The 288,358-nt window shown below is 38.6% G+C and overlaps 1 protein-coding gene and 1 non-coding gene across 9 annotated transcripts; one reads left to right on the top strand and one right to left on the bottom strand.

Annotated features, from left to right (window-relative positions):
* Positions 1-38,966: 38,966 nt before the first annotated feature.
* Positions 38,967-234,004, bottom strand: SPHKA (SPHK1 interactor, AKAP domain containing). Of its 8 annotated transcripts, none has more exons than XM_024790334.2 (13): positions 233,609-234,004; positions 201,164-201,230; positions 183,507-183,612; positions 161,397-161,504; positions 78,674-78,763; positions 76,625-76,759; positions 73,009-73,264; positions 67,699-71,449; positions 53,014-53,199; positions 51,037-51,123; positions 48,468-48,520; positions 48,194-48,378; positions 38,967-40,862 (listed from the first exon to the last, which is right to left on the bottom strand). In XM_024790334.2, exons 1-13 carry the CDS (start codon positions 233,634-233,636, stop codon positions 40,719-40,721), a joined length of 5,196 nt encoding a protein of 1,731 aa, XP_024646102.2. In that variant the 5' UTR covers positions 233,637-234,004; the 3' UTR covers positions 38,967-40,718. The 8 variants fall into 8 exon arrangements, with proteins under 8 accessions (XP_024646102.2, XP_070929592.1, XP_024646103.2 ...); XM_071073491.1 differs by having other exon boundaries at positions 201,164-201,184; positions 233,609-234,003; XM_024790335.2 differs by having other exon boundaries at positions 78,704-78,763; positions 233,609-234,003.
* Positions 221,450-221,556, top strand: LOC112425233 (U6 spliceosomal RNA). The gene has a single exon (XR_003016305.2). It is a non-coding gene; the product is annotated as a U6 spliceosomal RNA (small nuclear RNA).
* Positions 234,005-288,358: the final 54,354 nt, after the last annotated feature.

Consider the following 288,358-nt stretch of genomic DNA (forward strand, 5'->3'; position numbering starts at 1 on the left):
TTTTCTTTTTTTTTTTTTTTTGAAATGGAGTTTCATTCTTATCACCCAGGCTGGAGCGCAATGGCATGATCTCGGCTCACTGCAAACTCCGCCTTCCAAGTTCAAGCGATTCTCCTGCCTCAGTCTCCTGAGTAGCTGGGATTACAGGCATGCACCACCACGTCTGGCTAATTTTGTATTTTTAGTAGAGACAGGGTTTCTCCATATTGGTCAGGCTGATCTTGAACTCCTGACATTAGGTGATCCACCCACCTTGGCCTCCCAAAGTGCTGGGATTACAGGCGTGAGCCACCTTGCCAAGCACTATCTCATTTCTTAAGTCTAGTAGAAATTGTTTTATAAATTTGGGAGCTCCAGTCTTAGGTGCATATGTATTTAGGATTGTGATATTCTCCTGTGGGACAAGGCCTTTTGTCATTGTATAATGGCCCTCTTTGTCCTTTTTAACTGCTGTTGCTTTAAAGTTTGTTTTGTCTGACATAAAAATAGTTACTTCTGCTTGCTTTTGGTGTCCATTTTCATTAATGTCTTCTTTTCACCCTTTTACTTTAAGTTTATTTGAGTCCTTATGTGTTAGATGAATCTCTTGAAGGCAGCAGATACTTGGTTGGTGAATTGTTATCCATTGAGCAATTCTGTGTTTTGTAAGTGGCGCATTTAGGTCATTTACATTCAACATTAGTATTGAGATGTGAGGTACTATTCCATTCATCATGCTATTTGTTACTTGAATGTCTTGTTTTTGTTGTTGTTGTTGTTGTTTATTTGTTGTATTTTTGTTTTATAGGTCCTGTGAGATTCATGCTTTAAAGAGGTTCTGTTTTCATGTGCTTCCAGAATTTGTTTCAAGATTTAGAGCTCCTTTTAGCAGTTCTTGTAGTGGTGGCTTGGTAGTGGTGAATTCTCTCAGCATTTGTTTGTCTGAAAAAGACTGTATCTTTCCTTCATTTATGAAGCTTAGTTTTGCTGGATACAAAATCACTGGCTGATGATTGTTTTTGTTAAAGGAGACTGAAGATAGGGCCCCAGTCCCTTCTAGCTTGTAGGGTTTCTGCTGAGAAATCTGCTGTTAATCAGATAGGTTTTCCTTTATAGGTTACCTGATGCTTTGCCTCATAGTTCTTAAGATTCTTTCCTCTGTCTTGACTTTAGATAACCTGATGACAATGTGCCTAGGCAATGATCTTTTTGTGATGAATTTCCCATGTGTTCTTTGAGCTTCTTATATTTGGATATCTAGAGCTCTAGCAAGGCTGGGGAAAGTTTTTTTGATTATGCCCCCAAATATAGTTTCCAAACTTTTAAATTTCCTCAGGAATGCTGATCTTTCTCAGGAATGCCAATTATTATCAGATTTGGTCATTTAACATAGTCCCAAATTTCTTGGGGGTTTCTTCATTTTTAAAATTATTTTTTCTTGTCTTTGTTGGATTGGATTATTTCAAAAACCTTGTCTTTGAGCTCTGAAGTTCTCTCTTCTGCTTGTTCAGTTCTATTGCTGAGACTCTCCAGTACATTTTGCATTTCTCTAAGTGTGTCCTTTATTTCCTGAAGTTGTGATTGTTTTTTATTTATGCTATCTGTTTCACTGAAGATTTCTCCCCTCATATCTTGTATCATTTATTTGATTTCCTTAAGTTGGACTTCACCTTTCTCTGGTGCCTGCTTGAATAGCTTAATAATTGACCTTCTGAGTTCTTTTTCTGGCAATTCAGAGTTTTCTTCTTGGTTTGGATCCAGTCTTAGGTGCATATATATTTAGGACTGTTGGTGAGCTAGTGTGACTTTTTGGGGTGTTAAAGGACCTTCTTTTGTCGTATTACCAGAATTGTTTTCCTGGTTCCTTCTCATTCAGGTAGGCTATGTCAGAGGGGAGATCTGGAGCTCAAGGCTGCTGTTCAGACTCCTTTGTGCCACGGGGTACTCCCTTGATGTAATACTCTCCCCCTTTTCCTAGGGATGTGGCTTCCTGAGAGCCAAACTGTAGTGACTGTTATTTCTCTTCTGAATCTAGCCAGCAAGCAGGGCTACCAGGCTCTGGGCTGGTACTGGGGGGTGTCAGCACAGAGTCCTGTGAGGTGAACTGTGTTCAGTTCTCTCAGCTGTGGATACTAGCACAGTATTTGAGCTGTCTCCTGGGCCCTGCAGGAGCAATCCACTTCCTTCAAAGGGTCTGTGGATTCTCTCAGCTTTTCTGGTGTATGCCTGCATTTAGTTTTTGGAGCAAAAGTCCACAATGCTAGTCTCTACATTCTGCTCTGTCCATCCAGAGTGGGAGCTGCAATTTAGTCCTGCCTCCTATCTGCCATTTTTTTTCAGTCACCTGTCAGTTGAGAAATGTATTTCTACTTTCCTTTGGATAACTGGAAGCTAACTAAAGTTAAATTTAATTTTTAATTTAATGTTTAATATTAAGACAACTTAAAAGACTTATCCCAGGAGCTTAATGCAATTATTAAAGTCATTGAATCTGAAACTAGGGAACTTTGAAAAATACCAATGCCTAGGCTCCACTGTGCACCAATTAAATCAGAATCTCTGACAATTAGGGCCCTGACCTTGGTATTTTGAAAATGTTCCCCAGGTGATTCTGAGATAGCCAAGGTTGAGAATAAATGCTCTAAATATATTTGAAACCAAAAGTTTTCCTGTTTTATACATGTTTTGATAATGAAATGATCATTCCATCATCTTTGGAAATAAATGCCTTCATAAGTTGGAAATAACTAATTATTTCAGTAAAAATAAATGTATGTTATCAAAGCCATGGAGACACTTGATATCATCTTCCTAGACTGTAAGCACATGGAGGGCAGGTACTATGTGTTACTTAGACATTCATTAGGATAGGCAATGTTGTGCTATAGAAACAAACAAACAAACACAAAATACACAAATTGCTCCCCTCTCAATTCTTAGATGATTAATAAAACAGAAGTTTATTTCTCACTTCTGTAAAGTAGGTCTGCTGTGACTCTAGGTGACTCTTCAGGGCACCATTTCTCTGTGGATGACTCATGTGCCGCTCCACATCAGCATATGGTCTCAGGATCACTGAGACAAAGGAAGAGAGGTTGTAGAGTTCAGAATTGACAACTGACACATGACACTTCTGTTCAGTTTTTTTGGTCACCTGACCATACATAACTTTAAAAAAAAAAGGGGGGAAAGGGCTGTGCACAGTGGCTCATGCCTGTAATACCAAAACTTTGGGATGTCAAGGTGGGAAGATCACTTGAGTCCAGGAGTTCAAGACCAGTCTGGGCAACATAGTGAGACCCTGTCTCTACCAAAAAAAATAAAAATAAAAAAATTAGTGAGGCAAGTGGCATGTGCCTGTAGTCTCAGCTATTCAGGAGGCTGAGGGGTGAGAATTACATGGGCGCAGGAGTTTGAGCCTGCAGTGAGCTATGATTGTGCCACTGTAATCCAATCTGGGCAACAGAGTGAGACCCTGTCTCTATAAAAAAGGTGGGGAGGAATGTAATCCTTTGAGTACGTGGAAGTTGAAGAAAACTAGATATTGATGAACTTTAGTAATATCTAGTCTGTTTGGCTTTATATTTCTGCACTTCCCCCAATAACTGTCATAGCGTGAGAACTTACTAGATATTCAGGAATCCACGTTAAGTTATCTCTCTCTTATCCTTACAGGATATGTTCCAATCACCAGTGGATGCCTGAAACCTATACATATAACATTGATCCCTATACATACTATGTTTTTTCTGTACATGCATGTCTATGATGAAGTTTAATTTATAAATTAGGCACTGTATGAGACTAACAATGATAATTAATAGTAAAATAGAACAGTTAGAACAGCTATCACAATATACTGTAATAAAAATTATGTGAATGTGATCTCTCTTTTCCCTCAGCTACTAAGTGACTGAGGGCAGGTAGTGTCTATAGCCACGTGCAGCTCAAAGGGATGATTCACTTCCCAAATGGGACAGAGTGGGATGGCATAAGATTTCACCATGCTACTCAGAATGGAAAGCAATTAAAAATATATGCATTGTTTATTTCTGGAACTTTTTACTGATTATTTTTGGACTACAGTTGACCTTGGGTAACAAAACTACAGAAAGTGAAATTGTGGATAAGGAGCAACTACGGTACCACATTTTCTTCACTGTTGGAGATTATGCATCATTGTGTGTGTTCATGCACATGTGTGCATGTATATTTTTCTCTCCATGCAGGTGCATCTCAGCATACTGACTCTGCGAGTCTATAGCTCTGCAGATTTGTTACCACTGGGAGTGAAAGAGCAGAGCTGGGATCCCCATACCTATAGCTGTGAGATCCAAGGTGACCTCAATCACAATGATAGTGCCACTGAAGAGCAGCTCCCTTGACACCACAGACACTCCAACTACTCATTGATCCTCACTCATGTTTTCAGACTTTTCTCATTTACACTCAATAAAAAAGCAAATAGAACTTCCAGAGTGTTTGAATAACTGGGGATGATAGTCTCACCAAGTAGACATATAAAACTGACCCACCTTGGGAAGAACAGTGAACACATTATTCAAAAATATCACAATAAGTTTCAGGAAGGAGACAAATCATTCTATTTTCTATAGTTAAAAACCATCATTTTGCCACAAACCCAGATAAGTTCTGTCGTGAGTCAGTAATGTGGTTCCTGGATTGCTCCCCTGGTCAGATATATACCACTGGCTAGTGCTGTGCCTGCATCCCCAGATCTGCATAGCTCTGGAGAATGGTGACTTGACTAGAAAGGGAAGGACAGGCTGTCCGGAGGTCAAGTCTTCTCAAGAATCTTGCCAGTGGCCTGACAAGCCTCTGCACTTCCCAACGCCAGCTGTTCAGGTGTCACCACCTCAAAAGGAAGGTTCGCTTGACAGAGACTTCCACAGGACAAACGCACCAGAAACCCTCCCTCCTGAGACAAATTAGAATGAGAACACTTTTATAGTAGAGAGAAAATGAGGACAGACTCATATTTATTCAGACACTAAATTTTCACTGGAAACACAGTTTGTATTTACGTTTTATAAAATCCCCAGTTGAAAAATTAGATTGTGATCCAAGTTGTTCCAACCATATTGTAAAAATTGTTTAATAACTAAACCGAGTACCAAATAATCATTTTTCTTTAATAGTCACACCCACATTGACAGGTCTGGTATATCTTTTTTAGAAGAATTGATTTTTTTTTTTTTTTTTTGAGACAGAGTCTCACTCTGTCACCCAGGCTGGAGTACAGTGGTGTGATCTTGCCTCACTGAAATCTCCGCCTCTCAGGTTCAAGCTGTTCTCCTGCCTCAACTTCCAAGTACCTGGGATTACAGGCGCCCACCACCACGCCTGGCTAATTTTCATATTTTCAGTAGAGATGGGGTTTCTCCATATTGGTCAGGCTGATCTTGAACTCCTGACCTCAAGTGATCTGCACACCTTGGTCTCCCAAAGTGCTGGGATTACAGGCGTGAGCCACTGAGCCCAGCCAGAATTGATTTGACTTTAAAGCAAAAGCATCTGTTTCAAAACTACATTTATTCAAGTTAAGTAAATTTGTTAATTCTTGTGTCAACTCAGTATGATTAACATCAAATTAATAAAGTGAAAATGTCAGTTCTTTAGTCACACCAGCCACATTTTTGGTACTCAATAACCATATGTCACCAGTGGCCACTATTTTGGACAGCATGGATATAGAAGATAAAATATTGCTTCTGCATAATGCAGTCACATGTATTTACAGCTGTAAACTCTAGCCACATCAAGACAATGGCCAAGGTCAGGGCAGTGAATAGCATTTGCTTTTCCTCTACCTAGCTTGTAAGTCTTATACTTTATGGGCATATTTGTAATCACCTGATGTATTCTTGCCTGCTGCACAGATAAACCCAATTCACTGAGACAGTGTGATTGCAGTAAAGAAAGAGTTTAGGCCAGGTGCAGTGGCTCATGCATGCCTGTAATCCCAGCACTTTGGGAGGTCAAGGTGGGTAGATCACAAGGTCAGGAGATCGAGACCAACCTGGCCAATATGGTGAAACCTCGTCTCTACTAAAAATACAAAAATTAGCCAGGTGTGGTGGCACGTGCCTGTAGTCCCAGCTACTCGGGAGGCTGAGTAAGAAGAATTGCTTGAACCCAGGAAGCAGAGGTTGCAGTGAGCTGAGATGGTGCCACTGAACTCTGGCCTGGGTGACAAAGTGAGACTCTGCCTCAAAGAAAAAAAAATTTAATTAACTTAAGTCTGGTCAAGCAGAAAGGCTGGATTTATTACTCAAATCAGTCTCCCTGAGAACTCAGAGGCTAGGCTTTTATGATTTGGTGGGTAAGGGGCTAGGGAATGGGTGCTGCTGATTGGTTGGTGGTGAAATTATTGGGGTACGGAAAATGGTCCTTGTGAACTGAGTCTGCCTCTGGGTAGAGGTGGGCACAGTACCAACTGAGTCACGAGTCACAGGTCTGGGTGGGGTCAATCAGTTGCCAGACTGCAAAAATCTGAAAAACATCTCAAAAGACTAACTTTAAGTTCGTAATAGTGATGTTATCTATAGGAGCAATTGAGGAAGTCACAAATCTTGTGACCTCTGGCCATGACTCCTGAGCGATAAGGGATTATAGAAACTATGCTTGACCAGGCATGGTGGCTCGTGCTTGTAATCCCAGCACATTGGGTGGCTGAGGCAGCAGGATCAATTCAGCCCAAGAGTTCAAGACCAGCCTGGGAAACATAACGAGATCCCTTCTGTTAAAAAAAAAAAAAAAAAAAAAAAAAGAAAGAAAGAAAAGAGGAGAAAAATAAAGAAAGAAAAAGAAACTACACTGACATTTTAGCAAAATTCAGGCCCCTCCAAAAATCCTAATCTTATAGCTTTTCATTAGTAAGGAGGGATTAGGTTTAGGGAGGGACTATTATCATCCTTGCTTCAAAATTAAATTATAAACTAAATTCTTCCCATGGTTAGCTTGGCCTACACCCTATACACAGGAATGAGTGAGGACAGCCAGCTTGCAAGGGTAGAAGTAAGACAGAGTCAGCCATGCTAACTTTCTCTCATTACAGTCTTTGCAAAGGTGGGTCATACTGACTCTAATTGATAGACGGCCAGGCTAGCCTCCTTGCTAGTCCAGGGCCTTGGACATATCACCCAAGGTCTTTCTGTGAAAGACACTCAAATATTTGTTCAATGATTCCTAATTTTATCCATTACTTATTTGTAGCTTTAAAAATAACGTTTGAATCTTAACTTGTTTCGCCTTGAGTGAAGTTTGTTTCTACACCTCTTCAAAGAAAAGGAAGATTGAGGGCTCTTTAACTCCTCCATTACCTCCCGCAACATGAATTTGATATACTCTCTTTTGCTGTAATTCAGCTTTGTGATTTCTGAAATGGTATCACCTGAAAGCCAGTTAAGCCAAGACCAATGAAATGTTATAGGAAATGTATGAACCTAGGACTGACTGTATTTTTTGGCTCTGCTCATGTCTCTTCCAACTCTAAAATTTTATGATTTAATAATTTTGGAAATGTGTCAAAGAGAGACTTAGTGTAATTCAAAATCAATTTCAAATCTGAGGTGTCTTGTTTTCCTTTTAGACAATTAGCTTAACAAATATAAAGTTTTGAATCTTAAATATAATTTTCATGTTTTGCTCTATCAAAAACACAATGGCAAAATAACAAGTGGAAATGCATTTCTTAAAGGAAACTGCCCTAAATTACTTCAGCAATTCCTTTTGATAAATCTTTAGACACCTGTGTATATTATTAAAAGATCAACCAGCAGGAAAGGTATAATTTTATCTGGGTGAAAGTCTTTAGTTTTAAGGTAATGAAGACAGATGAATAAGAGCATTTTCAGATACAGCCTATTCTGAACAATGAGCTTTGACAGAACCCTGCTAGAAATTTATTCTTTGTGCTTGAGTCTTCTGATGAAAGTTTCCAGCTTGAAGCAACGGATTCAGGTACTATATTATTTATGCTTCTGCCGTAATTCTAAATGGACCCTTTTAAATCAAGAGCTAGCACATCTTCATAGGAAACGTCAAACTTGTATACCCCCCGTACCATCTAATTATAAAATTGAACATGATCAAAGAGAAGAAAAGAAATTAAAAAGAGTTTATTTAGTACTTAACAGATGAGCCATTTGATTGGTCTCTGTGTATTATAGTTTTTGTACAAGAATGCTTTTCGATGGAGCAGGGACCTTGTTTATATTTGGTGTTCCCAGGATGCTTGAGTACAGTGAAACTTAGTAAGAGCTTGTTTAACAAAGTGGCATTCAAGTTAAACCTCAGTCAGGCAGCCAAATTCCCCTTCCAAGCATTAAGCTATACTTACAGTGTACTTAAAGGATATTTTATGTGGAATTATAAAAGTTAACACTTCTAGCCAAGTGCAGTGGTGCACACCTGTAATCCCAGCACTTTGGGAGGCTGAGGTGGGCGAATCATTTGAGGTCAAGAGTTTGAGACCAGCTGGGTCAACATGGTGAAACCCCGTCTCTACTAAAAATTTTAAAAAAAGAAAAGTTAGCTGGGCGTGGTGGCAGGTGCCTGTAATCCCAGCTACTGGGAGGCTGAGGCAGGAGAATCACTTGAACTCAGGAGGTGGAGGTTGCAGTGAGCCAAGATCATGCCACTGTACTCCAGCCTGGGCAACCGAGTGAGGCTCTGTCTCAAAAAAAAAAAAAAAAAAAAAAAAGTTAACACTTCTAAACTTCTTTTGTCTGGGTCTAACTACCTTTAGAGTTTCTCTCTTCATTCATACTGAGATCTGGATAAGAGGCACATACAAATCACACTTTCCCTTTTATTGCCAGAAAAGAATCTTCAAATGTCAGGCTTCAACTCTAACATGTTTTTCTCCTTCACTGAAACAACTGATGAGAGTTGAAATGACTACTGAGTAAGTACTCTCATAAGGGCCTGTTGTTTTCCATGAAAGAAAATATATTTGCAGACCTGTGAGCACCAAGGGATTGCAATCAGGGGAAGGTTAAAGTTTTCTTCCTTCAGCAATGGATTGCTTAAAGCCCCTTTAGATAAACATAAAGGACTCATAAAATCAGCATGTTTCATTTCAAGAACAGCTTTTTCCGACTAAGCTGCTCCTACTATAGGGAAATTCTGGGGATGTCAATGTTTGTATGCCCAACTGAGTATCTCTTATAAAATACCCTTTTCCCAAGCCCTCACCTTAAAAATTTCTGACATATAAAAAATTAAGAGTTCAGATTTAATTAATTGAGGACATTTAGGAAGGCTAATTTGAAAGTGTATAATATGGTTAAGCTTTGTGTCCCCAGCCAAATCTCATCTTGAATTGTAATCCTGATAACCCCCACAGTCCCCATGTGTCAAGGGAGAGACCAGGTGGAGGTTATTGAATCATGGGGGTGGTTTCTCCCACGCTGTTCTAATGATAGTGAGTGAGTTCTCACGAGATCTGATGGTTTTATAACAGGCTCTGCCCCCCTTTGCTTGGGACTTCTCCTTCCTGACACCTTGTGAAGGAGGTGCCTGGCTTCTTCTTTGCCTTCTGTCATGATTGTAAGTTGCCTGAGGCCTCCCCAGCCATGCTTAACTGTAAGTCCATAAACCTTTTTCCTTTATAAATTATCCAGTCTCAGGCAGTTCTTTATATCAGTGTAAAATCAGACTAACACAGTATATTGGTTCTGAGGTAGTGGGGTGCCACTGTAAGGATACTCCAAAATGTGGAAGCAACTTTGGAACTGGGTAACAGGCAGAGGTTGGAACAGTTTGGAGGGCTAGAAGAAGACAGGAAGATGTGGGAAAGTTTGAAACCTCCTAGAAACACGCTGAGTGGCTTTGACCAAAATGCTGATAGTGATATGGACAATGAAATCTATGCTGAGGTAGTCTCAGATGGAGATGAGGGACTTGTTGGGAACTGAAGTAAAGGTCACTCTTGCTATGCTTCAGCAAAGAGACTGGTGGCATTTTGCCCCCACCCTAGAGATCTGTGGAACTTTGAACTTGAGAGAGATGATTTAAGGTATCTGGCGGAAGAAATTTCTGAGCAGCAAAACATTCAAGAAGTGATTTGGATGCTGTTGAGAACATTCAGCTTTATTTATTCACAAAGATATGGTTTGGAATTGGAACTCATGTTTAAAAGGGAAGCAGAGCATAAACGTTCAGAAAATTTGCAGCCTGACAATGAAGTACAAAAGAAAAACCCATTTTCTGCGGAGAAATTCAAGCCTGCTGTAGAAATTTGCATAAGTAAGGAGGAGCCAAATGTTAATTGCCAAGGCAATGGGAAAATGTCTCCAGGGTATGTCAGAGATCTTTGCAGTAGCCCTCCCAATCACAGGCCTGGAGGGCTAGAAAGAAAAAATGGTTTTATGGGTGGGGCCCAGGGCCCCCCTACTCTGTGCAGCCTAGTGACTTGTCACCCTGTATCCCAGCTACTTTAGTCATGGCTAAAAGGGTCCAAGGTACAGCTCAGGCCGTGGTTTCAGAGGTGTGCTGCAGGGGTGGAGCCCTCATGGAGAACCTCTGCTAGGGCAGTGTGGAAGGGAAATGTGGGGTGTGGGCCCACACACAGAATCCCCACTGGGACACTGCCTAGTGGAGCTGTGAGAAGAAGGCCACCATCCTTCAGACCCCAGATGATAGATCAACTGACAGCTTGCACTGTGCACTTGGAAAAGCCACAGACACTCAATGCCAGCCTGTGAAAGTTATACCCTGCAAAGCCACAGGGGTGGAGCTGCCCAAGGCTATGGGAGCCCACCTCTTGCATCAGTGTGACCTCGAAGTGAGACATGGAGTCAAAGGAGATCATTTCAGAGCTTTAACATTTGACTACTCCACTGGATTTCAGACTTGCCTGTAGCCCCTTTGTTTTGGTCAATTCGTCCCATTTGGAACAGCTGTATTTACCCAATGCCTGTAGCCCCATTGTATCTAGGAGGTAACTAACTTGCTGTTGAGTTTACAGACTCATAGGTGGAAGAGACTTGCCTTATCTTAGATGAGACTTTGGACTTGGACTTTTGTGTTAATGCTGGAATGAATTAAGACTTTGAGGCCAGGTGTGGTAGGATATGCCTGTAATCCCAGCACTTTGGGAGGCCAAGGCAGGCAGATTACTTGAGGTCAGGAATCGAGACAAGCCTAGCCAAGATGGTGAAACCCCATCCCTACAAAAATACAAAAAATTAGCTGGGCATGGTGGTGCATGCCTGTAATCCCAGCTGTTTGGGAGGCTGAGGCAGGAGAATCACTTGCAGCTAGGAGGCAGATGTTGCAGTGAGCCAAGATCATGCCACTGCACTCCAGCCTGGGTAACACAGCAAGATTCCATCTCAAAAAAAAAAAAAAAAAAAAAAACCCAAAACAAAACGAAAAAACCTTTGGAGGACTCTTGGGAAGGCATGATTGGTTTTGAAATGTGAAAGGGACATGAGATTTGGGAGGGTCCAAGGGCAGGTGGAATTATATGGTTAGGCTTTGTGTCCCCACCCAAATCTCAGGGGAGTGGTTTCCCCCATGCTGTTCTCTGATAGTGAGTTCTTATGAAATCTGATGGTTTTCTAATCAGCTCTCCCGCCCTTAGCTCAGCACCCCTTCCTGCTGCCTTGGGAAGGTCCCTTGCTTTCTTTTAGCCTTTTGCCACGATTGTAAGTTTCCTGGGACCTATCCAGCCATGCTGAACTGTGAGTCAGTTAAACCTCTTGCCATTATACATTACCCAGTCTTGGGCAGTTCTTTATTGCACTATGAAAATGGACCTTTTATCACCTAAAGTGGATTCCAATTTGAAACTTACCATGTTGATGCTGAATACTCATTTCCAGTGATGCTAGGTAAGCACCAGCATGTGGTTACTGCTGGGATAAATAAGTGCACCGTAGTTCTAAGAAGATATGCTTTGTGGAGCATATTTTCACAAGTAATTATTAGTAAATATGTCTGAACTTGTCAGGGTGAAAATATAGGAGAGCATTACATTTGCATTTTAGCATTTATGTCTTTTCTAAATAATAACAATTTATCATTTATGCTTAGCACATTTATATTAAAAAAGATTTAGCAGGAGGGAGGTGAGGGTTGAAAAATTACCTATTGGGTACAATGTTCACTACTGGGGTGACAGATACACTGAAAGTCCAGACTCCATCACTACACAATATATGCATGTAAGAAACCTGCACTTGTACCCCCTACATCTACTTTTAAAAAAAGAATCTGAGAATAATCTACTTTGAGAATAGGAGAGAATTATCTTTTTCCTTTTTTCTTAAATTAGAACAAAATTTATTAGTTAATTATCTAGATCTGTTTTGCTACAACTTTGGAATGGTGTGACCAAACAAATCAATGCTCCTGGCTTGTTGCATTGGTTTTCTAAAAATGGAGTGAAGAGAAGTAAGAGGACTTACATTTCTATTGCTTTAATTTCTTATGCAATAGTGATGTTGATTTTTCAGAGCATGTCTCCTCAAAATAGTCCACATCTTCTGTCATCACAATCCTAACTGGAGAAAACTTAGAATTTAAACATCTTTTTAAGTTTTTGATTCTGAGTGATATGGTTTGTCTGTGTCCCCACCAAAATCTCATCTTGAATTCCCACCTGGTGGGAGGTAACTGAATCATGGGGGCAAGTCCTTCCCATGCTGTTCTCATGATAGTGAATAAGTCTCATGAGATCTGATGGTTTTAAAAAGAGAACTTCTCCTGCACAAGTTTTCTCTCTTTGCCTGCTGCCATCCATGTAAGATGTGACTTGCTCCTCCTTGCCTTCCACCATGATTGAGGCTTCCCCAACCACATGAAACTGTAAGTCCAATTAAACCTCTTTCTTTTGTAAATTGCCCAGTCTTGAGTATGTCTTTATCAGCAGCATGAAAACAGGCTAATACACTGAGGAAAGGGAGAAGTAAAGGTATTTACATTTGCCATTAAATGTCTAATATGTGGCAAGTAGTTTATAAAGGTTATCACTTTTAAACTTTGCAAACTCTCTGGAATTTAAGAATCTAGCTAACCAACACTAAATAACACAACTAGTGATGACAGAGCACAGATTTGAACCCTAAAATGTCGGCTTTAAAATCTTGTATACTTTCCAATATACTGTACTACCTCCACTAGTTAAGAATCACCCCTCATGTTGAAATGTAATATAGATGGCCTTGAGATGCCAAAAATGAGATATCTATATCTATAGCTATGTCTATATCTATAGTTTTTTAGTGTTCAATACCTTTTTTCTTCTTAATGTTACAACTTCTTAAGGATAGAGTCAATGTTTCATGCTCTTTATATCTGCTGCAAACATTGGTTAGACTTGTCAAGAGCACAGTGCCTTGATGGTGTCTGATAGACTAATTGCTTACAGTTCATTGTTAATCCCCACGCTTCTTCATTTCCTGGGTTCAAATAAGGTCAATATTAATAATAATCGCTCAAATTCCACTGCCTTCTTCACTTGTATTCTGAAGGACCTCAATTTAAAATCTCTCCTAATGATTTCCAGGGACCCATGGAGATGTTTCATGCCAGTGCAGAGTTTAGTTGTTTAGTTCTAGACTGCCTTGACTATGTCCTTGGACTGAATCTGAGAAATACCACTCACTCTGTGATATGGTTTGGCTCTGTGTCCCTACCCAAATCTCATCCTGAATTGTACTCCCATAATTCCCATGTGTTGTGGGAGGGGCCGAGTGGGAGGTAATTGAGTCATGGGGACTGGTCTTTTCCATGCTATTCTTGTAATAGTGAACAAGTCTCATGAGATCTGATGGTTTTAAAAAGGGGAATTTCCTTGCACAAGATCTCTCTTCTCTTGTGTGCTGCCATGTGAGACGTGCCTTTCACCTTCTGCCATGATTGTGAAACCTCTCCAGCCACATGGAACTGTAAGTCCATTAAAACCTCTTTATCTTCCCAGTCTCAGGTATGTCTTTATCAGCAGTGGGAAAACTGACTAATACACTCTGCAAATCATTCATTCACCTGGTATTTTTACTTTTTTTTTCCTTTTTGATTCACCACCAAGAGTCATAGCAGCCAGTATTTGCTTGCATGTGTGTTTTTGCTTTTTCTTTTTTTTTTTTTCTTTTTTTTTTTTGAGACACAGAGTCTCACTCTGTCACCCAGGCTGGAGTGCAGTGGCATGATCTTGGCTCACTGCAACCTCCGCCTCATGGGTTAAAGCAATTCTCCTGTCTCAGTATCTGGAGTAGCTGGGATTATAGACAAGCATCATCACACCCAGCTAATTTTTTGTATTTTTAGTAGAGATGGGGTTTCACCGTGTTAGCCAGGCTGGTCTCAAACTCCTAACCTCAGGTGATCCACCCGCCTCGGCCTCCCAAAGTGCTGGAATTACAGGCATGAGACACCATGCCCAGCTGCAGCCAGTATTTTTTAATGCTTCCTTAGTATGTGGTACCAGTTACTGGGAATAGGTAAAGGGTAGGTTTTCCAGAGTTTCCAAAGCTGCAAGGCCTGACGATAAGTGGCCTTTTCCTTATACTTCTGTGTCTCATGAAAGATGAATGTAGCTCCTTCAGGTTTTATCTACAACCTGCCCTCTTCAGGGCTTAACTACCTGTTTGTGAGAGTTAGAGTAAGGAGCAAGTATTTTACTATCCTCTATAAATTCCTCGCTCCTTGCAAATCATCTCCACTAAAACCTCACCATTGCATCAGGTGCCCTCAGACATGCTTCAATCTCTAGGTACCTTGGTATCTAGGTTTTAAATATCTAGTATATTAGAACTAGGTATCCAGGTACGTAGATATCTAATGTATTGCAAAGGAAAGGTTTCAACATATTTGATTTGGGGTACCATATTGTTTTACACAATTAAGTTGGCATATGTTTGAATTCCCACAACTCTCATTTAATATTCCTATCCAGCTTTACAATGTATCTGCCTTCTTCCTATTCAAAGTTTAGCATTTCCTTCATCTAGGAGCTTGTTAGAAATACAGAAATCTGGTTATTACTCCAGGCTTACTGAATTGGAATCTGAACTACTGTTGACAATTCCACTAGTTAACATCAAAGTAATTCGTATGCATGCTAAAGTTTAAGAGCTTATGATTCTTATTAGTCTACCATGCCCTGAACTTATTAGGTAATGATGAGCTAGGTAGTTTGAACAAAACCGCCAATGAAACAACTAAAATGAACTGGATAAAATACAAAATGATCTTAAGGAAGTCTCAGACTGAAAGACTTCTCATGTGCCTGGCAGAAGCAAACAAAAATTGCCACAAGGGAATGGTTTCATCATCACAGGACTAAAATTACTTATGTAGATAGTTTTTAAAGTAGATATCTAACACGCTGTCAAAGATACCAGATGCTCAGAGAACCTAGGGGACATGAATGAGGTCCAGCAAAACAACAGGCCACAGCAATAGACTTTAGATCAACAAATTATTAGATACAAACCAAAAGACAACTGACTATGCTTATTTGAAGAAATATTTAAAATATCTAAACTTGGGTTCAGCCTCCATGACTCACATCTGTAATGTCAGCACTTTGGGAGGCTGAGGCATGCAGATCACTTGAGGTCAGGAGTTCGAGACCAGCCTGCCCAACATGGTGAAACCCTGTTTGTACTGAAAATACAAAAATTAGCTGAGTGTGGTGGCGCACACCTGTAGTCTCAGCTATTCAGAGGTTGCAGTGTGCTGAGATCGTGCCACTGCACTCTAGCTTGGGCAACAAAGGGAGACTCTGTCTCAAAAAACAATCTATACTTGGAAATGTATTTAGTGAATAGGGAGCTATAATAAAAAGTGACATAATAGACTTTTTAAAGAACCAAATAGAGCTTCTACAACTGAAAAACAATAACTGAAATTTAGACACAATTGATGAGTTTAACAGCAGGCTAAGCTGAAGAGAGAACGTGTGAACTGGTAAATGGTCAGAAGAAATTATCTAGCATGGAGAGATACTAGAAGAGTGGATGAAATACAGTGGAAAAATCTGCCATGCTTAATTGGAGACATGGAAAGAAAGAGTGAGAAGGTATAGAAATGGCTGAGAATTTTTCAGAACTATTTAAGAAACTACCCACAGATTCAAAACGTTTATTAAATGCTATGTATAATTTTAAAAAAGCATACCTACACACATAGTAGCTGAAACATCCGAGAAAAATCTGGCAATCTATGCTTGAAGAGGAATAAAGGCAAATATTACTGTTACTATGTGGCATAAGACACCACTGAAAACATAACAGCACAAAACAACAATCTTATGCTAACAAATTCTGGGTGGGTTAGGAATTTAGATAAGACAGAGCAGGGGTAGTTTATCTCTGCTCAATGGCATGTGCGAGTGGGATGGATGACTTGAAAGCTAGGCTCACTAGGATTGTCAACAGGAATGCCTACTTGGTTTCTCCAACATGGTAGTTTTGGGCTGATCTGTTTTGTTTTTAAACATGGCAGATGGATTCCTTCATGGTGAACGCCCAAGAGCAACAGGCAGAAGATGCACTGTGTTTGATGGCCTAGCCTTAGGAGACACATTGCCTCACTTCAACCAAACACTTTTGTGTAAAGAAGTCAGAACCCCACCTAAATTCAAGCTTAGCGGGCATAGACACTAGTGAATTGGATAAGTGTCAAAAAATCAGCTGCATTAAAAAAAAATCACCTTGAGCTGGGCACAGTGGCTCATACCTGTAATGTCAGCACTTTGGGAGGCTGAGGCATGTGGATCATTTGAGCCCAGGAGTTCAAGATCAGCCTGAGCAACATGGTGAGACTCCCTCTCTAAATAAAATAAAATAAAAATAAAAAATCACCTTATGAAAACTAGGAAAAGCTATATGCACACTAAGGACAAATCTCCTGAGTAGCATGAATTACTGCAATAACTTAACCAAGTTGTCTGATATGATTTTCATGGTGTTTATTGAATACCTATTTTAATAGATTTATGGAGCTACCAGTTACTAGAGGAGAAATCCCTGGCTTATGCAAATTTCATTCTGCAGCAAAATACCAAGACTTCTTGGAGGGACTTTCAATCACTTTAACTGTTGAGCTCCAATATTAGTTGAACTATATAAACAGATGGTCAGAATGATCTTCTCAATATTTAGAAAGAAATACATTTTAGTCCCAGGAAACCCTAATTCAATAGAACCATGTGAAATGCCACAAATACTTAGTGAACAAGTTAGAAAAATGGAAAATAAAAATAAAGAAAAAAGCCCATTTATCCTGACCAATCAATTTAATTAGACCACCATAGTCAACAAAATCTAGCCCAACCCTCTAGATTTGGTCATATGTTAACCCTTAAATCAACCTCTTGGCCAAAGAAATAGAATGCAGTGACTGGTTTGACCTAGGTACATATCAACCCCTACAGGCTGCAAAGCCATTAATTTCCCTCTTAAGCAAGCAGATACGTAGATGAAAATTAGGAGTCATTGGGATGGGACAAACAGATGCGAGATGAGTCACCTTCAAGTGTCCATGATAGGAGAAGGTGTACGCCAGGCAGAGCAAACGGTATATGTAAGGTTCTGCAAGATCATCAGTCATCTGTGGGAAAATGGCAAGGAACTGTTATGACTGGAGTAAATAATATCTAATATCCTTGGCCACTGAAATCACAGGGACCAGACTATAATTATGTCACACTAAAAGGAGATTACCTAATTATTTCATTAACAACACTTTTTCAAAATAAACCAGAGACCTGTATTCTTATGAAGCTGAGATAGGAGAAATCTCACAAATATTCTCTGGAAAAATACAGAGAATGAGAGGGTGCAATGCAAACGTATTATATAAAGGCTTAATTCTTAAAAGTCTTATTTATGCTCTCTAAGATCTTAGTAACTCTGCTTCAAGCTAATGTTGACTACCCTCAATTATAGACTCTATTCGTGGGTCCATGAACTTGACACTTGAAAGCTTCCCCGGAAAATTACCTGTCAAAAATATGCTTTACCCAAGTGAAAACTAGGTTTATAAATACTTCAGCCTGTTTTTAACTCTGTCTCTGTAGACTAATATGTCATTTTTCTAAGCAGACATCATTTAGGGTGACCTTTTCAAAATAGAGTCAAGGGTTCAGGAATCACATTGGCTCTGCACCTCGCTGCTTACAAAGTGTGTTTGTGAATGTTGTTATATTGTTTACTTACAACAACCCTATAATTGAGGTATACTGATACCCCCTTTACAGAAGGATAAACTGAGGCTCAGGAAGGTCAGTTATTTTTTCAAAGATACACAGATGGTCAGTGACACATGAGAATAAAGGTCACACTTCCTTAACCCAAGTGCAGCCCTCCTTTGGCAGGTGCTCTCTCCTGTCATCAGTAAAGCAGATGTCAGCCAGGTGCGGTTGCTTACACTTGTAGTCCCTAGCACTTGTGGGAGGCCGAGGCAGGTGAACTGCTTGAGACCAGGGCTTTGAGACTAGCCTGGGCAACATGGCAAACCCTATCTCTACAAAAAATAGAAAAATTAGCTGGGTATGGTGGTGCAAGACTGTGGTCCCAGCTACTTGGGAGGCTGAGGCAGGAGGATCACTTGAGCCTAGGAGGTAGATGTTGCAGTGAACTGAGATTGTGCCACTGTACTCCAGCCTGGGTGACAGAGTGAGACTCTGTCTCAAAAAATAAAATAAAGCAGACATCACTAGAGCTTCTCATTTATCAAAGTACAATTTGAATCACAGAACCCACATCATATATTAAGCTACACTATGTAGCTGGAATTATGGCAATAGTTTGTCTATACCCAGAATACTAGAATAATAAAAAATACACTTTACCTATTTTCATTGTATAACTGACCCTTGAATAATTCAGGGGTCACTAGTGCTGACCCCCAGGACAGTCAAAAATCCGTGTATAATTTATGATTCCCCAAAAACTTTACTAATAACCTACTGTTGACCAGAAGCCTAACAATAACATAGTCTATTAACACCTATTTTGCACAGTATATGTATTATATACTGTATTCTCATAATAAAATAAGCCAGGGAAAAGAGAATGTTATAAGAAAATCATAAGGAGACTTCCCAGCCTTTAGAACTGTAAGAAATAAATCTCTGTTCTTTAAAAATTAAATAAAAAGAAAATTATAAGGAAGATAAAATACATTTACAGTATTGTTTCATATTTTTTGATACAATACGTTTATGCAATCTGTTTATAAGATGAATTGTCTGTCTGAAATAGTGGGAAACCAGTTGTAAACCTCCATCTATGATACATATCAAGAACTTCAACTTTTTCCTGTAATGTCATGACTTTTCTCTAATTTTTACAGCCACTTCCAGCATCATTAGTGGCACTTTATATCAGTCCCATGCTGTTAGTGAAGGTTTACAGTACTGAATTAAATACAATGAAAAATCTAAGAGAGATCTTTTTTTTTTTTTTTTTTTGAGATGGAGTCTCGCTCTGTCGCCCAGGCTGGAGTGCAGTGGCTGGATCTCAGCTCACTGCAAGCTCCGCCTCCTGGGTTTACGCCATTCTCCTGCCTCAGCCTCCCGAGTAGCTGGGACTACAGGCGCCCGCCACCTCGCCTGGCTAGTTTTTTGTATTTTTTAGTAGAGACAGGGTTTCACCGTGTTAGCCAGGATGGTCTCGATCTCCTGACCTCGTGATCCGCCCGTCTCGGCCTCCCAAAGTGCTGGGATTACAGGCTTGAGCCACCGCGCCTGGCAGAGAGATCATTTTTTACTGTGATATGCAATTTGCTGGAGAGATGAACTGCTCACACAGAGATGATTGGCATCACATGGCTTTTTAAGAGGCTACATGCAACACTTGAGCTATCTCAATAACAACAGGAGGTGAACACAAAATTGCTATGGTAGCACAATAAATACTACAGTTATTTTTATGCAGTTATGATTCAATACTGCATCTTTATGTTTGTTTACATTTTTCTTGATGGTGAATGACATCATGTACAATCTGTGTGCATAAGTTTTGATAAATTTTTAAATAGGTTTGTGTATATTTTATGGTAACAAATGACATAACAAACTAGTATTTATATATACTTTATGTATTCATAACATACCTGACTTCTTAATTATGTCAATATTTCTAGGCTATGCAGTTTGTCTGCCTGCTTTTTCAGATTGTCACAAAATTCCAAAATAAATATATTTTCCAATTTTTTTTGCATGGGTCCACTTATATGTGGACCCCTGTGTTATTTGAACCTGTGTTATTTGAGTCAACTGTAATTTTTAATTGAACACTAGTTTCAAAAACAAAAATTATCAAAACACATATACAAAGCAAAGCAAAACAAAAAACCACACAAGTGTGAATAAAACACTGCATTGTATGGATGGATCCTACATTCTTAGTTGTATTTGTTCAAGGCCTTCTACATTTTGACTCCAAGCACTTCTGAATCATGAGTCCCTTCATTCTCCCACGCTCTGTGTCCTATATTGTCTCAGCTTTGAGTCCCCTTACTGTGGCCTACAGTCTTTCTTTTGCTAAGAATGATCTTCGCTATACCTCTTCCATTTCCGATTTCCTACATCTGACTTGGGCTTTCAGGCACAGTCTACATAGACTCTAACAGTCATTATTCCCCATTGACCCCTCAAACTATCTCACTGTAACTCTATGTCTAATCTTTATCTCGGAATGTGTATGTGACGAGAGCAAGGCAGATGGCAGCTTCATGTTTCTCTGGCCTAATTCATAAATTACCTTTTTATTTGTCTTCAAATTCAGCTTCTTGGCTTGGGTTGCGGAAGTAAGTCCGGCACTGCCAACCAGGCCAGATGGTTCTTAATTGGTTAAATGTAACTTTCTATAAGAGTTATAAAGTTATTTGTGTACATATCTTAATAATGCTGCCAAAAATGTCCCCCAAAGCTTTAGCATTCTGCATTTCCATCAGTATTGCATGAGAATACCTGTTTCCCTCCACCTTTGCCAGTACGGAATGTTATCAATGATTTAAATTGTTGCTAATCATATCTTAGTTTTATTTTCATTTGCATTTTCCTGATGGCTGAAGAAGCACATAATTTTTCCATATGCTTTTTGGTTTTTTTATTTCACTATTTATTAATTGTCATTATTATCTTCTGTCCACTTTGGAGATTTTTTAAAATTTATCAATTGTAGGAGCATTAAATAGCATGATTTATTTTTGTACAATATAGTATATATTATAAATATAGTGTTTCGTTATACAGTTTATAACGTTTTAACTAAATTTACCTAAATATATAATTTAACTGAATTTATGTATTTAACTGTTAACAGTTAATTTATATATTTAACTGAAAATATTTACATTTTATTAAATATTTTTCATTTCATTTATTAAATATTTTTCATTCTTTACGGATAACTGTGATTTGGTTATCAATGGCTAGGTAACAAACTGTATTACCCCCAAACTTAGTGACTTTAAATAACACCATTTATTTTTTCTCGTGATTTGGTGGATCAGGAATTTGAGCAAGGCTCAGCTGATTAGTTCTTCTGCTCCATGTGGCATCAGCTGGGTCACTGTGTTGGCAGCATGCAGCTGACAACGGGGCTGGACTGGTATGGAAGATACAAGAATGAGTCCCTCCCGTATTTGTCACCTCGGTGCTCCTCCCCATGACCTCTTTTTTCACATGCCCAGCTTGGGCTTCCTCATAGTATGGTGGTCTCAGGATAGTGATACTGTTACAGCAGGTAGCCAGACATAAGCAGGGCAGGAGACAGCCCTCCTGCCCCCACCCTACAACTCCAAGGGAAGTCAGGCAACCATCCGGTGATGGTCAGGTGGTTGTTAAACCGCCTCTCTAAAATAATAATTGGGTCACAGCTGGTGCCAGGGAAAGGTAGTCTCCCGATAGACAGAAGCACCACAAACTGATGATCAGCAGCTTCCAGATAAGATCTCAGGAGATGGGTGAGTAGGAGCAAGCATATGCACTAAGAGACAAAATGGCTGAGTTTAACTGGTAACTTGACTGGTAAGGGAAAAACGCCTCAAGCGATCTTGTGTGCACTTCAGCAGACACTGTGCACCAGGCCCTTCCCAAGTGCTAGGAGGCCACTGTGCATGTGGACAGCCCATCCTAAGGGGAGAGCAGGGGAGAAGAGAGGCAACCCCCTAGACACAAGCCAATGTGTACACTGCAAGTCAAAGTTCCAACCGTACCCTTGATCTCTCAAGTTGCCTGCTTGGCCCGGTTCCAAGAGTACTTTACTCCCTTTGATTCCTGCTCTAAAGCTTTTTAATACACCTTCACTCCTGCTTTAAAACTTGCCTCAGTCTCTCACTCTGCCTTATACCCCTCCGTCAAATTCTTTCTTCTGTGATGGCAAGAATTAAGGTTGCTGCAGACCCGGGCAGATTCACGGCAGCTAACATACTTTGGTGCGGCCTGACTCGGATACATTTCACTAGTGCTAACAATGCTTACATTGCTGCTAGTTTTCCCCAAGAGACTGGCAGGCCTTTTGCAGGCCACAGCCAGAACTGTGTAACATCATTTCCATTGAATTCGAAAAGTTACCTCACTGAACTGGTAAGCGAGGGATAAATCAACTTACATTGCTTTGAGGGTCATTTGTTAGAGTAGTTAATGATACTGATATATATATATGTGTGTGTGTGTGTGTGTGTGTATATATATATATATATATTTCTACTTATAAAACAACAATGAAGACTTTTATGATTTTATATACGTAGACACAGGACAGCTCTGAGCAGGATAAGTTGAGAGGTTTAGACCTGATCCTCTGTAATTTTTCTCAGCGGCACCTTTCCCCAATTTTCAGTCTTGACCCCTTCCACATACACACTCATGCCCAGGGGCAATTGTTTAAAGGCATTTTGTTCTTTCTTGTCTTCCTTGTAGTTTGTAGATGAGCCGATAACTTATATAAAAATGTTATCACAAGTTGCATTTTCTAAATGTAGATATTGTCCTCAAATTGATTTCACTCATTTATAATTGGGTTTATTAAGCAATATGAACTCTGCAGGCTACAAACATAAAAGTATTTAATTGTTGTTCAGTTTCTTTCCAAACCAATTTTAAATACCTGTCTTATTGCCTCCTCTTATCACTCAGGCTTGATTATGGCCTGAAGGAACTATGAGGAGAAGAAGGCATGGTTTTATCTATTCCTTTACTGTTCCGCAGGCTTCATGGGTGAGCAGCCTGTGTGGCCACCTAGGCCCTACACTTTGTAAAATCATGCACTTGGTTTAATGCTCTGCTGTTGTCATCTTGAAATTCTTAATTTTAGAAAAAGGGGCCCTACATTTTCATTTTGCACTGGGGCTTGCTGATTATGCAGCTGTGCTGTTTTCTTGGTTTTAAATTTCTCCAATAGGTTGGAGGGAAAGGCAGGCAGAAAGAAAAGAATAATGTTCTACTTATCTAGCCAATTTTGAAATACTCTGTGTCATGGTTGTCACTGTTTCTCTGACCATTGACAATCTTCTCTGAACATTGATCCTGTCGACCTAAGAAAGAAACTGAGGCAAAATTAATATAATTAGAGGGTTTATTTGGGCCAAATTTGAGGACCACAACACAGGAGAAACAGATTCAAATTGCCCTGAATATATTGTCCAATTAGCAGCAGTTACAAGTGGGTTTCTAAAGGAATAAATAGGGGACATTTCTTACACTGATTCATTAAAATAACATAAACTATTGATTGGCTATACATTGTTCTTTGTATCACAAATTTCAGGAACATGAAGATAATGGGTGAGGGTCACTTTATGCAACTCTAAGACAATAAACAGCAAAATGCCTTTAAACAATTGACCCTAGGCATACATGTGTATGTGGAGGAGGTCGAGATTCAAGTCTCATACTGATGCCACTCGGGCCTGATACATTTTTCATACCTCATTGTAGCTCAGACTGCTCTGAGCTAATTTTCTTTTCTTTTTTATTTATTATACTTTAAGTTCTAGGGTACATGTGCACAACGTGCAGGTTTGTTACCATGTTGGTTTGCTGCACCCATTAACTCGTCATTTATATTAGGTATATCTCCTAATGCTATCCCTCCCCCTTTGTCCCACCCCATGACAGGCCCCAGTGTGTGATGCTCCCCTTACGCTGTCCAAGTGATCTCATTGTTCAATTCCCACCTATGAGTGAGAACACGCAGTGTTTGGTTTTCTGTCCCTGTGATAGTTTGCTGAGAATGATGGTTTCCAGCTGCATTCATGTCCCTGCAAAGAACATGAACTCATCCTTTTTTATGGCTGCATAGTATTCTATGGTGTATATGTGCCACATTTTCCTAATCCAGTCTGTCACCGATGGACATTTTGATTGGTTCCAAGTCTTTGCTATTGTGAATAGTGCCACAACAATCATACATGTGCATGTGTCTTTATAATAGCATGATTTGTGATCCTTTGTGTATATACCCAGTAATGGGATCTCTGGGTCAAATGGTGTTCCTAGTTCTAGATCCTTGAGGAATCGCCACACTGTCTTTCACAATGGTTGAGCTAGTTTACAGTCCTACCAACAGTGTAAAAGTGTTCCTATTTCTCCACATCCTCTCCAGCATCTGTTATTTCCTGACTTCTTAATGATTGCCATTCTGACTGGCATGAGATGGTATTTCATTGTGGTTTTGATTTGCATTTCTCTGATGGCCAGTGATGATGAGCATTTTTTCATGTGTCTGTTGGCTGCATAAATGTCTTCTTTTGAGAAGTGTCTGTTCATATCCTTTACTCACTTTTTGATGGGGTTGTTTGTTTCTTTCTTATAAATTTGTTTGAGTTCTTTGTAGGTTCTGGATATTAGCCCTTTGTCAGATGAGTAGATTTCCAAAATTTTCTCCCATTCTGCAGGTTGCCTGTTCACTCTGATGGTAGTTTCTTTTGTTGTGCAGAAGTTCTTTAGTTTAATTAGATCCCATTTGTCAGTTTTGGCTTTTGTTGCCATTGCTTTTGGTGTTTTAGTCATGAAGTCCTTGCCCATGCCTATGTCCTGAATGGTATTGCCCAGAGTTTCTTCTAAGGTTTTTATGGTTTTAGGCCTAACATTTAAGTCTTTAATCCATCTTGAATTAATTTTTGTATAAGGTGTAAGTAAGGGATCCAGTTTCAGCTTTCTACATATGGCTAGCCAGTTTTCTTAGCACCATTTATTAAATAGGGGATCCTTTCCCCATTTCTTGTTTTTGTCAGGTTTGTCAAAGATCAGATGGCTGTAGATGGGTGGTGTTATTTCTGAGGCCTCTGTTCTGTTCCATTGGTCTATATCTCTGTTTTGGTACCAGTGCCATGCTGTTTTGGTTACTGTAGTGTGTAGTATAGTTTAAAGTTAGGTAGTGTGATGCCTCCAGCTTTGTTCTTTTGGTTTAGGATTGTCTTGGCAATGTGGGTTCTTTTTTGGTTCCATATGAACTTTAAAGTAGTTTTTGCCAATTCTGTGAAGAAAGTCATTGGTAGCTTGATGGGGATGGCATTGAATCTATAAATTACCTTGGGCAGTATGGCCATTTTCATGATATTAAATCTTCCTATCCATGAGCATGGAATGTTCTTCCATTTATTTGTGTCCTCTTTTATTTAATTGAGCAGTGTTTTGTAGTTCTCCTTGAAGAGGTCCTTCATATCCCTTGTAAGTTGGATTCCTAGGTATTTTATTCTCTTTGTAGCAATTGTGAATGGGAGTTTACTCGTGATTTGGCTGTCTGTTTGCCTGTTATTTTTATATAGGAATGCTTGTGAGTTTTGCACATTGATTTTGTATCCTGAGACTTTGCTGAAGTTGCTTATCAGCTTAAGGAGATTTTGGACTGAGACAATGGGGTTTTCTAAATATACAATCATGTCATCTGCAAACAGGAATAATTCGACTTCCTCTTTTCCTAATTGAATACACTTTATTTCTTTCTCTTGCCTGATTGCCTTGGCCAGAACTTCCAACACTATGTTGAATAGGAATGGAGAGAGAGGGCATCCTTGTCTTGTGCTGGTTTTCAAAGGGAATACTTCCAGTTTTTGCCCATTCAGTATGATATTGGCTGTGGGTTTGTCATAAATAGTTCTTATTATTTTGACCTACATTCCATGAATACCTAGTTTATTGAGAGTTTTTAGCATGAAGGGCTGCTGAATTTTGTCAAAGGCCTTTTCTGCATCTATTGAGATAATCATGTGGTTTTTGTCTTTGGTTCTGTTTATGTGATGGGTTATGTTTACTGATTTGCATATGTTGAACCAGCCTTACATCCCAGAGATGAAGCTGACTTGATTGTGGTGGATAAGCTTTTTGATGTGCTGCTGGATTCGGTTTGCCAGTATTTTATTGAAGATTTTTGCATTGATGTTCGTCAGTGATGTTGGTCTAAAATTCCGGTTTTTTTGTGTGTGTCTCTGCCAGGCTTTGGTATCAGGGTGATGCTGGCCTCATAAAATGAGTTAGGGAGGATTCCCTCTTTTTCTATTGATTGGAATTGGTTCAGAAGGAATGGTACCAGCTCCTCTTTGTACTTCTGGTAGAATTCGGCTGTGAATCCATCTGGTCCTGTACTTTTTTTTGTTGGTAGGCTATTAATTATTGCCTCAATTTCAGATCCTGTTGTTGGTCTATTCAGAGATTCAAATTCTTCCTGGTTTAGTCTTAGAAGGGTGTATGTGTCCAGGAATTTATCCATTTCTTCTAGATTTTCTAGTTTATTTGCATAGAGCTGTTTATAGTATTCTCTGATGGTAGTTTGTATTTCTGTGGGATTGGTGGTGATATCCCCTTTATCATTTTTTGTTATCTATTTGATTCTTCTCTTTTTCTTCTTTATTAGTCTTGCTAGTGGTCTATCAATTTTGTTGATCTTTAAAAAAAACTAGCACCTGGATTCATTGATTTTTTGAAGGGTTTTTTGTGTCTCTAGCTCCTTCAGTTCTGCTCTGATCTTGGTTATTTCTTGTCTTCTGCTAGCTTTGAATTTGTTTGCTCTTGCTTCTCTAGTTCTTTTAATTGTGATGTTAGGTTGTCAATTTTAGATCTTTCCTGCTTTCTGTTGTGGGCATTTAGTGCTATAATTTCCCTTTACACACTGCTTTAAATATGTCCCAGAGATTCTGGTATGCTGTTTGTTCTCATTGGTTTCAAAGAACATCTTTATTTCTGCCTTCATTTCGTTATGTACCCAGTAGTCATTCAGGAGCAGGTTGTTCAATTTCCATGTAGTTGTGTGGTTTTGAGTGAGTTTCTTAATCCTGAGTTCTAATTTGATTACACTGTGGTCTGAGAGACAGTTTGTTAAGATTTCTGTTCTTTTACATTTGCTGAGGAGTGCTTTGCTTCCAACTATGTGGCCAATTTTGGAATAAGTGTGATGTGGTGCTGAGAATAATGTATATTCTGTTGATTTGGGGTGGAGCGTTCTGTAGATGTCTATTAGGTCTGCTTGGTGCAGAGTTGAGTTCAATTCCTGGATGTCCTTGTTAACTTTCTGTCTTGTTGATCTGTCTAATGTTGACAGTGGGGTGTTAAAGTCTTCCATTATTATTGTATGGGAGTCTAAGTCTCTTTGTAGGTCTCTAAGGACTTCCTTTATGAATCTGGGTGCTCCTGTATTGGGTGCATATATATTTAGGATAATTAGTTCTTCTTGTTGAATTGATCCCTTTACCATTATGTAATGGCCTTCTTTGTCTCTTTTGATCTTTGATGGTTTAAAGTCTGTTTTATCAGAGAGTAGCATTGTAGCCCCTACTTTTTCTGCTTTCTGTTTGCTTGGTAGATCTTCCTCCATCCCTTTATTTTGAGCCTATGTGGGTCTTTGCATGTGAGATGGGTCTCCTGAATACAGCACACTCATGGGTCTTGACTCTTTATCCAATTTGCCAGTCTCTGTCTTTTAATTGTCTTTTAATCTCTGTCTTTTAGCCCATTTACATTTAAGGTTAATATTGTTATTTGTGAATCTGATCCTGTCATTATGATGTTAGCTGGTTATTTTGCCCATTAGTTGGTGCAGTTTCTTCCTAGCGTCAATAGTCTTTACAATTCGACATGTTTTTGCAGTGGCTGGTACTGGTTGTTCCTTTCCATGTTTAGTGCTTCCTTCACGAGCTTTTGTAAGGCAGGCCTGGTTGTGATGGAATCAGTCTAAAAAACATCTCAAAAAGCCAATCTTAGATTCTACAATAGTGATGTTATCTACAGGAGCAACTGGGGAAGTTACAAACCATGTGACTGGAGCCACATGACTCCTGGGACTATAGAAACTATGCCTAGAGTTTAGCAGAATTCATGCCCCTTCCATAAAGCTAATCTTGTGGTCTTTCACAGTCTTACAAAAGCAATTCAGAACAGGCATGTTGGCTCACACCTGTATTCCCAGCACTTTGGGAGGCCAAGGCAAGAGGGACCACTTGAGCCTTGGAGTTCAAGACCAACCTGGGCAACAGAGTAGGACCCTGTCTCTCCACAAAGAAAAAAAAGGCCGGCATGGTGGCACACATCTGTAGTCCCAGCTACTTAGGAGGCTAAGGTGGGAGAATTGCTTGAGCCCAGGAGATCAAGGCTGCAGTTCGGTGTGATAACGCCAGTGTACTCTGGCCTGGGTGAGAGATTAGGTCTCTGTCTCAAAAATAAATACATAAAAAATGAAAATAAAGGTGATTTCAGCCCTGGAAAAGGGAGGTAAATTTTTTTTTTTAGGGAGGGACTTTATTATTCCTACTTCAAAGTTATACTATAAATTCCTCCCAAAGTCAGCTGGGCCTATGACCAGGTATGACCAAGGACAGCTTGGTGGTCAGAAGCAAGATATAGTCAGCTATGTCAGATTTGTCTGTCATAATTTTGCATAGGTGATTTCAAGAAGATGGATATCTTTCCCTTCCTTCACCTTTTTGTTCTATTCAGGTCCTCAATGGATTGGGTGATGCCTGCCCACATCAGTGAGGTGGATCTTCATTATGCAGTCTGCTGATTACAATGTATATCTTTTCCAGAAACACTGTGGCAGACTCATGAGAAGTAATGTTTGTCCTATCTGCGTATCCCTTAACCCAGTCAAACTGACACATAAAATTAACCATCACACTGTGCTTGGGAAGTTTTGTGGGTATCCTGCCCATGAGGGCTGCCAATTGGGTATTGGGGGGAATGGGAAATAGGGTTGCAGGGTCATCAGCTACAGGGAGAAGGGGTAAAGCTCAAGTTGGGGTTGTGTCTCCCACATCAGAGAAATGGTAAAGAAGTGACCCCACAGGGCCCTCCACACAATTCACACACATATTCATGAGATGGGAGACATTTAGCTTTCTGTCCCAAGGAGAACATTGCCAGCAATTGTATTAACTAGGGAAGCAATCATGGCTATCAGAGAATTGCAGTTACACTTCCAGATAAAGAAAGAAAAATTTGCTCTATTTCCCTTCTGTCTCCCCAGTGCCCACTACTAGTGGAAATATAACTAGAGAAGGCAGAAGAACAAAATCACAGACACTGCCCCTCTTCCTATTTTGAGCTCCTCAGGCCAAAGCCAGCCAGGTGCTTAGGAAAGGCAGACAAGACTGATAAGCTGTGTGCAAAAGCCAGGTCTATAAACTGGATTACACTGGCTGGAGATTTTAGTAATGCAAGTGACTGGAAGATATGGGATCTACCATAGATTCATAATAGAATGGCAGAAAAGAGATTTAACAGAATACGGTTGGCCTCATAGTTCGCAAAATTTAAAAATGCATCATATTTTTGTCTGCCTCACATAATTTGAGTCGTTTAATAAACCATTTACATTTGCAAGCTGACTGCTGAGGAAATGATTCCTTGTTCAATATTCCCAGGGAGTTGGAGCAAGAGGGGAAGGAGAGAAAGAGAGAAAGAAACAAAGAGAAAGACAGAAAGAGTGAAAGAAACAGAGAGAGACAAAGAGAGAGAGAGGGAGAAAGAGCTAGAGCCTTCTGTGTGATTCCTTCCCTTCAGATTGGGACAATTTAGGTCCCATGTCTATTTCTGGGCTAAATGCTCTGGTAAGGGAAGACTCCGCTGGGCTCGGTCCAGCCTGCATCCACCCTGGGAGCTGGGATGGCATCAGCTTCTCTTGTATCACATAGGTTATGTTCAGGAAGGTTGATGCCTACCAAAAAAAAAAAAAAAAAAAAAAAGGAAAAAGGAGAGAGAGAAGGCATGCTGCTGACTAGGGGACCAAAAGCCTCTACCACATGGTGTCACCGTATGTGATAATCATCTGCTTCCATTTTGGCAATGACCCATGTGGCCCTTGGCAGTGTAACCAATTTTCTTTGGATTGCTTCACGCCAAAGATCCCCTCCATTACTCACAGTCACTATCAATGCCCAGATTGGGACAGGACAGTTGTCATTTTCAGTGTGTAATTAGTGACCAATAGTGACCAACAGGTCTGTGTACTGTGGTGACGTTGTTCATACCCTCTTTCCATTGGCCTGTCTGAAGGGAAGATTCCTCTAACTCCTAGACGTGTAATGAATTCACGTTGGCATTTGTTACTTTGAAAAATAACCTCCTGTTACTTTTTCTCTTTTCTCGCTGCCTCCTGGAGTCAAGTTCTAAAAAGAGAATTTGAAATTCATCTCCCAGCGTGTTTAGGATTCGTTCATTCTTCCCGTGCTGAGTATTTGGCTCGTGCACGCTTCCTCTGCGATCCACTGAACAATTCTGCTTTTTGATTTGCTGCTTAATTTTCCATTTTGAACAGATGAATGGCACAGCATTATTCATTGAGTGTTTAATATAATATAGCATTTTAAAGGTTAAATATAATATAACATTTTAAAAATACTTCTAAAAGCATTATGAGGGAAGCTAAACATTTTTTTTTTTTTGATGCCTTAAGAAGAAACTTTTATTTTAAATTTTAAAAAGTTTTGGATAACATAACCTGGTGTTCTTCCAGATTGAGGGCATCTTTACATGTTGCAGTTAAATGCAGTGTTTGCCTGGAGGCAGCTTATATGAATGGTCTAGAAGTAGAGGCTCCTTCCCTAGGAGTGCTCTCAAACAGTCAACCCAACTGTATAAATAGCCATCAGCTCCACTTTCCCAGCCTTAATTGTGCTCAATGTCAAGTAAGTAACACAGTTTTATTCACTGTTCTCTCTTCTTATTTTAGAAGAGTCATGGTGGCTGAGAAAATACATAGTACAATCGAGAAAGAATGATGTGTGGGTTGTGACTCTGCTTCTTTTTCTCTCTGCATTGTCCGTCCTCTGACCTCCCTTGCTTCTCATGCCTCCAACTTGTGCCAATTAACAACCTTGCAGCAGAAGTTAAGAGTGCAGCCTCGGAGACTGATCTGCCTGGGATCAATCCTGCTCTGCCTGGTTCTGGCTCTGTGACCTTAAGCAAGCCACTTATTCTCTTTGTGCCCCAAGTTTTTCAATAACGAGGTGATAACCTACTTCAGTTAGCTATGGCGGAGAGTAAATCAGTCAATACATGTACGGCACTTCAAATCGTGTCTGGAACGTGGAGCAAGTGCTCACATAAATGTTACTTGTTGCTGTCTCTGCTTCCTTGCTCGAGTCCTCTCAAATCTCTGCATCTTGATTTGCTTACCTATAAAGTTACATTCGGTTTTCCCCCCTACATTCAAATAAGTACATGGACCTGAACAAGGAGCACAGAGGAAGAAATCATTAATAAAACACCGACTAATTAGCATCGGGGAGCTTCTTGTCAAGACTGTCCTGCTTTTCCAGAACTATTAGAAGTTGACCCTTCTCGGACTTCTGTGAGATACTCATTAGCAGATGTCGCTATCTTAACTGAAGGGCTGGCCAAAACCTCCAGGCTGAGTCAGGAAACTTCATTTTCTTCCATGAATAAATTTATTTATTTATTACTAGTTTTTTGAGATGCAGTTTTACTCTTGTTGCCCAGGCTGGAGTGCAATGGCATGGACTTGGCTCACTGCAACCTCTGCCTCCCGGGTTCAAGCAATTCTCCTGCCTCAGCCTCCCCAGTAGCTGGGATTATAGACACCCACCACCATGCCCAGCTAATTTTTGTATTTTTAGTAGAGACAGGGTTTTACCATGTTGGCCAGGCTTGTCTTGAACTCCTGACCTCAGGTGATCCACCTGCCTTGGCCTCCCAAAGTGCTGGGACTACGGATGTGAGCCACTGTGCCTGGCCAAATTTGTTTATTTTAAAATGTTGTTTATTCATCAGTCAGGGAAGTTCCAGCAATGGTGGTGTTGCCCTTGACATTCTGAAGGATGAGACTCCATGACTCAGGCAACCTGCACTTCTGTGTCACCCACCCATGTGGCAGCGCAGGGCAAACAAATGCAGCATGCAGGGACAGAAAGAGCTGGAGACAGCTGGAAAACATCAGGAGAGAATGAAGGTGGGAAAAATATATCACCAAAGAGACATGGGGCTGAGAGGAAAAACTGTCCAAAGAATAGAGATGTGTTGTCTCCGTGTACACTACTGTCCTTTGATATATAGTTTACTCTTTCATCCCTGCTCCCAGTATTGTTCTCACGGTTATAACAAGCAAGCACAGACGCTCTCAGTTGATGAAGTGCAGGCAGTAGCTGGCTTTCTCACCACCTCTTTACTTGGTACCAGCAATCACACGCTGAGATAGACTAGCGCGTCAGTCCTCAGGGGCCATCTCAAGTGACGCTCTTGGACTTCTTCAAGAACTTTCAAATTTACTAAAAGGCCCTTGGAACCATTGAGGGGAGGCATGTCCTAATGAACACTTTTCATTACCCTTTAACCCTTACTCTGCTTTTAAATTATTTTTCCCAGCATTATTTATTGATGCTATATGCCCAACTAAGTTTATATATTTTTAATATATTTTTGTTACGGCTCATCATTTATATCCTTTACCAGAGTGAAAATTCTCAAATGTCAAAAACACTCTCTGTTCTCCATTGCATTTCTTTGCATCATCTAGAACAGTGCTTAGTGTGCTTGGTGTTGAATAAGTATTGGTGGAACGAGTGGCTAATGAACGGAATGAGTTTTTCTCTACAACCTTGCAAGCATCTATTATTTTCTGACCTCTTTTTTTTTTTTGAGATGGAGTCTCACTCTGTCACCCAGTCTAGAGTGTAGTGGCGCGATCTCGGCTCACTACAACATTTGTCTCCTGTGTTCAAGCAATTCTCCTGCCTCAGCCTCCCAAGTAGCTGGAATTTCAGGCACGCTCCACCACACCCAGCTAATTTTTGTATGTTTAGTAGAAACAAGGTTTCACCTTTTTGCCCTGGTTGGTCTTGAATTCCTGACCTCAAGTGATCTGCCTGCCCCAGCCTCCCAAAGTGCTGGGATTACAGGTATGAGCCACGATGCCCAGCCCTGACTTTTTAATAATAGCCATTCTGACTGGTGATGTCTCATTGTGGTTTTAATTTGCATTTCTGTAATGATCTTGATGAGAACATGTTCCACACACACAAAAAACCAAAAACCTTTAAAATAGCATTCCTTCTGGTCAGAATCTGACTTTTTTGATCTGCCTTCCTCATGAATGAGGGTGGGGTTTCTTCAAACAAACAAGAATTGAGGATAGGAACCAGAGGTAGGGTCTGGAAGGTGAAAGCAAATGAAGAAGACATGAGCCCTACTATTTAGAAACTAGAACTGAGTTATGTAGAAGGCTTGAACAGCTCCCTGAAGTTCTACCAATAACCTCTAAATTTTGTGTATTTGCAGCTTTTCTCAGGTTTTCAAAAGAGCCTCGATATGGTTTGGCTGTGTCCTCACCCAAATCATCTTGAATTATAGCTCCCATAATCCCCATGTGTTGTAGGAGGGACCTGGTGGGAGGTAATTGAATCATGGGGGCAGTGACCTCCGTGCTGTTCTCAGGATAGTGAGTTCTCACGAGATCTGATGGTTTTATAAGGGGCTTGTCCCCACCCCAACTTCGCTCTGCACTTCTCCTTGCTGCCGCCATATGAAGAAGGATGGTTTGCTTCCCTTTCCACCGTGATTGTAAGTTTCTTGAGGCCTCCCCACCCCTGTGGACCTGTGAGTCAAACTACTTTCCTTTATAAATTACCCAATCTCAGGTATGTCCTTATAGCAGCATGAGAAAGGACTAATAAAAGCCTATGCCATAAAAATGTTAAGAATTGTAGCTACATTTTTTCTTTGTCTCACTCAACACTCTCAGAGTTTTCCTGACCTTCTTGGGAATAATTATTCAAAATTTGATTTCTCTGCCTCTTGCTCCAGGCATTTAGAAAACAAAGAAACAAACTGTTCCCGGATGTTTAGGAGCAAGCCTCTTCTAACCTTCACGTTGCTTACCACACCCCAGACAATTGTTTTGCTCCGTCCTTGGTATCATCTGTCTGGCAGACAGCAATGTACAAAATGTTCAGTTAGAAATGGTCTCGTATCAGATTATTCACGCACTTGTTATATTAAAACACAGATTAAAAATGAAGTATCAAAAACATTTGGTATATAGATTGGAGAGCCTAGAACTCTCCAATACTATAACCCTGCAATGAAAATTTAAAATAAGATTCTGCTGTCAAAAATACAGAGGGTAATAACTGATCTAATTCAGTGAGGTGTTTTTTTTTTTTTTTTTTGGCATTTCTGTGCATTTCATAAAAGGTCAACATATTGCCCTGATTACTAAAAATATTGTTAGGTTTAAAATAATTGTGTCCTGTTGCTTGAAATAGTCAGCAAGAGTATCCTTCACAAATGTCACACATGGGCCTGGAGAAGGATCCACGGCACTTAAAGCTAGAGGCTGTCTTGGTTTCATCCACCTTTATGCTGTCTCAACAAAGAGCCTTAATTCTACCTTCCTCCGTAAGAACAGAAACCTTTGTTTCTGCTTTATCTGTCCCGCATGCTGTTGTTTATGACAAGCCAAGAGAGAGACAGGTTGTGTGCATATAAATATTTGGGCCAGATACTCAGCCCGAGGACATCACAATTTGCCATAAAACAATCTTGGCACCTGGGTTTTGAGTGCTCAGAGCATCATTGTAAAATCAGGAGTCCCTGCCAGGTTCTGGACCAGAAACTGACAGAATGAAGGGTATAGTAATGGGATGGAGTTCAACAAAGTGGTGGGAATCTTCCAAAAAGAAATAAAAACATGTTGATAGTTGTTTAATGGAAGGCCGTCTCCAAGGAACAGAAGGCCTTCCCTTCCCTTTTTGCAGAAAGGAGCTGTGAACACTGACAGGAAGAATGGGAAATTAGAGGACTTTCGAGAGGGCATTTTTGAAGGAATTATTCAGGAAAAATTTAGTTGGTGAAAGGATCTCTGCAACAATAAAGATGGATTAACGTTTTGTTTGTTTGTGCACAAACAAGTTTTGCTGGGAGCAAGGCAGGCTCAAAGGATGTTTTTCTTCCTCTGTTCATTTCATTTGAACCTGCCTGCACTCAATTGGCTCCAAGTTCTGCTGGCAGTGTCCTGAATATCACTGAAATTCATTCTAATACCTCTAAAATATTCTCAGTTTTGTGGTATTAAAATATTTTAGGTCAAACATTCTTATACAATTCCAATAACATGCAAATGTTTGTAGAACGCTTCACTTGCCTGAATCCAAAAGTAATTCATAAATTCTGAGCAGATTTATATGCCAGGTAGCAGTCTCTAATAAGCTAAGAAGAGCATAAAAATACAACTGTAGTTTTAGAATTAATGGCTGAACTTTATCAGACATAAACCAAGGCCTCAGTTCTCCAAGGCCTATTCGTTTTCCAGGTCTACATAACATCTGCTATTGTGCTAGGGACTATGGCGGAATTCATAGATGAGTAAAATGTGGTTTCATCCTCCAGGAATTCACAATCAGCAACGGAGACCACCTGTACACAAAGTACCATGCTAGAAGGCAGATGGTGATAAGTGCTTGTGCAGGAAAGGGTTAACTCATGATGCCTGGGTTGTTCCAACCCTGCACATTCCCCAAAGAGGTCTATTTCCAGGACTGACTTTTGGCTGGTTCCTAAGAGCTAAGCACTGAGCCTTGGGAATGTTCTGCCTGGTAAGAGTGTTTTGTGTGCCTGAGGCCTTGGGCCACGCTATACAACTTTGACCACATAATTTACTCTAATAATAGGATGTATCATAAACATCCATTTCTGGTGTGTAGTGGAGGCTGGAGCATGAGTAGCTGAGGTCAGTCCCGTGGGTGCTGCATGCCTACATGGCTGACCTCCAGCACCAGACCTGGACACTAAAGCTTCCCCGGTTGGCGACACTTTGCCTGTGTTGTCATGTATCATTATTGGAGAGTTAAGTGCATCCTGCGCAACTCTACTGGGAAGGGACGCCTGGAAGCTTGCGTTTATTTCTCCTGGACTTTGCTCTGTGTGCCCTTTCCCCTTGCTGAGCTTAATGCATCCATTTTTGGTGTGATAAATCATAACTGTGGAAACATGGCTTCTGAATCCTGTGGATCCTTCCAGCATATCGCTGAGTCTGAGGTCGGCCTTGGAGAGACCCCTGGTGCCGAGTGCTGTATGAGAAGAACAAGTCGTAGAACTGTGAGGGAACCCCTCTACCCTGAATATGCCCATGAACAAAGCTGTCTTCCATGGCATTATCTCAAATGAAAGCTAAGACTCAGTGGCCCGCACATGTATTCATTCATATTGTATATAATTCAAAAATTATATACATCCATTCATATATAATTCAAACATTCATTAATTCATATAATTCATACACATTCATATTATATATAATTCAAAAATTATATATAATTTTTCTTACATGTACCTCTAATTTTCCGTCTCCTTTGATTAAAAGGATTCATGCTCAAATAATATATTTTGGGACAAATAGAGTGGCTTATGCTTGTAGTCTCAGCACTTTGGGAGGCTAAGGCAGGAGGATTGCTTGAGGCCAGGTGTTTAAGACCAGCTTGGGCAACATAGCAAGACCCTGTCTCTATGTGGGGGGGGAAAGAAGAATATATTTTGGACTCCTTCGCATAGATGGAAAGCCTCTTAAAATGTGGCTTCGATTTCTATTCCCAGCTTCACACCTGGTGCCTCCCTCAGCTCATAGCTGTGTTACGATTGCATCAAATTTCCAGCTGTGTCTCAGGCTGCATATCCAGACTGCTGCTCATGATCCTTTTGCTCCGAATGCCCCCTCTTCTGCAGTTTGGGGTCTCTTCTCCCTACTTATTAAATGACTCCCTCATACCCCAAAAACTGAGCTCAAATATTCTCTCCACCACGTAGCAATGAATATTCCCCAGGGTTCCCTGCCTTGCCAGTCCGTATAGAGTTGCATTATAGCCATTATTATGTTGTTCTGTTAGACTTTGATGTGTACATTTCCCCTATAGTCTGTGAACTCCTAAGTGCCATGCCGTGTAATTCAGCTCTTCATTCCAACTGTCTAGCATGGTACCCAACGCTCCGTAGTTCCAAGGAAAATGTTTATTAAATGAAGGGACATGCACTTACACTGTGAAAGGAAGACAATGGGTCCCAAGAAGATGTCAAGGACAATGGTTTCCTAAGGACTATCTGCTGAGTCTTTGATATGGACAACTGAGATGCTAGTGAACAGCCATGGTTAGGGAAATTCCCCCAACCAGTATGTTCCAGAAATAGCTTAGTGCAAGGAATCATCCTTCTGCAGACGACTTAAGACTCGTGGATTACTCTCTGGTTTACTTCTAACAAGTCCAGACACAGACCCTCCAAATTCTTTTTATTATCTCATAAAGAATTAGCCAAACTGTACCCACTGACCAACTCGAACAAGCGCTTGTAACTAAACTTAGTTAAACTTCTCTCCTTTCCTTGGTTCCTGAATGTTGGCCCCTTCTCAGTATGATCCAGCATACAGCCCTTCCCGAAGAGGCCCCTTCCTGAGACCAGGCTGATCTCAGGATAAAACATTCTCTAATCTACTGTGTGATCACGCCACCTCATTGGCTCACCCTGTCCATCCCATTCCCCACACCTGGTTCATTCTAGCCTTATTTACTTCTCTTTCTAACAAAACAAAACAAACAAAAAACTCCTTTTTGCCTAACCCTTAACACATTTGCAGATCTTGTGGTTGGAGCATTCTTGTTATTGCAATAGTTCCATCCTCCATTGAAAGAGTCCCCCAACCCCACTTGCCCTAATCGGTTTCAATAAAATCTCTCTTTGCTAATGTGCAGAGTTTGTTTTTATTTAACAATATCCCCTGGCTGACTGCAGAATTCAAAGCATGTTTATGCCTCCTAATTAGTGAATAAAACAAAGTGCCCATGATTCTCAATGTTCTATTTGCATATATTCTAATAGTTTATTTCCTGAATTCAAAGAGCATCATTCACTTACCTCTAACCCTGATGAGTTTACTTTGAGTTTAGTTGAGTCTAGGTTGGTTTATCCCCAGGTTTCTAGACTCCTTGTCTGTCTTGTGCCTCTTTCTCCTATTCCCCAGATTTAAGGCAAAAGCCACACTCTATGGGTCTTGGGTAGGGAAATACCCGGTTTTCAGGCTCCTTATGGGGATTCCCTAGATGGCTGAAGGCACCTCCTCCTTTAAGACCTCATAGAGACTCAGGCCCTGATCCTTCAATGCATTCTTGACAACAGTGGTCCTCAACCAGTGATGATTTTGGCCTCCAGGGGACATTTGGCAAGGCTGGAAATATTTTTGGTTATCATAACTGTGAGGGGGTGGTTACTAGCATCTAGTGGGTAGAGGCCAGGGATGTTGCTAAACATGTCACAATATTCAGGATAACCCTTTGCAAGAAAGAATGATGTGGTCCCAAATGTCAATAGCGCCAAGTTTGAGAAACTGATTTCCATGAATATTACTGATTTTAACAAATGAAGCCAAGAACATTTATGTTTTCCAATAAATGAAAGCAGGACAACAAAACTTTTCTAAGGGATATATAGGCCTTTATCCAATTGTACCGTGACTGTTTTTCCTATGAGGTGCTTAAAGCTCTTGCAGAAAAAATAATCGACAATCTGACAACAGAGATTTATTGATTAATTTGCAACGTGAGGTACAACATAGATAACTTCATCACACGGTTACAATCCAGTATTTGTGCTTTGTAAGATAAGTGAACGTTTATTCAAGCACAACAAAAGTCTACACACAATATTCTGGGATTGTTTAAAAAATACGTGTATTCTATTCCATTTGATAGCACAAAGAAGCACATTTCAGCATGAATTGATGGATGTATTCTAAAACTGGGCATTTGGTTAATGTGTCAAATTAAGCATAATAACCTAAATTTGGACTATTTCAATAATAAATGCCTAATGAGCACTGGGCAACTATCCTAGGATGGGAGTGGGGAAGGAAGGATGGCTTACAAGGGAGCTTTCTTTGCATTTCAAAATGTGGCTGATAGAGCAGGTGAGGCCAGCATTCATGTATGAGAACCTGTTGACATTTAAAATTACTTTGTGATCTTGAAAAATAGAGTAAAAGTATAGTATATCCAGAAATCCTTAATAAACACCTCTTTGATCAAGAAAATAAAAGTCCGTGTAGGTCATTATTTGGAAGGAAAGAAGACTTATTAAGGGACATTAGATACCTTTATTTTTCAAAAGAGTAAATCTCTGTTATTAAAATTACTAAAATGTGACAAAATCTTCTTTTCCCCCAATTCAAGGCTAATATCCACGAGTCAGGGAAAGTCTATGATCCTAACTGATCATGTCAAATATGAGACCATTACCCTGCTTCTGTCATTAAAAATGTCATTGGAGTGGAGTGTCTGCTGTACAGCTACCAGCACACACGTGATGAAACAAACCATGAGCTCAATGTCAATATGTGACTTTAGACAACAATCTCTTCATAAGTTAGGAAGCTCGAAGCTAACTCAATATATTATTTAAGACAATAATCTCTTTATAATTTACAATAAAATAAAGTGGAAGTTTGTATGTCATATTATTCAAGACACAAGCAGATTTTATCTGAAAAGACTTTTTTTTTTTTTTTTTAATATGAGAGCTTTCTGTTAGGATAAGAATTATGTGATCATGTTACCCAAGTAATACAGGGATGGAAACAAGACAATCTTTGATTTTCCTCTTCTTCAGTTGAATGCCAATTGACACTAGTTTTCTGCTTAGCTGGGAGCCCAGACACTATTTGGGAGAAGTGGGATATTTATCAGTGGGCTGCAGGGAATAAATGAAATCACCTCAGTAGAGGACGCTGCTATCCTTTTATCAGTGTCCACTGACATTGGTTTGAAAGTGGAAATCTTTTGTATAAAAGCCTGGGGATTTCTCACTCATATCTTAAGTATTTCCCTGGGCTGGCAGCCCCTTAACATAATCAGAAAAAGGAAAATATAGGTTACAGAATACTTTTAAAAATTATTTTGACCACTGAGTTTGTTAATTAGAGATATTACAAATCATTTTATATGATTAAACATATGTGAGCGTTGTTTTCCTGGAGACTGGGTCTCATTATAAGCCTTCTAATTTGGGCCCCATTGAAACTTCTCTTTGTCCAGCCCTTCTAATCCAAGCTCTTTGGAACTCACTCACAAGTTGTATGAATTTGGACAGACCTATATTTTGCTTTTCCTCCGATTTATTCTGTATGCAGTGGATTTGAGTAGCAGATTTTTTTTATAGCTCTGCTAATGTGATGTGATGTTTTGAGAATGTTTAGAGCATTTAGAACAAACCACTGTAATCTAAGCTGAATAAAGGGAAGGAATGCTCTATAGGGCAGACTGCCTTATCCCAGTTCCAAGAGCCAGTCAAACAGACTCAGTCTCCCATCCTTCTGCTCCTCATACATTTTGCAGTACTGGACAACTGCATGGAAGATATCGCCCACTTTCCAGGACTTCTGATGAACCAGCCGCACGACATCTAGAAACTAAAATAAAACAGAGAGTTAGGGCTCACAGAGCATAGAGGGCCCTGAAAGCCACCTCATTCAACCACCCTCGCAAAGCCAATGGCTCTCCAGTCCCTATTTAAATGTCTCTAGTGTCAGAGGACTGTTTTCCAGGATAATCTATTTTCTTTTTAAAGATTCCAGATTATTACCAACTTCATCAACTGCTTTTTTTTTTTTTTTTTCACAGCAGTTTGCCATTCACTGATTGCAGAGGATTAGATGGAATGAGACTAATTCTTTTTTTTAAGAGCCAGTCTTTTAGATATTTAGTGTTTTCTGGGGTCTGCTTTTTTCTGGGTTAGACTTTCTGTAATAGGACTGTGTATTACAGCTCCCAGTCCCTTCTATTTCTATCACAAACAAGATCTCATTGGGTGTGTAAATTTAGGCCAAATAAATCAAGTGGTAAACTTTGAAGCAGGACCACCTGTTGGTTTCTCATTCCATCCTGAGAAGCAACTCCCTCACCCTCCAGGCTAAGATGAAGGATCAGGAAAGTCTGGCTTTCCACAGCCACAGGATCAGGAAAGATGGAGGAAACACCTTAGATTTGTCACCTGGTGATTGGTACCAGTTCTATCGGCCACAACCTAGAGAGAAAGTCTGGACTGCAAGTGAAATTGAGGGCTTGAAGGGAGGAAAAATGGGGAAATAATTATAAGTGGTTCTCTTCATAGAACTGATGAAGTCCAGTGTGAAGGACTCTCTAATTTCTTAGGTACTTTCTTGAGGAAAGATGTCATGAAAGCCAGGAACTACAGGAAATATTTTAACACGTGGAATCTCATTCAGTTCTGTCACAACTCTATGATGTGAGCATTTGCAATGAAAAAGATGTGGGCTTGGAAGATGAAAAGTTGTCAGTAGGATCATGGTCTTCTAACGCTTCCGTCCAATGCTCTTTCTACCACCGTAACTTTCTGCATTTTGGTGGCAGAATAACTATGTGCCTACACATAGTAGGTGCTCCATGCATATTTGCTGAACAACAGAAGGGATGCAAGACCAAGTGTGAGTCAAATATATTCAAAGATCTCAAGAAGACTGTTTGGAATATGGATAAGTAAATTCTATGTTCTTGATATTTACTTGGAGCACTAGGAGAAAAAATAGGCTGGAAATTTGGCAGTTTTATGAGGAAGAGAGCTTTATTTGCTAAAAAGATGAGGATTGTGGTTCAGTTACTATTTCTTTGATTTTTTTTCTAGGATTTTTAAAAATTAAATTTCTTTTCTTTTTTTTTTTTTTTTTTTTTTGGTATTTGTTTGCTCAGACTTCAGAGATCAGCCAGGAACTGGAATGCTAATTTCTTTCCAGTTTGAGTATGTTAATTCATTTCAATTACTGAGAAGTTGTCTCATAAAGATCCGCTGTTAAATGATGTTTCTTCTCCCAGCTGTGATGGTACCAACCATTTGCACAGTGACAGTAATCAGTGCTTTATTGTACTCATTTGGCTTGTATTGGCTGAATCAAAATAAAGCAATTTCCTAGGCTGGAAAATGACATCCTTAATTTTTACTACCTGGAAACATAAACATTGTCTTAAGGAGTTTTAGGATGTTGTGAAAAGGGAGACAGATGGAAGGCAGATGGTAACCACAGACAGTGATCTCCCAGCAGAAGGACAACATCTTAGCCATCTTTTCATATCTCATGCCTGCACATAGTAGGTGCTCCATGCATATTTGCTGAATGACAGAAGGGATGCAAGACCAAGCGTGAGTCAAATACATTCAAAGATCTCAAGAAGGCTGTTTGGAATATGGATAAACGTTTAGCATCATTGAGGATGAACTTTCACTAAGTATTCAGTCTTGAGTTTTGGGTAATGTATTTTCACATATATAATTTAAACATGCATCTCTTGAGGCTGTTGCTCAATAATTTTCTACTGCAAGAGCGCTCCTCGAAAATGATTGGAGGTTATAGATCTAGGAAAAGGCTGAACAGAGCCTGGAGTGGGAGAGTGGTGGGCATGCGGCAAAATAAAAGCTGGTCATGGGGCATGTTTCTTGTCATGTGGTGACTGAGTGGGCATATACGTTGTGGGGGTGAGATGTGGGGCTGCTTCATGCTCATGGTAGCAGCCATGGTGAGCCAGCTCATTCACTCCCATCAGTCTCAGTATTAGAATTTCAGAGAGGCCGGGTGCGGTGGCTCATGCCTGTAATCCCAGTACTTTGGGAGGCCGAGGTGGGTTGATCACGAGTTCAGGAGTTCGAGACTAACCTGACCAATGTGGTGAAAACCCCATCTCTATTAAACATACAAAAATTAACCAGGCGTGGTGGCGTGCACCAGTAATCACAGCTGCTCAGGGGGCTGAAGTGGGAGAATCGCTTGAACCCGGGAGGCAGAAGTTGCAGTGAGCTGAGATCTCACCACTGCACTTCAGCCTGGGTGACAGAGTGAGACTCCATCTCAAAAAAAAAAAAAAAAAAAAAAAAAAAAAAAATGGAAAGAAAGAAAGAAAAAATTTAAAAGAAAGTATTCATTGCCTGGGACCTCTCACCATCCTTCTGAGCTTCTTGTCCATCTGATTCTTGACATTTTAGGAACAGAGTGCAAACCCTTTAGGTTAAGGCTTTGCTAATGATGAAAATACTTTTGGGAAGGGAAACATTTCAAGCAGCTATTAGTGATTTATGGAGATACATAAAAATAATTTTGTGAGCTGTTACTTATTATCTAAGAGTGTATGTAAGATCCAAGCCACGATTTTGATTCAACAAAGGGATGATGACATGTGGCTTTGGAATAGTGGTCTGGAAGGGAATAAAGGGGAGAAAGGCTAAAATGACAGCTTTTGTGTGATTCCACTAAGCAGGTTTTTCCTCACTCTCCAGCTCTTACTGGAAATCTAGAAAGTAGAGCTCCTAGTGCAGAAGGTGGGGACATTGAATTTCTGAGGTCTCACTGGGAGAGGCTCACAGGTTGTTGATTTGTTTCTCGAGATTTCGCCAAAGCATCCCCAGTAGTCTTGGTGTCTCCTTTCACTTAGCAAGTCTGAAAAGATTCCATCGATGAAAACATGACATTTGCCTTGGCTCCTTTCTGTAAACCGTGGCTCACGGGACCACCACCTTATCCCCAGCTTTTATCTCTGAGTCACTGTCTGGGTGGGGGAAGAATCAAAGCTTTGGAGCAGATGCCAATATTTTCCCAGAATTCTCCCTGCCTCATACTTTTCCAGAAGCCCTAACACCAGCTTCTTTCCATCTATTTGGGGCCTGTGAAGGACAATCTCTCCAAACTTGTCAAAATAACCCACCAGCTAGGCCACTCTGCGTATAGTTTGTGGTGTGGTCACAAGCTGGAATCTGTCATGATTTCTAAGTCCAGGCTGATATCCCAAAAAAGTGGCATTTAACAATGGTCTGGCCCCACTACACAGAGCATGCTCTGAGGCTATGATGACTTAATCTTGGATATTGAGACCTGGAAACATCTTTGGGGCTGATGAGCAAGAAGATCTCATGTTTTCTTTTCTTCCATTAAAAAAAGGTAAGAATGAAAAATGATTGTGAAGAAGTCAGAAAAGGACATTCTAGTTCTTTACTGGGCTGAAATTTTAAAACCACGTCCTACTCAGCAGCAATTCCTAGAGCTCTCGTTGTGTCTGTTCATGCTATTGCCTGGGTATTTTCACAATCAGCTTTAGCATGTCAGGATCTGAGTTTTTCTTTCAATGGTATTGAAAAATAAAAATGAAAATATTTCATTTTCTGCCATTTCACAATCAGTAATAATGAGGTTCCCTTCCCTTAAATCATAGTTGGCATTTCGAATGTTTTGTCTTAGGAAACTAGAAGAATTTACATTCTATCATCTGTAGACTCGTTTGAAGAAAAGAATCACATAGGAGATAGTTTTTATATTCTCAGGTGCATTTAATAAATTAGATTAATTGTTTACAAAATTGTATCATGAAATCTATGGGAGTTGTTGCAAGTTGTATAATTTTTTGGAAACATTCAACTTAGGTTTCTGAAAGCAACTACATCCTTTTGCTCCAAGGCAGAATTAGATTGCATTAAGCATAAGAGAGTTGGTTCTTATATTGCTCCTGCAATTAAGGCCCGTAGAGCTACCAGCCTTAGCCTTGGCTGCACCCTGGAACCCCAGGCACCTTTACAAAACCCTGATGCCTGGGCAGCATTGCCGGAGAAGATTCTGATCTAATTGATTGGAGCACTGGAGTTTGTAAAACCTCCCTGTATTACTCTAACACGCACTAAATCTGACTAAAGAAATCAGTTCAAGGCACTTTATTATGATTACAGATGAAGTGCCTCAGTATTGAATTCTTCCTAATTTTCCCCTTCCTTTGCGATGAGTTTCTTTGAAACTAATCACCTTAACTGTAGTTTTTTTGTCTTCGTATCTGCAAAGTTAAGTCAAAAGTCAATACCATCAAATTGGAGACTATTATTCTAAGTGAAGTAACTCAGGAGTGGAAAACCTAACATTGTATGTTCTCACTCATAAGTGGTAGCTAAGTTATGAGGATGCAAAGGCATAAGAATGATATAATGGACTTTGGAGAGAATCTTAGATGACTCAAAAAAAATTAGAAGATTTTATTCCTAAAATTACATTATTTAGAATTAAAGTTCTTGGGCTGGTGCTAATTGAATGAGTGAAATATCATTTAATATCCTTCTTAATAACATTAGCGGAATGTCTCTTTTCTCAGAAAAAGAGTTATATCCAAAAAGAAGTATTCTCTTTGAGAATTGAAAATCAGGTTGGGATAAACAAATACCAAGTCAGGGCATGATTTATGTAACCCAGGTGTTTGTGAGACACCTCTTACCCTTGCACCGACGGGGGATTTCTGAGACATATATTCATATAACATTGTTTCTTAAAGAAGATACATTGTATAAACATCTATTCCATTAAGGTACCACCTAAAAATCTACCATGTCATACTCTTATTCAGTAAGTGGCAGGCGATAGAGCTGGAACCAGCTCATCTTTCATTTTCCCATGAGCCTGGGAATGTATTCCTGAGAATGCTTTTCTCTCCTCTATATAGAAGAGGGTCTTTGGGACAGTGTATGGCATGGGCTTAGGCTCACATGTGATTGTGTTTTTTCATTGCACCCTTTGCAGCTGAGTGGTAAGGTTGGAGGAGAATTTATCAAGTAGTGAACCGCTCAACACCTTGTAAATGAAAGTATGACAAGTATAGCAAGGTGCCTAGAATAATTTTGGGTATAACAGCAGGCAGGCATAGGCATGAAAGGACGTATTAATTACCAGTTGGTAAAAGGTTGAAGTGAGAGAGGGTATGAACAGTGAATTAGATCTCCTTTTCAATTTTTCCTATAGTCGATCCCATGGACTCGTGATGCAGAAATAGAGAAGCTGCTCTAACTACCATAAGCAGGGGCAAGAAGGTAAAGAACATTCCATTTCAGACCGCTAGATTTTGGCACAGATAATTAAAATGCAATTACACAGTTAAAAAAAATCCAGATTGTAAGCCCAAGGTCATTTAACTTGAGAAAGGTCCTTTTAAAATAAAGAACTACTGAGAAGTATTTTATGGAGAAAGCAGGGTGCAGGGACTTGGCCTGGGAAATCGTTCATGTACCTGATTTGCTCCTTAGTCAAAAAGGGACAATAATATCTGTTCTGTTTTTTCACAGGCTTGTTGAGAAGCAAGTAGGATGAGGCACATGGAGGCACCTTGTGACAACAAGACATGAAAATCCTACCCGGTGGCTTGATAGGCAGGATCCTAAAACAGTACTCAAGGTTTTTCACCCTAATCCCTGGGACTATGAATAAGATGAGATATCATACCCTTATTACGCTACCTTACATGGCAAAAAGGATTTATCAGTTACCTTTGAGTTAATCAGAAACCTATCTGGTGATTATAATCTAATAACACATATTCTTTCTTTTTTTTTTTTTTTGAGACAAAGTCTCAAGTCTCAGTCTGCCACCAGGATGCCAGGATGGAGTGCAGTGGTGAAATCTTGGCTCACTGCAACCTCCACCTCCTGGGTTCAAGCAATTCTCCTGTCTCAGCCCCCTGAGTAGCTAGGATTACAGGTGCCTGCCATCACACCCGGCTATTTTTTTTTTTTTTTTTTTTTTTAAGTAGAGATGTGGTTTCACCATGTTGCAGGCTGGTCTTGAACTCCTGACCTCAGGTGATCTGCCCACCTCAGCCTCCCAAACGGCTGGGATTATAGGCATGAGCCACCGCACCTGGCCTAATCACACAAACTCTTTAAAGACAGAGCTTTTTCTGGCTGGTGGCTGAGGTATCAGAGAGATTGATACCAAAAGGACATAAAGGAGCCATGTGACAGGGAATGTGGGTGGCTCTGGGAGCTGAGAGCGGCCCTCTGCTGACAGCCAGCAGGGAAACAGGACCTCAGTCCTACAACCACCTGAAACTGAGTTAGCACAACAACCTGAAGGAGCTTGGACTCCTTCTGTTCCCTGGAACTTCTGGATAAGTGCCTAGTCAGGCTAATGCCTTCATTTCCGCCTTGTAAAACCTAAAGCAAAGATTACAATGGAACTCACCCTAACTTCAGACCTATGGAGCTGAGTGCTGTTTTAAGCTGGTAAATTTGTGGCAGTTTGTTACACAGCAATAGAAAACTAATATGTTATTATTAATTTGAAATCTTTTAAAACGAGTCTATTTTTAAACTATGGAAAATTGAGCTTGAAGACATTGGCAGACAGATTCATGCCTTACTCTTAATAGCTAAGATTCTACCACAGTTACAGATATAGAATTAGAGTGATAGTTACTATTAATTTTGATGTTGGCCAAGGATCCCTTGCCTAGCTTTATATTTCTGGTAGGTGGAGAATAATAAATAAAAAGCCTTCCTAATGCAAATCTGTTTGGAAGGGAATTAAAAATGCCTTCTCTTGGCTTGTTTTAGATGTCAATGTGGCTTTACTTTGGTTTCTGTTATATATCAGGTTCTTCTTTCTTTCTTTCATTTAAAGGAGTGCTATGAAGAAGTTTGTCCCAGAGCAAGAAAACACCAAAAACTAAGAGACTCTAAAAAAGTTCCCAACCCCCCAATTTGCTTTTCTCACAACCACCTACTAGCCAAGACAAAGTAAGGATCAAAGAAATGCTAATTATATTATATTTACACAGGTGGAAGATTTCAATGTTCTAGCTACAATTTTAAGGTCAAGAACAGTCAGCATCAAATAATTCAAATGGAAATAGGGCATTTACTGAGCATTTACTGAGTTTCCAGTGGTGATAAAAACACAAAGCTTCATTGATACCCAAACCTGGAACATGATACCTTTTCAATTCTGTTTTCCTGAGACTTCTTAAAGTAGATGGTGGGAATCCCAAGTTCAGAGGCAGCTATCCACTGCAGGGTGGCTCGGAGCTCGGCATCCGGACACTCTGGCTCCAGGTCAAAGTTGATCACCAGCAGGCTCCTCTGGGGGCTGGCTGTTCCCATGGGCAGTCCAGATGCAGGCGCTGGGCACAGACACAACCACAGCCTTATCCCTCTTTCCAAAGGGAGAGCCCAGGCAATTGTGTGTCAAAAGTATGGGAAGGTGGCTTACCCTCTACGCTTTCTGACTGTCCTTTAAGAATCTCCTTTTCTTCTAGTAATTCACTTTGGGAGAAAACAACAGTATATGATTGGTAATGTTTAGAAGAATAAGCTGTATATGAAAGATGAGGCGATGGGTCTTACTGATCTAAAGGCTTCTGAAGTTCATTCTGGATTTATTGTTTTTGTAGAGTGGAGTAATGCTGGGAAAATACCAATGTGGCTATTATGTAGGATCACTGGGTCTGCAATAAATGTCCTCCTCCAACAACAACAGGCCAGATAACTCAAGTTACTTTAGTTAGGATAGCTGGTGTGGGAGACTGAGAGATGCATCCTCTTCTCTTCAACCTCCTTACCATAAACCTTCATAGGTTTAAACAATCAAAGAGAGATTTTGTGGGTAACTGTTCTGATTTGGAGATTTATTCTTCCGCATTTTACTTTCATGTTAATGAATCATATGTTCCCATCTTGTCACTGTTTTTTTTTTTCTATACTACAATAGCAACCTAGCTTTTATTTTATTTAAAAAATAATTTTACAGGGATATGGTTCTTTGATCTGAAATAAGAAAAAAGACAACCGGCTGGGTGTGGTGGCTCATGCCTGTAATCCCAGCACTTTGGGAGGTTGAGGCGGGCGGATCACAAGGTCAGGAGATCGAGACCATCCTGACTAACATGGTGAAACCCCGTCTCTACCGAAAATACAAAAAATCAGCCGGGCGTGGTGGCGGGTACCTGTAGTCCCAGCTACTCAGGAGGCTGAGGCAGGAGAATGCCGTGAACTCAGGAGGCGGAGTTTGCAGTGAGCTGAGATCACGCCACTGCACTCCAGCCTGGGCGACAGAGCAAGACTCCATCTCAAAAAAAAAAAAAAAAAAAAAAAAGAAAAAGAAAAAAGACAACCAACAAACTGCAGAACTTACATTTGACAGAAAAATATCTCAATTAAAAATTTTCTTTTTCTTTCTTTTTATTGGGGAAGTATAGTAGGCTGGGTGGTTTAGAATGAGGGACTCATAACTGAAGTATTTCATTAGATATGGTAGAGTTCAATATCGGAGGTGTTTTCATATGGTGTGTACTTATTACAGAGCCTTGCACGTAGTGGGAGGACTTGGTAAATGTTTCTAAAGTAAGAACATATGGCCAGCAGCTGAAAGGAAGTGGCTATCCTGGGAAGCCTGTGGTTGTCCTATATTTTTGTCGTGTCTAGAAATTGGAGTACAGGAGCCCTTAAAAATGTGTTGTTTGATGTTAGACAATTCTCTCATTCTGTTACTAAGATATGGTTGAAAAATTCCATTGCGTTCCTGATGTTAAGAGAAAGAGTATAGTAATTCTTTCATTCATACATATTTATTTGCAGAAATGTTAATTTTTCAAGGATCTAGATTTTCTTCTAGATCTCTATGCAAGTGACATTGGGGGTATGACAAATGGGAGGCACAGTTTCTGCTGTTTTGGATGCTGACCATGGAGGTGATTTCTTGGCTTTCTTAGAATACAGATTTTCCCTGGGGTCATAGGCTCATAGGCTCATACTGCAGAGAAAGTTGGGAAAAGTAGCTAAATAAATGTTTCCTGAAAGAGAAAAATAAATTTACCCCAAGGTAGTTTTTGTTTGTTTGTTTTGGTTTTTGGTTTCTCTTTAAAACAAAACAAAACAAAACAAAAAAACAAGATAATGTGTACGTTCATCTCCACTGAATAATGGCTGTGTGGAGCAACAAAAGATGCACCGTCACCCTCAATCACTGAGGAACACACCCGGTTAAATGGTGAAATAAGAGTGCTGTAGTTATAGATAGTGATGGAGAAAATAGGTCAGGGAGCAACTTTAGCCTACACTTATTTATCATTGTTCTGAAATTTCAGAAATCTCCAAATCATAAGCTAAATCAGAATGGTCAAAAATAGATTTCGATCATTTAAATTTTCCAGAATAACCACATATTCTAGAAGTAGTCCTGACCTCATGTTGCCCTCTCTTTCTGCGGCATATTTTAGGATGCATGTACTTCCTAGAAGTACTCGTCCTTCTCTAAGTCCTTTTTTCCTTTGGTCTTAAGGAAGTCCCCATATTGTGGAGAGCATAGTCACTGGGTGAGAATGACACATATCCATCATGACAACCATTTAATATTAGACACATTTAGTAGTGATAATCCCAGGTTTCTACATGTAAAGGAAAAGCCATTCACATTTGATTTTACTGAAGTGATGATGTTTCACAGTGAAGACTATTGAGTAGTCTTCTTTAGTTGGCATGGTATAATTTAAATGGATTTTTGCTTCTGTTTCTAGGTAGGTAAAATGACATACACTTCAGATTATATTGATAAGTTTTATCTGAAATAATTATTCCACAGGGGGCAGATTTGAAACCCAGAAAGCAGGTGGTGGCAGGGCAGGGCCTATTCTAGGCTTGAATTCTTGCTCCAGTGACATGGAACCACAGCAGTACAGACACGATGAGGTCAGTGGTTGGGCACACCCTGAATGATCAAAATGGATTGCCAGATGGAATTGGAGTAGTGGTCTCACAATCACTGCATCTCAGTGGCTACTTACTTAATCATGGGAGAAGATGGCATGCTTTCCTGATAAATGTCCAGGTCCATAATGCCAAGACTGCTAGTGGCACTACTGTTGCCATTGCTGACAAAGCAAAAGTTTACATATTAATGCCCGTCTCCAGCCCCTAACATGCTGCTGACAGTGATGTTCCATTGTTGTACAAGCTCCTTCCTTTGGTCCCCAGAAGAATATCGCTTTGTGCCTAGGACACCTCAATTAATATTTATTTCTGACCAAATTAAGAGAAATCATAATGAGACATAAGCCTAACAGGCTCAGCAGATACTAATAATACTACTAATAATTTGTGAACAATACTAAGTTGTGATACCACTTTTTGAAGTGGTATCACAGCTGGTAGATCACACCCAGGGGATAACAATCAGTATGCCTCATTTCTTCATTCTAGTTACAGCGAAGGTATTTATCTATTGGCAAGAGATTTCTTGCTGCTGGGGACACCTGCAGAGATGAAGGAACTTCTGAAAACATGGGCTGGCAGAAACCAGTTTTGACAGAAACCAGTGGACTCATGTTCTCCCTTTGCCATTTGGGGGATTTTCTCAGGGGCATTCCATAGGATTTCATAGGCTAAGCATCTGGCTTGTTATTTTCCTATGAGACTACAGAACCCCAAGTACAAAGCTGGGCAGTGTCAATGTTTTATTGGTCCTTTATCTTACAATCTTCAAGAAAGAGCAACACCTGGTACCTTTTTTATTGTAGAGAAGGAGGACCCAGATTGCATCATTTTCATAGGCTGCACAATCAACATATGGTCTAGTTACTAGCCTGGAACTTACTGACTGAAACACAGCAAAGTTGAGCCCATTTTTAGGCTCTGTTTGTGCTTGTGAAATGAAATATAGCCAATTTTACCAAACCACTCAGTCTCCTCACACCTTCTCTGTTTCCAGTGACATCTTTTTCAAGCAAGGCTTTCAAAGGGTGAGTGGTGGTGCATCGTGTAGTGGGACAGTTTTCTCCTGAATATACCAAGAGTAGATGGTACTCTAAGAGTAGAAAATATCAACTGGATGCCTTCAATTTTAAATTCTTGTCTTAGCTTTTGAGGGGGACATCAGATATATTCACATATTGAAACCTGATGACTCAAAATTGCACTGGAGGTAATCAACCCTGTAAACCTTACTGTTGAGTCCAAAGATTCGAGTTCTCTTTGCTTTTTGTTTCTATCTTGTAATACTTTCCACTAGTTTTAGAAGTTTTGACAAACCGTTTAACATTGTGAAATGTTAAGTCTAAACAGACTAAACTCCCAGAAATAAAACTTTCCAAGAGTCATACATACACCCAGATGCCGATCCCATTTTCCAGTCGGCCTCTGTGCAAAGCCTGCGGTCCAGTATCAAATGAGATTTTGGGCAGAAACACAGGGAGTCTTTTAGAGGTTCCACCTCAACAGGGAATAGTTTTTAGTTAAAGTCTCCTGATTGGCTTGAGCCCTTCCAGATCTGATGTCTCCTAATCTCCTCTCCGGCTTTGTGGGAGGAACAATACAGAGGCAGGGGAGATGGAGGGAGGAACAGTCAGGCCAAACAATAGAACACAGTGTGGAAACACTTGCCTCGTGTAAACCCAGCCTGTGTTGCATCTGAAATACAAACGAACCAGAGGCAGAGCATCAAACACACTAGGTGTAAAAGCAGCTCACCATTGAAAAAAAATTTCAGTTGTTATCACAGAATGTACTAGCTGGGGCTTGCAGGGAAGGGAACGCAGCTCATTCTTAATCACGGCCAATGAAATTTAAGCCATAACTGGATGTTAAGATACCTCTCAGCACACAAATCATGACAGGCAGGCACCTTGACATAGTGGGAACTTTCCTTTTTTTTGTTCTCTCCTCCTCTCTTTATTAGAGACCCTTTGCAGAGAACCATTAAAGCATATTTTTTAGAATCTGTGTTGAGAACAATTTCCCTGGGAAGTCAAGGGAAGAGCAGGTACCTCATGGATCGCTCACTGAGTTGCAGAAAGCTACTTGTGTCATCTGGGTTGTCCTCCTCATTGGCAAGCTGTGTCCAGCTGCCTGTGCTCTCCTCACTGCTGCTTGGAGGGTTGGGGGACTCATCGGGGGCTCTGGCTTCTGTGGAGGCTTCAGTCTGTGGTACATCTCTGGCATCAAGGCTGTCACTGTAGAGGGCAGGATATTATTACCAAGAGAGGCAGCACACACACCCACCCACCCACCCACACACACACACACACACACACAGAAACTTCACAGAGCCACTTTGTAGAGTCCCAATAAACAGGATGTCACTGGACACAGGCAGAGTCTCCCTGAGCTGATCCTTCTGCTGGTTCTCCAGGTACCATTTGCCTTTTCAGGATTACTCCCCATCAGCCAGCTTTTCCATCTCTTCTATTAATCTCTGTCTACTGACTCCCTCCAATCATTTGAAACACAGGTTGAATGTATGTAGCCTGGCCTACACACAAAAGAATTATCGAGGAACAATGGTGTTTAAAAAGAAGACACACAAAGCATTCACCCCAGAGATTATGACTCAGCGTTTCTGGAAGGAGGCCCACAAATCTGCATTTTCATCCATCACTCCTGGTTGATTCTAACGCAAGAGGATCATTAGAAAAATCCCTGCCCCGTTTCTGGTGATTTTTACCAAGTCATTTTGCCCTGACTTGGTAAAAAGCAAGATGCTTCTATATTTTGATATACATATCCTCTGTATTTTGTACTTGCACTGTATTTTGTGCTGTGTTTTACCCCATCTCATCCCTCTGAAACCCCTGATTTATATCAGCACCACTCTTTTGAGCACTTGAATTTTTAGACCAAGGAGCTCTCCAGAGCATTTAACCCTTGATCTGACAGGCCTTTGTTCTAGAAACTTCTCCTCCCCGGCCTCCTGTGAATTTCTGTCTCTGATCCCTTCTTGCCTGGAACCCAGTTCTCTGTTTTTCCTTTAAGTGTAGCTATAGCTGACTCTGATTGATTTCCTGTCCTCCTTTCCACAGTCAGTTCCTAAGCAATCTCCTTGCCTGTCTATGAAAATAGCTTCCGAGTCTGGATCCCAGTCAGGATCCTTCTTCTAGATTCTGGGGCTCTTTTATCAGTGGGTCTTCTGCATAGCTCATTAACATCTCGAAATCAATAGATCTAAAATGAATTCTAATTGCCTTCCCACCCTCTTCCCGGGCTTCTTATTTCCATTGACTTTTCTGAGTGCCTAGGCTTAAAATCTTGCAGTCTTCCAATTTCCTCTCTTTGCCCTTTACATTCAATAAATTTCTATGTTCAATCAGTTCCAACTCTAAAGTATCTTTTACTTACTCACTCATCCCTGTCTCCGTGTTCATGAAATTATTAGGCTGGTGCAAAAGTAATTGCGGTTTTTGCAATTACTTTTAATGGCAAAACCCTCAATTATTATTGCACCAACATAATGTTTCAATTTGTCTTTCTAAATTGCTAGAATTCCAGATTCCGAAGGAAGACTTCCTGTAGATGAAGATCCAGAAGCCCAGTGAGATTGGAGGGCTTATGCTGAAACAGGAGTTGGTACTAGACATTTAGACGTTGAGTTTTGCGATCGGTGGGCATTGCACCACTTGTGCTTGCCAGGACTATATTGCACCAGCCTTCCAACGGTTGTGCCTCAACTAGTCATCCACTTTCAAAACCTTCTTAACCCTGGTGCCAGATTAAAGTTCCTAAAGCATATTGTTGGTTGCTCTCGTGAGGAGCCTTCAGGAACTTCCTGAAGCCAAACTCTATATGTCATGGCCTTCCCCTGCTTACCAAGTTTCATGTGCCTCAACCCTAATCACTACTAAACAAACAAAACTATCTACTGTTTTTCAAAAATGCAGGGATTTCTTGCCTCCCAGCCTTCGCCTAGCTGAGTCCTCTGACCAAATGGTGGGGAAGTGTGCTTTGAGCATATTTTCTGCCAACCAACTGCTGTAGATTCCTGTTCCACGACTTGTCACCTGTTCAACTTAGGTAAGTTAATAAATTTCTCCAAGAAAAGTAATAACATCTCATAAAGGTTTTTGGAAGATATAAATTAGAAAAAAATTCATTTAATGCATTTAGCTTAGTGCCTGTATATAAGTATCGAACAAGTATTCCTCCTTATTAATAAATTATATAATTCATTAAGTCTAATAACATGCTTTTTTAAAGAATCATAAGTCTAATAACACGCTTTTTTGATCTTTGCTTCTCACTACTCCTCAAGCCTCAGCCAAGACACTCCCACATCCCCAAAACATTTCTCAATCTCCTTAGCTGGAGCTCTCTCCCTTGAATGGTTGAAGTAATCTATTTGTTTTTCTTTTTGGTGAAATGGAAAGCTTCCTGACTCACATTCTGGTACATACAGTTATTTGTGTATATAATATTCATTATTAAGAATTTTTGCACTTTTTTGTATTTTAAGAACAGAGCTGTGAATACATAAACTATTCTTTGGATGAATATGTTATTGCTAAAAGTATCTAGTTTTATAAGTAGAGCCACACTCTCAGTCTACAGAGCTCCACTTGTTAAGTTGTAAACTGTGAAAGATCTGAGATGTTGCACTACTTGCAAGCTAATAGTTGTTTTTTGTTTGTTTGTTTGAGACAAAGTCTTGCTCTGTTGCCCAGGCTGAAGTGCAGTAGCGTGATCTTGGCTCGCTGCAACCTACACCTCCCAGATATAAGCAATTCCCCTGCCTCAGCCTCCCAAGTAGCTGGGATTACAGGCATGTATCACCACGTCTGGCTAATTTTTTTACTTTTAGTAGAGATGGGTTTTGCCATGTTGGCCAGGCTGGTCTCGAACTCAAGTGATCTGCACTCCTGAGCCTCCCAAAATGCTGGGATTACAGGCATGAACCACCGCGCCTGGCCTTTAGGGTTAATATACAATCACCCTTTAATTCAGGTGTCAGTGCCCTTTGCTCAGGAAACTCCGAGTGTACAGAAATGTAAATATGTTCATGGAAATTTGTCTGCAGACTATTTACAGGGTCATCAAAAACTAACAGTATTTATGTTTTTGACATTAACAGACATAAATGACTACAAACAAAAAGCAACAGCATATTTTGCTATTGACAATAAAAATAGAGTCACTTGATCTAGTAGATGCTGGAATGCTTTACTCCAGGCCATGGTACCCTGACTGTGGAGAACACAGGCTGCTGACTATACACACTGGGAGTTACCCTCAGTGAAGGAATTCCTTGCCAAGGTTAGACCCTTTCCCAGTGAGGATCCTAATGTCTGGCTAATACAGAGATACAAAAGCCCACTCCTTGCTTCCATTTGCATCAAAACTGACAGACCATCCCATCTTCAGCATTTCCTGCAGGATGTGCCAAGGCCTCAGTTGCAAACACATTTGGGGAGGACCTCTCCTCTTGGCCAATCTTGCCTTTCTCACTTCCTTACATGTGTATGCACATATTTCTGCAGAGAAGTCCCTGACAAATTATCTGCCTGCAATTCTCCCTCTCAGAGTCTTTTCCTGGGGAATACAACCTAAGACAGGTGGCCTCTTTCATTGAAAGTAAAATCAATTTGGTTACGGAAAGGTCTATATAATTTTCCTCAGTCTTAGAATTAGTACTGTTATCCCTTCTCTGAGAATGGTTATATTTTAAAAATTTAAAAAAGTTCTCATATAGAGAGCAGAGTTTCAAATGCATAACTTTTTGAGTGTGATTAAAAATCTCCTTTTTGGTATGTGAACTCGCCACCGCAGGAGTTTTACAAAAGGTTTTGGATGTTTGCTCCTGACAGTCCTTCTCACAGCGTTCTGGGTAGGTTTGGCATTAAGGTGTGGTTATTTCTAGTATGCTATGCTGCTAACACTTTGTGAAAGAAGGTCCTTGCTTGGTTTTTTCTTTTTGAAATATTGAGATTTTTCCAAATCGTGCAAGGGGGAAGGAGGGGAATGGTGCAGCCAAAGAGGCAGCATGGACTTAAATTCAAATGAAAGAAAAGTTCATTGATGACAAATGGAAGTAATACACATATTCCCAACACAGTGCAAATGAGCCAAGGACCAGATACAAAGGAGAAGGTTCCCAAACCATTCATTTGCCTAGTTAAAAAGTCATTTCCTGGACCAATTTCTTACTAAGTTAGAATCTCCTGTTATTAGAAACATTTATTCCAGGCTATTTCTTACTAAAGAACTTAAATCTCAGTGATTGACATCCAACATCCTTATTAAAAAATGAGTCTGTTAGTGTATTTTACTTTATCTTAATTTCATGCTCTATTTAAAGTACATCTCACGTTCCATGTCACATAACTAGGAATTCAGAATGAGTAATCGTTATCCACAACACTAGTTTTCATTTTCTCTTGAGAGAAATGTCTAGTTCTGCTCATTTGTGAATAATGCATAGAGGTGTTGTGCAGATGCATGCAGATGGTTTCCTTCTTATCTTACATGTCATCCACAGAGATTCAGAGGACTACGTCATAGCAAATTCCACCACAGAATCTAATCTCTGAGTTGGCAGAGATTTTAGAGACCATCTAGCCTGTAATTTCCATTAGGGTTCACTTTTTTTTTTTTTTTTTTTTTGGTGAGATGGAGTCTTGCTCTGTTGCCCAGGCTGGAGTGCAGTGGCGCGATCTCGGCTCACTGCAAGCTCCACCTCCCGGGTTCACGCCATTCTCCTGCCTCAGTCTCCTGAGTAGCTGGGACAACAGGTGCGTGCCACCGTGCCCGGCTTTTTTTTTTTTTTTTTTTTTTTAGTTGAGACAGGGTTTCACCCTGCTCTCGATCTCCTGACCTTGTGATCTACCTGCCTCGGCCTCGCAAAGTGCTGGGATTACAGGCATGAGCTACCGCACCCAGCCATGGTTCACTCTTGATGTTGCATGTTCTATAGGCGTTAACAAATGTATAATGACTAATATCATACAGCATAAGTTCAGTGCCCTAAAAATCCTCTGTGCTCTACCTATTCATCCTTCCTGCCCTCTAACCTCTGACAACCACTGATCTTTTTATTGTCTCCATAGTTTTGCCTTTTTCAGAATATCATATAGTTGGAATTATATAGCATGCAGCATCTTAAGATTGGCAACATTTGGCCAGGTGTGGTGGCTCACACCTGTAATTCCAGCACTTTGGGAGGCCAAGGCGGGCAGATCACCTGAGGTCAGGAGTTCGAGACCAGCCTGGCCAACATAGCGAAACCCCATCTCTACTAAAAGTACAAAAATTATCTGGCCGGGCGTGGTGGTTCATGCCTGTAGTCCCAGCACTTTGGGAGGCTGAGGCGGGTGGATCACGAGGTCAGGAGATGGAGACCATCCTGGCTAACATGGTGAAACCCTATCTCTACTAAATATACAAAAAATTAGCCGGGCATGGTGGTGGGCGCCTGTAGTCCCAGTTACCTGGGAGGCTGAGGTAGGAGAATCACTTGAACCCATAAGGTGGAGGTTGCAGTGAGTCAAGATGGCACCACTGCACTCCAGCCTGGGAGACAGAGTGAGACTCCATCTCAAAAAAAAAAAAAAAAAAAATTGACATTTAATACTATGCATTTAAGCATTTAAGATTCTTCTGTATCTTTTCATGGCTTGATAGTTCTTTTTTGTTAGGGCTGAATAAAATTATATTGTTTGGATGTACCACAGTTTATCCATTTACCTACTGAAGAATCCCTGGTTGCTTCTAAGTTTTGGCAATTCTAACTAAAGCTACTATAAACATTTGTGTGCAGGTTTTTATATGGGCATAAGTGTTCAACGTATTTGGCTAAATACCAAGGAGCAGGATTGCTGGGTTGTATGCTAAGAGTATCTAGTTTTGTAAAACACTCCCCAAATGTCTTCAAAAGTGGCTGCTTCATTTTGCATTCCAATCAGCAATGAATGAGCATCTTTGCCAGCATCTGGTTTTGTCAGTATTTTGAATTTTGGGGTTCTAATACGTATGTGGTGGTATCTGATTGTTTTGATTTGCAAGTCCCTAATGACATAATGTTGAGCATCTTTCTATATACTTAGATGCTATCCATACATGTTCTTTGGTGAAGGGTCTCTTCAGGTCTCTTGCTCATTTTTCAAGTTTTGTATTATCTTTAATGGACAAATAATAATTGTATCTATGTATGGGATACAATACGATAATTTGATATATGTATGCACTGTGGAATAATTAAATCAGGGTAATAAGAATATCCATCATGCCAAATATTTATTATTTATTTTTGATGAGAACATTTAAAACCTTCTCTTTTAGCTATTTTGAGATATATGATACATTATTATTAACTGTAGTCACCTTTCTGTGCAATAGAGCACCAGAACATGTTCTTTCTAACTGTAGCTTTTTACCTATTGACAAGAATCTTCCTTTCTCTGTCCACTTCCCCCAGTCCCCAGCCTCTGGAAATCATAATTTTACTCTCTCCTTCTATGAGTTTGACTTTTAAAGATTCCATACGTAAGTGAGATCAGACTGTATTTGTCTCTCTGTGTTTGGCGTGTTTCATTTAACATAAAATCCTCAAGGTTCATTCATATTGTCACAAATGGCAGAATTTCCTGATTTCAAAATATACTACAAAGCAATAATAATTAAAACAGGATGGTAATGGCATAAAAACAGACACATTGACCAATGATATAGGATAGAGAGTCCAGAAATAAGCCCACCTATCTATAATCAACTGATTTTTGACAAAGGTGCCAAAAACACACAATGAAGGATAGTCTCTTCAATAAATGGTGTGGAAAAACTGAATATCCACATACAGAAGACTAAAAATGAACCCTTTTCTCACCTCTTACATAAAAATCAACTAAAAATGGATTAAATACTTACATGTAAGGACTAAAACTATAAAACTACTAGAAGAAAACATAGCTGAAAAACTCCATGACATCGCTTATTTTTAAATCAGTTTATCTTTATGTTGTTGAGTTTTAAGAGTTCTTTGTATATTTCAGGTAATAGTCTTTTATTAGATATGTATTTAGAAATATTTTCTCCCAATCTGTGGCTTGTCTTCATTCTCTTGTCAGTGTCTTTCATAGAGCAAAAGTTTTTAATTTTAATAAAGTCTATCTTATCAAGCCTTTCTTTCATAGATTGTGCCTTTGGTGTATCTAAAATGTCATTGCCATACCCATGATCCATCTAGATTTGTCTCCTACATTATCTTCTAGGAGTTTTTTTTTTTTTTTTTTTTTTTTTTTCTGAGACAGAGTCTTGCTTTGTCACCCAGGCTGAGAGTGCGGTGGTGTGATCTTGGCTCACTGCAACCTCTACCTCCCAGGTTCAAGAGATTCTCCTGTCTCAGCCTCCTGAGTAGCTGGGATTGTAGGCGCACTACCACACCCAACTAATTTTTGTATTTTTAGCAGAGACAGCATTTCACCATGTTGGCTGGGCTGTCTCAAACTCCTGACTTCAGATGATTCACCATCCTTGGCCTCCTAAAGTGCTGGGATTACAGGCTTGAGCCACTGTACCCGGCCATTCCAGGAGTTATATAGCTTTGTGTTTACATTTAGGTCTGTGATCCATTCGTGTTATTTTTTGCAAAGGGTGTAATGTCCATGTCTAGATTCATTTTCTTTGGCATGTAAATGTCCAGTTGTTTCTGTACTGTTTGTTGAAAAGACAATTTTTTCTTCAATATATTGCCTTTGTTTCTTTGTCAAAGATCCATTGACTGTATTTGTGGGTGTCTATTATTCGGCTCTCTGTTCTGTTCCATTGATTGATTTATCAATTCTTTTGCCAATACCACACTATCTTCATTACTATAGCTGTACAGTAAATCATCATGTCAGGTAGTCTCAATTCTCTGACTTTGTTCTTCCTCTTCAATCTTGTGTTCAATATTCTTCATCTTTTGGTCTCCATATAAACTTTGGAATTAGTTTGTTGATATCTGCAAAATAATTTGCTGGAATTTTGATTGGGATTGCAATGAATTATAGATTCAGTTGGGAAGAACTGACATCTTGACAATATCGAATCTTCCTATTAATGAATAGCCTTTATTTTTGAAGGAATTTTTGCTGGACAAAGTATACTAGGCTGACAGTTTTTTTTCTCCTTCAGCGTAGTATAGTTGTCATGCTTTGTCTTTTATCTTACATTGTTTCTGATAAGAAATCTGCAGTTTTTATTTGTGCTCCTTAGTATATAATTTTTTTTCCCCTGGGCTGCTTTTAAGACATTTCTTTATGATTTGTTTTTAATAATTTGATTATCATGTGCCTTGATGTGATTTTCTTCTGTTGATCATGCTTAGAGTTCATTATATTTCTTAATTTGTGAGTTTATAACTTCCATCAAATCTTATATTCATGTGTACCTTTAAATCTTTCGGCATATTTATAAGAGATATTTAAAATCCTTGTCTGCTAATTTCATCTTTTCTGTAATTTCTGGATATGTTTCTTTTGATGATTATACTCCTTATTATGAGTGATATTTTACTTCTTCTTTATGTAGTATTTTTTTGCTTGGATGTTACATTGCAAGTTTATGTTGTTGAGTGCTAGATTTTGTCATCTTTTCTTTAAACAATGTTGAACTTTATTCTAGATTAAATTAGTTTCAGTTCAGCTTGATCTTTTTGATGTTTGCTTTTAAGTTTTGTTAGAACAAGTGTAGATTAGCCTTTATTTTTAGGGCTAGTTTAGCCTTAATTCTATGATGTGATCTTTTTAGGGTCTCTACAAAGTACTGTGTGTATGTAAGATGGATTCTTCACTCTGGCTAGTTGGGACTAAACATCTTCTAGTATTATGTGAGCTTGTGGCATCGTTCAGCTTACAACTCTCTAGCGTCATGGGGCTGTACCTATGCATGCATGCCTCACTGCTCAGCAACAGGTCGAGGGGCTTCCTGTGCAGGTTCCTCTTCTTTCTCTGCCTATCTTCCTCTAGTCCATGTCTCCTCACCTCATTGTGCCCACTGAACTCTGCTCAGGATTTCCCTGTTTGCACTATTGCCTGAAAAGGCAATCCGGATAGAAAGTGAGGGCAATTATAGGGCTAATCATGTTTGTTTCCCTTTGCTCAATGTGCTGTTTGTCATATAATATATGAAAACAGTTGTTTAATTCTGCCCATTAAAAAAATTATTCATGGATGGGCCAGGCACAGTGGCTCATGCCTGTAATCCCAGCATTTTGGGAGGCAGAGGCAGGTGGATCACTTGAGGTCAGGAGTTTGAGACCAGCCTGGCCAACATGGTGAAACTCCATCTCTACTAAAAATACAAAAGATAAATTAGCCGGGTGTGGTGGCATGTGCCTGTAATCCCGGCTACTCAGGAGGCTGAGGCAGGAGAATGGCTTGCAACTGGGAGGCAGAGATTGCAGTGAGCCGAGATCACACCACTGCACTCCTGCCTGGGTGACAGGGCGAGACTCCATCTCAAAAAAAAAAAAAAAAAAAAAAAAAAGAGAAAGAAAAAAGATTATTTGCGAATGGAGGGCAAGTGGAGTTTCAATAATTTCATTGTGAATGGAAACAGAAGTTCTTTCACATTTATCTTTAAAGCTCTCTCTGCAGGTATGCCATTGTGGTTTTGATTTCAATAATTCATGTGTTTTTCTATCTAGTGGTTTTTAATTTCAATTATTATACTTTTCATCTTTGTAGTAGTATTTGATTGATTTTTATATCTACCTTATTCTATTCTGATGGTGGTTTGTTTCTTGCTCCTATTTTGTATCTCAATTTTTCCAAATATTAAACATAAGTACTTTACATTCTGTATTTAATAATTCCAGTGTCTGAGAACTTCGATGGGGCTAATTCTGCCTCTTCATGTTTGTGATGAGTCTTACAGTGCCTTGATTCCTTGTGTGTCTCTCAGTTTAAGACTCTGAGCTCATATTTGATGAGGTTTTATTTGTTGAAATCCTTTGAGACTGGGCTTAACTCTCCAGAGATTTTACTTTTGTCTCTGCCAAGCTCTCACAGGGTTGTTAACCTGAGATTGCTTTAAGGTAACTCACCAGCTTGGGATTTCCTGGACCACAAGTATAATGCAAATTAGAATGGCAAAAACGCATTAGGGTAAGCCGTGGTCATAAATTCTCCAGGGGATTGTTTTCTCCTCGTACCCAGCGCTGGAAGCTTGAAAGACACTTTTTTTTTTTTTTTTTTTTTTTTTTAAATCAGTTCACTGTTCTGGTGGGTGAACTTTTTCCATAGTTCACACTTTTACTAAGGTTGTAACCCTTGAGGATGCGGAAGTCTGTCTCAGTTCCAAGTCTTCACCACTCGTGGACCCTCATTTCCTGGTTTCCACTAGCCTTTAGAAAATGAATTTTTAGGCTACAGAGACTGGTAGATGCCCTCAAGGGCAAGCAGAGTCAGCTTTAATTTACTACCTTTTCAAATTCTTTTTTTTAACCTCTGCAGTTTTTATAATTACTATTGTTAAGATTAGCCTTGCAAATAAGGGTAAATAAAATAATTCCTGAGGATATAGAAATGAGGGTAAATCATAAGTGGCAGACAGCATTCTGCTTCCATCTCTCCAGATAAGGGCTCTTGGGGGCTGCTGTTTTAGACGGGGGTGCTAAACATCCAAATCCATGGGGAATATACCACACCTGCTTGTCAATTTTTAAATTGACAGTAATTGTATCAATTCTATGGGGTATATACTGTGATGTTTTCATATAGTTTTACCTTGTGGAATGATTAAGTCACACTAATTAACAAATCTAGCACCTCATATACTTATATTTTGTTGTGGTGAAAGCATTTACGATCTAATCTTTTAACAGTTTTGAAATATACAGGCCAGGCACAGTGGCTCACACCTGTAATACCAGCACTTCGGGAGGCTGAGGTGGCAGGATCACTTGAGCCCAGGAGTCTGAGACCAGCCTGGGTAACAGAGTGAGCTCTCCATCTCCACAAAAAATTAAAAAATTGGGCAGGCATGGTGGTGCACACCTACAGTCCCAGCTGCTTGAAAGGCTGAGGTGGGAGGATTGCTTGAGCCTGGGAGGTTGGGGCTGTGGTGAGCCATGGTTGCACCACAGCACGCCAGCCTGGGTGACAGAGTGAGACTCTATCTCAAAAAAAAAAAAAAAAAAAAAAAAAAGAAATATATAATGCATTGTTATTTATTACATTCACCATTCTGGGCAATAGATCACTAAAGCTTATTTGCTTGTCTTTCTTTAAAAAAAAAAAAAAAAAAAAAAAAAAAGATCAGCTACATACTTAAAAAGATGTTTATTATACTTAATCCAGGATCTCTAGGTGACTCATAGTGGGAACATTTTTCAGGCTGGCTAGATCACCACAATGCTTAAAATGCAAGTCTCTCACTCTCGTTCTTCCCACGGCTGGCACCTTCTCTTCCTGTAGGTCTCATCTCAAATGCCAACATCCTATCTAAGTATCCACTTTCCCTACCAGTTATTTGCTACCACATTACTTTTTATTTTTTCTCTCATCACACTGTACAATAATATTTTTTCAAAATATTTTCCTATGTACTCTCCCTGTCTCTCCCACTCGTGTGTAAGAACTATGAGAGTAGATACCCAGTCTTTCTATTTTCTTCTGTGTTTTCAGCCCCAAGGCCAATTGCTGGTCAGAGTAAGCACTCAAATATTTGTTGGATGAATATTTTTTTTTTCTTGAAGCAAATATAAATGGATACACAACCTAAAATATGTTTCTAAAACACAAGATGATGTCAGTAAGTACAGCATATGAATGTCCGGAATTCTCAGTTTGTTGTTTATACTTTGTGGTTTCAACTTACCAGAAAGTCCAACAAATTCTGAAGTTGTTATTCCTTTATCAAAAATGTAAGAAAGTGATTTTTATTTCAGCATATTGAGCGTAAATAACATTTTTTAAAGAAAGAATCATGAAAACATGCCTAAAGAAAGTAGCCTAAAATTATTTTCAGGACATGACGCCTCCCCATCTCCAAACAAAATTAAGAGTCCATATGCCACTTACCTTGTTTGTGTGTAAGGGAGAAGAACTGCTTCACAGAGAAGCGAGTTTTGTACTTAACTATTTTGACTAATGAAATCCTATAACATCTCTGAGCTTAGAAAATGTAATAATCTAAATATGGTTAATTTTCCCTCTAGCAAAATCTGGAAATTTTCTTGTTTTAATAAAATCCTCGTAACGTTTACAAGATATTCCTTTTTCTTTTTTTTCCTTTTTCTTTTCTTTTCTTTCTTTTTTTTTTTTTTTTTTGAGACAGAGTCTTGCCCTGTCACCCAGGCTGGAGTGCAGTGGCATGATCTCGGCTCACTGCAACCTCACCTCCCAGGTTCAAGCAATTCTCTGCCTCAACCTCCCTAGTAGCTGGGATTACAGGTGCTTGCCACCACACCTGGCTAATTTTTGTATTTTGAGTAGAGACAGGGTTTCATCATCTTGCCAGGCTGGTCTTGAACTCCTGACCTCGTGATTTACCTGCCTTGGCCTCCCAAAGTGCTGGGATTATAGGCATGAGCCTTTAAGATATTTCTTTTGGAAAAAAAATTCCTGGAATAAGGGCAATCATGTACCCTAACCCCAAACAGCAATTACAACAACCAAAAAGCAAGCATTTATGACAATAGGCGAGGCCCTGAGTTGAGAGATTTATGTGCACTTCCTTAATAAAACCTTAAAGATCCTCTTAGAAGATAATTATTTTTCCCACCTACAGGTGAGTAAATTTTGGTAAACAGAGAAGTTGCTCAAGGTTGCATAGTTACAAGGTTAGTGAAATCCATGTTCTTAATAATTCTTTATATTGTTCCACAAAGAAAAACATTTTCAATATTTAGTCCTTATGTTTTGGAAGCAGATGTAGGTCTTGAATTTCTAAGGTGGATGACTCCACATTCTTTCTTGTTTTATTAGTGGAAAACCAAACCAGAAATCATGATTTGAAAGGGTATATTCTTGGGCCATTCTATGTAATACAAACCTAAGCCATTTGGGGACTTTATTCATACATATTTTCAATATATCCTATTTTAAGGATAATATCAGTGACATTTAATTCACAATTGTATAATGAATTTTATTCAACTTCAGGGACAATTGCTATTTGATCTCAGCCTACAACCATAAATCTTGTAGAACTACTATTTCATGAATGTTCCCTAACTAGTCACTCCTTGGTTAAAAATCTCAGCTGGGTTTAAGATATCTGTGTTAAAGAAGACTCCAAGTCAGGCATCTGGATTTTATAAGAAGGGTTTTCCATTTTCTTGTATTTCAGGTTAAGGTAATTCTAAAGAATTACACATGAGCTAATTTGTTTCTTTAACTCTGATTGCTTTAAAAAATTTGTAATTCTCCGTATCACCTACATAAAATGCTTCGATACATATTGTCTATAGCTGGAGAACTACTGATGTATAAAAAAGCGTCTGGGTTAGCTCTGCCTACGTCATTTGATTTAGCTTTGTGTTCTTTTGCTTTTATGTTTTCATCCTTTCTCCTTATTCTTCCAGGGTTTCATCTGATTGGAAAGTTAAGGTCTTAGTACTGAGTGGCTAAAAAAGAAATATTTAAATCCACCTAGACACTATGTACCAAATACACTCAACCATAACCACACCAGTGATGATGCCCTCTAGTGGGCAGCACTGGTACCTGAGGATGAATCCCTTCTTCCCTGGTGGAAGTGGAAAAGTATCAAAGACTTTCAGAGAGCTGCTGAAATTTGATGAAGGCTGTGTTCCACTTGATTGCCACTAAACATTTAAAAATCACAGGCTTTTTGGTAAATAATAAACAATATAGGCATATGTCTCTGAAAAGACTTCTCCAACTTAGATTTTCCAAGGCCACTAGCTTCCTTTTTTGTTGTCCTGTCTTGTTTAACTACAAACCAAAGCTAAAGAAATGATACAATGGTCTCATATTCAAAGATCTTATAGATTTTCTACAGAAAATATGAGTTGTAAAAGGAATGGAGAGTTCTTTAAGCAGCCTCAGAGAAATTATTACCTTATGTCAAATTCAAAATGGATTGTCAACTACGTCATAATTTTCTGGAAAAGAGCTGTTTAAATAACAATACTTCAGTGTTGCTTTGCATTTATACTGCCAGAATTATACCAGGCATCTAAAGGGCCAGCCCTTGTGGAACACAGTGTCCTTGGCAAGATCTTTAGAAAAAGACAAAAAACAAAAACAGAAAGCAAAACTTGAAAGGAGAGACTCTATGGAGAAGAAAAAGGAGAGGAGAGAAAAATGATTGCAAAATATTGAATGTCAAATGCCAATACTAATATTTATTTAAATTTAACTGTTTTCAAATGAATAAGTTGCATCATTTATTATTATTATTGCATCATATATTATTAAGATTATTATTTGCTTAAAAATTGCCATGAATGAATTTTAAAAGGTAGGAAACCACAGGAGATTAATTTTAATGGGGGGAATTATATCTTACATCTTTGGTTATATAGACGAGTTTAATTTGCTTTGGAGATTTTAAGAAGAAATTTACTTTCAACTCTCTACCATAAATGCATATTAACCTAGGAGGTCATTATTTTTGGTTTTGAAAATTTAGTTCTTGCACCAATCAAATCCTTTATGTCTAAAATTTAGACTAAACACTGATTAAGATGCAAACTCCATCACATGCACTCTATGTAGTCTAAGAGACGATTCACTCACCTATGGATTTGACAAGCGCTCACGGCTGTGTCTCCACCTCTCACCACATCTGGGATGTTTTTGTCATTCGAATGCTCTTCTGCTTCCTCTGGGGGGCTGCTTTTGGAAAGGAAGGGTTCAGGTTCCCCAACACAGGCTTCTCTCTGATCTGTTTCAATCTGAATCAAAGGCACTTCCCTCGAGCAAAGTGATCGCCTTTTGTGGTTTATTGCTACAGTGTCCTGGCACGAGGAAGTTTCCTTTTTAGAATCTAAAGGGTTGTGGTTTGTAAGAGAAGCAGTTTTGCTCAAAGATGACACTGGGGGCTGTTTACATTCGGTAACAGAGTCTTTCCTCGGGCAATCGAGAGACTCCTGAACAAGCAGAGTTGGCCCACTGCACATCCTGCTGGCAGCTAATCTATTTGCACATGTCTCTGCTTGCGAGGGAGAGCCACCAGAAACAGGCTCAGCGTCGGCTTCCCCCGCATCATCCACAATGATTTTGTTCTTGCGCATGAGGGCTTCAATGGAGCTCGCCCACGTTTCATGAATTAACATGTTCGTGATGTGGTCAGTCCTACCTCTCCGATACAAGCAAGAGTCAGATTTGCAGAGACCGGATGAGGACGTGCTACTGACTGGCTGCACGCTTAGGAAATCCTGTGGGCAGTTCTGAGCGAAGCCATCTAAAGAGTTGGCTTTGATGGGCACATTCACTGTCAGCCTGGAGCATGGGGATCTGCTGTCTGGCATGGACGACTGTCTGTGGCACACCGGGGATCGCAGAGAAGGAGACAGCAGGCTGGCTGTCCAATCCTGGCTGCTCCGTCTGGAGGAGGTGATTTCTCTGCTGTCTCTTTCAATGTCCCTCAGCATGTACCTGTAGAACTCCTCAGTGATGCTCTCTGTGCTGGACTGCTTAGAGGGACAGTTTGGCCTCACACTGAGGTGGTCACTTTTCCGGCACGCCTGTTGCATGGCTGAACTCAGAATACTGCTGGCGTTCTTGCCAGCATAGTAATCCAGCAGTAACTCAAATCCTCTCCCTTCATTTTCCATCTGGTTCACCATGAACCTGGAAAACTCATCGGTGATGCTCTCACAGCTCGACTGCTTGGAGACAGAGCTGGCCCTGCTGACCGGCTGGCTCAGCGTGCTCATTAAGCCCAGGCTGTTGACATAGGCCCTAGCCTCGGAGTCTTCCTCAGGAATGCTTTCACAGCTAGAGGCCTTCAGCCGGCTCCACCTGTCACCACTCAGTAACCGATTCCGGGGATAGCCCTGCGCCTGCCACATGCCGTCCACCATAGAGAACTCCGATAGGTTCATGATCTTGGCTGCCACTTCATTGGCAAAAAGGTTGACAGAATCTGGGACATCCTCAAGGTTCATGGACTCATCCACAACCCTGTTCATCAGCTTCTCTTTAAGCTCGGGATGCTCATCCGTCTTCCTCTTGATCTCACTGAGCCGGGGCGGCTTGTGTTTCCTCACAGCAGCCTCGCTCCCCTGGCTCTCTTTCTTCCTCTTCAAGGATCGGCAGGGTACATTGGGTGTCATCAGAAACTCACTCCCTCTTTTCCATGCACAAAACCAGGGTTGTTTTCCACTGGAGTTGTCAAGGCAAATCGCTGCAATTTCAGTTGCCATGGAGACGACCGTGTCTGCTAATTCTTCCGCAAAGTCTGTAATGCAGTAGATGTCTGGATGCTTTGTGTGAAGCATGGATTGAGCAGGAAGCAGCAAGTCATCCCCTAACATGGACAGGTTGACTTGAACTTCGTTGATGCAAGATGTGGCAGAGTTGTACTTTTCTTGGGTGTTTGGGTGGATACTGTCCTCAGCCTCCTGGGAACCGCTTCTGGACTGGCCAACCGTCGGGGACCTTTGTCTTTCGGAAGAGACTCTGCATTCATTCTCACTGTGATGAGGGCTTTTTGTATCCTCTCCCGCTGTTCCTTTCAGATATATTTCCTTGGGGGATGTTGTAGCAGTCGAAGAATCGGGCACTCTGTGACCATGTGATAATTCTGACTGCAGCGTGGGGTTCTTGAAGAGGCCTGGCCTCACTCCACCGTTGTTTTGTTTTGAATACATGCCATCCACAAGATTGTTGATGACAAGACTCGTGTTGTGTGAATTGCTAAGTGGAGAGCTGCTGGAGGATTCAGTGGCTTTTGTCCAAGCTAGACTAGCACCCGGATCAGATGGCTGGCAGCCAGGTTCTGTCTCCCTCCTTCTGATGGTCTCCTTAGAAAGGACAGCAGGACATTCACCAAGCCGTACAATATGACTCATCTTCTTGAACGTGAAGCATATCACATCGAAAAGCAGTTGATTTGTACTTTCCATTAAGGTGTCCAGAATTTCAGATGAATGCCTATTGTCATCGGGGTTGATTATCATATTTTTGTGGTGAACTTCGTCAATGGAATGCCTCAGGATAACATTGGACAGGGTATGTGCCAGTTCATTCCTGAGGACATTTTCTGAGCACAGGGTCTGAGACTTTGAAGCAGTTTCCATGATTCTCCTGTTCATGGAGTCCAGGAAGTCTCCAATACTACTGTAGGTGTTAGGCCTTGTTAAAACCAGAGCAGCCTCCTTGAGCAATCCCTCAGCAATGGCTTCCTTGCCAAGCTCCAAGCTTGCTAAACTACAAAGTGGGGGCATGGCTTCAGAAGCCTCAGCTGCAGGCGAGAGGCCACCGCTTGGAGCCACCGAGCACGTCACCTCTTCTCTTTCACCTAGACCACAGACAGCCACGGCACTGGCCACCTGAGTCATGCCACACAAAGCAGATGGAAAGGAGTACTCACTGATGGAAGGTTCCTTGAGCCCTTGGGGTGCTTGCGTTTGCAGTGCACCACTGCCCCCTAGTGGAAAGTTTGAGTCCACTTGCTCCATTTTGAGTCTTTCTGTGGCCTGTGGACTGGAAATGGTTCCAATCACAGTGGCTGCACAAGCTAACGCCACTTCTAGAGCACTCTGGGGTTGTCTGCTGGGGTTCTTTCCAGAGAGGAGACTTGAGGTTTCAACAGAGGCTTCCATCTCAGGCCATGAGGAGATGCCTGGCTCGGGGGCAGCATCGCTGCCATCTGGACTCTGAACAACGACGATTTTGGGGAGCTCATTCCATGACCGAGAAACCACTGTATCTTTTGTAGAATAGCAACTGGGAAGCAGAGAACTTCCTACAGAAACACTGACTGCAGATTCCTGGGGTAATGTGGGCTGAGACTGAGATAATCTAATAAATGCATCCTGCAGCACGGATTCTGCTAAGTTTGTAGCATACTTGCCAGTGGTGACTTCTCCATCTTGTACAGGAGGGAAAGCGTCTCTTGTGTCTTCATGATCTCCTGGGTTTAGGTTGCTTCTCTGCTCAGCCACAGCACATGCAGAAGGTACATCTTTATCCATCATGGAGAAATAAGCATCTTTTGGAATATACAGTGCCTGTGATTTTTCCATTTGACCTTTAAAATCTTCTGAATAATAATAACGGGTGGCTTCTCTCTTATTCCCTACAGCTTCACTTTTCCACTGTGATGGCTTGGCTGAGGGATCTAGACTCTGCAAGGCTGTGTTCTTTGTTAGGTTTTCTGGCGATCGTTCTGGTTTAATCAATGGTGTGGGATATTTGTTGATGTATTTGTCTTCCAAAGCATAACGCCACTTTTCCTTGTTGTAATTCCATTCCTCCTGGGTGGCTCCCTTTAGCTGTTTACTTTCCAAAACATTGGCTGAGACATTTATATTTTCATAGCCTAGTGAGGAGAATATGAGAGGCACTATTACTTTTTGGATAGCAGGTTACCATAAGTCTTAAGTAATAATTACTTTCTAAAAGTAAAGCATCAGTAAGGACACGTGCACACGTATGTTTATTGTGGCACTATTCACAATAGCAAAGACTTGGAACCAACCCAAATGTCCATCGATGATAGACTGGATTAAGAAAATGTGGCACATATACACCATGGAATACTATGCAGCCATAAAAAGGATGAGTTCATGTCCTTTGTAGGGTCATGGATGAAGCTGGAAACCATCATTCTGAGCAAACTATCACAAGGACAGAAAACCAAACACCGCATGTTCTCACTCATAGGTGGGAACTGAACAATGAGAACACTTGGACGCAGGGTGGGGAATATCACACACCGGGGCCTGTCGTGCGGTGGGGGGAGGGGGGAGGGATAGCATTAGGAGATATACCCTAATGTAAATGACGAGTTAATGGGTGCAGCACACCAACATGGCACATATATACCTATATAACAAACCTGCGCGTTGTGCACATGCACCCTAGAACTTAAAGTATAATAAAAAAATAAAAATAAATAAATAAAAATAAAGCATCAACTTTTTTCCCCCTTCAAGAATAACATTTTGAATGGTTTTCTTCAAGAAAAATGAATCGGAAAAGGCTTTCAAGTTTCATGATAGAATGCCACCCCAAAAAATGGCTTTCCATGTGGGATACAAATGCAAGTAGGAAGTGTTTGAGGGTTGAGGGTTGCCACCATTCTTCAGGGGAAAGCAACCCAGACAGGTGCATCTTAGAGCTTCCCACTGGGTACAAAGAGAGAAGGGAGGATGTTTACAGCAAGCTCAGTAGTGGGACTTGTTGCAAAGATTTGTTCTAAAGTTTGCATGAGACTTGTCCCAGAGACAGTGGCAATAACATCTGGGGTACCCCTTCCTCTGTGGCTAAAAGTGGGGAGGAGAAACACATTGTTCATTGAGCTCTGTGAGTGGGTCAACAGAAAGAGCTGAAGAAATGAGTGCTAAACACTTTCCTGGATTATCTCTTTCTGTCTTCACAAATATCATTAGCTACAGGCACGATTGTACTCCCAAATTAGACAAAGAAACTAGGCTCAGAAAGATAAGATAACTGGCGCCAGATCTCACAGCCTCAATGTGGCAGTGCTGGGATTTAAGCCCAGGCTGGTCCAACTTGGATCCAACTAATATATGGCTTTTATGGAAGTCTTAGGGAAGTTAACTTTCCTCCCAGTGATAGCCTCCAACTCTTGGCAGGCAGGCAGGATTTACCTTTAAAGTACACAAATTCCCTTCAGCATCCCTAAGGCATCATTTGGGAGTCTGGATCCATCCAACCATTAAGTCTGCTAAGTGTGTTTGTCAGCATCTTCACCAGTGTTCTCATATCCTCCCCTTCCTTCCTTCCTTAAAATTCAGCAAGTAAAGATTGTGATGTGTCAGCCAAACTGATGTGGCCTGGAACTTTTCTCAAATCCCACCCAGACATTTTTATATGGGGACTAATTTCAAGAGGCACTAATTGGAAAGTTCTCACCGTTCCTAGATTCATCCACCTCGCTTTCCTCCTCCAAGTGCTCAGAAGCAGTGAGAAAGTCTTCCTCGATTGAGGATAAGGAACAGTTTGTGTCATCCTCCAGTTTTAAGATGTTTGTTTCCAGGTGGAGCTGTCGCTCCTGCACCAGTTCCAGACCAATCAGAAATTTGTTGATTTCAAAGATGATGCAATTGGTACTGTTTGGTCTGTTCCCTCTTGCACATTGGACCAAGCAGATATCTGGCAGCCAAGGGCACTAAAAGTGGAGAGAAAAGAAGGCATTTATTCAAAAGGGAAAATAAAAGACTATTGCCTCTGACCTTTCCTTTTCCACCAAGCTCCCCTGTTAATAGGAGTGGGGACCTTTAAAATATGTGAAATGTCTTCTGGGATTATATTAATAAACTGCTTGAAAAAAATTCAAGTGATGTTTGGGAACACAAGGTACCTAGCAGAAAGCCTGACTTGGGGGAAAATAGATCGGCTGTATCACATATTTTAGTTTCCCTTGGTCAAAGCAAAAATTTAACTGGGCAAAGTTAAACAGGCAAAGAAGTTTTTATTCAAGGCTATTAAAATAGGGAAGAGAGACCAGAATTAAGCTGAACCACACTCCACTGAACAAAAGGCAATAGGGTTTTTAAGGGCTAGAGTGATGGGGCAGATCTCAGGTCATCTGTGTTTGATCATTGGCTTTACCCAAAGAAACAGTAAACTTTCTTGTGTCTTTTTGACAGGAGGTAGTTTTACAACCTGGAGCAAGATGCCCACTGAAGTTAGGTTCTTACGCTCCCATAAAGACTGGGGACATTAACGGAACTATCTTCCTTGAGGATTACATTTCAACGAGACAGCTCCCAGGTCCTTGAGAAAGACATTTCTGGGTATAAAGCTGGCAAGAGGCTTTTACAAAATGATTTACATCTCAAAAAGGCAGAGGAATTTACAATTATAAATTTTCTAGATTAAATGCTCTAAGAAAAGGGAAGTCAGGGTCTAGAGTCAGGAAGGAGCCTGTCCACATTTTGGTCAAGCTGAAGGGAATGTCAACGCTGTCTTGGTTACCTCTCTTGATTAAATCGAGTTCCAGTTTCTCAGACCAGTATCTTTCTCTGCCTTGAAGATACTCAGTAAAACCTCTACTAGTACTTCAGAGGTACAGTAAGTGTTCTATCAACTACAGTTAGATTCTATAATTTGTATTGCTTATCTGAAGAAGCAGTCAACATGAAATTAAATGAAATCCATAGGAAGTGAACTAATGATCTCTAAAAGACCAGCGTGTGGTAAGAACAGTGATAAAGAGGCCCAAATTATAGAATCGTGTACTAGTTAGACCTGTTAATTCTTTTAGTTCTGGGGTTATGAACCATATGCTCATTCTCCACTACACATTTTCACTATTCATATTATTTATTGCCATTGGAATAGTAATAAAAGATTCCAATAATTCTAGGAGAGATGATTATAAAATGAAAAATTCAATCCTTCTCCAAGGGGTTCAGGAATCTCCTGGGGGCTCAAAAATTGAATTCCCCTGTATGCATATGTGATTAGGTCTATTTTTCAAAGAAGGTGGTCCATTGCCTGGTTTTTCTAAGTGTGGGTATGGACCTGCAGCCATGGCATCACCTGGGAGCTGGTTGGATATATTTACTCTCAGGCCTCAACCGAGATCTCCTCAATCAGAATCTGTGTTTCCAAGGAATCTGTTGGCGATGGGTACATGCATTAGCATTTGAGACCCACTGGTCTATAGCTTTTATTGAATTCACAAAGTATCTGTGATCCCCCAAATGGAGAGGAACTGCTGTTGTAGAGTAAGTAGAAGTTGGCTTAATTTTCTTTCCACTGAGTTTAGACACACTACACTAAACTGAAACTTACCCGGTATTTTCCGAGTACCTGTTGTATGCAAATTATGCAAGGAGGTGCAAACATGAATCAGACAATTGCCCTGGGGAGAAGGGCACACTATACTATCAGTCAGTCAACCTCACCAGAGTCCAAGTGATTCACATGGAGTTGATTCACCTCCGGCTCCAGAGGTGATCATGTGACTCAAGGCTGGCCAATCTGAACGATGCATTCCTTGGGTCATAGTGATTGGTTCAGAGATGGGCATGTGACATTTGAGAGCCAATAGGATGCAATGAGGCTTTTGCTGAAAACCACCTGGAAATGACGTTCCATTCACACTTTCCTGACTTGAACCCAAAGGGATATTGCTTCCTTGTGGGAGGAGCTTGTCTGATAATGGGGTCAATGGAGAGAAAACAGGAAAGAGGCCACAAGAGAAAAATCCATGTCTTGATGACATTGTTTTTAAGTCTCTAATCTACTCCTGAATTTTTCTGGTTACGTGAAACCATATGTTCTCTTTTTGTTTAAGCTAATTTTCTGCCATGTTTAATTAAGAATCTAACTGGGATTAATCAGGGTCTAGTAAGTTAAACTCAAGGTCAAGTCCAATTAATGTCAATACCAATTTTCATAGAGATATTGAAAGAAAGCCAGAATTTCTCGGTAATACCTATACTTGCCAAAGCTAGGAAAATTGTTCTATAATGCAGAGGCAGCTTTTAAAAAGTATGCGAATTCTAAAAAGAAAATGGGAATAAAGTCTTCGCTTTCAATGACACAATGTACAATTTATTGACAAGCCACAAATTACCTAGGATTCATGTAAAATTTATAGGATACAAACCTTGTTAGTAGCTACAAAGTCAGGGAGATCTGATTACCTGGAAATAAAGCCTTCTCGTTTATTAATTGATTTATCACACTGTATTATGTTTCCTGAAATTTGGACACTTTGGGGCTTTTTGATATTTTGAAAAGTTGAAGGATAAAAGAAGACTTTAAAAATGGACAGCGAAATTAAAACCCAAGGAAGAACAATTTGTGGAAAACAAATGCTCATCATTTTAATCTGGAGCTGTTACATATCACTGTAACATACTTTATGTGCATTTTTCTTATAAATTAATTAAACAATTTTACTTACATGTCTTTAAATAAATAATGTTATAGTGATTTATATAGTAGGAGTGCACATGAGTGCACTGAATGATAATAGTAGTGCTTTAGTTACTGCTTTATTTTTAATAACATTTGTTTTGGAGGAGGGATATTTTATTCGTTGGGCCCAAGACACTCTCTTTCCATCCTTGAAGCTGCCATTCTGGATTTACTAGCTTGGCTAGTTTGGTACCTCCTAAGGAATACATAACATCTGAAAGATGATACTGTGGGATTCTGAAATAGAATTTTGGTACTGCTCCTAAAAGAGAAGACAGTTCCGTTTTCGTTTTTCCAGTAGATTTGTGGAAAACCAAGCTAAGTAACCAATGCCTACTCAATCTGTTCTAGTTCAAATACAACTTAGGAATTTGAGAAGACAATAGAAATTAGGAGTTGATATAATAAAAGCTCTGTCAAACTCTAAGTGGTGGTATTTAAGAGAAATATAAATGCAGACTTTTCTCAAATATAAAGACACTTTGATTCCTATGTTACAGAAGCTTATGCGTAGCGTTTATTTGGGGGTTACACTGATCTGTGCTGAGCTAACTATAGATTTAAGTGAATGGCTTATCAAGAACTTACGTCTTACCTGTGAAACTTCAAAATCTGCCTGGAGATTTCCAGAGGCTAATCCACTTAGGACGACAATTTCATTTTCTTTTGGTTGTTGGACATTCATGGAACTGATAAGTTTTGGAAGATCTGGTGAAACATTGACCAGTTTCTGTAAAGCAAGAATCTTTATTAGTTTAGCTGATTTCTTTTCACCATATACTACTCACAAACTGTTTTACCTTCGGAAATAATACTCACAACTGCTCATACTATAGTTTGCTTAATCTACTAAGATTCTTACCAGAAGAAATTTTATAAAGTGGAAGCATGCAAGTTTAGATTGAAAGAGAAAATATAAGCTTTAAACTCTTCAGTTCTAAATTTTACGAAACTAAACATTTTACAAAGGAAACATAAAGTAAACATTATATGATAGTAATTACTATCCTACCACAGGTATAAACAGTAACTTGGAAAAATTTTCCCTTTAAAGACCTTGCATAAAAGTTTTTTTTTTTTTTTTAACTAATAATCTTCTGATACGGCTTGACTCTGTTACCCCATCCAAATCTCATCTTGTAAATGCTATAATTCCCACGTGTTGTGGGAGGGACCTGGTGGGAGATGATTGAATCATGGGGACGAGTGTCTCCCACGGTGTTCTCGTGATAGTGAACAGGTCTCATGAGATCCGATGGTTTTAAAAAGCAGGATTGTTTTCTGCACAAGCTCTCTCTTTGCCTGCTGCCTTCCACATAAGATGTGACTTGCTCCTCCTTGCCTTCCACCATGACTGTGAGACCTCCCCAGCCATGTTGAACTGTAAGTTCAATAAACCTCTTTCTTATGAGTCCAATAAACCTCTTATGTAAATTGCCCAGTATCGGGTATGTGTTTATCAGCAGCGTGAAATGGACTAATACGTCTCCTGTTCTAATTTTCAATAATAATAATAATAAAATTATGACTAGCATTGATTTTACTCTATGTACTAAGCACTATGCTAGAGCCTCTATATATGTGAAATCTGACTACATTTAATCTTCACAACAATCCTATATGGATTAGGTACCATTATTCCTTTCATGTTATACACAAGCAGCCTCAGGCCCAGAGATGAGTAACTAGCTCAGTTCATGTAGCTACATCAGTGCCAAGGTATGCTCTTAGCCATAACAGACGATTATTTCAAATCACACACATAAACTCTTCAAACACGCTACTCTTAGATGCCAACTTGCTTTGGCCCTCCCTGCTGTCTGATGGACTCTGCACCATAATTCTATCAAATAAAATTATGTGTGCAATTTCTTTTGAAAATCCCATAGTACTATACAGATAATTATATTTGGGGCTTGGTGAAAATGTGTAATAAATTAGCGGTGTGGGAAACTGGGCTTGAGAAGCTTGAAGTACAGCATTGGCAATATGGGAATAACTGTCAATAACCGAGTAATTGCAGGTCTACTGTTCGGTGAAAATCAAGTGGCAAATCGTGTGCTGTTATACATTAAACAGTATTACACCAAATGGTAAATTCAAACCGTTGTCAGCTTTTGGCATGGAATGGCAACCTTATTATAGCACTAATTATTCCCATTGTATCAGCAGGCTCTAGTTCCAGAGGACTGAATAGATCTTCAAGTCTTTCCATACTGTCAAGCATTTACATCACGGCCCTCACGGCCTTGGATGTGCTTGGGGAATTTAGCTGCAACAGGATGCAAAACATTCAAGCCACGGGTACAGATAGAGCATTTGATGAAAGCAGCAGGAAGAAGCAAATCTGAGAGACAGAGGGGAGGGTTGGCTGGTATCAGCAGGTTTTGGAAAAGTCTTGGAAAAATCATCTACAAATAGCCATTTTAAGACACTGATGGGCAAGAGGTTGTGTGCCTGCTTGGACAGTTCTGCCTACATGGGAAAGCAAGTTTCACAAATGTAAAAAGGGCAAACTGTAGAGGGTAAGTGCTAGGGAAAGGGTCGGGGAAATGGACTGTAATGAAACTATCTAACCAAAGAGTCTCCTACAAAACGAGCATTATTTACAGATGAAATCAAGTTGAATAGTCCTTGTAATCACCTCCTGGACAGCTTGAGTTTCAAATGTTACCTGTTGCAGGTGCTCTGTGCTGCATTCATCCTTGTTCACATCAAGATTCACAAAGCAGACCTGGGAAAGAGGGCAAAAATAGTACATTAAAGTCAAAACCTGACTGTCTTTTTAGAAGAAAGCAAGCCGGAATCAGCTGGGGCAAATGCTTTGGGAATCTTCCACATCTTAGACAGTTTGGCATAGAAATAGTCATTTCAGGGTGGGTGTGGTGGCTTATGCCTGTAATCCCAGCACTTTAGGAGGCCGAGGCGGGCAGATCACAAGGTCAAGAGATCAAGACTATCCTAGCCAACATGGTGAAACACTGTCTCTACTAAAAATACAAAAATTAGCCGGGCGTGGTGGCACATGCCTGTAGTCCCAGCTATTCGGGAGGCTGAGGCAGGAGAATTGCTTGAACCCGGGAGGTGGAGGTTGCAGTGAACCAAGATCGTGCCCACTCCAGCCTGGTGACAGAGTGAGACTGCATCTCAAAAAAAAAAAAAAAAAAAAAAAAAAAAAAAAAAAAAAAAGAAAAAAGAAAGAAAAAAAGAAAAAAGAAAAAAAGAAATAGTCATTTCACTTTTGAGCCTCTAAATAGCTCTCCAACACCCTACTCAGCTTCCCACTGGTTACAACAAATGCTCTCTTCCTTTTATGGCCCAACATACTGAAAAAGTCTGTTTGTATTAGAGCGAATAGAACAGTCACAACAAAATCTTCAAGTTTACAAGGTGTTATCAATTCTCATGAAATAGGAAAAATAACTTTTCATGCTCTAAGGCTGTTTGTAATTGCAATAAATACTTTTCTCTGTTTTCTCCTTTCCACTTCTCATTTTTGCTCCTTTTCTCCACCCACTTTTAATATAGTGCATAGTAAGCCAGGACTCCTCTTTGCCACATTGTTTTAGTTCATTTTACTTTATTTTACCTTGTTATACAATTTGCCACTTTGCTAGCCATCTTGGATAAACGTCTGAATGGGTTAGTCTAAAAACAATAGCCATAATATTAAACAATAAATCTGAACAACAATGAAACATTGTTATAAAGTCATATGCTGCATAATGAACAATATTTTGGTCAAGAACTGATCACGTATACAACAGTGGTCCTTTAAGAGCATAATACTGTATTTTTACTGTTTTTACCTTTTCTATGTTTACATATGTTTAGATATACAAATATTTAATGATTGTGTTTCAGTTGCCTGTGGTATTTAGGACACAAACATGCTGTCCAGGTTTATAGCCTAGGAGTAATAGGTTATACCATATAACCTAGGGGTACAGTAGGCTATGCCTTCTAGACTTGTGTAAGTACAGTCTATGATGTTCAAACAGTGACAAAATCACCTAATGATGCATTTCTCATAACATGTCCCTAAGAGTAAGTGACTCATGCCTGTAATTTAAATCCCAAACATATCACATAGTTAGAAAGCTACTATGAGCATTCAGATGGGGTTGGAGAAAAGAAAGTTAAAGTTTTCAAAGAGGTTAGCTATGTGTTTGAAAGATAAAAAGACTTTTGTTGGATAGGGAATGGGTGGGGACCATCACTAGTGGGCTGGACAGACAGCATGATTAATACTTTGAGATAAGAAGGTGTAACATGCTGTCAAGCCACAGAGAATAAGAGAATCTGATTGCAGGCAGGCCTAGAGGAAGGGAAGTGTCGGTAATTAGGTCTAGTTAGGTTTGTGCTACATGAGAAGATGCAAATGAAGTTCTTTAATACTTTGCTAAAAATCATCCAAAGGTTTTGGTTTCTAATAAGTTGGTTTGATGATACAAAACTGAGAACATTAATTGCCTGGAATTTAGTTAGACATTTGAACTTTCAGATGCCTGCAAATATATGGGGATTTCTGATCTTAGTTACTTTTTGGGGTCATAGTTTCTTAGTCCATCTTTTTTCTTTTTGAGATTAAAAAAATAATGGAAAGGTTTTGAGAATGATCTTAAAAACTGAAACAGAAGTATAAAGATCACGTCTGCTTTAGTCCCAAAGAATAAGAGATTGCTTCAAGTTTCATGGGCTCACGAGATCCTTGAAGTGTAACCCTAGGGTGCACCATCTACCTGTTAAGAATAACTTGTGTTGTGGGAAGTCAGGGACCCCAAATGTGTCCTGATAACTTGATGGGCATTAGGGAGAAGAAAGGGCATAAAAGGACCCACACTCTCATCAGAAGTTCTTTTTACTCTGGGTTAATAAGATGGAAAAACAGGAAGAAATCGGCACGAGTCCCTTTGCAGACAGAGCAAATGGAAGCATAAATAGAAGATGGAGCTCAGAAGCAGTTCATGATCTAGGGAAGTTTGAGAATATTCATATAATAATTGAAACTTTGCCCTTGGAAAACTAGTTCAATATCCATCAGTGCTTGGGGACTTTTAATAACATGCAACTGGGACTGGAGGTATTGAATTGATGAGAAGATTTTCCATTCACCTTAAAGAAAGGCCCATTACCTTGCCCCTGGGCATGACAAAGCTTTTATTATCCTGCATCACAGTGGGAGAGGGCAAAGCAGAGACCAGAAAGCAAAGAAAGGCATTTATAGTAACAATTTGTCTGCCCTCCAATATTTTCTTTAGTTCTCTGAGGATGAACTCTCTTTTCACCCGTTCTAGGCTACTAAATGAAACTCTGCCTACACCTGAAGGACACTCTCCACATTTGCTAGCTGAACCAAGATAAAAACAAAGCAAGACACAAACCGACTTCTTGCTTATACTTCTTATGCACATCTTTCAATATCTTGGTAGTAGAGGATGATCCAGGCTTCTTAGGGCCTGATATGCATGCAATGTGAGGCCTTCTTTAAGAAATGGAATAACGGTCGATCGTGGTGGCTCACGCCTGTAATTCCAGCACTTTGGGAGGCCAAGGCGGGTGGATCATGAGGTCAAGAGATCGAGACTATCCTGGTCAACATGGTGAAACCCCATCTCTACTAATAATATAAAAATTAGCCAGGCTTGGTGGCGTGCGCCTGTAATCCCAGCTACTCCGTAGGCTGAGGCAGTAGAATCGCTTGAAGCTGGGAGGCAGAGGTTGCAGTGAGCCAAGATCATGCCACTGCACTCCAGCCTGGCAACAGAGCAAGACTATCTCAAAAAAAAAAAAAAAAGAAAAAAAAAGAAAAGGAATATTCTAAATTAGGTGTGAGAGTGAATATTTACTTATTTAGAAGGAAGAAAGGAATCACAAGAAAGCTAGAACTTAAAAGGGCTGGCAAATACTAAGACATAAAAACTGCCAGAAATATGATATCTAATCGACTGCCCAATGCACCTCCATAATACTTTTTTTTTTTTTTTTTTTTTACATTTTTGACTAAATACTCTTGGGTCACTTCTTCATGTGAAAGCAATATTGAAATATTGTCTTCTCTAGAGAAACTAGAAAAATAAGCTAGTTTTCCTCTAATATGGTTGACTGATTTTTTTAACTTCCAACTTTTTATTGAAAATATGTTTTTCAGCTTATTGTCAAATTCAGTGAGAAACTACTATATAGTTTCTTTCATATATGAGTTGTAATAGGCATACCCACTCTTTGTAGTACCTTTACAGTTTCATACTCTAAAGACATAATTTGGATTGATTCTCTTTTGTGTGATTTCCATGAAAACAATGAATCATGCATTTCTGATTTTCAATGCTGTGCTATCAAATGAATGCCCACCAAGAGGAAATTGCTGCTTGACTAGGCCTCAACGAGGACCCAGTTTTGTACTTCAGTTTTCCATGTCTGATGACTGGAAGAATTTTACACAGAGTAGCTTCTGGCATGTAAACCTTGTTTTCTCTCACTGCCTACATAGTTTTGGTATTGGAAACTGTAGGACATGCTCACACTATCCCTGACCTGGCACATTCATGTTGCAGTGTCTGGCTGGGTTACCACTCTTGATGGTAGAAGCATTCCTGGAAGTCATTGCTATATGTGGATGGCTAGCAATCACTTAACTGTATATGAAAGTGGTACCAAGCCACATAAATATATCTCATGTAAACACAACCCCCTCAATTTCCCTTAAGCCAGAGCCCAATAACACCTGTGGTCACTCCAGTGACTCTCAGTATGGGGGGAGGTAAGAGGTAGTAGGAGTCGAAATGGAAAGAGATAATCAAAATTAAAATATCTTACTTTGAATATTTTACAAAAACGCATAGCCATGCGAATACATTGACAGGCCCTGTTCCAAGGGCCTTGAAACTGGGGCCTATGCATATTAACAGCCCTGAAACCTAAAGTTTGATAGTTTTATAGTAAATCCACTTCTTGATGAAATGGACCATGTGACTGGATTGCTCTTAGCAAGTTTTCAGTCTCTATATACTGGGGCTATTAATTGAGATTTAAGCAACCACTAATGCTGAAGTCCAAGGAGAATATAGAACCAGGCTCTGTCTAGGAGAGCTAGGGAATGGTGAGCCTGGATTAGGAGGCTTTGATGAGGAGACTGAATGTTTGATGAGGAGATCGAATGTCTCCAAAGTGCATGGTGTCAATCCTGGGTGCTGAGAAGACAAACAATACAAGGCATTATTCTTGCTCTTGGGAGTTATGGTCTGTCTGAAGGCAGGACATGTCCTTAAAGTGACAGAAACATCATGGGCCATGTGTGCTGGAGAAGGGAGTTGGGAGAACTGGGTCAATCATGAACACGTTTACAGTGTTATTACAGGAGGAAACTTTTGGTAGTGGGAAACTGAAATAAAGTTTTTTATTTATTTTGTTTTTTGCAGGAGCAGTTAGGATGAATGTTATGTGAGACTACAATGATAAAGCCTGGAAGATTCTGCATTACGGTTCCATAAGCTGGAGAGAATCCTGTCGGTGCGGAGGCTAGGGTTGCATGCTGGAGCCACCAGCCGATGGAGAATAAGGCATAAGTACTGTGATGCTTTTGCATTATCTGTAAAATGCCTGCATGAGCAAATCCAAATATGCCACATGACTTAGGAAAGGATTTTTTTAAGTATGTATTTTTACATAATTATTCTTTTTTCTTGAACATAGAAGTGGTTGATTTTCCTGCAGCCTTCACAACCTGTTAGTTCATGAGGGCAGGCCCTGTCCATTACTGGATGCCCAGCATGGTGCCAAGCATCTGGCAGATGCTCAATAAATTCTTGTTGGTGAGTGCAGGTGACAGGTGTACAAGAAAGGGACATTTGTAATAATCATTTCCCTTATTTATAGAATGAATTCCAGTGTAGTCAATAAACAATTTTCTTCCCATAAAGGTATAGGGAATACGTAGAGAAGCTACAGAAGAATTAAATGAGCTAATCACCCAGCTGTTGGCTCTTATTTCCAGTACTTAGATTGGCTTCTTTTTCTCACAAAGAAGGATTTGCTAAAAAATAGAAAAAGACAAAATGTTGAGAATCATAAGTGTAATAAAGCCACATAAAAGGTGCTAACGTTTTTCTTGGAATCGCAGCTCCTTCCTCTTCACATAAAATACATTTCTTTTGTGTATTTGTGCACGTGTCCTTACTGAGACCATCTGCAGACATACTCAGCTGAAGCAGATGGAAACACGCATCATCCCAAAAGCATACAAGCAGTTCTTCTCTTGCTTCCTTAACAGAGCTAATCTTGTGGTTGTACTCTATGTTTTACACTCAAATGCTGCTCTTCTATCATTATTATGGTTTTTAAAGAAGACATTGCAGGAATAAATATCACTGAGAAGATGACACCACCTTATGATGTTGACTTTTATATAATCTAATAAAATATTCCTCAAAACTACTTATATGTAATAAAAATTTGAATGTCTATAGGAAATATACTTTATTTTTTAGTATCATGGGTTATTAGCCAAGTAATCTCAGTGATTACTCTTATTTATGACTCTCTTTTCATAAATGAAGCTCCATGTAGGCATTTATAACACTCAAATTTTATTGTGAAATTTTGTTAACTGGTGATATAAAATATCTTTGTGAAAAACTGATGTGAGGAAGAGGCTGACGTGAAAATCTAGTATTCAATACAAAACAAGTAATTTTTAAGTGGATTGTAATTCACAGAAACTTTTTTGAGGCAACTGTATTCCCTAAATAGTTTTATTTGACACAAATAAAGTCAGACGAAATCACTGCTTTTATATCAGATAAAAATGAGTTTGACTTTTTGAATTGAAAACACATAGAAATAACTGATGATGACAATTGTCGGGATCAAAACCATATCATAAGTGCAGTTTTATGTTTTCATGTATTAATTTTAGTCAACATTTTAGACTATTCTGATAGTGAAATGCAATCATTAAGAGATGTCATTGTATTCTGCGTCCACTAGGGGCAAATCACTGTGTCAGAGGTCAGAGGACACCAGGGTTTTAGGCTAGGAGGTGAGTCCTTTGATTTCCTCTGCTTGAATTTTTTTCATTTTTCCTAAAGTTAGCTAACATCTATTAATAAAACCTCTACTCATCTGACAAAGGGCTAATATCCAGAACCTACAAAGAACTCAAACAAATTTACAAGAAAGAAACAAACAACCCCATCAAAAAGTGGGCAAAGGATATGAACAGACATTTCTCAAAAGAAGACATTCATACAGCCAACAGACACATGAAAAAATGCTCATCATCGCTGGCCATCAGAGAAATGCAAATCAAAACCACAATGAGATACCATCTCACACCAGTTAGAATGACAATCATTAAAAAGTCAGGAAACAACAGGTGCTGGAAAGGATGTGGAGACATAGGAACACTTTTACACTGTTGGTGGGATTGTAAACTAGTTCAACCATTATGGAAAACAGTATGGCGATTCCTCAAGGATCTAGAACTAGATGTACCATATGACCCAGCCATCCCATTACTGGGTATATACCCAAAGGATTATAAATCATGCTGCTATAAAGACACATGCACACGTATGTTTATTGCGGCACTATTCACAATAGCAAAGACTTGGAATCAACCCAAATGTCCATCAGTGACAGACTGGATTAAGAAAATGTGGCACATATACACCATGGAATACTGTGCAGCCATCAAAAAGGATGAGTTTGTGTCCTTTGTAGGGACATGGATGCAGCTGGAAACCATCATTCTTAGCAAACTATCACAAGAACAGAAAACCAAACACCGCATGTTCTCACTCATAGGTGGGAACTGAACAATGAGATCACTTGGACTCGGGAAGGGGAACATCACACACCGGGGCCTATCATGGGGAGGGGGGAGGGGGGAGGGATTGCACTGGGAGTTATACCTGATGTAAATGACGAGTTGATGGGTGCAGCACAGCAACATGGCACAAGTATACATATGTAACAAACCTGCACATTATGCACATGTACCCTAGAACTTAAAGTATAATAACAAAAAATAATTAAAAAAAAATAAAACCTTTTCAGAAAATATTAACCCACAGCATGATGTCGAATTGCCTTAAAATCTAGATATTTGAATGTTGAATATGACCAAATATATACTTACAGTTTTTCTTAGAAGAAAAGCAATTCCTTCTTTTAAGCAGCTTCTAACAATGCAGCCATCTGGCCATGTGGGATATGACAGCATCTCTTAATTTGATGGCATCAAAATGCTGATTCACAAAGCATCCAAAGAAAACATTGCCTCCTTTCTTTTTCTAACCAAAAGGCTTCTGCTAGATTCAGGACCCTGGACCAAAATTACCTTATAAAGAATATGACATTTTTTCTGCCTAGGACTGTAGGCAAGTTTTTCATCTATGGTATTATGCCACCATGCTGTGGCCGTTCTGGAATACATTTGACTGTTTGGGAAAATACTGCATTTATATCCAGTCATTGCTTTGAAGTGATTGCAACAATTACACGAAATGAAATATAAAGTTTTATGGACATTTAAGACTTTCCAGCTTCTCTCCTTTTTTTATTGTCAACATTAAAAATAATTTTGAATTGCAATTCTGGGGGAAGCTCCTCGAACAGTTTGTGATAAGAGATACAGTAAAAGGAGCACAAATACCTAAAATACTAGAGGTCTTTTAACGAAACATACCTGAAGTCAATTTTATTGATAGCTTAAAAAATAAAATTAAAAAATAAGTATACACTCAAGATAATTAGCTATTTTGCCATAAAAATGTAGTGTTTATTGTCTTAGACCTTTCATTTGAATCAAGAGGATACACTTACATGTAATGTCTGATGTACTTTTACTAGATATGTAACACGTTATATTTATTTTAGATTTCCATTTTAAAGATCTGTTACTAGCAAGTGTTTCCTTCTTGAAAGTAGGCCCTGAGTAATTATTTGGATCAGATGAAAACTAAAGAATCAGTAGAAAAATGTGTTTCTACACTTCACCTGCTTGGAAAAAGGTGCTCTGGGTTATATAAAAATAAAGTGGTAATAGAAAATTAGCATATTAAAAATACACAGTACTGTAAGATGTTTTCCTATATGATTTTTTAGGAATAGCTTTCTTGTGTTTTATCAGCCACTGGCAGTTTCTCTAGTGTGGCTATTCTCTGTTTTCCATCAATCAGCAATTTTTTGTGGAATTCCACTACATGCCAACACTACACTCTAAGTTTAAGGCAGATATTCTAAGCACTAATTTCTTTTCTCGGGGATAATCATTTTTATTTCCAAGGGCCCTTAGGAAAGTTAAATCAGGATTCTCCAAGTATTTGTTTAGAAGACAGTTCTGGGCTGGGCACAGTGGCTCACACCTATAGACCCAGCACTTTTGGAGGCCAAGGCAGGTGGATCACATGAGTTCGGGAGTTCGAGGCCAGCCTGGCCAACATGGCGAAACCCTGTCTCTACTAAAAATACAAAAATTAGCCGGGCATAGTGGCGCATGCCCGTAGTCCAGCTACTCAGCAGAACCCAGGAGGCGGAGGAGGTTGCAGTGAGCAGAGATAGTGTCACTGCACTCCAGCCTGGGTGACAGAGTGAGACTCTGTCTCAAAAAAAAAGGAAGAAAACAGTTCTACATTCTCTGAAATCTTATGATCACTAGAGGGTATAACCTTGGCTTAGAGTAAGTGTATTACTCTATGTAATACAGTGCAGATTTGCTGAATGAATCTAGGTGGTAATGTGGAGCAGAGGACACTGGCCGTGGGAGGGGATGTGCAGATGCTGGCTCTGCTCTCAGCTCCCATGCTGTTGTGAGGAAAGGAGATGGGAGCCATGTCCTGTGGCTTGTGAATTGTCCGGTGAGTCTTAGAAACAGAGCAGCTAGTCATCTTCTACTAGTCGGCAGTCTTAAGGCTGAACCAGAACTATGAGGACTACTCTTATTTCCCGGAAAAGGGAGAAGAAAGTGAACGTGGAAATTAAAAAGACCCAAGTAGGAGAGAGCAGAAGAAAAAAACAAACAAACAAAAACAACAACAACAACAAACAAGCAATCGTGCAAACAAACAAACCACCAGTGGAGCACCACAGGGACTGGCTTACTCCTGGAAGGAGCTGCATTTAGGTCTGAAGACCACCTGGCTCCGGGAGTAAGAACATTTAACCCACCTGCATGGCCCATCGGAATCATCTGGAAAGAGTTCTTACACCTGCATGTTCCTGGGCTCTGAACCACAACTATTTCATCAAAATCTCTTGGGTTGGGGCCTGGGGATATTTACTCAATTCTTTATCAATTCTTACTATCATTATGTATTTATTTTTTAAAGACAATGGCTTTATTCAGATCTAATTTACATACCATATGACGTATCCATTTAAAGTGTGTGATTCAATAACTTTTAGTATATTCATCGTTTCTAAAAGAAGCTATATCCATTAGCAGTTATTCTCCATTTCCCCCAAATACCCTCTTCCCAGCCCTAGGCAACTATCAATCTACTTTATATTTCTATAGATGTGTTTGGTCTGGAAATTTAATATAAATAGAACAATATAATATGTAGTTTTTTGGTGACTGAGATCGACTATTTATAAAGAACAGCCATTTCTGAGAACATAAAACAATTAAAATTTGGCTCCTTGCCTGTAATTTTTTCTGCCACCCAAATTCTATTTACTTGGCATAAGTATTTATTTCTGTTTAATTACATAAACATTATCTACTGACCTAAGACATTAAATTGCCTTTTCTAAACCTTTATTACTTATATATAAGAACAGAATGTTATTTTGTTTTTCAGGGCTATGGAACATTTAATTAAGAAATGACTTCCCTCTTGTTCCCAGAGGCGTTTATGACTTAATGGGTATAAATGGATGCCAGCATTATGGGTACTGCCTGCCATCATGTGTTATAATACCACAGAATGATTGCAAGGAATATGCAATAGGTATCCAACGACATACATGAAATTACAAAAAGACTGCAATTTAAAATGGAAATATAGGCAGGTTAAAAATATCAAGCATTCTCTAGTCATTATTACTGATTCAATTTCAAATATGAATAATACTGAGAGAACTTATAGACCTGCAGACAACAGATCCTTTATTATTAGAGAAAAAGATGTTGGATCAGAATGAGCAAATGCCAGCTTTTATGTGCAGATCAAACACTTGAATCCAAGGCATAATTTCAATTTCTCAACACAATGTATGAAAGGATATATAGGTTAGTTTTATTTTAAACATTTAGAAGAGTTAATTGAGGATGCACTTTTTTGTTTTGTTTTGTTTGAGATGGAGTCTCGCTTTGTCGCCCAGGCTGGAGTGCAGTGGCATGATCTCGGCTCACTGCAACTTCCACCTGCCAGGTTCAAGCAATTGTCGTGCCTCAGCCTCCTGAGTAGCTGGGACTCCAGGCATGTGCCACCATGCCTGGCTAATTTTTGCAGTTTCAGTAGAGACAAGGTTTCACCACGTTGGTCAGGCTAGTCCTGAACTCCTGACCTCAAGTGATCCACCCATCTTGGCCTCCCAAAGTGCTGGGATTACAGGTGTGAGCCACTGTGCCTGGCCGAGGATGTAGTTTTCATTAATGTTAAAAAGCTAATCAAATAATTGATGAAAGTCTTCCTCAGGTACAATGAGACAACCTAACTTTGACTATGGGGTAAGAAAAAATGCCATAGACATGATAAATTGAATATAAATATTGCATGCTTTACAATTTTGTAGAATTTTGTGTTTTAACTCTTCCACTAAACTTCCATTAAAGACTTTTTCACCTTTAAAGTAATAAAACATAATAACATCTAGGGTTGCTTTCTCTCTCTTCTGAAAGTCATACACATTTGCGCAGAGAAAATACAAAAAAGAAAAGGTAGAAAGTCATGTTTGTAATCTGAAGGGCTCAATTATTTTAGAATAGATAAAAGACAATTTATATACTTAGAATCATGGAGAATAAGTGATAGTGAACTTAATTTTAAAATGCAAATAGTTTATCTAAACTAAACAGCTAACTTTCCCCTCTCACATGTTTGACAACCAAACTACTAAATAACTCCAAACTTTACCTCTCCAAGAAGCCTCAGGTATAACTGAGCAAACACTTGGTGCATCTTTGATAATTAACTAATGCTGCAATCTCATTGGTATAGGTAAAATTTATTAAAAATCCCAACAACTCAATAGCAATTATTAAAGGCACAACTTGAGTGACTCTACATAGGGAAGCAGAAAAATGTTCAGAGGACTTAGTCCTAAAATATAGCTGCAAATGCAGGAAAAGTACTTCTTTTTTTAACAGAATTATCCGGATTGAATATCTACATTAATAAAAGACATCAAGTGGTTCTTAGTTTCACGGGTACTCTAAGAACCACTCTATTTGGCCCGCTCTAGGTTTGCATATGAAAACTTTAGCCCAAGGCATGTATCTGAATTACTATCCCTATAGATTGGACGCTTTAGAGACTCATTAACTTAAATCTTCTCACAGCCTGCCAAGTGCTGAGAGGTAACTTACTTTTCAAAAAAAATGACCGTTAAATTCAAGCCTTTGAAAAATGGAATTCTGCCAACTATAGTTGACACATAATGAATAAATACATAGAAAAAACAATTAGAGAAAAACAAAGCAAAATACGAGAGGGAACATCTATTAGAGTGAGTAGGATAACCACTAGTCTTTCATATTTGTTTCCTTTGACAATGATGCTAATTAGTTATTAAAATAGAATCTGGAGGACATTATGCTAGATGAAATAAGCCAGGCACGGAAAGATAAGTATTGTATTGTCTCACTTATATGTGAAATCTAAAAAAGCCAAACTCACAGAAGCAAAGAGTAGAATGGTGATTGCATGGGGCTGGGGGATGAGAAAAATGGGGAGAAATTGGTCAAAGGGTATAAACTTTCAGTTTTAAGATGAATCAGTTCTGAAAATCTAATGTACAGTATGGCGACTATACTTAATAGTACTGTATTGTTTACTTGAATTTTGATAAGAGAGCAGATTTTAATTGCCCTCACCACGCACACACACACAGACACGTGCACACACAAACAGATGGTAATTAGGGGTGGTGATGGCTGTGAAAATTAGATTGCAGTAGTCAGTACACAATGTATACACATGTCAAATTAAAATGTTGTATACTCTGAATACATATAATTTTTGTTTATTCATTAAATATTTCAAAATAAACTAAAATAAAAATCCATGTTTCAAAAGACTTTCTGCATGCTGAATACTACTGTTATTCTCTTTTGTGGTCTCTGTTGGTAAAAATGATGTATATCCTGATTTCTGTATTCTTTGTCTAATTTACTCCCTTGAACTTCACTTGTTTTAGGCAATGACTTTTAGAAAAATGGCCTTTATGATGTAAGCAGTAGCTTAAGTGAGCTCAGGCTGTTAAGTTGTGGCGAATAAATTTTGCACTTAAATTCCAGTTGTTAAACCAAGTATTAAAAATAAATAGGCGATTTGAAAAGCTTGCCAACACTTCATATTCTTTAATGCTACCAAAAATCACTGACAGCTACAGGATAGGGAGCTGGGTTTTTTATTTGTTTCTTTCATATTTCAATGTTTCTGACTTTATTCCCCGAAGCACCCATTAATCTGGCTTTAGTATATACAGAAACAACAACAACAAAAAGAACAAAGAAAAATTCTTTGTAATATCATTATATTTTCCTGTCTGAGACTTAGAATTCCAGGAGGCAATTGAAGGGTATGTGAACGATCTCTTCGTAGCCTTCAGAAAAGCCTCAAAAAGACCCCCTCCTTGGGCAAGGAGAGACAATACTATCTAGGCAAGGGCAGCTGAGCATTGAAGTTTATCCTTTTGTCATTCCCCAACCTCATCATGATTCCGCATCTACATCTAGTTAACATTTTCCCACTTGAAAGCAGAATAAAAGCATAAAAAATATTCTTGAGCTTCAAATAGCTCTTGCCAAATACATTTTTAAATTTCGCTATCAGTACATGAATGAGACAGCAAACAAAAGTGGAATAACTCTCCAAAATATAAGTGAGTATATGTAGGAAAATGTGTTTCTTGTATTTTTATTTCAGTGTAAAAATCACAGAATATGAGAGCAAGAAGTGACTTAAAAAATTATGTGGTTTAGGCCGGGCACAGTGGCTCATGCCTGTAATTTCAGCAGTTCGGGAGGCCAAGGTGGGCGGATCACTTGAGGTCAGGAGTTCGAGATCAGCCTGGCCAACATGGTGAAACCCTGTCTCTACTGAAAATACAAAAATTAGCTGGGCGTGGTGGCGGGTGCCTGTAATCCCAGCTGCTTGGGAGGCTGAGACACAAGAATCACTTGAACCTGGGAGGCAGAGGTTGCAGGGAGCTGAGATTGTGCCATTGCACTCCAGCCTGGGCAACAAGAGCAAAACTCCATCTCAAATAAATAAATAGATAAAATAAATAAATAAATAAATAAATAAATAATAAATAAATAAAATTATCTGGTTCAACTCTCTCATGTTATCTGAATTAATTCTTCAGCTTGCTGCCATGAAATTGGAGCACCCTCAAAAGATTTCTAAAAGGTTAGCTTGCTTGCAGGAGATCAACTCGGGTAAAACTCAGTCACTTCTTTGGTTTACACAGAAAAATAAATCGTTCATATCAAGCCTTTGAGTTTAGCAGGGTATCTGAACACCTTTTGGTGCAAGAGTGGGGGTGCAGATGGGTGGGGAATATCTACCTATTTATCATCACCCTTTGCTCTATTTCTTCACCTCTACCTCATCTCTCACCTACACCCTCCTGGCTAGTCCTTGACCTCTAAATTCTCTTTATCATGTAGAACTGTTTCTTTGCTGAAGTACAGTAATGTACCTCATAATGACATTTCTGTCAACAACAGAACGCATATATGACTGTGTTCCCATAAAATTATACTGTACTTTTACTGTAATTTTTTTTTTTTTAATGTTCAGGTATCTTTAGACTCACAAATACTTACCACTGTGTTACATGCCGACAGTATTCAGAACAGTAACTTGCTGTACAGGTTTGTAGCCTAGGAATAATGGGCTACAGCGTATGGCCAAGTGTGTAGTAGGCTATGAGGATTAGTAATGTTCATTTCTTCATATGTTTGTGGGCCAATTGTGTGTGTTTTTTGAGAAGTATCTGTTCATATCCTTTGCCCACTTTTTAATGGGGTTGTTCTTCTTGTTGAGGTGTTGCAGTTTCTTATAGATATGTGTAAGCACACTCTATGTTTGCGGAATGACAAAATCACCTAATGACTCAATTCTCAGGATGCATTCCTGTCTTTAAGCGACATGCGATTGCACTGACACCAACCCAGGCCAGGAGAGGGAGTGTGGGACAGTGCTTGAGAACCCAGCTCCATTCCCAGCTCTGCTCCTATTAGTTTTGTAAATTATGCAACCACTAGGAGGCTCCATATCCTTGCCCATAAAATGGGGAAAACAACAGTACCTAACTCATAGGATTTTTGGAAGGGTTTAAACACAAAGCCTAAAACACAGGAAGTGCTCGATATTTTTGTTGTGTTAATTGTTACTTCTCCAAACAATTACCAATGTATGTTTAAACATAATTAACTTTGAAAAATCTGTGTTATTTAAAATCTTCTGCCCCACCCCTTCTAAAGTGTGAGTCCCTTCCCAAACTAACTTCTCTTTCTTCCAGTATACTGTTTATTGATCACAAATGTTAGACACTGACGCATTATAAACAATGAGGTTTTCAGCACTTCAAATTATTTACGTATTTATTTATAATAATTTTGGCTTTTATTTCAGATTTAAGGAGCGCATGTGTGCCCGGGCTTCTTACATAGGCTTATTGCATGACGCTGAGGTTTGGGGTATGAATGATCCTATCATAAGCATAAGACCTAATAGGTAGCTTTTTCAGCCCTTGGACTCCCCGCTCTCTCCTTGCCCTAGCAGTCCCCAGATCTTCCAATTTTTTATGTCCATATGTACCCGATGTTTAGCTCTCACCTGTAAGTGAGAACAAGCGGTATTTGGTTTTATGTTCCTGCCTTAATTCACATAGGATAATGACCTCCAGTTGCACCCAGGTTCCTGCAAAATATATAACTTCATTGTTATTTATGGCTGCATAGCATTCCATGGTATATATGTACCACATTTTCTTTACCCAGGGTAAACAGACAACCTACAGAATGAGAGAAAATCTTCACAAACTCCAACATCCAACAAAGGTCTGATATTCAATATCTATAAGAAACTGCAACAACTCAACAAGAAAAAACAAATAACCCCATTAAAAAGTGGGCAAAGGATGTGAACAGACACTTCTCAAAAAAAACACGTACAAGTGGCCACAAACATATGAAGAAATGATCAACATTACTAATCTTCAGAGACACGCAAATCAAAACCACAATGAGATGCCACCTCACACCAGTCAGAATAGCTATTATTAAAAGGCCAAGAAAAAGAAACTGGATGTTAGGGTTTGGAGAAAAGGAACACTTATAAACTGTTGGTGGGAAAATACATTAATTCAGCCACGGTGAAAAGCAGTTTGGAGGTTTCTCAAATAATTTAAAACTACCATTCGACCCAACAATCCCACTGCTGAGCGTAAACCCAATGGAAAATAAGTCATTCTGCCACAAAGACACATGCACTTGTATGTTCACAGCAGCACTATTCACAATATTTCCTTTACCTACAATTTGTTCTTACTGATTTAAGTTTTGCCATATGCAGATGGAATCATCAATGGTGGATTTGTTAAAAATTTATTTTTACTGATACATATTAGATGTACCTGTGTTTAGGGTACATGTGATAATTTGATACATTAATACAGTTAAATCAAAGTAACTGAAATATCTATTATCCTTAATATTTATATTTTCTTTTTTTTTTTTTTTGAGATGGAGTCTCGCTCTGTCACCCAGGCTGGAGTGCGGTGGTGCGATCTCCACTCACTGCAAGCTCTGCCTCCCGGGTTCACGCCATTCTCCTGCCTCAGCCTCTCGTGTGGCTGGGACTACAGGCGCCCGCCACCGCGCCAGGCTAATTTTTGTATTTTTAGTAGAGACGGGGTTTCACCGTGTTAGTCAGGATCGTCTCGATCTCCTGACCTCGTGATCCGCCCATCTCGGCCTCCCAAAGTGCTGGGATTACAGGCGTGAGCCACCACGCCTGGCCTATATTTTCTTTAGGCCAGAAACATTTGAATTCTCCTCTAGCTATTTTGAAATGTAGAACTGATTGTTAACTCTAGTCACCATACTGATCTATTGAACACCAGGTCTTATTTCTTCTAAGTGATCTAAGTGTATACTTTTACTTTTTAATCAGACTTTTACATTCCCCCACCCCACTTTTTTTTTTTTTTTTTTTTTTTTTGAGATAGGGTCTCACTCTGTTGCGCAGGCTGGAGTGCTGTAGTATAATCTTGGCTTACTGCAGCCTCAACTTCCTGGGCTCAGGTGATCCTCCCACCTTAGCCTCCCTAGTAGCTGGGACTACAGATGCCACCAACACACCAGGCTAATTTTTGTATATTTTGTAGAGACAGGGTTTTGCTATGTTGCCCAGGCTGGTTTTGAACTTCTGGGCCCAAGCAATCCTCCACCTTGGCCTCCCAAAGTGCTGGGACTATAGGCATGAGCCACTGCACCTGGCCACCCACTCCACTTTCTCTGCCTCCCCTCGGAATTGTTATATCACAATTTTGGGCAAATCAATATTTAGTTTTTGCCTTGTTGTGATCAGGTAATTATTGTTCAGTAGGGACCACATTGTATATTGTAGTATTTCCTTTACTTAAAACTTGTTTTTATTGATTTAATTTTTGTCTTATGCAGCAGATTGACTTATTGTTCATTCAATATTCATTCTTTTCTATATCCATAGGAAAAAAAATCTACTTTTCTGCCCCTTAACTTTGAGTTTGGCTGCATGACTTGCTTTGGTGAAGGGGATGTTAGTCAGTGAAATGCAAGCAAGAATTTGAAATGTGTCTGTGTGGTGGACTTGTCCTCTTTGTGCCTATGCCTGCCATCGCCCTGATAAGAACATGCTCTGAGGCTAGACCACTGGATCAAGTGGGGTTGAAAGACACACAGGACACCCAGACCCAGAAATGCCTGCCCAACCTAGGTAAGCTGCTCCCCTGACCCCACTGTAAAACAACCTGAAGACCCAGGTGAAGTGCACTGCTGTCTACTGCTATTATTAAAATTCAGTGGTTGATTCTTGTCTTAGTCTGTTGAGGCTGCTATAACACAATACCTTACACTGGGTAATATTTAAATAAAATAAATATATTTCTCAAAGTTCTGAAGGTTGGGAAGTCCAAAATCAGGACACTGGCAGATTTCCTGTCTGGCGAGGGCCTGGTCCTCATAAATACCTTCTTGTTTTATCCTTACCTACTCACCTAGCAGCTCCCTTAGGCCTCTTTTGTACTGGCACAAATCCTATTCATGAGAGTTCAGCCTTCATGACCTAATCACCCCCCAAACGCCCCATCTTCTATCTCCATGGCCCTGAAGATTATTTTGACATGTGAATCTTGGAGTGACACAAACATTTAAACCATACCAATTCTCACCCAGCAAAAGCAAGCGCCAACAGGTATTTTTCTCTATTTTCTGTTTCAATATAATAAAAGGGGGTGTGGATTTGAAGATTATGAGGCCAAAAATGTAAAATTTAATTGAAGTATTGGAAGATAAAGTCAAGGGGGATTTTCCAGAAAGAACAAAAAAGAAAAAAAAAAAAAAACACAGATGAGGAAATAGTAAAAAATCTAAAGACCAATTCAAAAAATCCAACATCTAATCTAATTTCTATTGGCAATGGTAGAGTTAGAACATTGGAAATGGAGGGGACAGAATGATTAAAACATAAGAAAATATTTCAGATCTGAAAAGTTTTGCTTAAAAGAGCTCACAAAATAGGCCAATGCTAATTCTTAGCATCATGAAATTCTCGAATACCAGGGATAAAGAGATGATTATCACGGTTTCCAGTTTAAACAACAGCCACACAAGCAAACAAAAAGAATCAGAACAATATAACACTGTTCAAAAGCAGTGCTGGAAGCCAAAAGATATCAGAGAAGTATTACTGAATTTTGAGTAAAATAATATTTGCAACCTGGAGGTCTATACTAGTCAACCTATCAATCAAAGGTGAGGGTTAGACTAAGACTCTTTTCAAATAAGCAATACCTAAAGCTGTCTCCCATCCACACTTTTTAAGAATGATAAACATTCTAGATATTTCTTTATTTGTGGAGAGGTTACTTTCTTCCCTAAAACTTTTTCTCTTTCTTTCTTTGGGGGTCTTGATATTTTGTTTTATTCCTTTTACGTTAGAGAGTTTAAAAACTCTGTCCTTTGTTCTACACTTACATTTAAGAATGATAAACAGATTGGAGGCCCCTGAGTGGTGCTTGTTAACTAATGGATTTCTCTCTAGGTTGATTGGATGGAACCCAGTCATATCCTTAGAAGACTTCTTACTATTAGTTTGTATAGTAAGAGCTAATCTGTTTAGGCTGCCATACAATGCTCATTCTGGGCAACTTGAGCAACAGAAATTTATTTTCTCATTGTTGTGGAGGCTAGACATCCTAGATCAGGGTGCCTGCTGACTTGATTCCTGCTGAGGACTCTCTTTCTGACTCATAGACAGCTATCTCCTTGCTGTGTTCTCACATGGTGGAAACAGAGTTCTTATGTCTCTTCCCCCTGGTGTCTCTTCTTCTTTTCATAAGGGGACCCTCCCTACAAAATCAGGACCCCATACTCATAACCTCAATTAACCTTTATCACCTCTCAAAGCCCCTATCTCTGCACTTGGTCTTAGTCAAAAAGCTGAGAAGCAATAGTCCCTATTTCCAAATACAGTCATGTTGAGATTAGGGCTTTAGCATATTAATTTCATTGAAATGCAAGCATTCAGTCTACAATGTATAAGTTGTACTTCCTGCAACCAATCTGTTTCTCCAGAGAGGAATTCTTTAATTTATTGCCTGAGCGTGGGTGTTCAAATCTGGCTTATAGCATTCTTGGATCTTGGTGGTACACGGGGGCTAGGGGAGTGTCTTAGTGGATAGATTTTCACTTAAACTCATTTTTCAGGCCTATAATTTCCCCTACCTTTCTCTCTGCTGCTGACTAGTGTTACTGTGGAATAAACCTTTAGTCCCTCTGATTTATTGAAAAACTACTGGTTGAGTCCCTGTTATGTGCCTGCTACTTCACTAATTCTAAAACCTATTTTCAAATTATTAGTTATTTCCTGGATTTTTAGATGTGAAATGACTTGGCATTTCCCTCTGAAGTCTTGTAATGTATTTAGCATTCTTATCTCTGCTACAATACGTTTGGTTTCCATTTTCTGAAGATTTCATATCTCTCATCTATTGTCCCATTTCCTTTGTCCTTTGTGGTTTTATACATTGTTTGTTCTACTTTAAGTGTGGTTTCAGGAGGGAACAGAGATAAATTAATGTATTTAATCATCTATGTTTAATGCATCACCTCAAACATTTCTTTCCATCAAAGACAAGATTTCTTCAGAATGGAATTCTGGTGCCAGCTCTTAAGCTAAAACATTTTTCCTCATTTATTGCATTGAAGTGATTGTCTTGGCAGTGATGGGGACAAAAGAGTACAAAGGAAATCACTGGATATAGGCAGTAGACGTGGCCAAGGTAATAGAACAGAAGGAAGTAAGCAGGCCTTTCAGAGACAACCTGGAAAGGATTTGATTATCACGTGGTGGGAGAAAGGGAAGAGTGGTCAAAAAGTTCTATGCATTTTTAAAAATCCTGAATTGTTTAGATAATAATATTTCCCTTTAGATAAAACACATATGAGGATGAGGGTAGGGTATTTTCTCTGGTGGGAGAATGCATATAGATGATAATGGAAAAGCAAAATTTAAGAAAATTGTAGGGTTTGGGCAAGAGACATTGCAATGGGTTGAGGAGTTGCCAGGAGAAAGTGTAGAATAGTATAGAAGTATAGAATAGCATTTTGAGAAGTTTGTCAATGAATCACTTAATTACAGACTTATAATCAGATAACTTTAGGGAGTAAATAATATAGTTGTCCTCAACTGAGGAAGGGAAGAGAGGAGATTCAGAATTCTCCAGGGAGAATGATAAAATACACACGTTTGGTTCACTAACCTCCACAATCAGAACTTCTAAAAGTGTGACTTGGGCATGAGAGCACCTTGGAAAAGGTCGCAGGTGACTCTGATGTGTATTCGGAGTTAAAAGCTTATCTGCTGATAGAAAAGCGAATGGAGGCCTTGAAATATTAAATGTCTTGCCCAAGATTCATTGAGTGTAGGGAGAGTTGGGACGGTCAATTAGTATACTGACATCTTACCAGTCTATTCTAGACGGAGTGAAAACTTATGATAGAAAAAGCAGTTTGCCTGTAATCTCAGCACTTTGGGAGGCTGAGGTGGGCAGACGGCCTGAGGTCAGGAGTTCGAGACCAGTCTGGCTAACACGGTGAAACCCTGTTTCTACTAAAAATACAAAAAAATCAGCCAGGCTTGGTGGTGCATGCCTGTAATCCCAGCTACTCAGGAGGCGGAGGCAGGAGAATCACTTGAACCCAGGAGGCAGAGATTGCAGTGAGCCGAGATCATGCCATCGCACTCCAGCTCGAGCAAAAAGAGCGAAACTGCTCAAAAAAATAAACAAAACGAAAAACAAAACGAAAAACAAAACAAAACAAAACAAAAACCAATGGTTTGTAAGATTGTAGGATCAAGGGACAGCTGGAAGAGGATTGAAGATAAAGCAAATTTAAGCCTATTTGTTTCCTAGAATGACCATGTCAATGAGGAGAGAGAAATGGAGAAGATAAGAGGGGATAAATACATGGTAGAATAATAAGAGTAACAGATAATGAGTATATTAAAACTAAATGGAAAACAAAGCAAAATGATAGTATGAGTATGAAATGCCAAGTAATTAACAGCATCATCACATTTCCCCCGCTCACTGGGGAAGGTTCATTCCCAGGTCCTTGGTTCATGCCATTACTTCTCTTATATCTGTAGAGGAAGCCCTAAGCCATGAAGTGTCTGGTAGGGGAGACTCCAAAAACTAACAGCTGCTTCTGATGGAACCTTGGAGATTCTTGCTCCTCCCTGCACTCACCATGACTATGGAAAGTATTAATAGTGGTGACAACAGACTCTCAAGTGAGAGTTCCAGCTCAGAGGTTAAGGGGAGCTGCGGACCTCTTTCTTAGAGAGTGCTATTGCATACTGATGACAGTTCATGGCATTGGGATTCCCAGTGATGGCAGCTGAGGCTGCCATCTAAAATCTACTACTGCCATGAAAGCTGTGCTTATTCCAAAAAAGCAAACCTCCTCCTGCGAATTCCAACAGTATTTTTAAGAACTTAAGCATGAATCTTCAAGACACCAGGATTCCAGATTGCTCCTCCAGTTTCATTGGGCATATTGCTGCTACTGTCTCCAGCAGTCCAGAGAGCCCAGGGGTGAGAAATGGCCAATGCCAGTTTGATGAGATAGTTCCGATGCTGCTATCAGGATGGATTTTTATGTTGTGCACAACAGAGCTCACTCCATCTTCAATGATGAGATGAAGCTTAGAAACGTGGTACATACATTCCTTCTCATCTTTTGGACCTCCTCTGAAGTGCTGTCTCCTCAAAGTAACCTTTCTGAATCACTCTGCTACTATTGTCTCTCACAGCAGCTTGTGCCTCTCCTTCATCACCATTATCACAATTTATATAAATATTGTTTAATTATTTCCTGCTTTTTCTCAACTAGAAGGCTGACTCATGAAGAGAGGGGCCATGGTCTGTCACTATGTGCCCAGCACCTATCAAAGTCACGGTGCCCTGATCAGTAAATAACTGCTAAATGAAGAATGGCCAGGTCACAGAGGAACATGTAGAGATATTGAAGTGGCCATATCAAATGTCCCATTTTGGCCTATGTCTGTGTGTTTTGGACCATCCCTTCTGGTCCTCTTTGGTTGGGAACTATGTTACAATGAAGTCGTGGCATAACCTGGAGGTATCTGCTTTCTCTAGGCACTGAGCTAGCAATACTCACTCTTTCTGACTTAAGAGGTTCTTAAGTGTTTCTTTTTCAGTTCAAAATCTGAACAAGGGGATAAAGTAAATGAGCAATAAAAAAAATGTATCTTTGCTCTCCAGGAAGTATTACATAATGTATGAGCATGAGCCAGAGGAAATCACACTTCCGCAGGGAGTAAATACAGTCAATAAAAGCTTGTTTGTAGAGTATTGGCAAATGTGCTTTTAAACCAATTATCAGACAACTTTAACGTATGGATAGATAGAATTACCTTTATACTCTTTGCAGCTTGTATTGGGAAGACTTCTTTTCTTTTTTGGATGGTTGTGCATGTATATATTCAGGCATAATTTAAAGTGGGTTGGCCTACCAGTGTTCCTGAGAGTAGCCTGGATGGTCTCCACATTTGGGAAAGGAAGAAAATCATGAATCACCAGTGCTCAAAAAAGGCACATCTGACTTGTTCAATGGACTGAGAACATTGCATTAAATATCTGCATTTGACAACTTAAGCATGCACTCTCAAATGCCACTGCACAATAAGGAAGCGAGGCATGGCCGAAAGCAAAACCTGACTTGACATTATCCCTCACTTCTTTCTTTAAAGTTCTCTTCTATACCATGAATGAAGAAAATGTTGTGATGTCTTCTAGAAGTATTCTATAATATCTTAAAAAAGCATAGTATTAAAATCAGATACTTTAAATCAACTTTAGCTAATGATTGTTAAATAGTTATTTGTATTCATATAACTCTTATCTATTATGAACTGAAAATACCTTCACGTAATATCATTGAACTGATTATATTTTTATTGAGGATAGTAGGCAATAAAATATTCAAATGTGAAGCAAAACTCTGTCCTTTCCTGGAGTTCTCTGTGTCTACATGGTTATCTGTGTCTCAAAACTTATGAGGTGTTTTATTCATCACTTGGGAAAATATCTGAATGCCTATGCTAGCAATAACTTGAGGAATCACAACTGCAAGGGAGAGTCCGTAGCATTTAGAGGGTGTGTGTTCCAAAGAACACTGAACTCAAAAAAGAGGAGAGGGAAGTTTGAGCACAGGTTTGAGGGTCTTGGAGGCAAGGTGGGGGCAAGGGCTGAGAAATGCATAGGAAGCCTATAAGGTGGAGAGAGGATTCCGGGTAAGGAACAAATAGCATTTGTCAAGGCTTTGTGGCAAGAGGGAGCATAGTGTATTTAAGAAACTGAAAGAAAGAATGGTTGAGTGTAGGGACTAAGCAGAAGGATGGTGGATATTGAGGCCGGTGGGATGAACAGGTTTCACATTTTGCTGGGAAATTTCATGCAAGGAAATTTTGAAGAGCGTGTCTTTATCTTGGAAGCAATAGGAAGCCAATGAGAAGAAAGGCCCCATTGGTTGGAAGCTCTTATTTAGTTCGGAGCTTTGTTATGAATAGTGATATGATCTGGTGGCACCTGCTTTCCCTAGGAAGGGTGACATAATTGTGTGGGCAGTTTCTTTTCCCTCCACTCTACTCCTATCCCCATCCCCAACATCCCGTTAATAATTGGTCTTATTTAGTCTTAGTTCCTTGTACATCTACAGACTTGCTGAGATACGACTGCATTTCTTTTCTGTTCCTGCCGACTGCTTAATTCAGAACTTCATTCTGTGACCAGAAACAAAAGCCTCCAGTGGACATCCACCACTCCAGCTACCCCATTCTAGCTCATTCTGCATCCTGCATCTCCCAGCCTGTCAAGCTTCCATTTTTTTTGGTAATGTCTAGAGAAAACTTAGACATTGGTAATGTCTAGAGAAAACTTAGACGCTAAATGCTCATACGTACATTGTCTCATTATACACACATTATGTCATTCATTATGCCATTATACATGCATTATAACCCACATTATGCAATTGAATCCCCATCACTTCCACTCAAGACAGGCATTAGCATTTTACTGTACTCTGCTTGTCAACCCTGCACCTTAAATTGTAGCCAAACCAGACCAACAGTGTTTCCTGAACATGCCCAGGGTTTTCCTTCCTCTGCACCTCTGATCACGCTGTTAACGTTGCTGGAGGGATCTGTTACCTGTGCCCCGCTTCCGGTTCCCTAACTAGAATACGCATTAAGATGTTAACCAATGTGCTGACTTCTTTAATACCTACACACACAGATTTCCTAGCATTCTGTGCTCGCCTTAGCATTCTTTTAAAGAGTTCCTATATAGCACTGTGGCAATACATAGAAGGGTCTTTTAAAAGTAGTTCATAAATTCCCAAATAGAAGAATCTGCTTATTCACTTACAATGTTTTATTCCATTTTGAATTTACATGTAGCATAGCTCACCTTTTTGGGCAAACAGTTCTGTGACGTTTTACACTTGTATAGATTCTTGTAACCACCACAGTATACAGACCAATACTAACACTCTCAAGAATTCTCTGATGCTTGCCTTGTATAGGCTGACCCTCTCCCCACTTAACCCCAGCATTCACTATCCTTTCCCTGTTCCTATAGTTTTGTTTTTTCCGGAATGCCATATAAGTGGGATTGTATGGTAGGTGACTATTTTAATACTGGGTTCTTTGATCCAGAAAAATGCATTTGAGGTGTATTCATGTTGTGTGTATCAGTTGTTTATTCCCCTTTAGTGCTGTGTGGAATTCTACTGTCTGGATGCACCATGGCTTGTTTATCCATTCGCTCATTTCTCTAGCCATTGCATGCAGGTGTTTGCATGAGCATAAATTTTCATTCCACTCGATTAAATACCTAGGAGTGGGATTGATGGGTTGTATGCTAAGTACATATTCAGCTTCTAAGAAGCTATCGAACCGTTTACCAGAGTGCCTATAACATTTTTCACTCCCTACTTTACTCCCTTTTGTAATTTTTTAAATGTACTTGTAAAAAAAGGACTCTCTGTAAACATTTACTATATTGATTTCTACAAGTAGTGAAGCTAAGCTGCAGTCATGGTCTTGCAGAGGATACTGCATGCGTTGGCTGACTATGCCAGTCAGTGACTGCAAAGGCTGCTATACCAGGAGAGAGAGAGGGAAAGAAAGATCATTTTTTCTCTGAAAAACAGAATCTTAAAGTGGACTAGGAGAAATTGGTTTATTTGCCACTTTATCCTCCAATTCTTGTTTTGGGGTAACATGAAACTTAAATACAGCAAAAAGCATTCATTCAGATGCTACTATATGGAAGTGATGGTATATTTTATCTTACCAATAAAGACTAATGTTTACACAGATATAGAAGGCAGTCTGCTAGGTGTTACAGGGAATACAAAGATGTAGAACATAGGATTCTTTCCTTCAGTGAGTTTGGTTGGCTTATCTTAGTGCCATCTGTGTTGATTATTATAGCAGTAGCAGTAATAAGCTTCACAATTTATCGCGCTCTGTGCTAAGTGCTTGTACATACCTTGGCTCACTTAATCCTCATAACAACCCAATAAGCTTGACCCTGACCTTGTACTTACATATAGATGAGGACATTGAAGGGCAGAGAAATTAATTGATTTCCCATGGCCACAAAATCAACGAACAGTAGAACTAAAAGTCTGAAGACAATTCTGATGCTATGGTCTGTTCTTTTAACCACTACATCACCACCATGCCTTTCCTATGAGAGAGAGTCTGAAAAGCAAATGAACAGATTAAATAGGCTAGAAGGCATATGTCTACTGCTTGTTTGTGTGGAATAGACTGAATAAATTCTGTATTCAATACCGAGTTCATGGCTTTTTTTCCTGGAAAAACTGTTTAATGGGAAATTATTAAACATAAAGCAAAGAAAGCAACGTTTCTTTTCACTCACGCTGGGAATTCACTCTTGCTTTGTGAAATGATGGGGTCAGTGACAAAACTCATATTTAAGTTTAAAAAGAATAATCCCACGGGTCTTTTTCGCATGAATGCAATAATTAAGCAGTGAAAGAACCATTACTTGGAAATGAGAAAACAGATTTTTTTCATTTGGTTTAAAGTGGACAAATCAATTTGCTGAGTGAAAGAACCTAGTCTCAAATGGTTGCAGTGTTTTTAATTTGATTAATAATTGGATACTTTTCCAGCATGTCTTTTTCTGTAGCCAAACAAGGGTGTTTTTCTTTGTAACCATGACTTACTGATAGGAAAGTGATATTTACTTCAAGGCTCTGATACATTTGTAGTCAAATCCATGATGTTTGTTGAGGAATGCTCATTCCACGAGGCATCTAATGTTGGGTTCAAACGGTGGTTTGGAGAAAGCCACAAAGAGCCTGATGAGGGGCTGACATGGAGAGGCAGAGTTTGGAAGAGGTGTTCCCCAGAGAAAGGGGGAGACGTGAGGTTTTTCTTGGGAAGAAGCAAAGTTCTCAGAAAGCTCTGTGAATATAATGGGTGACTGAGACAGGACCATGGAAATAGGTGATTGAGGAAGAGCAGCCCTTGAAAGGGGAAAGCGATGGCTTCATCTCTAAGAGGAGAACACAGGCCAAAGCTGGTGACAAAGGCTCCATGACTCTCACTGGATTTGGGGCCAAACTTGGAACCTTTGGGATGCTTTGAAATACTCCATTTCCATATGTGTGCTCCAGATGTAATATGTGTGGGTTTTCTTTTCTTGGTGTTAAACCGCCTCCACAGCACAGCTTAGGATTGGGGATAATAACAGCAGGTGTGCTCTGTTGGTTCTAGACAAGTGTACACGATGGACGGCAGGATCAGGGATAAGAACTTAAGTCAATTCACTTTACTATCATTATTATAATTATTTTATTTTATTTATTTTTTATTTTTTTGAGAGGGAGTCTTGCTCCGTCACTCAGGCTGGAGTGTGCAGTAGTGTGATCTCGACTCACTGCAACCTCTGCCTCCCGGGTTCAAGTGACTCTCCTGCCTCAGCCTCCTGAGTAGCTGGAACTACAGGCATGCCACCATGCCCAGCTAATTTTGTATGTATTTTTAGTAGAGATGGGATTTCACTATGCTGGCTGGGCTGGTCTTGAACTCCTGACCTCAAATAATCTGCCTGTCTTGGCCTCCTAAAGTGCTAGGATTACAGGCCTGAGCTAATGCACCTGGCCTTATCATTATTATTGTTGATCATTATTAGTTGAATTCTCCATTTTACCCATTACTGGGTAAATAGACTTTACGATAAGGAATTCAAAAAAGATTTTTGCTTGATAATGGCTATAATATTTGGGCTGGGGTATTTATACTCTGAATATCCAGGAAAAAAAAATATATATAAAAATATATATACATACATATATTTATATATATTAATATATGTACATACACACATATGTATATATATTTTGAAAATAACATTAGCTGTGGCCATTAAAAAAACCAAAACCAAAACAAAATAAAACTCTTTTCATTTAAAGACTAAGAGCTCTTCTAGCAACTGAATCCAGATTCTGGCCTTATTAGCCTGTGAGATAAGGAATATCACCCTATTCCTTTCAGAGGTTACAAACTGGTACCCTCAGTTTAAAATTAGCTGTTAACCAGCTTGGAAATACGTTTAGTGTGGAATAGGTTATGCTTTAAATGAATCAAGGTAATACGAAACAGTTGGATGATTTCGTATCAAGAAACCCGGATTTTTGGCTGAAGAAAACCCAAAAAACAAAAATGACTCTGGGGACAATGAGCTTGCATTTCTGTAGGGCAACCACTCCCCTAACCTCTTTTTTTTTTTTTTTTTTTTTGTTTAATCTCGTCTCACTGCAACCTCCTGGGTTCAAACAATTCTCCTGCCTCAGCCTCCCAAGTAGCTGGGACTACAGGGGCATGCCACCACACTTGGCTATTTTTGGGTTTTTGGTAGAGACGGGGTTTCACCATGTCAGCCAGGCTGGTCTTGAACTCCTGACGTCAGGTGATCCACCCACCTCAAGTATCTCAAAGTGCTGGGATTACAGGCATGAGCCATCATGCCCGGCCTCCGCTGAACTCTTTAATGTTGCATGTGCTCCTCTGTTCCCCAGTCTCCACCATTTCCTATCACATCTTGCACACTGAAGTCTCATGGCAAATGCTCTTTGTCAATGTTCTTGAACAGTCATTTTTTTTAAATAATAGAGAAATATGTCTCCATACCACGTATCTATTAAAAATGGAAAAAAAATAAAATGTAAAAGCTGTGTATTTTAAGAAAAATGGTAGAGAGCCTATTTCTTTGTGAAAGTAAGTCCTGGATCCACATATTGAATATGCAAAGTATGTCTGTATTTAAAAGAAAAAAACAAAATCATAAAATAATTTTAGAAATAATCCATCTTGAAGAACCATATAGGTATAAAGAAAAGAAGCATAATGAATCAACTGGTGATCTTAAAAAAGAACTGAATTTTTTTTTTTTTTTTTAATGGAGTCTTGCTCTGTCGCCCAGGCTGGAGTGCAGTGGCGCGATCTCGACTCACTGCAAGCTTCGCCTCCCGGGTTCACGCCATTCTCCTGCCTCAGCCTCCCGAGTAGCTAGGACTACAGGCACCTGCCACCACGCCTGGCTAATTTTTTTGTATTTTTAGTAGAGACGGGGTTTCACTGTGTTAGCCAGGATGGTCTTGATCTCCTGACCTCGTGATCTGCCCGCCTTGGCCTCCCAAAGTGCTGGGATTACAGGCGTGAGCCACCGCGCCCGGCCAGAACTGAAATTTTCTAAGCATTTGTTTTGGATGTGAGTAAAATAACTGGTGCTGTTGCAGAATTAGTTATGCATTAGGGAATTAGTTATGCATTAGAGAAAATAACTTGGTTGGTCAATTGCTTTTTACAGATGGTAGGTTTATTAAAGTCTATTGAATATAGCAGAAATTATGTGTTCTGAACAGAAACAAGCTTTACAAATAAAGTTCTAGCTGGGAATACTGTTGCTTGGCATGTTAAGTTAGTACTAAGATTTTACTATTTAATTTACATGGAAAAGTTATTTATGGTATCTGCTGAAAGCATAGATTTATATCTATCTATCTATCTATCTATCTATCTATCTATCTATCTATCTATCTATCTGTCTCCCTCCCTCCCTCCCTCCCTCCCTCCCTACCTATCTACCTGTCTATCTACCTACCTATCTGCCATTCTAGTACTGCCTAGTTAATTATATTTGTTTTTGGTGTTGGTGTCAACTTTGATTTAACCCAGGAACTTTTGGATATAACACGTCTGATTATATAATATCATGAAATGACTTATTTTGCATAATGAGATAGGGTGAATAGTTTATGGTAGACTGGTCAAATTAGTAAGACACAGTGTTGTTGCTATGGTTGGTGTTAAAGTTGATTTACTAAGAAACTATACAGTGGCAACATTTTGCAACAATGTAGAATTCTAGTTCATGTAGCACATTATGAACTAGTTTTTGTTTTTATCTGTTTTGTTAAAAAGTTGTAACTGGACAATATTATGAACATAGTAATGAACTCCGTGAGCTCACTGTGCTGTAACTTTCATCAAGATGATATTGCTGAATAAACTGGAAGTGAAGCACTACACGGAATTTAGGTGGCTTTGTTAAGACAAAGTGTTGTAGAGAGTTTTAGCTGTTGAAAGACACTTATTCATGCATCTGTGGTTGCAAAGATTGCATTAATGATTTGACCACTTTAATTGCCAGTATGACCGGTCTAACTACTGAAGAGTTATAGGAATGCATTATTTCAGTGGTCCGTTCATCCTGAAATTATGTAGTTTGAGATGTCATTTGGGGAGAAATAAATTGGTCAATCTTTAAATGGGTATTAGTTACCCAAATGAAACTGATCTACATTCTCCATACTATGGTTTTGAAGGTTGATCTTTAACAGGATCACCCTGGTCCATGTTAAACTTCAAGTAAAATTAGTTGATATTGCTCAGTTCAATTTCTCTCTTAATATTTAAATTGGGAAGAAAGAACTACCAATAGAGATTACTTAAATTCAGAATCATAAGTAGTAGAATCTAAAAATGATAACATTGGAATATCAGAATTCTATCACTCTCCTAGGCATAGCTAACCTAAATAAAAAAACATACTCAGGTTTGGCAGTTCTTGTGTTTGGGACCAGCTGTTTCCATAATGGAAAGTAGTAAAAGTAAACATCACAACCAGGCAGAGGAATCATGCCATAACTTGGTATTTATCGCACATTGTAAATAGAAATATTAAACCTGCCATTAACATTGGGTATAGAATAAAAAGTTTCAGATCAAGTGTTAGTAACTTACAATGTAACCATTTAATAATGTGACGTTTTTATTTTTTAGAGTCTATAATTTTAAATATTTGATTTGAAAATGTTATTTTCAGTATCACACATGTTTGTATTATGTGAAGTATTTTCACTTCCGTTCAGTAAAAATAACAGCTGAGGATTATATTTCTGGCAGTTCTAGCTTTATTCTGGGGTGCATCAGTCATTTACATTACCTTTCTTGCCCCTGTCGGTATTGGGTTTATATTTCCTGATACAGATGCTAATTAAAGCATGAAATCTTGATGGGAAAGAGCATTTAAGGAAGACAGGAGGGGCTAATGCAGGACTCTTTAAATGGTGACATAAAGGCAGAGTAAGAGAACTGATAAAGAACACAGCTAGCCACAGAAGTTGCCAAAAAACCAGGAACGTGTGGCACTACAGTAGGTGAAGAAAGACACTGTGGGAAGGGGCAAACTGCCATGAGCCTTGAGCATCACTGGATGGCCTTGGGTCTGCCAAAAATTTCACATCTTCACTGCTTATTATCAGGGCCATTTCTCAGCATGGTGTTTGCAGCAAGTAACCTTGAAGGATGTGGTATTTTCCCACCTTCCCAAACAAAAAGCATGGCCATTTATGGCTTGCTGTAAATACAGTGAATTCTCCAAGCTCAGGATTTCCTGGCTGTGGTGCCAACTTAACTGTGAGTGTGGCATATACCTGGGAACCAGCTCTGTCACTACTGTGCGTTTTGGGAGGCAAGGGAAACCGACACAACCAAGCTAACTCTCAGGCTACTGGGTACTGTGAGTAATAGAGTCCTTGGGTCCTTTATCTCTGACTCAAGAGTCTCATGTCTTTTTCCAACACACATGAAACAGTCACAGACTAATTTATTAGCTTGAAAGTAGAGCAAAATATCAGATCCTTCGCAGTCCTTGAAAGAAAGGAGGTACTAGCATTGCCATGAGGTCAAGTAAGGCAAGGACTGAAAAAAAGTCTGTTAGTTCTTGATAAACTTGGCAAAGAGCAGTATCTATGGACTTCTGAGAGCTGAAGCTTAATTGCAGTGGGTTTAGTTGCTGCAGTGGAGATGGCAAGTCTAAACTATTTCAAAAAGTTTGGCTATAAAAGGGGGCACTGAGAGTAATCTCTAAAAGAAGAAATGGGTTCAAATTCTATTTTTGACAGTCATTTTCTAGCCATTTCATTGTGCCTGGTCCCCTTGGGCTTTTGAGTCTGTGATTCCTGATTTAAGGCTACTACTGCTGATGGTTGTGCAACGTGTGGGCTGTGGAACTCCAGCCGGCACCATTCACTTTTTAGTCATGGAAGAATGGTAGGGTCACCAGAATAATTTTCTAGAGAGAGAAAGACAGTGCATTGATTTGAGGGAAGGCTGCCTTTTGGGTCTGTGGCAAGGCTGCCTCAGGACACTTAGGATGCATCCTCCACTGAGCAAACCAGCCCCAGGCTATCAAGATGACTACCCTGCCTGCACTCAACAAAATTATCGTGAGTCAACTAGATGATGGTACTAGGTGATGATGGTGCAGCTGTGCAAAAGCTTTCTGTTGGAACAATACGAGTGAGAGAAACTAAGGAGCAGTGGGATGAAGCTTCAAATGGCATCCTTTATTCTGTGGGTAGGGGGGCTGTGGTTTTGCTTTGAAGGACATGGTTCATGGTGGAATTTAATTATGTCTTTAGAGACTAAGAACCAAGCAAAACCCTGTTGATAACTCAACAGAAAGAAGAAGAGAGGTTCAGTTATTTTTTTTCCAATAATTATACAATGGAATAAGTGTCAGAGAAGCCCCAAATGGTTCTTTTTCATTTTTTTATGTTTTCCCTGTATTTTGTCTCCAAAAGATTTTCCAGCACAACGTGGTTCATTCTACTGTTGAAATAAGCCTGTGTTCTGAAACTTGAAAGAATTATGATCCCAGTGCCCATGAACATCTGACTTCATCGTCAGCCACAGGTCATATTCTTTTTGTACCTTCCAGCCTTGTGTCTCTCTCCCTTGGGTCTTACCTTGACACAAGGTAATTCATTTTCTAGAAAATGGTAATTTGTGCCTATTTGAAGTTTATCCTACTTTAAAAAGGTTATTCAATTACTCTCTGTCCCCTTTCACAGTCAAGCTGTTAGAATCTGCAGATGCAAAGTTCCTCTTCACCTTCCAGAGAGAACAGCCAGAGTCCCCTGAGCCCCTCGCTGTGTGGGGGCAGTGGAGCCAGAGCCCAGGGCTGTAATGAGCACAAAGCTTCTTGGTTGCATATTGCTCAACAGTGACAAATCATGCTCATTTCAGTTTCTATGCAAAAGGGAACACTTTTCTCAGCTAGTAGAGCTGTTTGGAGCAAAAGGAATATGCATTCTTCCATGACAAATTTTCATTACAGCACAAACTTATGGGATCTCATAATCTCTTCAAATTTGCCTGTTGTTTTTCGCATTCATTTAAACTAGGCTAGTAAATGGAAGGGTGATACTTCGGAAACTGTAAATGTATTTTTGATGTACTGTTCAGTTTGTTAACCTTCTCTTCATTTCTTTATTCATGCATACTCTTTCATTATGTTTGCTCCTTAGTGTAAAACAGATCCAGAATTGTCTTTCCTCACCTACTTTGAAAATCCAGCTCCATCGATGTAACTAAAATAGTGCAGACCATAAGAATATATGTTGAAAGACTCAATAACCTTGGTTTTTTGTGTTGTTGTTGCATGGTGACATCAGGGCCGAAGGCCATTCTACTTCTCTGTTTCAGCACAGAAGTAAAAAGAACTGAGAAATGACAGGAACATTTGCATCTTCTGTCTGAACACTGCAGAAGTCCCAATTATTTGAATTCTATTGACTCTCTGATAACTGCTAAAAATATTGATGGGTGCTCTCAATTGCAACATAAATGGATCTATTTTTAAAAAATTATGCAATGAAAAAAAAACTAATAAAAGCTCAATATGAAGCTAACAGTTTACACAACATAAAATTCAATATAGGCTACATATACTGAGGTAGGAATCTGAAAAGGAAGGTACTTCATTTCATATTCTCTATTATGATCATCTTGACTTATAAATTGATAGGGTCTCCGGAGGGCTGAACCAGAAACAGCCAGCCATCAGCAACAAGATCAGAGAGACAGACCTTCATTCAGACATCTGTCATGTAACTAGGGGCCTCTGGTTTAGAGCTGTGAGTGATTTTGATTCCAATCAGGGCTCTCAGCTTTCAAATAAGCACTTATGCATGTCTCTGTTTTCTCTTTTTTATATTGAGCAGGGTCAGGTAAGATTTCTTTTAGGAAAGAGTTCTGCTGCTAACAGAAAAACTGACACTGATCCAGGGTGTAATCAGTTTTATATGAGTTGTTTACAAATATACATGCATAATCACTAAACATAAGTTACTAAATATACAGTTGGTCCTCTGTGTCTGTGGGTCCCTATCACGTATTCAATCAAACATGGATTGAAAATTTTAAAAAAGTCCTAGCCAAAGCAACTAGAAAAGAAAAAGAAATCAAGGGTATCCAAACTGGAAAGGAAAAGTAGTTATTCTTGTTTGCCGATGATGTGATCTGATATTTATAAAAACCTAAAGACTCCACCAAAAACTATTAGAATTGATAAATTCAGTAAAGTTGCAGGATACAAAATCAACACACAAAAATCAGTAGCATTTCTATATGCCAACAGTGAACAATCTGAAAAAGAAGTTAAGAAAGGAATCCTATTTATAACAGCTACAAATATAATTAAATACCGAGGAATAAACTTAACCAAAGAAGTGAAAGATCTCAACAATGAAACTATAAAACATTAATGAAAGAAATTATAAAGGACACACCAAAAATAAAAAGCCAGTTCATGTTCTTGAATAGGAGGAATCAATATTGTTAAAATGTCCATACTACCCAAGGCAATCTACAAACTCAAAGCAATCCCTGTTGAAATACTGACATTCTTCACAGAAATAGGAAAAAAAAACAAAAACAAAAACAAAAACCTTAAAATTTATTTGGAACCACCAAAGATCCAGAAGAACAAAAGCCATCCTGAACCAAAAGAACAAAACTGGAGACATCATATTACCTGACTTCAAATTACACAACAAAGTTATAGTAACCAAAACAGCATGATAGTGGCCTAAAAACAAATACACTGACCATTTGCAATCAACTTGTTTTCAACAAAGATGCCAAGTACGAACACTGGGGAAAGGAGAGTCTCTTCAATAAATGGTGCTGAGAAGATTGGATATCCATATGTAGAATAATGAAACTAGACCCTTATTTCTCACTAAATACAAAAATAAAATCAAAATGGATTGAAGACTTAAATCTAAGACTGGAAAGTATGAAAATCTTAGAAGAAAACATTGGAGAAACACTCCAGGACATTGATCTGGACAAAGATTTCCTGAGTAAGACCTCGAAAGCACAGGCAACTAAAGCGAAAATGAACAAATGGAATCTCATTAAGCTAAAAAACTTTTGCAGAACAAAAGGAAATAATTAACAAAGTGAAGAGATGCCTCCACAATATGGAAAAAATATTCGCAAACTACCTATCTGATAAGGGATTAATAACGAATAACCAACAGGTATATGAAAAAAATGCTTAACATCACTAATTATTAGAGAAGTAAAAATCAAAACTACAGTGAGATATATCCCAGTTGAAATTGCTTTTATCCAAGGACAAGCAATAACAAAGGCTGGTGAGGATGTGGAGTAGTGGGGGAGTCATCATACACTATTGGTGGGGACGTAAATCAGTATAGCCACTATGGAAAACAGTATAAGAGTTCCTCAAAAAACTAAAAATAGAATGACCATATGATCCAGCAATCCCACTGCTGGGTACACACCCAAAAGAAAAGAAATCAGTATATAGAAGAGATATGTGTGTTTCCATGTTTATAGAAGCACTATTCACAATAGCCAAGGTACAAAATCCACTGAAGTGTCCATCAATAAATGCATAAAGGAAATGTGGCATATATGCACAGTGGAGTATTATTGAGCCATAAAAAGGATGAAATCCTGTCATTTGCATCAACATGGATGGAGTTGTGGGACATCGTGTTAAGTGAAATAAGCCAGGCACAAAAAGACAAATACCATGTTTTCACTTATATGTGGGAGCTAAAAAAATTAAATTAATGGAGATAGAAAGTAGAATAATGGTTACTAGAGAATGGGGAGGGTAGAGCAGAAGGGGTGATAAAGAAGAGATGGTTAATAAGTACAAAAATACAGTTAGAGAAGGAATAAGATCTACTGTTTGGTAGCATGACAGGATGGCTATAGTTAGTAATATATTTCAAAATAACAAAAAGAATGGAATTGGAATGTTCTTCACATCAAGATATGATAATGTTTGAGGTGATGGATAACACAATTACCCTGATTTGACTATTACACATGGTATGCTTGTATAAATGCCACATGTATACCATAAATATGTACAACTAATATGTATCTATAATAATTAAAAATTAAAATCCTTCAAAATCTATTTTTTTAAAATAATAAAAATATAAATACAACAATCGGCTGTGTAAGCTCTGGGTTATCTAGCTTTATTGGATTAAAAACATTTTTTTTCAAATAATATACTCATTGTAATATTAGAAGCAAAACCTAGTAATACATACATAAAAGCAAAGCTGATCATCTCTGCCCCCTCTGACCTTCTCCTCTGTTCAATACCCATACCCATGTGATAGTTAGTTTTAACAGCTTGGTGTGTATCCTTTCATACCTTTCTCAAAACATCTCTCTCTATATATGTGTCTATGTATCTACATCATCTATCTATCTGTATACGTATATCCACAGATTAAAAATTTTATTAAATTGCTTTCCAATAATATAATTTTATTATATATGGTACAACATACTTTTTCACATGGACACACATTTTTTCTAATTTTGCATATAAACAGTATGATTTTCAATAAATGGGGTTATACTGTGCTAGGTTTTCCATTTGCAACCTGTAAGAGTGTTTTTTTAGGGGGGATAGGCTGAGAAAAAGTACAGTTTTAATTCTTTTTCTTTTAATTAGTTCCTCCTGTTCCTTTCCCTGTTGTTTCCATGTAAAATCCTTGCTCCTCCCATACCTCTTTCTTAAGGGAAGAACTTACCATATAATGTATATTCTGTGTGTGTGTGTGTGTGTGTGTGTGTACATATATATGGGAGATTTGGGTATTGTTTGCTTTTTAAAAATAACATTATATGATATACCTTTCTTTACATTTGACTTTCATCATTCAACAATATATTTTGGAAATTCTTCCAAGCATAGTAATATAGGTCTAATGCATTCTTTGTAAGCACTGCATCTTATTCCATGGGCTGAGGTTGCATAATTTATCCAGCCATTGGCTTATTAACGGAATCAATTTGCTTATTCCTGCTTAAATGAAAAGTTTGTATTAATTTTTTGTTGTTAATGTTGCCACTATGAAGAAGGCTACATATATATTCTCATTTTCAGTGATTTTTATGGGTTCAATGCCAAAAGTGGGATATCTCCATTGACAGGCACATCTATTATTTAAATTGTAACAAATATTTGGGTTTTATATCTAAATAGGTTGGAACAATTCAAATATCCACCAGTAATATGTCATAGTATCTTTTCCCTTGCATCTTTTTTTCCCATGTCAGTAATACATGGTCATAAGTTTTCAACACTTTTGCTTTTATTGCAAGCAGCTTAAAATTGGATAATACTTTTTTGATGAAGCACATGAATCTCTGAGTTGGTTTCTTTTTCCTAAAAGAATTCAGGCTACATAAGCTTAGTTTTCAATTTCATCTTTCATTAATCTTTTCTATAACTTGGAGAACCATTTCAATCTAGAGACTGAGGTGTTTTTTTTTTTTTTAAGTTCAGGTAAACATTTCCTTTTAAATTATTTAATTATTGTTTTCCCCTTCATTGTTTCCTTTTCTCTTTCTGAAGTTTCTGTCATTCTCATGTTAAATGTCCTGGGTCTATCTTTCAGTTTTTGTGTGTTTTTATTTTCTAAAGTTAGAGGTTTGGAACTATTTCTTTTGTTTTAGCTCCCAGACTACAAAATTGAATCTCCATAGTAAATGCCCTTCATGCAACTCATCTCCTGAAATATTTAGTTTTAAAATAATGGTTTTCAGTTTTAAGGATTCACTTTTGTGTGGTGAGTAAGTTTTTCTAAGTGTTTTCTACTGTCCAAGCCTGGCCAGTCCGGAAGCCCCTGTGTCTCCCTCTCCCAAAAGAGGCAGTTGGGCTGGAGTTAAAACTGGGTAAAGATCCCAGCACTTTGGGAGGCCGAGACGGGTGGATCACTTGAGGTCAGGAGTTCAAGACCAGCCTGGCTAACATGGCAAAACCCTGTCTCTACTAAAAATACAAAAATTAGCTGAGTGTGGTGGCGGGTGTAATCCCAGCTACTCGGGAGGCTGACGTGGGAGAATCGCTTTAACCCGGGAGGCGCAGTTTGCAGTGAGCCGAGATCGTGCCATTGCACTCCAGCTTGGACGACCAGAGCGAAACTCTGTCTCAAAACAATAACAACAACAACAAAAACTGGGCAAAGACTTGATGTAGGACTCCTGAAGCCACTTTCCAGAAATATTCTGACTTCTATTTATCATTAGTTTGTCCACTCCTTGCATTGTACCTCGTATATAGAAAGTGCCCGATTGACATTTACTAAATTTCTTTTTTTTCTCTTTTTCTTTTTTCCTTTTTTTTTTTTTTTTTTTTTTTTTTTTTTTTTTTTTGAGATGGGGTCTCACTCTGTTGCTCAGGCTGGTCTTGAACTCCTGGGCTCAAGAGATCTTTCTGCTTCAGCCTCTCAAAGTACTGGGACTACAAGTGTGAGCCACTGTACAGGCCTCTTTATTTAAAAGAAGTTTTTTTTTTTTTTTTAAATTACTAGAACCATCAAGGTTCTTGTTTGTAAACAACTGAAATGAACTCTGGCTAACACTAACAGCAAATAAATTTAATACACAGATAGTGGGTAACATAGAACCAGATGAGGGAAGCCTGAGGAACCAAGCTTGGAAAATAGGAGCCATAAGAAGCTATTATAAATGGCTGGATCAAACGTGGGTTAGGCCATCGGAAGACTCTGATTAGGTCCTACTGCCATTGTCACACTGGTAGTTGTGACTTGCATTACTGCCATTCAGTACGTCATAGTGTTGCCAGCACAGAGTAAGTTTTGTGCTGCCCCCACCTCGCTGTGTCGCAGCTGGGATCAGGAACATGTGATTGGACAAGCTTCGGTCAGATGCCTATGTGCTAGCTGGAAAAGGGGGACTTATCTGTCCATTTCAACTTCTAAAGGAAGTACAGTTGACCCTTGAACAACGTGGGTTAGGGATGTCAACCCCTGTGCAGTAAAAAATCCACATATAACTTTTGACTCTCCTGAAACTTAACTACTGATAGCTTCCTGTTAACCAAAAGCCTTACTGATAACATAAACAGGGGATTGACACATATTTTTATGTTATATATATTATATAATTATTCATATAATAAAATAAGCTAAAGACATAATTGTCATCTTCATGTCGAATAGGCTGAGGAGGAGGAGGAAGAGGAAGTGTTGATCCTGCTGTCTCAAGGGCATTAAAGGTGGACGAGGTAGAGGAGGCTGAAGGGGAGGCAGGAGGAGCAGGAATAGTTGGTGTAACTTTGTGGAAATGCATAGTAAATTCTGTCTGACTTATTCGCTTTTTCATTTCTGTAAAAATGTTTTGAAATGATACCAATTCTTCTTCCACAGTCTGTCTTAGTCTCAGTGCCTCCATCCTAGAGGGGTCCATGTCATAAAAGAAGTCAAGAGCAGTCTTGAAGAATAGGAAACCTCCTGCCAGATTGTCTAATGTCAATTTGTTTTCTGGCACTGTTTCTTTTATAATACATCTTCTTTCTCATCATCTGGCACTGGTTCAGAAGCACTCATCTCTGTCAAGTCATCTTTGGGCTTGACGGCTTTTACAGCTTTTTCAATTACAAGGATGGCATCTTCAATGGTGCAATCATTCCTGATTTTCATGACGTTCTTTTTATCAGGATTCTCTTCCATAGCATTGACAATCCTTTCCATAGCATCCCATGTGTAATGAACCTCAAAGGTCCTTATGACACCCTGATTTACAAACTGAGTTAGAGACGTTATGTTTGGGAGAAAATAGACCACTTTGATTCCTTTGCTATTGAACTCATGGGGTTCTGGGTGGCCCTGGGCATTGTTCAATATCAAAATAGTTGATATTTTCCATTACTGGCAAGGTACATGATGATTTCAGGATTTCATCAATTAATTATGAAAGATTAATTGATGAAATTAATCCAGAAGAAGGAATCTCATTGTCTACACCTTCTTCTTGTACAAACAAAAGACTGGAAGCTGGTGTCTAATTTTTTTTTTTTTTTTTTTTTTGAGATGGAGTCTTGCTCTGTCGCCCAGGCTGGAGTCCAATGGCGTGATCTCGGCTCACTGCAAGCTCCGCCTCCCAGGTTCACGCCATTCTCCTGCCTCAGCCTCCCGAGTAGCTGGGACAACAGGCACCCGCCACAATGCCTGGCTAATTTTTTTTTGTATTTTTAGTAGAGATGGGGTTTCACCATGTTAGCCAGGATGGTCTCAATCTCCTGACTTCGTGATCCACCTGCCTCGGCCTCCCAAAGTGCTGGGATTACAGGCGTCAGCCACTGCACCCCACTGCTGGTGTCTCCTTTTTATCCTTCAAGGCTTAGGGGTTAGCAGCTTCTTTGTAGTATGGGTAGTCCTGGTCAGAAACCTGACTGCACTTGCATGAAACAGTAGTTTGCCTATCCCTTCCTGCCTTAAATTTTGGTGCTTGCTTCTTTTCCTTACTAATAAATACCCTTTGTGACATCTTTTCCCCCAAAATAGGGCACTTCCATCTATATTGAAAACCTGTTCATGCAGATATCTTTTGTCAATGATTTTCTTAATGGCACCTGGGAACTTGTCACCTGCTTCTTGGTCTGCAGGAACTGCTTCTTCTGTTATCTTGACATTTTAAAACACAAACCTCTGTCCAAAATTCTCAAACCATTTTTGCTGGCATTAAGTTCTCCAGCTTTACACCCTTTGGCTTCCCTTTGCTTTAAGTTGCCATATAATGACTTCACTTTTTCTTGAGTCATATCAGTCTGTAGTATGCCTTTCTTATAAAAGTTGCATTTTCAATACAAAATAAAGAGATATTTCAAAAAAAGTACAAGGTTTTTTTTTTTTTTTTTCTTTTTTGGTCTGGTGGCATAGCTGCAGTGATGGCTTCAGAAATTTCCTTTTCTAGACTGGTGCCCAACGTGGCTGAATAGGAACAGCTCCAACCTCCAGCTCCCAGCATGAGTGACACAGAAGATGGGTGATTTCTGCATTTTCAACTGAGGTACTGGGTTCATCTCACTGGGGAGTGCCGGACAATTGGTGCTGGTCAGCTGGTGCAGCCTGACCAGCGAGAGCTGAAGCAGGGGGAGGCATTGCCTCACCTGGGAAGTGCAAGGGGGAAGGGAATCCCTTTTCCTAGCCAAGGGAAACTGAGACACACAACACCTGGAAAATCAGGTAACTCCCACCCTAATACGGCGCTTTACCAAGGGTCTTAGCAAATGGCACACCAGGAGATTATATCCCACACCTGGCCTGGAGGGTCCCAGGCCCACAGAGCCTCCCTCATTGCTAGCAGAGCAGTCTGAGATCTAACGGCAAAGCAGCAGCAAGGCTGGGGGAGGGGTGCCCGCCATTGGTGAGGCTTAAGTGGGTAAACAAAGACACTGGGAAGCTCGAATTGGGTGGAGCCCACCGCAGCTCAAGGAGGCTGGCCTGCCTCTGTAGACTCCTCCTCTGGGGACAGGGCATAGCTAAACAAAAAGCAGCAGAAACCTCAGCAGAGGTAAATGCCCCTGTCTGATAGCTTTGAAGAGAGCAGTGGATCTCCCAGCATGGAGGTTGAGATCTGAGAATGGACAGACTGCCTGCTCAAGTGAGTCCCTGACCCCTGAGTAGCCTAATTAGGAGACATCCCCCACTAGGTGCAGACCAACACCTCACACCTCACACCTCACACGGTGGGGTACACCCCTGAGACGAAGCTTCCAGAGCAAGAATCAGACAGCAACACTCGCTGTGCAGCAATATTCTATCTTCTGCAGCCTCCACTGCTGATACCTCGGCAAACAGGGTCTGGAGTGGACCTCAAGCAAACTCCAACAGACCTGCAGCTGAGGGTCCTGACTGTTAGAAGGAAAACTAACAAACAGAAAGGACACCCACACCAAAACCCCATCAATACGTCACCATCATCAAAGACCAAAGGCAGATAAAACCACAAAGATGGGGAAAAAGCAGTGCAGAAAAGCTGGAAATTCAAAAAATCAGAGCGCATCTCCCCATCCAAAGGAATGCAGCTCATTGCCAGCAACAGAACAAAGCTGGATGGAGAATGACTTTGACGAGTTGAGAGAAGAAGGCTTCAGTCGATCAAACTTCTCAGAGCTAAAGCAGGAACTACGTAACCAACACAAAGAAACTAAAAACCTTGAAAAAAGAATGGATGAATGGATAACTAGAACAATCAATGCAGAGAAGACCTTAAAAGAACTGATAGAGATGAAAACCATAACATGATAAATACATGACAAATGCACAAGCTTCAGTAACCGACTCGATCAACTGGAAGAAAGAGTATCAGCGATTGAAGATCAAATGAATGAAATGAAGCAAGAAGAGAAGTGTGGAGAAAAAAGAGTAAAAAGAAATGAACAAAGCCTCCAAGAAGTATGGGATTATGTGAAAAGACCAAATCTATGTCTGATTGGTGTGACTGAAAGTGATGGGGAAAATGGAACCAAGTTGGAAAACACTCTGCAGGATATCATCCAGGAGAACCTCCCCAACCTAGTAAGGCAGGCCAACATCCAAATTCAGGAAATACAGAGAATGCCATGAAGATACTCCTCGAGAAGAGCAACTCCAAGACATAATTGTCAGATTCACCAAAGTTGAAATAAAGGAAAAAATGTTAAGGGCAGCCAGAGAGAAAGGTCGGGTTACCCACAAAGGGAAGCCCATCAGACTAAAAGCAGATCTCTTGGCAGAAACTCTCCAAGCCAGAGGAGAGTGGGGGCCAATATTCAGCATTGTTAAAGAAAAGAATTTTCAACCCAGAATTTCATATCTAGCCAAACTAAGTTTCATAAGTGAAGAAGAAATAAAATCCTTTACAGACAAGCAAATGCTTAGAGATTTTGTCACCACCAGGCCTGCCGTACAAGAGATCCTGAAGGAAGCACTAAACATGAAAAGGAACAACAGGTACCAGCCATTGCAAAAACATGTCAAAATGTAAAGTCCATCGATGCTAGGAAGAAACTGCATCAACTAGTGAGCAAAATAACCAGCTAATAAAGAGCTTCTGCACAGCAAAAGAAACTACCATCAGAGTGAACAGGCAACTTACAGAATGGGAGAACATTTTTGCAATCTACTCATCTGACAAAGGGCTAATATCCAGAAGCTATAAAGAACTCAATCAAGTTTACAAGAAAAAAACAAACAACCCCATCAAAAAGTGGGCAAAGGATATGAACAGACACTTCTCAAAAGAAGACATTCATACAGCCAACAGACACATGAAAAAATGCTCATCATCATTTGCCATCAGAGAAATGCAAATCAAAACCACAATGAGATACCATCTCACACCAGTTAGAATGGCAATCATTAAAAAATCAGGAAACAACAGGTGCTGGAGAGGATGTGGAGAAACAGGAACACTTTTACACTGTTGGTGGGACTGTAAACTAGTTCAACCATTGTGGAAAACAGTGTGGTGATTCCTCAAGGATCTAGAACTAGAAATACCATTTGACCCAGCCATCCCATTACTGGGGATATACCCAAAGGATTATAAGACATGCTGCTATAAAGACACATGCACACATATGTTTATTGCAACACTATTCACAATAGCAAAGACTTGGAATCAACCCAAATGTCCATCAGTGACAGACTGGATTAAGAAAATGTGGCACATATATACCATGAAATACTATGCAGCCATAAAAAAGGATGAGTTCGTGTCCTTTGTAGGGACATGGATGCAGCTGGAAACCATCATTCTCAGCAAACTATCGCAAGAACAGAAAACCAAATACCGCATGTTCTCACTCATAGGTGGGAATTGAACAATGAGATCACTTGGACAGCGGAAGGGGAGCATCACACACCAGGTCCTATTGTGGGGAGGGCGTAGGGGGGAGGGATAGCATTAGGAGATATACCTAATATAAATGACGAGTTAATGGGTGCAGCACACCAACAAGGCACAGGTATACATATGTAACAAACCTGCACGTTGTGCACATGTACCCTAGAACTTAAATAAAAAAAAAAGAAATTTCCTTTTCTTTCTTTTTTATAATGGTCCTTACCCTGGATTTATTTACCTTGGAGTAGTAGGCAACTGCAGCTACAGACCTCTATCTGTGGTACATATCAAGCAATTCAACCTCTTTTACTTACTTTATTTTTATTTTTTGTAATGTCAGGAAGGGGTTTCATATGCCAATTAGCTAAAGAATCCCCAACAGCAGTGTGATGGTTGGTTTTATGTGTCAACTTAACTGGGCCACTGGATGCCCAGATAGCTGGTTAAACGTTATTTCTGGATAACTGCCTTCTACGGAACCTATCTGTGTATGTGAAGTGCTTCTGGAAGAGATTAGCCTTTGAATTAGGGGACTGAGCAGCGCAGATTGGCCTCCTCAATGTGGGTGGGCATTATCTAATTCATTGAGGACCCTAATAGAATAAAAAGGTGGAGGAAGGTTGAATTTGTTCTCTGACTGAAACTGAAGAGCTGAGACATTGATCTACTTTTTATCACTCCTTGTTCTCATGTCTTCACACTTGAACTGGAATCTGTGTCATCAGCTCTCAGGCCTTTCAATTACACTACTGGCTGTCCTGGGTCTACGGCCTGCCGATCATGAAACTTCTCAGTCTCTAGAATCACATGAGCCAGTTCATTATATAAGCAGTTATCTATAATTGTCTACTATAAGTGTCTACTAATCATGTTTTTATCTAGCATCATAACTTTTTTAAACTAAAAATTCAAGAAGGTGGGAACCATGGAAGATTAGTTTTATTAATGCTAGACCAAACACATTGAGAAGCTACTTCTTCATAACGTGATGCTGCATTTTCCAGAGGTGAAGACCCCAGTATGCATCACCCCAAATCCATGTTTTACAATGTACTATTGACACGTGTCCATCAAGAGGTGTGTTCAGGGTTCCTTCCCCCTTTCTCTGACTGGGCTGTGTCTATACTGTACATAACCCTAGTGACTTCTGAAGATAGGTCATAAAATGTAACATAGCTTCTAGCTGGCTCTTGGAACATGTACGTTAGGAATCTTGAGTTACCATGTATGAAGTCTGGCTCCACTGAAGATGCAGTGGTGGAAAGAACACTTGAAGAGGCCACAAAGAGACAGAGAGAGATGCCTGGGGATGTCCAGCTATTTGAAGTCTCAGTTTTCCAGCCCAGGTGTCAGACATGTGAATGAGCAAACTTCCAGTTGGTTCAGCCCTCGGCCTTCCAGCCAACACAGCTGATGCCCTGTGGAACCAGGCTTTGAGTCTTCCAGCTGAGTTTCAGACAGTGTGAAGTAGGAACAAGCCACCTGCCCTGTTCCCTGACTGAATTCCTGATCCACAAAATGTGTGAGCATAATGAGAGGTTGTTTTTTGCTACTAAATTTTGGGTTAATTTGTTGTTCAGCCATACTAACTGGAACAGATAATCAGAGAATCATAGACTTTCAGAGATGGAAAGAAACTTTGAAAACATCCAGTCAAAGCAGTTTATTTTACAGATGAGGAAATTAGCTGAGAAGGGCAGAATAATTGACCCAAAATCTAACAGCTCATTAGTGGCAGATCAAATGTTCTTTCCCTCCTGATGACGTGAGGAGGGTGCTGGTCTGGCATGGAATGCCACACATGAATTACAGAATTGGGATAAGGGCTTCAAATTGAATGAGTGTTGGTTCAGACAATTCCAGATACTTGATAAATAAAGTCAGGGCCAAAGAACTCTGGAGGTCACTAAAAGATACTGCCTGCCTGAAAATACACTAAGCAGAAACGGTCTAGAAAAACAGTAATTATATGGATATGTGCAAGTATGTGGGTGTTAGGTAGGGGATAGAAGATGAAGGAATCTTTCCAACTCTGATTCTGCCAGGAGTATTAAGTGGGTAGTCTTGAAAAAAATTCATCCTGAATGTGCTGCCTGCCTCTCAGGAAGTGCTAAAAGACTCTGACATCAACAGAACCTGACACTTCAGGGATCTTTGTGTCTGAATGTATTGCTCAAATTTTAAACTGTGCTGCAACCCTTTCCAAATTAAATCAACATATCAATAATCACAGACTTTCAAAGCAGAATGTTCTGGTTAACCCTTAGACCACTGTTACACAGTCACTCCACTTTATCTGCAAACAGACCAACCTGCTGCCCTTAGAACCACATGAACTGACAATTTACAAGCATCAGCCCCTCTGCAGGTGATTTTGATTAACATTACATTTACTTCTATCATCACTTAAAATCTTTTTTTATAGCATAAAATCAATAATTTTGGATCTGAGCTTAACTGTATTACAGTGTCATGAGGAGGACCAAAGAAAACCTCCCAGTGATCTATCAATAATTAGGAGAGAATCACTGTGTGAAATATTAGAGACAATGTAGAAAACAATAAATTGAAGCAGGTTCAACATTCAGTTTTCAAAAGTCACCATAGAGGTGGATAAGGATAAACTGCTGCAGAGTTAACCTCAAGGTCAAAGTTTCCATAATGTACTCCAAGTAATTGTCTGCATTAAGGCAGACTGTATTTTTGATAATTTAAAAAGAAGTGTTTACAGTGCAAAACATTACTGTAAGCATATACTGTGATTAAAAAGTGTGTTCACGTACACAAAATATATAATGGTTGTAAACTGACATAATTCCAGATCCATGATCTGTGCTTTATATTAATGCCCATGTATTAGTCTGTTTTCACACTGCTAATAAAGATATACCACACTGCTAATAAAATTACCCAGTAATTTTATAAAGGAAAGAGATTTAATTGACTCACAGTTCCACATGACTGGGAAGGCCTCACAATTATGGTGGAAGGTGAAGGGGACGCAAGACACGTCCGTCTTACATGGCAGCAGGCAAGAGAGAATGAGCGCCAGCAGGAGAAATGCCAGACACTTATAAAATCAGATCTCATGAGAACCACTCACTATCACGAGAACAGCGTGGAGGAAAACACCCCCACGATTCAATTAACTCCACCTGGCCCCGCCCTTGACAAGTGGGGATTATTACAATTCAAGGTAGGATGTGGGTGGGGACTCACAGTCAAACCATATCAGTCCACAAGAAAATTAATCCTGAATTATTTGAAGTCGTCTGAAGTACACCCTTCATAGTTTGTAACTCTTTTATTTCCTTTGAGTCTGCTTTTCTATTCCCCTTCCCTTCTGCCCTCCTTCCTTTCATCTTCATTCCTTTTTAAATTTCTTCCTTCCTTATCTTCTTTTCTTCCTTCTCTCTCTCTCCTTCTTTCCCCCAATCCTTCTTCCTCACACTCTCATTACTTGACAACATGTATTTCTGCCAATCAAGTCTCAGTACAGCATAAGATACCCAATGTTATTTAAAAAAAAAAAAAAAAAAAAAAAAAGGAAGAAGAAGAGGAGGAGGAGGAAGAGGGCATTCTATTCCAAGCCAAGAAAATGTTGGTTCTGAGAAGGCAGAGAGTACGTTTATCTTAGTCACCATGGTAGCTCCAGGGAGTAGCACAATGCCTATTAAAGTAGGAAGAACATGATTATGGAAATAAATACAAATTATAGAATATCATCCCCAAAATGGACCTCAAAGATAAGAGGGTTTTTACAATAACTGCATTATTTCTGTTGTGCCACGAATGTAGTAACATTTGAGCACATTGTTTTTTGGTATACACAGATGTGTCTGTTTCTCAAAATGAGTAACACCTTAGTTAGGCTCAGGTGTATGTGTACCTGCCCCTGTTAACTCATATCCTGAAATCTGAGGCCCAGATATATATACTCTGCTTACCCCCTCTTTGAATTATCAAAGGCATGCTTTTTTTCTTTTCCAAAGGCTGATCAGTGTTTGGTCCTTTCTCAGAATTGCAAACCATGCATCAAATCTTTCGAGTAGCTTTTGAAATTTCTAGTAGGTTGTAACTAACAGCCTACAGTAAAATCGGATGGCAAATTAGGGCTTATAGGACTAAAAATACTGTTAGTAATTACAGCTTAGAGAAAAAAAAAGCTAGATTTATGCAGGAACCAGTATCATTCTTGAAAATGATGCCAAATTACTCTTCAGAAGAAAAAGAAAAAGCAATATTTCTGTCTCATTCTCAGATGTAAGTCATGTGGAAATACTGCAAAACATGTAATTTCTTAGGACACTTTGAGTAGTTAAATTAGAAGAAGCTAATAGAGGAAGGAAAGAAAGCCTTTACTAAAATCAAACTACAATAGGAGGATATTCACAAAATTGTTATGAAAAGGTTGTTTTGATAAAAATTTAAAAACAAATCATACATTTAAGTAATGGGAAGCAGAGATGATACGGTTTGGCTGTGTCCTCACCCAAATCTCATCTTGAATTGTAACTCCCACAATTCCCTCGTGTTGTGGGAGGAACACAGTGGGAGGTGATTGAATCATGGGGGCAGGTCTTTCCTACATGTTCTCGTGATAGTGAATGAGTCTCACGAAGTCTGATAATTCTAAAAATGGGAATTTCCCTGCACAAGCCCTCTTTGCCTGCTGCCATCCACATAAGATGTGACTTGCTTCTCCTTGCCTTCTTCCATGATTGTGAGGCCTCCCCTACCACTGGAACTTAAGTTCAATAAACCCTTTTTCCTGTATAAATTACCCAGTCTTGGGTATGTCTTTATCAGCAGTGTGAATGCGGACTAATACAGTAAATTGGTACCAGTAGAGTGAAGTGCTGCTGAAAAGATATCTGAGAATGTGGAAGTGACTTTGGAAGTGGGTAACAGGCAGAGGTTGGAAAAGTTTAGAAGGCTCAGAAAAAGACAGGAAAATGTGGGAAAGTTTGGAACTCCCTAGAGACTTGTTCAATGGCTTTAACCAAAATGCTGATAATGATACAGACAATGAAATCCAGGCTGAGGTGGTTTCAGATGGAGATGAGGAACTTGTTGGGAATTGGAGCAAAGGTGACTCTTGTTTTATTTTAGCAAAGAGACTGGAGTTCCTGCCCTAGAGATCTGTGGAACTTTGAACTTGAGGGAGATGATTTAGGGTATCTGGTGGAAGAAATTTCTAAGCAGCAAAGCATTGAAGAGGTGACTTGGGTATTGTTAAAGGCATTCAGTGTCAAAAGAGAAACAGAGCATAAAAGTTTGGAAAATTCTCAGCCTGACAATGAGATAGAAAAGAAAATCCCATTTTCTGAGAAGAAATCCAGCTGGCTGCAGAAATTTGCATAAGTAACAAGGAGCCAAATGTTAATCATCAAGACAATGGGGAAAATGTCTCCGGGGCATGTCGGAGACCTATTCAGCAGCCCCTCCTATCAGAGACCCTGAGGCTAAAAGGAAAAAGTGGTTTTGTGGGACTGGCCCAGGGTTTCAATGCTATGTGTAGTCTAGTGACTTGGTGCCCTGCATCCCAGCTGCTCTAGCTGTGGCTGAAAGGGGCCAATGTAGAGCTCAGGTCATTGCTTCAGAGGGTGCAAGCCTCAAGCCTTGGCAGTTTCCACATGGTGTTGAGTCTGCAGAGTGCACAGAAGTCAAGAATTGAGGTTTGGGAACCTCCGCTTAGATTTCAGATGTATGTTTGCTGTAGGGGTGAGGTCCTCACGGAGAACCTCTGCAAGGGCAGTGTAGAAGAGAAATGTGGGGTCAGAGACCACTCCCCCCCCGCCGACATACACAGAGTCCCTACTGGGACACCACCTAGTGGAGCTGTGAGAAGAGGGCCACCATCTTTCAGACCCCACCGTTCATGGACAGCTTGCACTGTGCACCTGGAAAAGCTGCAGACACTCAATGCCAGTCCGTGAAAGGAGCCAGGAGGGAGGCTGTACCCTGCAAAGTCACAGGGGAAGAGCTGCCCAAGGCCATAGGAACCCACCTCTTGTATCAGTGTGGCCCAGATGTGAGACATGGAGTCAAAGGAGACCATATTGGAATGTGTAGATTTGACTGCCCTGCTGGATTTCAGACTTGCATGGGGCCTGTAGCCCCTTTGTTTTGGCCAATATCTCCTGTTTGGAATGGCTGTATTTACCCAATGGCTGTACCCTCATTGTATCTAGGTAGTAACTAACTTGCTTTTGATTTTACGGGCTCATAGGTGGAGGGGGTTTGTCCTGTCTCAGATGAGACTTTGGGCTGTGGACTTTTGAGTTAGTGCTGAAATGAGTTAAGGTTTTGGGGGACTGTTGGGAAGGCATGATTGATTTTGAAATGTGAAGACGTGAGATTTGGGAGGGACCAGGGGCAGAATGATATAGGTTGGCTGTGTCCCCACCCATATCTCATCTTGAATTGTAACTCCTACAATTCCCATGTGTTGTGGGAGGAACCCAGTGGGAGGTGATTGAATTATGGGGGCGGGTCTTTCCTGCACTGTTCTTATGACAGTGAATGAGTCTCACAAGATCTGATGGTTTTAAAAATGGGAGTTTCCCTGAACAAGGCCTCTTTGCCTGCTGCCATCCACATAAGATGTGACTTGCTCTTCCTTGCCTTCTGCCATGATTATGAGGCCTCCCCAGCCACTGGTACTGTAAGTCCAATAAACCCTTTTTCCTGCATAAATTATCCAGTCTCAGGTATGTCTGTATCAGCAGCATGAAAATGGACTAATAAAAGAGACCAGCCAATTAAAGTCTCTATGATTGTGAGTGAAGTACTTCAAACACTTGATGTAAAAAGGACCTGAGAGATTGCTCAGGTATAGCAGGAACAGTCTTGGGCTTGTCCATACCAAACCATCAACACAGAGAAGTAGTATTTATCTTTCAAAGTGTTGGTTATTTGCTCTAGAATACATGTTGGAGATGTTGGAAGACTTTTTTCTATAAGGGGCCATGTAGTAAGTATGTTAAACATGTATACCGTAAGGTTTCTGGTGCATTTACTCAACTCTTCTGTGGTGGTGGTGTAGGAGTCATAGACAATAAGTAAATGAGTGGTGTGAATGTGTCTCAATAAAACTTTATTAACAAACAGATGCCAACAAGATGGTGGAATAGGACTCTTTAGCACTCCTAAACCTACAGAAACATCCAGTCAAACAACTTTCCACACACAAAGATACCTTCACAAGAACTATGGAGACCAGGTGAGAGATTACAGCATCCCCGTGTAGCAGAGAAATAAGAAAAGACACATGGAACAGTGTAGGAAGGACAGTGTGACATTACTCACATCACCCAACTCCAGGCAGCATAGAGTAGGCAGAGATACCCACTGAGTAGGAGAATGAGAGGGAAGTGAGCACCAGCCTTTGCCTCAGACCTCAAAACCAGGCCCGTCCAAGTAAAACCCCCACAGCCCCAGACTCTAGGCTAGTACCCATGAACGGAGCCTCCAGGCACCCTCCAGAACCCGGCAGGATCCCGTAGCCCCCCAGGCTTTAGGCCTATGTCACAGACTCGGTGTTTGGGCCTCTGCACTGCCAGACTGATCCTAATGGCCACAGCAGTGATCCCCAACCTTTTTGGCACCAGGGACTGGTTTTGTGAAAAATAATTTTTTCATGGAAGGTCAAGGGGAGGTGGGGCTTAGGGGTGGGGTGGGCAATGGTTTCAGGATGAAACTGTTCTACCTCAAATCATCAGGCATTAGATTCTCATAAAGAGTGCACAATCTAGATCCCTCGCATATGCAGTTCATGATAGGGTTTGTGCTCCTCTAAGAATTGAATGCTGCTGCCGATCTGACAGGAAGCGGAGCTCAGGTGGTAATGCTTGCTCATCTGCCACTCACCTCCTGTTGTATGGCCTGGTTCCTAACAGGCCACCAACAGATATGGGTCCATGGCTCTGGGGTTGGGGATCCCTGGCCCACAGCACTAGGCTGGCCCCTGTGAACCCAGGTTTCAGGTTTGCTCCAGTAGACCCTAGCAGCAGGCTGGACCCTGTGCACTGAAGTTCCAAGACCACTCCTGTAAGATCCAGGCTCCAGGCCTAGACCTATCCCCAGGGACTCAAGCTCCAGGCCTTTCCCATCACTGGGCCAGCCTTTGTGAACTCAAGCTCTAGGCCTACCCCAGTGGATGCATGTGTCAGGGCCATTCCAGTGCCTGACCAGCCCCTGCAGACTCAGGCTCAAGGCCCACCAGCTCCGGGTCAGCCCCTGTGGACCTAGGGTTCAGCAAGTCCCCTTGAATATAGGCTGCAGGTCCATCTTCGTGCACCCAGGCTCCAAACCTATCCGCACAAACCTAATCATCAGGTTCACCCCAGTGGATCCTGGCCTCTGGTCCATCCCTATGGACCCAGGCTCAAGGCCTACCTGCCAGGTGATTCAGGCACAGGCCAGCCAGCCCCTAAACGCTAGCAGCAAGGCCTCCCTCAAACTGCAACATGTGCATATCCACAGGCAGAAGAATGAAATTAGACCCTTATTTCACACCGTACACAAAACTAAACTCAAAATGGATTAAAGATTAAAATGTAAGGCCTAAAACTGTAAAACTACTTGAAGTAAATAAAATCATTGTTACTTCAAGTATGAACCCAAGAGCATAGGTAACAAAAGCAAAAATAGACAAATAGAATTACATCAAACTAAAAAGCTTCTGCACATAAAAGGAAACAATCAACAGAGTGAAGAGACAACATATGGAATGGGAGAACATATCTGCTAACCATGCGTCTAATGGGGTTAATACCCAAAACATATAAAGAACTCAACTCAATAGTAAGAAAACAAATAACCCAATTTAAAAATTGGCAAATAATATAAATAGACATTTGTCAAAATAAGACATACAAATGGCCAACAGGTATATAAACAAAAGATGCTTAACGTTCCTAATAATCAGAGAAATGTATTAAAACCACAACGATGGCCAGGCGCGGTGGCTCACGCCTGTAGTCCCAGCACTTTGGGAGGCCGAGGTGGGTGGATCAGCTGAGGTCGAGAGTTCGAGACCAGCCTGGCCAACATGACGAAACCCCATCTCTACTAAAAATACAAAAAATTAGCTGGGCATGTTGGTGTATCTGTACCTGTAATCCTAGCTACTCAGGAGGCTAAGACAGGAGAATCACTTGAGGGAGGTAGAGGTTGCAGTGAGACACGAGCACGCCATTGCACTCTAGCCTGGTCAACAAGAGTGAAACTCCATCTCAAAATGAAATAAAATAAAATAATAAAATAAAACCCCAATGATATACCATCTCACACCAGTTAGAATGGCTATTATCAAAAAGACAAAAGATAGCAAGTGTTAGAGAGGATGTGGAGAAATTAGAACCCTTGTACACAATTGTTGGAAATGTACAGCTATTATGGAAACAGTACAGAGGTTCCTTGAAAAATTAAAAATAGAATTACTATATCATCCAAAAATCTTACTACTGGGTATGTATCCTCAGAAAGGGAAGTAAAAACTCAGGACCCTCTTTCACTCTGCCAAAAGGAAAAAAAATATTAAGCTGAAAGCTGAGTCACGCAAGAAGTCGCCTTTCCTTTTGTTCCTAAGCCGACAGCTACAGAGAAAAGGTTATATATCTCCACAGATAGCTACGTTGTGTTCACCTCATCTTATGTAAGGTGCTGAGTGCAAGAAATACACAATTGACTATTCCCCCACCTGCTCCTTTTCTCCTGCAACATGTGGATTACTGTACCCTCTCTCTTTCCCCTCCAGCCTGCTTTTCCCCTTTAAATATTGAAGCCCTCAAAATCATCTTTGGAGAAAGGCACAGACCACAGACTGTTTCCTTGATTCCATGTTCTTTTCTTCTAGGCGTGTCCTTAACCTTGTCAAAATAAATTTGTAAACTGATGGAGATCTGTTTCATATACTTTTTGTTTACAATTCAAAGGATATGAAATAAGTACGTTGAAGAGATACCTGCAATTCTGTGTTTATTACAGTATTACTCATGATAGCCAAGAAATGGAATTACCCTGCATGTCTATCAATGAATGAATGGATAAAGAAAATGTGGTGTATATATTCAATGGAATACTACTCATCCTTAAAGAAAGAATGAAATCCTCTCGTTTGGGGCAACATGGATGGACCTGGTGGATATTAAGTATAAATAAGCCAGGCATAGAAAGACAAACACCACTTAATTTCACTGATGTGTAGAGTTTTAAAAAGTTAAATTTATGTAAGTAGGGATTAGAATGGTGGTTACCAGGGGCTGAGGTTGAGGCTGGGGTTGAGAAGATGTTGGTCAAAGGACACAAAATTTCAGTTACAAAGAAGGAATAAGTTCAAGAAATCTACTGTAGAAGATGATGACTGTAGTTAATAACAATGTGTCGTATTCTTGAAAATTGCTAAGAGAGTAAATTTCAAGTGTCCTCACTGCCAAAAAGAAAAAAAAAAAAAAAACAGCAATGTGAGGTAACGTGTATATTAATAGCCTAATTTAGCCTTTCCACAATGTAGACATATATCAAAACAGCATGTTGTATATGATGAATAAGTACAACTTTTATTTACCAATTTAAAAAAATAAATATTTACAAAACAGGCAGTGGCCCGGGTTTGGTTCAAGGACTATGTTTTGCCAGCTGCTTTTCTAAAAAATCAAGGATGTGAAATCATAAGATTTCATTTTCCCAATTAGTCCATTAGTTGGCAGGTGACATGGCCGGTAGGAGATCGCTTGGCATTTGTAACTGGAAGACCTGAGTTCAGGCTCAGATTCCATTGCTTTATAATCCTGGACAAGCATTTAACCTTTCAACAACCATGCACATTTCTTCACTTACAATATGTATTCCAGCTACTTCATGGGGTTTCTGTAGAAACTCAGGGAGAAATGTTAGTCAAAGTACTTTGTAAACTAAAGCATTACGTAAGTGGATAAAGCTGTTGTTATTAACAGGTGATAAGTGGGCAGAAAAATTCTCAGGAAGGCATCTAAAATGGTAGCAATAAAAAGCATGTATATTTGTGAAATCGCTAAACAGTCACTTACATAATTAAGGGATTCTCTGTCTTTGTATAAAAAGGAATAAGCATATTGTTCAGTCACCATGAAGTCATAGGGCTAGAAATGGGTATAAATAGTGTGAAGACAGTGTAGGAAAGGCTGGGAGACTGGACTCCTGGGTGGATTATTCTTGGCTCCACTATTTACTAGCTGTGTGACTCAGTTGTAGCATTCAAGGTAGCCTTCCCAGGAGAAAATAATACTCCTTACCCCTCAGAGATGCTGTCGGAATGAATGAATCCACCTAATGTGCTTAGGAGAGATTCTGGCAGACCAGAAGTATTAAGTAAATATCAACATTTTTTTTATTGAAATGATTCATGGAGTCATACAAATTAGGAGTGGAAGATCCCACAGAAGTCATTTACTGCACCACCCTCCACTAGATGTGGGAATCACCTCCGTGACATCCTGGCTCTGTGTTCACTCTGCGTCTGTTTGAACACTTTCTTTATTAGGAAGCTCATTACCTCACACAGAACTTCTCAGTCCAGATAATTTATTCACTATTTCACTTGTTAATACAGGAAAGTTATTTCCTCACAGAAAAAATAAACCTTTCAACCCAAGAAAGCTTACTGAAAAACAAAATAAGGAAGAAAAAAAGCAAGCAATGGATGGGGTATATTACTTCCTTTCACTCTTCCTACACATTTCTAAGCCTGAGCAAAACAATAGGCAGGGTCTTGCCACCTTAAGAAATGATGCCAGAATGGTTGAACTAATTTATATTCCCACTAACAGTGTAAAAGTGTTCCTATTTCTCCATAGCCTCGCCAGCATCTATGTTTCCTGGCTTTTTAATAATCGCCATTCTGACTGGCGTGAGATAGTATCTCCTTGTGATTTTGATTTGCATTTCTCTAATGACCGGTGTTGATGAGCTTTTTTTCATATTTTTTTGGCCACATAAATGTCTTCTTTTGACAGGTATCTGTTCATATCCTTTGCCCACTTTTTGATGGTCATCTAGGATCTAGAACCAGAAACACCATTTGACCCAGCAATCCCATTACTGAATATATACCCAAAGGATTATAAATCATTCTACTATAAAGACACATGGACACGTATGTTTATTGCAGCACTATTTACAATAGCAAAGACTTGGAACCCACCCAAATGCCCATCAGTGATAGACTGGATAAAGAAAATGTGGCACATATACACCATGGAATACTATGCAGCCATGAAAAAATAAATGAGATCATGTCCTTTGCAGGGACATGGATGAAGCTGGAAGCCATCATTCTCAGCAAACTAACACAGGAACAGAAAACCAAACACCACACGTTCTCACTCATAAGTGGGAGTTGAACAATGAGAACACATGGACACAGGGAGGGGAACAACATGCACTGGGTTCTGTCGGGAGGTGCAGGGTAAGGGGAGGGAGAGTATTAGGACAAATAGCTATTGGATGCAGGGTTTAAAACCCAGATGATGGGTTGATAGGTGCAGCAAACCACCATGGCACACATATACCTATGTAACAAACCTGCACGTTCTGCACATGTACTGCCCAAAACTTAAAGTAAAAAAAAAAGAAAAAAAAAAAAGAAAGAAATGATGCCTACTAGAGGATGCTTATAGAATGCAATGGTGTTTAAAAAAACTTCTGCCATCTGCCTCTCAAAGGAATGACTGGCAAATCCAAGCCCATTTCATCTTTCATAGGCAGTGCATGTTCATAATGGCCTCCTGACATTAATAATTAGTATTAAAAATGTTATCTTCCAAATATTACTATAGTTAATAATGGTTATATCAACAGTAGAGCATGACTACAAACCGAAAGGTAGTCTCTGCACAACTGAAAACTGCTAAGTCTAAAGGCTGCATAAATTTTTCCTATAATTGTTAATTAAGAAAATAGATCCATTCACTTCATGTTTTTATACATTTATATATAAATATTGTTTATTATAAATTGGTATAAGTTTTGTTTTGTTTTCAAACAAATGATGTGATGTAAATTTTCATGCACCGTAGGAATCCATTAATTTTGTATCATCTTAAATGTCCTGTGGATCTTTGTTTTAGGTCATCTTTGAAATGTTCACCATTGATTAATTTTGAGAAGTGCTTTCATATGCTAAAAACCCAAGTGAACTTTCCCTAAGCAAATTAATTTCCCCTTTTGTTTTCGGGCACGTGAACAAGGCTTGGGTCCAGTTTTTTTGCCTTTCCTTGTTCTTTAGATCAAAGGGATCTCTGCTTAGGTGAAGAATGAGAAACGGCTGGATTGAACAGAGAAAAAATGCATCTTTGCAGGCGAACTTACTAAAGGAAGAAAAATAGTCAATAAAATTGAGTTGTCCTAAGAGTGGTTTGAAGCCTGTGGCATTGATTGATGAATTTCCTTTGCTGTTACTGAGATAAACCAAAAATACACCTCTAGTTCTTTTGTCTCTTAGGTAATTCAACAGAATATGTTTTCACAGACTAAGTGCCAGAACAGCAGAGATCTGCTGAGTTATCAGAATACCACGCTGAAGGTCAGTGTAAAATGTATATATGTAAAGGCAGAAAAATCATGCTCTTCTCATTAATTAAGCAAAATATCTCTTTATTCCAATACTGTACTGTTGAGAACAATGAATAAGCATTTGGAAAGGGTCTTAAAATTTTGAGCTCACATAGTAAAGTCACTTGGGAATTTGTGGTAATAAATATCACTCTTAACTTTAATATCATGTTTATTTTTGTTTGCCTGTACCTACCTCACATGACTTATCATTGTTATTAGACTAAATTGCAGCAAATTTTACTTAATACGGATATATTTATCCATGGATTTCTGGTTGAAAATAGGTAAATGTTCTGATGACTTCAAGGATATAGGACTAAGCTCTCTTGTAGGCCAATAACATGATTATGTTGGAAAAAATGAATGGCATCAATAGACAATTTGGTCTTCTGTCCAGTTGGTACTACAGAGAATGACTCAATTTTAGTTATGCAACATTTACCACCCTTTGACAATTCTTCTTTAATGTCTAAGTAGCTTTTAGCTGACAATTGTATTACAAGTCAACACATGTCATATTAAGGGCAACATTTTACAAACTATTTATTTCATGGGCTTATCTTGAAATTGCATTTTTAAAGTTAAACAATCAATGCTGTTGAAAAAGGCTTTTGATGGCTGCTCTGGACATTAAGTGACCTCCGTTACAGGTTTTCAGAATAAGACTAACAAAAACATCTTTTGAAGTTGGACTCCATGTATTATAAGGAACCCTGATTTTTTTGTGTGTGAAAAAAATCTTGCCTCTTTTCACAAATATTCACTTGTCAACTTTATGCAAAAATGAGATGCTCTTCCTCATTGACATTAGGTGCCTTAACTTTCATGAGAGAGGCCAGCCATACCCTCAAGGAGGCTAAATGCTAAAGGATATTACACTACCTCTCACAGAAGACATGAAACTGCTTACTCTATATTTACAAACCCTGCCTCAGTTGTAAACTCAAACATCTCCAAAGGCCAGGCATGTAATATACAGTGAAAAGAACTGGAAATGGAGAAAGTAGTGAGTTTCAGGTCTGCAGTGACAGTGTGAAGAGCTCTGAGGACCAGCTTCCCAGTGAAACAAAAAAATTGGCAAAACATTATGAAAACAAATATAATATCTAGAAATTTCACTAAGGGCATATAGAAAATGAAGAAATATTTATTCAAGAAAATCGACCAAATCTCCACTAGAAGAGAGAGTCTGTGAAAGTTAAACCACAACCCACTCCCTTCTTTCCCTTGCCTCCTCTCTTTCCAGCACAACTTGACAGAAGCTCCATCTGGGCATCTAAGAAGATGGTGCATTCTCTCCCCTCAAATCCCAACCAAGAATTACTCTATCTTGCTGGGAAGCAGAGGCTACTCACATTTCTCATCCCTTTTAAGTCCAAATTGAAGACACTAAATCCTTAGTGAGTGAAGCCAAGAAGCTGGGGACTCCTTTTTTTCATCTAGGTCCTACCCATAAGATTGAGGTACCACCCCAGATACGTCGGGGTAAGGATGCCATGACCACCCTCACTCAAATTTGCTCGAGGGAAGAGGTTCCACACTAAGAGAGTCAAACTGGACACCAGAGGATACCAGTCTACCTTGAGCCCAGAGTAGTGGTTCAGGGAGTTTGCCCAGGAGGAAAGATAGTCTGTGAAGGAGATCTCTGAAGCTCACCTCAAGGAACTAAGTGTATTTGAAACTGAGTCTGGGAAAGTTCAAGCCTAAGGGTTCTCTCAAAAACAATAGCCCCAGTTAATTAAGAGCAGCAAACTAAATCATTGGCCAGCTAGTGCCCTAGAGAGAACCAGGGAATGAGACAGCTTAAGAAGAGCCCTCGGGGTCAGAACAAAACTCAAAGGCTAGCTCCAAAAGTAACCCCTGCTGAAATTTAATTGGATCAGATTGCTGAGCATTTGTACCCCAGGGCATCGTTGAAAACAATGATAGCACAATCACCTGGCAAATAGTGAGGTCAAGCATTCAGTGTTGTAATACCAAATGAACTAGACAGGCAAAAAGAAAGATCCAGAAAAGACACAGTCAAAGAGACCTATGCTAAGACCAGTGCCATCCTAGGTGGCTGGACAAAGTTTCAAGGCTATGTCCTCTGAGGAATCATACCAAAGGCTTCACACTGCATGGGGGAAATAGACTTCACTAAAATAACCTAGCCAAATTACAAAGCAAATGAAAAATTAAGGAACAACAAAACAAGTCCTAAAGAGAAGGGAATGGAGTCAGTACCAAGAGTTGTTGGATAAAGACAATATGTTATCTAAAATGTCCAGTTTTCAACCAAAAAAAAAATTATGAGACAAGCAAAGAAACAGGAACATGTGGCCCATACACAAGAAAAAATAGCAGGCCACAGAAGCTGACTGTGAGATGTCAGCTTTAACAGACAAGGACTTCAAAATAGTTGCTACAAATATGTTCAAAGAACTAAAGGAAATAGTGCTTAAAGAAACAAAGGTAAGTACGAGGGCAATGTTTCATCAGATTAAGAATATATAAATAAAAAGAGAGAAATTATTTAAAAGAGCCATATGAAAATTCTGGAATTGAAAAGTATAATAAAATGAAAAATTTAATAGGAGAGCTCAACAGTAGATTTGAACTGGAAGAAGAAATAATCAGTGAACTTAAAAGAGAGATTGATAGGGATATGCAACCTGTAAAACAGAGAGAAAATAGAATGAACAGAGACTTTGAGAAATGTGGCACACTTTAAGTTCACCAACTACATACAATGGGAATATCAGAGAGAGAGGAGAGAGAGGAACAGCAAATATTTGAAAGGAACAATATCTAAAAACTACAAACTTGCTGAAAAATGAATAGTTGTTCTTTTCTTAGCTGATTCAAAAAGCAATTTCTTAAAAAGAATATGCATAAGTTGTATTCTTAGACTTATAACATATAGAAATGTAATACATTTGACAAACACATCGCAAAGAAAGGGGATAGAACTGAGTTGTATTGCAGTGAAGAAAATGAGACCAGGTAAAATAAAATCACAAGAAAAATGAAAGAGACCTGCAAATTGTAAATATAAAAAAATTTATAAATGTATACTTCCTCTCTATTCTTTTCTTGGATTCTTTAATAGGCATAAAAGTATAATAATGTACTGTTGAATTAGGAATATATATAGATGTAGTATTAATAACATTAAAAACACATAAACTAGAAGTAACATTTCTATCTTTATAGAATTAAGTTGGTATACATCTAAAGTGTTATGTATACCATGTATTCTGGGGTGTTGAATTGTAAATGGTAAGTATTACAGCAACCACTAAGAAAATATTTTAAAAATACAGTAAAAATTGCTCTGGAAACTAAAATGTTACACTAGAAAATATTCACTTCATACAAAAGAAAGAAGTTAAGCAGGAGTAGAGGAACAAACAGAATAAAAGACATATAAAAAACAAGAAGTGCTAAGACAATATAGTTTGGATGTTTATCCTCTCCAAATCTCACGGTGAAACGTAATTTCCAAAGTTGGAGATGGAGCCTTGTGGGAGGTGTTTGGGTCATGGAGGTGGATCCCTCATGAATGGTTTAGCACCATCTGCTTAGTGATGAGTGAGTTCTCAGTTAGTTTATATAAGATCTGGTTGTTTAAAAGAGTATGACACCTTCCTCTTCTCTCTTGCCGTGTGATGCACTGGCTCCCTTTTACCTTCTGCCATGATTGTAAGCTTCTTAAGGCTTCACCAGAAGCTGAACATATACCAGGGCCATGCTTCCTATACAGCCTACAGAAATATGATCCAATTAAAACCTCTCTTCTTTATAAATTACCCACCCTCAAGTATTCTTTCATGGCAACACAAATGGACTGACACAGAAAATTGGCACTGAGGAGTGGGGCATTGCTATAAAGATACTTGAAAATGTGGAAGCATTTTTGGAACTGGGTAATGGGGGCAGGTGGGAAAAATTGAGAGGGCTCAGAAGAAGACAGGAAAATGAGTCTGGAAAGTTTGAAAGTTCTTAGAGAATTGTTGAGTGGTTGTGACCAAAATACTGACAGAAATATGGACAGAGAAGCCCAGGCTGAGGAGGCCTCAGATGCAAATAAGAAAGTTATTGGGAAATGGAGCAAAAGTCACCCTTGTTATGCCCTAGCAAAGAACTTGGCTGCATTGTGTCCGTGCTCTAGGGATTTGTGAAAGTATGAACTTAAGAGTGATGATGTAGGGTATCTGACAGAAGAAATTTCTAAGGAGCAAAGTGTTCAAGTTGCAGCATGACTGCTTCTAACCGCCTACAGTTAGATGCAGGGGCAAGGGAATGACTTAAAGTTGAAACTCATATTTAAAAGGGAAGCAGAGCATAAAAGTTTGGAAAATTTGCAGCCTGGCCCAGTGGTACAGAAAGAATCCAAGCAGGCTCTGGAGGAACCACGTGCTAAAGAGATTAGCATGACAAAAAGGAAGTTAAATGCTAATATTCAAGGAAAAAATGCCTTGAAGCCAATTTAGAAATCTTTGAGGAAGCCTCTCCCATCATAGGCCCAGAGGCCTAAGAGGGAAGAAAGCTTTCAGGGGCCAGGTACAGGGCACCACTGCCCTGCTCAGCCTTAGGACACTGCTCCCTACATCCCTGCCTCTTTGCTGCAGCCACAGATCAAAGGGCCCCAGGTACATCTCTCGTTGCTGCTTCAGAGAATGTAAGCTGCTGTAAGCCTTGGCAGCTTCCATGTTGTGTTAAGCCTGCAGGTGCACAGAATGCAACAGTGAAGGAGGGTTGCCAACTTCCACCAAGATTCCAGAGGATGTTTGGGAAAGCCTGGGTGCCTAGAGGTAGAAGGCCTTAACAGAAGCCACCAGAGAAACTCTACTTGGGAAGTGCTGAAGGGAAATATGGGATTGAAGGCACTGTACAGAGTCCCCACCAAGGAACTGCCTAATGGAACTGTGGGAAAGGGGTTGCTGTCCTCCAGACCCAAGAATGGCAGAGTCACCAGCATCTCGTAACCTCAGCATGGAAAAGCTGCAGACACTCAACTATAACCTGTGAGATTAGCCGTGGGGACTGCACCCTGCAAAGCCACAGGAGTGGAGCTGCCAAAGGTCATAAGAGCCCACCCCTTGCAGCAGGATGCAGGACATAAAATCAAGGATTATGTTGGAACCTTAAGACTTAATGCCTGCCCTGCTGGGATTCAGACTTACATGGGGCCTATTACCCCTTTTTTGGCCAATTTCTCCTTTTTGACATAGGAATGTTTACCCAACGCCTCTACCTCCATTGTATCTTGGAAGTAAATAACTTGTTTTTGATTTTACAGGCTAATAGCTGGAAACAAGTTGGCCTTGAGTCTCAGAAGAGACTTTGGACACTGGACTTCGAGTTGATGCTGAAATGAGTTGAGACTTTTGGGGACTATTGGGAACTGATGATTGCATTTTTCAATGTGAGAAGGATATGAGATTTTGGGGGCTAGGGGCAGAATGATATAGTTTGGATGTTTATCCCTTCCAAATCTCATGTTGAAATGTAATTCCCAATGTTGGAGGTAGGGTGTTGTGAGAGGTGTTTTGGTTTGGGGCAGATTCTTCATCAATGACTTGGCACCAACTCCTTGATGATGAGTGAGTTCTCACTCAGTTCATATGAGATCTTTTTTTTAAAGGGTGATCACCACCCCCCACCCCAACCTTGTTCTCTCTCTCATCATGTGGTGTGCTGGCTCCCTCTTTGCCTTCTGCCATGATTGTAAGCTACCTGAGGCCTCACCTGAAGCTGGGCAGATGCCAGCACCATGCTTCCTATTTAGCCTGCAGAACTGTGAGCCAATTAAATCTCTCTTCTTGATAAATTTTCCAGTCAGGTATTCCTTTATAATGACAGAAGAGCAAACTAAAACATATGGCAGCTGTAATTCATCTATATTAAAAATAGTGGTAACATGCAGCTAGATTAAACAGTCCAGTCAAAAGTCAGAGTTTGTAATACTGGATAAAAATCAATATCCTATTATGTGGTGTGAATAAAAGACATAGTAGAGTTTGAAGGAAATAAATAGGTTGAAAGTAAATACAGATTAAAAATAAAAAACATGCAAAAAGCAACAATTAGAAAGCTAGAGTGACTACACTAATATCAAACAAAATAAACTTTAAAATAAAAAATGGAGATCAAAATAGTAGTATGATCCAGCAATTCTACTTCTGGGTTTATATCAAAGAATGATAAAATTATATCTCCACACAAAACTTGTATGCAAATGTTTATAACAGTATTATTTGTAACAGTCAAAAAGTAGAAACAATGCAAACCTTCCTCAACTTATGAATAAATAAAACCCACACAATGCAATACTACTTAGCAATAAAAAGAAATACAATATGGATACATAATATGACATGAATCACCTTGAAAACATGCTAAGTGAAAGAATCCAGACACGACAGGCCACATATTGTATGATGCAATTTTTATGAGTAAACAAATTTATGGAAAGAGAAAACAGCCAGGTGTGGTGGCTCACGCCTGTAATCCCAGCTCTTTGCGAGGCTGAGGCAGGTGGACCACTATGTCAGGATTTCGAGACCAGCCTGGCCAACATGGTGAAACCCTGTCTCTACTAAAAATACAAAAATTAGCTGAGAGTGGTGGCGGGTGCCTGTAATGCCAGCTACTTAAGAGGCTGAGTCAGGAGAATCGTTTGAACCCAGGAGGTGGAGGTTGCAGTGAGTCAAGATAACACCATCGCACTCCAGCCTGGGCGACAGGGTGAGACTCTGTATCAAAAAAAAAAAAAAGAAAAAAGAAAAATAGACCAATCTATTGGGACAGGAAGTAGATTAGCAGTTGCCTGGGCCTAAGGTAGATGGTATGCTTAGGAAGTGATGACGTGATGACTAAGCAAAGTGGAGTTTCTTTTGAGGTAATAAAAATGTTCTAAAATTGATACAAATGCGTGACAATCTTGAGTGTATTGAGAATAACCAAAAATCTAAATATCTAAGTACTTTTGTATAACACTAATTTTAGGTTTTCAGCATGGATTAATAATGCAAATATCTTAAGCCTCAAATACACATGATAATCCTATAATGAATCAATTGTACCTTATGAAACATTTTCTTAAAATTATAATATTTGGAGTGAAGAACCAACTGGAATATTTTAAAAGTGATGTATTCACTGCTAAGAGCTAGTGGATTTAAGCTTCAGGCCTGGCTTTACTACTAATTTACTCTGTGGCCTTGAGAAATCTCTTTTCTTCATTGCTGTTTTGTTTTCTCACGTGAAGAATGAGTAGAATGGGCAATATATCTTCTCAGGTTTATCACAGCTCTTGGATTCTGCGATTTCACAAATGGAAGCTTAGTCATTTAGTTTGGCAGAATAGAAAAACACTTGTGCATTCTATTTGTTTAGCATATGGTGCAAATACATTCACCAGTAGATATTTTATTTTGGTCCTATCACTAGGATCTGACAGATGATTATTGTAAGAGTGTTTCCAATATCAAAATGTGCCAATGTCAAAGTGTTTTTCATTGGCCTGGCATTTTGCACGCCATTTAAAAAATTAGGATTAAGATGATGAATCAGCTCCTTTGGAATTAATATCCAGTTCAATTAAAAAGTAAGAGCCATGGTCTTGAATTAGATACTGGATTGACTCAGCAGCCCCTGGAGGAATTATGTGATGCTGAGGGTGGCAGTTGGGAACTAGGAATGCAGTTATTCATACCATGGTAACGTTAAAATACGTCTCAGAATTAGGTGCTGCAGAGGATTTCGGGAGAAAAAGATACCAGTGACTTTTCAAGGCTGCTGGGGTCTTTTTGCTTTTTTTCTGTGTTTGCTTTTGATTTTTGCATTTTAAATATTGAGAAGAAATATGTGGGGCTTTCAGCAACAAAATAGCGATGCTGGGGCTGAAAAGACAGAGCCAGAATTGCAAAACCAAAACAGCTTTGATAATGAATTTATGATGAAGGGTGAGGGAGAAGGTGTGTTTCTCAGGATTATAGATTGGAAAAACGTGTAGATTCCAAAACTGTCAATAGAAATGGGAAATCTGAAAGACAGAACATATTTTTGGACATTTACCTTTAGCCATTTTGAAGTAGGACATTTTGGCCATGTGCAGATGGGAGTACCTAACAGGCACCTGGGCATCAAGTCTACAGTCCAGAGATGGTGGTTATGAATAAATAGCCGTGGCTGAAACCAGGGATATGGAGCGAGGGCAGTGAGCGAGAAGCAACCAGGCTTTTGGGAAGATCTTTGGGAAACATCACATTAAAGTGCCTGGTGGGGAAAGCAGAAGTTCAGCATGGAGATGAAAAAGTAATGATCCCAAAGGTAGAAGAAGAATTAAAGAGAGACTAGTGCTTTTAAAGCCATGGAGAAAATAGCTAATTTTCAGAAGCTGTGTGGGGGTGTGGGTTCAGTTCTAAGAGCTAAGTAATATAAGCAGTGAAAACATGTCAGTAGATTTGGTGACACTAATAAGAGAAATTTCAGCAAAATGATAAGAAACATAAGCTAGAGAGCAGAGGTAGTATACTTTTATTATTATTTTTTTAATTTGGTAGTAAAAGAAGAAGGGACATAGTGGCAGTTTGACAGGGAGTGAAGGTAAAGAAAAATATTCTTTGTTTTGTTATTTGCTTTTAAAAGGGCAGTTGGAGAAACGTAAGTATTTATAGGATGGAGAACTACGTGCAAGAATATAAGAGTGCAGTGGTGAATAGCACTTTCATTAACAATGATGACCATTTGTTCTCTTTTATGACAGAGCAATTTTGAAGGAGCATGATATTAAAGTAATTGAGAAACCAGCTGTCAGTTCCCAATAAAGTAAGTGCAGGAAATTACAGTAAGTTTCCAGGAATTAATCTGAATTTAAAAATTTAGTATGTTTCTCACTGAATTGTCCTGAAGAAGAAATGCTTTAAAGTGTTAAGTATTGTTTAAAAATTTTGCATGAACGTGGGTGGATTGAAAACATCAGCAAGAACTTATGGGGCAGCCAATGGGTACCAGGGGACTTCAGACTAGTAAAACATGAGCAAAGGAACATAGATGTTTGAAGAGTGGCAAGCATTCTAACGAAGGGCAGTGATCGGGAGTGAGGGCTAATCAGGAGGCAAAGTGTGGAGAGGGCAGATATAGAGGACTTTGAATTGGATACTTGGGTGCAAATATACCTACTGGATTAATTTTTATCTTTTGGATCACTCTCTTGGTTGAGTTTTCATGAGGTGAACTGCTTGCTTATCAGAATCACAGTTTCAGCAGAAATATATGCAAGTCCCTCAGTGTACGTTGGAGATCGGTTCCAGAACAAAACCAGCACTTCCGCAAGCCCCTCTCCCCACTCTTGAGCATGCCAGTATCTCCTGCACATTCAAGTCCCACAGTTGGCCTGGGAGGAGCTTGCCCATATGAAAACTGCATCCCGTGAATACTTTATTTTCCATCTGAGTTTGGTTGAAAGAAATCCGCTCATAAGTGGATCTGTTCAATTCAAACCCATGTTGTTCAGGGATCAACTATATGTATGTGTGTGTGTGTGTGTGTGTGTGTGTGTCCAGCAACATTACAGATGCTGTAGTGCTGCTGGGTGCTGTCTGGAATATAAAATGAAAGCTGTCTCTGGTCTATAAAGAAGTGCGATATGTAAGTTTGCAAAGACAGAAATTTTGCTTCTGCTTTTAGTACTTTCTCATTTCCTAACAAACCTCTAGAGTGAGCTTGTCTTATTTTTACAAAAGAAAGAAATAATACTCTGGAGTCTCTAAACTAAAAAAACATACATCCTGGGGGTGTCACTAGTCAGATCCATCTTTAATTACTTCTATTTTAAAAATTTACCCTGAGAATCTAAGTGTTTTTCTTTTTTAAGCTATCGCTTCTAACTAGTTTTTCTAAGATTTTGGAAGAACTGATTAAGACAGACATGTTAATCCAAACAAATAATTTTACTGAAGAGAAATAGAAAATTATGTAGTCAGTATCCTTGAAGTTTAAAGGTATTTTAATGAGAAACATTGTTTATTATTGTTTTTCTTGATTGACAGGTTTTCCCCGCAGAGGATAATTGCTATCATCGCAGGAATTGCATAAAATTTGAAACTTGAAGCTATTCTGAGCTATTTTAATAATGTACTCTTTTGTCAAAATGAATTTAAAAATAGTTGAGAAATGATATAAAAATCCAAGTTTTAAAAACACACTTCGATTTATTCATCTAATTGTATTTTTATTGGCAAAAATGTCCAGATATATAAAACATTTCATTATATATTTGAAATAAGGCTTACATACTAAAATCATCATCTCTTGCTATTTTGGGGACCCTGGGACATGCAGATTATTGCCTGAGCACTTTCTTTTTATTTTGGTGAAATGCATCATTTGTTTTTTTTCCCCAACTTTTATTTTAGGCTTAGTGGGTACATGTGAAGGTTTGTTACACGGGTAAATTGTGTGTCATTGAGATTTGGTGTGAGAATAATCCCACGACCCAGGTATTGAGCATAGTACCTGATAGGTAGTTTTCCAAGTGTTACCCCTTCCCACACTCCATCTCTAGCAGTCTCCAGTGTCTGTTGTTCCCATCTTTGCGTCCATGTGTACCCAATGTTTAGCTCCCACTTCTAAGTGAGAACATGTGGTAGTTAGCTCAGGACAAAAGCCTCCAGTTATATCTATGTCTGCAAAGAACATGATTTTATTCCTTTTATAGCTGTGTAGTATTCCGTGGTGTATATACACCACATTTTCTTTACCCAGTCCACCATTGATGAGTATCTGGTTTGATTCCAGATCTTTGATATTGTGAATAGTGCTGTGATGAAGAGATGAGTACATGTGTCTTTTCAATAGAATGATTTATATTCCTTTGTGTATATACCCAATTACTTTGTATATATGGTGAAATATAGGGGTCTGGTTTCTTTCTTCTACATATGGCTACTCAGTTATCCTGCACCATTTATTGAATACAAAGTCGTTTACTCATTGCTTGCTGTTTTTGACTTTGTTGAAGACCAGAGGTGGTAGATGTACAGCTTTATTTCTGGGTTCTCTATTGTGTTCCATTGGTCTATGTGTCTGTTTTTCTACCAGTATCATCCTGTTTTGATTACTGTGGCCTTGTAATAGAGTTTGGAGTTGGGTAATATAATGCCTCCAGCTTTGTTGTTTTTGCTTAGAATTGCTCTGGCTATTCAGGCTCTTTTTTGGTTCCATATGAATTTTATAATAGTTTTTTCTAATTGTGTGAAAAATGACATTGATAATTTGATAGTAGCATTAAATCTATAGACTGCTTTGGGCAGTATGGCCATTTTAATGATATTGATTCTTTCAATCCATGAACACAGGATGATTTTCACATTTGTTTGTGTCATCTATGATTTCTTTCAGCAGTAATATGTAGTTCTTCTTGTAGAGATCTTTCACCTCCTCGGTTATATGTACTCCTAAGATGGATGTGTGTGTGTGTGTGTGTGTGTGTGTGTGTGTGTGTGTGTGTGTGTGTTGTGTTCTTTATTTGGTTCTCACCTTGAGTGTTATTGGTGTATAGAAACGCTACTGATTTTTATACATTGATTTTATATCCTAAAACTTTATTAAAGTTGTTTATCAGCTCTAGGAGACTTTTTGTGGAGTCTTTAGAATTTTCTAGGTATAGAATCATATCATCAGTGAAGAAAAATAGTTTGACTTCTTTTTTTTTTTTTTTTTTTTTTTTTTTTTTACTATCTGGAGGCCTTTTCTTTCTTTCTCTTGCCCGATTGCTTTGGTTAGGTCCAGTACCAGAGGAGTAGTGAGAGTGGGCATCCTTGTCTTGTTCCAGTTCTTAAGGGGAATGCTTCCAGCTTTTGTTCTTTAAGTATAATGTTGACTGTGGCTTTGTCAGAGATGGCCCTTGTTATTTTGAGGTATGTTCCTTTGATGCCTAGTTTGTTGAAAGTTTTTATCAGGAAGTGATGTTGGATTTTATGGAAAACTGTCTGTATCTATGTGATGATAGTATGATTTTTGTTTTTAATTCTGTTTATGCGGTGAATCACATTAGTTGATTTGTATATGTTCAACCAGCCCTGCATCTTAAAATTAAAGCCTACTTGATAGCAGTGAATCAACGTTTTGATGTGCTGTTGGATTCAGTTTGCTAATATTTTGTTGGGGTTTTTTTTGCATGTATGTTCATCAGCAATATCGGCATGTAATTTGTTGTTGTTGTGTGTTTGCCAGATTTTGGTATCAGAGTATTGCTGGCTACACAGAAAGAGTTAGGGGAGAGTCCCTTCTCCTTTATTTTTTGGAGCAGTTTCAGCAGGATTGGCACCAGCGCTTCATTGTACCTCTGAGAGAATGGCCAAGCACTTTTAATGAGAGTGGCCCAGAATCCAGCACAAGCTGCTTTCTCTGTCTACACACTCTCCCGTGTTAGCTGATCTTTACTTTCTGATGGTCACTCTGAAGACCCTCAAATGTCTATCTCTTGCCCTGATATTGCCAATAACTCCAACTTAACACTCAACTATTTTCTTGACTTCTCCATTTGAATGACTAAAGGACATCCAGCATCATCACCACTTCCTAGCTCCAGCCCATTGTTCCCCTCCTTAGTCTGCCCCTTCCATACACTAGGAGCTTCCATACACCCAGGAACTCAAGCCAAAATCATTGCAGTTATTCCTGATTTCTTTCTTTTCTTCACGTAATTCATTAACGTATGCTGTTTAACATACATGTACAATTTTGTAGCCTACTTTTTATATACAGTTACATTGTTGGCCTTAATTTCCATATGTTTAATTATTTCTTGAAAATCTGGTTTATGAAGGATGCATGAGTCTTCATGATGTAGATGTCCAAAGTTTATTTCATCATTCCTATACTGCTGGGCATGTAAATTCTCTCTTACGTCTTGCCATCACCTGTTGTTAAGTATATTGAATACTTATCTGATGCTCACTGTTTGTAGGCACTGTTCTAGCATTTTAAAAGTGATAGCACCCTTAATCCTTGAATCTATGAGGTAAATACAATTATTATCTCTATTTTGCAGATAAGGAACCTGAGGCAGAGAAAGACTAAACTCACTCAAAACTACATAGCTGGAAAGGGGAGGCTATGGGGTTCAAACCAGTGGTCTGACTCCAGACCCAGGTTCTAAATTGAACTAGTCTGTTTGCTTAGATATACCATTTTGTACCACAACCATATTTTATACCAGTCTGCATGCAACTCTGGTCATTTCTTTAAAATATATCCTTAGAAGTGGATCAATAGTCATACATTTTAAATGCTTTGAGTAGAACACATTACGAAATTATCCTCCAGAAAGATTGTACAACTTTATCAATTTATACTACCCCTGTCAGTTGCTGAGTGTCCTCTGGGTGTAATAATTTCAAAGCTCTTGAGCAATTTACTCGGAATAAATGGTCTAATAGTTATAGTTGCATCTCTTTGATTACCAGAGAAGCTTATTTTTCTCATGTGTATGCTAACAGTTGTACCTTTACATATGGCTTTTGCAAACTTTGCTACTGGAATTTTCATTTTTTCATATCATGTTACAGAAACTCATTACTTATTGAGATTAATACTTGAGTTTGTCAAATACATTGCTTGCCTTTTTAAAAACACAATTGTCATTTGGTTTTTAAATTATGTTTATGTTATTTACTGAAGTGTAGACATTTTAAAATTGGTTTCTGCAGTTGCATGATATTAAATAGTCGTATAAACAATCACCTATATTTCACTATAAATTACTTTTCATAGTATTAATTATTGGAAGTCTCACTCTGCTTACCTAATTCTTACATATTGTAATTATTTGAGCAAGTAAAATAAAGTCAATGATCTTAATTTTTACTCTGTAGAATTCTACTTACAACATAAGTTCTAATTTGGAGTACATTTAAATACAAGTAAATTTGTAAAAACTTTTTCTTTAATACTTTCAGGATCCAAGATGTTGATAAATGTATGGAGTAAGTCTAAAGCCTGCACTCCATACGGTATTTACTGAATATACTCTAAATTAATGCTGCATTATTTGGCAATTCACTTCAAGTTTAGCCTTCAAGTTGTTTACTAAAAGTTCCTCATTTTTTTTTTTTGTTTGTTTTGAAACAGGGTCTCATCTGTTACCCCGGCTGGAGTGCAAGGGTGCGATCATAGCTCACTGCTGCCTCGAACTCCTGGGCTACAGTGATCTCCTACCCCAACCTCACAAATAGCTGGGACTGCAGGTGCTTGCCACCACATCCAAGTAATTTTTTAAATATTTTGTAGAGATGGGGGACTCGTTTCTTTTACCCAGGCTGGCCTTGAACTCCTGGGCTCAAGTGATTCTTCTACCTCGACCTCCCAAAGTGCTACAAGTATAGGTGTGAGCCACTGCACTTCAGTTTCATGTTTCACTTTTCTTGGTTTCTGTTTCTTCCACACAACCTTCATGGATGTTGAGTCACCTGGCTGCTGTGATGACTGACTCTTTTCTCAACCGACATTCTGTGTCATGCTTTTCCCCCAATCCACCAAAGAAACCTAATTCATTGTCTTCAAGAGGTTTGATAAAGTTTAGTAGAAATTTCATTTGACTGAAAGTAAAAATGTTTCCTCTGGGTCTGCTGGATTTCCTAAGGTGCCCCAGGAAATGCTGCACAGGAGAGCCTACCCAGATAGGCTTGGGGCTTCCCACTCTGCTTCACTCAGTTGCCTGGCTTTATCTGTTTTCTTTAGATCTGGATTAAGAAGCAAGCCTCCCCAGGAGGTCCCTTCTGCACTCACCTAAGGGGGATGGGCACGAAAATCCCTGAAAATATGTTAAAATGGAAGAAACAGAACTTATCCAAGGGTCTCTCTCACAGTGTGTTACTGGCTGAAATTGGCAGGAAGAAGCCCTGAATGGTGGCGGCTGAGAGCTGCCTCTCACTGCCCTCCACAGCCTGCTGCTTGCTCAGGTAACTTTTGACGCTGAAACTGCTTCCTAAAGTGAGTGGGTCCAGAGGAATATAGGACCTTTATTTTGCTCAGAGGCTGGATGACTTCTGCCATTAGCAGAAGTCATCTATCTTTTCTGTAGATAGCATTCAGCTCTTCCTTAAATACTGTTAAATAAATATTCAAATAATTATTTCAGTACCCACTGTACAATGGGTGCAGTGGGTACTGAACTAGGAGCCTGAACTAAGATTCCTGTGGGTCTGGGTTCAATCCTGGTTTTATGTATTCAGGTTCCACACTGAAGTGTGTAGAAATAAAGGGACATTGTTCATTTCTTTTTACTCTTTTTTGCTCTACACTTCTCCAAGAAATGTGGGATTATGTGAAAAGACCAAATCTATGTCTGATTGGTGTGCCTGAAAGTGATGGGGAAAATGGAACGAAGTTGGAAAACACTCTGCAGGATATCATCCAGGAGAAATTCCCCAACCCAGTAAGGCAGGCCAACATTCAAATTCAGGAAATACAGAGAATGCCACAAAGATACTCATTGAGAAGAGCAACTCCAAGACATAATTGTCAGATTCACCAAAGTTGAAATGAAGGAAAAAATGTTAAGAGCAGCTAGAAGGAAAGGTCGGGTTACTCACAAAGGGAAGCCCATCAGACTAACAGCAGATCTCTTGGCAGAAACTCTCCAAGCCAGAGGAGAGTAGGGGCCAATATTCAACATTCTTAAAGAAAAGAATTTTCAATGCAGAATTTCATATCCAGCCAAACTAAGTTTCATAAGTGAAGGATAAATAAAATCCTTTACAGACAAGCAAATGTTTAGAGATTTTGTCACCACCAGGCCTGCCGTACAAGAGATCCTGAAGGAAGCACTAAACATGGAAAGGAACAACAGGCACCAGCCATTGCAAAAACATGTCAAAATGTAAAGTCCATCGATGCTAGGAAGAAACGGCATCAACTAACGAGCAAAATAACCAGCTAATATCATAATGACATGATCAAGTTCACACAGAACAATATTAACCTTAAATGTAAATGGACTAAATGGTCCAATTAAAAGATACAGACTGGCAAATTGTGTAAAGAGTCAAGACCCATCAGTTTGCTGTATTCAGGAGACCTATCTCACATGCAGAGACACACAGAAGCTCAAAATAAAGGGATAGAGGAAGATCTACCAAGCAAATGGAAAACAAAGAAAAGCAGGAGTTGCAATCCTAGTCTCTGATAAAACAGATTTTTAAACCATCAAAGATCAAGAGAGACAAAGAAGGCCATTACATAATGGTAAAGGGATCAATTCATCAGGAAGAAATAACTATCCTAAATATATATACACCCAATACAGGAGCACCCAGAGTCATAAAACAAGTCCTTAGAGACTTACAAAGACACTTAGACTCCCATACAATAATGGGAGACTTTAACACCCCACTATCAACATTAGACAGATCAATGAGATAGAAAGTTAACAAGGATAACCAGGAATTGAACTCAACTCTGCACCAAGCGGACCTAAAAGACATCTACAGAACTCTCCACCCCAAATCAATGGAGTGTACATTCTTCTCAGCACCACATTGCACTTATTCCAAAACTGACCACATAGTTGAAAGTAAAGCACTCCTCAGCAAATGTACAAGAACAGAAATTATAACAAACTGTCTCTCAGACCACAGTGCAATCAAACTAGAACTCAGGACTAAAAAACTCAATCAAAACCGCTCAACTACATGGAAACTGAACAACCTGCTCCTGAATGACTACTGGGTACACCATGAAATGAAGGCAGAAATAAAGATGTTCTTTGAAACCAATGAGAACAAAGATACAACACACCAGAATCTCTAGGACACACTTAAAGCAGTGCGTAGAGGGAAATTTATAGCACTAAATGTCCACAAGAGAAAGCAGGAAAGATCTAAAATTGACACTCTAACATCACAATTAAAAGAACTAGAGAAGCAAGAGCAAACACATTCAAAAGCGAGCAGAAGGCAAGAAATAACTAAGATCAGAGCAGAACTGAAGGAGATAGAGACACAAAAAACCCTCCAAAAAATAAATGAATGCAGAAGCTGGTTTTTTGAAAAGATCAACAAAATTGATAGCCCTCTAGCAAGACTAATAAAGAAGAAAAGAGAGAAGAATCAAATAGACGCAATAAAAAATGATAATGGGGATATCACCACCGACCCCACAGAAATACAAACTACCGTCAGAGAATACTATAAACACCTCTACGGAAATAAACTAGAAAACCTAGAAGAAATGGATAATTTCCTGGACACTTACACTCTCACAAGACTAAATCAGGAAGAAGTTGAATCCCTGAATAGATCAATAGCAGGCTCTGAAATCGAGGCAATAATTAATAGCCTACCAACCAAAAAAAGTCCGGGACCAGATGGATTCACAGCCGAATTCTACCAGAGGTACAAGGAGGAGTTGGTACCATTCCTTCTGAAACTATTCAAGAGAATCCTCCCTAACTCATTTTACGAGGCCAACATCATCCTGATACCAAAGCCTGACAGAGATACAACAACAAAAAAGAGAATTTTAGACCAATATCCCTGATGAACATCAATGCAAAAATCCTCAATAAAATACAGGTAAACTGAATCCAGCAGCACATCAAAAAGCTTATCCACCATGATTAAGTGGGCTTCATCCCTGGGATGCAAGGCTGGTTCAACATATGCAAATCAATAAACATAATCCAGCATACAAACAGAACCAAAGACAAAAACCACATGATTATCTCAATAGATGCAGAAAAGGCCTTTGACAAAATTCAACAGCTCTTCATGCTAAAAACTCTCAATAAATTCGGTATTGATGGAATGAATCCCAAAATAATAAGAGCTATTTATGACAAACCCACAGCCAATATCATACTGAATGGGCAAAACTGGAAGCATTCCCTTTGAAAACTGGCACAAGACAGGTATGCCCTCTTTCACCACTCCTATTCAACATAGTGTTGGAAGTTCTGGGTGGGGCAATCAGGCAAGAGAAAGAAATAAAGGGTATTCAGTTAGGAAAAGAAGAAGTCAAATTGTCCCCGTTTGCATATGACATGGTTGTATATTTAGAAAACCCCATCATCTCAGCCCAAAATCTCCTTAAGCTGATAAGCAACTTCAGCAGTCTCAGGATACAAAATCAATGTGCAAAAATCACAAGCATTCTTATACACCGGTAACAGACAAACAGAGAGCCAAATTATGAATGAACTCCCATTCACAATAGCTTCAAAGAGAATAAAATACCTAGGAATCCAACTTACAAGGGATGTAAAGGACCTCTTCAAGGAGAACTACAAACCACTGCTCAGTGAAATAAAAGAGGACGCAAACAAATGGAAGAACATACCATGCTCATGGATAGGACGAATCAATATTTTGAAAATGGCCATACTGCCCACAGTAATTTATAGATTCAATGCCATCCCCATTAAGCTACCAAAGACTTTCTTCACAGAATTGGAAAAAACTGCTTTAAAGTTCATATGGAACCAAAAAAGACCCCACATTGCCTAGACAATCCTAAGCCAAAAGAACAAAGCTGGAGGCATCACACTACCTGACTTCAAACTATACTACACACTACAGTAACCAAGACAGCATGGTACTGGCACCAAAACAGAGATATAGACCAATGGAACAGAACAGAGTCCTCAGAAATAATACCACACATCTACAGCCATCTGATCTTTGACTAATCTGACAAAAACAAGAAATGGGGAAAGGATTCCCTATTTAATAAATGGTGCTGGGAAAATTGGCTAGCCCTAAATAGAAAGCTGAAACTGGATCCTTTCCTTACTCCTTATAGGAAAACTAATTCAAGATGGATTAGAGACTTAAATGTTAGACCTAAAACTAAAAACCCTAGAAGAAAACCTAGATAATAACATTCAGGACATAGGCATGGGCAAGGACTTCATGTCTAAAACACCAAAAGCAACAGCAACAAAAGCCAAAATTGACAAATGGGATCTAATTAAACTAAAGAGCTTCTGCACAGCAAAAGAAACTATCATCAGAGTGAACAGGCAACCTACAGAATGGGAGAACATTTTTGCAATCTACTCATCTGACAAAGTGCTAATATCCAGAACCTATAAAGAACTCAATCAAATTTACAAGAAAAAAACAAACAACCCCATCAAAAAGTGGGCAAAGGATATGAACAGACACTTCTCAAAAGAAGACATTCATATAGCCAACAGACTCATGAAAAAATGCTCATCATCACTCGCCATCAGAGAAATGCAAATCAAAACCACAATGAGATACCATCTCACACCAGTTAGAATGGCAATCATTAAAAAATCAGGAAACAACAGGTGCTGGAGAGGATGTGGAGAAATAGGAACACTTGTACACTGTTGGTGGGAATGTAAACTAGTTCAACCATTGTGGAAAACAGTGTGGCGATTCCTCAAGGATCTAGAACTAGAAATACCATTTGACCCAGCCATCCCATTACTGGGGATATACCCAAAGGATTATAAGTCATGCTGCTATAAAGACACATGCACACGTATGTTTATTGCAGCACTATTCACAATAGCAAAGACTTGGAATCAACCCAAATGTCCATCAGTGACAGACTGGATTAAGAAAATGTGGCACATATACACCATGGAATACTATGCAGCCATAAAAAAGGATGAGTTTGTGTCCTTTGTAGGGACATGGATGCAGCTGGAAATCATCATTCTCAGCAAACTATCACAAGGACAGAAAACCAAATACTGCATGTTCTCACTCATAGGTGGGAACTGAACAATGAGATCACTTGGACACAGGAAGGGGAACATCACACACCGGGTCCTGTTGTGGGGAGGGAGTAATGGGGAGGGATAGCATTAGGAGATATACCTGATGTAAATGATGAGTTAATGGGTGCAGCACACCAACATGGCACAGGTATACATATGTAACAAACCTGCACGATGTGCACATGTACCCTAGAGCTTAAAGTATAAAAAAAAAAAAAAAAGAAATAAAGGGACATCGTGTCTGCAATTCATTCTCAAGATTTTCCATAAAAAATTTATATACGTACATTTACACAGATGCATATATATGCTGAGAAAAGGATAAAGCAAATGTGGAAAAATGTTAAAATTTGAGGAGTTTGTCCAGGTGCGGTGGCTCACGCTTGTAATCCTAGCACTTTGGGAGGCCAAGTGGGTGGGTAACGAGTTCGAGACCAGCCTGGCCAACATAATGAAACCCCTTCTCTACTAAAAATACAAAAAAATTAGCTGGGTGTGGTGGAGTGCGCCTGTAGTCCCAGCTGCTTGGGAGTCTGAGGCAGGAGAATTGCTTGAACCTGGGAGGCTGAGGTTGCTGTGAGCCAAAATTGCACCACTGTACTCCAGCCTGGGTGACAGAACAAGACTCTGTCTCAAAAAAAAAAAAAAAAAAGTTAAGGAGTCTGGGGATCCTTTGCACTCTTCTTGCAATTTTTCAGTAAGTCTAAAATTAAAGAAGTAATAATTTTGAAACTTGATTTTTAAAGAAGAAAACACTACAGGCTCTTTGAAAACTTGGTAACTACTTGCACTAGATAATTTAAAATGTCCTTTCAAAGTTCTATAATTATTATGTTATATAGTATGTAGAATTATTCTATTATATATGATTATTCTAATAAAAATATATATTACATCATTATAATTAGGATATAATATATAATTATTATAATTATAATATATTATAATATTAATATGTTTTTTGATCATGTGAGTCTAGATTCTTCCATAGAACAACTTACCAACTGTGGTGTTTGTCAAATAGGGCTCAGGTATATTTGAAAAAATCATATACGAATTGTCTCAGATATCATTTTGTCATTGTTCCCTCTGGATTGCGTTAGCATAGAAGACTCACAGAGCAGCTATAAAACATCTCAGTTTTGCAATATCATATGAGGAATGCTGAAGGCTGCTTGAGGGCTTTATGTGCTTATTTACAAATTTAAGGCAAATACGACACATTTTTAAATACTGTCATTCATCAATTAAAGTGCATGCTAGAAATAAAGGTATAATTTGTTTGGAGGATGATAGCTGGCAGTCTTCAAATAATCAATACGAAAAGATCCTGACAGTAACTCTGAATAGAAGAAATATGAACGGTCAAGGTAATGTTAATGAAGTATGAAACCAAAAGATGTTTTCTGAAAAGTCAAAAATTAGATTCTAGTAAATGGAGAAAAGCAGTAGAAGGTTTTGTAGAACTAAATTAGCTTTTGTTTAGTTTTTTTAATTTAGTTTTTGTAGAACTAATTTAACACTCTGTTACCCCAACCGGATTGCAGTTGTGGGATCATAGCTAATTTCAGCCTTAAACTCCTGAGCTCAAGTAATCCTTCTGCCTCAGCCTCTTGAGGAGCTGGGACTACAGACATGCACCACCATGCTCAGCTAATTTTTAAATTTTTTGTAGAGATGGGATCTCACTATGTCGCCTAGGCTGCTCTTGAACTCCTGGCCTTAAGAAATTCTCCTCCCTCAGCCTCTCAAAGTGCTGTGATTATTGGCATGAGCCACAATGCCTGGCCTAATTTAACCTTTAATTAAAAAAAAAAAAGGTCGGGTACTGACAAGTCCCATTCCTACCACTTATGTGAAGGACCTCTATCAAGATAATGTCTCAGCTCTTGGGTTTTGGAGATTGGCTTCCAATTCCACTATCCTACTCCTCATTTCCTTTCTTTTAAATAATGAGGTTTAAAAAATGCTGTGAAGGTTAGTATATGAGAATATTTTTTCAGAATAGCAAATTAGAAAAAGAAATAAAATTATATTGTTTGGTAGGAGACTTTAATTAGAAACACATAAGCACAGTTTTTATATTTGATACTGATATGGTTCGTCTCTGTCCCCACCCAAATCTCATCTTGAATTGCCGCTCCCATAATTCCCATGTGTTGTGGGAGGGACCCAATGGGAGATAATTGAATCATGGTGGTGGTTTCTCCCATACTCTTCCTGTGGTGGTGGAGAAGCCTCACGAGAGCTGATGTATTTATAAGGGATTTCCCCTTTTGCTTGGCTCTCATTTTCTCTTGCCTGCCACCATATAAGTTGTGCCTTTTGCCTTCCATCATGATTGTGAAGCCTCCCTAGCCACGTGGAACTGTGAGTTCATTAAATCTCTTTTTCTTTATAAATTACTAAGTCTTGGGTATTTCTTTATCAGCAGCATGTAAACAGACTAATACAGATACCTTTTGAAATACTATTGAAGATGCCTTCAGGGGACTTCTGAGCCAGACTTCCTGGACCGTGGTTCCTGTTCCACATGCCTATCATATTTCTAGCTGCTCCAAACTGCTCTTCACTAAGACTTCTTACATTAACTGTGAAATAAGTGCAGTTTCCCACTGCAGAAATGACTATAACTCATCATTTGATGCTTGAGAACAAACAGGGGTACTGAAATATGCATACAACACCCTGAATATTTTCCAAGTCTGAGACTGTCCCTCAATAAAAATATTATGTGGACATCTTGAATTCAGGAAACTTTGCTACCACTGACATACTGAGATCAAAGAAACCACACGTCTAAACACTAGAAGTTCATTACAGTGAATACCAAACCAATCACAACTGGATATGAAAAGGTTGGCTACTAATTTTGGTCAGGATGAAATAAGTTAAAGAAGTAAGAATAACCTGGAGTTGGGTCCCTCCAGAGTTATGAACAGGTTACGGGTTACAAAGCAATAATAACTGAATTGCTACAAGTTCCTCAGATTCTCTTGTGATTATATGTAAAGACATTTAAGTTTGGGATGATTTTATAAAACTATTCTTAAAATTAAACTTTAATGAGAATATTATATTAAAATATAATCTATTTTCCCTCTTTAAATTATACTTTCATTTGCATGCTGATGTGGAGAACTGGTTTTGAAAAGGAATTAAGTCCTTATTCCTTGATGATTTTGGTCACTGCTTCTGGGTAGCTATTTTGCTCATGAATTCCTTGTCGTAGTCCATCACCTCTATGGTTTACTTCTATTTCTTCTGTAAGTAATAATTTCCCTTCAGGAATGTGCAACTCTGGACATACAAGTTTCTTCCACCCATCCTAGAAATATGTGCCAGGCCAGAAAGACAGGGGATTTGGAAATTAAGAAAAGTAACTATAGGACACTTGTGAGAGATTACAGTTAGTTTTCATAGTGACCCTGAGATTTCCTTTAGGTTTAGAGTCCTGGATACTTTCCAAAAATGTTTTATTTTAAGTTTGAAATTGACAAATAAAATTGAATATACTTATTGTATACAACAAGCTATTTTGAAATATACAGTATATACAATCTGGAATGGCTAAATTGAACTAATGAACATATGCATTAACTCACATAGTTATCATTTTTTTTTGGTTGAGAACACTTAAAATCAATTCTTTTGGCATTTTTCAAGAATACAACGTATTGCTACTAGCTATAGTCACCATGTTCTGCCATAGACCTCTTAAACTTATCCCTTCCATCTAAATGAAATTTTGTATCCTTTGACTAATATCTTCTCAACCTTCCCGAATCCATTATCTCAGTCCCTGGCAACGACCATTCTATTCTCGACTTTTATGAGTTCAACTTTTTAAATTCAAGTTTTCATTTTTGTGGAAATTTCAATTATTACAAACTATTGGGAGCAAATGAATCTTCCAATGCACCTCTTACTTGTGTATAGGTTTTTCCCATTTTGGAAGGAATAGGGTGAATCATAAAGGCGGGATGAATCAGCTTAACCACACTGATACCATCTGACACTATAAAGGGACTACAAATTTAAAGTTAGCATTCTAATTGTAGCTCTGAAATCCAGACTCCCAACATATACTCTTTGCCTTTCACTACACAAGTTTTAGTGCCTCAACTTTAGTGAGTTCTCCTGAGAGACTTTTTATTAGGGTCTGTTCAAATGACAACTTTGACCAAAGTGTGTCTGCTGGTAGCTCTTCCTCTCCATTTTACAATTTACAGCTGTGTAACTAGAGGTCTGTATCCACAAATGCCTGAATTTTCCAACTCATCTCAGAACTGAATTTGCAAAGACAATATCACTTAAAATTTTGCCACTTAATTCTTTGTGTTTTCCCCAAAGAATCCTAGCCAGCAACTAATTTTCTGCACAAGGTATCAAAAGCACTAAAAGTAGCAGAATCATAAACCTTTGCCTAAACAAAGGGATTGACTTAAATCTATTGAATGGACTCTGCATTTCTTGTGCAGTGTGAAAATGTTTAACATCCTCTGTCTGCCAGTTCTGGTTCTTTAGTTCTGCTCATTATATAAAAAAAGCCTCCCTATCCCATATTCAGCTTCCTTTTTTGTTTCTTTTAACAGAAATGCTGGCATGCAACTTACCTCCAGGAATAGCTCAGAGCTGATGCTCTCAATTTAGTCATGTGAATTACATTTTTCTCCTCGTTGGAAACACTCTCCCCCAATCTCTGTAATCATGACCCCATTAGAGCTAGGTGATTTCAATCAAAACGAAACATACAGCTTTCGCTAACCTATGGGATCGGAACACATTCTACAATAGTGTCTAATGACATTCCAAGCTAAAAGAAGTATATTGTTTATCTGGAAGAATATCTTTTCCCTTGGAAAAGAAAGTTTCGTATGTAAGGCTCAGCTTCGATATATTAAATTGTACGCCTGTTTATTTTTTAGGTTGAAAAGTTTTTATCAAGGTTTTCCAATAATGACTGTAACATATAAGAACGATGGAACATTTATAGACACTTTTCATATTAGAAAATATCTACTAGCAGGTGATGTAAAATATACTGAAAAGAATACAAGAGAGTTGTTGAATGGCTTTTTACTTCTCATCATATAATTCTACTTCTGAATCTTTTTCTTAGTCATTTTTGAATATATAAACATTTTTTTCTATTAGATAACTTTACCTGTTAAAATGAGCAAAATGGGGGTAGAAACATTAGCTCTGCATGCTATTTTGTTAACAGTCCATATAAAACAGTTACGTATTTTCAAAGGAATATTTTCTCTACTTGGTATTTAATGAATTATGAAACTTTTGGTCCTAAACATGGGTACCTATGCCCATTTCCCTGCTTTATCACACAACATCCCAAGAATTCTGTATACTTACAGAAGCACAGTTATCACACAACATCCCAAGAATTCTGTATACTTACAGAAGCACAGTTATCACACAACATCCCAAGAATTCTGTATACTTACAGAAGCACAGTTTTCAGACTTGTCTTCTATAAAACCAATTTGGCAAGGCATCCTCTGATTCTGCAACCAGTAGTCTGTTGACTCCAGTAGGCTATTGCTGCGAAGAACCTGGGGGAACCAGAAAAACTCAGTGCTTATTCGGCAATGCTTTCTATCTAAGCTCTCTTTTTTTTCTTATAAAAAAACCTGTAGGTGTTTTCTTTTCCTCCGAGCTTCTGGGTGTTAGAAAAAAAAAACTTGCAGGATGATAGCACCTCTAAAATGGATAAAATATCCAACCTAGAATTAGCTGGAGAGAAATACATTAATGTTAACATGGATGTTCTCTCATCAAATTCAACACCTGGGAATGTCAATTGTGTAGCTTTTGCATAGTTTGCAATCAAATGATTGTTTTGGGGGGTATGGTTCTATGGGTGATAGGGGTCAAATTTCGTTTAGTGCTAATGTTCTTTCACACTCCATAAATATTTTCAATTAACAAAATGTGGGTTTTTTTTTCCTTTGATGTAATATTGATTCTTCACTTATTTAGTTCTGCTAACATCGCTTTGACTAGTGTACAATTTTTCTAGAACGCCTAAGGTACTATGTTAAGTTTAAAAGTTGTTAGAGATAACTAAGAAACAAATTGCATTAAATACCATTTGCTATTTTGAAATAGGATGGTATGGCAAAAATAATTGGAACACATAATTAACAAAACCAAATATGACTTACAAATATCTTAATTCTGGGCTTGGATTCTTAAAGCAAGGAAGAACAAGCATATTTTGGAGCTGAGATATTTTGAAGATGAAATATTATAAATAACTGCTAATGTCTTTAAATTATCCAATTATTGGCGGGGCACGGTGTCTCACACCTGTAATCCCAGCACTTTGGGAGGCCAAGGCGGGTGGATCACCTGAGGTCAGGAGTTCAAGACCAGCCTGGCTAACATGGTGAGACCTCGTTTCTATTAACCATACAAAAAGTTAGCCAGGTGTGGTGGCGTGCCCCTGTAATCCCAGCTACTGGAGAGACTGAGGCAGGACAATCACTTGAACCCGGTAAGTGGAGGTTGCAGTGAGCTGAGATCGCACCATTGCACTCCAGCCTGGGCAACAAGAGTGAAACTCTGTCTCAGGGAAAAAAAAAAAAAAAAAAAGCCAAATATTGTATAACATTTTCTTTATCTTTTTAAAGATTCCCAGTGCTCTTCTGGTACCCTCTACCCTCTATTTTATTAGGGGGATATGTCTGGTAATACTTGACTACTGCTTTCACTTGAGCAATGTAACAGATTTAAACACTAAAATAGGTTGGTACTTCAATTACATTTCATTCGTACAACAAAAGATTGTCTTCTCTTTTTCTGTGAAGATAGAAATACATTACTTTTGGTCTCTGAATACAGTTAAGTAAATCTAATTCTGACACATTTTACATGAGGAATATTATTTATCTAAAATAATGAAAATGTATTAATGATAAATGTTATTATAATTTATAATAATATACAATTATATATTAAAATCATATCATTTATCATACTAATGATGAATTTTCATTAATAAATTTTCATCATTCTTTCCCAGAACAGTACAAAAAGACCCTTTGTGGATGAGCAAGTAGTTAAACGATAAACTTGGATTATTACTGCAGACCGACATTGGCTAGGGAGCTTCTCAGTTGTCTTAAATATTTTACCTAAACTGGTTCTTAAAGGGTGGGCTGGGACCTCTCAGGGTCTCTGAAATCTTTCAGAGAGTGCAGCAGTCAGACTACTTCGATAATAATACTAAGATGTTATTTGTTCTTTTTGCTCTCGTTGTCTTGTATATATTCCGTGGAGTTTTCCAGAGGCTACGTGATGTGTGATAGCACAACAGACTGCATGCAGAGGCAGCTAGGACAGCTCAACTGTCTTGTATCAAGTCAGACATTAAGGAGATTTGCAAACATGTGAGCTGAAATTACTCTTTTCGCTAAAGGGTTTTGTTTGGTTTTGGAAAACAAATATTTTTCATAAAAGTATGCTATATAAGATAGTGTGTTTATTATTATTTTAAAATTATTTTGTCAAATAATAAATTCTTATTTAATTTAAATTCTGTTTTATTATTAGAAAATAAAACAAAAACTTTTCTTAGCTTTAATTTGTAACATGGAAATTAGCAATAAGTATAATCTATATAAACAAGAGTTTCTTGAGGTCCCCAATATTTTTCTTAGAGTGCAAAAGAATTTTGAGTTAAAAAAACATTGAGAACCATTGACCCAGATGAACTTTATTTAAAGCAGAAAAAGGCTCTAACTCCACATTCCCTTTATGCCATTCAAATGCCTTTCCCTTTTATTTCCAGCATGGAATAGAGTTTAAGAGCAGCGACATTAGTGGTCTAACTGGGTTGCAATACTAAGCTGGTCGTTAGTAGAAGGATGACCTCAAGGAGATGACTTAAACCCTGAGTTTCAGTCCATAACTGTGAATATGGATACTACTCATGGTGGGATCACTGAGGGTATTCAGTGAGATGATATATGTGAAACACTGTGCCATGGAAATGGTAAGTTATTCTCTCAGAACTTGGTTTTTACTGTTACTATTTGAAGGTGGCTGAAAAGGATAATAGAACTTTGGATGCCTTCTGTCTGAAATGAGAGGACTGAAAATATTTCAGATGTGTGATGGCAGATTTTCTTTAGCAAGTATTCTGGTCTAAGGTGTAATTTTAGCTATGCATTTTGTAGTATTAATAGTTACAGCTACTATTTTTGTATGCTTAGAATATGTTGAAGTTGTGCTAAAATTTTCACACATATATATATATATTTTTACTTTTTCACTTAATCTTTTTTTGCAATGCTATGAGGTAGGAATTATTTGAAGGATACAAATCTTTACAGAAATTTTCAGGTTGAAAATCAAGACCTTGAGCCTCAGAGAGATTTGAATTTCTGCCCCAAGTTGTTCAGAGCCTGACTTTGGATGTGAAATTACTGAGCAGGGCTGTCTTATATACCCATACAAATGGGTATGATTTGGGGTATGTTTCCAAAAACTTATCTGCATCTATTTTTTTTGTAAATAAAACTACATTTTCTTATGGACTTCCATTTTAAAGTTAGTTTTCTATGAATGAAATTCTGAGGTGACAATTTTCTTGAAAGACAGGAAACTTTTTGTGATGTAAATTACATACTGTAGTTAATCTACTTGGCAAGTATTATCAGTATTTTAATGTTTCAAAGGAAAGCATGCTTTTACACCTAATTGAGTTATCTTTAAGCCAACCGATGTTATCATGCTTCTGCTCCTTGCCTTTCTGTGATCCCTAGATCTTGGAACACCCAACTATAAAGCACTCGTTAACTCTGTGCATAAGAATATTAAAGATTTAAAATACAGGCATCATCACTTCTCGGCCTTTTGGCTAAGATCAAGTGTAAAACACAGGCATCCAATGAGCATACCAGTTCATAATGCCTTACAATGCAGTTTAACAAATATTCTGACTAAGAATCACTTCTCAGTCATTCTAGAGCTCACTACTCAGAATTATATCCTGCACCTTGTCTACATTCTGATATATTTAGGACACATAATACCATGGTTACAACAAAGTATGTCAACAGAGTAAAGCAACTGTCACTTATCAGTATCGGCCTTAGGAAGGGGACAGAGTTCAAACACAATTCACTGGGTGGTTTCAGAAAATTGGTGGGCTGGATGGGTACATTTTCCCGGTGAAACACAGACAGGCAGAGGGGGACTTGCCAAAAGTCATCAGTCTGAAACCGTACGCTGCAAAGACTCCAGAGCTATGAAAGGGGCTGTCTGAAGATGAGGCTAGTTGGGAGAAGAGCTGGCTACCTGTGGGATTTCACCTGCATTTAACTTCTCTAACAGAGAAATGTGCACAGACAGATTAATCTGCCAAGTCCTCGGCAGATATTTCGAAGGTATTAATTCTTTTGAACCTATTTGAAAAATAAATAACTAAAAATATACAAAGACCTTGCTCTGTCCTATCCTAGAAGTGAGGAAAATGTCAAGTGCTTTAGGGATCTGCTCATTCAATGAAAAATTTTAGAAAGATTTCTCATTTGACTCTTCCATTTCCCTGGGATACTGTGGATCTTTCCTAAAGCACATCTTTACTTTAGAAGAAACAGAAATAGCAAAATAAGGAACTGAAATTTAAAATAAAACCTAAATCTTGCCGTGCTTAAGAAGAAATGTTTGGAGGAGAGCTTCTTTGTTTGGTGAGAACATTTATTCGCCACATAAATGTAACTTTAAAATTTTAATTTTATCATCATTAAAAATTAGTTCATCTAATTATATCAATAATTAAACATTTTTCCATAAATTTCATTAACATTTAGATGATTCATTATTAAATATTTATATTTTTAATTATTGACCCAATAATTGTACATTTATTGAGAACTGTCTGGGCTAATGCCCTAACCCACACTATTATCTGAATTAAATCTCTAGGCTTGTGAGGTAAATTCTCAAGGCTAACATAGATAAGGTTCTTAAAACAGTGCCCGGTGCATCCTAAGTGCCCGATAAGCATTAGCTATCATAATAGTTACTATTTCCTTTGCCCAGGCTTAGAGGGATCAAGAATTTATCTAGTTTTTGCAGAACTTGAATTTCAGTCAGGTTCCCAGACATTAGAGCGTCCACTAAGGCAGTGTTCCATTGAAATTACATAGTTTCTCATTTTCAAGTTCTACCAAATCCCAGTCTATACATTTATCCATATCTCGCTTTCTGTGTCTGAGCTCAGGTGTGTTCAGGAGGTTCGAATTCCAGTCCTGACTCCTTGTTAACTGTGTAGTTAAGTCCACTAGCTCCTGGCCTCCCTGTGCCTTTGGTAAACAATTAAAACAAATGATCTGAAGGCCACTTCTATACCAACCATCATGTCGTTCTCCTCCTCCCTTCTGCTTTTGCTCCTCCTCCTTCTCCCTTTCTCAAATAGTATACATTGAGAGCCAAATAAGCAAGAGAGAATAAAAATGCGGACTTCAGTAAACCACTTAGCAGCATATGTTAAGCAATTTCAGCCTGTGAAAAGCTTTTAGTTTCATGGCTTGGACAAATCATAAGGAAAAGAAGAATGCTTGAAGGAAGAATATGTGCTTGAGAATTCAATGATTTTGAAGCTTTATGAATATAGTCTCCCTGCTGAGAAAGTTGCTTTCTGAGAAGGAAAAGAGAAAAACTCACCAGGCTCTCAACGGCTCATTTATTTATCTGCTGTTTTTAGTTACGGACTTACTTATTTTAGATGAAGAGCTAATAATGAATGTTTTTTGTGTTCACGAATTTGAAATAATAATGGCACATTTTCTTTTAAAATTTCATGAGTGCAGTAAATAAGGTTAGGAAGATCCTTTTGTTCTACATTACAGTTACGTTTCTTTTTATATAGAGAACCAAGTTGAAGAAATGTAGTATTGATTAGACAGAGAGGGAGAAATAGACTCTTAGTAACTTGGACACAGTCCCAAACATCACTGAGCAATGTCTTAATAATTTTTAAGTAATTTAAATTGGAGAAGACAGTGACTGGTGGTTAGTCACAGAGGTTTGGGGGCAGAACTGATATTAAATCCCATTTCATCTTATTGAATGAGCTTGGGCAAGTCGTTTAACTTCTGTGGGACTTAGTGTTTACATCTATTACATGACGATAATTAAAGACATTTCAGAAGTTTATTCTAAGGATCAAATGAGAAAATGCTTGTAAAGGGCTAGCCTCGACAGAGTATGCAATTGATACATGGTTGCTATTAGTATCAGAAATGCAGGAAAATTTAGACAATATCTGTTTCATCGAACATTTTCTCGGCCTCTTCACAACATTTGACAATTCCTCTTCTTTTATTTATTATTCATGACGTGCCATTGTCATTTTTCTCCTCCTGCTTCTCTACTCTCCTTCAGTCAGTATTAGTCAGCCAATGCTCACTGAGCTCTTTTGATGTCGGCACTGAGAATATTAAGAGGGATAACTCTACCAGAGGAAGAACAAACACTCTGACTGTGATCAAGGAAATCTGGTGCTTTGATCAATGACAATCCAGGTCAGCTATCACCAAGGATGGACTGGTCAGTTCTTCCTGGGGGAAGGGATGGCAAAGGGCTTTGCCCTTGACCAGAGCATTGAAAGGTGGATCTGTGTTGTCTGGATGTATCAGGGCAGGTGGAGAAGATGTGTCTCTTTTCAGCTAGTTTTTCCTCCCCAGGTGTGGTAAATATAAGTATTCCTTATAGTTTGGTCGTCAGTGTGTTGGTCTTTCTACTCTCATCAATCATTTTCCTTATCTCCTTAGCATTCACAGAGTCTCAGGGAATTAATTACAACCTGGAGGGATGACTCGCTGATCCGTAGCTCCAGGTTTAACCTTTCTGTAGAGCTTGACTTTTTGCACTCCTGTTAGTTATTACTTTTGGATTTCTTGCTGTCACCTTGGACTATTCATGACTACACACAAACTCCCTCCTTCCCCACTTTCAGTGCCTAAGAGAAACCTGACTTCCTGACTTCCCTATTTGCAGTTGATGTCAGGACAATTCTCCCAATTACCCTTGCTTGAAAATTCGGTGCTATCTGAAACATCTCTTTATCTATTTCCTGTCTTATAGTCTGCTCTCCAAAGTTTAATTTGGAGAGCAAATTACTTAACAATTAGCAGTTACTTAAGTTCTTTCAATTACTTAAAAAATAGCAATTTTTTAGTGCACATCATGGATTACTCTCCAGGTAATACAACAGTGAGTAATACGTAACTGGTCTCCATATTTATGGAACTTAAAATCTGGCTTGGGAGTCAAACAGAAAATAAAGGAGCATTGAAGTACACACTTAATTATACACTGTGGTGGCTATCATGAAGAAATAAACATAGTACAGTGATAGGGAATAAAAGGGATGGGGATTGTTACAGTTTGAATGAATGTGTCCTCCCCTCTCCCCACCCCATCCCATCAACTCAGAGGTTAAAATCAAATCCCCAATGTGTTGGCGTTAAGAGGTAAGGCCTTTGGGAAGTAATTAGGTTAAAAGGGCTCTGCCCTCATGCATGAAATTAATGCCCTTATTAAAAAAAGGCTTGAAAGCTTTTTGCCCTTCTCCCATGTGAGGACATGGCAAAAAGGCACCATCTATGGAGAATGAGTCTTCATCAAACACTGAATTTGCTCTCACCTTGATCTTGGACTTTCCAGACTCTAGAACTGTGAGCCATAAATTCCTGTTGTTTGTAAATTACACAGTTTAGCATATTTTGTGATAGCAGCTCTAACAAACTAAAACAGAGATGATACTTGAGATGGGAAGTTAGGGAAGGCTGGACACACACAAAGGTCCTATGTATTCATATTGTAATTCTCTCATCTCTCTATCTTCCTTATCTCTGAAATCCATCTAGCTCACTAAAACCAAAATAAAGAATAAAAATGTAAGCTTTGAGGACAAATCTGGTTTCAAATTGCAGATTTTCCCATTAATGACCTGTTCAACCTAAGGCAAGTCACTTAACTTCTGAGTCTCGGTTTTCCCACCTACAAAATGAGGGTGGCGTTTCTACTCACAATGAGGAATCTTTTGCAGACACTAGAAATAATGAATGCACATACTATCTGATTATTTCAAGTGCTCACGAAGAGTGGCTATTGTTATTATTAATATTATTACTAATGTTATATAATTCTCTCATAAGACTTTGACCGCAATTGACTAACTGATCCAATAAATATGACTGAGGACCTTCTAATCCTGTCAGAAACTAAGCTGGGTTTTGCAAAACAAGACAGAAGGACAATATTTGCTGTGGGTGAGCCCAAATTTTTATGGGCTTTTTGCCAAACAATAGGCTAGCATTCAAGACAGAACAGATTCTACTTCAGTTCTCTCCTGTTAATCTTTTGATAAACAGTGACTAAACTCCAATGTTTAAGATACTGCATTTTGCCCAACTTAGACGTTTCCTAGGCTTTGTCTCAGATTATCTCCCTCCATAAATACTCTGCTATAATCCACAAGTTTAATAAACAGCTCTACCACGCAGCCTTTACGATGCACACATTTTTTTCCGCATCATTCCATCTGCTCCCCGAAGTTTTCATCAATGTTCTTCCCCAACCCTCAAGATATAACTGAAACCGAGCCTGCCCCTCTATAAATATTTCCCTGTTCTTGTGAAGTTTTTGTAATACAAACAGAATTTCTTCCTCAGAATATTGGAAGGTGCATGCTTCCCAGTATATATATTACATAAATATATACGTATTCAATTTGTGTCCAACACTTTTCTCCCTATATACCATTGGTACAGAGCAGCTGCTTGCTGTTTGACAGCAAAATCTCTTATCAACATCTCTTAAATGCATTTGTTAGACTCTATACTTGATGATAACTTTGGACAGTGCGAGGCTAACTTTCAAATGAGACACAAAGTATTAATAAATGTGTGCTGGAGATGTGGAGGGAAAAAGCAAGAGGAGCAGTAAAATAAAGGGAGCCAGAGAAGTCCATTGGAAGAGGCATGGGCATCACTCAGAGGAGACTCTCCAGGCTCCTGTTGCAGTTCGAGACTCTTTCTAGGGCACTCAGTTACATTTTCTTACACAAGAAGACTGCGATGTGAGTGGTTCATTGGATTTGAATGGTGAATGGTAAAGATAGAGAAGAGATGATTGGAATGAAGGCGAGTACTAAGACACTTAGATCTATTTGCTTGGCAAAATGATGACATCTTTACTCGAGGTAACATTTTCTTGATAGAGATACTGCCTTCCTATAGAGTTCACTTTTTATGTGTAAAGTTCTATGAGTTTTGAAAAATGCACATGGTTGTGTAACCAGCAACCGAATCAAGATACAGAAGAGTTTCATCACCTTCCTCCAATCCCTCCTTCTCCTTGTAATTAAATGTATCCTAAGTTCCAGCCCCTGGCAACAACTGATATGATTTCTTTCCTTTCCTTTTTTTTTTTTGTAGAAGGTGAATAAAGAAAATTGCAAAATTTTATTGGTGCGTTAAAAGAGGGCATGAGTAAGTGAAAAATTGTGACATATGAAGGGAAAAAATTGTGACATATTAAGAGATAAAAAGACAATAGTTTAGCTTTATTCCAATTTTTTGATCTGATTTATATCCCTAGACAATATTACAGCTTCATTCTAATTTATTCATTTGATTTGTATCCCTAAAATGTTGCCTTTTCTAAAATGTTATGCAGATGGAGTTGTATAATATGTAACCTTTTATGACCTGTTTCTTTCTCTTAGCATAATGAGTTTGAGATTCATCTATATTATCGTGTGCATGAGTAGTGTTTGCTTTCTTTTGTTGCTGAGCAGCATTCCATTCTATGGAGATACACAGAGTTATATTTAAAGCCATTCACTAGCTGAAGGAAATTTGGGTTGTTTCAGTTTGGGGCAAATATAAATAAAGTTGCTATAAACATTTGCCTACAGGTTTATGTTTAAATTTAAGGTTTTGCTTTTCTCGGGTAAGTACCCAAGAATGAAATTACTAAGTCATATGGTAACTTTATAAGAAACTGAAAAAATGTCCTTTAAAGTGGGTTTACCATTTTCCGTTTCCACCAGCAAGGTATGAGAGTCCAACTTGTCCCGTATCCTTGGCAGTACTCAGTGTTGTCAATTTTTGCTTTTAAATTGATTTTAGTAATTCTAACAGGTGCATAGTGGTATTTCTTTGTGGTTTGTTTTCCTTTCCATTTTAAGATATCTTTTTTCTTTTCAAGATACTTTTAAAATAAAAATTAAGCCTGGATTCCATATTGGCTCATATCATATTCAAAAGTATTAATTAGACTCTATATTTAATGTAAGCTTTGGGATGCTATTATGAAACAAGGATAATGCCATCCCTATTAAGTTTTCATTCATCTTTCAATCAACTACTTGTTGAGCACCTGCTCTCTGTACTAGCCACTGTTTAATTGGAGCATTGGTGAACAAAGCAAGAATGACAACAACAAAAAACCATTTTCCTTTTCATTCTGTTGTAGGAGGACACATCATAATCACATAAATTATAAATAAGCATATATATGTCAGATAATGAAAACTACTATGAAAGTAAATAAAGCCAGACAAAGGGATAAGGAAATAAGGGATGCTATTTGGAAAGTATGTCGTGGCAGGCCTTTCTAAGGATGACATAGAGTAGAGATCTGAATGAAGTGAGAAGCCAGCCACACTCCCATCTGAGGGCAGAGCAGCCTCCCAGGCAGAGATTACCGGGGACAGCAAAGGTTCATAGAAGGAGTATGCATGGTGTGTTTGAAGGATGGTAAATGTCTGGTGCAGAATGAGCGGCGGAGGAAGTGATGGGACATGAAGGTTCCCAGTAGTGGGAAAGAATCTTTCATCCTTCAATGAAAAGAAATTCCTTGCTGAGCTGGGCCAGATGCTCTCTAATGCCTTGAAGCACTGTAAAAGTCTGCAAAACTTTTTTAGTATAATTTTGCAAAGTTTAGTCACTGGCTTAATTCATGCTTAATTGCTGACTTAAATATTTTATAATAGTTAAAAAGCCTAGTACACACACACACACTCTCTCTCTCTCTCTCTCTCTCTCTCTCTCTCTCTCTCATGCTGGACCTGGAAGTCAGGAGGTTTCATTTAATTTTATACATTTAACTTTATGCTGATCTAGCTTATGTCATAGCAAACTTTCTGAGACTTCTATAGTCTTTTGTTTTCCACTCTGGAATAGAAATACTTTCCCATTATTTCACGGGGCAACTGTGTAATGCCTATTTAAAGCACACTGAACTACCTAGAAGAAACAATAAAAGAAAATTGAAATAAAATTATTGCATAGAAGAAAAAAATTGGCATCAGAAACTCAGTGAGTTAGTCTCCATTTCTCAGAAGGTTTAATTAAATATTAGGATAACATTTTTCTCTAACGATGATTTTACTGGATGACTGCCTGAGTCCTTGTGCATTAGCCTCCTTTGACAAAAAGGAGAAATGGTTTCCAAAGTATGAATATTCTTGTTTTATTATTCATACAACATATTCTGTAATTCTATTTGGTTGGATGTAAAGTATTCATGCATTCTACCATTGACACCTAATAAAATTTAGAAATTTTGTAACTGGTTATTTTTAAAGTGTCATAAAATAATGGCGTTCTTTTAGCTCTTGGAACAAAATGATTCTCCGTTATCAAGGAGAATTTACCAGATCAAAGGTATGATTGATTGGAAGGGTTGGGAAGGAAATGGTTATTAGTGAGCCTACCATTCATTCTCTCCCTTTACTGTAAAGGCAGGTAGGAGGGAAGACTACCAGAGAAGAGAAAAGGTAAAATTGTCATCTCATGATAAACATACAAATGAATGACCTTCAGATAAACTAATTGTGTTTTTCTAGTAGGAGAGTCCTTATCTATGAAATACTTTTTGCAATACATACCTGGTCTAAGTTTGTTTCTGTTAAATAAATATGGATTACACTATTTTATGGAGCATTTATCTCTGACAAATATCACATAAGGATGTAATTTGAGCACAAAATGGAGATGCTTTATGAACAAAAGCCCCCCTTTCTTTGAAATTTATGTCCCTATATATGTAACTTAGAGACTTTGTATATTATCCTGGGCCAGGATGCATCCTAAGATGGCAAGAAATGACCTGCATGCCTTCTGTACAGTCTCAGATATCTCTCTATTTTTCTTGTGCCACTCAATTACCGGTATTCTGGGTGCTACACTGTATCTTAATGTTGTCAAAAGAATAAGAGTACAGAGGAGGAGTTAGAGCTTGGGAACTGATGAGGACTGAAAAAGAAGTATCAAGCCACACTACCTCTGTCATATTACACAGATGTCAGCTGGCTGAAGAAGGCTTTGAAAGTTGATCAGAGCTTTATCCACATGAATGCAGTAACTGAGTTTGAGTCTCAAGTATAAAATGCAAGAGTTACAAAAACAGATACACTCAGGAAATGCAAATATAGTATAATTTATGAATGATCAGCAATGGTTTAAGCAGAATCAAGTTAGACACATAAATAGAGGACAGCTGATTAATTGTTATTTAGAGTCAGCATAATGCTATAATATTTATACTATCAGTGAAGGGAATGTGATTTTAATGCTAAGAGAAGGAAAATATAGGAAGAAATACACATGTAGGAAAATATATGAAATGCATGAAAGCCTTCCATCGACTTTGGATTATTTTGTGTTGGTATGCAAAGTATAGGTAGTGCAGAATTTGCCACTAGACAAAGGGACAATGAATTTGATGGCCACGTATCTCTTGAGTATTGGTGCATGCCTTTGGACTGTGGCAATTAAAATGTAAGTGACATGGCCTGCTGCAGTGACTCCTGTCTGTAATCTCAGCACTTTGAGAGGCTGAGGCAGGAGGATGACTTAAGGCCAGGAGTTCATGACCAACCTGGGCAATATTGTGAAACCCTGTCTCTACAAAATAATAAAAACAAAAAATTAGCCAGGCATGGTGCCTTGGATCTATAGTCTGAGCTACTCAGGAGGCTGAGGTGGGAGGATCACTTGAGCCCAGGAGTTCGAGGCCACAGTAAGCCATGATCACACTACTGCACTCCAGGCTGGGTGACAAAGCAAGACAAAATAAAGTAATAAAATAAAGTAAAAAAGAGATAGTTCTCTTTTCTCTGACTCTTCTCTTCTTGGGAAAAAGCTACAGGAAACAACTGCATGCAGATGGGCCCATAATCTGTGAAGGGATACAAATGTTTCTTGGATACTTTCCATCCTGGAGAGTATGAGCCTGATATGAGACTTTTAAAGTGAGTTCCCTTCTCAAGAGGCAGAGATGTGCCTAGTGAATATAAGGGTGTAAAGGAGAGGGCTCACTGTAAAGGATCATAAGCCACAAGGTCCCTTGTAGAGACGTGTTCCAATTTATCTGAGCCATGTTATTCCTTCCCACGTTGACACTGGCAGGACTGAAAACTGGCACTTTAATCAGAAGGGTGAGTCTGGCATGATATGAGAAAGATGGATGCTATGAGGACATGTGGGGAATGTAGTGTGTACTCCAGCCTACTATGCTGGGAACGTTTCTTACAGGAGGGACTGAAAGAAAACAGGGGAGGCCTTGAGGCCAGTGATAGGGAGCAGGCTGGCTAGTCTTTTTTTAAGTATCCAAAGATAGAAAGGAGAATTTTTCATGCTGGATTAGATATATTCAATGTAAACCCGCTGTATTTCTAGAGAGATATTTAATACATAAAATACAGAAGGCTTGGGGTAATGACCACAGGAATTCAGAAAAACAGATCACTTGCCTAGTTCCAGCAGTACAGCATCAGCCTCAACTCCACAAAATGTTCTAAGCTATTTTAAGTTTTCAGAGTCCTCCTTTTTGATCTTCTTTTTTTTTTTTGTTTTTTTTAAAGGAAAAAAGTAAAAGCATGCAGGTTCCTTCCAGGGGCTCTTCACATACAGTGAAAAGGATGCTCAAGGAACTGAGCTGTAGAGAACAGAACAAGGCTGGCATGTTGGACTGTCACCACTGTATAGAAAAAATTGCTGGAGGCAACGAGAAGTGAGCAGAGTTCAGAGTCCAGAAGAGAAGTCCTCAAACAGACTGACTTCAGAATAAGAAGCTGAATTGTATTCAAACTGCAAAACAAGCCATAACTGATGGCTTAAAATTTTCCCATCTAGGGTCACCACATTGGTATTTTCCAGAGGATGAGCTCTCCATGCAACACAGGCAGCCCCACCTCTTGGTTTCTGTGTGGACCTGGTTGCCTCTAAGGTGAGAGAAGCTGTTCTTGACCTGCTTTTGCTGAAGGAAGAGAAAATGAGCCCTTAATCAAAGCTTTTATTACTTGCATTCTGTCCTCAGTACAACCCTGATGTTGGTGTGGCTCGGGGCATACAGAAGTTTCCTTAGATGGTGAATGAAATTGCCTCCAGAGGAAATGTTGTGGCTGGCTCTTTTGATGCAACTGGGCTGAACCAAAACTCATAGCTTCTTCTCCTCTCTGTCTCCCAGTGCCCCCTTCCCAGTGGTCTTGGATGTACCACCACTCATAAATATCTTAGCCTAAGTAGTCATTCTCCTGTTCAGCCCTTACGGTCAAGGAGTCCTTCCGATCTTGACTGTCAAATGTATCTCACCCAGGTTTCTTTTTGTCTCCATCCACTACCCCATACACTGGTTTCACCTCCCCTCCCCTCCGCTATCCCCATCCCTACCCAGTATTCCCCTCCTGGCAGCCCAGATTGCAAGCTATCTTTGTTTTGAGGAATTCTCTTGAAAACGATCACATTAGCTTTCTTTAAAGGCCGCTTTTAGTAGGATAATTCTCTATTTCTTGTCTTAAAAATATCCCTGTTTCTTCAATGCTTCTGATTACTCTTGCAGAATAGTGATAAAACAGGACATGTAACTGTTTCGCAAAAATTGGCTAAGCCATCCTCTGGTGTTAGAAACCAGCCTGAAGACCACTGACAGGCCGCTAGATCAGAAGAGAGTGTTTGAAACTTTAGAGTGGTTTATACTCCAGGGAGAAATTCTTGTGTCTTCCTTCTATAGGGATGTAAATAAGCTCAAGAATGCTGATTTTTCTTTAATTTTATTTACTGATTCGTAAGGTCCTTGCTTATTTGAGAGAAACAGCTTCTACAAATACAGAATGTTATATCTATTTTCCATCATGTGACTATCTAGCTTTGAAACACAGTGAAAGTGCTTCGTAGCTTCTCAGAAGTATTATTGGGGCTCTTGTCCAAGAGCAATCAAATTCTGACTAATAAAAATGTCTCCAGAGATATGGCTCAGACTGTGAAAAAGCCTCCCGATCTCTATGCCTGTGCCTGAACACATTAATTAAATTGCTTTCGTTAATTACATCTTATCAAAAAGATATGAGCTTAGATGAAAGTATATTTTGCAGAATAAAATGAAACATCCAGGGACACCCATTCTGTCATTCTTCAGATATATCTTTGCCACTGTTGACAGCAAATTTAAGTCAGTTTAAGGGGCGGGGCGGGGGGAGGACCATGGCCAAGAATGCTCTTGAAACTTCAAAAAGCTGTTCAGATATCATATTAAGATCAAACTCTGCCTCTGGGAACCTGAAGTGTTTTCAGTCTGCCACCTTTGATAAGTCCAAGTTTAAGGTGGATTTAATTAACATGCCATGAAAAGAGAAGGATATTCCAGGTGTTGATTTTTCTCCGACAAGTTTTTCCTCGCAAGAATCCTATTCAGAGACTTGATTTCACTATATCCCAAATAGCAAACCTTCAGTCTAAGTAAAGCACAGATGGAAAATGCCAGCTGTTGTGGAAATATGACATTGAATATAATGCTTTCAGAGGAAAGGAAAATCTAACAGATACTCAATACAGTGGAGGCACATTGCATGCTACATTCACATCTGTTTTTAAATTTCATTTAAATAAAGATTTCCCTTATCTAAAAGATTATTTATTTAGAATGAACTAATATTCATTGAGCATCAACTATGTGCCAAGGGGGTACACAAACCTTTTTGTATGTAAGTATCACACTAATCTTAGAGAATCTGAGTCAGACAGGTTACATCACCGGCCTAAGCACATACAGTAAGAAGAGAAACCCGGGATCTAATTCAGGTCTCTCAATTCCAAGTCCAGGTTTGATACACAACATCCCACTGCTGCCCTGGAGATAACAGTTTTTTATTTATTATAAAGAGACTAGGAAGAATTTTCACCTAGTTTTAAACAAATATAAAAGAATGACACTTACAATCATTTAGCTTGTTTAGTGTAAAATCCCTAAGATTCGGTTTAGCAATGGTGGTTGTATTTGTCTTATAAGGAGGAGTGGTTGGGCTGAGCACGGTGGCTCATGCCTGTAATCCCAGCACTTTGGGAGGTTGAGGCGGGAGGCCTGGAGGTCAGGAGTTCGAGACCAGCCTGGCCAACATGGTGAAACCACATCTCTACTAAAAATACAAAAAGAATTAGCTGGGTGTCATGGCGTACACCTGTAATCCCAGTTACTTGGGAGGCTGAGGCAGGAGAAATGCTTGAACCCAGGAAGCGGAGGTTGCAGAGAGCTGAGATCACACCACGGCACACCAGCCTGGTGTTGATATGCCTCAACAACAACAACAACAACAACAACAACAACAACAAAGAAGGAGTGTTTGTATGAGATGGGGGCATCAGGCAATGCTTATGTTAAATATAATTCAAGGGATTCAAGGGGGAGAACTTTAGGGCTTCCTACCCAGCAGCTCTTTTCCATTTTTTCTTGTAGTATTTTGTAATTATATCATTTTAAATGCATTATTTTGGGAAATCATGTTGCATACGTTAAAACGGCCCTGTGTCTCCATGCACATTAATTAGGGTGACATAGAGGTTAGCTCACTTTCCAACTTGGATGGATTGAAAGTGTTTGTTTAGAGCTTTGTAATAAGTAGAATTCTGAGGTCATGTCCAGGTTCAATAGGCTCAATTATCAATGCCAGTTAAGGGAGAGGGTAATAGTAGTAGCAAACATAATTTATTTGTCACCACTCCATTAAGCAATCACTAAAACCTCAGTGTGAATTTATCTAACTTACCTAGTTCTTAAAAAAGAGAGAGAGAAAAAAGATAATTCTGAAGCCAGAGTTGGGACGACCATATAAGCTATTTTGCATACCAAAACACTTATAAGAGCAAACGGGGGTCTATTAACAAAATACGAGGACAATATATGAAAATTGTCACTGTATGGTATGGTCATCTTAGCTCTGGGGAAAGGCCATCTCTCACTACCAAAAACATATATTGAAGAGTTCCTCCTTTGAATAAGCACACCAAAGTCTCATTCCTGATGCTATGGCTTTTTCAGAGCTGCAGTTTCCAGGGATCATATTTCTCTAATACTACAGAGGAAATTTGAGGAACACAAGCAATTGTGTCTGGGTAGGATTCCTGAAACCCTTAGAGATTCATTATGAAACATATGAAAGAAATTCAGTCAATTTGCAATTTTTTCGGAGGCTGATTATCCAACGAATGCATTATCTTGTGGACCCTTGTTTTATTTCTTCCACCAGTTAATTTAGCAATATGTCAGTTCTGATAAAAAGATTTGATGAAGAAAAAGATGACACGATTACATGAAATGAGTTTGGGGAATTACCAATAGATTTCAATTATCCATGGTACTCTCAGTGAAGGTTGATTGACTGTGAAGAGTGGCGATTTATCAGGACAGCCTTGCTGCTTCTCAGATGTAACTGTCCTTGTTCTTTTTGCCTTTTTTGTACAGAACATACATTGCATGGGCATTTAACACATGGACCTTCTCTTTCTCTGTTCTGTAATCTGTGATTAACAAGATTTTAAAGAATTAGCTCGCAGTATTATTTAATAATAAAATAATTAATAATGGCATAAAACCATTCACTATTAAATGACTTTTTATTGGGTGCTTTTGTTCTGGATACAAAGAAGAAGAAAACACTGGTGAACTACTCTTTTGAAGAGAAGGTAAGCAATGAGAGCCCCACAGTGTTTGACATGTGGCATATACAGTTACTAAATTGTCTTTTAAATGCAATTTTTATGTAAGTGTGACAGAATATTTGAAATGAAAGAAATGTGCTATAAATATTAAAAAATATATTACCAGGAAAGGTACTGACTTCTTCACTTATTTGTAGCAGCCCTTTCCAAGTTTGGGTGTATGTTCTCTTTCTCAATTCAAATCTTGATCATCCTTCTGAGTACTTTCTGCTGAACTTGCTGATGTCTATTGCAAATCTAAGGATGATCTTGGCTCTCAGCTTTTAATGAAAACAAAACCTGTTTTCTGCTGATTTACATAGGCACATCTCGGAGATATTGTGGATTCAGTCACAGATCCCCACAACAAAGCAAATGTCACAATAAAGGGACTCACAAAACTTTTGGTTTCCCAATGCATATAAATGTTATGTCTGTATTATACTATAGTCTATTAAGTGTGAAATAGCATTATAACCAACAAAGTATGTAGCTTAATTAAAAATACTTTGTAGCTAAAAAAATGCTAGCAATCATCTGAGCTTCAGCGAGCTGTAATCCTTTTGCTGGTGAAAGATCTTGTCTCCTCCAGGTTGATGGCTACTAATTGATCAAGGTGGTGGACAGTGAAAGTTACCTTACAGTAGCTGTTGCAATTTCTTAAAATAAGACAACAATGAATGTTGCCACATTGATGAACTCTGTTTTCACCAAAGACTTCTCTGGAGCATGCAATGCTTGCTATTCAATAGCATTTTACCCACAGGAGAACTTTCAAATTTGGAGTTAGTCCTCTCAAAATCTGCTGCTGTGTTATCAATTAAGTTTATGTAATATTCTGAATCCTTTGTTGTTGTTTCAAAAACTTTCACAGCATCTTCCCCAGGAGTAGAGTCCATCTCAAGAAACTACTTTCTTTCCATAAGAAGTAATTCCTCATTCCTTCAAGATTTATCAGGAGATTGCAGCAATTCAGTCATTCTTCAGGCTCTACTTCCAATTCTAGTTTTCTTGTTATTTCAACTACGTGTATTGAACCCTTCAGTCACTCGTGAGAGTTGGGATCAACTTTCAAACTCATGTTTATGTTAATATTTTGACATTCTCCCATGAATCATAAATGTTCTTAATAGCATCTAGAATGGTAAATCCTTTCTAGAAGATTTTCTATCTACTTTGCCCAGATCCATCAAACGAATTATTATCTATGACAGTTATAGCCTTATTAAATGCAGTTCTTAAACATTAACACTTGAAAATCAAAATTACTCCTTGATTCATGGGCTGCAGAATGGGTTGTGTTAGCAGGCATGAAAACATTATTAATTTCCATATATAGCTCCACCAGAGATCTCAAGTGACCAGATTCATTGTCAATGAGCAGTAATATATTTTGAGAGGAATCTTTTTTTTTTTTTTTTTCTGAGCAGAAGGCTTTAACAGGGGGCTTAAAATATTCAGTAAACCATGCTGTAAACAGATGTGATGTAATCTAGGCTTTGTTGTTCCATTTATAGAACCCAGGTAGTAGATTTAGCATAATACGTAGGGGCCCTAGGATTTTTGGAACAGTAAATGAGCATTGGCCGTCACTTGAAGTTACCAACTTCATTAGCCTCTAACAAGATGGCTTTTCCTTGGAACAGTCGGAGCGCACGCATTTACTGATTAAGTTCATCATCTTATCTGGGTGCAGTTCATGGCTTCCAAAACAATTACCATAGTAACGTCGAAGACCGCTGGTAACAGATCACCACAACAGATATAATAACGAAAAGTTTGAAATACTGAGAGAATTACCAAAATGTGACACAGCGTCACTAAGTGAGCATGTTCTGTTGGAAAAGTGGCACCAACGGACTTGCTGGATGCAAGACTGACACAAACCTTCATTTTGTAAAAGATGCAGTACCTGCTAAGTCCAATAATGTGAAGTAGAGTAAAACAAGGCATGTCTGTTGTTATCTTGCATAATAGTTTAACTTATGAATTATTACTTGACTTTTTACAAGAGAAACCAGTATTATATCCCAAACCATGCTGTGAATTCATTAAGGGTGAGGGTCATTTATGACCTATCTTTGTATTTCTCCCCAAGATCTAACAGAGTTTTGAATGTATTTAGGTTGGGCCATACAAAATTGCCTATATTTGATCATTTGTGATCTGTAAAAAAGACAATTTAATATGTTCAATTTCCCAATAGTTATTCTAGAAATAATTGTGAAATGAGTCAGATTATGTTAAAATTTTACATTCGTATTTGTAAATGTATATATTGATGTATACATATACACATTTATACATATGTATACACATGCAAATATATATGCTAATGAAGTCATTTAGAATTAAAGATTAGCTTTATTTTTATTTTTTATTTTTCATTTTTTTTGAGACAGAGTATTGCTCTGCCACCCAGGCTGGAGTGCAGTGGCATGATCTTGGCTCACTGCAACCTCTGCCTCCCGGGTTCAAGCAATTCTCTCCTCAGCCTCCCGAGTAGCTGGGACTAAAGGCACCTGCCACCACACCCAGCTAACTTTTGTATTTTAGTAGAGTCGGGGTTTCACCATATTGGTGAGGCTGGTCTCGAATTCCTGACCTCAGGTGATCCATCCGCCTCCGACTCCCAAAGTGCTGGGATTACAGGCGTGAGCCACCACGCCCAGCACCAGTTTTAATTTTTTGAGTAGACATCCAGGTCCAAACAGCCCTTTCAGTTCAGTAGCTGCTAGATGGGATTTTTTTTTTTTAAAAGAAATAAATGTGACCACCTCTTTTCCAGGGAAATAACTGTAGCTGAGATAACAGATCATAAATCCCTAACTCTCTAGGAATGGTAATACCTATACGGAATTATTTTCTGTGACCATATGCTTGCTGACAATATTCTTCTGTAGAGTAATATTAGTGATAGAGATCTTTATTTTGAGTGCATGAAGTGTGCCAGGCACTGCTGTAAACATTTCACATCAATTAATTCATTGAGTCCTCGCTTCAATCTTGTAAAATAGATAATACTATTTTCTTCATTTTACACATGAGGAAATTGAGACATGAAGTAAAGTCATTTGCTCAAGATCACACAAGTAATGATGGAACTGGCTGTTAAATTCAGGCAGTCTGGATTCAATTCTTCTTTTAAATACCACACAACCTTGTATCAATAAACATACATGTATTTTAAAAAATTAGAATAAGCTAAAAGTTATTTAGCCCTGTAAAAGGTACAGATTATGATGAAGCATTTACAATTTGGAGTTACAGAGTTCGACAGAGTATACCTAAGGCTTGGAGACCTGTTTTATAAATCGATTTATAAACTATTAGCTCTTTTATGAATAACTTGAAATCATTTTGAATTATAGTGCATTAGTTTCCTTCATCAAAAAGGGGAATTTATAGCACCAGTTCCTTTGCAGGAATTTATAAGAGGAGAAAGAATAATAGATCATACAACATGTGCTAATAAGAATCCTTAATTAATTAGAAAGTTTTTTCAGATTCGGTTATGAATGAATGTATGGAAATACTTTTGTAAAATAATGTTTAATGTTGCCTTTCTGTAATAAGTATATTTTTAGTACAGATATTTGTTCATTTCTCTAATACTTGAAAACTAAAAACTTATACAAAAGTCACACAAGCAGAGAATTATTAATGCTGCTTAACTGGGTGTGTATATATATATACAGACATACATATATGTGTATATATATGCATATATATAATGTATATCACATATATACACAATACATACACATAAGCAATATGCTTAGTAACAGAATTTGCGTTAATTTACATCTATAAGTTTTTATAATTTAATGTTTTTGCAATAAATGAAATAACTCAGTGTGACTGCTTCTGAATTGGGATGAGAAGAAACATATACTACCCTGGAATTCAGCATCAAATAGTGATAAAAGCATTAGATGGGGAACCAGGATCGTGGGCATTTTACTTCGAGTTTTGGGGCCTTAGTGCTGATTGGCTGGAAAAATGAGGTAGTCAGGTTCTATGATTTTATGTTGTTCAAGGGTTCTTGCAACTATCTTAGAGCATAATTTTTTTTTTAATCAGCTCTTAAGTCTATGTTCTAGAAAATACAATTCTGTTTTTCTTAGTAAAATAATCCCAGCATACCCTTTGTTTTATGGAAATACCAAAAGCAAAACAGCCCTAAAATTTTCTTAGATACAGACTGAGTAACTTAATATAATATGTTGACTCATTCAAAACCCATGAACATTTTTCTGAAAGGAGATGCAAGAAACTGTTATTCATGGCTAAGTTTAAGAAGAAGTACCGGCAAAAAGTCTTGCGTTGATGTAGTATGGCAGTGGAGGCTTATAATTTTCTATGCTTGAATTTTTTCATCATTTCCATAAGTTAAAATTTTAATGTTATCAAGGCTTACTTGGGAAAGCTAACCGTGGATCATTTTGTTGTTTGTTTTTATTGTTGTTCCTACTTTAGGAAGAGAGCTTAAAATTTCCAGTTAAATGAGTGTTCAAGTTCAACAGTCAAGAAGAAAGTGGTGTAAGCCAAGGTTACCTTCTTGCAGGCAGTGATGGAGTTCCCCGGGCCGCCTCCTGAGCTGCCACAGCCTCTGCCCTGCTGTGGTCCCAAAACGTCATACATCCGTGATGACTCCAAGTTGCTGTTTGTGACCCAAAACACAAAAACACATTCCAGTGAGTCATCTCTATATTTAGAAATAAAGAATAAATCACAACGTGGTGTATCAAAAATCATCTCTTCAGATTGCATTAAACACTGCAAATCCCATTGCTGAAATGGATATTTCTTTGTTGCATACACTGTTATAATTGGTGGAACCACTATAGATGATCCTACTGTGACTGTAAAACTGCAACCCAATGCCTTCCACAGTGCTTTGAGGGACATAATTGCATCTGTCTGACTACTAGCCTTGTTCGCATCTTTTCTTAAGCAAGTGGTTTTAAAACCCAAATACATTTTTCTCAATTGTCACATTAATCCAGCTCTGAAAACACCAACACATAACAAATATTCATTTTATTTTTTAAAATGGAGGTAAAATATAATTTTAATTTGGACTCAGTATAATGCCATTAAAAAAAAGTGTGAACTTTAGAAAATGCAAGTAATCTCTTTATCATCTCTGTGGCTGGAGAGAGCGCCTCAAATTCTCTATCTCCAAAAGTATAGACTTACATCCCCTGCCCCCTCACCAGCTCTGTCAAATCTTGATGGGCTTGACTACACACAGAGTTGTATTAATATTTTTAAAATATTTAAAATTGGCCGAGCACAGTGGCTTACGCCTGTAATCCCAGCACTTTGGGAAGCTGAGGCAGGCGGATCATTTGAGATCAGGAGTTTGAGACCTGCCTGGCTAATACAGTGAAACCCTGTTGCTACTAAAAATACAAAAAAATTAGCCAGGTGTGGTGGTATGTGCCTGTAATCCCAGCTACTCAGGAGGCTGAGGTATGAGAATCATTCGAACCTGGGTGGCGGAGGTCTCTGTGAGCTGAGATCATGCTACCGCACTCCAGCCTGAGTGACAGAGTGAGATCCTGTCTCAAAGCAAAACAAAACAAAACAAAACAAAAGAAAACAAAACAATGCTGGGTGTGGTGGCTCACACCTGTAATCCCAGAACTTTGGGAGGCTGAGGTGGGTGGATTGACTGAGCTCAGGAGTTTGAGACCAGCCTGGGCAACACAGTGAAACCCCTTCTCTCTTAAAATACAAAAAATTAGCCGGGCTTGGTGGTGCACACCTGTAGTCCCAGCTACTTGGGAGGCTGAGGCAGGAGAAGAGCTTGAACCTAAGAGGTGGAGGTTGCAGTGAGCCAAGATGGTGCCATTGTACTCCAGCCTGGGTGAGAGAGTGAGACTCTGTCTCAAAAAACAAAAAACAAACAAACAAACAAAATAAATAAATAAAAAATAAAAAAATAAAAAATTGCTTCTGTGTTTTCAAGATGTGATAAAAATGAAAATTATCAAATTTTTTAAATAATATGACTAGAAACTCAAAATTGAACCTCATTTAAATATAAAAACTCTCTAAATGTTATATGTATTTCTAAATATTTTTCTTCTGAAAATATAATAATTTGGACATTTAAAATGTACTGATAGCTTAAGTCTATATGTTTAATTTTTGTTGTTGTTGTCCACACAGAACAATGCACAATTCATTAACATACACTTTTGGAATACGATCTGATAGTTCTGTATAAAATTTTCAGTGCAAAAGGTAGATGTTTTCTCTTAAAACAAGTGCCAAATAAAAGATCAGTTAAACAAACAATTTATTTCTAACTAACCTATAACTCTCATGTTTCAAGCACTAAATTAATCAATTTTCAATTAGCCATAAGTCAAACAGGGCATTAGTGTAGTCTTTTGGCATTTCCATTATTATGGAATGACATTTAAAAAATGACTACTGACTGTGCTGTGTAACAAATCATAGATTCAGGCAAAATCTGCACAGAGTAATTAAAATAAAATCTGTTTTGTTAGAATTTTTAATATATTACTTTTTGAGCAATTGTCACTTGAGGGCTAGAGTGAACCTAATGTACGTGAAAGGATGACATCCATATTACCTTTGCTTAGCTGAGGAAAGATAAAGAAAGGAAGGAAAGAAGGAAGGGAGGAAGGAAGGAAAGAAAAAGAGAAAGAGAGAAAGAAGAAAAAAGGAAGGAAGGAAGAAACAGAGAGAAAGAAAGAAAGAGAGACAGGGAGAGAGGGAGAAGAGGAAGGAAGAGGAAGGAAGGAGGGAGGGAGAAAGATGGAAGGAGGGAGGGAGAGAGAAAAAAAAGGAAGAAAGGAAGGAAGGGAAGGAAGGAGGGAGGGAGGAAGGGAGAAAGGGAGGAAGGAAGAAAGGAAAGAAAGAAAGAAGGAAAGAAAGAGAGCAAGAAAGCAAGAAAAAGAAATTAGCTGCATTTCCTGGCTGCCAATCCTGACCTATTCTGCCACGTAGCCTTTCTGAGTCTTAGTCTCATCATTTATAAATGACATGTTTGGACTAAAGTCTGTGGTTCCCTCACAGCTCTGGAAGTCACCTGGCAAAATATCAGAGATGACCTAGTTTTCAGCCCCTGTCTTTACAGGTTTCCTACAATGTGGGCCTATAACTTTTTAGGCTGCCATTTACTTCAAACCCAAGCGTGGACGTCTCTCTGAATGCTTTCTTGTCCACAGGACAGTTTGGCTTTTACCAAAAGGCCAAACGGCTATTACTGTTAGGCTCCAAATAGTTTACATGTGGAAGATAAGGCCATGCACCAAGCTAATTTTGATCTATAAAAACTTGACTTCTAAGTCAAGTTATATGACTCCTTCTAGGAGCCAGCCAAGGCCCTGTGTGCAGGTCAGGGAGACAGGATATAGGGTCCCACAGCTCTGTGTCCTGTTGCTAGTGTGTCCTCCAGGCAGCTTTGATGGGCTAGTAGATCCATTCCATGCAGGCCATCCCTGGACTTACTCCCAGTGCTAAGACATCTGCTGTGATTTTTAGAGGCTAGAGACTGCAGAAGTAAGAAATGGGCAAAGTGAGAAGTAAGGCTGACACAGACCTCAGGCTGCTCCTTCCAGCTATGAAACTTTGTAGAAAGATCACTTTGAGTCCGGGCGCAGTGGCTCACACCTGTAATTCCGGCACTTTGGGAGGCCGAGGCGGGCAGATCACCTGAGATCGGGAATTCAAGACCAGGCTGACTAACATGGAGAAACCCGTCTCTACTAAAAATACAAAATTAGCTGGGCGTGGTGGTGTATGCCTGTAACCCAGCTACTCAGGAGGCTGAGGCAGGAGAATCGCTTCAATCTGGGAGGCAGAGGTTGCAGTGAGCCGAGATCGCGCCATTGCTCTCCAGCCTGGGCAACAAGAGCAAAACTCCGTCTCGAAAACAAAAAACAAAACAAAACAAAACAAAAAACAAACAAAAAGCAAAAAAGCACTTCAACAGCCTCTGGTCACTCTGGAAGGAAATCACATCTAACTTGCGCAGAGATGGTTAGGTCCAAATTTGGGGTAATGTAAAAATAGAGAAAACTAAAAGGTCAGCCTTGAAAATTACATATTTGCCCATAAAGCACTTTTATTTATAGCTTTAGATAGACAACCTGCTACAGTACTTTTTATGCACTCAAAAGTTTAAGAACTGCTGAGCTCATCTAATAGGAGGAAGTAATGACAAGTCTACCCACAGATATCTTGGTATGAAAGTTTTTCTGCCTCTAAGATGACTGTAAAATCCTAGTTGAAAACGAAGGTATGGAAGGGAATTAGAAAGTTTTTTTGCTTGCCTGCAAGGCTGATGCCATTTGTTCTAATGCTAAGCCTGTATAGCATTAATAAATAAATCTAACTATATATATGCACATATATATTTGTTCATTGTTGTGAGTATTAAATGAGGAAGTTGAGTCACATGGTGGGGCAAAAATTAATGCATTACTAGATGACAAGTATAATGCAACTCCACTGCACCCACATTTAAAGCAAATGCATCTTCTGAAACACATTGTATATCATTTTAATGATGCCTAATATCAAAGAAAATGTAGGTAGGCTTATGTTTTAAAGCACCTGATGTGGGTGTGCCTTTCCAGTAGGTGACTTTACAACATGGCCCAGTCTGTTCCCATAGCTTTTGGATGGAGAGAGAATTTTTAGAGTATTTACAATGATGCTGTCCTTGCTCTTTAGAGAAGCAGAACGTTTGCTGTTACAGGATGAGGCGGAGATGGCAGCGATATGAAACTCATGCCTGTATTAAAATGAGCTGAAATCGACATTAAACGAATTGCTGTCAAGAGACAGGACAGCTTTATAACTTGCTCCTAATGGGTAAGGCGGCAAATTCTTCCCTGGGACATTTTCCTTTGATTTTGACAAGTGTTGACAATATTTATTAAGCATGACCTTTCAAACTGGTTTCATGCTGAAACTGTTAAGTGTGTTTCAATGAGGATGTAGATAAAGATGGGAAAGAAGGTACGAAGCTGCATTTGAAGTAGTGATGTTAAACCAGATTTCTATAAAGCAGCTTTCTTTATAGAACAATTTCATATATTAATAAATGAGATACTATGTTGCCCCCGTATTGCTACCACTGCAGTGACTCATGCAATATGAATAAGTAGGTCACATCAATAGTGAAAACAGCCTAGGGAATATCCAGTTATTTCCCTAGAGAGAGTCGTATCCAGTTACTGGAAACTGAGTTGTCCATACATTGCGTTGCAGTTTGGTCCATGGACCAGCAGTATTGGTGTCACTTGGGAGCTTGTTGGACACCCAGAAACTCAGAGCTACTGAATCAGAATCTGCATATTGACATTAAACTCAGGTAATTTATACATCCATTAGAGTCTGAGAAATGCTTATATAACATATTAAATTGAATTCACATTCCATTTGCCTGTGGGACATCATTGTGATACCGAGAAAAATAGATCAGAGTGAAAGAGATTGGGCAAACATAGATAAAGAGGCCCGGGTGTAATATCCTCATGATATTACTTTGGTTAGGAATATTCTGCCTAGTCCTCACCTTCCCTTCTTGGTAAATCCTACTCTATCCTTTGGGTCTTGGCCTATAAATTACCTCTGGCACCTCCCCTCTCCCTTCCCCTTGCCAAGGAGGCCACTTCTCCTCTCCCACGTACCGCCAGTGCCCCACGCACACACAAACACACTTACACTCCTGCCTCGTTCCCACCCACATATTCCCACCCCACTCCAACTCAGGAAGTGAGAGAGACACTCCTCTTGTGTATTCCAACAGCACTCTGAGCCGTATCTTGCTTTAGCACTTGTCCAAAAGGCATATAATTTTGTAATATTTGTCTCTTTCCACTTTAGGCTGTATGTTCTAAAAGGGCAGGGCATCACTTAGGACACAGCACAGTGCCAGTCAGTGGGAGATGCCCAACAAGCTCTTACTGAGGTTGTTTGCTCTTATCTTTCTGGGCATCCTGATTAACCTCAAAAGATTAGGCACAAACAAGCGTTTGAATTTAATGCTAAATTTTCTGCAGTACTGACAGATGGTGAGATAAGCCACATCTGAGAAGATAATTTAAAGAATTTCCCAGGATAGTTCTAATGAAAAGAGATTCTGCTGTTATGCTTGCTAAAATGTCAAGTAAACACAGGGTAAAGTTAAACCATTTTAACAGATTTCTGAAAGATAAGATTGGCTCTTGTCTTCTCCCCCCTTAAAGAATCCTCTTGGTAAAATGTAGTAATTATAATTCATTTGATTGTCTCAACCCTATTAGGAATATCTACTCTTGAGCTTTATATGAAATCCTTTAATCCCAACACCAGAAAAAAAGTAAAACTCAGAGCTACTAGAAGAGATCTTGAGCAAGGAATTGAGTTGTCATTAAAATCAATTTAACAACATATGACAACCAAAAATTGAGAGGATTTAAAAATATTCAAACAGATTTTAAACAGTTCAAAATGAAAATTCTCTCAAGTGAATGTTCTTATTTTACCCTCATCCAAAGTAATTTACCTGTTACATGAAGCCCAGAGGTTTAGGTCAATTTTTCAAAAACTGACTTGTTTAAAACATCACGTGAGGGGTTAGTGTCTTCTGTCTTCCTCTTCTATCCAATCTTGACAAAGACTCTTTTCTTGACCAAACTTTACTCAAGCTCCTTTGAGACATCTTCTCAGCCGGGCCTGGACCTTGGCCTCTGAGCCAGTTGTAGAGAAGAATCCTGCTATGACTTAGACTTGGATGTTTAGAAAGAATTCTCACATCCAAATATCTGATCAACGTCCTCATCTGCTCACTTTTGATAACAAAGTCCTTGGCCTGTCTACTAAGCAGCCTGTTAGGACAGTTTAGCAAAAATCCCCCACTGTGTGGTTTTTTTTTTTTGGAGACAGAGTCTTACTCTGTCGCCCAGGCTGGAGTTCAGTGGCGTGATCTCTGCTCACTGCAATCTCCGCCTCTTAGGTTCAAGTGATTCTCCTGTCCTATAGGCACACACCACTATGTCCGGCTAATTTTTTTTTTTTTTTGTATTTTTAGTAGAGACAGGGTTTCTCCATGTTGGTCAGGCTGGTCTCGAACTCCTGACCTTGTGATCCAACCACCTCGGCCTCCCAAAGTGCTGGGATTACAAGCGTGAGCCACAGCTCCTGGCCAGAATCCCCTACTGTTGACATCCCCTCTTAGTAATTTTCTGTCTACTCACCCCTTCACTCTGCCTGTGGGGTGTAAATCCCCACTAATCCCTGCTGTGTTAGGAGTTAACCTCAGTTCTGCACTGACAGCTCTCTCTCCTACTCCAATAGCTTGCATAAAATCTGTTTTACCAATTTAAATATGCATCCAGTGCGAAATTTTTCATTTACTGCTGTGCACATGTTTCTGGTTTCATCTCCTAGATAAGAAGTTTATGTTTTTTCCTTTCTTTCCTAGGTGAGACATATCATTTCATTCATTCAGATTAAATATGTCACCAACTCTTTGGTAGCTGAAAGACCTACAAAATCATCATTTATTCTGTAGGATTTTAGAAAATGTGTCATAGGAAACCATTATCAAACCTTGAAAATATTTAGAAGCTATCATTGTATGTCCTGTTTCAATACTTAAAGGTGGCTCCATAGCTGGAAAATAAATCCCAGACTTCTTAATCTCCTAGACCAGTAAAATAAAAATAACCAAGGCAGTAATGATGTTATAAAGGGCCCAGCCTTTTATTTTCCCAAATAAACTTCAAGAAAACCCTTTATATTTCTGTTTTAACCATGATTCTTCAAATAAAGGACTTTGTAACAGTGTAGCAAGAAACTGTGATGTATTATCCAGGAATGATTATCCAGGATTTCTTTTCAAGAAAAGATGGGTGAGAAAATTTTATTACAGTTTTTGTCTTCAGATTGGTGAAAATGTTGTTGCAGACCTGAGCGTGGGTTTCACTTTTTGAGGTATTGGTAAGTGGCAATAAACAAAATATAAACAGGTCATTCATGAATAATCATAAAACAAGTGTCCCATTCTTAGAAGAAAGAATGGCTTCATATTTAACTATCCTCTAGTTCAGTCTTGATTATTAAAAGAAGATGAAAAACAAAGACACTCTTTAGTATTGTTATTTCATTTGCAATGTAATTTGTAAAAACCAACAGCAGGTAAATTCCCTATTTTCAGTTCTGAAATCTTTTCTCAACAATAGCCAGTATAATGTTTTCTCTAAAACATTATGTTGAATATTGTTCAATTAATACTTTTTAAATTTAGGCAATGCTCTCTATCAGATATATGCAGTAAAATGTGAAATCTCTTCTTAAACAGCTACTATATAAAATATCTGGATTATAGCAGAAAAGGCAATCAAATGGTAAACTTCCTAATGGAAGAAAACAGCTGTACTTCCAAACAGAATGTTACTGGAGATCATATAACAATATAAATAACACCTACTGAACAATCTGTGCTTTGTAAATTGATATATTATCTCTCATTAAGGAGACAATAACAAGTTATTTCCTATGGTTTGATCACTACTGTACAGATTTACTAGTTTTATATCTTTAAAAGCTGTTTCGCAATCTCAGGCATTCCCAAGACCCCAACTATAATCCCTCATTCTGAAAAAGGATCAATCAAGTGAGCATGATGACTTAGCCTTTTTCTCTTTTCTCTTTCATTTTTTAATGAAGGCTATGGGGGAATTTTTTCAAAATGTGTGTCCTACAAATAATATGTATAAAAACATTATTTTAATGTAAGATAGAAAGTACACATTCCTGCTGCTAAGTTAATTTTGCATGAATATGTGCATATTTATACATGAATACCACTAGATCGTTACTATAGAAATATTTATTCCTAGAGTTCTTTATTTCCTTCCTTCTTTCCTTCCTTCCTTCCTTCCTTCCTTCCTTCCTTCCTTCCTTCCTTCCTTCCTTCCTTCCTTCCTTCCTTCCTTCCTCCCCCCTTCCCTTCCCTTCCCTCCCCTCCCCTCTCCTCCCCTCCCCTCCCCTCCCCTCCCTTTCCCTTCCCTTCCCTTCCCTTCCCTTCCCTTCCCTTCCCTTCCCTTCCCTTCCCTTCCCTTCCCTTCCCTTCCCTTCCCTTCCCTTCCCTTCCCTTCCCTTCTTTCTTTCTTTTGAGACAGAGTCTCACTCTTTTGCCTAGGCTGGAGTGCAGTGGCGTGACCTCAGCTCACTACAACCTCTACCTCCTGGGTTCAAGCGATTCTCCTGACTCAGCCTACCAAGTAGCTGAAATCATAGGCACCCACCACCATGCCTGGCTAATTTTTGTATTTTGTATTGAAACATGGGGTTTCACCATGTCGGCCAGGCTGGTCTCAACCTCCTGACCTCAGGTGATGCGTCCGCCTCGGCCTCTCAAAGTGTTGGGATTACAGGCGTGAGCCACCGCACCCAGCCTAGAGTTATTTATTTAAAAAAAAAAATAGGTATCTATTTTTCAGATAGTCAAAGCACACTATGTGTATCACTGCATTCTGCTAAATCTAGACTGTAGTTCAGGTACATTCAGAATGTATGTTACCATACTTGCTTGATATTCCTGTGTTCTTCCATCAAACCACTTGGGCAGGTGCCTCACTCTGATATATAATCTTCTTTATACTACTTCTAACAGAATTTACTCTCATTTAATGCATAGCAGGTACTGAGCACTCTAGTGTGTACTTTACATACTAATTTTATTATACTCATTTTATAGAGGAGAAACAGAGGATTGATGAGGTTAACATGTAATCCAAGTGATATAGTTTTGATATGTGTCCCCTCCCAAATCTCATGTTGAATTATAATCCCCAGTATTAGAAGTGAGGCATGGTGGGAAGTGATTGGATCATGGGGGTGGATTTCTCATGAATGGCTTAGCACCATTTCCTTGGTGCCGTCCTTGCAATAGTGAGTGACTTCTCCTGAGACCTGGCTGTTTAAAAGTGGGTGGCACCTCCCTCTCGCTCTCTTCTGCTTTTGCCATGTGACATGCCCACTCCCTCTTTGTCTCCCATCATGATCGTAAGCTTCCAGAGGCCTTCCCAGAAGCAGATGCCAGTGTAATGCTTCTTGTACAGCCTGCAGAACCATGAGCCAATTAAACCTCTCTTCTGATAAATTTCCCAGTCTCGGGTATTTCTTTATAGCAAAAGAACAGCCTAATACGACAAGATTATATTGCTGCCAAATAACAGATCTAAGATTTCAGTTGCTGCTGTCAACACCATGTTATTTTCCACTGTGATCTCTAACACTCCTTTTAATTCTTTGCTTCTGTGACCATGTCATCTAAATGAGTCTAAATAAAGCCAGTTCCTAGTGTGTTGGCATTCAAGAATCTAAGGGCAAGTTCCATTTCTACTAGTTACTGGAGAGATGGAGTTGGCTCTGTCACTCAACCCGCTCTAAACCTTAGTTTTCTCACCTGTAAAATGCAGATGATAACAGAAGCTTTGTCGTGAGACTGTTATGGTGGTTTATGGTGCTATTTCCTGTAAAGGAGTCACGTAGCACCTAGCACAGGTAAGCACTTAATACGAAACTGAGAAATAATACCACATTAAGCCCTGTAAATCTATTTACTCTTAAGAGTCTCCTTGATAGGTTTTCAGCACATTTTGGTATTCAACATTAATATATGCACATTTTTGAATGGATTGCATATTTATTATAGTGACACTTTTCTTAGAACTAGGATTCCAAAATATATACAACGAGAAATTTCTATTCTTCTGCTGACTCTTAACTATTATCGTTATATTATAAAATGAAGAATAACAAAGGCTTTTTTTAAAATCCAAGACAACACAGAATTTAATCAATTATTCTAACACTATACAAAGATCCAACCTGTTCATGCGAAGTTTTATATCAATTATCATGGGAAAATATTGAGATCATTAAAGCAAAGCTCTAAAGCTTACAAAAGACTAATCTGATATTAGTGAAAAACATGAATTGAAAGTGTTTCTAGAGAAAAGTAGTTGTATTGCTAAAATGTTAGTTTTATTGGCAAAAAATTAATGATTACATTAAAAATATATAATAACTATTTGTATTTAATGTATTTTTTTCTTTTTCTGTTTGCCTTCTTAATTTGATTGGCAAATTATTCCTTCTAGGGATTCCAGGAGTTACGGTTCTGTGGAGGCTCTGCTTCACTTATCACAAACACTGCCAAATGGAACTGAATTAAGGAAATGTTACTGAAGGTTGGACATGGAACGGGACTCTGGCTTGAGACGTTCATGCTGATCATTTACATTTAAAGGTAGTCATATGAAAATGGTATGATGGGCCGGGAGCAGTGGCTCACGCCTGTAATCCCAGCACTTTGGGAGGCTGAGGCGGGCGGATCATGAGGTCAGGAGATCGAGACCATCCTGGCTAATACAGTGAAACCCCATCTCTACTAAAATATACAAAAAAAAAAAAAAAAATAGCCAGGCGTGGTGGTGGGTGCCTGTAGTCCCAGCTACTCGGGAGGCTGAAGCAGGAGAATGGCATGAACCCCGGAGGCAGAGCTTTCAGTGAGCCGAGATCGCCCCACTGCACTCCAGCCTGGCAACAGAGCAATACTCTGTCTCAAACAAAACAAAACAAAACAAAAAACAAAAAACAAAAATGGTATAATGAAGTGAAGGGGAGTAAAAGAGGAGCGAGAAGAAACGTAGTTGCATATGAAGAGCATGCGTGTACACCATTCTGATGTGCAGGGACTGCTTTGCAGAGTGTACATTTTAAGAAATCTTTGTTGATAAATAAGTGAAGGAATGAATTTTGTTGCTCTCTGAAATTAAGAAAACATATAGTATTCTGTTAATCAAAACAACGTTACTGGAATATTATGCAGCCATAAAAAAGAATAAGATCATGTTTTTTGTGGGAACACGGATGGAGCTGGAGGCTATTATCCTTAGCAAACTAACGCAGGAACAGAAAACCAAACACTTCATCTTAGCACTTGTAAGTGGGAGCTAAATGACAAGAACATATGGACACCTAGATGAGGACAACACACACTGGGGCATTTTGGAGGGTGGAGGGTGGGAAGAGGGAGAGGACAAGGAAAAATAGCCACTGAGTACTGCGCTTAATATCTGAGTGATGAAATAATCTGTACAACAAGCCCCTGAGTTTATCTGTATAACAAACCTAACTTAATTTTAGGTTAGGTGCCCCCAATCTAAAATAAAAGTTAAAAAAAGAGTGTTGCTTTGCATTTTGCTTCTGGGAGTGCACATTCATATGACATTTTTTAAAACAACCTGTCCATACTTTCCACAACTCTTATCCATGCATGCCTGTTTGTCAGCAATGCTTTCCATGAGGAATCTATTTTAGATGATAGACACCAAACGAAAGACTTACACACTGAGATATTCAGTTCATTATTCTAAATAGAAAAAAACCTAAAAATTAGAAATACATTCCCCAATAAGTACATTGATAAGGTTAGTATGCAGACATGAAGATGATGCCTCTTTGCCCTAAAAAATGTCATGGGAAAATGTTCCCATGTTAAGTGAACACAGTTGAGTGCAAAATATTACACTGTGTAGCTATTGACATGGGTGTATTATTTTAAAATAAAAGACTGGGCCAGATGCCGTGGTTCACGCCTATAATCTCAGTGCTTTGGGAGGCCAAGGCAGGAGGATAGCTTGAGGCCAGGAGTTCAAGACCAGCCTGGGCAACATAATGAGGCCCTGTCTCCATGAATAAAAATATATACATATTAAATATATGTACATATTAAATATATGTACATATATTAAATATGTACACACACATGTACACACACACACACATATATATATACACACACACACATACACACAAAATCTGGGCCTCATGGCGTGGTCCCAGCTACTCTGAGGCAGAGGCGTGAGGATTACATGAGCCCAGTAGTTTGAGGCTGCAGTGAACCATGATTGTACTACTGCACCCCAACCTGGGCGACAGGACTGGACCCAGTCTCTAAAATGATAATAATGATGATAAACTATAAGTCCATTCAGGTCATTTCTATTTTTTTTTCAAAAACTTTTTTTTAATTTTTAATTTTTTTATTATTTTTATTTTTATTTTTGAGATGGAGTGTCACTCTGTCACCCAGACTGGAGTGCAGTGGCACAATCTCGGTTCACTGCAACCTCTACCTCCCAGGTTCAAGCAATTCTCCTGTGTCAGCCTCCCGAGTAGCTGGGATTACAGGTGCCCACCACCACGCCTGGCTAATTTTTTTTTTTTTTTTGTGGATTTCACCATGTTGGCCAGGCTAATGTCGAACTCCTGATCTCAGGTGATCTGCTCAACTCAGCCTTGCAAAGTGCTGGGATTACAGGCGTGAGCCACCATGCCCAGCCATTTAGGTCATTTCTGTTCTTAAGGACTTGCAGAAGTCTGCATTTTACTTCAAGTAAAATTGTAAGTCCTTGCCATGGACTACCAAGTCCCGCATGCACGAACCCTCTGTTACCTCTGTGACCTTGTCTTTTTGCCTTCTCCCTCTATCAAATCACTCTGGCCACACTGGCCTTTTCGCTGTTCCTAAAACAGGCCAGGCACAGCTGCTGTCTTAGGGCCTTCCCTAACTGTTGCCTCGGCTGGAAATGCTCTGTGCCTTCGGATCTGCACATCTCACTTCATTATTTCTTTCAGGTCTTCCTCAACTGTCACCTTCTCAGTGAGACTTCCTCTGACTTCCTGAACTAGAATTGCCACACAGGCCTCTTTGTCTCTGTTTGCCCGGTCTCTCCTACCCTGATCTATTTTTCTCAGTATCAGTATGATGTTCCAATGTTCTATAGAATGTATTGGTTTACTGTGTTTATTATTTATTTTATGTGTCTCTGTTTGTCTGCTCCCACCCCTGTGCCCTACAGATTATAAATTTCATGAATAAATTTATCTTTTTTGGTTTTCCACGTTGTAGTTCCAGTCCAAGAATAATGCCTGGCATATCGTTGATGCTCAGGAATTGTTTGTTGAATCAATGAGTTCATTGAAACAAATACATACATAGTTTCATATACATAGAAATACGAAAATGTTAATGGCAGCTATCTTTGGATAACATAGCTATTTGTGATATTTTTTCTTGTCCCTTGCTATATTTTTTATATTTTTAATATATATTATTTTGTGACTGGGAAAGCTTCTTTATTTTAAAATGGGTGATATAAAGATATTTCAAAATCTAGTGCCTATAAACAAATAAGCATGTGAAATGAAGAAACAGGAAATGTGAAATTCTATTACACTTAAGAGTTCCGAGGAAATTTTCTGATTATTAAATAATGTTTTCCTTTCAAATCAAATGAAATTTTCAATCTTAATACATAGGTTACAGCTTTGGCGATGACTTGTCATGGGCCCCACCAAAGATAACAGATAGTTTAGCTGCCACAGTAAAGGGGACTGATGTAATTGGAAAAAGTGACAAAACCAGTAAACCCAGCACACACTGCCTTAAAGCCAAAGATAACATCCCATGGCAAAAGCTTTAGTCCTGCCTGAGAAAGATCCTTTATCACAGATAATTGTTTATGAGTCTATATCTTGCCTCCCCCATATCTCTGGGGGATGAGGCTGTCAAATGATTTCTAGTTGTATATGCAGATAGGTGGTGAAATGAAATCAAACTTGGACAATCCTAAGGAGCACTTCACTGATTCTGGATAATGAGACTTAAACCAAGAGAAAAACCTCTTGGAGTCGGCTGGATAGGGTTTCTGACACAGTTTAAAACAACAACATCATCACACCACAAAAAGGAATGCTCTTAAAAGCAGTATCTTCTAATCTCCTGAAGTGTAAGAATGGCCAATGCTACTGGCTTCATTTTTCTTTAACTATCTTAGTGGACTCCAGGGTTTATTGAGCCCTTTATTGGATTTATTATCCCTTTCTATATTTTCTATACATTTAGTATATATTATTGGGAGTATTTAAAAAATATCCAAACCCTGTAGAAAAATGTTTAAAGCAGAACCGAACACTCAGTACATTGAAATGGGATTAAAGTATATTCCTTAAGAAAGGGCTGAGAGGATAACCTTACCCAGACGATTTTGGCTCTCATTTTGGCAGGCATATTAGGATTCAACGAATGGCTCTTCAGAATGTACCCTGAGTTTCTATTAGTACAATTGTAGATTATTTCCACCTAATTTAGGTAACTTAATTCCCATCATGAATGCATTTTCCTTTTAGGACTTTAAAAAGTACAGCTTGTTAGATATGAAAAAATTATAAATAAAAATACAGTAAACTTAGAGGTAGTTTTATATCAAAAACATTTAGCAATGAGAGTATAAACAGAACTGAGAAAGGGGAGCCACGTTGGCCTGCACGGTATTAAATATTTTAAATTAGCTGCCAACAATTGAAAACCAAAAGAATGTACCTACAAAAGACTGAGTTTCTGTCTTCTCTGGAAAATGTGGTAAATGGGGCTACACTGGGCAGTAACTGGCGAACTTGGGACCCCTCTAAAGTGTGGCTTGTGAGCCTACTCCTTTTCATTACAATCATTGCCCTGGAGAATATTCAATTACATGATCCTGGAGAATATTCAAATACATGTTTGTTACATGGATAACAAATATCCCAGACATATTTTTCATCTTAGGTTTTCTTCCCTCAGATTTTTTTGCTTTTGTTTTTGCCTTTTGCATTAGCGAAATTGTTTGGTTTTCTTTTTTTTTTTTTCAAAACTATGTTTAGAGCAGTTTTAGGTTCACAGCAAATTTAACAGGAAGGTCCAGAGAGAGTTCCCATGTACCCTCTGCTCCTGCACACACAACCTTCCCCATTGTCAATATCCACAACCATAGTGGTACATTTGTTACGATGGATGAATCCCTATTGACACATTGTAATCACCCAATGCCCACGGTTCACATTAGTGCTCACTTTTGGCCTTGTATATTCTATAGGTTTGGAAAAGTGACACATATCTGTCACTATAGCATTAAACAGAGTGAGAGTATTTTCACTGTCCTAAAAATCCTCTAGCAAGCTACTTATGAATATTATTTTAACTTTTATTTTAGGTTTGGGGGTACATGTGAAGGTTGTTATGTAGGTAAACTTGTGTCGTGGGAGTTTGTGTACAGATTATTTCATCACCCAGGAATTAAGCCCAGTACCCAATAGTTATTTTTTCTGCTCCTCTTCCTCCTCCACCCTCAAATTAACACCATTGGCTGTTGTTTCCGTCTTTGTGTCCATGTGTTCTCATCTTTGATAAGTGAGAACATGCAGTATTTCGTTTTCTGTTCCTGTATTAGTTTGCTAAGGATAATAGCCTCCAGTTCCACCCATGTTCCCGCAAAAGACACGACCTTGTTCTTTGTTAATGACTGCATAATATTCAATGGTGTATATGTACCACATTTTCTTTAACCAATCTTTGATGGACATTTAGGTTGATTCCATGTCTTTGCTATTGTGAATAGTGCCAGCAAGCTACTTCTACATCTGACAAAGAATTGGATTTTTGCTTCCTCTTGGAGACAATATCTATAAAAATAAAACTCAGTAAATATCTCTTCACCCCTCAATGTTAATATGTACCAATCTCCATCTTAAGGCACATTTGCATTTTAGATTGAAGGAAGGGGGATTTTCCAATTTAAGTGGAGTTGAAATTGACATATTTTATTTCTAAATTTGTTATTTAGTTCTTGAGATGAAAAGAATATCTGATTCACTATTGAACTCCACAATATACTTAGTGCAATGCCTGACAATTATTCAGTGCTCCATAAATGTGGTAGGGTCAATAATGGTACCACTTAAAAAATCATGTGATTTATCTTTAAGTAAGTTAATAAAGATGATCTTTTAATTATAACTCTGTGCTTTTGTCTGTGAGAGTCTATAGTCCTGAGATACCAGTGTTAGTGAATCTATCAGGTAAGTAGAAATCATACATATAAACCATGAGTGGAAATCTCGTATTTTCTGTTTTTTAAAAATCAACACAAGATGCATGTGGTTTATAATTGCAATATTTAAAACCAGTAGAATTAATGAGGCAATGTCTAACAGTATCTACACATTAAATATATATGCCACCTGAGGAGACTGGCAGTTGATATAAATATGTCAAAGTTTGAAAATTTCTTATGCCATAAGGTGTGGTGAAGATACTATGCAGAAGTCAGAATACTGGCACTTGGGTCCCAACTGTCACTTTTATGAGTTTGACCGATGGGAAAATTCCTTAGTCTCCCTGAGCTTCAGGTGCCTCATCTGTTAAATGGGAACCATATGATTCACTTTACAAGATTTGTTGTTACCGAAGGGAGATAACTTCAGTCAATGGTAATAAACATACTTTTTAGAGCACCTATTTTGCCCTAGTTATTGTGACAGGATTTTTATATTTGCCACTTTAAAGCCTCACAGCATCACAGGAGGGAAGGTGCTATTCCCCTATTATATTTCTAAGGAGACTGAGACTCAAGCTTGGCATTTACTCAGTTGCACAGTTAATCAAGAGGCTTAATTTGGAATCCAAACCTAGACAAAACTGACTCCAGCCTGTGCTCTTTCCTGGATGCCCTGTTGTCCTCACAGAATACAACAGGCTTTGGTACCATGCTAACTGTCTTTAGAACTGTTTTTCTTTGGGGTGCTCTGGTTTCATTGATACTGGAGCCCAGAGAAGAGCAATGCAGACACGAGTGAGGCTTTGCACAAGAAGCTGCCTTGCTGACTGCATCAGGTTGTATGGCTGCTCTTGTTGAGAGAAGAGGGATACTTGGGTCATTGAGGGTTATCCCCAAACACACTGCCAGTCCTGGGTTTCCATGCAAGTAGAAAACCATCCTCCTTTTGACATTCAAGGAATGAGGAATGCTCTGCCTAACTAAAATTGTCTGCCACCTGTCTAGTCTTGTGCTGAAATCCCTAATTCCTTACAGTCATCTAAGCTAGAAGAAGGTAGCAGGATGGGGAATTGGGCACAGAATGGGTAACACTTGATGGTAAAGAAGAGGTAAGGCGTGCAGCATAGCTTGCTGTCTGGCTGAAGTACCCTAAACAAGGAGGCTTGCAAGGGCAGGGTAAAAACCTGAGACCTGGGATCCCAGAGGGCTCATGGGATGCTGGAATGGAAGAGGAGGCCCTGATCATGAGTTGGCTTTATAATCCCCTGGACCCCACACCCCTCAACCAACCTGGATTCCTGGGAGTGTCTCCTGGTGGGCAAGGCAGCAGAGAGGCAGGTAGGTGAGTTTTGTTCAACTACCCACATGGTTGACGGAGAGGACCACAACCACAATAAGGGAGTTACAAACACCAGCAGATTTGGAGAGGAAGCAAGAGAGGAGAGGGTAGGGGGAAAAAAAGAAACAGAAGTTTTAGTGTGATTTAAGAGGAAAGATGCAGATCTCAGCAGGCTGTTTTACAAAGAACACAAGTAGCTAGACAGTGAGGATGTAATAATTTTGTTAAAACTCAGGAAAGAGTTGAAAGTTTGCAGGTATATTTCCATATAACATCTGTCTTGGATACTATGCTGGATTTGTGTCTGTGATTGAGCTTTATATAATTGATGCATTAAAAAGGTAATTTACATCATTTGGATAAAACTTTCAGGGCTTTCCAATTTGTTTTATGAATATCTGGGTAAGAAACACACTTCGTGTTTCTCAGGCTTGATATTCTAATAGAGAGAATTGTAGGGCCACATAGTTTATGAATATTGATTTCAACTTTTTTGTATGACTTGTTTACTTTAACTAAGTCTCTACACAATGCTTACCTGTAAGGCATGCTTTAGTTCTTTTTTTGCAATGCAAATCATGCATATCAATAGGATATTACTTCAAATCTCAAAAGCTAGAAAGTCATTATAATTATTTAAAAAATCAATAATATCAATGTATGTAGAAGCAAGAAGTGAATAAGATGTAGTCAGCAAAATTATCTTTGCATCTCATTGCCTGATAGTCATTGGTACATCTTTAGAATTCAATATAATTTTACTGTGTGAATGAGAATGCCAGAGAATAACTAAGGTAGTAAAATATCAGAGATATAAAGGCAGGATACCTGCCTTGTGTGGAGGGATTGGGGAAGAGACCATTAGGGATGAAGGAGCAACCATCTGTATAGTCACAGAAGAGGATCTCCAGTCTAAGCCATTTATAATTCTCTCTGGAAAGGTCTTGCATGCTTGTTTTAGGTTTACTCCTAGAAATTTCATATTTATTGATAGCATTATAAATGGTTTCCTTTTTTAACATTTTCCATTTTTGTTTGTGACTCATATGAAAAAATATTATTTATGTAAATTTTCTGATTTATATTCAGCAAACATCCTAAATTTATTTATTCAGTCTAATAATGGATAATTTATCTGCAGATTATTTTTGATTTTCTGTGTATACAATCAAATAAACTGGAAATGCTCAGAGTTTTGGTTCCTTCCTTTCTAAATATTTTACTGTTTGTTTCTCATTTTTGCTTTACTGCATGGGCTCGGACCTTCAGGAAATGTTGAACAGAGTAATGCAAAAATCCTTAAAATTACGCCACCATATATTATGCTTGCTATAGGTTTCTGTGGATACTGTTTAAGTTAAGGAAGTTCTTGTCTATTTGTGGTTTTCTAGTGCTTTAATTTTATTTGTTAATTTGATTGATTATAATAGTTGATTTTCTAAAGTTAAACCAGGCTTGAATTCCTGAGATAAACTCAGTTTTATAACAATATTATCTTTTTCATATGTCGTGGAATCCGACTTTCTGATATTTTGGTTGCGCATCTATTCCTCTGATCATGAATGAGACTTGCTATATTTCCTTTGTTCCCCTGTCAAGTTAATTCAGGATATTTCTCTTTTTCTACTTGCTAGGATAATTTGTATACTATTGGAATTACCTATTTATCAAATATTTGGCAGAATTCTCCTGCAAAGCTATCTGGGAGTAGAAATTTTCTGTTGGAAGGTTTTTGATCACAGAATCAAATTAATGTCTATAGACTATTTGTGGTTTCCATTTCTTCTTGAGTTAGTTTAGTAAGTTACATTTGTACTCAAAATTGCCTGTTTTATCTAAATCTTATTTTTACGTATCAACATAACATTTTAATAATGTTATATTATTAATAATACTTTTGTCTGTAATATCTATAATGATGTTTACTTTTTTTTTCATTTTTGTCATTGTTTTATGGGCTTCTACCCCACTTTTAAAATTAAGGATACCAGGCATTTGTCAATTTGATTTGCATTTTCAAAGAAGTAATTTTTGATTCATTTATTCTCCATAGTCTACATTTCATTTTTGGAGACAGGGTCTCATTCTGTTGCCCAGGCTGGAGTGCAGTGGTGCCATTATGGCTTATCACAGCCTCAATCTCCTTGGCTCAAGCAATCCTCATACCTCAGCCTACCAGTAGCTGACACTACAGGTAAGCACCACCATGCTTAGGTAGTTTAAAATTTTTTTTTTTTTTTGTAGCGATGGGATCTCTGTTGCAAGGTTGGTTATTTTTTCTTGTATTAATTTCAGATCTTATTATCTTGTCCTTTCTTTACTGTCTTTGGAGTTATTTTGTTGTTGTTTTTAAAATCTCAGAGGATAGATGCATGTTATATTTAGTATTATATTTAGCCTTTCTTTTTTTAAAAAAGTACACTTTTAAGGCTATATGTTTTCTCTTAAAATGGCTTTATCTTCATTCTATGAGTTTTGAAATGTAGAATTTTTATTATCCTTAAATTCAAATTACTTTCTACTTTTCATTACAGTTTTGTAGCTCTGTATGCTAGTGAAAGGGTATTTTAAATTTTTTATTCATTTAGAAATTTTCAATTTATCTTTATTTCTAGCTGAATTGTATTGTACTCAGATAACATATTTCACACGACACTAATCTTTGGTATTTGTTGAGAATTGCTTTACTCTCCACTATGCAGGTCCAGTTTCTATAAATGTTACATACTTTCTGAAGGTTTTGGTTGTAGTATTCCATATAGGTGTATTAAGTTAAGTTGGTTGTGATATACAGATCTTCAAAGTTCTTAATAAACTTTTGAATAATTTCTTCTTGTAATTCTGTTTGATTTTGCTGTTTTATTTTTGAGACAATTTTATTAGGCGAATAGAAACTTAAAATAATATATCTTGCTGGCAATGTAGGTCGTTGCCATTAGACTTTATCTCTAGCAATGTCTTTCTGTTTTAAAGTTCCTTTTGCCCAGCAGCATGTTTTCTTTGGTTAGCCATTGGATGGCCATACTTATTAGTATTTCATGTTTTAAATATGTCTTACTTTGTTTAGCTTTTTAAAAAAATCCAGTTGATAATGTTTGCATTTTCTTTGCAGCGTTTAGTTCATTTATTGTTAATGTAACTGCTGATATATTTGGGTCCATTTAACGTCTGCTTTCATACAATCCCATCTCTTCTTTATATTCTTTCTTCATTTGCATTAGTCAAGTTTTATTAATTTTTGGCCTAGTGTGGAAGTTATACCTTCTTTTTTTTTTTCTTTTAGTAGTTATCCTAAAAATATAACATGTATACTTATCTTATCATGTTCTAAATCTAATTAACATTTTTATCCTCCTCCTGGTAAATACAAGGATCTTAGAACACTTTAACTCCCCTGATATGGTTTGGCTGTGTCCCCACCCAAATCTTACCTTGAATTGTAGCTCCCATAATTCCCATGTCTCTGGGAGGGACCTAGTGGAAGATAATTGAATCATGGAGGGAGTTCTCCCTATAACTGTTCTCGTGGTAGTAAGTCTCACGAGATCTGATGATTTTATAAGGGGTTTCCCCTTTCACTTGGCTCTCATTCTCTCTTGTCTGCTGCCATGTAAGATGTGCCTTTTACCTTCCACCATGATTGTGAGGCCTCCCCAGCCACGTGGAACTTTGAGTCAATTAAACCTCTTTTTCTTTATAAATTACCCAGTCTCAGGTATGTCTTTATCAGCAGTGTGAAAATGGACTAATGCACTCTCCTAACTTATATTATTGCCTACATTTTTATTATTTTTGACCCCATAAGTTAGTATTAATATTGTTTTATATAATCATTATTTGCTTAGATTTACTGAATATTTAAAACTTTCTTCATTCTTTATTTCTTTTTGTATTTCAGACATCATATCTGAGATTGTCTTTCTTTGGCTTGAAGTAAATCCTGTGTAATATTCTTCAGTGAGAAGTAACTTTCTCAGTTTTCGTCTATATAAAAATATCTTTAGTTATTCTTGCAAGATCTCTTCACTGATATGGAATCCTAAACTGTGATTATTTTCCTTCAGCATCTTGAAAGTATCACTTTATTATCTTTGGAATTCCATGGTTGTTTTTGTGAAGTCAAGTATCAGTCTAATTATTTTTTTAAAAGGTAATGTATCTTTTATTCTGGCTGATATTTAAGATTTTCTGTTTATCTTTGGTGGTCTGATGATATTTAGCCAGTAATTCCTTATTTTCTTATCAACTTTTCAATACTTTTTAAATGTTAATTTTTTTTTTTTTTGCAATTTTAGTCATTTTCAGCAAGAGGACTGATGAATAATTTTGTCACATTTCTGGAACAGAAATTCACAGGCATTTAACATTTATCTGACAGTGTTGGGAAAAACACAGAGAAGGATAGCACCAGCGGGCTTAAAGAAAAATGTGGATAGCATAAGAAAGACTTAATAATATTTGTGAGCAGAAAAGACTAAATTAGAAAGAAGTGGCCTATTGCCTGAAAAGCTTCCCAGAAAGCATCAGAAGTAGTTGGATACAGAGGGATGGCAAATAGGATGTCAATCTTTGATGACTCCTCACTCTCGCTCAGTTAAAAAAGCAACTTAAAAATGATCAGGTTTTAGAATGAGATGCAAAAATGAAAAATAGAATCAACCGTCTACTTTCTCTTTTCTCACATAAATTCACTCAACCAAAAATAAATAAATAGTTAACAAAACGACAGACAATATGCAAGTCTTCATGTAAGTCCAAAGCTGTAATGTTTAAAGACATTGTGCTTACAAGTGGAAAATATACCTGCATTTTCCATTTCGTGAAAAAAAGCATGTGAGTCAAATCAACATTTAAAACATTTCTTTTTTTCTTTTTTTTTTTTTTTTTTTGAGACGGAGTCTCGCTCTGTTGCCGAGGCTGGAGTGCAGTAGCCGGATCTCAGCTCACTGCAAGCTCCGCCTCCCGGGTTTTCGCCATTCTCCTGCCTCAGCCTCCTGAGTAGCTGGGACTACAGGTGCCCGCCACCTCGCCTGGCTATTTTTTTTGTATTTTTTAGTAGAGACGGGGTTTCACTGTGTTAGCCAGGATGGTCTCGATCTCCTGACCTCGTGATCCACCCGTCTCGGCCTCCCAAAGTGCTGGGATTACAAGCTTGAGCCACTGCGCCCGGCCATTTAAAACATTTCTAACTTGTAAAGAATATTAGGGAGATTTTGTAGGATTATCCTTAGTTTTTATATTTGAAGAAAAAAATGTAGTTAAAAATGGTAGTTTTAATTTGGGCAGCATTTTAGAAATTAGAATAATCAATATTACTTATTAAATTATATTTTTGTATAATTTGTAAATAAACTATTGTAAGCCCATTACCCATTCACAAGGGTTATTATTTAACTCACCTAAGAAAACCATTTTTAAAACATGGTATAGCAACATTCCTCCTTTTTGTGTAAGTTGTATTTCTAATTACAATGCATTTCCCAAGTACCATTAGACATTAGCGAGGTGTTTAATTATACTTTTTCATCCAAGTTAATCTCAATTATTGTGGTTTCACTGAAAGTTTTCTTATTTAGTTCTTAGCGCTACCTTTGCCCAATTCATTTTCTTTCAGAAGATGAAATCAAGACCTGAGATGGTACCAGTTTGTCTGTTTGATGAATAACAATGATTACCCTTTTTATTCATTCAACCCTTTTTATTCATTCATTTTTATTCAGTTACCGTTGTTCATTTTTTTTTTTTGGGTGAGACAACAGTTCATGGAGTAAGAATTATTTGCTTTCTAAAGGTAGATCATTAATAAAGTAATTAAGTAATAAAATAATTGAAACGGAGACAATTAAATAGCATAACCTATATGCAACTATTATTAATGGCAACCTTAAGCATTATGCCCCCATATAAATCATAAAAAAGAAAAAGTTTACTCACTAAAAAGACTGTAAACCAAATAAGACATAAGTATGTGTTTCAGGTTTTATAACTCCATATATTTCCAAATAGTCAAGGTTCAAGGAACCTTGTTGACTTGTTCCTGGAAACCACATTTCATCTTTTCTGGAGGAAGCAGAGCATGAAATTTTCTTGAGACTGAGCAGATGAGGTGTTTCGTCATTATTAGGACAATATAGCCATTGGCATAGCAGGTTTATTCTGTTGCCTCATTAGATGCCACTGAGAAAAGTGAACTAAGAGCAAAAAGTGAGCAAGTCCAACTACGGTGATTATGTAAAGAGACTTCCAGACATCTTACTACTTTAAAACAATGATTCTCTTATTACTAAAATGTCCAAAAGTGCTACACATATATCTCTGAGAGAAATCCTATAAATGTAATATTTGTTGCAAATTATAGTTGCAAACAGGCAAGAGAGCTTCTATGTGATGCAGGCAAAGAGGACAAAGCAAAACCTCAAAATTTAGGAGCTGTCGTTTGTTGTAGCTCAGGGAGAAAGCTCAGCAGGTCATCCAGTTTATTAGCCAGCTTCTAGGCAGAGTGGAACTGAATGTGTCCTATATAGAAGAGCGTTGTGGTTAGAAATGTCTTCCCTTGTGAAAGATTTAAGCTAAGATGTGCCAACTAAGAGAACACGACTCTTTTATTTTTCCCTTAAAACCTAGTTTGTAATAAGATCTTTTATATATACTTTTAGTGTTTACATTGTAACTGCCCCCCAAATCCGACATATATGTTTCACATGTAGTTACATTCCAATTGTGATAGAATAGCCACAGGAACTGAGAGGATGCTTTATTTTTATTAGTGTTCCTAATGTACTGGCCCAATTCTTCTCCATTGTAGATGGAATGAAGTTTATTGCTTTAAGCAAAATTACCAGTGCAACAATAAATCGTCATGGTTATACGTCCAGGGCCTTCTTGTCACTGATTCAAATTTACTTCTGAGCTCCTCATTTTCTAAGGCGAAGTCTTCTATAAATACACAAGCATTTCATTTCTCCTGAAACACTCAATCAAAATGGGATGACTTTCTTATGGCTTGTTAACAGTTCCATAAGCAACTTAAAAGTACAACAATCAGAAAGAACATAATCCTTTCTAAGCAATTATAAAACCAAGTAGAAATCTGTGTGCATGTTCATTCTTTTATTCTTTCAACAACTAGCTGCTGATATGGCTTGGCTGTGTCCCCACCCAAATCTCATCTTGATTTGTAACTCTCATAATCCCCATGTGTTGTGGGAGGGACCCCATGAGAGGTAATTGAATCATGAGAGTGGGTCTTTTCTGTACTGTTCTCATGATAGCAACTAAGTCTCACGAGGTCTGATGGCTTTATACAGGGGAGGTCCCTTGCACGTGCCTGTCACCATGTAAGACGTGGCTTTGCTCCTCTTTGCCTTCTGCCATGATTGTGAGCCCTCCCCAGCCATGTGGAACTGTGAGTCAATTAAACCTCTGTCCTTTATAAATTACCCAGTCTTAGGTATGTCTTTATTAGCAGCTTGAGAACAGATTAATAAAGCTACTGGGCAGCAAGCACTGTGCAAGGAGCTCAAGATACAGCAGTAAATAAAGCAGACAAACATCCCTACCTTCATGGAGTTTATGTTGTACCGGAGAAGAGAGACAGAAGAGCAGTAAAATAAATAAAAGTAAAATATGCAAGATATTAAGGAAAATGACATTTGAATATTACTCTTATAAATATTTTCGCATAAGTTGATAGTTTTCTTTGTACACAAATAATAAGAATCAGGTCAGGAAACATTAGTATACACATTCAGGGTAGTCAACTAATTTTGCCAAAGTCACACAGTAGGTCATAGAATATGATCTTAAAACCCAGGTCTTTCGATTTCGCGCCTTGGGATTTTTCCATTACAAAATACTGCCTACACAGCACCAAAAGGAAATTACATGTTTCCAGAGAGCTGTATATTGAATATCATGGAAATAAAAATTCAAATAATCAGAAATATATGTATATCTGAATATTTCAAGGTTTTCTACTCTCAGCCTCCAAAAAGAAAGAGGCAGGATCCAATTAATAATAATGGAATGGAGCGCTGGATAATGAGCAATAGAACATCTGTTACTTCTCCTTTTTAGTTGTTTTTTTAATAGACTTTTCTTTCAGAGGGATTCTGAGTCTATTTGTCTCATTGCAGGCACTTCTACTACCTTGGTTTATGAGTACGGGGGTAAAGGAGTTGTCGTTTTGCGGGGAAGCTTATGGAAGAAAGCTAAGGGGTAGTACATGAGTCTGTTTCACAATTGCAGGCAATGCCTTCATTGGAGAGTTTTAGAAGTAAAACACAGAGGCCAAAATATTTTCAGACTGTTTAGGTGGCCACAGAGGTGTAGTAGTTGTTTTGTTTACGTTGGATAATTATAAGTCCTAAAAGAAAAAAATAAATGTCACCAAGAAAACAAGGCACTGAGTTTTCGATAGTTTTACTTTTTATTAAGCCATGGTTATTAGCCTGCTGCAGAATGCATGATACTAATGTGGAAATGCCAGGGGCACAACAGCATGTCAAGCTTAATGAAGCTCACTGTGACCGACACAATTGGAAAAGGTCAAGAAGTATGCAGCAGAATGGACAACACACAGATTCATTTCTTCCATGACTGTGCACTCAAGCAAAGCAGCACGGAGAACTGAGCCATTATTCAGTGAAATTCATCGGCATTCTGTTCAATGTTGACCATACATTCAAACAGCTCCAATTTATTGCCCAAATTGTCCACTATCTGCATTCTTTACCCACTTTGCTCTTTTTAAGACCAGAGAGGCTGTGTGAAAATAAAATACACATATATAAGATAATCGTAATTGTAATTTGCTTATTTCTTTTTTTAGCATAGTCGATGTGATTTTTACCCCTTACAGTAGCGCCAAGAGAGCAGTTACATCCCAGCTCCAGTCTGAAAGTGGTTAAAGTAGCCAGGAGTGGGAAGAACCAGAGACAAGTTGAAGTTATGTCCTTGGGAGTATGAAAGGCCAAAGTCTGAGACACCGAATTCTCTGGCCAATTCTATGTGTGAAATTGGGGCCCACTGGGAAAATAAGAAAAATAGAAAAAGATTCAAAATTCAGGAAGAATAGAATTGGGAATGAAAAAGTGAGAGCTATTCTTAACCAGTTCACCCAAGTGATCTCATTCCTCTAAGATTTTCAGTCTACATTTATATTCTCACCACAGATCTTTCCCCTGAGCTTCAGATTTGAATACCCAATGGCCTGTTGGATGTCCACATCTATATATTTCACATCTATTTCAAATACAACTTATTTCAGCCTGCTCTGCCTTTCCCTAGGACTTTGCTGCTCAGTTTTTGGCATTACAATGAGCCCAAATTATCTAAACTAAAGAAAAATTGAATTTACCCTGGAATCTCTTTTCCCTCACCCCAGTCAAGTACCAAATACTTCCAATTTTGCTGTCCAAATATGTCTTGCATTCCACCCCCTTCTTTCTGTTCTTAATATCACTGAATGGATTCAGTCCCTCCTTATGTGGCAGAGATGAAGAAACCAAGACTGAGGGATGAAGTCATTTACCAATAGGCAGTGGTGGAGTCAGGGTTCCAGTCTGGACTGTAGGGTCCATCCTCTTCCCAGTCTAAGCTCTCCCCTGCTGTCCCACCCTGCCTCTCCTAACTCAGACACAGTCCAGGTTCCTAAATATGGTGTGAAGGCAAAAATTCCACCAAAGTTAAATAGATAAGAAAGACTTTATTCGAGGCTATTGCAATGGAGGAGAACTCCATTTCTTAAATGGGAAACAGAACTCATTTCTGCTTAAGCAAAGATCAGGGGAGTTTTTAAGAGCAGGGTTGGGGGTGGGAATGAAAACCATAGGCCATCTGTGTTTGCTAACTGGCCTTATCTAAAGGAAAAGTGAACTTTCTCATATCTTCATGAAAGGAGGGGCTTGTAAAACTACAACTGGAAACAACGCACCCACAGAAGTTAGGCTCCTACTCTCCCGCAGAAACTGGGAGATGGGGTGCCATCTCCCTGCATGTTTGCATTTCAAGGAGTTGGCTCCCGGATCCTTAAAGAAAGGCATTCCTGGGTTATAAAATTGAAAAGAGGCTTTTAAAAGGATTTATGTCACAAAAAATTAAAGAAATAACTTATAATTACACATTTTCTAGAGAAATTGCTGTAAGGAAATGGAGGTCTGTGCCTAGAGTCAGGAAGCTATGTGAAGTTTGGCCAAACTGAGGGACATATTAAGATCATCTTCCATAGACTACAGGGGGCTTCAATCATCAAGCCCTTCCCTTCCTCTCTGCTCTAGTTTCTCACCACAGAGAACTATGAATCTGACCTCTGTGTCATCAGCACTATGTCTGTGGAACTAATTTTTATGTAAGGGTGTCTTTGCAATCTCCCTCCAGACCAATCTGTGGTTTGTTGACTGCTACTAGGAATCTCGTCTGGGGCTAGGAGTCTGGAGCCAGGAGCTTCTTGTTCATTTGGAGAGGAAGTCAAGGGAACCTGACATTCCCTACCCTCAGCTGCCAAACAAGGTCTTTAACAGAACAACCTCTATCACTTTGAAGAAGACAGAAACCAGCCAAAATACAAATTAGAGTGGAGGAAATTCAGCTTAATTTGGTGTTTTTAATGAACCTGAGAATTGATGCTGTCAGCGGAACCCGGCATGGAAGCAAGGGAGGTGAAATATTGTACCAATCATGTCTCATGTCCGTCTTCCCCATGATTATAAAGTTTAAATGTTCTTTAGTTAGGTCTATGAGTATCTTATAATATCTTAAGTATCTTAAATAATATATTTATTTGGTTAGGGGTAAACTTTTATATACCAATTGTATTAGTCTGTTCTCACAGTGCTATAAAGAACTGCCTGAGACTGGGTAATTTATAAAGGAAAGAGGTTTAATTGACTCACAGTTCCAAATTACTGAAGAAGTCCTCAGGAAACTTACAATCATGGCAGAAGGGGAAGGAAACACGACCTTCTTCACATGATGGCAGGGTGGAGAAGTGCCGAGCAAAGAAGGAAAAGCCCCTTATAAAACCATCAGACCTTATGAGAACTCACTCACTATCACAAGAACAGCAGCATGGGGGTAACCGCGCCCATGATTTAATTACCTCCCACCAGATCCCGCCCATGACATGTGGGAACTACAATTCAAGATGAGATTTGGGTGGGGACACAGTTGAATCATATCACCAATCAAAGATATTGATGGGACAATGACTGCTTTTCGGTGTACTTTTTCAATATATTTTAAACCTCTCCATATTTGTCAGTTAATAAATACTTATTTTCAGTGCTCTGGACTCAGTGCCCCTTTCCTTATACTGACTTTCTTGGCCTTCCAAATAAGATATTACAAGTTCTCTGTGCTATACAAATTCTCTGTGCACACAGGTAAACTTGGCCCAGATAACATTTATGTTTCATTTATTTGTTTAAAAAACATTGTCAGGTCTGACGTTGTGTCAAATGCGATGAGACGCTGTAGATACAAGAGTGACAAAACTTAGATGAATCTTGCTTTCAACAAGCTCACAGTGAGTGGATAAGGCAGGTGTTAAACAAATAATCACATAAACAAGTACAAATGTATGACTTCCATAAACTGTGAGGCACTGATACTTAGCAGGGATTTGACTTACGATTTGACAAGGAAGTCCAGGGAAAGCTTCACTGGGAATCTGGCTTATAAAGGATGAATAGGAATGATCTAGATGAAGAGACCCAGTAGGCAGGAATGACTAAATGTAAGTCAGTATAGCTACTGCATAGACAGTGAGAGAATGTGAAAGTCAGGAAAAGCCTGGATAGGAAGACAGGGTGAGCTCATACGAGACCTTTGAGGTGTTCAGAGTAGATGTAAGTGGGAGGCTACTGAGTTGGCCCAATCTAGAAACAATGATATTTTACTCAGAATGTTGTGGCTGAATTTTCATTTGCTACATGAGTTTCAGCCATCAGTGAAGAAAAAAGGTTCATAAGAAACTTGCTCAGGAAGCAGAAAACCAAACACTGCATAACCTCGATTAAAAGTGGGAGCTTAACAATGAGAACACATGGACACAGGAGGGGAAAAATACACACTGTCAGAAGGCTGTGGGGAGGGAGAGCATCAGGAAAAATAGCTAATGCATGCTGGGCTTAATATCTAGGTGGTGGGTTGACAGGTGCAGCAAACCACCATGATGCACGTTTACCTCTGTAACAAACCTGAACATGCTGCACATGCATCTTGGAACTTAAAACAAAACAAAACAAAACAAAACAAAATAAAATAAAATAGATGTCTGCTTAGAAGTACAAATCCACATTACATCTAATCCACTCTTACAAATTGCCCTTGATTGAAATATTTGGTTTGTTTTTGTCACCTTGGACTCCAAGCTTGTACGTCCTATTAAGTATGCAGTGATCAGTTGAAATACCTTGGTGACAGGATTTCCAGTGCTATATTCAGAAACATTCCTAGGCTTTCTATCTATTGTGTTATTGAATCTATTGTGTTATTGCATGGTTCAAGTTCATATTCCTTCAGAAGTACGATTTATTAACAAAAAAATCATGGCCCAGAGGAAGGAGTCAATAGAAAACAGAAGGTATTTCCCAATTACCAGGAATTTGCTTTGTTTTTATTTTTGATATATGTTGGTTGTAAGCTATACATGTTCTTTGCTAAGAAACAACCCTTGAGCCGTGTAGAGTCAGGAGTTGGGCCCCTTCAGAGGCTGAGGTTTGCTGCTTCTGTGTGCTTTCCTTCCAAATAAAAGCGGTTGGAGAAACAGGTTGATCTCCAGAATTAGAAACTCTTCAGATGCTTCCTGCCTTTTTATATCTGCATTTTAGAATCAAAAGAGCTAAATTAGAGAATTCATTAATAGTTAAATTTCAGGTACCAATTCTGATATAAGTAATATTTTGTGGAAATATCTCTTATATTGGAAGTATTCTAATTGGTCAAATCAAGTGGATCTTTCCCCTTAATTACTGATTGGTAAGCTTTATCTTAGTTAAGCTTGAACAAGACCAGTGGTTTGGTCGGTTTTACTAAATTATATTCATGCAGCTATTCAAGTTAATATACAACGAAAAGAGTTCAGTGAAATTAGTTGTTAATACTGACAACAGGGATTATGTAGCACACATACATTATATATTGCTATGTTAACATGACTTTGAGAGGTAACAGGATGGGAGGGACACAGAGTATGGCAGAATACATAAGGAGAGGAAACAAAGCCCTTCTTTTTTTTTTTTTAGACGGAGTTTCACCTTCTTACCTGGGCTGCAGTGCAATGGCACGATCTTGGCTCACTGCAACCCTCGCCTCCCGGGTTCAAGTGATTCTCCTGCCTCAGCCTCCCAAGTAGCTGGGATTATGGGCATGCGCCACCATGCCTGGCTAATTTTTGTATTTTTAGTAGAGATGGGGTTTCACCGTGTTGATCAGGCTGGTCTCAAACTCCTGACCTTAGGTGATCCACCCGCCTCGGCCTCCCAAAGTGCTGTGATTACAGGTGTGAGTCACGCGCCCGGCCACAAAGCCCTTTTTAAAGCCAGTGCCATGAGTAGGTAGCAAAACTGGGAGGAACGGCTTTGTTATAGCCACAGAAACGGAATCATGAAGCACTGGGGCTCTCAGACAAAATCTTGCTGTCCCACTTTTAAAGCGAGCAGAAAGCGATTGCATGTCAATGAGCAGCTGGATATCAGCAGCAACAATGACAGGCTGGAGATTACCAGTACCACCCAATGTTTTTCTGGTAGGTTTTAGATTTTTGCACTGCCCCAGTGAATGACTGCAATTATTAAGCCAACTGAGTAGCATGGGGATCCAGGGAGACAGAGAGATGAGAGAGAGGGAGAGAGAGAGAGAGAGAGAGAGAATTATAATAAAGAAATTTATTTTATTTATTTATGTATTATTTATTGTACACATATCAAATGTTAGGGAGAAAAAATTTTTGACTGAATTCCAACAGCTTTTATGCTCATTATGCAAGTTGCAGACTAAGGTACTAAGTGACCTACTACTGGCTCCTCCTCCTCATCCCATCTACATATTCTTTCTCTTTTACTCCTTATTTTATCCCTCTTCCTCCTTTCCTCCATAATACTGAAGAGGATCTATTGTACCTATTTATAATGTACACGGGTCAACATGGGTGTTTGTAGGTGTAGGCAGTATTTCCACCTCCCTTGCTATGTGCAGTTGAGAACATGGTAATATACCAACGAGTATTATGAAGAAGACCTTCGGGATATTCTGGGTTGCCTTCTTATTTGCATGACATATGACCAACCTGATGGGTGACTGCTTCCAGATGTCCTTGAAACTCAATAAGATGCTTTTAAAATGCCATCTTAACGACAGTTGCCACTTTGGAATAACCCTGTTCTGGTGATCTTGTAATCTTAGCTCTCCCCAGGAATGCCCCTGTGATGGTTAATATTAGCTGTCAACTTGATTGGATTGAAAGATGCCTGGATGGCTGGTAGAGTATTGTTCTTGGGTGTACCTGTGAGGGTGTTGCCAGAGGGGATTGACATTTGGGTCAGTGGACTGGGAGAGGAAGACCCACTCCCAGTGTGGGTGGACACCATCCATTTGGCTTGCCAGCAGAGCAAAAACAAAGCAGGCAGAAGATGGGATAACTTTGCTTGCTGAGTCTTCTAGTTTCCTTCTTTCTCCCAGGCTGGATGCTTCCTTCTGCCCTTGGACATCAGACTGCAGGTTCTTCAGCCTTTGGACTCTTGGACTTACACCAGTGGTTTGCCAGGGCCTCTTGGGCCTTCAACCACAGGCTGAAGGCTGCACTGTTGGCTTCCCTGGTCTGTAGACTTTCAGACTTTGGCTGAGTCACTACTGGCATCTTTTTTCCTCAGCTTGCAGATGGCCTATCGTAGGGCTTCGCCTTGTGATGGTGTGAGTCAGTTCTCCCTAATAAACTCCCTTTCACGTATACATATGTCCTATTAATGCTGTCCTTCTGGAAAGCCCTGACTAATACAGCACCCAAAGATTGTGGTATTGAAATTATAGTTTCAACAGTGATTATTACAATAGTAACAGTTTCTGTTTATGAAGCATTTACAATATGCCACACACTGGGCTATAACTTTTACATGAATTAGGGCTTCCAGCCACCTCTACGCTGAAAACCATCAATGACATCCCATTGTTTTTAGGAGGAATACCCAATGATCCCCAAAGCTTAACCTATTCTGGCCCCTGCCTTTCAGGTCTCATTGTCACTCATCTCTTCCTCATTTCCTGTACTTCAGGCACACACCTAGAGCTCTTTAAATGCTCAATTGCTCTCCTGCCTCTGGACTCTTCCAACTGCTGGTCTCGCTGCCAGAGCGCTCTTCCTCATGAGAATCTGCCTTGCTCTCCTGCTTACGTCTTGTTCCTTGTCATATGTTCTTAAAGACCATGTTCTTTTTCCTTGGTACACACATGTCAATTTGCTATATGTCCACTGATGTCATTGTCTTTCTCTCCATTGGTACCAAAGCTCCATGAGAAGGGGGCGGATTCTACTTGTGTTCATTATTGCATATCAGCTGATTTTATCCGATGTACAATAAAGGATCAACATGAGTACCGAATAAATAAAAGAATGAATGGATTCTGTTTTGCCAAGGCTTATATCTATTTTACATTAGACCTTAACTCTCTGTAAAGAGACTTGTTTCTGTGGCAGCACTTTTTTACCCACTTCACAGGCATTTGGAACCCACTATAGGGGTCAATAAGTGACTCAGTAACTCTGAGAGACTAGATATGTATCCATCTCCCCAAAGTCCTGGCCGCTTCAAACACTGTTAGAAGTCCCACTACACAGTTCTAATCCAATTGATCTATGTGCTATCTTTTAGACTTTGAATAACACTGTGGTCTTATCCAAAGGGAAGAGAAGGGTATTGATATTTATCAAGGGCCTACTTTCTTCCTGGAACACCATTTGGTGCCTTTCATACATTCAGTTAAAATAACTACCAGTGCATTAAAAATAGAATAATAATTGTAAGGTATTTTGGAAACATAAAGACCTCTGTAATATTAACTACATTAGAACATTTCTTAGAGGATTGAGATTTTGAAATATTAAATTGCACCTGCATTGCTTAGTGAGCTAACTCACTCCTCTACAGATAACCTTTGTGAAAATAAAAATGATTTTTGGCAATGTCATTCCATGGAGAAAATCTGATAAACTTAAAGTGATTGCAAATTGTCCCCCAAAAGATCAGGTGTCCTTGTTATTGTTAAGCCAGTTTCTGCAATTACAAGATTGTGTAAGAAAGCAAAAGTTGTATTAGCTAATGTACTGAACATTTAACAATTAGTTTCCAGTAAAGTTCTCACCCCACCTACCTTGAATGTCTCTCTGTCCATTGCATCAACATATTTGGTAGTTGTTGCCTGTTGATACTTTAAGAGGTTGTGACTTTTATTTAAGTAAAATGCTAATCAACTGGAATGGCAAACTTTGAGGAAGGTGAAGGATTTCCAAAAAAAGAAGAAAGTGACATTAGAGAACTCTTTAATATATGTCAAACTACCACCAAATGAGTCTGGCAGAGTTAGAACAGTTAATGTCAGAAGAAGAGAAATCCATGAGGGCTATGACATGATAGGTGCCTCAAAGAGACAGATCTGAGAATCAAAGAATTAAAGGGAGTGCTGGCAAAATTTATAAGGCTGTTTATGAGGCACTTATGATCTTGTGACACAAAGGGCCATGTTGACATACAATTTTGAAGGGAAATTATGATCTATTAATCAACACATAACTCATTATTGGTTTATTACATAATTCATATTTACTTAAAAAGTATTGACAAAATGAACTAATTTTCCTTATATTATTTTGAAAGAGAAATGCCCAAACATATTAACTTTGTTCACCATTTAGTATGACACTTAGACCTTCGTGTAGTAAATTTACTTTACATGTCTTTTTCCAGGTTTTATGTACCCTCACATAGTGAAGACTACATTCAAGTCACTAGGTTTTATCTCTTCCTTTCAAATAAGTTAAGCGAGCTATTCCCCTGATTTTTTGCCCAGCCGCAATCATCCATACTGGTCCTATATAATTAATTTTCAAGGTTAAAACTTGGATCATATCTCCACTTTTCCTGCCTCATTCTTTGTATATGTTCATATTCATCCTGTGGAAAATATCTTTGACACAATAGAAATACTGAGGAAAAAGTTATCATTAATATTTTCACACATTTCTTCTGCATGATGAATGACTGTGATCCGTAAGAGCTGAGTGTTATTATCGTTATTGTATCATTCTTGCATTGCTATGAAGAAATACCTGAGACTGGGTGACTTATAAACAAAGCAGGTTTAATTGGCTCACAGTTCTGTGGGGTGTACAGGAAGCATAGAGCTGGCATGTGCTTCTAGGGAGGTTTCTGGAAGCTTACAGTCATGGCAGAAAGCAATGCGGGAGCTTGCACATCACATGGTGAGAGTGGGATCCACAGAGAGAGGGGAAGGTGCCATATGCTTTCTCACAACCAGATTTTGCAAGAACTCACTATCATGAGGACAGCACCAAGAGGATGGTGCTAAACCATTCATGAAAACCCAGCCCCATGATCCAATCACTTCCCACCAGGAGGTTTGGGTGGGGACATACATCCAAACTATATCAGTTGTGATAACAACTTCTCTAGTTAGGATGTTCTCTGAATACTGAATCTCTTTCTTGGATACTTTTATAATGATCCCTGTGATGAAACTGCAGTTAATTTTCTATATTACCTGATTCTCTTGAAGTCACCACATAATTTTCACCTTTGCAAAGATAGAAATACTAACAGTGTAACAGAATGCCAGGTCAGATAGCCGATCGACTGATAATTAACACAAGTGAAGTCAATGTACCTTTTTAATCACTATTTTGAAGCACTGTTGATTCATTTATTTAAAAAGTTGAAGTACAAATTAAAAATATTCAGGATATATTAAATCCATGAGTAGGCAATGAACACATTATATGGGGCCAAGATTTTGCTTAGAGAAAAATGACTTCCACGAGTCCTTAATTTATTTTTATCTGAGTTTTATTTTTGGTTTGAATTACCCAGATAAATTCTTTAATTTATTTGTCTATGTAAATGAAGTGGAAGAATTATGTACTCAAGTGAAAATAAATGGGTAAGTCTATTCCTATATGCAGTCTACCGAAAGTAATTTACTGAATTCTTTTTATGTTCTTAGTTCAAAATTATAGGCTTGTAGGACAAAAAGAAATAAGGTATGTTATGTAACTTACATTAACACCGAAGTATAAAGAAAGGAAATAATCAATTCTCTTAGTATCTTTGGAAGCAGTATTAAATATTTTAAAGTTCCTATTATATTATTTAATTCATTTTAATATCTGAGAAAAATACACTAAAGTATAAAATGTACAAACTGAAAAAGACATTCTCATACATTAATACCTTTAGTATACACTGGTATCTTACATACACACATATTTAAAATGTATATGTAATATTATGCTTAATGAATAATTTAGGAAAATATCCAAAAAAAACTTTAGCATTCTATCTTATTATATATTTATTTTAAAACAGATTATTTTACTTTAATGCACTAATCATTTCAAAGAAACTACTTACAACTTTTTATATACAGTTTATCATTAAAGTCAAATTAAATATGAATAGACTATAATTTTTATGAGCTTCCACTTGCCACAAGAAAATAATTTTTTTCTTTTGTTTTAAAGAAAATGACTGATGGATAGAGTGATTGATTTAATAATGGATATAGACAGACCTAATTTTACTGCACTTTACTGTGCTCTGCAGATACTGTGTTGTAAATTGAAGGTTTGTGGAAATTGTGCATCCAGTAATCTTACTGGCACCATTTTTCCAAACAGCACGTGTTCCCTTAATGTCTCTGTGTCACATTTTGAAAATTCTTGCAATATTTTAAAATTTGTCATTACTAGTATTGCAGCTATTATGGTGATCTGTTTAGTGATCTTCGATGTTACTATTGTAATTATTTTGTGGCAATATGCACCATGGCAATACAAGAAGGCGAACTTAATTGACAAACGGTGGCCTGACTGCTCCAGTGACTGGAAGTTACCCCTTTTCTTTTCCTCTCCTTGGGTCTCTCTATTCCTTAAGACAAAATAATATTGATATCAGGCCAATTAATGACTCTAAAATGGCCTGTAGGTCTTCACATGAAAGGAAAATCACACATATCTCACCTTACATCTAAAACTGGGTATGATGAAGTGAGGAAGAGATATTGAAAGCTGAGACAGGCCAAAAGCTAGGCCTCCTGCATCAAGCAGTTAGCCACATTGTGAATGCAAAGGGCAAAGTACTTGAAGGAAATTGAAAGTGTTAATCCAGGGAATACACAAATGATAAGAAAAAGAAACAGTCTAATTGCTGATATGGAGAAAGTCTGAGTGTTCTGAACACACAATCAAGTCAACCACAACATTCCCTTTAGGCAAAGCCTAATCCAGAGCGAGGCCCTCACTCTCTTCAATTCTATGAAGGTTGTAAGAGGTGAGGAAGCTGCAGAAGAAAAGTTTGAAGCTAGAAGAGGTTGGTTCATGGGGTTTAAGATAAGAAACTGTCTCCATATATAACAGTGCAAAGTGAAGCAGCAAATGCTGATGAAAAAGCTGCAGAAAATTATCCAGAATATTTATTTAAGATTATTGATGAAGGTGGCTTCACTAAACAACAGATTTTCAATGTAAATGAAAAATCCTTAAATTGGAACAAGATGCCATCTAGGACTTTCATAGCTAGAGAGGAGAAGTCAATGCCTGGCTTCAAAGCTTCAGAAGACAAGCTGACTCACTTTTTAAGTGCTAATGCAGCTGGTGACTTTAAGTGGAAGTTAATACTCATTTACTATTCCAAAAATCCTAGGGCTCTTAAGGTTTAATGATACATCTACTCTGCCTATGCTCTGTAAATGGAACAAAACCTGGATGATAGCACGTCTGTTTACAGCATGGTTTGCTGTTCATTTTAAGCCCATTGAGACCTGTTGCTTAGAAAAATATGTCTTGCAAAATGTTACTGTTCATTGACAATGGACCTGGTCACCCAAGAGCTCTGATGAAGTTGTACAAGAAAATTAATGTTGTTTTTATTCCTGCTTACATAACATTCTGTAGCCCAAGGATCAAGGAGCAATTTTGATTTTCAAGTCTTATGATTTAAAAAGTACATTTTGTGCTTGCTTACACAGCACATTTACTAAAATTAGAATGATACAGAGAAGATTAGCATGGACCCAGCACAAGGATGACATGAAAATTCTTGAAGCATTCCATATTTTTGAAAATTAAAAAAAATTGCATAGTTGCCATACATAGTGATTCCTATGATGGATCTGGGCAAAGTAAATTTAAAAATCTTCTGGAAATAATTCAGCATTCTAGATGCTATTATGAACATTCATGATTCATGAGGAGGCCGAAATATCAACATTAATGAGAGTCTGGAAGAAGTTGATTTCAACTTTCATGGATGACATTGAGGGGTTCAAGGCTTCAGTGGCTAAAGTAATTGCAAATTTGATAGAAATGGTAAGAACTAGAATTAAAAATGGAGTCTGAAGATATGACTAAATTGCTGCAATCTTATTATAAAACTTGAATGAATGAGGAATTGCTTCTTATGGATGAACAAATAAATTGTTTTTCTCAGATGGAACCTACTCCTGGTGAAGATGCTGTGAATATTGTTGAAATGACCACAAACAGTTTAGAATACTTAATTGATAAAGTATCCTAAATGCATAAACTTAACTGATAAAGCAGTGACAGAGATTGTGAGGATTGATTCTAATTTTGAAAGTTCTACTATGGGCAAAATGCTATGAAACAGCAGAGTATGCTACAGAGGAGTCTTTCATGGAAAGCAGAGCCGATCCATGGAGCAAGCATTTTTGTTTTCTTATTTTAAGAAATTCGCACAACCACCCCAATCTTCAGCAACAATCACCCTGATTAGTTATCAATCATCAATGTCAAGGCAAAACCCGCCACCAGCAAAAAGATCAGAACTCTCTGAAGGTTCAGATGATTATTACCACTTTTTTAATATAGTTTTTTTAAATTAAGATATCTACATTGTGGTTTTTTGTTTGTTTGTTTGTTTTTTTCTTTTTTTTTTGAGACAGAGTCTCGCTCTGTCGCCCAGGCTGGAGTGCAGTGGCCGGATCTCAGCTCACTGCAAGCTCCGCCTCCGGGGTTTACGCCATTCTCCTGCCTCAGCCTCCCAAGTAGCTGGGACTACAGGCGCCCGCCACCGCACCCGGCTAGTTTTTTTGTATTTTTTTTTTTTTAGTAGAGACGGGGTTTCACCGTGTTAGCCAGGATGGTCTCGATCTCCTGACCTTGTGATCCGCCCGTCTCGGCCTCCCAAAGTGCTGGGATTACAGGCTTGAGCCACCGCGCCCGGCCTACATTGTGGTTTTAAACATAATACTATCGCACACTTTATATACGACACTATAGAGTACACATAACTTTTGTATCCTCTGGAAAACAAAAAAAAAATTGTGTGCCTTACTTAATTATGATATTTACTTTATCGTATTGTTCTAGAACCAAGGTTACCATATTGCTGGGGTATATTTCCTTTCCATCTTGTTTTTCTAGGAATTTGTGATAGTTAACGGAAAAGATATATGCAATAAAGTGGAAAAACTCAGGGTTAAGAATACTTAAGTTAGAACTCAGGGTTAAGAATACTAGAAATTATAATAAGAGGTCAATATGGTGAAAAGGAACACAGATATTCAGGTCACAAATTTCTACACTGTTGTTATAATTGAGCTTTGAATTTGTTTCTAGGACTTCTGGCAGCTGAAGTGAAATAAGGAGGTGAGAAATTACATAGACATTATTTTTTCTTTTTCTTTTTCTTTTTTTTTTTTTTTTTTTGAGACGGAGTCTCGCTCTGTCGCCCAGGCTGGAGTGCAGTGGCCGGATCTCAGCTCACTGCAAGTTCCGCCTCCCGGGTTTACGCCATTCTCCTGCCTCAGCCTCCCGAGTAGCTGGGACTACAGGCGCCCGCCACCTCGCCCGGCTATTTTTTTTTTGTATTTTTTAGTAGAGACGGGGTTTCACCGTGCTAGCCAGGATGGTCTCGATCTCCTGACCTCGTGATCCGCCCGTCTCGGCCTCCCAAAGTGCTGGGATTACAGGCTTGAGCCACTGCGCCCGGCCAGACATTATTTTTTCTTATGGAAAAGTAAAGAAGGTATTTAGACATGGTTGATAGACACGTTTTTCCGTAACAGAAAATTTCAAGTGCTTCCAGTTTTGTTTTGGAGATTTATTATTATTTTAAGTAAATCCAATGCAGTCTTAAGTACAATCTGTTGCATATCATTTTATTCTTGGCTTAATTTCTAAATATTTGTGTGATTTGAGTAATTCATTTAAGTTTTCTTGACTTTGGTTTCTTCATCTGTAAAGGAAGGGGACAGGGCAAGATGACCCGCGCTCAAGTCCTTCGTAATTCTAATATCCCATATCCAGTGGGTTCCCATTTTCCCAGCATAGAGAATAGCACTTATTATTTAAAAAGCCAAGTTTGCCTTTTTATAAATTTGCCTTTTGATAAATAATCTCTTCTTAGGAAGAAATATTTTTAAGTTAGGGGGTCACCTGTCAATTATGTCGAATGCTCCGAAGAGTTAAATAAGAGAAGGACTGATCAGTTTGGTTCGTTTGCGAGAGATTGCTCAAGAAATGAAAAGTTAATTTCAGAGTGGAATGAGTGTCAACTTCCTGGTGTACTGGGTATCCACTTCCTAGCATGCCTCTTTACATCCTTTGATTTGTGGCCCCAGCTGTACCCACTGTGCAATTGGACCCACACACTGTTAATGTAAGGAAGGCAGGAACTGGGTCGTTCTTACTCCATTGAGAGTCTTGAAGGTGTCAGGAGAGAGTGTCTGCTCAATAAATGTTGCCTGACAATTGACTTTTGAATCTTGTTCTTACTTACTTCTGTTGACATGCTACCAAAATCAGTGTTTTGTCAACCCTGTGTAGCATCTAACGTAAGGTTTAGCATCTAATGTCATTGTTTATCCTGAAAATTTTTGGAGTTAAAATAACCTTTGAAAATCTCTTAAGAGGCTTAGAAATTATGGTATGTTGGATTTTGTGAAAAAATCTTATAAAGTTGTGTGTGTATACATCCTATATAAGAATGTATAATATATAATAAATGTGTAAGTTAAATACAAGTTTACTATATTTTTAATCATATGAGGATGAAAGAGAAGTGAAAGAATAAAAAAAGGAAAATGATCATGTCTCACTGTATTTGCAACAGTTAAAACCATATAAGATACAACATCATTCCATCCCTAAATAGCAGAAGCCTGTGTACAGTGAAATGGGCAATGTGTGAATTGATAACAAGATAAGTATGATTCCCAGTTCACACTCCATGTCCCCAGGAGGAGAAGCCTGCAGGCCATGGTATTTATTGTGATTATCTGGAGCTGGTCCACAGGACGTACCTCCTGACTACTTGCACAGCTGCTCAGGGTGAGACTCATTTCTCCCTTTTTCCAACTTCATTCTCGTATCAATACGTCCAGTTATATGTTATTAGGTAGTGATAAGGGTCTTTGGAGGTCTAGAGCAAAAACAGAGTTCTGTGAGATCCTCTGGAAATCTTCACAAGCCAATGCAAAGTTGATCACCTACCATTTCAACCCTGCGGGTAACCGGATCAGGCAGGATGGGCTAGGTTATACTGCAATATCACACAATTCCAGAACCCCAGGGGATTAAGACCACAAAGGCTTATTCATATTTCTTACTCATGCTACGTGTCCATCATGGACTAGTTTGGGGCTCTGCTCCAATTCAACCTCATTCTGAAACTCAGGCTGTTGGAACAGCCACAATCTGAAATCTGTCAGTCACCGTGGCAGAAAGTAAGTGAAATACAGCACGCCACACATGAGATCTTTAACACTTGCACTAGAAGAGACACGTACCCCTTCTGTGCACTTTGCATTGGTCAAATCATATTATGTCACTATGTTTTATACCAAGGAGAAGAGCCAGTACAATCCTGCCCTATGCTTAAGAGTACAACTGGAAAACTTGCTGAATAGTATTAATGACCACTGCAATAAACATGTGCCAAACAGTGAATTTGGTAGGGTTTCCAGGTCCATCCTGATCTGTCTGGTTTTACGTTCTCAAATAACTTTTAGTTCTTTCAGCTCAGGCACACTGAATGACTCACATATCTCAGAGGAGGAACAAATAGTCTTGTCCCTCTTCCCTTTTATTTAATAAAGAAAGAAGGACACAAGGAGAAAGAAATAAGACGGAAATTAATCCTCGTAGAATTTCATGTGTCATTTGATGGCCAGGATGATCAGTTTTTAGTTCAATTAATGCCTGTGGTAGACTGAATAATGAACTCCCTCAACGATGTCCATATCTTAATTTCTGAAACTTGTAGTATATGTGACATTGTATGACAAAGAAAAATCAAGGTTCAAGATGGAATTAAGTTTAATAGCCAGCCGATCTTAATATAGAAAGATTATGCTGGATTATCTAGGTGACCCAAAGTAATCACAAGGTTTATTAAAAGTGAAGGAGGGAGGCAGAAGAGGAGGCCAGAAGTCAGATGGTGTGATTGGAGAAAAGGACTGAACTATCTATTGCTAGCTTTGTAGATGGAGAAAGCTGGTTATGAGGCAAGCCATATAAGCATCCTCCAGAAGCTGGAAAAGGCAATGAGACCATTTCTCCTGCGAAACCTCCAGAAAGAAATGCAGCCCTGGCCACACCTTGACTTTATTCCAGTGAGATCCATGTCAGACTTCTGACCTACAGAACTGTGAGATGATAAATGTATTGTTTTAAGCCACTCATTTTCTGACAATTTTTAAAAGCAGCTATTGAAAAGCAATACGATACCTTTATGTTTTTTGAACTAACTTGTATTTCTAAAACTATGGCTACTCTAACACATTCAGACACTATTTCAATAATTTGGCTCTGTAATATGTAGTTAAAAGGAATAAAAGGAAGCACATTGGTCTGCATGTTATTGTTATTGTTTTTGGAGAAAAACTCTGTTAAACCATGTGGCAGAATATGTCACCTCTTCTATCTCAAGCAGAAATGTGGCTTGGCGTGCAGGTAGAGGCTTTAGTATCTGAATTCTTAGCTATATTGGGAACAGATACAAAACCTTCTAATTCACATGCTAAACTTTGTTGGCTGTGACTCCCTATGTTTCCATTGCTTCCTGTGGCGTGTCAAAGCCTCTTATAGCATCCACCCATCTTTGTAACTGCTTTTGATTCAGAGACCATATTTTGAGAAAGACTGAATCAAAAGACATTCAGAAAGAAAGTGATATCTTGAGATTACATAGTAAAATCACCCGCATCTCATATGCTTCAATGACATTCTTAGAATATGGGGTGAAAAATGTCTGAAATAAACAAAACTATGTGGCATGAGAAGGTCTTGCAGGACTCCAGCGTGGAAATGGACTGGCATTAGAAAACTGAGAGGGACAGTGATGGAGTTAACATTACACTTTGAGTTGGAAATCCTAGGGATGAAGCAACGAACAGAATCAGACCTAGGTATGGCACAGATGTTGGAACTATTTGGCAGAGAATTACAAATCATGATTTTAATTGAAATGGTTCTGATGGAAAAGGCAGACAGCATGCAAGTTCACATGAGTAGTTACAGCAGAGAGATGAACACTAGAAGGTAAAACTAAATGCTAAATGGAAATGCTAAAAATGTAAAACATGGTAACCAGATGAAGAATGCCTTTGATAAATTTATCAGTAGAATGAACTCAGCCAAGGAAAGAATCAATGAACTTAAAGATAGGTCAATAAAAATTACCCATCTAAAAAAAAAAAGAAAGAAAAAGAAAAGGAAACAAAAACACAATTAGAAGAGAACATCCAAGAGCTATATTCTAATATATGTGCAATTAAAATTCTAGAAGGAAAAGAAAAATGCAGAACAGGATAGGAAAAACATTTTAAGAAATTATGGCTGAATTTTTTTTTCAGAATTAATAACAGGCATGAAGTCACAGATCCAAGAAGCTCTTTGGACAGAAGAGATGTCAATACCAGGCAGAAACTTGGATGTATGCAAATAAAATGTCAGAAATGGAATAAATGAAGGGTTTTTTTCATATTTCTAATTGTTCTAAAAATATCTGGTGATTTAAAGCAAAATATATAGTGTGTTTATGACATTTGCAAAAATAAAATATATGATGACATTAGCGCAAAGGATCAGAGGAGATAATTCAGAATGTACCCTTGTAAAAACCTCACAGTGGATGTGAACTGGTATGTTAAAATGTGAAGGTAGATTCTGCTGAATAAAAAACATCTTCTAAATCCTGGAGCAACCACACACTTTTTAACAGAAGATAAATAACAAATCAATAAAGAAAGTAAAACGGAATCACAAAACAATTCTCATTTAACCCAAAGCAGAGCAGACATTTTTAAAAAGAATAAAAAACATATGACACAAATAGAAAATAGCTAGCTAATTTATCCCTATCTACAATCTTAACAAATGTGAATGGTCTTAACACATCAATTTAAAAAACAGATTTTTAGATGAGATAAAAAGGTAAGATACAATACCCTATCTATAAGAAACAACTTACATTTGAAGAGATAGATATTTTTAAAAAGATAGAAAAAAAAAAAAACAAAAGGAAGAAAGGGTATCTATGCTAATATCAGATAAAGTCAACTTTATCTCTGAGTTATGTGAGCTATTCACCAGTATCAACTTTAAAAATCTATCATGAAACAATCATGTTTAGAAGAATTCATTCAGTATGATGGGAAGCAATGGCTAAAGACTATTCTTGTACTTCATAATACTGTCTGAAGCCTCACATCCTTTTCAAATGGTTGAAGTGTTTTCACATTTCCCAGATGATGAAAATAAATCACAGAGTAGGTCAGCATTTTACCCCAGAGTGGGTAACCAATCACTAATATGTGACAGAACCGGATCTTAATTACTGTGCTGTCTTCTTTACAAAAAGAGTTTCTGTAAGTATAAGGCTACTTCCCACCTCTGGGGGAACATTAAAAACAATAAAGCCCAATTCTCCAAGACAAGCTTTCTTTCGGATGGGTGGTGTTGCTTCAGTTCTTTTAAATTCCTTGATTTCACCCTCCTCTTTCAAGAGAGTAAGACATTTATCCATATCATACCCAAGAGAGAGTCCCTGCTACAACACAGGTTGTGGCATTACAGAAGACTAAAGTAAGAGGGACATAGAAGATAAATATATCCAAGATACAGGTCAGCACATCCAGGAGGAGGCAGAGAAGCAACAGGTCAGGTAACTTGACTAGACATTCTCAGCCATTAATTTCAGAACAGGACTAAGCACCAGATCTCCAAATATCAAATACAGGGCTGGGTGCGTAGCTCACGCTTGTAATCCCAGCGCTTCGGGAGGCTGGGGCGGGGCAGATCACCTGAGATCAGCTGGAGACTAGCCTGATCAACGTGGTGAAACCCGGTCTCTACTAAAAATACAAAATTAGCCGGGCATGGTGGCGCATGCCTGTAATCCCAGCTACTTGGGAGGCTGAGGCTGGAGAATCGCTTGAATCCCGGAGGGAGGTGGAGGTTGCAGTGAGCGGAGATGCCGCCATTGCACTCCAGCCTGGGCAACATGAGTGAAACTCCGTCTTAAAAACAAAAACAAAAGCACAAAACAAAACAACAACAACAACAAATCAACAAACAAATATAATTCATCACTGTTTCCTCTTCCCCTCCTTACCATGATTTGTAGCTGTAACTCTGTAACACCAAGAAAAAATTCAAATGAGTAGCACCAGCCAAAGGAGGCCACTTGTAAAACACAATATATCTTAATCATTAATTTATGAGATGATTGTAAAGGGCCCATCAAACTTGCCAGTATCTAAAGTGTAGTTTTAATGTTGGTCTTTTAAGCCTTCTTTTTTTCTTTTTTTTTCTATTGGGAATTGCCTTCAGAATTCCAGTCTCTTAACCAAGTATCCACAACCCAGCAACAAAGTGGACTTTCAGAATTTGAGGCACCAGGACTTTCTAATTCCCAGTTCCTTTCTCTATAGGAAATTGTACCTCTTGGGCAGTGTTACCCTGAGAAGGGAGTGAGACTTGGGGAAGGTGCCCACAGCTCAGTACTGGCCTTGAGGACAGTGTGCATTCCAGAACAGAGAATGAAGTGAAGTGTACTCTTAAGGCAGCATTTCATATTTGTCCCTGTTCCTCAACTTAAGAGCAATTGATTGATCTTTTCTGAAAGTTTTTCATAAATAAGACAAAGAAATTTAAATGTACTCTTAAATTTCTCCTTTTGTGTAAATCTAAAATCAGTTAACCTTTCTATAAAAACTTGGTGATGGAAGATCATGGTCTAGTATACAGTATTGGGTTGTTTGCTCCATTTTAAAAAATCTATTTTATTTTTCCTGGAACTAACATACTGAGAGGTAAGATCTTGAGATTCTGATGAGTTTTAGTGAAATGTGTCCACGTTAAACTTTGGATTGGTTAAAACAAAATGACAGGAAGCCTATACACATTATTACACATGGAGAAAATCAATACAAATTATTGTTTCAAAAGTTTACATTTGATGAGTTTTGATCTTATCATTTGAAGTGCCATATAAACATTTTATTATTAAAATAGAATCCGGTAAACCAAGCAAAAAGAACAAAACAATACAGTATAACAATGCAAATGTTTAGAAAGCAAGGAACTCTCTTAACACTCAAATTCAAGCTTAGATATGGTCAAGGTGACAAACTATTTCTGTTTGCTAAGAAAGATTATTTTTTAGCACTTGTTGGCTTTAAAAGATGGTCTCCTTGCTTTTAGGCTGCCTCCATGTGTTCTGATGATATCCGTGTTTGTCCAAGTTGTGTACCAGAATTTATTTTTCCCTCCATTTAAAATAAAGTATGGATTTTCAATCAGTACATGAAAGAAAACTGGACGTGAAGGCAGAAGAATTTTGTGGATGACCTAGCTCTGCTACATACAATTTATATGGATTTTTAATACAATTATTTGCTTTATTTAATTTCCTTTTGCTTCAGAGTTTTCAGCTAGGAAATGGAGATGATAATATCCATCATAATTGACTCACAAGGATGTGATGATCAAATAATTTAATATATTAGATAACACTGGATAACACCTTACTATACACACACTAGTTACCAATATAAAAGTGAAATTGACTTTTTTTTGTAAGTGGAAACTTCTGCATTGTATTACAGTGTACTATAGAACAGATTGGATAGAAGTCCTTTGATTCTTTTTTTGTTTTTCTAATATCTAATTTTGTAACTTAGCGAATCAAATCAATTTTCCATAAAATAGATGACGAAGGAACCTCTATCAAAGCTTTTAGATTTAAAAAAATCCCCCTTAAATTTTTTTTTTTCTTGAATTGGACTACTAGTCAGAAAACACTTGGACTCCAGGTCTATAATGCAACTAACATGGAAACATTTAATCTCTGCACAGCTTGGTTTCCTTATGGAAGGTATCTTCCAGCTTTGATAACCAGTGATTTTAAGAAATCTGTGATGTAATCCACATAACTTACTGCACATTTAAAAATGAAAATATTCCTAGTAAAAATGAATTGGAGTTTTCATGGAAGGAAGGGAATACAGTTTAATAACTCAAAGAACCCGAAACATTTCCTTTAAAACCAAAACAAAACATGTTTTACAGTTTCTGAAGTATATGAGTCACATTCAGTTTTAATATCAATCTTCACAGAATATCACTTGATTGAAATTTCAGTAATTTATATTTGTGTTTAATTGAAAATTCTAAGAAAATGGAAAAGCCAACATAAAAACATATTCTCTAACTCACTCAATATGTTATTAAATCATTTTGTTTTCTCTAATTATTAAGTAGAATGTCTTAAATTGTTTTCTAATTCTTAAGAGAAACAATGATTTATAACCACCAACTTAATTTTATTAGATACCAAAAATGTTTTCAGATTTGGACATCACAAGCCTCGACCAGTAACAATTTGATATTTGCTAATCATTGTTGTTTTCTTTGAAAAGCTTACGTAGAATATTCAATAATCAGTTCTTTAAAATGCAATGTTTTGTGAACAAGTAGCACGACTAATACATGATTTGTCTACACCATTGAAAATTTTAATTTACTTTTTGCATACCAATCCCTATGGCTTTCAATTAAGTCTTATAGAAAAGAAATGATGTTTCTTGTATACAAGGAAACAGAGGATTGAATCAATTCATGTGTAGGAATTAATTTACATGACTAAGAATACCAATAAAATACCCGAAATCGCTATGCTGATTTGTGGAAATAGGTGAATAAAGAGTCATGTTCAAAAAGCTTAGTTTGCTGCAGCTGATATTAAACCTATATTAACATTTTAATAGGCTACTACAAGACACAGAGCAATATCATCGAAGTTGCTTTGCTCTTTAAAAGGTCATTTTATAGTACTGAGACAGAAATAATATTAATAAATTACTGGCACAATGTGTTTCTAGTGATTTAGAAAATGTTCCAGTATTTGAATAGAAATATAGTCAGGGTTCAGGCACAGCTATATTGGTCTGTAAAACCGGATTAAAGCAATCAATCTGTGATCAAAAATCTCTATTGGAAGATTATTAGGCCCACCCAATTCACCATTTCAATTCTAACGACCATTTGCCCTAGACAGTAGAATAGACAGGTGGAGAAACTGAGCTTCCAGTTTACATGACTTTCCAAACACCTTAATGCCTTTGCTTAAATATCACTGGCAATTTTTTTTTTTTTTTTTAAGTTAAGAAAAATCGGCAAAATGGGAAGACTTAGTGGTGGTCGTTTGACCCTGTTGGGCTGGGGCAGGGATCCGAGGGTGGAAATTGAGACTTCACTTAAGAGCTACTTAGGGGGGTGCACAGAAACCACCGCGGGCCTTTTCTGAAGCATTTGCTGCCCCCGCGGCGAAGGGACGCTTAAGGAGGAAGCGCCTGTGGAACTGAGAAAGCGTTATTTCATCGCGGAATACAAAAAATTCAAGTCTCTAGATGGCAGCCTTCAATACCTTTGGAAAGCAGTCTGTCTCCTCCTCCGCCACCCCCACCTCCCCTCCCACCGCATCTCGGCTCCTTGGCAATGTAGTATCACTACACGCGTGCCCTGGCCAGTGGATATTGGGTTTTGCTGCTCTCCAAGAATCCGAACTTAACGTGTTTATTCTAGGGCCTGGTGCTCTCCTCTGGAAGCTACCTCGCTGTTTGCTTGGGGAAAAGAGGGAGTAGGGATGGCTCCAAGAGCCACGCTAAGCCGCTGCCGAGGGGAGGTGGCGCTGCGCCGCAGCCGGGGCACCCTCTACCTGGGAGCAACAGCATCCTCCGCTCCCGGCGCGAAAGCTCCGCGCCCAGCGAGCGCAAAGAGCGCAAAGGCCACCTGCCCAACTGGCGGAGCAGGAGCAGCACCACCGCCCCGATTCACCCAGACGTTTATGGGGAAGACATAAAAATCTCGGGTTCTTAAATTCGCAAAAGACTGAGTTAGAAGGAGTGCGGAACAGGGGCAAATAAGAAACAGGAGAAAGAAACACGCCCCGAAAAACACGTTACTTGCACCCGGCAGCCCCCGGGGGGGCGTCCCTGACCTACCCCGGTGTGGGGACGAGAAAAGTCAAAGGTGTTAAGGAAGGAACTCGCAGACTGGCAGGGAGTGTGGGGGCGGCGGAGGACGGCGGGACTGCAGGAGACCCAGGTCTTTTCTGTTCAACCTTAAGATCTCGCTTTGGGGGTAGTCTAGGTGTCGGTAGGGAGTGAGGGACGATCTTCCCCACCCTAGCAGCCCCAGACACCCGCCCAGGTTAAGGTGGACGGAAAGCGGGGGTACTTTGCCCTAGCCCGGTTCCCTCCTGTTTTAGACCTTGGAATCTGGCTCCTCACAAGGTGTGAAACCTCTCCAAGCTGTGTCCGCGGAAAGTCCGGCTCCTGGCTCCACCCAGGGCAGAGCAGACCTCAGTCCCTGGGCCTTAGAGGCGGGCACGGGGCTGACCCCCAACCCGTGCCACTCCAGTGCACAGGCCCCACTCAGCCTCGCGCGCTGTGGGGCAGTTGACAGGGACCCCTGTAGCTCCAGCGAGGCTGGACAGGACTTATTTACAAGTGCAGTGACCCCTGCCTCCTCGCTGGGAGCCCCGTGCAAACCGAAGCACTCTGGGGCAAGTTGGTGAGCGACTCACAACGCGGAACGGAGTTTGATCCACATGATATTGGGCATAGAAAGAAGCGGGTCTTACCTTGGTACAGAGAGCAGGGAGTTGCCATCCATTGTTGATGGGCGCCTAGAGAAGAAAGACGGAAAGTGCAGGCGAAGGATAAGTCTGTGGTGCTAGGACCCAGCTCCCAGAGTGGCAGACTGGCGCGCGCCAGGAGAGAGGCGCGCAGGCTGGGGCGGCGGCGGCGCCCACGGAGACTCGCTCCTCCCTGGCCAGCAAGCTCTGTGCGCTGCGACCGCCCGCTGTCCCCTCCCGCCGTCCTCTCTGATCTTGCAGGAGCGCTTGGCCAACGCTCCCACTTTTCTGCCTGGCTCCTGCCTCCTGCAGGGCGGGCCCCAGTCTCAGTTGCTCGAGGATCCTGCTCTACAGCTCATTCGTGCCCAGAAACATAGGTGACTCCGAACAAATGTCTCTTTCCCCACCCGCCGTCGGTCTCCCCTCCCTTTCTCTCTGGCGTACAGCGGGTCTGAGCCCTGAAGTTGTTCGCCCACTTTCCCACATTCACGCCCTCACTCCTGGCAGTGCCCACACTCCCCACTGGTCGCGCGCCGCTCCTCTGGCTTCCTGTCTGGATTTCATTTTCGTTTGTGGTCTACCATGTTATGGTCGATCACTCAGAACCATGCTCTCTTTGACGCCCCCAAGTCTTTTCCCTTTATTTGGACTTTCTCTCTTGGTTTCGGTTTTCACTTTTCTTTAACTCATTTTGCTTAACTGTGACTTAGTCTTCTCTCTCTTCTGTTAGAACCGTGTGCGCACACAGAAATCTCAAAACCTATGAGAGCGGCCATCCTTCCGAGGACAGCACTCGGAACCTGGGAGGAAGAGCTGTCACAAACTTCCCCAGTTGCCGGCTGGGTATCTCCCTGAGCAAAAATGAGAGTTGTCTTAAGAAGAAAGACACTGATAGTAGCAAGTATCTGCTAAGATGAGGGCGCTGTGGAATTTGCTTCTTTTCCCAATTAAAAAACAAATTAAAAATAAAATTTGGGACTTCCACAAATGGGAAGGTTGAGCCAATGTACTTTTAGCTGATCCTCCTAGTAAGTACAACTAAATCCCCCGGAGGTTATCTATAAAACAGGCATGAGGAAAAGGTGGACGGAAGAATGCAGACCCCTAGAGATCCTGGGACTCAAAGCATGACATAATGATGAGTTCCTGAGGTTCTCCCAGACTTTGGCTGAAGAAGATGACAACCCAGAAATGTCAAGGGGCAGAGACAGGAAAAGCCTTGACAAAGGACTCCTCTTTCTAGCCACAGGATCAGGAAAGAGGCAGCCTAGCAAGACAGAAAATTTACACACAATAATAGCTCCCCTGTGGCCAAACACCATGAGAAAAAAACCTGTGGCCCTTTTTCAACTACACCATCAAAGGCCAAAGAGGGAGGCTACATTTCACCATCTGTAGGCTCTAAGGATGTAAGTCATTACATCCTTACATAGTCATTACATACCCTGGGCCAGGTGATGTCAAAGAAAACTAAGTAGGGACCAGGACTTTCATCCCCTCCAAACACTGGCCGCACTCTCCTCTTCATGTCTCCTTTCCCCCATCATGGTGCCAAAAAGAGCTTGACCTTCCACAACCACACAGAAGTAATGAAGTCCACTTCCCATTCCACACATGCAGGTGGCATCATGGCAAAGTAGGGAGCCAAGACTTTTTAAAAAATATTTTTTATTTCCATAGATTTTTGGGGAGCAGGTGGTGTTTGGTTACTTGAGTAAGTTATTTAGTGGTGATTTGTGAGATTTTGGTGCACCCATCACCTGAGCCCAATTTACACTCTTTTATCCCTCACCTCCCTCCCACACTGTCCCCTGAGTCCCCGAAGTCTATTGTATCATTCTTATGCTTTTGTGTCTTCACAGCTTAGCTCCCACTTATAAGTGAGAACATATGTTCGATTTTCCATTCCTGAGTTACTTCACACAGAATAGTAGTCTCCTGTTTCATCCAAATTGCTGCAAATACCATTAATTCATTCCTTTTTATGACTGAGTAGTATTCCATTATATATACATATATAGCACAATTTCTTTATCCACTCATTGATTGATGGACATTTGGGCTGGTTCCATGGGATCCAGGACTTTCAATCCTAACAAGGAGTAGCAGCACCGCTTCTTCACCTTGGTATCAATAGAGCTTGTACTTTCATCTCCACAGAGCAGTAATGAGCACTCCCCCACTTCCACTCTACACTGAGGCAGTGTCAGGGGAGTTGTTGTGGAGAGCTAAAAACCATAGTTCAGAAGTAATAAGGCCCTATGTGTATCCCCTGCCCCCCACTCCCAATCACAGAAGGCCACATGGGAAGCAGGAACTAGGTACTCCTACCACTCTTATCAGTGGAGGCCTAGTGAGTCGCCTAAACTCCCACCCACCCTTGCTTCACAGTAATGAATACCACTACCTGTTTTTCAAGTGTCAACAAAAGCCAAGTGAGGAGCCCAGATTTCTACTCCCACTTGCTAGTGATGAGGTAGTGCTGCCCTTATTTTCCTTGCCTTATAGGAGAAGTGTCAAGAGAATCCATCTAAAACAGATCTTTGAATGAAATTCAGAATGTTCTGACATAATGCCCCAATTAGGCAGGCTTTAATAGAAAATTATTTGTCATATTAAAAACCAGATCTGAATGCAAATCCACACACAAAAAACAATCAATCGATACTATTAATAACATGGAAATGACAGAGATGTTAAATGTATCTGTCAAAGATTTTAAAGCAGCCATGATAAAAATAATTTAATGAGCAATATAAACAAATAAAAAAAAAAAAGAAAGTCCGCCCCTAAAAAGTCTAAGCAGATGTAAGTAGAAGATGTAAAGAAAAACTAAAGGGAGGTTTAGAAGTGAAAATAGAGTAACCACAATAAAACACAAATTGTTTTATTAGTTGGAGAGAAGCATCACTTTACCCATAAAGGAAATATAGTTCAAAAACAGTGAATTTCCCACTGGAAGCCATGGAGTACTGAAGTAATTGACAACATTTTTCAAGTGCGGAGGAAGAGAACTATGAACACAGAATCTTATGTCTAATAAAAATACGCATTAGAAATGAAGATGAAAATGGTATAGGATTCCAGCAGACCTCTTCTAAAAGAATGACTAAAGGAAATTGTCTAGATACCAATGAAACTGTCTTTACAGTTTCAGGCATCTTAGAATATCAGGAAAGAAGAAAGCAGTAGGAAAAATTTGAAAGATACCACAGAATTTTCTTCTCCTTTTGAGTTTCCTAAACTATATTTGAAAATCAAAGGAAAGATTATGACTTTGATATGGTTCTAAATGTAGATAGAGAAAACATTTAAGACAACTATATTAAAGGGAGAAGGGTAAAAGTTGTAAGACAAGTAAAGTTTACATATTTTACTCAAACTGGTAAATTGACCAACAACAATAAACTATAAATTTATATATATGTATACATATACATACATATATATACATACATGCATATGTATACACATATATAGCATGTATAGAAATTACAAAGCTATGCACATATATATGCTCAAAAATAATGTAGGTTAAATCAATAAAATTGGGTTTATTGATTTTAATTATTTTAATCATTTTAAATGATTTTTATCATTTAAAAATTTTTAAAAATGTTTAATTAACCCATAGTAAAGGAGGAAAAAGGAAACAAAAACAAAGAAGGGAGAAAACAAATGGAAACAAGAAAATAAAACCCTGTCAATTTTGAGCTTAATGTACCAATGATTACATTAAATGTAAAGGGTCTAAATAGAACAATTTAAAGACAGAGATTGGCAGTGTGGATTAAAGATATGACCCAATTATTTGCTCTCTGTAACAAACATTTCAAATATAGCCCTATAGGAAGATTAAAAGTAGAAGTGTAATAAAAGATATATTAGGCAAACATTATTTAAAAGAAAGCATATGTGGCTATATTTATATAACATACAATAGACCCCAGAGCAAGGAAAATTACCAGAGACAGAGAGGGAGATTATTTAATAATAAGAGGGTCAATCTACCAAGTAGACATAGCAACTTTAAATGTATACACAGAAACAGCAGAACTGCAAAACATACAAAACAACAGAATAATAGAACTAAAAAAAGAAACGGATGAATCCAAAATTATATCTGAAGACTTTAACCACTTTTTCTCAACAGTTGATAAAACGACTAGTCAGAAAATTATTGAGAATATTGAAAGACTCAGCAACACCATCACCCAAAAGGATCAAATTGACATTTATAGAATATGCCACCTAAAAATAGAATACACTTTTTTTTTTCAAGTGTCCATTGAACATACACCAAGATAAACCATATTTGGGGGCAATAAGGAAATATCAATAAATTATAAATAATTGAAATCATATATGCAGTGTGTCCTTCAAGTACAATGGGAACAAAAACGAAATCAAGAACAGAAAGATAAGAGGAATATATTCAAATACTTGGAAACTAAACATCACCCATCTAAATATTCCATAGGTTAAAGAGGGAGCTTCAAAGAAAATTTAAAAAATACATCTAATTCAATGAAGATGAAAATATAATATATCAAAATTTCTGGGACATTATTATGCTACACACTAAGAAGAAACTTCTGGAAATTAAATACCTGACAAAAGACTAGCATCTAGAATATATTTTAAAAGCCTCTCAAAACTCAACTGTAAAAAAAAAAAAAAAAAAAAAAAAACACAAAAAAAATCCAACTAGAACATGAGCTAAAGATATAAACAGACATTTCACTGAAGAGGTTTTACAGATGACAAATAAGCACAGGAAAAGATGACCAATATTACTATTAGGTAAGTTTTAATTTTGTGTTGTTTCTTGTTAGAATGACAATGATATTTCATTTTATACCTTTCAAAATGGCGAAAATTAAAAATATTTCCACAACCCAATGTTGAAAAAGCTGTGGGAAAAACGGAGTCACTCATCCATTACTGGTGAGAATATAAAATATTAAAATCACTCCAAAGTAGTTTATCAATTTCATAAAAAAACTAAACATGCTAGAAGAATACAACCCCACAGTTGCACTCCTGAGCATTTATCTCAGAGAAATTAAGCCTTCTGTCCATGAAATATTCTTACTCCAATGTTTATAGCCGTTTTACTTGTAATAATCAAAACGTAGACACAACAAAGATATCCCTCATTGGCAAATAGTTAAACAAATTGGTATAGCTATACCTTGGAATACTACTCAGCAATTAAAAACAACAACAAAATATCAAATATACATGAAATAACATGGATGAATCTCCAGAAAATTATGCTGAGTGAAAATAGTAATCCAGGTGGTTATATTATTGTAAATATATAATAATATATAATATATGTATATACGTATACTATGCAAATATATAATAATATATAATAAATGTATATATATTATATATATATGACATTTGTAGAAAACAAAATTTTAGAAATGGAGAACAGATTAATGATTGATGGAAACTAAGGAGGGGTGGGGACCAAGGGAAATGGATGTGGATATAAAATGGCAACATGATTGATAGATCTTTGTGGTTATGGAAATATTGTATATCCTAACTGTATTAATGTCAATATCCTAGGTGTAATATTATACTATAGCTTTTGCAACATGTTACCTTTGGAGTTACCTGAGTAAAGGGTATATAAGCTTGCTTTTTTTATTTCTTACAATTGCATGTGAAACAACAGTAATTTCAGGTAAAAATTGAATTAAAAAACAGAAAGAAAATATTGCTTTTATATGGTCAACTAGAATATTACCTAAAGTAAGTGCACGGCCTATACAAAAATTTAAAGATTTTTCTCTAGATTATGCTGTCTTCACTAGAGAAAGAAAATGATTGCCTTCCAAGTACCCATAATCAATGGGAATTTAGAGATAAGTAGAAAGGGAACACACACACACACACACACACACACACACACACAGAGGCTGATGCAAAGCCCTCTTAGCCACAGTGGAATAAAGAGATGTTGCAGCATAACTGCTGCTAAAGAAACAATCATCAATATTTTAAAATGCTTTCAGTGCTTTAAAATCAATCCTGAATAGAATAATAGAATAAAATCGATCCTGACTATAATAATAATAGAACTGCTCCATCTTGTTGGAATTCTCTGAAAGATTAACACCATTGTAAGTTGAACTCGAAACGATCCAGGTCTCTTCCTTCCTTCCTTCCTTCCTTCCTTCCTTCCTTCCTTCCTTCCTTCCTTCCTTCCTTCCTTCCTTCCTTCCTCCCTCCCTCCCTCCCTCCCTTCTTTCTTCCTTTCTTCCTTCCTTTCCTTCCTTTCCTTCCTTTCCTTCCTTTCCTTCCTTTCCTTCCTTTCCTTCCTTTCCTTCCTTTCCTTCCTTTCCTTCCTTCCTTCCTTCCTTCCTTCCTTCCTTCCTTCCTTCCTTCCTTTCTTTCTTTCTTTCTTTCTTTCTTTCTTTCTTTCTTTCTTTCTTTCTTTCTTTCTTTCTTTCTTTCTTTCTCTCTCTCTCTCTCTCTCTCTCTCTCTCTCTCTCTCTCTCTCTCTCTTTCTTTCTTTCTTTCTTTCTTTCTTTCTTTCTTTCTTTCTTTCTTTCTTTCTTTCTTTCTTTCTTTCTTTCTTTCTTTCTTTCTTTCTTTCTTTCTTTCTCTTTTCCTAAGAGAAATCTTGGCAGCAGAGGGGTAGAGTGAGGTGAGATGCTAAGTATACACACTGCACCATATGGGAACACTGGTTTTACTTACATTTCATTCTACTGTATTTTTCTGATCTAAGGCTTTTGTGATCAGTGTATTCATTTTCTATTATGGTTATAAAAAATTACCACAAAGTGGCCAGGCGCGGTGGCTCAAGCCTGTAATCCCAGCACTTTGGGAGACAGAGATGGGCGGATCACGAGGTCAGGAGATCGAGACCATCCTGGCTAACACAGTGAAACCCCGTCTCTACTAAAAAATACAAAAAACTAGCCGGGCGAGGTGGCGGGCACCTGTAGTCCCAGCCACTTGGGAGGCTGAGGCAGGAGAATGGTGTAAACCCGGGAGGCGGAGCTTGCAGTGAGCTGAGATCCGGCCATTGCACTCCAGCCTGAGCGACAGAGCGAGACTCTGTCCCAAAAAAAAAAGAAACATTACCACAAATTTAGTGGCTTAAAATAACAAAATTTATAATCTTACATTTCTAGAGGTCAGTTAATTATAGTTCTCATCAGACTATTATAAATTATCACAAATGTAGTGGATTAAAACAAAATAAAATTTATAATCCTACAGTTCTGGAGGTCAGTTCATTATTGTTCTCATCACACTAAAATCAAGGTATCAACAGGTTATGTTGTTTTGGAGGCTCTAGGGAAGAATCCATTTCCTGGTCATTCAGGTGATTGGCAGAGCTCAGCTCCTTGTGGCTGTAGGACCGAGGTCCTCATTTTCTTGCTGGCTGTAAACTTGGGGCCACTTCCTGCCTCTAAAGTCAGCCCCATTGCTTGGCTCTTAGCCCTCTCTCTTTCTCCAGTTTCATAGACAGCAATAGTGGGTGAAGTCTTTCATACACACTATATCTCTGGCCCACTTTTCTGCCTTACTCTTCCACTTTTAATGGCTCACATGATTAGATTGGGCCACTTGGATAATCCTGGGTAACTTCATCTCAAAATCCTTAACCTAATCACATCACCAAAGCCCCTTTGCTCACATAAGTAACATTCACAGGTTTTGGGGACTGAGGCATGACTATCTGACTGTCTTTTGGGTTCTGTTATTCTGCCTACCGTGATCAGCCATTTTGGTGGGCCGGCGTGGTGGGTAGGGAAGGAAGGCCGTATGTCTCAATTGCACATCCATGCCAGGATTCTTGTTTCTTAGAAGTTCCCTGCTTTGCAATGATTCCCAGATTGTCTCTGGGCCCACATGCCTCTGCTTTGGAGATTCTACAGGATTGTACTTGTTGATTTCCTTCATTCCTTTCCTTGGTCTATTCATGTTTTCGCTATTCAACAATGAATACTCACTGTCTTACTCCATTTGGGTGGCTGCAACAAAATACCATAGACCGGGTGGTTTACAAATGACAGACATTTGTTTCTCACAGTTCTAGTGGTTCAGAAGTCCAAGATCAAGGTGCTGGCAGATACAGTGGCTCGTGGGGGCCTCGTGGGGGCCTGCTTTCCATTTACAGCGATACCTTCTCTCTGCATCCTCACATTGGTGGAAGGGACAAAGCGTCTCTCTGGGACCTCTTTTATAAGGGCACTAATTCTATTCACGAGGAATGACTTTATTGCCTTCCTAGGCCCCACTTTCTAATACCAATTATATTGGTGATTGGGTTTTGGCATATGAATTGTGTGTAGGGGTGAGGAGGGGGACAAATATTCAGACCAGAGTACTCACTGAGTGTGTTCCATGGTTCAGGTACTATTTCAGCTGAGTGCATACTGAGGGGCATTAATAACAGGAGTGGCCAGGTCCTTGCCTATGCCCCAAAGCTTAGTTCCCTTCCCTTCCTTTCCCTTCCCTTCCCTTCCCTTCCCTTCCCTTCCCTTCCCTTCCCTTCCCTTCCCTTCCCTTCCCTTCCCTTCCCTTCCCTTCCCTTCCCTTCCCTTCCCTCCTTCCTTTCTTTTCTTTTTCTTTTTCATGGAGTTTTGCTCTCATTGCCCAGGCTGGAGTGCAATGGTGCGATCTCAGCTCACTGAAACCTCTGCCTCCTGGGTTTAGGTGATTCTCCTGCCTCAATCTCCCCAGTAGCTGGGATTACAGGCACCCGCCACCATGCCTGGCTAAATTTTTGGATTTCTAGTAGAGACGGGGTTTCATCATATTGACCAGGCTGGTCTCGAACTCCTGACCTCGGATGATCTGCCCACTTCACCCTCCCAAAGTTCTCGGCCACTGCGCACAGCCAGAGCTTAGTTTCTGATGGAGAGGGCAGAGTAAATGGGAGACTTTTAGATAGTAATGTACAGTATAAATTACAGACAGCAGGGTAACTTTGGATTGGCTGGTGGGGAACATATTTCTCAAAAGGGAACATTTACACTCATTCCAGACAGAAAAAGCAAGATATGCAAAGAAGAATGTGGCCAATAGGCGGGGGAACAAACGGTTGTTGGAATAGTTTCTGAATCAGCCCTAACTTAAGGAGGAACTCGATAGCTTGGCAGGTACAAAGAAGGCTGGTGCACATTGTCTTTTTTTGTGATGGTTTCCCTCTTCCACATGTAGGATTTGGCCAGCTAAAACTTGCACTTCACAATCCATTCTGAGGTTGAGCACAAATCTGAGAAGTGAGCATCATAGTATTCTTCTCACTCTCTCCCCACCATTCTCTGTAAGTCTTATAGCGTCCTCATGACTCTCTCAAATAATAGTATGGATCGCTGACTGACACTGAGGTTTTTCTCCCAAGATATCTGACAGGTATAGTATATACTTCTTCATTTAAAAATAAAGAAAAGAGAAAGGAAAAAATTATCAGGAGATAAATTACAGTTGTAGGGAAGTGGTTCAGTCTGTAATTTACATGTCACACATTATAGTCCTTACCAAGAGACAAGGAAAATGTCTATGTACACTCCAAGTCCTAAAAAAATTTTTGATTACTGAGACTCAGAGCCTTACTTTACAAAACAAAATAGAACATTCTTGTGTTTCAAAATTGCAGTGATCACTGCGCCTGCCAAAACAACTAAGCAATGAGGTTCAAACAAATTAATGGGAGATAGTTGCAATTTTTTGTGCTACATGTTAAAATAAACAGTTGGAATTTCTTTTTATTATTTTAAAAAAAGTAAGTGGAGAATAGGGCATTATGGAACTCTTCAAATCATTAGTTTGACTGAAATTTTCTTTCCAGTTTCTCAGCTTTGCAAAGTTCTCAGTCCCTGTGGCACTGCTCTCCAGTATGTTAGCTTCTACCAATTCTGAGAGCGGGAAGGGGTGGTGCAATTAGCCCGATCATAGTGGTTGGCAGCTGTCAGAATTTGAGCTTCTCAAGGTTTCGGAGGGCAGCAGGTGCTGTTCTCTTAATGTGGTCTCAAAACAGAGTCAGAAGTCAGTAGATTTCATTCTGATTTCTGGAAGAGGTGTGAGGAGCTAGAATGTAAGAATTCTGAAGTTTCATATCAAAGATTCAATGATAGTCATAGAACTTGAAGGGATTACTGTACAGGGCCTGAACAGTTCCTAAGAGTAGGTGAAAATGACTAAGATTTACCTGTGTGGGCATAAGGAAATGCCCTACTTAGCTTTAAGGATATAGGCATAGAGAAGAAACAAGTGAGATGTGATATTTATTTAGCAGCTTAAGGAGCCAGTATGCTCAGAGGTAGCAGTGAAATGGGAAGAAGCCCTTACGTAGTCTAGTTATGGCTACTCTCCTAATATCCCTCCCCAGGATCTGCAGCATTGATGACACCTATCAAGTCAACAGAACACATCTGAATATGATCAACTTAGTGATCAACATTTAGCTTTAACAGTAAGCACCTGAATATGTTAACGTACACTTTTGGAAGATGGCTTTTGAAAATGGCTGAACCATGTTCTTTGGGTCAGTGGGTCTCAACCCCGTCAACAGATCCATACTTAAGCCCTGCAAAGATTGACTGAGTTAGAGTTGTTAGAGATAGTGTGCAGGCATCTGTATTTTATAAAGGTTTCTAAGGTAGATCTAATGTGCAAAGTCTATATGAATCTTTACTAAGTCTACAGAAGAACTTGAAATGATTTTTTTTTCCAAATATTTTATTTTATAGAACAGATCACAGGCCTAGGGAAAAGACAACTTGTTTAAAATACTATGCAGCACTGGGCCTAGAATAGAAATATTCTAAATCTTGCCATTTAGAAGAGGCCATGGCTGTTTAAGTGAAAGCGCCAGGTCATATAGGGCAAATATAATTTTGCTTGTACAAGTCTTTAAGGGATTACTTTATACATCCTTATAGTTCCTAGCAAACTTTATAGGTTTTCACAATGTTCAATTATTTATTCAGCCCACACATACTTATAGAGCTCCTTTTCAATGGCAGATCTTTTTTTTTTAGGTACTTGGATTCCATTAGTGAATAAAAAACATTCACAGACCCTTGCTCTCCTGTTTATTTTATATGCTCTCCTAGGAGAAGGTAGACAATCAACAAAACACATAGAAGTACATGAATTGGTTTAATGGAAGGCAATATGTACTTTTAAGAAGGAAAAGTTGAGCAGAGGAGTTGAGAGTACTGGGTACTTTTAGCATTAAATAGAGTGGTGGGGTTTGGCCCTATTGAGATAGTGATCACTGAGGAAAGGGTGGTGGGAGTGACTATCTGGGGAAGATATTTCCAGGCAGAGGGAATAAAGAGAATGGTTCCGAGGGAAAGTTGCAGGATAGGAAGGAGGGTGGGCTAGAGCAAATCATAAAAGATCTTGTAGACCATTTAAGGACTCTGATTTTATTCTAAATGAAATGGGGAGCCTTTGGAGGGTTTTGAGCAGAGAAGTGAAATGTGATTGATGTTGTCAAAAGATTAGTTTGGCTGTGATGTGGGAATAGAGTCCACAGAAGCAAGAGTGAAGACAAGTGCTCCATCTACGGGGGCATCAGGGCAGGGGTAAGAACTAGGAACATTCTCATGATATTTTGTTGTTTGTTTAAAGGTATATTTTAAAATTTGTTTAAAAACATTTACACACAGTAGAATTCACTTTGAGTGTGTAGAGTTCTGGGTGTTTCCACAAACTTATCAAGTCCGGTAACCACCACCTAATCAGAATCAAGATGATTCCCTCTTCTCCCCCAAACTTCCCCTATACTATACCTTTGTAGTCCTTCAACCATCTTCAACCACCCCTCACCTCTGGCAACCACTGATTTATTCTCCATTCCAAAATTTGTTGTTGTTGGTTTTATTCCTCAGAATGTCACATACATGTAAGTATGCAGTATGAAATCATTTGTATGGTTTCTTTTTCTTAGCATAATGCACTTGAAATTTATCCAGATTGTTGCATGCCGTGGTTTGAATGTATGCGTCTCTCTAAAATTTTTATGTTGGAATTTAAACCTCGAGGTGATGGTATTAAGAGGTGGGCTTTTTTTTTTTTTTTTAAAGGAAGTGATTAAATCATAAGGGCTTTGCCCTCATAATAGATTTGTGCTCTCATAAAAGAATTTGAATGGAGTGTTCTGGTGCCTTTTGCCCTTCCATCCCTTCTGCCATGTGAGAACGCAATACTCTTTCCTTTTTGCCCTCTTCTGTCATGTGAGGACATAGCAAGAAGGCACAATGTTGGAAGTAGTGAGCAGTACCCACCAGACATCAAATCTGCTGATGCCTTGATCTTGGAATTCCCACCTTCCAGAACAGTGAGAAATAAATTTCTATTGTTTGTAAATTACCTAGTTTAAGGTATTTTGCTATAGCAACAGAAGCAGACTAAGACATTGTGTCTAACAATAATTCACGTTTTTTAAATTGCAGAATCGTATTTTGTTGTATGAATGTACATCAGTTTATCCATTTACTCACTGAAGAACATTTGGTATATTTCCAGTTTTCTGACAAGAATTTGCTGTTATACAACCAAGGGGGAAGTTTTCATGTGAATACACAATTTCATTTCTCTAAAGTAAATACATAGGCGTGCAATTTCTGGGTCATATGTTAAGTTTATGGTTTAACTTTATAGGAAACTGCCAAACTATTTTCCAGAGTGACTGTACCATTTTGAATTCTTAGCAGCAACTTAAGAGAGTTCTATTGCTCCACATTTCCATCAATATTGGATAGTATCAATTTAATTTTAATTTAATCATTCTAATGAGTGTGTAATGGTGTGCCAATGTAGTTTCGATTTGCATTTAACTAATGATTATTGATGTTTAACGTCTTTTCTGTGCTTCTTTTCCATCTACACATCTTCCTTAATTATTTGTCTGTTCAAATTTTTACCCATTTTTCCTTTTTTAAAAAACTGAAACATTGTTGAGTTTTGAGATTTTACACACATTCCCACACACATTCCAAATATAATACCAAATTTGCCAGATATATAATTAACGGATATTTTATATCCAGGTTGTGGGTTATATTTCTATTCTCTTAACAGGACTTTTCATAGTGACAAAGTTTTTCATTTTGTTGAAGTCTAATTTATCAATTTTTCTTTGATGAAGCATGATTTTGGTGTCATTTTCAAGAACTCTTTCCTTCGCCTAATTTTCTTATTTTTCTATTTTTCTAAAGGTTTTATTATTTTTCATTTTACATTTAAGTTTATAATCCATCTTGTATTAATTTTTGTATAAAGAATAACATATTGGTTGATATTATTTTTTTCATGTGAATGTTTCATTGTTGCAAAACTGTTAGAAAGAGTAACCTTTCTCCATTAAATTGTCTTTGTAACTTTGCCAACAGTCAGTTGATCATATTTGTGTATGTCTATTTCTAGACTTTCTATTCTGCTATATTCATTTCTGTGTTTATCCATTTGTTGGTACTATGACAGTCTTCGTTACTGTAACTTTACAGTAAGCCTTAAAATCAGTTAGTGTGAGCCCTCAAATTTTGTTCTTCATTGTCAAAGTTCTTTTGGCTATTCTAGTTCTTTCCTTTCAACAAAAAATTTTAGAGATAGCTGATTGATATTGTATTAGTCTGCTCGGGCAGCCACAGCCAAAATACCATAGACTAGGTGGCTTAAACAACAGAAATGTATTTCTCACAGTTCTGAGAGAGTCTAAGATTAAGGTGCCATCTGATTTGGGTTTTGGTGAGGGCTCCCTTCCTGGCTCACAGAAAGCAAAGCCCCTTCTCACTGTGACCTCACACGGTAGAGAGAGAGAGAGAGTTAGCTCTGTGGTGTCTCTTCTACTAAGGACAGCAATTCTGCTGGATTGGGGCCTCATCCTTACAATCTCCTTTAACATTAGGTATCCCCATAAAGCCCATATCTCCAAATATAATTGGATTGGTAACTGGGGCTTTAACACATGCATTTTGGAGGTATTTAACACATGAACTTTGAAGAAACACAAATATTCTGTTCTTAACAGATATCTATGGGAAATCCTGCTGGTATGATTAGGATTGCACTGAATTTAGATATTAATTTGGGAATTGTGGTTTTGAATTATTCATTCTCATAAGAAAGATATTGTTTCTTTAGCATTTGGAATATTACATTGTCTTATGAGATTAAATGCACTTTGAGTGTTTAATTCTGTCAACTTCTAATTATTAGAAACACATATACATGTGCAATAGCTAAGGATATATCTGATAGTGAGGAAAAAAGCTCTCCTATGTGTGAAGTAATTTTCATAAAGTATTGTAGATTCAGTAGGAAAAATTGTGTAGGTGTGATATTGATATATACAGAAAAGATAGTGAAAATGTTTATACACTTATGTAATTGTTATTATTTCTTATTTATGCAGAATACTTAAAACAGATGTATTGAAAGTTCGCTGATGAACAATTGATGCCATTTGTTTTCTCTTTCTTTGTTAGCTTTAATTTACTATTTTATAGATGTTTCATATGTCGTGAAAAACGGCTTTTGTTGATTTTTAAAATCATCTTTAAAAGATTATTTGAAATAAAATGATGCATTCTATTTATATCATACACAACACCAACTCAAAGTGGATTAAAGACTTAAATTTAAGTCTTGAAATTGTAAAACTTCTAAAAGAAAGTGAGAAAATGTTCATGACATTGGTCTTGACAATGATTTCATGGCTATGATGCCAAAAGCACCAACAACAGAAACAAAAATAAACCAGTGAGATAGTATCAAACTAAAAAGCTTCTGTACAATAAAGGAACCAATAGAATAAAAAGGCAACCTGTGTAATAGGAGAAAATATTTACACATCACATATCCAATAAGGGGCTAATGTCCTCATTATGTAAGGAACTCCTATAGTTCAATAGCAAAAAATGAATAACTCAGTTAAAAAATGGAGAGATGATTTGAATAGACATTTCTCTAAAGAAGACATGCAAACGACCAAGAGGTATATGAAACAATGTTCAATGTTACTTGTCATCAGGGAAATTAAAGTCAAAATCACTGTGAAATATCCTCTCACACCTGTCAGGATGGCTCCTAAAAAAATTAATAAATACATAAAAGACAACAAGTGTTGGCAAGAATGTGGAGAAACTGGGACGCTTGCACACTGTCGGTGGGAATATAAAATGGTGCAACTATTATGGAAAATAGTACAGAGGTTTTTCAAAAATATGAAGATAAAACCACCACATGATGTAGCAATTCCTCTTCTAAGTATTTACCCAAAAGAATTAAAATCAGGATACTGAGGAGATGTTAGCACTTCCATGCTCGTTACAGCACTATCTGCAATAGAAGAGATGTGGGGACAACCTAAATGTCCATTGACAGATAAATGGATAAAGAAAATGTGTAATACACATGCAATGGAATACAATTCAGCCTGTAAAAGATGGAGATTCTGGCCACGTGCAGTGGCTCACACCTGTAATCCCAGCACTTTGGGAGGCTGAAGCGGGTGGATCACCTGAGGTGAGGAGTTCTAGACCAGCCTGACCAACATTGTGAAATCCCCATCTCTACTAAAAATACAAAAAAAATTAGCCAGGCATGGTGGCGGGTGCCTGTAATCCCAGCTGCTTGGGAGGCTGAGGCAGAATAGCTTGAACCTGGGTGGCAGAAGTTGCAGTGAGCCAAGATCACGCCATTGCGCTACAGCCTGGGCGACAAGAGCGAAACTCCATCTCAAAAAAAAAAAAAAAGATGGAGATTCTGAAATATGGAAATATGCAATAACATGAATGAAACTTGAAGACATTATGCTAAGTAAAATAAACTAGTCATGGAAAGAAAAATACTGCAAGATTCCACTTCTGTAGGATATCTAAGATAGTTGTATTCATATAATCAGCGTAGGATGGCGGCTGGGTGGAGGGAGAAAAAAGGAATTCCTAATCAACAGGCAGTAAGTTTCAGGTAAGCAGGATGAATAAGGTCCAAAGAGCTGCTGTACAACAATGTACCTGTAATCAACAATAATGTACGTTTACAATCTGTTACGAGGTGAATGTCATGTTAAGTGTTCTTACCACAGTAAAATAGCATTAAAAGAAAAATAAAATAGATGAGGTGAATTACGGAAGAGTAAACGACGTAGGAAAAGCACAAAAGCAGGAGCCAAGAGATTAGAAGCTGGGAGACTTTTCGTCTCCATGTATGGTGTGCTGAGTAACACTATGCAAGTCCACCTCCCACATGGACACGCCCATAACACTTGTGGGACTTTACTATATAGTAAAGTTACAGCAATCAAGACTTTTATGTACTAACAAATAGACAAACACGCAGATGAGTACAGCAGAATAGAAAGTCCAGAAATAGACATACACAAATATGGTCAACTGACTGTTGGCAAAGTTACAAAGACAATTTAATGGAGAAAGGATATTCTTTCCAACTGTTCTGGAACAAAGAAATATTCATATGAAAAAAATAACCTCAGCCAATATCTTATTCCTTATACGAAAATTAACACAAAATGGATTATAAACTTAAATGTAAAATGCAAAATTATAAAACCTTTAGAAAAATAAGAATATTAGGCTAAGGAAAGAGTTCTTGAATATGACACCAAAATCACGCTTCATCAAAGAAAAACAAACATCGACAGTGTAACAATAGAAACCCACAGGCCTTCTGTCCCAATGGTAAGCTACTTAGGGAGCTGTTAAATAGAGCATGTTTGTTTGTTGTTGTTTGCTTGTTTTTTGTGTGTTTTGTTTGTTTGTTTTGTTTTTGAGGCGGAGTCTCGCTCTGTCACCAGGCTAGAGTGCAGTGGTGTGATCTTGGCCCACTGCAGCCTCCATCTCCCAGGTTCAAGCCATTCTCCTGCCTCAGCCTCCGGAGTAGCTGGGATTACAGACCCACACCACCACACCCAGCTAGTTTTTGTATTTTTAGTAGAGACGGGGTTTCACCATGTTGGCCAGGATGGTCTCTATCCCTTGACCTCGTGATCCGCCAGGCTGGGCCTCCCAAAGTGCTGCTATTACAGGCGTGAACCACAGTGCCCGGCCAATAAAGCACGTTTTATCTCCTTATTTGATTAACATACTTTCGTAAGGTCAGGGAGGCCAGATTCTTGTCTTCCTAGAAGGTTCATGAGCGACCTTGGCAGGCGAAGGGAGGGTTGGCACTGTCCCATAGACTCTGGCCCCTTTCTCAGCCTACTCTCCTTGCTGGAGTGCCCATAGTTTTCAAAAATCCTGTAGTGCTGCCTTGTGTGTACTGTGCGGGCTGATTTGCCAGAGGGCTTTACTCAGTGCCTTTCCACCTTCGCTTTTCCTTCTTTCCTTGGTGCTGTGCTTCTCACTGGAGGTCTCTGTGCTCTTACAGCTATCCTAGTGCCATTCCACTGCTACTTTATACTCTACACGTTGCTATTTCAGTGGTGCAAGACAGGCAAGGAGGACGTTCTCTTAATTCTGATTAAGTCTCAGTCTCGGGCAAGTCCTGTACTCCTGGGTAAGACTTTCTCGTTGCTCCCTCCCCCAGCTGTAGTCCTGATCCCATCACGGCATTCCTGCGCCCTCTCCAGGGGAAAACATTTGTTCTGCTGACTTTCCCAGCTGGGATGGATTTTACCCAGTGCCCTGAAGATGACAGTGGTGCCCTCCCCCAGCTGCAATATTAAGGCTTTTATTTCTTACAGTAGACAGGGAGAAGTGTGTAGGTGGGGTTTATGCACCTGCTGTTCTTCTCCTCAAGACCTGCATATAAGGGAAACTTTTTCAGGACTCTCACCAAACATTTTTCAGGGATCCATGATAAAAGCGTGCAAGAGGGTGAGAATTTTCTATATATTTGTGTTTCCAGAGAGTGTACACTCATTCTCTTGCCAGACATTACCTAGCCTCCACCAATGCCACAACTATCTAGTTGAACTTTTCCTGTCCAGCAGCTTCTGGTCCAGGTCAGCAAATACTCTATCCCTGTCTCTCTCTCAGGCAATTGTCTCTGGGATTTCAGACCAGTTGATGATCCACTGCTCTCAGATCTCTGAGGGGTTCAAAGAAAGCCATAAACATACTGTTTGTCTGCTTTGTTGTTTGTTGATAGAGTGGATATGAGGCTCTTTTCAGCTTGCTACATCCTAAGTGAAAAAAGTATTTGCAAATCATATATCTGATAAGGGGTTAATCTCACAAATATGTAAGTAACTCCTGTAATTCAATAGCAACAAAATTAAAGAACTCAATTAAAAAATGAACAAATGACCTGAATAGACATTTCTATAAAGAAGACATACAAATGGCCAGCAGGTATGCTGCTATTAGTCTTTAAAGAAAAAAAAAAAAGTCTAAAATCAACACTGATTTATATAAAAATGTTATATAACAATAAAAATGTTATATCACTTCAGTTATTCCCTGGTAATAGGATTATAGGGAACCTATTTCTTTTGTTTATCTGTACATTCTGATTTTTTCTTACAAAAATTTTCTTAATCAGAAAAGGCTTATTAATATTATTTTCATGCAAAAATAAAGAAAAAATGTGGATTTGTTTTGTAGGATGAGTCAAATTTCTGCTCCCCAGACATACTGGCTAAGAAACCATACGGTTTACTTTTGAAACTGAACACTTGTCTGATCCCTAGTGCAAGGCTAGTGTTTGCCACACGTTGGAAGCATGGGTTGTTCCCAGGCTGGGGTCAGCAATCTCCTTCTCAGTGAGGTGTGTGAAGCTGTGAAGGCCAACTGGGAAACAGCAACCTGGGGAGATATTGATCAACAAGCACAGCGAACCAAGATCACACAAAATAAAGAGTGGCTGGTAATTTCTCCTCCCACCTTCATACCCCTATCCCCTCCTCCACCTGATTTTGTCATGTCTCACTGCTGTCTCAGATGCAATGTCCCAGGAATGCCTTCCCCATACTCCCATAAATGAGCAAGTTGCTCCTCTTGTGTCCTCTGCTGTCCTCGTCTACTAGGGCTAGTGTGGCACTCATCACTTTATCGTATTCTAATGTAGACCTCTTTGTCTACCTATAAGGCAATAAGTTTCATGGGAACCAAAGCAAAACCCTTTCATTTTAGCATACCCCCAGTTGCTGGCATGATAAATATTAGTTGATTGAATTCAATAGAACATTTATTTATTTATTTATTTAAGACAGAGTCTCTCTCTGTCACTTAGGTTGGTGTAAAGTGGTGTGATCTCTGCTCACTATGGCCTCAACCTCCTGGACTTAAGCTATTCTCCCAACTCAGCCTCCTAAGTAGCTAGGACCACAGGACTGCACTAGCATGCCTGGCTAATTTTTCTATGTTTTGTAGAGACAGGGGTCTCCCTACGTTGTCCAGGCTGGTCTCGAGCTCGTGGGCTCAAGCAATCAGCCTTCCAAAATGCTGGGATTACAGACATGGGCCACTGCGCCCAGCCTAAAAATTCTTTTTTTTTTTTTAAGTTGACTTTGGTGATCCTTTTAACCTGATTCAACCCAAATATGTTGTTTGCCTGCCTCATGTGTATGCTCATGACAATTGTCAATATATGGATAGATGGACACATCCTTATCTCCTTCACTATATATTCAGCACAAGTAACAACTGGGAAAAAATTTTAAAACAAATTATATGTAAGTGTTTAGAATGGTCATTATTTTTAAAAACACTTTCCCAGTCCCAAAAATGCTTAATTAAATATAAGTAATCAATTAGATTTTTCTGCCCTTCAGCTCTAAAACCTGAAGTAATTGTAGAGTATTCTTTTGTAGATACAATTTATTCCTCTAATGCGGTTATAATTTCAAGAGCATACTGGAAAAGAATTCCGTGGAGGAATTACATAACCCACATATTTAAATTTAAATTCTAAATATTCACTTTTATTCCATAGTTATACAATTAAATTTTAAAATAATAAATTTGCCTCGATCTTAAAGTGTTTTTTGTTTTGTATTTTTTAATATTTCAATTGCAAAACTGCCAGCTGTGTGACTGTATACTTTGTGTTCCCAAAGCATCTTGTAGCTCCTCTAGGATAGCTTGACAGTTACTGCTGATATTTTAATATTATTGCCTATGTGATGTCTGTCATCATTGTTACATTGTAAGCCCCACGTGAAAGCAGCATACGAAGCTATAATACCTTGTTCACTGGGATACTCCCAGTGCTTAGCCAGGCTTCAGAATGCAGTAACTATTAATGAATATTCAGTGAATAAATTAATATTAATGTGACTTAATTTAAAATATTTTAATTTCCATTTATTTCTTAAACTATTAAATCTATATTTGGATTTTAAGAGAAGCTCCTTTAAAATAATTGCTGTGTTTATTAGGTTCTTACTCTGGCTTTGGTGCTATTTTTGGCAACAGCAAAGTAATAGCTGATTGATTTATGGGGGAGATAATGGCCATCATTGGTGATTTTCTGTAAAATATCTTTTGAAGTGTCATTCAACAGAAGAGGTTGCAAGGGCAGTAAATAACTCTATTATCTAAAATTTTAGTCACAGGATCGATTACATCTTATGTCTCTCATACAAATATTATCTTTGATGTAGTAAATAGCCCACAATGTAGCCCAGACATTGTCAATGGTGCTATTTCAACTTCGAAAACCTGTGAGACAAGGTTGTCAGTTTTTGTGTGTAAAGTGCAATCCCTGCTGTGGATTTTTGTAAGAGACATAGATCCATTGTCTTCCTGGGAAACAAATGTTTGTAATTAACCACAAAAAAAAAATGGTGTTTGATGTAAAGTGATTTGTCACAGAATCTGTATGTTGGTGAAATATACAGGTTTTAGGTTTGGAAGCATACACTGGCATAATTATATTGATTTGGTTTGTTTTACTTCAAAGTTATTCTCGATGATCTAATTCACTTAGATTTAGTTTTTTAACTGATTTTCTGTGTTTGACATTTGGCATCAAACCTCAACCTAGATCACAGAAGGAATAAGAAAAATAATCAGAGGCAGCTTCTTTAGGCCATAAACCTTAACCTAAACATTTGGCAAACTACTGCCTTCACTATGACTCCAAGCTAGATTTGTGCTAGCTACATACTTTTATCTTCACTGGAGGGAGTAGGATGGATGTGGCATGTTGGTGAAAAGGCACATACACTCTCTTAATAGATACATTTAATATGTTATTAATTTATTATTATTAATTAGTAAACTACTACAATTAACATATATAATTAATATGTATCATAATTTGAATAGCAACTTTTATATACTAATTTGCAATAAAATAAGTATCAGGAATAAAACATTCCCTTAAAAAAGTTATTCCATGGTTTCTTTTTTTTGTTTCTAGGTCAAGTTTGTTTATAAAGAAAAAAGCTGCGTAGTGCGAAAATACGGTACCAGTTTTTAACCTTCCTCATGTATTGAAGCTTGTTTAGTATTTTTTATTCAACTTTATATGTTGCTAGTAAATTAGTAAATTGAGTTCCATAAGCACAAACTCACCTGGGGACACAGTCACCAAGAATCTCTCAACCCATAAGAAGCTCTTGATTAAATGCATTCAGATTAAAATCATATATACATCATTTCTTCCTACACTTTTTGTACAAATTGTGTAATTGATAGAAATGAGAGGTTAAAGTTTGAAACCAAGGCAGGAGTCATAAAAAATGATTTATCACCAATACAATGGCTAGTGGAAGCCCACCCTCTACCAGTGAACCCTTGTTTTTATTCTTCTCGATTTTTTCCCTCCATTTATTAATGGAGGAGATAAGTATGTGCGGGATATTGACGTGGAGAAAACAGTGTTTGTTTCCAGGCATAAACACAACTTCATTCCTTACTCTATTACTTTCTAACTGGGTCACCTTGGAAAAACTCATCATGTTTTTGAGCTTGTTTCTTCACCTCAGTAATAGGAAATACAACCCTGGCAACAATACTGTGAGCTTTAAAAAGTGGGGGTTGCTTGTTACATAACTTACTGCATGCTTTCAAGGAGTAATTCTGAACATATTCTGTGAAGTGTTTGGAAGCCCCTGCAATGTGTAAAATAATTTATATGCTGAGAAATATACAATGGCTGCAACTTGTGAAGGATTCAATTTTTTTTTTTTTTTTTTTTTTTACTTTTGGCTATTTGCAACAATAAAACACTATTGCTATAGATGAAAAGTTATTAGCTGTTAACTAATGGTTGTATTTTTTTTTTCAGGTTTTCACAGAGGCCTTTGTGGAGAAGTATCTTCTAGATTAGGATTCTAGGAGTCCAGACTAGGAGTCTAGAAAATACTTCTTTCTCTTTACAAAGGAAAAGAGAAACATCATTTATGGGAGGGTTAAATACATGTTTAATATATTTAAAAATATATGTTTTTACATTTTGAAACACTTGCTGTGTTTCAACTGGAACAGGAGCTTAGATCTCTAATTTTCCAAGGGAAAAAGACAGAGACAGATGACTTTAAAAAGTTCCCGCAGCTAGACAGTGTCAGGATATGGCTAAAATACTAGTGAATGCTCTTATGAACTTTGGAAGGCAGAATAATGACCCCCTAAAGGCGTCTATGTTCTAATCCCTGGAAACTGAATATGTTACTGTATTAGTCTGTTCTCACGCTGCTAGCAAAGACAAACTCAAGACTGGGTATTTTATAAAGGAAAGAGATTTAATTGACTCACAGTTCAGCATGGCTGGGGAGGCATCACAATCATGGTGGAAGGTGAAGGAGGACCAAAGGCCTGTCTTACATGGCAGCAGGCAAGAGAGAGGGTGCAGGGGGACTGGCCTTTATAAAACCATCAGATCTCGTGAGACTTATTCACTATCAGGAGAACAGCACGGGGAAAACCCGCCCCCATGATTCACTTACCTCCCACTGGGGTCCCTCCCATGACACATGGGGATTATAGGAGCTACAATTCAAGATGAGATTTGGGCACGGACACAGCCAAACCGTATCAGTTATCTTACACGACACAGGGAAATTAAGGTTGTTGGTGAGATTAAAGCTGCTAATCAGCTGACCCTGAGCTGGCAAGATTATCCTGGACTATCTCTGAGATCTAATGGAATCACATAGATTTTTATCAGTATAAGAACCAGGCGAGAGACAGAGAGTCAGATGGACATCTGAAGACACTAAGATTCTGCCTTCAGTTGAGGCAGGAGAAAGGGGTTGGAGAAAGGGGTCATGAGCCAAGGAATTCAGATTCCCTGTAGAAGGCAAGGAAGTGGACTCTTCTTTAAGTCTGCAGAAGGACTGCAACCCTGCTGACAACTTCATTTTAGCCCAGTGAGACCCATGTTGGATTTCTGATCCCCAGAACCGTATGATGCATTTTTGTTGTTCTTAGCCATTAAGTTTGTGGTGATTTGTTGCAGCAACAATAGAAATCAAATCTACCAATATATCAAATTATTTCCTGGAACATTTCAGTTCAGGATCTTGAGTCTTTAAGAGTTAATATGATCTGGCAAGCTGGATGCACTTCCCTTTTAGACGTAACCACCAAGATAGGCTTGTTGTTCCAGTCAAATTTTAACTGCCATCCCGAGGATGTGTATAATGCAATTATAGAAGATGTAAGTACTGTTAAAAAAGAAAAAGGAAATTGAACAAAGTAAAAAGTTAAAGGCAGACTGAGTGATCAAAGATATATTTGGAAGACATTCTTAGGAAAACAGTACCAAGCAGGAGCTAAAAAATTACTTTCTTAGCATCATAGAGTAAGGATTAGAAGACAAGGCAAAGACAGAGAAAATTTGAAATACCCCTAGGAAAGTTTCACTGTTGGGACACTGTCACTGCTGTGAAGCAAGCTTTTACTGTTAGAGAGTTATCGACTGAATAAACCCACAGCCCAGCTCAGGATGGCTACATGGTTCACAGATTATCAAGAAGTAGAAACAAGTGACACAAAATCTCAGAAAGTGGGCTGATGGAGCCGAGAGAGGGCAATTTTGCATCAAGGGTGAAAAGGGAATGAACAAGAGTCTGCAAATTGGCCGGGTGTGGTGCCTCATGTGTGTAATCCCAGCACTTTGGGAGTCTGAGGTGGGCCGATCACTTGAGGCCAGGAGTTTGAGACCAGGCTGGCCAATATGGCGAAACCACACCTCTACTAAAAATTCAAAAAAATTAACCGGGCCTGGTGGTACATGCCTGTAGTCCCAGCCACTCAGGAGGCTGATGCAGTAGAATTGTTTGAACCCGGGAGGCAGAGGTTGCAGTGAGCAAGATCACACCACTGCACTCCAGCCTGGGTGACAGAGCAAGACTCTGTCTTAAAAAAAAAAAAAAAAAGAAAGAAAGAGTCTGCAAGTTATATTAGAAGTGTATTAGTTGCCTATTGCTATTATAACAAATTACCACAAACTTAGTGGTTTAATACAACACAACTTTATTCCTTTACAATTTTGAAGGTCAGAAGTCTTTTATTAATCTCATGAGGCTAAAATCAAGGTGTTAGCAGGACTTGTCCTTTCCAGGGGCTTTAGGGGAGACTCTGAATGGATTCCTTGCCTGTTGTAGGTATCAGAGATGACTGGCATTCTTTGGCTGTGGTCACATGACTCTAGTCACCGGTTCTGTTGTCACATCGCTTTTTCCTTCCTTTGACCTTGCACCTCTCTTTCTTAAGAACCCTGTGTTTACACATTAAGCCCAACCAGATAATCTAGGATAATCTTTCCATCTCAACATCCTTTACTTAATTACATCAGCAAAGCCCCTTTTGCCACACAAGATAACATATTCACAAATCCTAGGGACTAGGATCAGAACATCTTCTGGGAGGCATTATTTAAAAGCCCACCACAGAAAAGTAGTCACATAGAATTTCCTGTAATTTAGACATATAACTAAACTTGGGTTAAGAGGTTTCATTTTTTCATGTTTCAGGTACTTTTTGAAGTCCTGGAAAAGGGGAATGTGGAACCTGGAAACAGTCCGTGCATTGTCTGGAAGAATTCAGAATCTGTTACGTGAATTTACCATGAGGGTTGGATTTCCTCTAGATGTAGGTACTTCACATAGCAACATAGAAGCATTGCAGCAGATGCTGTCGGCATCTAGAGCAAAACCCTCAAGCTCACTAGTGAGGTTGCTATGTAAAGTACCTGTGTCTACAGGAAATGCAGCCCTTGCAATTCAACATATATGAGCAAAAGATACTGCCACTGGCCGGGTCGGTGGCTCACGCTTATAATCCCAGCACTTTGGGAGGCCGAGGTGGGTGGATCATGAGGTCAGGAGATTGAGACCATCCTGGCTAACACAGTGAAATCCCGTCTCTACTAAAAATACAAAAAAATTAGCTGGGTGTGGTGGCACAGACCTGTCGTCTCAGCTACTCGGGAGGCTGAGGCAGGAGAATCGCTTGAACCTGGGAGGCGGAGGTTGCAGTGAGCCAAAATCATGCCACTGCACTCCAGCCTGGGCGACAGAGTGAGAGTCAGTCTCAAAAAAAAAAAAAAAAAAAAAAAAAAAAAAAGATGCTCCACCATCAAGGTTCTCGCCATTTGCTGTCCTGTTGTTCTCTATATCTTCAGTCACTGCTCACTATACATTCTGAGAGATGAAAACTGAAGCCACGTGAGTGAAGTAGGAGTTTAAATTGCTCTAGCTATTAAGCAATTTATCAGCCTTACTGTTCATTTGCATGTAAGCCCATGTATATCTGTGCATGTGTAAAGGAAACTACAGAAAATAATGATAACTTTGTCATCTAGAATGAACTTCTTAAATTTGAATGTTAATTTCAGTGATGACAGTTTACTGACAATTGGTATTTAAAAAGATCCATAACCCAACTCATTTTTGATAAATATTTCATATTTATTATAAAATTTCATAGTTGAAGTTATTTTATTTTTTTCTTTCAACGTAAGTTTGTCAGTGTCTAGTATGTGCAAATATTCATTTACTCATCGATTGCAATTGCATTGCATTTGGTACTGTGGATATATCAGTGAACAAAGAAGTTATAATTCATTTTCCTATGGAACTTTTGTCCTAGTTTGGAAGGCAGACAAACAAGTCAAAATAAGCCGGTCAAATAAATGTCTGTATATACAAATAAATATGTTGAAAAAAGTCATAGTATTCTCTTTTCCCATATGCTCTCAGATAAAGCAAATTTTAAGTTTCTATGATTATTGGAGGCATTAAAATTCAGCATGCAATTCTTGTTTTTATTCAATAAGTATGAAAGTAAATCTTGTTGTAAATGTCCATTCTTGGAAAATACCTGTCTTAACTTTTCCCTCAATTTTTGGTGTCTCTGGTTTTAAAAGAAGGCTGTTGGCACTAAGAGATTTCCATACCCCAAGCAGCTACATCTCCAGTCTTCCACCTTTTAGAAAATGTTATCATAGTTACCCAATACTTCCAGCAAATAACCTGATTATTATCCTTGATCTCTCCTATTTTTATCCTCTATGAACAGAGATAGAGGGTGGTCAGTGAGCAAGGAGGCTCCAGATTTGGCAGAGATGATGAAGAATTGATCATTCCAATGCTATTTTCATAATTTCTTACATCTCTGGTATGAATGTGCTTGGAATCTTTAAGATGACTATGAGGGCTGTGAAGGTAGAAACGTTCTATGTGTTTTTTATTCTGAGCAATTGCAATAGATGAGTAAGCAGGAAATTGAACCAGGATCAAAGACTTCAAAAGGACAAACCAATGCAGGTGTCTTGAAAGGCTTAAAGGCATTGATGGAGAGGAGGTGTCAGCTAGAGGCAAATGGGGCTAGAAAGACTGAATGCAGTATCAGTGGATACGACGGGGTAATTAACAGAGGCATCAAAGCAGAGTGGCTAAAGAAACACAGACTTTGAAGTAAAGAGGTACTGCATTCAAATATTAAGTTTTCCACTTAAGATTTGCCTCTTGTAGTCCCATTTTCCTCATGATAACATGTAGATTATAATACTGTTTTTCTTAAAGATTTGTTGTTTCGGTATTAAATGAAGTTTTAGATAAGATAATGGATGCAGAGCACGTAGTATGTTGCTGGCATCCAGTTGTCACCAGAGGTGGAGTCACTGTAATGCTAGCAAAATCGGAAGCTTCAGCGTCCCTCCCATCAGTGGTCTGTTCCACATCTGTGCAGAAGTCCCAGTAATGTGCTCACGTGGTCATCTTTCGGACAACATTTGTGAAAGTAAAATATTTTGACTTCAATTTATTGTGTTATCTCTTTTCACTGTGACTGCTTTTCTGTTATATTACCCCTTTGTTTCAGAGGGAGAAAGAGGGACCCATGTGACTGCAGAAAAGAACTTTAAAAATAAATAAAAGAACGTAAACTATTTCAGAAATACAAGACTCAAAAAATAGATTACATAGAAAGTTTAAGAGCATACAAAGACTCAAAAAATAGATAACATGGAAAATGTAATAAGATACATGGAAGGAAAATAGAACATTAGCCAGGAGAATGAAAATTAGATAAAAGAAAAAGTAATATGGGTGAGAGTAAAAGTGGTTCAAATGGAAGCCAGAAAATGATGTTTCAACATACATGAAATTGGGGTCTTTGAAGAAGAAAAACATCAAACTATTTTAAAAAAACAGATAATTAAAATAATTAAAGAGTATAATTGGATCATTTAAAACACAAAGGATAAAAGCTTGAGGTGATGGATACCCTATGTACCCTGATGTGATTATTATGCTTTGAATTCATGTATCAAAATATCTCATATAACCCATAAATATATACACTTGTTATGTACCCACAAAAATTAAAAAAATAATAGAGAACTAATATTGAAAACTAAAATCCAAAAAAACTTTTTGGAAATTAAAAAAATGAAACTTCTAAAATTCTTATTAAAAGAGGTCATCTCAAAAAATTGATTTGACAGTAAACTGAAATCTTTCTTAGTAAAGTTGTTAGTCTTTAAGGACGAAGAAAGAGATCCGCAGGGCCTTCAGGCGAAGAGATCAAAGTACCTTATAAAGGTAATAAAATTCGGCTGGTTTTGACTCTTCAGGAACTGAATGTAAAGCCAGTGTGCTATAGAACAGCATTTTCAAAGAGCACAAAGATAAATGACCCAAGAAAATAATTTCCAGCCAAGCTGTCCTTGAAATATCAACACTATAGAAAAAAACAGTTTTAAATATGTAACTACAAAGGAAATCCTAAATACATCAACCACTCCCCAAAATTCAAGTGTATGGTGAGTTTCATTCACCCAGGAGACAACTGGAGAAATTTCAGCCAGAAGACTGGTGGTGAACATTTAACATATTTAGTTGTAAAATTATGACCAAACTGAGAATGGCGACACGGATGGGAGAAAGCCAAGTAAACATTATACGTTCTGAAAAGGTGGAAGGAATACAATTTTAAAAATAGGAAGAAAAGGGAGAGTGAATGGGGAATGTTGCATAAGATCATTGAGTTTTATCATTAGTAAGTGAAAATCAAAGGAACCAGCCAAAACAGACAAACCAGATGGTAAAAGATTAAGTAAGACAAAAGAAGATTAACAACAGTATAAAAGGTTTGAATAGAAAGATTTCTACTCAAATCAAAATAGAAATCTTCCTAAACACTAAAAGACATTTTGAAACATAACAAAGATGATACACCATTTAGAGAGAGACTTAGTAAATATTACACAATACACATAGTGACTGAATCTTAATATGATAGGAGGATAGCTTCCGGTTCAGATGAAGAATATTGCAATAGAATGTTGCTATCAGTGAAAGAATCAAAACAAGTTGGATGATGTATTAGTCTGTTCTCACATTGCTATGAAGAACTACTGGAGATTGGGTAATTTATAAAGAAAAAAGGTTTAATTGGTTCACGGTTGAACAGGCTGTACAGGAAGCATGGCTGGGGAGACCTCAGGAAGCATACAGTTGTGACAGAAGGCAAAGGGGAAACAAGCATGTCCTACAAGACTGGAGCAGGAGGAATAGAGTGCAGGGGAAAATGCTACACATTTTCAAACAACCAGATCTCGTTAGAACTCACTCATTATCATGAGAACAGCAAGAGGGAAATTCACCCCCATGATTCAATCACCTCCCATCAGGTCCCTCTTCCAACACTGGAGATTACAATTCAACATGACATTTGGGCCGGGACAGAAATCTAAACCATATTAGATAAGCTATATAATCATGTTTTTCAAACTCCCAAAAGAATTGAGGACACAAGAAGATATAAATGAACTTAACTTTAGAAACTAACATGATCTTAACAAAAGAGAAGACAAAATAGTTATTTTATGACTGAAGGAGTGTGAAAAAGGAAAATGCACCATTAGAAGGATGAGAAAACCAGCCCAATCCTTAACACACTTTTAACAGTTGCATTGGAGCTGACATGACAGTTTGACATTTCATTACTGGTCTAAGAATGGCCACTGCAATATCTCTCAGAGAATATGAAGGCTAATTTTATGTGTCAACTTGACTGGGCTAAGGGATGCCTAGGTAGCTAATGAGGTATATTTTTGTGTGTGTATTCCAGTGAGGAAATTTCTGGAAGAGGTTGACATTTAAATCAGTAGGTTGAATAAAGAATATCTGCCCTCATCAATGTAAGTGGGTGCTATCCAATCTGTTGAGGGCCCAAATTGAGCAAAAAGGTAAAAGAAGGATAAATTCTCTCTTCTTGTGCTGGGAGACATCCATCTTCTCCTGCCCTCAGACGTTGGAGCTCCAGGTTTGGACTTGGGCTATATTACTAAATTACCTCAACCTCCATAATGTGAGCCAATTGTCATAATGTAATATAATAGAAAATAACTATCTAGGTATCTATCTATCTGCCTATCTGCCTATCTATCTATCTATCTATCTATCTACCTATCTATCTATCCATCCATCCATCCATCCATCCATCCATCCATCCATCCATCCATTTATCAATTGTCTTTCCTATTGGTTCTGTTTCACTGAAGAACCCTAACTAATACAGAGAGCAACAAACTTCTATGAAGTACTTCTTCCTTGTGGCTTGATAACTGCCATTGTTAGTTAATCTTTTAATTGTTCAGTAGAAAATGGGGCGATCTTGCTTCATCATAATGTGCATGTAATACTTTTTTCAAATCAGCTGGTTTTATTGCTTTAATGACACAAAGCTTATTCTCTTTCCTATTTTTTCTAGTCATAGTTTCCCATTGCCAGCCGCTTGACACAAGTTTTACTTTCCCTGTGGCTGTTTCATAGGAGTGCTGTAAAGATGAAGTGAGATAATGCATGAAAAGAGTTTCCCACAGTTTTTGACATATAGCAAGTGATAACTACAGCAATAATTATTATTAGAGATAACCTTTTTTTTCCAAGTAGGAGCAGAGAGGAACATTCTTTAAGCTCATTCACCTCTTCAAAACCTACATTTTAAGTTCATGTAATTGGAACTTCCCTGAGGGAAGAAGCTTTCTGACTGCTGGAGAGAAAAACTGTCACTAGCAATTCACTGATTTCCCTTAAACCCCACAAAGCAAGGGCCTATTTGCTGGATCTCAACTCACTGTGGGGAAAGTACTTGGGTCTAACTAAAAACAATTGATTTAATTAGGACTGGAACATTTTATATCAATAAATGACAACAGGAAGATCAGGATCGCTTAAGAGGAATGAGTTATGGGTGTTTTGTTTGGTTTGCTAAAAAATGTTTGGATGATTTAACTTCTTTATAAAGATATATAGCCTAAATCATATTATTGCAGTAAAGACCTTCATATCAGCCCAGTGGAAATTGTGAAGAGACCATGTTTGGTGTTCCCATTTCTTGTCTCTCATTCTTACTCTTCATACCATATCTCTAGCTATTCTGAATTCAATTTTATAAGCCTCTACCCTTAGCTGTCACTATTGTTTGAGTGTTCCTGCCGAAAGTCTTAATTCCCAATGTGGCAACATTGAGAGGTGGAATCTTTGAGAGGCGGGGCCTAATGGAAGGTGTTTGGGTCATGGAGTGTCTGCTTAGGTAGTTTGGTGCTGCTCTTCTGAGATTAGATTAGTTCTCTCAGGAATGGACTAGTTTCAGTGACAGTGGGTTGCTATAAAGTGAGGTTGCCTCTCATGTTTGTCCCTACTGGCATGTACCCACTTCCCATTTCTGCTTCTCCACCATGTTGTGACAGAGCATGAGGCCCTCCCCAGAAGCCAAGAAGATACTGGTGCCATGCTTTTTGGACTTCCCAGCCTCCAGAATCACGAGCCAAGTAAACTTTTTTCCCTTTATTACTCAGTCTTGAGTATTCTGTTATAACACTACAAAATGGACCAAGACAACTGCCTTCTATCCTCCCTCTAAAGGGCTAGCTGATAAAGTTTTAGAATTGTTAATCATCTCAGTCATATTTGAATGGACAAATACTTATAAAACAAAATGAAAAAGGCAACTTTTCAGTTCTGGATTCCAGAAGGACACCATTAACACACTTAGTTTACACATATATTTTTTCTCTTAATTTTCCCCAGAAAACTAAACACAACATCTAGGAATTTATATGTAGTTTACAGTAATTCATAACATGTCTCAGTCACATTAGAAAAGGTAATTAAATATAGATGTATGAACTCAAGCAAGTCTCTTACCTTCTTGAGACCTTAGATTAATTTTTTGTAAAATGAGGGAATTAGACAAAGTGACATTGAAGGCCACTCACACCCAATATTCTCTAATATGATGGTCCTTAAAGATTCACCATCTTTAGATGACTATTTGGTGATCTGCATGCAAGAAAGAGAAAGAATTTTAAATGCAAAACTTTTCTAAACGGAGAAAGAGAGAGAGAGAGAGAGGTTGTGTGTGTGTGTGTGTGTGTGTGTGTGTGTGTGAGAGAGAGAGAGAGAGAGAGAGAGAGATGGTGAGTCATGACGCCTGTGTGGTGCTGCTCTTACTGATGAAGAATCTTGCCTCTCATAGCCAAGCTCTTGGCAGTTTAAGCATCTATGTATAAAATATCTAATGGCAAGTGGAAGGGTTTCTTAACATGACTTCTTAAGAATGAATCAAACCAAATTCTGGAACAAGAGCTATGTACATGAATATGTGCAACTCTAAATGTGATAGTATTCAGCATTGTCTTAATTTCCTCCTTAACTTGGACCAGGTTTTCCATAGTGTAACTAAGGGGATAGTCTGGACATTCTCTGTCTCTTGAGAAAGTTCTAGAGTATTTAAACTTTTAGGACAAAATGACTCTTTCTTGCCTGGGGACCAAGGTGAAAATGATTCTGTTATTCCTTGAAGTGGCAATTTGGGACTTTAATGTTTAGCCATTTCATGCCCATATGCTTGGAGGCTGCTCTTGCTTCATGGTGTGTAAAGTCCTCTACACAGAAGACCTGGTGACTTACGCATCTGGAAGCGATGGTTTGATACCTCAGATGGTTTATATCTATTTCAGAATCACTGCAACTATAAGAATTCCCCAGATCATTGAATTCTGTGACAATTCCCCACTCCTGAGACTAGATCCAGCATTGCTGAGAGCCTCTTTCTTGATCTGACTTTTGCAATTTGGTTTCTTGCTTACCATCTCTTTCCCTTTATGTTCCTAGTGTCTGACCTCTCCATTGGATTTGTCTTTCAGTGCTTGCTTTTATTTTTCAGCTAGTGGCTTTGTATCTCTCTCCCTCATTAACATTTATTTTCCCTGCTTACTTCAGAATAAGTTGAAGTCACAGAGACGAATGATTCCTTGCAGCTGAGACTCTCTGTTCCAGATATAACTTTTTCTGCTTTTAGCAGGTATCTGTGACTTTCCTTCTGGGGCAGGACCCTGCTGCAAACTCTCAATTCCTAGCAGCTAAAAGTTTAGGTTTGGGGTCCTTATTTTTAGCTTTTATTGAATTTATTTTATTGCTCTTTTTAATGGATTATGTCCCCCCAAGTTCCGAACCCCTGTACTCATATTGTAACATTATTTAGAAATAAAGTCATTGCAGGGAAAGGATTCCCTATTTAATAAATGGTGCTGGGAAAACTGGCTAGCCATATGTTGAAAGCTGAAACTGGATTCCTTCCTTTCACCTTATACAAAAATTAACTCAAAATGGATTAAAGACTTAAACGTAAGGCCTAAAACCATAAAAACCCTAGAAGAAAACCTAGGCAATACTATTCAGGACATAAGCATGGGCAAAGACTTCGTGACTAAAACACAAAAAAGCAATGGCAACAAAAGCCAAAATAGACAAATGGGATCTAATTAAACTAAAGAGCTTCTTCACTGCAAAATAAATTATCATCAGAGTGAACAGGCAACCTACAGAATGGAAAAAAATTTTTGCAATCTACTTATCTGACAAAGGGTTAATATCCAGAATCTACAAATAACTTAAACAAATTTACAAGGAAAAAACAAACAACCCCATCAAAAAGTGGACAAAGGATATGAACAGACACTTCTCAAAGGAAGACATTTATGCAGCCAACAGACTTGAAAAAATGCTCATCATCACTGGTCATCAAAGAAATGCAAATCAAAATCGCAATGAGATACTATCTCACTCCAGTTAGAATGGCGACCATTAAAAAGTCAGGAAATAACAGATGCTGGAGAGGATGTGGAGAAATAGGAATGCTTTTACATTGTTGGTGGGAGTGTAAATTAGTTCAACTATTGTGGAAGACAGTGTGGCAATTCCTCAAGGATCTATAACTAGAGATACCATTTGAGCCAGTGATCCCATTACTGAGTATATACCCAAAGGATTATACATCATGGTACTATAAAGACACATGCACACATATGTTATTGCAGCACTGTTCACAATAGCAAAGACTTGGAACCAACCCAAATGCCCATCAATGACAGACTGGATTAAGAAAATGTGGCACATATACATCATGGAATACGATGCAGCCATAAAAAATGATGAGTTCATGTCCTTTGCAGGGACATGGATGAAGCTGGAAACCACCATTTGTCAGCAAACTATCACAACGACAGAAAACCAAACACCACATGTTCTCACTCATAAGTGGGAGTTGAACAATGAGAACACCTGGACACAGGGAGGGAAGTATCACACACCAGGGCCTGTCAGGGGAGGGGTGGTGGGGAGCTGGGGGAGGGATAGCATTAGGAGAAGTACCTAATGTAAATGATGAGTTGATGGGTGCAGCAGCCAAGATGGCACATGTATACCTGTGTAACAAACCTGCATGTTGTGCACATGTAGCCTAGAACTTAAAGTTATAATGAAAAAAAGAAAATGTAAAAAAAATAAATAAATAAAAATAAGAAATAAAGTCATTGCAGATATAATTAGTTATGATGAGATCATACTGAAGTAGCGTGTGCCCTTAATTAGATATGACTGGTATTCACATAAGACAATATAATACAGATATATACAGGGAGCACACATGTGAAAAAGGAGGCAGAGATCAGAGTGATGCATCTACAAACCAAGGAATGCCAAGAATCACTGGCCATCACCAGAAGCGAAGAGATAGGCATTGTCATGGACTGAATGTTGCCCCTCCTCCAGCAAATTCATATGTTGAAGTCTTAGCCCCCCAGTGTCTCAGAATATAATTTTATTTGGAGATAGGGCATTTAAATAGGTAATTAAAATGAGGTCATTAGGGTGTGCCCCAATGCAATTGACTGGTGTCCTTATAAGAAGAAGAGATTAGGACACAGAGAGGGATACCAGGGGTGTGTACACATGAGAGAATGACCACATGAAGAAGCAGCAAGAAGGTGACCATCTATCACCCAAGTAGAGAGACTGCAGAGGAAATCAACCCTACAGACACCTTGATCTTGGAATTCCAGCCTCCAGAACATTGAGAAAATAAATTTCTGTCATTAAAGTAACCTGGTTCATGGTGTTTTGTTATGACCACAGCCCTAAGAAACTAATACAGACATGAAGTAGCCTCTCAGGTCTCAGAGCTCCCAGAAGTAATCGCCTCAGCTAATACCTTGATTTCAGACTTCTGGCCTCTGGAACTGCGAGAGAATAAAGTTCTGTTGTTAAGGCTGGCATGAAACCATCCTCTCACCATTTTTATCACCCTCTTCTTGACCCACATCTGTTGTCAGTCCATTCCGTAATTTATTTGACAAGTATTAACTGACCTCACATATACTAGCATTAACTGTGCTTTATTTGGTGACCACTGTGTCTGTCTTTAGCAGGATATTTGAGACGGGATGAATAATGATTAGTAAGATTCTGCTTGTATTAGTGATCTATTTTTCCAAAGTCCTGTATAATAACCTCAAAATTCATGTCTTAAAACAAGAAGCATTTATTTTTATTTTTTTTGAAATGGTTAGTGAGTGCGCTTGATAATGAAAGAAGATAAAGTGCCATTGGAAGGATTTGAGTTAGCTTGCACTAGCATGGAGGTTGCCTTAGTAAGAATATCCCTTCTGCTATGAATAGCTGAAGGATCCTAATGTGATAGCATGAAAGGATTGAATGTTTAAAATTCGTATCTATTGTAAAAACAAATTGATTTTATAAAGCTTGGCCATTTCTGCAATTCAATTCCAAATCCTTAGAATACAAGAAATGGTGACAGAATATAAAATTCTAAGGCTTTCTCTAGAATAATTCAAACTTAAAAGAGTACAAAACAAAACAAAAAAACAGTAGTATAAATATCAAATACTTGAGTGGTGTTTTTTTTTCTTTCTTTTTTTTTTTTTGAATTTGAGACCGAGTCTCACTTTGTTGCCCATGCTGGAGTGCAGTGGCTCAATCTCGTCTCACTGCAACCTCTACCTCCCAGGCTTAAGTGATCCTCCTGTATCAGGCTCCCAAGTAGCTGGGGCTCAGGTTTGCACCATTAAGTTCAGCTAAGTTTTGCATTTTTTTTGTAGAGATGGGTTTTTCTATGTTGCCCCAGGCGGGTCTCAAAGTCCCGGACTCAAGTGATCCACCCACCTGGGCCTCCCAGAGTGCTGGGATTACATGCATGGCCACCACGCCCTGCTTGAATGGTGCTTTTCAACTGTGAATCAGAATTTTCATGAATGGCGTCAGAGTCTAAATGTGCTTTTTTATAAAGACACAGCAAATTGAGATGAAAGGGAGAATGATAATTAGAAACTTTTTTTTCTGGTACATTTGTATCAAGAGTTGTTTCTAAAGTCCATAAAGTAAATAAAAGATTTCAGAATGATGGGATCACTCTATATTCTTGAGGTGTTAGGAAAAACCACATGTGTTTACAAAGGCAGAGATGGTGAAATAGTTTTAACACAGAAGTCCAAATAAGTGTGAAATATATCTTCACTGTTGATATGCTTATAGATACAAAGAAGAATATATTATAGAAAAAGTAAGCTCAAGTCCCATCTCTAAGGGTTTGTAATAAAAATAATAGTAGGTTTATATTTCCTGATCCTGTATCTCAAAATTGAAAAACTGGGGCTTTAGGATTTCCTGCCAAAGCTTCCATTAGATGGATACCTTGGTAACAAGATTTGTGTAATTTTTTATCTCCTAGAAACCTTGCATTTGGAATTTACTCTCTATATAAAATATTTGATAAAATAAATGGAAAGAAAAGAGAGCAATGGTTTAACACATCAAAGCAGGCAATCTTAGTCTTTCTCTTTCATGGGGAAAATACATGGGGTCCTGTCTTATTGTTAGTGACATTAAATCAGCAATGGTGTGTTTGGTATGAAGCATTTGACAGCACACAATTTGCCCACTGATACCAAACATAGCAGAGGAAGAAGAACCCACCGGAACCTTCAGTTCTGCTCTGTATGAGGGCATGTCAGATACCCTGGCACTTTTAGTGATCTATTTGGGTCTGACAAAGCTAAAATTGAATTTAAAATCAATTATTACTCATTGTAAGGTATAGATGAAGACAAGATAATTTTTTTTTCTGTCCATTTTCTATGAACATCTTCAGAAAGCAATGTGGAATTCTTGGAATTCCCTAAAATGTAGATGTGGCCACTCTGAGATTTGGAAAGTGCTGTTAAATACAGAAGTCACTGACCGGGACCAATAGCAGGAGCTGGATTGTGGGCTGTACTATTCAGAAGCCTTTCATTTTGGGGTTAGTGATAAAATGCACCATGATAACTTTTGAGTCCAATCATCTCTGTGCTAATAAATAAAACATTACTCCTTATTACTTTCCCATTTCCTTCTCTTGCCCATGAGCATTTTGAAACACTTGGATTCTTCCAACATATTAAACTAGAAATTTGCTTTGATTGAAATGTATTAGCCATTTAGTTCACATAAATATTATCTAAAATGAAAATGCATTGCTCAATAATGCAGACAGGAGATTTAGATAATGAATATATATATATAAATACAATTATTTTTCCAGACTCCTGATTGAAAATTGATTTTATACTCATTACTGCTTTTTAACTATGCTTTTGCAAGGACTTTCTCTATTTACCCTGATCCTTAAAATATTATAGAACATATAAAACATGCTATAAAGGAAGTACACAACAATAAAATAGAAATGATTTATAAACTCAACAACTGTAATTAGTAGTAAAAGTGTAAATCCTGTCCTGGACTAAAAGTGAAAAATCAGCTTGGATTGAGAAAGAAAACAGCAGTCCATGAATCAGGATAGACATAAAGCCCATTGCAATGTTAAAAGCAAACATGGTTCCTCCTTGGTCAAGCAGCAGCTATGAAATGCCAAAATAATTCCTTCTTTCAGTTTTTTTGAGTGGCTACTACTTTCTTACCAATGACACCCCTCACCTCCCTTGCTTTCTCATCATTATACGATACCATTGCTACCCTTATCTCATGTGGGCACCCACTTCCTAATGGCTATGGTCTGAATGTTTGTGTTTTCTGAAAATTTATATTTTGAAATCCTAACGCTTAAGGTGATAATATTAGGATTTGGGGCTTTGGAAAGGAGGGGGTTAGATGAGGACGGCACAGCACTTGTGAATGGGAAAGTGCCTTTATACAGGAAGCCAGAGAGAAGCCTTTCATCCCTTCTGCCATGTAAGGTTACAGTGAAAAGGTGGCTATGTATTAATCAGAAAGTAAGTCTTCACCAGAGCCTGAATTTGCCTGTGCCTGGATATTGGGCTTCCCAGCTTCCAGAACTATGAAAAACAAATTTCTATTGTTTACAAGCCACCCAGTTTATGGCATTTTGTTACAGCAGCCTGAAGGGGCAAAGGCACTAATTAACCCCTACTTCTAATCCTGCTTCAGAAACAGCAGCCGCTCCAAAGTGGATTCTATTCCTTAGACCCACTGCTGAATGTTTGAGTGGGGACCTTGATATGGTTTGGCTGTGTCCCCACCCAAATGTATCTCAAATTATAATCCAAATTGTATCCCCACGTGTTGAGGGAGGGACCTGGTGAGAGGTGTTTTGGTCATGGGAGTGGTTTCCTCAGTGCGATTTTTGTAATAGTGAGTAAGTTCTCACAAGATCGGATGGTTTTATAAGGGGCCTTCCCCACTTTGTTCTCTCTCTCTCCTGCCGCCTTGTGAAGAAGCGGCCTGCTTTCTGTTCACCTTGCACTATGATTATAAGTTTCCTGAGGCTTCCCCAGTCATGTGGGGACTGTGAGTCAATTAAACCTCCTTTCTTTACAAATTACCCAGTCTCAGAGGAGTTTTTACAGCAATGTGAAAACGGACTCATACAAACTCATACCTGACAAAAATCACCTTCTTCTCCCTCTTCTTTAGTGGCATTTGCAGTTACCCTGGAGCTCCCCTTCTCACTGCATTAAGGCAGAACAATCTGCTTTTGCATTCTTCTCTTCTTCCGCATAATGGATTCCAGGCTGATCTTCTATGACAAGATATAAATGACATAAATGACTGAAAGTTTATTGGGAATGTAAGGTAGATGCTTGACTTCAGCATTAGGATGGTTTCCAGATAAAAAGAAATCATACTTGATTTTTAAATAATGCAGCAAGAGGTAAGACCTCATTAAAATATCAAGCAATAGTGCAACATATGAGAGATGCATATTTCTCTCAATGACAAATATGTGGTTGATCTTGTTATAAGCAAAGCAGTTAACAGGAGGGAATAACAAGAAGTAGTATTACAGAGTGAGGATAAAGTTTATAGGATTGCTCAAGCCTGGGTGTGAACCACAAATAAGCAACTTATTAACTGTGTGATTTTGGGTTCAGATTCCCTTTAGGTAATATCTGCTTCTCAGGATGGACTGTGAAGCAGAGACTATAATGCCAGTTATAACCATTAGGGAACTGATGAATGGTAGATGTTATTGTTTCTTTCATTGTAACCACTAGGTTAGCAATCATTTGTGCACAATTACACACATCCCTATGTGCATTCACATATATACATCCTCAGACATTTGTTCTCGATGACATCCTTAACTCAGCACACACACCCATGTTCATATCTTCTGTCCGACATTTGAGGTTATCGTTCTCATTTTTATAAAAGTTAACCTTTATGAGAACCCAGTTATGTTAAAAAGCAGAGAGATGTGAAATAGAACGCTCTGTTATATAGATTTCTGGGCTTCACCTATGTAATGATGTAAACTATGTGCAATAAGACAAAAATCCCAGATGCTGCTGGGATCTCTATTTTTGGACTTGTTTTAGCACCTGGAAACCTATGCTACTTGCATAATTATTTCCCTTTAACTAAGAACTCTCAATAACAGTAGTATTGTCAATAAATATTTTTAACTAGTTATGATCATATATTAATTATACATCAATTAGCACGTAGTCTTCACATTTCATATCCTGTTGACAATCTTTTAGTTTCTGTGAACAAACGTCTCAAAGTAAGTCTGTCTTTAGTCATACATGAATAGATACAACTCTCAGGGTGTGTGGGGAAGCATCTGTCTACCTCTCAGCATTGAAAATTCTTTTGCTCACTCCATATACCTGGTGCCTACAAAAGTTTTGCTCATTTCCTTTAGAGTGTTGGTCCCTTTTAAAATGGGAATGTTTGTGGGAAGATGACTCTATAATATGCTGGAAATTCATACTCTTAATTTGATATTAGAGAAATACATATTTCTCTAATATGTATTTAGATATAATATTGTATCTAAATATTATTTATATCTAAACATATTATATCTAAATACATATCTCTAATATTATATCTAAATACATAGGTATTATGTATTATCTAAATACATATCTCTAATATTATATCTAAATACATAGATATTATATCTAAATACATATCTCTAATATACATATTACATACACATATTAGAGATATGTATTAATATACATATACATATTAGAGATATGTATTTAGATATAATATGACTCTATAATATGCTGGAAATACGTACTCTTAATTCGATATTAGAGAGTAAGCTTTAATTGGAGAAAAGGAGAAATAATGTGTGAACATACTGGATATCAGAGAAAGGTGAACTAGTTCTCCGAATAGTAAAAGAAAAATTTTACCAAATCAGTATAGTGGTAACCCTGGAGTATAATCCTGACTATGTCATAATTTACTGGTGGAATACTGCTTCTACCCAATCAACACAGGCTTTGGATTTGCCTGTATAGCATACTTAGGTATTGCCTAATACAAGTGAATAGTAGTTGTCTGTGTGCAATGCTACAATTGGTCCTCAGACACCAGCCTACGTTGATTTTCATTGTTTAAAACGTCTACCAACATCATCATACTTACAGACAATATTTATTCAGTGTTTACTATGTTACAGCCATTATAATCACCATGATGTATATCTTTTCTCAATTAAACTACTTCCCAACAGTTCAATGAGGAAGGTGTATGTTGTTATTTTATAGATGTAGAACCAAATATAGAACATTTATATAGCTTGCCATTATTATTAGGGTTACTAAGTGGCGGAACTAACCCAGTTGTCTTTGAAGCCAAAGCTTATGCTTTTTACCACTGCTTTCCCTGCTCGGATGACTTCCTTCAATTTGATCTCAGCTGTTTTAACGTAAAGGTGTTTCTCAGAGTCTGTGCATGGGAGTTGGGGTCTGGAAGTCTATTGTTACCATGCAATCATGCTATAAAGATATAATGACATAATATAATGACATAATACTCTCAGACTTACAATGTACTTATTTGCATAAATGTTTTGCTTTCTAAGTGAACAGTGGCAGGGACTGAGTGTTGCTCAAATGTATCTTTCTTCTAGCAAGAAGACTTGAATATAGAAGGTGCTATAGAAATTCATTTATACTTATTCATACATAATCATGTAAACTCCAGTGAAAAATGGATCTAGGTAAGCCTGAAATTCTACCTAGACTGGGGACGCTATAAACATACAAAACCTCAAGCTAAATAAGTAGCTTGATTACGCTCATCTTCCTTCAGGGAAAGTCCCCTAATAGGACGAATGGGACTTGCATATTAGTAGACAAAAAACAGTAAATTATTTTAAGGTCCTTTTGGAGGGTAAGCCCAGAAACCGACAGTGAATTACTTTCAACTGAACTAACCAGCCTTTTATAGAATGTGTTAACATTTCATTCCAGTAAAACTCAGAATAATCAGTTGTTCTTAAGTGATTGCTAGAAAATTAAAGAACAAAGTATGTAACGACTTTGCCAAGAACAATCTGTTAAAATAGTCTTCGAACAAAACATAGTTTATGAGTGATATATCAGTGTAAAGAGTGTCATGAATATATTAGTTTGGCTTACAATTTGTCAAAAATTCTAAAACAAAATGATACAGGAGTTTTCTCTTTATATATTCACATGTCTTTACATATGTAATAATTTTATAGATAATAGATAAAAGCAATTTTAATTAAAGAACTGGAAAAAAACAATTACTGTGATCTCTTAATTTTCAGGTGGGAAAATGAAGTCTTTAGATTTCAAAGACTGAACCAAGGTCATATAACTACTTATGGACAGAATTAGTATGACAAATCACAATTTCTGATCTCAAATTCCTTGTGCTTTTGGCCATAGCAAATCAAAGAGAAAATGTAACGAAAGAAATGTTTTTACTTGTAGTTTTACTTTACTTTGCTGTAATACATTTTAACTGTATATGCCATTAGAGTACTAATTTTATTTGTGGGTAATTACTAAGTTTTCCCTTCATTGTGAATATTTCTTGAAAATGTGCTATTTACCTCTGGGTTTTAAAGTCTGGCTTTTTCTTCGTGAACTCACTAAAACATTTTTTGTAATAACTAATTATAATTTTTGCATTTTAATAATGCTTTTAGCCTTATAAAAATGCTTGTGCATAATATAACACTTGAGCAAGCAGCAGTCCTGTTGGGGAGGTTATGTCTTTTGATAAAGGCCAACCTTGATTTTGTTACCTTCCCGTTTAAAATGATTTAGATACTGTTCCAGCCCCAGTATCAGATTATGTGAAGAAGCCAGGGACTGACCAAGCTTTCCCCTGACCCATCTCTCCATCTCTCTCTTTCTTTATTCCCATGGATTTTCCATATGACTGGCTCTGGGTTTCCTTATAAATGGTAGCTTCAGGGTAGTTGGATTTCTTACAAGGTGGACTCGGGATTCCACAAACAGATGCTCCAAGAGACAGAAACTGAAAGCCACCAGACTTTTGAAGCCTGTGCTTTTGATCTAGCACCACATGTATTGTATTCTGTTGGTCACGTGGTCGCAAAGCCTACCCAGTTTCGAGGGAAGGGAAATCAACCCACTCTGCAGTGGAGGAAAGAGTTGAACTTATGGGGAGGTAAAAAAATCAATGATGGCCACCTTGGCTGAAACAATTTGAGTCACCATTTTATCATTAGTGTCTAGCACCCTACCTGACCTGGAGTAAATACTCAATGAATATCTGCTTACCAAATTAATGAACAAATGAATAAATGAGAAAACTGAATATTAGAGCAGTTATGTGAACTGCACACCTGGCAAATGGTAGGGACAGGAAAACCTGCCTTTTTCCTTTAAGTCTAGTGCTATTTCCATGACAACAAATTGTACAGCAAAGGAGTCAAAGACATTAAGATAATTCAAAATAATTTTTAAGCATTTCTGGGAGATAAAAGCTGAAACTAGGATTACCTTAGACTGCCCAGCACAGGAACAATAGACTAGAAAGAGGCCTGGAGAAAACTCGAGTTTCAGAGGATGCTCAGCATAGTAGTAATTCCTTAACTTTCCCCCTCTTCCACTGACATTAGTATGATAGTCACTACTCTCAAATTCCTCTAGATGATTTCCTATCCAAAGGAAATTAGTGAGATGTTATCTATAAAGCAGTTCAAGTCTTCACACTGGAACCCAGAGTGAAGACATTACTCTCTGTCTCTCTAAGTAGAAGGATGTGTTACCCACTCTCAAATTCATATAGTGAGCTGTAAGCACACTTGGATTCCAGAGGGAAGGGAAGAGTATAATATACTGTTCTTATATATGATGCATGAACTTAAGAGCTGCCTTTGTAGATTTTCCCAATTCCTTCAAATCTGGAAGTGTAAGAAACCTCTCCAAATATCCTGTCACTGAAAGGTTTCCAGCCTAATTTGTGAAAAGCACTTCATTTTGTGAAGTTTTCAACTTCATGAACATTTAACCAAATCGATTTTCTCCCAGGAGATTATCTTGTGGCCAATACGAGTTCATTTTTCTCATTATGTCTTTTGTTGGGGTCAGGGGAGGTGTGGATAGTAGACCTTAAGTGAACAGTGCTTGTAAATCACCACACTTGACACTTTGAAACATCCTCTGAATAATCATCCCAGAATTATTTACAAGATGCAAAAGTTAGTCTCTGTGAGCAGCAGAGTTGCATGACAACAGAGGTCTGGAGAAGTTGCTCTAATTCGCTCAAGCAGAAACTCTTGTTAGTGTAAGCATTGACTGGGGAGCATTTTAACTAAGGCTTTTATGTTTACTGAAGACCCACCCATGGGAGATCACAAAGCCCAGTGCTTCTGCTTGGGACTCCAAAGACCATTGTTAGCTCTAGCAACTTTGTAAACTACTTTCTTTCTTCAATTAACAACCCAGTTTTGCTTCAGAGAACAACCAGTTAAATCCTGGATTTAGATTCTCTCCTGGCAAAGAAATAAACACCAGGGCATCAAACTGTCTTTAGTGGCTAAAGAATAAGAAGAACGCACAGGAGGGTGATTTCCATGGGGCAGGTGGATCTTAGAATAAAGGACACTTCCTCACCTTGCATGCAGTTTCTGATTTTCAATAGCTGTCTGAGATATTTCTAATATTTGTAGTGACATGAATAGGTTGTATCGGGAACACCCTGCTGAGCAATGTACATAGCTTTCTGCACAGATGGTGGTCTATTGGGCCAACAGTGGTAAAGCTTTTCACCTTGCAGTCCATTGTTAGGAGACCAGCATGCAAACATTTATGCTCCCCATAGGCAGTCTTGTTCCTGTCACAGCTAGGCATGGGCATGCCTTCAAGATTGTGTCTTGATAGGAATATGTTTTAGTTTACATAGAAAAAAAGGAGAGGAAATGAATGAATGTTTTCACTGGTTTATAGAAACAGCATTTGATCAATATGATGCAAACTTTAATGTACAATTTTACACATTTTTTAAAGGCAGATGTAACTAATCATATTCTGTGGCGAAGAGGTAGGGGAAAGAGAGGTTGGCTTTGCAAATGTTGAAAAGACACAGTAACTTCATAAAATGGTTTTGAAAGTAAGTGCAGCACTGGAACACCCACTGGGCATGAATAGCCAGGTCTGGTAATTGGCTGCACCAAATAATAGAGCATGAGTGGTTGGCCTGGATGCTGTATTTAAAGTGATTGTGATACTTTTGCAAGTCTGTGAAAGGTTTGTGTAAAATCACTAACTACAGTAGCTTATGGACCCCTGGAATTTTGTTACTGTGAGTGAGAGCCCTCTTCAGTGGCTTCAAGACTCAGGCACACCCCTTGTCAGAAACCCAACTGGCAGCATCAAGGAAGCCATTCTCCAAATTCAATGTCCCGGTTGCACTGGACTTTGAAAGCAGCAGTGGCTTCAGTTATGAAGTGACAATGCTCAGCTGTCACTCCTTAGTCAGAATCCTCAACATTTGGACAACTTTAATAAGTAAGAGGTTCTTCTTACTTCTTTTCTAGGAAAGGAGGTACACATTTGTTTCCTAATGGAAATGAAAAATAACTTGTAGCAGTGTTATTTGTAAAAACAAACAAACAAAAAACTTACTTACAGTATTCATTTGAGATTTGAAGCGACCCTGAGGTATCATAAAGTTTTTAAGGCAATGATTTACTAATACTTTTGCAGATAACTTTTCCTTTCACTGCTCATGTTCCTCAGCATTACTTAGAAATACACAGAAAATAAGCTTCTCTGTGTGTATTTGTGTGCATTTGTGGCGCGGACAAGAGAAAGAGATATTTCTGTTTCTGACTAGTGTTGAATGAATGGCCCCTTCTGGTCTTTATAATCAAGTTTCATTTTGGACAACTGAATCCTCACTGCTCTCTTTTCTTGCCCTTTTTCTCTGAAGATGAAAAAGATTGGCCAAGGAAAGTCCAATTATTTTTCCCCATGCTAATCCTTTTCCTTATCCAAGTGCATCTCTTTCAGGGACAGATCACCTTGTTAAGTCTACATGCGTGTGTTATCTGCTCAAGTAGAATCTTGATTTGATTGATGTGCATATTTTCTCTGTGCCTACCTTATTCCTTGGCAATAGTTGGTACTCAGTTTATACCTCTTTAACTTATTTAGTCAACAAACATTTATTGAACACTTAGTATATGCTGACTCTGTTATGATAGTTGCTGGAGGCTACAATGTGAAAAAGAAAGAGCTTCAGACAAGACTGGGTTTATAGACTAATTGGACCGCTAAATGTGTTATATATTTAAAGTTGAACACTGATGAGGTACTTTGTAAAGTTGTTTCATGTATATTATTTCTTGTGATATTCACAACTGCCTTGTAATGTTAGTAAAGTAGACAAAATTCTCATTTTATGGATGAGGAAAGAGTCAGAGATTAACTTCACTTGTGATGTCAGAACTGGAATAAAGATTTAGTTTTTCTTTTTGTTTAAAAATTTCCTTTACAAGCTTTTTCATTTTTTTCTTTCTTTCTTTTTTTTTTTTTTTCTGACGGAGTCTCGCACTGTTTCCGGGGCTGGAGTGCAGTGGCATAATCTTGGCTCACTGAAACCTCCACCTCCTGGGTTTAAGCGATTCTCTTGCCTCAGCCTCCCAAGTAGCTGGGATTACAGGCACCTGCTACCACATCCGGCTAATTTTTTGTGTGTTTCTAGTAGAGATGGGGTTTCATCATGTTGCCCAGGCTGGTCTCGAACTCCTGATCTCAAGTGATCTGACCACCTCAGTCTCCCACAGTGCTGGGATTATAGGCGTGAGCCACTGTGGCCAGCTCCCATCTTAATCCCCTCGCTTCCAGGCCTCTAATAACTTTCATTCTATTCTCTATCTCCATGAGTTCAATTTTTTTTTTTTTTTTTTTTTAGCTCCCAAATATAGATGAGAACATATTTGTTTTTCTGTGTTTGGTTAATTTCACTCGGTATCTTCCAGTTCCATCTATGTTGTTGCAAATGACAGGATTTGATTCTTTCTATGGCTGAATGATATTCCATTGTATATATGTACCACTTTTTCTGAATCCATTTATTTGTTGATGGACATAGGTTGATTCTGAGTCTCTCGTATTGTGAACAGAGCTGCAATAAGCATGGGAGTGCAGATATATCTTCTATATATTGAATTTACTTCTTTTGGGTATATACCTAGCAGTGGGATTGCCAGATCCTATGGAAGTTCTATGGTTAGTTTTCTGAGGAACCTCTGTACTGTTTTCCATAGTGGTTGTATTAATTTACATTCACACAGTGTATAAGAATTTTCCTTTCTTCACACCCTTTTAATCTTTGAGTCTTTTCTGTAATAGCCAATCTAACTGGGATGAGATGATATCTCACTGTAGTTTTGATTTGCATTTGTCTGGTGATTAATGATGTTGAAGAATTTTTCACATACCTGTTGCCCTCTTCTGTAGGTCATCTTTTGAGAAATGTCCACTCAGATCTTTTGCCTATTTTTAAATCAGGTTATTTGTTTTTTACCTACCGAGTTGTTTGAGCTCCTTGTATATTCTGGTTATTAATCCCTTGTGAGATAGTTAGTTTGCACATATTTTCTCTTGTTCTGTGGGGTTTCTCTTCACCTTGTTGATATTAGTTATTTTAATTACCAGAAAAGATAATGATATTACCTACAGAGGTTATATAGAGAATATACATTTTTTCAGACATAGTTATTTTAAAAACTTCTATTTTAAAAGTAAACTAATATAATAATAAAAATTTATAAAATAACATTGTATCACAAGCATATTCCTTAATATTTGTCATCTTTATGGCTAAAAGTTTTTAAATTATTTTTTGAAATTACCTTCATTAAGGTCTAATACACAAATAATAAAACTCACTCCTTTAAAGGATACAAATTCCATGAGCCTTAACAAATGTGTACACCCGTCTAACCATATCTCAAATCAATGTATAAAACATTGGAAACAGATTTTAATCTTTGAGTTTTTTCACTATACTCACTTAGATTTGAACTCAATCCTTGAATGTAGGATTATGGGGACCCTATGGAACCAGGGAGTGGGGAGTGGTGGTTGACTCCATGCATCCAGGCTGACCTAATTTCACTCTGGCACTTCCCTTTCAAACTGCCTGTAGGCCAAGCCACCCTACCCCAAAGCTCATTGGATAGATGTGACAAGGCAATCTAGCAGAGGGGCAGGATGCCATTTTTATCCTCAATGCTTCCAGGCAAGCAATGCGTTCATTAATCTTTTCTTGGTGCATGCTACATCTCTTATTTCCTTCTTCCTTAGTTTCTCACTCTTTCACATACTATCAATCAGGCAAAGCATCTCTTTCATCTGAATAAACTGCTGGTTATTTATTGCTTAAAGGAAGGTGAGCTTTCTTGTTTTTATCTTTTACTGTTTGAAGATACATATAATTTTAGAAGGGGAAACCACAGGTAATTGGGATGATATTTCTGCCAAATATAAAAGAAAGTATACCTGTAGGCAGGAGGTTTAGAATATAAATGCTGACCTACCACTAGGAAACTGTTCAGCAAATTATTCCTCTGTGAAAATGGGAATTATAGCCCTTTACAAGAGATGTCAAACAGAAGTAATGTACAATTCAGATTAGATGACTCATAAGGAAAAATTTTCTGCGAACCAAAGGAAGTTAACCAGGAACAAATAGCATTTCTGTAATAGTAGTATTTGTCACTTAAGGAAGCAACGTGAACGTTTTCTGTGTCCTTCCCTCTGTGTGAAAGTAAGATATTTCTGTTTTTGAAAATATCCAGAGCTGGAGGTTGATCATTGAATGTCATGAACATTCACAACACAGCACAGAAAGTGATTATTTATTCTGAAACTGGGCATGGAAAATTCACACATGAAGCATGAAAATAAAAGGTCTTTCTGCTCTTTTATAAAACATACTAAGCCCTCCAAGGAATCATTTCCAAAGATATGTCAAGCTGTGGACTGAGCAATTGGAAAGAGAATTAGGAGACTAAAAATAACAGAAGCAATGTGCTATATTTAAAGAGCAATCATGATGCTTTCTGTAAATACCTCTGAGGCAGTAGGGAGAAAGGTCTATTTGAAAATTGATCATTGCTACTTGAGAAAAATAGAATTTTTCATTTCAATTATCTACCCGAGATATATTTAACTTATTGTTTTGAAGCTAAGTGATAGGCTCTATTGAAAGCTTTAATTTTTATTTATTTATGTATTTACATTAACAAATACAATTGCACATGTTTACCATATGTGACACATTGTTCTGAAGTATATACACATTGTAGAGGGACTGAATTTAGTTAATTAACATATGCATTGCTTTCTATAGTTATTTTTGTGGTAAGAACACCTTACATTGACTCTTAGCATTTTTTAAAAGTACAATACATTATTGGTTATGGTCACCATGTTGTACAATAGATCTCTTGAATTTATTCCTCCTACCTAAAATTTTGTATTCTTTCAGCAACATCTTCACAAACCTCCCTTTCAACCAACCAAACTACCACAGCTCCTAGTAACCCCCATTCTTCCCTCTACCTCCATGAGATCAACTGTTTAAGATTCCATATATAAGTGAGATCATGCAATATGTCTTTCTCTACCAGGCTTCCTTCATTTAACATAATATCCTCCAGATTTATCCATGTTGTCTCAAATGACAAGGTTTCCTCCTGTTTTTGAAAGGCTGTATAGTATTCTATTGTGTATACAAAACACATTTTCTTTATTCATTTATTTACTGATGGTCACTTAGCTTGATTCTGTGTCTTGGCTGTGGCAAATAATGCAGCAATATACATGGCAGTGCAGATCTCTCTTTTCATACTTATTTCATTTAGTTTGGATATATATCCCATAGTAGGATTGGTAAATCATGGTAGAACTGCTTGTAAAGAAAATTTTATTTTTTTGAGACAGAGGCTTGCTCTGCCACCAAGACCGGGGTGCAGTGTGTAATCTCAGTTCACTACAACCTCTGCCTCCCTGCTTTAAACAATTCTCCCACTTCAGCCTCCTGAGTAGCTGGGACTACAGGCACCCACCACCACATCCAGCCAATTTTTGTATTTTTAGTAGAGATGAGGTTTCACAATATTGGCCGTGCTGGTCTCAAACTTCTGACCTCAGGTGGATCAGCTTGCCTCAGCCCCCCAAAGTGCTGGGATTACAGGCATGAGCCACCATGCCTGGCCTGCTTGTAATTTTTTGAGAAACCTCTGTACTGTTGTTCATATGGTATTGCAGGATCTGGCCAGCAGCCCACAATGCAACAGGGTTCTCTCCTTGTTCCCAGGTGGATCAGCAGGTTGAGAAGTAATAGACACATACAAGATAGTGAAAGCTGCGTCCAGGGGGGTCACCACCTTCTGGTCCCACGGTGCCAACAATGCACTGAATATACCAGCATTTATTATTAAGTTTAGTGAGGGTGGGGGTAGGTTAGTGAGGGATTTAGGGTCATTTGATTATGAGGTGAGATGGTCACATGGAGATGAAGTAATTCTTTAACATCACATCTGTATGCAGAAGTACAGTGTACAGAGGGAAGAATTTACAGTATAGTGTGTGCATCAGTAATTTCTAACAGAGCCTTAAAACAAAAACACAGTCTTTCCATAACCTATGATTAGCAAGATATTAATTAGCAGTAACAGTTGCAGCAAAAGCTGGTTACAAAAAATCCATAGAAACAGGATGTGAAGATAGACAACCGGTTAGACCAGAAATTCTCAGAAGGGAGTATGCCTTAACCGTAAAGAGGCCTAGAAGAACTGTGGCAAGATGAGGGTGTTTATAGCCCTGTCTTATCCATATGGACAGGCGGCCCCCCAACCCATGCATCCGTTTATAGTCTCTCCACAAGGGTCGCATTCCATTCCCAGAGCTATGAAGATCTGTTTTTCTGGGATAGCAATCTTGGTGATGTGAAACCTCCCTGATTGCACGTCCGTTCATAGGCTCTCTGCAGGGGGAGCACATCACATGCCATTGGCTCATTCTGGCAGTCCAACCTGGCATTGTCTTTACACAATCCTGCATGCAATTTTGTATTTACAATAATCAGGAACATTTCATCTTTTATTCTGTAGCAATAGTTTCAGGGGGTCTCCCTACATCTTCCCGTTTTTTCTGATTTAAATGAACCATAGCAATAATAGCTTGGCTCTGATTACGATTGGATTGAAGAATATTTTTTCCAATTTTACACATGATCAATAAACCAATAGCACAAATTAAAATAACGATAGTGGATCCTCCCAAAGATTTTACCCATTGAATGGGGTTGAGATTAGATAACTCCTTCGAGATACCGTCTAAAACTTCAGCACCGGGTAAAGCAGTTAAGTGTGCTTGAGAGGCCTCAAAAATCTGTTCTTTTAGCTTGCTTATGTCTAAACTTAAATTATCTTCACTCCCTTGTAAATGGCGTTTTACTGATTCCCAATAGTGAACAGACTCATTATACTGAAATGGAGTTATACAAAAATCAGAATTATTCCAATCACATTGCATTAATCTATGTTCTAAACTCATAATTCTATCTCCCATCCATGTAACAGTTTGTATTAGATCGTTAATTTGATTGGCCAATTTTTGATCAATACCTGACTGAGAATTCCACATCCGAGTAGAATTTTTTTTTTTTTGCCATTTATCCACAAAATGAACAGTTTGAATAGATTGATGTCATGCAACTCCAGCAGTAGCAGCCGTCGCAGTAACAGCAATCAAGCCCATTATTACTGCAGTTGATGTAAAAATAAACCATTTACTTCTTTTAAGAATTTTCTGTAGAATATTATTAATAACATGGACAGAAGGGGAAGATTCCCAAGGCCTATGTAAGGCTACGGGGAGCCAAACACCTTCTCTGGCTCTGACTATTAAAATACTATGATATTGATTAAAGGATGAGTCAATACAAGTATACAAGTAACAATTAACACAGGTAATTATGTTGGTTTTTAAACTAATATGTATCTTTCCTACTAATAACATACATGGTGGTTTAACACAACTTTTAAGTGGTATCATTTTGTTGGACTCCATATAGATAGTATATGTATATTTTGGGATGGTATTCTTTTTTGTGAATGTGGGGTGGGGGGAATAGGTTGTATGAGAGGTGGTGGGGGGACCTTAGCAATGGGGGGAGTCCTCATAATCTGTACCGTCTCATCTTTGAATTGACCTTTTGACAACTGCCATAGTGATATATTTGGCTGTGTGGAAATAGTAGTGTAAATCAATCTGTTGTCTTAGTTTTTGAGGTGACAAGGTGGATTTACTTATAACACTTTCTCCAGCCCCAACTCTCATATCAGTCATAGCTATGATTAATCTCCATAATTCTGAATGTTCAGGTCCTAAGTGGGGAACAATGAGCCTTGGCTTTGGAGGGGCAACTCCTGCCCCTTTCCACTTAAAAGGAAAAAAGAAGTTAAATCTATGATGTAATAGGGGAGGGTTGTCAGTACTTTTTTGATAAGTAATATCATAGAGAAAATGTTGATGATCTCTGTGACCTTGAGAGCAATCACTAGTAATATGACCTTTAGGAGCCCAATCAACAACGGTGTAGCGAGAAGAATTAAATAACACAGTTCCTTCTGGACTAACACCATCCTTCCATATTAATTTGTCAGCATTTGAAGACAAGTTGAGAGGACATGCAGGTCCTAAAGGCTTATATTGGGATGTGTGAATATAATCAGTGATTCTTGTTTTGATCTGCCTTAGAGGTTTTAATGAGAGCCCTGATATCAAGTGTCCTAAAGGAGGGACAGAGTGACTAGATGGTATTGTGACTGCCCGAGTTTGAATATCTAATGAGAGACATCCATTAGTGGGTCCCAGGCACAAAGGTGGATACCTAAAACCTAAAGCGATATTGAAAGGGGTTCCTTCTTCTGAAGGTTGGGCAGGACAATGATCATCTACAGAACTAGGCATCCAAATACTATCATTAACATAGACCTCAATAGGAGTGTCCATCCATGTCATGGCTCAAATAAGATGAGGAAAAGGAATATAGGCCCAATATGTATAGTTTTTAACAGTCTGTGGAGTGACAGAGGGTAGAAGGATTAGTGTCATCAAGAGGTAGCAGAAGTTGAGCCTGACCTCGATCGCTGGAGACAAATTGTTCAGGATGACTGACTGGATTGTCTGTTGTAAAGGAGTTAGCATGGTCATTTTCTTCTTTTTGACAATTGGATGTGTTAGTTGTTTACTGCTGTGGCGATTTTTCAGCAAATTTCGCTGTCTCGTTGTTGCATGCATCTTCAGGACACAATTTCAGGTGTCTAGCAGGCATCCAAACAAGAGATTGATGTTCACCTGGGGAAGCACAAGCATAACCTCTTCCCCATGTTAAAATAGAAACTTTTGACCATATATTAGATTGAACAACTTTCCACCATACTTCCCTTCCTTGGTTTACTGTGGAACAGTTACCAGAGAAATGTTTTTCGGCAGCAGTAACAGAACTAGATTTAGCAATTTTAAGAAAATTTAACGTGAGCAATTCCAAGTTTAGTTGTATGTGAGGGGTAGACAATTCCTTATCCCCCTCTTTTTGTTTAAGTAATTATAACTTTAAAATTCTGTTACTTCTTAGCTTGGCCTTGTGGGTTATAAGGAATACCAGTAATATGTTTAATATGCCACTGATTAAGAAAATTTTTAAAAGATTTACTGCAATAGGCTGGACCATTGTCTGTTTTGAGCTCACTAGGAATTCCCATAACTGCAAAACATGAAAACATATGTTTCTTAACATGAGAAATGGTGTCTCCAGTTTGACAGGTAGCCCAGATGAAACTGGAAAACGTATCAACTGTGACATGCACATAAGCTAATTTTCCAAAAGAAGGAACATGAGTAACATCCATTTGCCAGATAACATTAGGAGAAAGGCCTCGGGGATTAACTCCAGGAGATTGTGTGGGTAAGACAAGAACCTGACATTGAGAACAGTGTTGTACAATTTGTTTAGCTTGTTTCCAACTGAGAAAATATTTATGTTTAAGACCTGAGGCATTAGTATGAGTGAGTTGATGAAATTGTTCTGCATCTGTAATGGCTAGAGAAACTAGAGTATCAAGTTTATGATTACCACTGGATAAAGGTCCAGGCAAGTTAGTATGAGAACAAGTGTGAGTGATGAAAAAAGGGTGGTTTCAGTTTCTGACTGTTTTTTGGAACAAAGAGAACAAGGAAAACAGATTAGTGTCAGCAATATTTTTGATGGTAGCTGTTTCTATTGCCTTAGCAGCATGGACTACATAAGCTGAGTCAGAGACAATATTAAGAGGCTGACCAAAATCCTGTAATGGCCGGGCGCGGTGGCTCACACCTGTAATCCCAGTGCTTTGGGAGGCTGAGGTGGGTGGACCACGAGGTCAGGGGTTCAAGACCAGCCTGGCCAAGATGGTGAAACCCCATCTCTACTAAAAATACAAAAAAATTAGCTGGACATGGTGGCAGGTGCCTGTAATCCCAGCTACTCTGGAGGCTGAGGCAGAGAATTGCTTAAACCTGGTGGAGGTTGCAGTGAGCCGAGATCACGCCACTGCACTCCAGCCTGGGTGACAGAGCAAGACTCTGTCTCAAAAAAAAAAAAATAAAAATAAATAAATCCTGTAATGCAGAGATAACAGCAAACAACTCGGCTTTTTGAGCAGAAGTGTATGGAGTAGAAATGACTTTATCTTTTGGTCCTACATACCCTGTCTTTCCATTACTGGATCCATCAGTAAAAATGGTAATGGCTGTCTCTAGTGGTGATGAACAAGTAAGTTTTGGTAGAATCCAGGAAGTATTTTGTAGAAATTGAAAGAATTTTGACTTAGGCAAATGAGTATCAATAGTGCCAATGAAGTCAGCCAGATTAGTTTGCCAGCACAAAGATGCAGAAAAGGCATTTTTAACTTCGTTTTTTGACAAAGGGACTGCAGTAATGTTTGGATCAAAGCCAGAAATTTAGTGATACGTTGACGTCCTAACACAATCAAAGTGGCTATTTGATCAAGATATGTTGAAAGAGTTCTAGAGGTTGAAGTAGGAAGAAATACCCATTCAACTAGAGAATCACTTTGTACTATAAGTCCCGTAGGAGAGTGGATGGAAGGAAAAACTAAAAATTGTAAAGTTAAATTTGGGTCAATATGAGAGACCTGTGAGAGCTCACTCATTGTTCTACAAAAGACAACTCTTGTTTTGCTGGTTCAGATA

The sequence above is a fragment of the Macaca nemestrina genome, chromosome 11, assembly GCF_043159975.1.
Source record: "Macaca nemestrina isolate mMacNem1 chromosome 11, mMacNem.hap1, whole genome shotgun sequence".
Lineage (NCBI taxonomy): Eukaryota > Metazoa > Chordata > Mammalia > Primates > Cercopithecidae > Macaca > Macaca nemestrina.

What these genes read in the sequence shown, in the direction of transcription:
- SPHKA (XM_024790334.2), bottom strand. Translation starts at nt 233,636, where the DNA reads ATGGCAACTCCCTGCTCTCTGTACCAAG. An exon ending in AGCGCTTGTCAAATCCATAG is followed by an intron (nt 53,200 to 67,698) that starts GTGAGTGAATCG and finishes TGCCCTCTACAG; the next exon opens with TGACAGCCTTGATGCCAGAG. An exon ending in CCATCTTCTCCCATGATTAA is followed by an intron (nt 48,521 to 51,036) that starts GTAAGTAGCCAC and finishes TTTCTCCCAAAG; the next exon opens with TGAATTACTAGAAGAAAAGG.